Source organism: Dromaius novaehollandiae, chromosome 1, assembly GCF_036370855.1.
Source record: "Dromaius novaehollandiae isolate bDroNov1 chromosome 1, bDroNov1.hap1, whole genome shotgun sequence".
Lineage (NCBI taxonomy): Eukaryota > Metazoa > Chordata > Aves > Casuariiformes > Dromaiidae > Dromaius > Dromaius novaehollandiae.
This window is the reverse complement of record NC_088098.1, coordinates 94,100,995-94,377,270: the sequence shown is the minus strand read 5'-3', so window position 1 is coordinate 94,377,270 and position 276,276 is coordinate 94,100,995. Positions and strand designations below refer to the sequence as shown.

At 43.0% G+C, this 276,276-nt stretch overlaps 5 protein-coding genes and 1 long non-coding RNA gene across 15 annotated transcripts; 2 read left to right on the top strand and 4 right to left on the bottom strand.

The window, feature by feature from the left end:
• Positions 1-121,774: 121,774 nt before the first annotated feature.
• On the top strand, positions 121,775-137,222 carry ATP1B1 (ATPase Na+/K+ transporting subunit beta 1). Its single transcript, XM_064520751.1, has 6 exons — positions 121,775-122,062; positions 124,609-124,737; positions 131,834-131,989; positions 132,775-132,959; positions 134,834-134,914; positions 135,815-137,222. Exons 1-6 carry the CDS (start codon positions 121,963-121,965, stop codon positions 136,079-136,081), a joined length of 918 nt encoding a protein of 305 aa, XP_064376821.1. The 5' UTR covers positions 121,775-121,962; the 3' UTR covers positions 136,082-137,222.
• Positions 137,034-233,677, bottom strand: NME7 (NME/NM23 family member 7). Of its 5 annotated transcripts, none has more exons than XM_064520720.1 (13): positions 233,523-233,659; positions 232,834-232,944; positions 214,435-214,542; positions 210,758-210,924; positions 204,872-204,982; positions 201,138-201,188; positions 198,877-199,084; positions 195,306-195,411; positions 180,259-180,323; positions 179,334-179,402; positions 175,494-175,595; positions 154,001-154,108; positions 137,034-137,298 (listed from the first exon to the last, which is right to left on the bottom strand). In XM_064520720.1, the coding sequence occupies exons 2-13, from the start codon at positions 232,888-232,890 to the stop codon at positions 137,266-137,268; spliced, it is 1,185 nt and encodes a 394-aa protein (XP_064376790.1). In that variant the 5' UTR covers positions 232,891-232,944; positions 233,523-233,659; the 3' UTR covers positions 137,034-137,265. The 5 variants fall into 5 exon arrangements, with proteins under 5 accessions (XP_064376790.1, XP_064376804.1, XP_064376806.1 ...); XM_064520734.1 differs by having other exon boundaries at positions 232,885-232,944; XM_064520736.1 differs by lacking the exon at positions 232,834-232,944 and having other exon boundaries at positions 233,523-233,677.
• On the bottom strand, positions 154,702-165,383 carry LOC112990560 (uncharacterized). The gene is made up of 2 exons (XR_003261101.2): positions 165,116-165,383; positions 154,702-161,358 (listed from the first exon to the last, which is right to left on the bottom strand). It is a non-coding gene; the product is annotated as an uncharacterized LOC112990560 (long non-coding RNA).
• Positions 233,629-242,602, top strand: BLZF1 (basic leucine zipper nuclear factor 1). The gene is made up of 7 exons (XM_026112356.2): positions 233,629-233,755; positions 235,710-235,770; positions 236,928-237,364; positions 238,077-238,276; positions 240,012-240,140; positions 240,760-240,979; positions 241,861-242,602. Exons 2-7 carry the CDS (start codon positions 235,752-235,754, stop codon positions 242,038-242,040), a joined length of 1,185 nt encoding a protein of 394 aa, XP_025968141.1. The 5' UTR covers positions 233,629-233,755; positions 235,710-235,751; the 3' UTR covers positions 242,041-242,602.
• A 535-nt stretch (positions 242,603-243,137) lies between these two features.
• Positions 243,138-254,650, bottom strand: CCDC181 (coiled-coil domain containing 181). Of its 4 annotated transcripts, none has more exons than XM_064520697.1 (6): positions 254,506-254,650; positions 248,545-248,705; positions 246,993-247,976; positions 245,615-245,761; positions 244,811-244,965; positions 243,138-244,154 (listed from the first exon to the last, which is right to left on the bottom strand). In XM_064520697.1, the coding sequence occupies exons 2-6, from the start codon at positions 248,680-248,682 to the stop codon at positions 243,992-243,994; spliced, it is 1,587 nt and encodes a 528-aa protein (XP_064376767.1). In that variant the 5' UTR covers positions 248,683-248,705; positions 254,506-254,650; the 3' UTR covers positions 243,138-243,991. The 4 variants fall into 4 exon arrangements, with proteins under 4 accessions (XP_064376767.1, XP_064376769.1, XP_025968139.2 ...); XM_064520699.1 differs by lacking the exon at positions 254,506-254,650 and adding an exon at positions 251,638-251,683; XM_026112354.2 differs by lacking the exon at positions 254,506-254,650 and adding an exon at positions 251,273-251,586.
• A 1,547-nt stretch (positions 254,651-256,197) lies between these two features.
• Positions 256,198-269,139, bottom strand: SLC19A2 (solute carrier family 19 member 2). Of its 3 annotated transcripts, none has more exons than XM_026112394.2 (6): positions 268,848-269,139; positions 268,131-268,736; positions 264,604-264,826; positions 260,341-260,533; positions 259,285-259,426; positions 256,198-258,731 (listed from the first exon to the last, which is right to left on the bottom strand). In XM_026112394.2, the coding sequence occupies exons 1-6, from the start codon at positions 269,004-269,006 to the stop codon at positions 258,606-258,608; spliced, it is 1,449 nt and encodes a 482-aa protein (XP_025968179.1). In that variant the 5' UTR covers positions 269,007-269,139; the 3' UTR covers positions 256,198-258,605. The 3 variants fall into 3 exon arrangements, 2 of the variants coding, with proteins under 2 accessions (XP_025968179.1, XP_064376729.1); XR_010391680.1 differs by lacking the exon at positions 256,198-258,731 and adding an exon at positions 259,582-259,773 and having other exon boundaries at positions 259,291-259,426; XM_064520659.1 differs by lacking the exons at positions 256,198-258,731; positions 259,285-259,426 and adding an exon at positions 259,433-259,773.
• Between the last annotated feature and the right edge of the window lie 7,137 nt (positions 269,140-276,276).

The following is a 276,276-nucleotide window of genomic DNA, read 5'->3' as shown; positions in this document are numbered from 1 at the left end:
TGCTCTCTATGCCTGAGAGGCATTCTGGAAGTCATTTTAGCAGGAAGTACCACATTATCATATATACAGTCCTCTCCTTACATAACCCTTGCCCCTTCATAAACACCATTCCTTGGAAAGAAGTACTCAAGTAACCCGCACAAAATCAGGGGCAAGAGGGGATGTGAAGTAGGAGGAGGATACTACAGTGGGTAGGGGACAATATTCCCCTGCCTACCTTCGATGTGTGTGAAGCTTTGAGGTGTCTGTTGATGTTATTCCTACAAATGCCTAATCCCAGTTAGCAGATAGGGTGGCACATCCTTGCTATGCTGTGATCAATAAATAGTTTGGGTGAAAAACTTGCCTAGGGAAGTCAGTGAACACAAGAGATCTGGAACCACAACTCTCCTGTAGCAGTTGTGGCACTGTAGATATATTCTGGTCAGGGACAAACTGAAAAGCTACAGTTCTGCATTTTTGGCTCCAGTGTTTTCAGGGAACTTTTAATAGTTTCATGCATCATTCTGATTCTGAATAAAAACAAGAGAGATCAGAATTTCTTACGGGAGAGACATGATGTTTTTCTGTCACCTTGGAGTAAAGTGGTATTTGGGAGTGGGGGGAACTGTGATATGAAAAGTCCCGTTAGGGGTTAAGAAAGGAAGAATTGTGTACATACATGAATTTTCTTTCAGAGTAATGCTCTCTCAGTTCTGAAGTTCACAGCAGCTTTGTTCATGGAGCAAAGCTGAGGCTACACAGGGCTTGTTTCCTTAACACTTTACACCACTGCTCCAACCCAAATAGTTCCACTGATGTTGCCAGTGCTGGGAGTTGCAAAATTATGTTTCCAGTGACTCACTGGCATGTTAACCAATATGCCGAATTCTGCTCAGACCAGTCAAGTAAACATAGTAGTTCAAAGGCTGGTGGCCAGTGGTTTGAAACCACTGGAGATCTGCAAACTAGTCTGCCTGGCTGACAGCAGTGTGTGATTTGGGCAGCTTTGTGACTTTGGCTGGCTTCAGCTAGAATTTGCACTGGGAGAATAGCTCAGAGATTTTGAAAAATCTGTCTCTCTCTCTCTGAAATGACTTGTCCCTTCATTTAACTTGAAAAAGTCAGCTGCAGGTCTTGCACATTCAATCTTTAGAAAAGAGAAAGTATCAATAAAGTAGCAGAGAGGAAGTGCCAGGCTTTCGTTACCAGTTCCTTGCCATGAAATCCATATTGACTGGTTATTTCGTTGTCTATCAGTTCTTTGAAATGCTGAATTTAATCCACATAAACAAGGATTTACTTTCTGTCTTGCCCCGTGGTGGTGGAGGAAAGTGAATCTTCTGGTCTGTTTGGCACTTGTGAGGCCACAAGTGGAGCACCGTGTCCAGTTTTGACCCCCCCAGTGCAAGAGAGCTACTGACATCGATACCCTGGAGCGAGTATAACAGAGGGCTGCTGAGATGGTCAGGGGCTGAAGCACTCAGCGTACGAGGAGAGGCTGGATTTGCTCAGCTTGTAGACAAGAAGGCTAAGGGGGAGCCAGCTGCTGTCTTCAGCAGGGAGCGGGGCTGTAATGAGAGGTTATAGAGGTGGAGCCAGACTTGCCTTGGGGGGCCTTGCAAAAGGTTGAGAGGCAACGGGCACAAGGTACAGCTGCAGAAATTCCTATTGGACCTGAGGAAGAATCTTCCTTGTGAGGAAGATCAGACACTGGAACAGGAGCCCAGAGGTGGTGTGGTTTCTCCATCCTTGGAGATATTCAGAAAGCAGCAGGACAGGGCCCTGAGCAACCTGGTCTAACTTTGAATTTAGCCCTGCATTGAGCAAGGGGTTGGACTACAGACCTCTGAAGAGAAATCCCTTCCAACCTGAATTACTTTGCGATTCCCTCCTGCTGCAGGTACTATATGCTGCATTACTTTAAGATGCTCCTTCATGGCACTGCAGGCATTATTAGTGCCTTGGAGCCATTTAGGAAAAATGCAGCAGTATTCTTTTACCATGCCACATTGTAACCATGAAATGCAGAGAGACTGCAGTGCTTTGGACTAAAATTATAGATGCAGTACTGTTATTCAAAAGAATAACATTAACCAGCTTGATGGGTTTTATTTTAGCACCCAAGCTCTATGCTAAAGTAGGGGAAAGAAGGAGAAAGGTTTTTTTTAATCATTTGGCAACACAGGGACACTAGAGCTGCAATGAGAATAGCAAGGGTTCAGACTTGATCAGCAGCAGGTACAATTAGATCATGTTTCTACAAAGCTGTGTTACATGAAAATAGTGTCATCTGTTTTTAGTGGAGTAGCATTTCTGTCTTGCTGAAGTTCCTCCAGCTACAAAGGTCTGACTCATGGATGACCTGTTTTTTTCCCTACTCTGAGGGCAGAAAGGTCATATAAGGGTGTTATCTCACAGCATTTCATCCTTCTGGTGCACGAGAATAATTCCATCCCATATGACTCAGGACTGTAGCCAGAAGTGAAGCGTTGCATTTAGTGCTGGTGAAGGGAGCTGAATGTGTAGCTGAAGTCCTGAATCCTGAAGTTCTTTGGACACAAAATAGGTAGGGCAGAAGCAGCAGCAGCAGCAACAATCTATCTGCTTCCAAACTAATGCAACCCCATCATGGCTTCTCACAGTGAGAAGAAAGTGTTTTTCATGTCAATTCAGTGCATCAGTGAGGTCACACATTCTGAATGTATTTTCCATATTTTATTACACATTGTCTCAGAGTGATGCTTGAAGCTCTGATAAAGCAGAGGAGCTTGGATGAGTCAGGGAGGCTATATGATCTGGGAGCTCCAAATTGAACTTGATTGCTGATTATTTTTCCATGCTATCTTTGCAGCATGACATTTTTTTCTTATAAGCTTCCTGCATTGTCAGTTTTCATAAAGGTATGAGGATTTGGGATGCCTTGTTGTGTTTTTGCAAGGAGGTTGTAGAAACCTTGCTAATGTGGGGAAAGATGAAGCTGCTAGAAAGCTGTGCTTCACAAGGGATGGAGATATATCCTTGTCAATTTTTTAGCTCAGAGCTATTACCTTCTATCAGAATAATACATATGGTGAAGGCTGGAGTCCATTTGTCAAAGCTTCCTACTCTTAATGATACTCTTTCCTAGTGCCTTTCATTTGATGTTTTCAAGCTATTTTGATTAAGTCCAGTTGCCTTCCTGAAAAGTAAGAAAGCTTTTTTATTCTTAGGTTACATGACAGATCCGGTGATCCACCTAATGTCAGACAGTACCTCAGGGCTAGAAACAATTTAAAACTCCATAATCTAGACTTTCAGCATCGTATTCTAGCCATGGGAAAACACACCTTTTCCAAATGCATCCTTCTGCTGTCCTTCTTGTTACTTCCCGGCAGAGATACTGTTTCAGCTTCCACTTTGCATAGCTCTTTCTTTGTAAAAGGGATGCTATTACTTTAGATCTTGTGATATTTGAGGATATTGCAGAGCTCTTTCCACTTTGGAAACAGCTGTAGAAAACTCTGATATGATACCATCTAGAATAGTGCTGTGGAGAAAGAAAGTGCTATCCACAATGCTTTTTCCAAGGTAATCGTAAGTGTTTTGTACTACTTTTGTGATAGGTTGCAGCCTAAATGCATAATATTCAGTCACAGGTTTAGTAACAGAAACAAGCAGGAAATGCAAAACTTAAGACATAGATCAGAGTGTCTGAGGAAATGAGAAGGCAGCTGGACTAACAAGCATTAGTGAAAAAGAAGAGAATTGAATTTTGCTCGTCTAGGAAACGGACTAGAGATCAGGATACACTTTTCTATCTGCAACTTCAAAATATAACAAAATATTTTAAAAACATAGTTTTTAAGTAAGCAGTAAACGACTACTTCATTGATTGATCGTCATTCCTAGTTCAGACTGCCCCACAAAATTGGGTATAAGGGTGATGTTTGCAAACCTTTGCTCACACAGAGCTTTGAAGGGAGGGTGCAGGGGAAAGTTGGATAGAGGAAAAGAGCTGTACTGTGTCAGGAGAGACTTCCTTATCCCCTGCAGTATCTGGGCATCCTAGAATGTCTGCACAGAATATTCTGCAGCTCTGCTAGCTAACACAGGAGACTATTACCATTTAGTACTGGCTTCCGTAGACCTCTCCCTGGAAATACGTTGAAACAGATTTTATAGGGGATATCTGACCCCAGTTCTGATAGAGCCATTCCTCGGATCTGGGCATGAGGAACTGTGTAACTTGACTATTGTATACATATAGTAAGAAGTCCTGAGCAGCTTATGAAGAGAAAATGATGCATTATTTGTTGAAATCCAGTGATAGCAAAGAAGTTAGATGATTCCTGCTCTTTCACTTCCTGCATGCTTTAATCATAGTAACACAGGCTTTTGTCAGACCAGTGATGTAACTGCTTCTCCCACCCCCCAGCCATCAGGCTGTAAAAGTTGTCCTGTTCTAGTAACTCTTACCGTTTGTGCTAATAAATTCTTTCCTAGAGTTGTTGCCAATTACAGAGCTGTTGCAATTACAGTTACTCTTCCTGGATCATTACAGTGAAGAAATCCAATTTGACAAGCATTTGCAGCTGCAGTTTCAGATGTCAGGATAGGGCACAGTATTTTTCCAAGTACATGTCACTGCTAAAAGCTATGTGTTTTTTCCCCAGTATTCTTTGTTAGAGAGGTCTTTTTTTACTGTTGTTGCTGTTGTTGTTGTTGTTACTATTTATTTTAGCATGTATGTCTAAAATCTATTACAAGTCTCTAGCTACAGTCCCATATTACGCTGAGTCAGAGAGGGTGCTGTGTCTGAAGGTGAAGATGCCAAAAGAGAAGAAAAAAAAGCTTTGAGCCTTCAGGAAATGGTAACATTGATTCAGGGGAGAGCCAGATGCTTCAGTCTGAGCCAGCGCTGAGCCTCCTCACAGAACTAGCAGGCAGTGTTTTACTAGGACCTTTAATAAATGAACTGCGTAGCTGAATCCACCTTTTTATCAAAGATCTCCACATCTTTTTTAATGTGAATGGTAGCTTTATATCTATTCTTTGCACTAAATTCAAGTTTGGCTCTCTCTGCTATGTAGAAGTTGATGATTCCAACTTTATGTTGCTGGAGAGCTTTCTTGGAAGAGCAGCGATTTCCAGATCATCGGAGACAGAAGTGCTCTAAAACTGGTATGACTCCTTCAGGAAGAGATCTCTTTTCCAGTAGGCTTGTTGGATATTTGAATACAATTGGTACTAAACCTAAGCATAAGGAGTTTTGAATATATCTATGAAAATTAGCTTCTCTCCATTCCAACTTGTTCAAGTTTGGTCTCAAAACATATGTGGCATCAGCTGATTTTTGAAGCATCGAGAAAGTCTATAGAAAAAGCAGTCAAAGTTTATTTTGAGCCATTCTTCATATTTTGAGATGAAATGCAGAAGAAGCACAAGTCCATTTTCTTCATTTTTGTAAGTCTCGCACAAAGCCTGTTTCCCTTTATGGCTGAGTTACCTTTTCTTGTACCTTAATCCATGAGAAACATTTTAAAGAAGGCCATGGCAGCCAGCTGTAACATTTTAAAAATCCATAGACTATTGCCCTAGGGCTTAATACGGGCCACAATTTTCCAGACATCCAGCTGAAGCTGTCCAACTGAACAGAATTAGAAGGTCAGTTAGCTGTGATTCTTATCATGGAAACAAGTATTCATGGATGGTGAGCAGGTTTCTCCTTCCAGAATTCGGGTATCCTTTGAAAATTTTCATATGGCTTTCTCTAGCATGTACCATGACCTGCAGATCCTAATGTCTCTCTGAAATGCTGTGGGGGAATCTGAACTAATCACTCTTAATAACTCTGCACAGACCCACAGGGTAAGGCTGAGGTCAGGGCCGGATTGATCTTTGATGTTAGAGTGGCAGTAGCTATAATTCCCTTACTGGTCATGAGACTGAGACTGAGTCCAAACCAGATTTCTCTGTGCTAAATATGGGGGGGAGGGCTGAAAATGTGACTTCATTCATGAGTATCTCAGTTGTACAATGATGCAAAGGGCCATATCTCTGTGCAGTCTTTCATGCCAGTAAAACATCAGTGCTGGGTGGAAACACAGGTAACTCATAGTGTTTAATACCAGTTTTGCACTCTTTTTGCGCAACCTTCTGTGTGTGGAAATACAATCTAATAGTTCAGAGTGATCCTGTTCTAACAGTCACTAAAGCTGGGTGCTATTCTCCAGCCTATGTTATATGGGAAATGAAAAGAGATGCTCAGCTGGTCCCTTTTGGCCATATACTTGTTGAATTTTGATAGCTGAAGTGACAGCAAATCCATTCAAATCCAGCTCCAGGCCCAGCTCCCATCTGCATTCTAGCCACTAGAATGATTTATTTTTTCTTAAATTTTCTGCCTTTCTGATACTGCAGGTGGGGAGGAATGAGGGGGAGGGAAATCTGAAGAAGGGGTTTCTGCGTTCCGGCACAATAATTCATTGCAATCTGACCTTGTGAATTTTCAGCCCAGCTCAGCTGTCCACTGCTCCTCATGTGACTCTAACCCTGCATTATTGTAATTAGCAACTGCCAGCCACTGAGATGGAGAGTGGAAGTGAAAACCTCCCAGCATCTTTCTGGCAGCTTAAAATCAACTCTGTTGTTGCAGACAGGCTCTTCCCCAGCTCTTGGCCTAGCCAGCAGTTCGCCATGAAACAGCTGCCTGGCATGTCCTGCTCCCGAAGCAGCCCCCCAGCAACTGCAGTGAGGCAACCACATGCTGCTTTCCTTACTGTCCAGCCCTCTGTCTTACCCTGCTCTGTTCTCCTCGTGTCCTGCTGGCTCCTGGGTCTGCTTCATCCTCCTTCCTCCCCACACACTGTCCCTGCTTGCTGGCTGTGAGAAAGGAAATTGCTAACATGAGCGGCCAAGCCAGTAGCCCCAGTGTCAGCACGGGCAGCTGAGAGCTTGCTGGCTGTGCCGGAGGAGCTCCAGCCGCTTGCATCGGCAAAGGCCCTGCTGCTCGTTTGGTGCTGCCTAGGGCTCCCTCCCCGCCCTCCCTGCCACCTCGTCCTTGCGAGCCCAGCGGAGCTGCCCAGGTTTCTTGTGGCAGGCCTTCTCACACACATTTCTTCCTTTCAGAGAATCCGTAAATCTTTCTGATCCTGAAAGCTAGTATCCATCATGGTGATGCTGCTCGCAGCAATGAAAGATGATCCCTGCAGGTTGCCATTAGCCTGAGGAGCTGTCTTCTAGCCTCACTCTAGTTAAAGGTTTTATATCATGAAATTGTACATCTTCTTTTCATACCGTAAGACCCCAAATCCATTAAGGTACTTAGGCGTTTACTTTCTGTAGATTTCAATGATGGTTTAGTAGCTAAACCTCTTTGTGAACAAGGGACTGCCTTGATATCTGCATCTTGTGCTGTGCTGAGTGCATGCTCAGCACTGAGCAAACATTAAACGACTCTCAGAGGGCCCTACAAGCTTTATACTGTGCAAGTAGGAACCTTTTCAGTCAAAATGTAAATGTAAAAAGATATTTGCACCACCAGCTTTATGCCCATTCTTTTGCTGGGGGTTTGTTTGTTTGTTTGTTTGTTTCTTAGCTTCCCTCTATTGTCACTCCAGGTTTGGCTTCTGCTTGGTTTTTATTAGTCAAGCTTGAAACCTCTCTACCTCTACACTGACAGCTCCCCCAGGAGTGAAACCCACCATCTGCTTACTGCCCTGCAACAAGCCCACAGAGCATTTTAGGCCACACAGTAGGGAGGATTTTTATGCTGCTTGGGAATGTAGATATCTCTGTACCTGTGTACCCAGTGCTGTGTCAAAGCAGGGGAGAGAAGGAAGAAAAGTGTTCCCTACCAGAGCTTTGCCACACCCATATTCCATAGCTGTATGCTGATTTACCTCAGTTGTGGATTTGGGCCCAAATCATTCCTAAGGAGAAATCACATGCACCAAGTGCAGTTTTGCAGCACAGGCCTTCTCCAGAACTCCCCCATCACTCAACTGGCCCAGCAACAGCAGTGGGGAAAGGGCTTACATGAGCAACATGTGCTGGCACATTGCCTTGCCTTTGTACTGCAGCAGAGAAGAACTGTGTGGTCAACTGCTTTGGGCAAGGTAAAGGGGTGTCTGGGCTGCTGGGCTGGCCATGCCACTTCTGTTACTGGCATGCTGTATGTCCTGGGCAAGTATAAAGTATTAGTACATTGACCTTGAGCCTGATGACACTTCAGGCACTCCTGCAATGCCAATAAGAAGTCGCGATCAGAAATGTCCTTGCCAGTCCATGCTTAGTCTGAAAGATGACCCAAATTCTGGTCTGTATTCAGAGTTTCAGTGTTCAGCCATCCCTGAAAGTATGGCTGTGATTTGTACTGGATGCTATTCATCTTTGTATGCAGGCCTAGTCCTGGTTGCCGCAGATCCAACTGAAAGCCTACTGAAGCTGGCAGATGGTCTTCCACTGAGTTGGACTGGCTCCTTAATTGGAAAGCTGGGCAGACATTTGGTGAATGAAGAAGGCAGGAATGAATTGGTCACTTTGGGTTGAGACAGAAAGTCACTCCCTGATGCCTCATGGGAAAATGACATAAGAAAGCCAGGAGCATTGGAAAGCTACAGCCTCTGTAGAGGTTAAGCAGAGCATGTTTGAACCAGGGCTCATGGATTCACCTTCCAGTCTGGCTAACCCTTAACCTTGTCAAAGGACTGCAAGGCAGGCCCAGAAATTTTACTGGCATGTGAATTTTCAGCCTGAGACCCAGAAGTGAGATGTAGCCTCAGTCCCCAAGCTGAGGTCGCTCTTTGTGTGTGAATGGAGAAAGGTGTCCTGAAGATTTTCCTGAAATTTTCCTGGAATATTTTCCTGAGAGCGTCAAAAATCATAAAGGTTGGACTGGCAGAGATTCACCTCCCAGTTCTGTAGTTCTTCAGTTGGAAGCTTCCTCTCCAAGCAGAACTGAGGCAATATCTCAGTTGGGTTTAGCAAACAATGACAGTACAAGAACTACCTGAGCTACCTAAAGCTAATAGCTAATAGCAGTGGATATGCAATAGCATGGACTTCAGTTTGGGCTATACAAAACCATCTGGGTCCCTGCCTGCTTACATGCCAGCTGGTTCATGCTAAGACTCCGCATCTTTGCTGCTGTGGACACCTCAGGCAGGTGGATTAAAGCTAGGTCAGGTCTGCCTCCTCATGCTACAAGTTCCTCACCTTTGCCAAGGGATTATAGACATGTTCCAAGTGTGACTGGCAACTGCTGTTGTCAAGGCCCTCATTAGATGGCATTTACAAATCTTGCTTCATTATCTCATGAGCAGGGGGTGGCTGGAGGTCACTCCTGCTGCCACTCTGGCTAATGATGAGCAGCTCCTGCTCATCTGCTGTGCAGAGGTGGCAGCACAATGACAGTGCAGAGAAAGGTTGCCTTCCCCAGGGAAATTTCTGGGGTTTCAATTGAAAACTTAGAATATGGGGAATGTAACAATCTCTGACACCCAGTCTCTCTGTTCATTTTATCCGTCCAAGCAAATAGAGCACAGTCAGATAACAAAGATACCCCAATATTCCTGCAGTTTAACTGGATGGTGAACTAGTTTGGTGCATGTGACACAGATTTAACACTGACCTGGCTCAGATATCGTGTTGATGGAGTTAGCATGAGAGGAAAAGTACATTTGCTTGACCTAGTCTGCCCCCTTGTATGTATGCACAATTTGTTGACTCCAAAGTTCTTGCAAGCTGGTATCCCAAGTCCTTTAGATAGGGACACACCCTTTTTTGCAGTAGTTGCACACTGCCACAATTAGGTCTGATCCACGATGTGTTTTTTTCCTCCCATGTTGTTGCAGGTAATTGCAATGATCATTGTTGCTAGAAACAACATGTTTTTCAGTTCAGCTTCTCTGTGGGGCTGGGGCAGAGCAGCTCTTCCTCATAACAATGACAAGTATAATTGAGAGCCCTTAAAACATGATTTCAGTTGCTGTGTTTGCATGGTTGTGCCATGCAGTTCCTGAGCCCGCTCTCAGCTTTCAAGCATGTGAAATTTGCCTTTACACTAGACAGCTTATCATGCCTTATGCCCATCCACATGACAGGACATTTTTGTAAGAGCGGTCTTGTATTTTGTTAGTGTGCCTGACACTGTGCTAGATCCAAGCAATAACTATGTTCACCAAAAAGCAGGAAAATGGCTATTACTTTCTTTAGCTTTTCTAAACATATCAAGTTGTGCTGTTTTTTCAACTACTTTCACAGAACAAGGTATCCTTCCTTTTCTTTGTGCTATGCTCTAGGTTATTTTTGCTGCATTTTGGGGATCACTGGCACACAGAGATATCTGAGAACTCAAGTCTAACAGAGCAGCAAACTCCTCATTTCTCTTGTCACCTTTGTCACCTTTAGCATATTTATAGAGGATGCTCATCAGCAGAGAACACAGTGGGTCTGTCTGTGGAAGGATAGCTTTGAGAGTGACTAACCCATGTATTATAATTTCCTTTAAATCAATAAATGAGAGAAAATAGTTGTCAAGTAAATGTAAAGATAGACAGGGAAGGAATAAAAAAGAATCAACAGAACTCTAAAAATCTTCTGGAAACAGAGGTGTGTGTTTGGGTTGTTCCTAAGGTTAGACATTAGAAGAGCAGGCATGAGAGGCAGTAGTGCAATAGCTCATGTTTGTATTCTGTGGTCACTTTCATGTGAATATGATATGATTAAGAGACATTTCTGCTCATGACTTGAATGCCTGGCTAAATTTTATGTCCACATAGCACAATGCAGAGTGTCAGCACTGACTGGTTCTGGAGCTCATGATTTAAGCAAACTAGAGATGTGTGTGGATATGTCTGGCACTACTGTGTTAAGCTGCCTGTAGCCATACCCAATTTCTGGTGGAGGATAGGTAATGGGGGAGTTAGTTTGTTTTCAGTAGCCACAAAATTGTTTTCAGCACCAGCTGAAGGGAATAAGGACAAGATGTAGCCATTCCTGCTAACTACGGGCAGCAACAGCTTGCCTTCCTCATGTGGAGATGGGCAATGCAATTTATGGAGCAGACACGTTCATAGGATCACAGGATAATTCAGGTGGGAAGGGACCTCAGGAGGTCTTTGGTCCCATGTCCTGCTCAAAGCAGGATCAGCTGGGGCCGGATCAGGTTGCTCAAGGCTTTATCCACTCTTGAAAACCTCCAAGGATTGAGAATGCACAACCTCTCATTTTTCCACCCACAAACAGAAAATGTAAGTTACAGTGCATGGCAATGTAATATCTTTGTGACCTAAGGAACTTGATAACAGAATTGAAGCTCCTGTTATTCTGCTACTTCTGCACTCCCCTGCTATGTAGCTATCTTTATCACTTTCCCATTCAAAGTGATACACTGAAAGCTGTATATTTTACAGTTTAGGAGGAGCATCCTACCTCTGTGCTCTTAGAGTACTTAGCAGAACAGATGCAGATGCATGATACACATGCAGTGAAAGGCAAAGACTTTTTCTAGGACTATATTAGGCACATTTGCCAGCTTTCAGCTGGTTATTTCAAGGAAGCATGCAAAACCCTGCAGTTAAAAAGAGTGCATGAATATTTCATACAAGCAGTATGTTAGATTAGACCAATTGCTTAGAGAACTATCGCTGTCCCCAAGCCTGATAGCACTGCCGGTCTCCAAACATTCTGGCGAACTTGCACCCAGCGAAGGAACTGTGCGAATTGTTTGAAACCCTTTCCATATCTTCCGTCCAACGATATTTTCAAATTTTTAAATCTAAGCTTCAGCATATCAGCAGTTCAGGGAGAGGTGCTGGATTAGCAAATCCTGGCACAGTGGGCTAAGTCACAGGTCAAACTGGATCTGCTGCTAGGCTGTTTTGTAACCTTTAGCAAGTTACTTTGCCTCTTCGTGTCCTCTTTTGCCTTCCATTCATTTTTGGCCTGTCTAGTCTGATGCTGTAAATTCAGTAGTTAAGTTACTGTCTCTTATTATGGACTTGACAATCAGTCTCTTGCAACCCCAAGCAAAAGCCCTACTCAGCCAGCTATTAGCTATTCTCCTGCTTCTGGCTCTCTGTCTTTTCACAGGAAAACTCCCAAGGCTCTGTCTTGTCCGACTGTGGAATAAGATAGGGAAAAAAAGCTTACAACTATTCAGCAGAAAAGGAAAATTGTTTCTCATCCAGCAGTTATAATAACTACTATGAGCCTGTCTCTCTAGGCATATAATTTCCTGACATTAAATGAATTTGACATTTACAACAGCTTTTATTTCTTTCAGGAACCTTGTCTCTTTTTTTTTCGCTTAAAGTGCTGTTGTGCTCTAAAAATTGTTGTTAATATTGGCACCCTGAGGGGGCTCCGTATTTCTTATGTCAAATTTACTCAGAGCATAAAGACATGGACCAACGACAGGAAACTCTTTGGCTTTCGTGGTCATTGGGTCACAGTGACAAAAGGCCTTTGCTAAGTCACAACCCTGCAAACCTGGATCTCAGGATCTGCCTGAACTGCTTAGAAATGATGGAGGGCAATGAAGGAGCGCATGACATTCAGTGGAGAGAATAAGCTGTGTAAGAAAGGCAGACGCAGCAGGCTTTTCTCCCTTGCCTTGCTCTCACTGCTGTGGAGAATTTATGATGTTGTAACAGGCTTTGCCGTGAGTTGAATATGAATAGCACTTCTCCTGGACTGTAGTACAATCAGCATTTTTGCTGCATTGACTTCACTGTTGGGCTCAAACAGTCCAGTAAGCTGCCTGGTGAAGTCCAAAGCTGCATGCTAAGATCCCTGCAGGGCTGCAGAGAAAACCATGACCAAGCTGCGGGACTAAGGAAATAGGGTATCCAGTAAGTGCCCTTCATTTAGGCAGAGAGTCACTGGGGAATAGAGAAAAACCTTCAGAGGGCATCACCAAAAATCCCTTTTTCCCTGTCATCCACTGCAGAGAAAATAGCTTGCACACAGTAACTGAGTCCTTTGATATAATCTCTGCCCTCAATGTCAGGGAATTGCTAGCTGTCTTCATACAGGAGAGGCAAACCCTGCTTCCCATAAACATCAGGCTGAGGTGAGGGCATCACATAATATTTCACCAAAATGAAACCCAGTTAGAAAAAGCAGTTGCATTTCGGTATTTACATCTGTTATCGGTTTACTCTATCCCTTGTCTCTTGCTTACAGTCTAAATATACGACTCACTGGCGAAAGGATCATTAGGCATTCAGAGCACTTAACACAATAGGAGCCTGATCTGCCTCCATCAGTCATTATCACCAGCACATCAGCTTTTATTTGTTTACACTGAATGTCTGGCCTTTCAATAGGAAGCTCTGCTGGGAACCATAATGATAATAAGGGTTGAGCACTGCTTTTCTCAGCCATGCCTACTTTTAAGAACATAAATGGCTTTGCTTTTTGCACCCTGAATGACATTTTCCACAGATACCAGTGATTATTTTCTAAGTTGGCTTTTCTCACTCATGCCTACTTGATGCTTTTTACACTGTAATATTTTGTACATTTCTAGCACCTTCCATTTAAGAATCTTGAGGCATTTAAACCTGTGAGGTACAGAAACGTAGTTGTATATATTATATATACTTTACAGATGTGGGAAACTGAGGAGAAGTATAGTAAAGTAACTTGTCACCAAGGTCAGGCACTGAGTTTATAGCAAAACTGGCAATAAACCCCAGGTCACTGGCTATCTTTTCCCCTAATTTTGGCCATTCTCTTCCTTTCTGCCTGATCTCCTTCTGCCTTCTTTTCCTTTTACCATTTTACTCACTGTTGGATTCTCCTTTTCAGCAGGTCTCATCCCTATTAATGTTTTCTATTTTCTGGACTTGTCCTCATCTCCTCTTTTGCTTGCTAACATCCAGGAACTTCACATAGCAAACTCCCAGCTATTGCAAGGACCATGGACACTGGCAGCACTCTGATCTCTCCAGCTCTCTTCTCATGGTGCACTACAGTGGTGGCATTTAACTTTTTGTTCTGGGCCTAAGTGTTTTACTTTATATATAGGTCATTCCCCAATGTTCTGTGGCCTGCAGTGTGTAGACTTGGAAGAAGAGTGTCCTGTGGGCCCTTCCGGATGCAGTGGTTATTGTATGGATATCTGCAATAGTCTGGAAGGATGAGGGCGATCCTTTCGCAGCTTGTATTTCAACTAAGATCCCTATTGCAAAATTGCTTTCTGTTACTCCTTGAGCTACAAAGAAAGGCAGTTACTTCATTCATATATACTAAACTTCAGTCTAATGATGGAGTATTAATCTGGAGAGAGGAACTTCTCATAAGGTTGGAAACCCAACTATGGCTGGTAGAACAGCATTTAAAGTTGGCCTCTTGTTCCCCCTTAAAGTTTTAAGTGGTAGTTTCAACTTTTGAAGCTAAACCACTCCACTGGAGGACTGCCCAGTCTTGCTTTGGCTTGCCTTTTTCTCTGGATTCCCGCCACATGAGTGATGTTAGCTAGCTACTTCAGTTGTGCTTTAGGAACACGGAAAATGTGGCTCATGTAAGCTCATCCTAATGGATTGCCGGACTCTCCAGGCTGATGTTGTCTTTTGCATTCTGCATTTCTTGCTCAAGAAGGCAATTTGTTTTTCCTCTTGGCTAAACCTTGGCCCTGTTGTTTGTTTGCAAAGAGAGCTTTTTTGCAGAGGTGACAGGATCTGCTGAGAGCAGGAAGGGAAATGGGCTTGCCATGTAGATGTAGATTTTCTCTGCCTCGCTGGAGATTTGTGGCAGGCCTTCTTTTCATTGCTCTCTGATGTCCTCTCTTGCTGTACTTTTGACTGATGCCTGCTAATACTTAATCACTACTCAGCAATGCCTGAGCAGTCTCGTGGCTTGCTGAGGTCCACGGCCTGTGACTGTGTAACCCACAGCAGCCTTGTTCTTGTGACATCAAAGTGAGAAGAGATTGTCTGACTCAAGGAGTTCTTACGGGAGCTTTCCAGCAGACAGCCCCCACAGCTCCTATCCCTTTGTAGATACAGATATGCTCATGAGAGAACAGGAATGCATGCAGTTATTTATCTAGTAAACCACCATATAGATTTACCATCAAAATTAGGTACTGTCAGTCATCATGAATATGATACAGATCCTGAAATGGACCATTTTGGTGTGAGGCCCTTGGGCACGTGGCAAGTTTCTTTCCGTACCCCAGAGCATGGGCTCCTCATCCCTGAAGGCTTGCCTGCATAAGGAAGGTTATACTAAGGTAATGTCTGGCTTCACTGTTTCACTTTTCCCGGTCTTTCTTTGGGTGTGATTTCCTGTCAAAGGTATGGAGACATACTTCTTGACATCAGGCTTGCTCCAGGGAAAGAGGCTTGGCTTAACAGCGATGCAGTTCTCTCCCCCCCCCCCCCCCCCCCCCCAGTCATTGCATATCTCTGTCTTGTTTCTTGTCTGTAGGACAATGGCTAACTTTCCATGCAGACATTAAGACAGGAACACCTGGCAGAACACTGAAGTGCTCAGCTACTGTCCCATTCTGTGGCCGTACTTGTTTTTAAGAGTTGTACTCTTCACAAAGTCCCCTGTCTAATCCTTCACTTGATTCAGCCTGTTTTCCACCAGAGGGAAGGGAGGGTGAACCGCTTAATTTGCATAGCTCTTGGAGGCAAAGATTATCAAAAAAAATTAGGGCCTTGACATGGTGATTCTATATGCATGTGGATGTCTTGTCAGCCCCTGGCCATCCCTTGGAGACAGCATTTCTGTGGATAGAAAGGTAAGGCCTATGTGCAAAGAATATATGAAGTGCTTTTGGTTTCTGAGGAGATGAAATGCCTTTAAAATCTGATATACACACACACACACACACACATATATGTGTGTGTGTGTGTATACATACATGTATGCAAAACCCTTGCCCCAGAGAAATCAAGAGCAAAGCTCCCAATGATACCTTTGGGGCCAAAGGATTGCAAAGCCTGATTTTCTAGAAACAGCAAATGGCTGAAGTCTGGATGGGCCAGGTTTTTGTACCGTGCTAATAGGCTTCTATACAGAAAGATCTTTTCTGTTACCATAGCTGAAATAGTATGAAAATAGATTTCATAGTATGAAGATACATTTCATTATAGAAACAGTCTTCTTGTGGTGGCTAGGTCAAGAAAGGATCATAACCACACAGTTGAGAGACTCTACTGCTACATGGGAGGAGGCCGTAATACTCTTTTCTGGGCAGCATGGGGTCTCAGAATGGAAAAGTCCTGAAGAACCCCTCTGAAAAGATTTTGGAGAAACCCAACTCCACATCTTAGATTGAGCTACCCTGCTCTTTTTTCAGGGTTCAAATGCCAAGCCTGAAGTGGGATCCAAATTGCAGCAAATAGTCATTCTCTCTTGACAGAAAACTTGAAATTGCAGGTTGGAGCTTTCCTGGTCTCTGAGTTGTTCCCAGCACTGTGTTTTGTGGCATCGGCCTGTCTCACCAGCAGCATTAGGCCAGATGAGAATCAGAGACCTCCTGTCAGGAACAAACCAGTTTTGCATCTTCCTACCCTTAGCCCACCCCTGAGATAAATATGGCCTGGGAGAATGGCTTAGATGCCTGGGTCACTGCAGGCCCGAAGCCTGTAACCCTGGGGAGAGGCAGCCTCCCTATGGCTGTGCCTGCAGTGGTAGTGTGGTAGTGGGGTAGTGTGTGAGGCTCACACTTGGGGGTGAAGATAGAGAAGGGAAGACAGGCCGTAAGTGCGGGTGTTGACAGCTCTGGGAGTGCACAGGGGTGAGTGCCTCTGTGGGTCTGAAGCTGAAAGCAGAACTATGGAGGTGTGTAGCAGGCAACACGAGCAGCCGGCCCGGCCCCAAGGGTAGGAGGAGAGGGCAGAGGACACCAAAGGCCTGAAATGCACCATCCTAGATGTGGATGGGGCTAACATGATGCTGTTCCCTTGACTGCTGTGACATACAGCCACAGTGACCACATCCGTGCATAACCCAAGCTTTTTCTCTTCTTTTGGTGAGGAGAGATGGGTCATAGAAGAAGCAAATATGTGAGCTAGCTTTGGAGCTGTGTTGTAGCTCTTACTCAGTCGGGGGGCTCTGAACATGGTTTCTGAGTGCGGTATGACTGGCAGGTGTTCAAGGCACACAGCACAGTGCTGCATGGCTTTTGCCAGTGTGAGCAAAGGGGAAAATGTTTCCTCTGTGCCAGGCAGGGTAGTGCCTGCAGAAATGAAAGAAAGCTTATGAATAAGAAGGGGGTGGAGCTAAAGCTGTCAGGGTAAAGCCACAAAGTTGACTTCTTAGGAATTAAATTAGCGACTAGTAACGACAAGATCATGATGAGTCAGGTAGACAAAGGGCAGTATTGGGAGAGTTTCTTCTACAAACTTCTCTGCAGCTGTTGCGCTGATTAAGAGAGACCTTCAGCATTCGTTCCTAGGAACAGGGACGTGGAGGCCTGACTCTCCTCTGATTTATAGCAGCATAGGTCAGGAGCGAATCCACTGAAGTCAGTGCAATTGTTCTGACAAAATGAAATGGAGGATAAAGGTGCTTCAGTACATCCCACAGGAAAGGGACGGCCCTGAAGACTTAATAATATCCTGAAATGACTGGCAGCAGAGGCAGTAGGAGTGCAGTTTCTTCCCACAGCACTCCCCAGTCAACCTTGACCTTTAGGGAGAATTAAATGAAAAGGACTGTCTTACTCCCTTAGTCCATTTTGATCCTTGGCCACTCTGTGTGGGAGTGCTGGTGTAGAGTGTCCTGGCATCCCGGCACCCAGCAAGGCACCCTGCTGTTATGCGGACATGGGCCAAAGGGCACACGTAGAGCTGTGAATAACCCTGAATGAGCAACTGGGGCAGTGCTTGGGGAAGTCCTGTCCTTGCTAACCCTAAGGATAGGCAAGGACATGCAGGGATTTGTACTGTTTAATCTCATTGATGTTTTCTCCTGTTTGTCTTGCTTCTGTCTGTACTTAAGGGTCAGCCTTAGTACTGGATAACTGGCTGCTGAAGCTGAAGTTATTTCTAACCTCTGGGGCAAAATTCCCACCTTCTAGCTGGTCTGTTTTCTGCTTTCTTTTTCCACTATTGTGCTTGGCAGGCCTGGACTGGACAATGCAGCCCCATGCAGAGCTGCAAGTCCACTGAGCAGGGTGGCCGGGAACATACACACAGCTGGTTCTGCTCCCAGGTGGAACGTGTTATGCCCACTCCAGGAACCTGGATGCTTGTAGGATCTTTTTGGTACAGATGGCAAAGATGATCTCCTCTCCTTCTTGCCTAATTCCTTGGGAGCCTAGACCCTGGTGGGAACTCACTGGCACTGTGGAATTGTGCCTCCCCACCCCAACCCCACCAATTAGCCTTCATTGGCCTAGTTCTCCACTGACTTTGGCCTCCTGTCAACAGCTTCAGGGAGACTTAGGTATAAGATGTCCTCTTTAGCCCACTGCCTAAAGGAAGAGTTGGTGATGAGACTTGGAAGAAATGTAGAGGCTAGAAGTTCCTGCTCTCCCTCCATTTCTGATTTCCACTTTCTGCTCTCACCAGGTTAGGAGATGGCTATATTTTAAATATATTTTTCCAGTTTTAATGGAGAATGTCCATTACTATTTCCCGGTTGATTGCATTTATTTTAGAAAGTAATCTTATAATTTTGCCTATCAGTGTGGCCTTCTGTTCCCTCTAGTGGTGACTCGGCTATCTGTAAGGCACAGCTACACCGGTTGTTCGCCATAGGTCTGAGCCTACTTTCAAAACTGAATTTACGCTCGACCTTTGTTGTTCACATGCAGGTGTACACTAAGAGTGCTAGAGGACATTTAACCCAAGCTCTGGAGTTTGGTATAGCCTGGGCACTCCTAGCACTGGCCCAAACTTCACACATCCTGGTTAGGTCAAGCACCAGTCTACCAGCAGGTGTCCCAGAAGGCCAGTGGTTTCTCACCACTGCAGGGCACAGGATCTCGCCTACCTGGACTTGGATCTTCTGAAGGGCAATGTGGATGCTGCATAACTTGTGCCACAAGCAGGATACAGCCAAGCTGAAGCCACAGTGTACGGATGGGAAGTCTGAAGGTCATTGGACGAGGTGTGCTTGAGCCAAGATCTTCACCTCACCGTGTAGATACGCTCATATTAGAGGCCAAGGAGCCTACTGTTGCCTTGGTTACTGGAGCTGGCTCTACTAGCTTAGACAGGAAAGTCTAATGGTCTATAGACCAGAGGACTAAGAACAAGTCCCTGCAGCATAGTGCAAGAAGGGGTGATTTCATGGATGACATGAGGCAGATATCTTATTTTGTGTCATGTTTAGCCAGCACAGAAGTACTGGCTTGAATATGTCAGTTGCTTATTCATCCGCTGTGCAAAGAGGGCATTATCTTTCTTCTATTCCAGAAGCCCATCATCTTTGAAAGGGGCAAGAACTACACGGGGGGCTACCAGTTATCTGTCAGCAGTACCATCAACAGACTGTAGTTTCTGAAGCTTCATGGAAATGAAACCTCTGTCTATAAGAAAATCTGTAATAATGTTGTACTAGTCTCTGACAAATGCACAGGAGTATGTGCTAGCACCATCTAGCCAACATCAGCATCATTGCATCACCAGCTACCTTTTTTTGCCATTTTTTCCATCCTCCAGCTCAATGCAAGTAGTTGTCCTGTATTTTAAGCTACAATTCTCCTTTGTCCCCTGGCAATGTTATACATCCTCCCCTCCCTTGTTCAAGGACAGGCTGCAACGCTGCAGGCCAGGTCACCAAACGCATCCCGGTACTTGGGAGTGAGGAGGATGGGAGACGTTTTGGTGACATCCCAAACCTCACACCCCCCCAAAAAAGGGTGAAGTATTCCTGTAGTCTGATTATACTAAGCACCTGAAGTGTACTGTGAAAATGGTTACAGGGCATGTGCTGAAGCAGGCCGGAGGCAGCTGTAGATGGCTACAAGGCACAATCCTTTGGCTCTAGAAACCAGGACACGTGAAGTCACCTTGGCTACCACCCCTCTAGCTGGACTAGCTCCAGGCATGGGTCAGCTGGACCCAACTGTCTCATTTCAAGACCACGTGTCCGAAGCAGCAGGGGAGGCGCTGGAGAAGCAGCCGGGGAGCACCTGCAGAGACAGAGTCGAGGCTGGGCCGTGGGGACAGCTATCCCTGCGTGTGGCAGAGAGCAGCCCGGCTCCCTGCTGCCCGGGCTGCACTGGCAGCCCGTGCTGGCTAGGAGCTTGCCCGGCTCTTGAGCTCACCTCCTGGCCTCCTTTCCCACTGCGTGCCCTGTCCGCGTGGTGACATGGAGACAGTACAGCCGCCTGTGAGCGAGACTAGCATCCCCACAAGCCCACAGCCCTCGTCCCCGCATGCAAAGGGCACCGGCTCCCGGGGAAATTTCCATCGGCTGCGGCACTCTCCCGTTGCGACTCAGCACTTCTGACACCCGGCTGCAGCTTCTCTTGCACGTTTGATCATTTTCTTCGTAAAGGGAAGAGGGATGAGCAGCCGTTACTAGAGTGATTTGGCAACCCTCCAACGGTGTGTGTATTACTCACACATTTGCCTGCTAGCGCAAGGCATCTCTTTTTTCTCTGTCTGGTTGCAGCCTCTTCGTATCTTCATCATTAGGTAGCTCAGAAGGTCAGTGCTAAAAGAGAAATCTCGGAGGGTTTTTGTACAACCCAGAGTAAGGGAGGGCTGGGGGAGATGGGGGAGGGTGAGAGGAAGGGGAGGGCGAGCCAAACTGAGTTGATTCTTCACTGGGGTTGTCTCTGATATAGCTGAAAACAGCATCCTGGCAAGCAGGATATTTATATAAACCGTACTGCCCCAGTTGGGTAAATCTCAAGGTCATCTGATGATCACTGCAGAAGGAATAGCCAGATATCACTTTTGTTGCCCTGTCATCAGAAGGCTGTAAGACCTGCGATTCAGCACTGAAATCTGCATACAAAATGAGATCCTACTGCCTCTCCCTAACAACCATCTCTCCTGAAACCGCATTAAGGAAACACACAGCCCAGCAGTGAGGCTGCTCAGAATGCCTGCATGGCTTTTTTTCTTTCTTTTTTCTTTTTTTTTCCTTTTGCCGTGAGAACATTGAGCTATTAACTCTAATCCCCGTGGGGGTAGAACCAAGCTTGTCCGCAATTCATTTCACATTTAGGGCATCTTAGGAGTCTGCCTGAACAACAGGCAAAGGACCAAGTGCTGGCCTGAAGCCAGGTCTTTGATTTGCGAGCCCTGCCCTTGCCCTGAGGATATCCTGCATGGAGGTGCCCACAGAGGGAAGAGGTGCGCAGAACTTTTATTTTCACCACACATGTTATATTCCTGCACAAAGACAAGCTCTAACCTCATCGTCAGGTGAACACAATCCTTCCACTGCCCTTATGCCCGTAAAGATACTAGCTGACCAAACCCCCCCCCCCCCCCCAAAACCAAACTGTAGTAACAAGGGAAAGGTGAAAGCAAGGTCATGACTGCCACTGTTTCACTCTGGCTCACAGAACTGGCCAGGTCTAAAAAGTAAGGAACCTCTGCTGCAATATTCATGGTCACAGTGGAGTCAAGGAGTCCCTATCCTGAGGCAGCAACCCACTTCTGCAAGTTTAAAACACTGCCCCCCTCAAAAACGGTAAAAGCAAATGAAATGCAGCCTCTCTTCAACCTTCCCGAGTTGGCTTTCCTTACCACAGAGCAAAATCTTGCCTAATATCTTCTGTGTCTGATGTGCACTTTCTCCAGTGGAGGTGCTTGCGTGAGCTTTAAAGTTTGGCATACAGGGTTGATAGGATAAAATAGGGTAATAATTGTATCTTCAAAGGCTTATTCTGTTGTGAACCTAAATACTTTATTGCTGTAACAGTATTGTAACCAACACAAGACAATGCAAAGCAGCAGCAAAAGCCAAATGAATCCACACACAGAAACAGTCAGACTATGCCACAGTAATCTGTGATGTGTGTGAGCATGATTGTGTGGAAACTGCGCAACAAGGAGCAGGCAAAGCATGCAGCGCAGCTGAGCTCTCACAGGAGTATACTGCATGAAGGGTGCATTTTTGCTGTTGTACAACCTTGGGACTAGCCAATACAAGTATGTTAAGCCACACTGGAGCATGTCCTCTGAAAAGTTGTGCTCACTCAAGTGAGGCCATAGGGCTTCCGGGATCACCTCCCAGGTTCTCTGTCCTGCAGCACCTGGGGAGCTCTTTCCTTTCGTGCAGTCAAAGGACTGGTCCGGGCATCTCCACCGAAATAGTAAACATGCTGCCTACCTATCAGGCTGCACTCCAGGTAGACTTAAACCTAGTATATAGTGTGTTAGAGGAGGAGTTATTTCTGATGTCGAAGTAGTGAGTAGGCAGCTGACCAAGAACATGTGGCCCAAGGGAAGGTATGGAAAAGCACTGGAAGACTAGCACTTTTGAGTACAGTGGCTAACAACCTGAGCCTGAGCCAAGTTGAATGGCTCATTAAACTCAAGCAATAGGTTTCTGTGGGTTAAGGGGAACTGGATAAAGAAAAATGCTTGTGGAAAAGCCCAAGCTAATGCTGCAAGCAAAGGTGAACACTGAGTGTGAATATGCAATGCTGCACCAAAAGGCGTGCAAGTAAGACAGGGTGATATAGGGCAAGACATCTGAACAGTGAAATCCAAAGCAAGCTATCAGGTGGTAAGAAAAGAACAGAACCTGCCTGCTCTGTGAAGGAAAAATTACAGCTTGTAAAGGTTTAAAGGTGGATCCTGTGGGGAAAGCAATGGTGACTTGTCTCTGAAGAACACTGTAGGGGATGTGCGCTCTCAGTCTAGAGGGGTCTCTCTTGCTAGGACTTGCGTGAAACTGAATCCACTCATGAGGATTCATACCAGAAAGGCTGCAGCTAATTGCACAAGACATTCTCAAGGATTAGAAAGATGTTTTTCATGGGACAGATTGCAGCAGGGTGGCTGGCTCTATCACATCAAGGTGAATTCTGTTATCCATGCAAGAGTACACATGACAAATGAGAGAGGAACAGGGGTACGAAAATATGGGGTATGAAATGTAGGGACAGCTTAGTTACCTGTGTGGAGATGGATAAATGCACCTGGGAGAGGAGCCTGTAAATACACTGTTTATCTTGTTAAAATTCAGAAGTTTTGGACAGAGATGTTGATGTTTAGCGTTGTCTTGGATATACTGCAGAGTATTTAGAGTTGTTTTTTACTTACTGAGGCCCAGCTCAAAGGAGACAATTCATGCACAAAGCCCCCAAAATACTGCTCTTTGGAGGCACTCTAGACTATTTCTAGATAGATGTTTTGGCTTTTTATTTGAATGCTCTCTGTAGGGAAAAATGGTGCCCTGACCTGCCGGATACCTTGGTGGGTCTTACACTGCTTAGGTACAAGTTGTCTCCAGGTGGCCTCCTGGAAGTGTAAGGTAAACAGAAAAGACAAAGCTGTAGCCCCAACAGTGTGGAAGCCTTTCCTGCTTTTTATTCTCTTATTTATTAATGCCTCATGTTGAAGAATGGTAATTCCATACAATGGGGCATGAGCAAAACTCTCTTCTTAATTCTTGTCCTATGGGTGTAACACCAGTTCCATATTCAGTCCCTCCTGCTGGATTTGGGAGCAAGAATAGTCAGCACATTTCAACAGTGGGACAACCATCCGCAGTAGCGCAGAGTACTAGAGAGGCCCTACAGACAGTGTGCAGGTTAGGGCCATGTCAGGTACATAAACTATTCATTCGCGCCCTCTAATACTTTTTTGTGCCTCCTAATTTCCATGAAATCTGGAGAGGCTCCTCCTGCCATGCACATTTATGTGAACCCTCCAAGAAGAATGACCTCCTCCTCTGCTCCCTTGATGAGAGGATGCCCTTCTGCTTACAATGAAATGAAGCAAATAACAGCATCTGCTAGTCCAGTAGGCATCTTACAGCAGTGGAAGCTTACAGGTTTTTCCTGGTATTTTCCTTCTTCCTAAAGTGCATGTTAATGATTCTGACCTTTCTAGTAATGTGATTCCAAAAACAGTGTTGCGGCAGCTGAGCCCCAAGCTGTCATTCTGAAGAGAAAACTATTACTCTGAAATCAAAGAAAAGGGCTGCTTGCACAAGCTGGTGTGGAGGTCCCCTCATGTATGGAGATTTTCCTCTCTCCGTCCGTCTGTCCCCTCAGCTCCGTGCCTGCTGTCAAGAAGTTCCAGTCTGGTTGGACAATATGAAAATAAATTTTCTGCCATTTCTTTGCATTGGAGTAGCATAAAGAGCTCTAGGAGACCCAAACTGGTTGAATATTTTGGGCTGGTTCTAAAGGAATCCTGTACACATGTACCTAGGATGGAGGGGAACAGTGTGCGGAAACATGTTCTTGGTTCGATCAATATTCAAAAGAACCTCTAGGCTAGTTGGACATAGACCAGAAAGTGCTTCTTGTTTGCAGTAAGCAAAAGCTGGCTCTTACAAAGGGCCTCTCCCTCCATATCAAGGTTTCCTTGGCTCCTCCCACAGTGTGAATAATCTGTAACATTTCAGTAACTCAGTGGATTTGTGAGAGAAACTCATGGCAACATTTTCGAAGTCTGAGTCTAATACCTGAACCCTGACAAGACTCTTTCCCTCACATCTGTGACATTTTCCATAGTTATGTAAAGAGCACTCAGATCAGGAGTACGTCTGTGTAGTGTGGAACTAGTGAAACAGAGTAAAATCAGAACCTTCCATTTCTTTAAACTTGAAAATCTTTTCATTCACATTTGCTTTTGCAACTTTTCTTCTTTTTAGTGGCTTAAATTTGCAGATCGTTTGTTTTATTGGCAGGAATAATTAAGGTTACAGCTTTATTTTTAACTTCTCGCTTTTGCATTGCAGAAGTCAAATAACAGTGTATAGAAAAAAACCCAATTAACTGCTTGACAAGACTAACACAACTATCTGCTTTCAGCCTGGCTCTTTCATACCCTCTTCTCCCTTTCCCCTTCCCCCTGTTCCCTAAATGCTTATTAAGAACAGCAATCAGAAGCACAGGGGTGTAAAGAAAGACCATCCCACCCATACAACCCCCAAATCTATGGTCACATTTCTCCTACCAACTGAATAGAAATCTGCTGTCCTTGGAAAACTGACAATAAAAATCGTTTGGGAGGGGCATTGCTCAATGCAGAGTGATGTCTGTTCTACATGTGATTTCTGGTTGCTGCTTTTTGGAAAGTGTCTTTTTTGCTGTGCAGGACCGAGATTGTTCTCCCAGGTCAGGCAGAGCATTTGCTAATTTGTATTCAGAGGCCCCAGAGCCCTGTAATGGGGCAGGTGCACTGGAGAACTGTTGCAGGAAGACCATTCAGGTGTTTTTTTGTCATATTCAGAGAGAAGGTTTTACCCGAATAACTGAAAAATAGGGGTAAACCACTTTGCACTAAGCTCACATATATGAATGCAAATGGGATTTGCATGGTGGGCAGAACTCTTGCATGGCTGTCCCACCTGCCCTGCCTGGGCTGTAATCCCCTTTTTTTGGAGAAGTTGTATCAGCCCCTGCTGCTGTCTGTAATAGCTGTAGCAGTACTGACTGTGCTATTCATATATTCATACAACCGTGGTCTCCCACAACCAAAGCTGCCTCCCTGAAGGCTACAGACTTAAAAGCAGACCCACGTGCAGACTGCTCTTCCTGTAGCTGCGGAGCAGGCTGAGGAGCCAGGGCCAGAAAGGCAGTCGTGCACAGCAAAGCCGCTGTCGCTGTCTCTGCTTCACAGCTGAAGAAACCGAGACAGACAGAGGTAAGTGAATTGCTCAAAGTGGTATGACTAAACCCTGGCAATGCCAAGTCTTGACGCTAAGCATGGCTTAGGCCAGGCTCTGTGTAATGTGCAACGACCAGAGCTGTCACCTCCCCACGCTTTTGCCACAGCGTGATTCACTACAGGCAACTGGCACGGCTGACACCACAGTGGCACCAGTGTATTGGCCTTTGATCTGACAACGCTCCTGGGGGCACCTTCCCTTTTCTTCTTGAGAGGGTCTCCGTGTGGAGAAGTTAGCTGATTCTTTACACGATAGGTGCACTTCCTCAAATGAAAAGAATCCCCTCTGGGTTTTGATGCTATGGAGCTCAATGTTCACTATCTGGGCACATGATGTGTTTGGTTGACTGAATAATTTATAGGTACCAGCTGGCAGGAGGAGAGGCACGGTCATTTGGAGAGTCTGTCATGGTGAAACAAAGGCTTTGTTGCTTGCTGATGCTCGGAGAACAGGGTGCACTGAGAGCAAGCACATTTGTGTTTCCGCTCTTCCCCTTGCCATCCTTCCCCCTCCAAAGCAGTCCAGTCTGAGCTTTCCCCTCTTTCCTCCCTTCACTCCCTGGAACTGGCTGGCTGGGTTCCCCATGGGAGTGTGATGCTCAGCTGCTCCATGCCCAAACGTGCACAGCAGTTTCAGGAGACCAAGGGTGAAAGTTGAAACTGGAACCTTCTTCATAGCCAGGACTTTCCCTAACGTCTCCAAACTGGGAGCCTGGGATGGACAGGCCAGCTTCATTCCCAGATCTCTGAATAACCCTTTTCTACCCAATTTCTTCTTTCCATTTACCCATATCTAAACATCTGCTAGACTCTGGTCTCTGACTACGGAGCCTTCTTACCCACAAGCCCTAACAGAGACTTGGACCTTCCTCCTAGTCCTGCAGCTAGGCCAGGCCCAGGCTGGAGCAGACTGGTCAGGTGGGCAGTCCAGTGTGTGTGAGGAGTGAGGGCAGCTGTTCCTTCCAGAAAAGCAGATTTATGACACATTATGTGATCCGTACCCACCCTGAGCCACATTTAATCCAGCAGTTTTGCTCCTCTTTCAGGAAAAGAAATGGGATGAAACAGAACCAAATAGATTAGCCTGTGTTGAGGCTAGGACTTTTATGGCTTTTAAGCAGGCTAACTCATAATTCATTGCTTTTTTTCTGGTAATTCAGGCTTTGCCTAGTTGTCCATCATCATAGAAACCAAGTAGTTTCCTGAAAACTAATTCTTCCTGCAGACACCACATTTCAGCCTAGTATCTTGGGCAATCCTATAACACTTCTCATATCTATCTGTCTACTATGCTTGGCTCTGGCCTAGATAAAATAGGAGACCTTGTTACTGCCCTTCGAACATCCATTACTTTTTTTTGAACAACCACTTTTGCAGTGATTAGCTATTAGGCTAAAGTATATGAATGCTCTAGGTGATATGTTTCACTTCTTAAAAAGATAAAGAGAAGAGCTCAAATATACACAGTTAAAAGTGTCAAATACTGAAAAACAGAGAGGCTTTTAACATTCTGTTTTCAAATTGTTAACTTGACATTCAGTGTTAATGGTGCCTTGCTTGTGTCTCCAGAAAAAGTAATTAGAAGGAAAAGGAAGTTGCACATCTTGGGAACTAGACTTATTCGAAAGGATAAATAGCTCCATCCTATATCAACACAACTCAGTCAGGTGTGCACTGAGTGGCCCTCGGTGGAGGAGCACTTGCTGCTCTGCGCAGCATCTTCCCCATTACTGGTGGCAGCTTCAGTCCAGTATTTGTCCCCCATCTTCCCTCTGTGACTCCCCTGGACCATCCATCTCTTAGTCTCACGTTGCTCCCCCTTCTGGGTTACAGACTGGGTGTGGGATTGCATCTCGTTCTTGATTGTGCCCGTTTCTGTGCCTCCAACGCTTTTGCATGCTCATACACCAACCACTTTATGCATTTTATCTCCTTTACTTCTTCCTTCCCCTCTCCCCCACTTGCTCTTTCTAGAATTATAATAGTATTTGGCACTTCTTTGATAAACACTTCCTAGCCACAATCATATTTCCTTACGCGGTTTGTACAGGTTTAGCCATCTCATAGTGCCAGCGGGGGAAGTGAAGCTAGACACACTTAGTGATCTGCCCAGAAAATGTTAGTGTCAAAGCCAGGATTAGACTTCTAGATACTCTCAGCTCCGTTGCATGGCTCTGGCTCTCTTGGGGCGTGGACACCAGCCTTTCCGAGCCTGAGTGCACTGCTCCAAGCCATGTCCTAGGTGGTGGTTACTGCCACCGCAGGTTAGCCCACAGAGTGGGCTGTGCCAGCCCTTTCTCATCTGCTCCAGCGCAAAGGCAGCAAGAAGGAAAGCTGGTGGACTTGCACGGGAGTAGGTGGGAGTCATTCACATCATCCCATCACCAGCCCAATTTTGGGGGCTGCAACAGACAGCTGGGTTAGTAGGAACATCTAAATCTGTTCCAGATGCTTGAAACATGTGCCTGAAAGGCATGGGCTGGGCAGAGGGAAGGATGTGACAAATCAGATAAATCTTTTATTTGCCTTTTCCATTTTGTATGATACTATCATTATCTGATGCTACACTTTGAGAGCATGAGCAGGCCTCGTGTGAGCATAGGGGTGAGCATAGCTCAGCTACCTGGAAATACACATGAGCTTTGATTTATTGTAGGGGAATGTAACAGAAGGGAATAAAATTAAACATTTCTCCCATTTATGGAGGGTTTGCTACGTGTCTGCTATATATTGTTCCTCGTTGGACAGAGCTGTTGAACGGCTGTCAGCACACTGAATGCTTTTAAAATATAATAGAAAGCCAACCTAAACTTCCCTCATCTGGTCTGGATAATCTGCCTGATCTCACCATTCCTGCCAAACAATGGAAAATTGCCTGAATATTTAAACATGTATTGTTCTTAGGGAAACAAAATGTTCAGCTAGTTTGGTTGCCTTAGCAACACCCATTTCTAAAAATACAAAAGAGACAATCTACGAAATAAGTGAACGTGCAGAACAGGCAAGGAGAGAAAATGCTTCTTTCTCCCTGACCCAGAGCAGCTGGGTTGTGGCCGTGAAGTGCCTTCATCTATAATGTCAGCAAAGGATTTAGGGTGTATCTGCACACATTCATTGCACATGTTTAACTTTTAAAATAGTTTAAAACCTGACTAATGTTAAGCTCATGCAAGCCCCTGTAAGGCCTCTTTTTAGTTAGCTCCAGACTGATTTTGCTGATTGTACATCTAGAGTGATGTAAACCTGGAAAGCACAGATGCCACCAGAAGTAAGTAGCAGGTCATTCAGCAAAGGCTGCTGCGTGCTGGGGGACAAAGGGGCTAAAACTGTAAGGATTAATTTTAAATGACTAAAAGCCAAGTTGAGATAGGCCTTGCAAAGGAAAGCGAAAGAAACCCACATGACACGGAAAGGACCTATGCATTGTTGAGGAAAGTAATAAGGGGATCATAGGTGTGACCCAAAGACAACATGAATAAAATGAGTAATCCTTCAGTTTTCTGTAATTATGACGATGGAGAGCATAGGGAATGTAGAGTACATACACACGCATACTGTGTGTATAGAAAAGGAAATGACTGCGTTTGAGATAAAACTAGAGCGTAAGCATCTTGATCAACTCAAGTCATGGGGACCAGAATATCTCAGAATATTGAGATAACTGGCACATGAAATGGCAAGTCTTGTAGGGCGGATTTTTAATTAATCCATCAAGTTGGTGGTGGCACTGTCTGACTGCAGAATGACAGATGTAGTACTTCTGTTATCTCTAAGAAAAGGAGAAGTGTAATCTAGGGAACAGCAGACCCATTATTCTGACCTCCATAGTGCACACAGCTTTAGAACGAGTTTGTAGGAAAGAATAATAAAAAATATGGAGGTAAATGAACAATGAGGTACAATGCAATATTAGTTTGCCAGAGGCAGAGTATGCCAGAATAACCTGATATCTGTCTTTAATAAGACAGGTGTTTTGGACAAGGGAAATGATATAGATCTTATCTGTCCAGACTACACTAAAATATTTGACACAGTGCCACATCAAAAATTAATAGTTAAAATAGAAGTTATGAAAAAGTTAGAAGGTGAGTAAAGAACTTGCTGATGGGAAGAAGAAAGTAGGTTGTACAGAAATTATCAGGTTAGAAGAATGGAAGTCAGTAACTGGCTTTACCAGGCCATTACCTTTAATATGCAAAAATGTATTAGCATCCATAACAACAACACTGTGATGGCTCAGCAGCTGGAAACGCCAGAGGAGGACAAAAGCTTGTACTTAGTAATATATTATATTGTCATCACAGGATGACTGTGAGCCCCAAAGTGTTAGAATTTTGAAAAGACAAATAATACCCTACAATGTATCCGAAGAGAGATGGAAGAATGAATAGCATTATGCAGGGCTCAGGGGAGATCTCATCTGAAAAATGGTGTGCAATTCCTGTCACTTACTTACTAGAAGTATGTACTCAGATGGGAACAGGTAAAGCAAAGAGCCGGCAAGCGATACCAGGAATGGGGAGCCTCCTAGCCTGTATGGAGAGACTAAGAAATCATGGCTTTTTCAGCCAGCAAAATGAAGGATGAGAGAGGCTATATTCCTCTCTATAAATATAGCAGGATGTAAAGATCAGAGGAAGAGAAAATTACTGAAGCCAAAAGACAAGGCTGTCACAAGAACAAGTGTATATGACTGACCATAAAAAAATTCAGGCTGGAAATGAGAAGAAAGCTTCTAGCCATCAGAGCAGTCAGGTTTGGGAGCAGTGTCCGATGAGAGAAGCGAGGAAAGGAGCCCATTCCATAGGAGGGATTCACTCAAATGAACGGCATTCAGTGCTGTGGCTGCTTGTGACAGCCTTCAGTCACCCAGAGCTTGTAGGACTACATTTCCCTAATGGCATCTGCATCCAAGAGGTCAACACTTTACCTAGACTTAAATCTACACTTTCAGCCACAGCAGTACAACTCAGGATGCAAAACAAGTTTTGGGAAATGATTCACTGGAAAACACTTGGTAGGGAGAGGAAAGGCAGCAGGAAAACAAAAATCCCATTTCAGCACAGAATAACAGCATGTTTGCAGATTGAGGCTAGGGCCCAAGGCTTGTGATGCTGATGCCTGATCAGCCAAAAGAGCCTCTTAAAGTAATAGTAACTGCACACACTGTGTATAGACCAGCCGTTGCAGACAGACAGGAGCCAGCCCAACTCTCTCTGAGTTTAAGTCTCTGTCTCCTTTCCCTATGAACTGTAAAACTGTTGAGGCTGTTCAGATGAAAGCCGCCTTCATTCTGGATGATTTTCAGCCTGCTTTTTATCACTTACAAGGTATTTGCCATTCTGTATTTAAGGCCCCCTTGAAATTCTGTGTCAACTCACCTTATAGCAACTTATGCCCTTTTCACCAGGGAGGAATGAGTGTTGGAGCATGGGGTGACTTGCCCAAAGCCACTAGAGCAGTTTGTGGTAGAACAGAATATCCATCTCCCAAGTCCCCAGTCCTGCGCAGTCACCAAGCCACTGTCTCTGATTCCCTTTCCTCCTTGTTTTGTTTTCCCCTTCCATTTTAGTTTGCTTATCTCAAGCTCTGTCGTCTCCCCTTGCCTCATCTCTTCTCCTTGCCAGCTGAGCCTGCATGGCCCAGGTGCCCTGCTCCAAGGCCTCTGCCCTCTGTTTTCTCTTCTTGGCTGTCCCTTTGCTCTGTCCGTCGTTCTCACAGCTCTCATGGTTGTAGTCTGCCACAGCAACAGCACAGGGCTGATGAGGAGGGACTTCAAAGAAATGAGTTATTGTGACTCTTGCTGAGGCAAAATGGAAGTACAATGGGAGGCAGGGCTTTGGGAGAGCCCACAGCAGATTTCTTGGCTTGTACAGTGGATAGATGCTTGTATGGCAGACTGGCCAGATCTTGCTCATCAAGGGTAAAATTCATGCAATTAGCTCCCACCTTGTGCCCCCCACCCCCAGCAGGCAGCTCTTGACCTGTGTTTTCTCTGTAGCATTGCAGTCTCTCTCCCCTCTGTGACCCCATTGCCAGGCACAGTGGGTTAACGTGAGCAGCAGCTGGGGCGAGTGAGGGTGCCACAGGGTGAGACCCAGTGTGAGACACAAACCTGTTGTGCTGCCATGTGAGCCAAGGTGCCAGACATGCACTCCATTAATATAACGCATGGAAGAGAAAAAGAGCTGGGAGAGGAGAAAGCAAAGGCAGCAGATACTGCAGTTGCTATGCAAGGCTGTCGAAGTGATCTGAAACAACTACCTTGGGGACATCTATAATGCAAGGATACTCACATGTGCATATCCTTCACCAGGCAGGGCGAGCGGCAGCTCGTCTCTACATGTGCATCTATTTGGTAAATCAGCTAGTTATTTATCTTTTACACTGTACTGTAATTATTCTGTCTGCAGAAACAAGAATTATATGCAAAGTCTTGAGAGGGTCTGTCCATACCACTGCAACTCTTCAGGTGAGTGGGCTTGTGAGAGGCTGGTGTTTTCAGGAGGGACATTTTCTGTGATGTATCATGACTTTTTGTGCGTTTAAGTTGTGATGGGAATGGAGATCATTCTTGTCATATCTGTGTCTTCCAGAGCAGGGAGGCTCGAAAGCAACTGTGATATAGTGAATAGGATAATATCTGAATACATAGCTAGTTACAGAAATTCTTGCCTTTCACAATCTTCCTGTCTGTGTCGCATTTATATTGATGTAACTTCTCCAGTGCAATTGCAGCAGTTGCTTACAAGGAAAATGACTTAGTTGCGCATAAATGTGGTCAGTGCTGTAAGTGTCTGAGAAATTATTAATCATAATGGACCAGATTTTCAGATGCATTGAGTAAATAGTTGTCTCAGACAAAATTGTGCAGAAGAAAGTAACTTGAGCTAACATTTTACCCAGCTAACCCTCATCCTGCAGAGAGATTAAAATGGATCCCAGGAGAACGTAATTAAAAACAGTGTAGGGTTTGTGGTAACTGTGCCAGAGGTAGATGTCCCTTAGAGACTGCTATACTGGCCAGAGATTATATGTGCTTTCCACTGTCTGTTCCTAAATATCAAGAGAAGCAAGAGGCATAAAGATGGGTGTTTCCTGCCAGTGCTTATGATTTTGTCGCCCGAAGACCAGAGGTAGTTGACAAGATATTAAAAGGTTTTCTACAAAACGCTGCAAAAATACACACAGAAATAAAACATCGATGCACATTCCCGCTTGCAACCAACAACAAAAAGGAGAGGAAGAAAGTAACTGATATTGTATTTATATAAAGGGAAGGAGGAAAAATAAAGGAATATATAAAATTTTAGCCTAATTTTTAGCTGATAATAAAAGAAAAACAGTAGACTATGGCTTTTTATTTTCATGAAGACTGGATAGCCAAGAAACACTGCTTACTCTGCCTCAGAGCAACCCTTTTGATCATCTTTCTGCCTGCTTTGTACTGCAGTGTCTCTGACAAAGCTAGGGCCACAGATCTGTCCCGCTGTTCCCCTTCCTCTCCCTCCCCTCCCCCAGCTAAGCAGCTCACACATTATCTTGAAGATTTGAGTTCTTCAATCTCACTGTCTTTGCTACTAGGCCTCAGTTTTACCCCCTCGAGAGTTTTCACATTCTTTGTTGGCAAAATAGTTGAAGGGAAGCCCATTTCACCTATCAGCTGATTTTCTGCTTTGTTCAAGAGGATTTTTCTTCTTCCCCCCACTTAGCTCCAGTTCACAATTACCTGAATGAACAATGTGGACTCATCCTCTTTTCTCTGAGGCATCACATCCTGATCGCAGCACAACCTGCCAGCCCTGTGGCCCGGTGGTCTAAAGCAGTGATACCATGACTTGTTCCCCTCTGCCTTGTGTAGGTGCTCCTGCCTGCCCTCTTTCCTCAGGCTACCAGGCTGCCACAGTGCCTTCTTTGTAGGTGATTTCCAGCTGCTGGTTTCCTGATACCTCTTCTCCAAATTGTGATTAAAGTAGCTGTGGGAGTTCACTGGGTCTGTGAAATGTCATCACAAGCGTTCATGAGTATGTGGTGATGTGGCAATGCATCACTTTAAAGTATGGGAACACAGCATTAGAAAGAGGAAAGAAACAAGCAGTGAACTAAACTGCAGCAGAGGTTACGCCTGCTCATGGCCATGGTGGCAGGCAGCCACGACATCCATATGTGTCTGTAGTTATGTACGGCTCCTCTGTCGTGCTCTCCCATGCTGCTTTCCACCAGCTGGGAGAATTTGCAAGGACATAAAAGCTAATCCCAGTGCAGAGAACCTGGGACTTCTCTTTCTGAGTTGCAAAACCTCCCCAGTTCATCTGTCACCAGCTCTTTGCTTGCAGCTTTGATTCAGCCATGGCAATTACTGATCTGTTCCTGAAACTGGGGGCAGATATGAGTAAGACAGGAATATTTCCTTTACTCCTCTTCCTGCTGTAGGAGAGAAAAATGGTCAGGGACTTGTGGGCCAACTGGGTAAAGCCAGGAGTTGAGTGGCGCTCCCAGTTGAAGAAAGGCCATCTTGCCCCATGGCTGCTTTTACTCTCCCCACTGTCAGAAAATGTCCTGGTCCTAGGAACATTGCCCAGACAGATCTGGTTCCTCCTGTTGCTTCTGCTGCACATTCTCCTGCTGGCACCTGGCAGGAACGTGAAGCCCAACTTCCATTACAGCAGAAATGTGGATCCTGAATGTGGTCTTGAAGGCTGGTGCCTGTCCTCAGGTGGCAAACAGCTTTGCTTCGATATATTTAAGGAACAGTTCACAAGACCATGGGGACATGCAGGGGAAACTGCCTGTTCAGCTTTTATGCATGAAGCCAAAAACTCTCCCAAGGTTTCATAGGTTTTGGAGATGGGGTGCATGATGTAACTAAAAATTTGCACTTTCTAGTTAGGAGAAGTTTTCCTGATAAGCAGTAATAGATGGCATTGGAATACATGACAGACTCATAGATATGCTGCAATGTTTAGGTTTAAGGTGGAAAACTGAAAGGAGTGGATGAAACTCTCCTGAGATCTCCCCATTGCCAGGGGCTTTAAGGGGCTGAGTGTCATTTTAGTGCTTAACCTAAAAACCACATTCTACTGAATACCTTCTTGAATTTTAATTGGCAACTGCCCGAATCAAAAGATAAATGGTTAGCATAATGCCAGCCTTAAGATGATCACTCAGCATGAGGTAATGCACCTTGCTCTTATGCATTAGTTTAGACAAAGCACCACAATAACCACGTTCACACAGTTTCTGTGTAGCTCAGAATAACACAGCAAGTTCCTATATGCTGACAAGGACAGCAGATATTCATAGAGAAAGCCAGACTTCACTGAAGTCAGCTGAAATCATGCTGTGTCTTGGATTTTGATAGAGCCTGGATTTTGCCCTCAATTTCACTTTCATCAGAATTTCTTTTTCATCCTCCACGCTGCTCCTTGCCCAGCCTTCATCCCAAAACATCTGTCCGACCAGTGCCTTCTTCCCATTTAAATCCCTGAACCATCTTCCATAAAGAATCAGTTAATAACAGTTACTGCTTTTTAATTATGCAGTTATTCTATGTATATGTAGGGCCTTCGGTAATCTGTCTGGCTAAGCTTCACCAGCCTGAACTGCATCGCCTTCTTTTTTTTAATTCCTCTCCCATATTGCTGCCCCAGTGACTTCCATATCCCTCCATTCCCCTGCAGTGAGACTCCGGGTTCCTAAGGGGAGCCCATCTTGGGAAACTAAAAACAGCAGTAATACCCCACTAGAAGGCTCTGACCCATAGCTGTCCTTGAAGGATGAATGCTCCCCGTTGATGCCCCTGCTGGTGTCCCTGCCACTGCCTCCCACCCAATCCCTTTGCATGCTTGCTGGGAAATCTGGTGGGATCACAGCGCAGCAGCAGGGACAAGAAAAGCTGTCCTGAAGGTTGCCTTTAAAGCCATGAACTGATGACGTTGTCAGCACATAGTGTTCATTCCCAAGTCATGAAGTTTATTCTGGGACCACTTCAGAGCTTCAAAGGTCCATCCCCTTGCCAGGAAAATATCTGTGCTGTTGAGCTCTCCTTCAGATTCTCTCCACATGCCGTCAAGGAAACGTCCAGAAACCTAATCTGCGGGCGATCGGGCTGAGAGTTCTCCTTGTCTCCACCAGCAATGTGGGGCATGAAATCCGAGGGTGCCGTAGGAATCAGGCGGCCTTTTTAATGCACATCAGCTGTGTCATATGCCTCCAGCAGGGAGGCAAGTTCTCATGTGCCCCTGTTTCTTCAGACTGTGCTCTTGCTGGTACCCTGCCTGCATATGAAGATGGACAGCCTACTGTAGATAGGACTGTTGCTTGGTGAGCAAATAGGAATGACATGTTTTTCCCTTGGGGTAAGAGTGAGAGATGAAGGATGGTCTTGTGACTGAGGCACTGAACTGTGACTCAGAAAAATAAGAGATTATAAAGATTTCTATTCTCATCTCTGTTGCCCAATTCTTGAGTGACCTTGACAAGTCATAATGACCCTGTTTCAGTTCCCATCTCTGAACTCAGGAAGGTAATACTTTCTTTCTCCTGCTTTTCACTTGTCTCTGGTGCAGACGAGGAGAATTTTCAGTCCGATCCCCCTCAGATTAGGTTTCTGAGTTGTCCTCTGCTTTTTGTGTCACAGACTGTCCTCCACTCTATCTTTGTGTGTCACCTAGCATGCTTAGTCCTTGACCGTGGATGAGCCTCTAGGTGCTATTACAGTGTCCCTAAGTAAGAAGGAGAGTGGGGCCTGGGACATGCATGAGCAATGCGCTGCTTCTGGCAGCCTCTTGCTGGCCCTGCTCTCTTGGCACATTTTGACTTGGCAAAGGCTGTCAAGAAGTCTCTTGAGCATGAGCCCCCTGGTCTGAGCTACAAATAACTACCACAGCCTCAAATGGATAAACACCAGATGCTAAACATTCACTGTCAAATGCTGCATTGTAAATGAAGGCAGATAGTTAACCTACTTTGGGTACCTCATTCGGGATGTCAAGATGTGCTCTTCGGTCTGCTGACACAGACTTGAGGAGATAAGCTAAATCAAGCTACATGTCCCTCATGACAAAGGGCTTATGTGCCATGATTTGAAAGGCCGCAGAAGTGCCAAACGCCTGAGAGTGTTTGGAAAAGAGACAACTGCGGCAAAGGAAAGACTGTTCTGGAAATGATATGTAAAATGCTTGTAATTTTTTAGGAGGGTGTCTAAAAAATGGGAGTCCCATCCTCAAGAAAGAGAGCATGTAAGAAGTATTCAGAATGACTTGATGTGGCCAGAAAGACAGGAGGATAAAGTCCCGTATAAATGGACACCAGACAAACTAGTTTAAGGAAGTGATCCTGTGGGATCCTGCTTCAGAATCCCAGCTTGGGTTAACTCTTGTATGCACTGAATAATGAAAGGATGGTGAGCAAGGGACAGGACAAGAACAAGAACTGTGGGATGGGACAAAGCGGGGATTGCAAGGGAAAAATTGAGAGAGGATGACAGAAATAGGTCTTGTGAAGAAACTAGATGTAAAAAGGAATAGAAAGGAGGAGCTTTGAGAGAATGGGGTGAAGGGATGAAACGGGGGCGGGAGAGAGTGAGTGGAAAAGAAAAGGTGAAAGAAAATTGAGAGGAGGTGAAAGGAGAGGAGGCTTTCAGTAGGTGTGTGATGATGCATTTATTGAGCCAGGTGCACTTTGGAGCACGCCTGTGTTTTCATACATGTCTGTGTGTTGCCTTGGGTAATGTAGCTGTGACCCTCATGGGAGGCCTTAGGCATTAATGTCTTGTAATTTCCTCCTGCTTTTTGATCTGGATGGAGAGAGGGATATTACTAAGGACCCAGACCTCTTCATTAGGACCCCTGAATATCAGATCAAGCTAAAACTAAAATGTTTTGCAAATACCCTTATAAAGAGTGACATTTTTTCAATGCCTGGAATTCCTTAAAGTCCTGTCTCTGATTTGAATAATCCCTACAAAGCTATGTGATTTCAGGTATCTCTTGCCTGACAGCAAAAGCAGATTTAGGGAATGAGACAGTTTCACAGAGATATCCTGGGCCCTCAAGTGCAGGGTCTTCTTTCATCAGGAAATAGCTTTACAGGCTCTTCCGGTTATTTTTTTAGGCCAGTTTGAGACTCAGTTCTGCTTTATATCTAGTACAAAGTTATCTTTGCTTCAGCTTTCCTCCCAGGCTAGCCAGTCACTGACTGCTCAAGAGCCAGATATGGCAGTTATTGCCAGCTTTCATTATTTGATTGGGACCCTCTCAGCATTCAGAAGTTTTGCGTTGGAGTCATGGGATTATGCAAGGGTCAGCTTTCCTCTATTTAATTAGAGTATGTGTCTCTGATGGTTGCTGAGAAGAGCTGGAAAACATGAAAATTAGAGGCTTAAAAACTAGAAGGAAAATTAAAAGATTTCCTGATTAAAAAAATGAGTATAGTTTTTATATGAATGTCATGATCACTAGATGTCCCATTTGTGATTTTTTATCAGAATGAATTTGTAAGAGATTCTGAAAAAGGAAAATGAGATAGGGGAAAATTTTGGATGCTATTCAGTGTATTTGTTTAATAATATTTCTGCAGTTACAGGGAATATTAGGATTTTAAGATAGCCCGGACAAGAAATGTGTGATACAAACTGTCAGGTTAATTTCCCTCAGTATATTTTATTCCTGAAAGTTGTTCACTTTGAAAACAGAGTGGTCAAAACAAGTGTAAAACTTCCTGGAAGTCACTTGCTAGTGGAAGTGAAGCTGAGGGCTTCTTAACATTAGGAAATCTGCGTAGGTAAATATATTATGAAGTTGCCAGAGGGGATCCCATTGTGATTGCAACATCTATTCTGGCTATATCACTTACATCAGCACAACTTCCCTCATTTAACCGAGCATTCAGACATTGCTGTGTGCTGTGACACTGTGCCGGCAGTTGTCATGCCCAGCCCGGGGAACCACTGACTGCTGCAGGCTGCCCCGGTAACACAACACAAGCCTGCTGCACATATCCAGGCCTTTTGCTTGACCTTCCCCATGAGCAACAGTGCTGGACCCCAGTTAAGCACACCTTAACTTAATCTTTTGCTTTGGTAGCAAAAGTGAAAATTACTTCCTTGAGTAAATTAATAGCTTGTATTTACTGCTGCTTTTACCACAACATAATTTGTTAATAACCTTTAACAACCTTCTTTCTCCAAGTACCCCACGGGTAACGCAGACTATACTGAAGAAAAATTAAAGAAATACAATTGCAGAGCAGCAAACAGTCTTGCACATAGCTTGAGTTCCAGCTTTATCTGCCTTGCTTAATATATCCAGTCTGCAAATCTAGACAGCATCCAGGAGCTCTTATGGCCAGATGATATCCTGAAAGTAATGAAATTATCCTCAGTGCTTCAGTTGCATATCTCACCCTGCTGATGCATCACCAGCCCCCAGTGATGGGAGCCTGTGGCTCTTCCCCTGCCTGCGATCCATGAGCAGCATGAGTGCAGGTTTTGTGTCGGGGGTACATCCCCTGGGCTGTGAGCACTGGAGGAGCAGAGTCACACTGTGGGCTGTGGGGCTGCGGGGCCAGCGAGGCATTTAGCCAGCCGGGCTGGAGGGTCTGGCCTTGGGAACTGCTCATGGCACTGGCTTCTCGCCAGGCTGCTTCCAGCCAACAGCTCCTGCACCTCCCCTGCCTTTGCGAGTCCAGGCTGCACATCTGGCAGCTCCCAGCCAGCTGGACTGTTTTCCCACATTCTTTTGCAGATAGGTTCCTCTCCACGGGGTGACCAGCCTACCCTGCTTGAGGGACCCATACAGGATAGAGACAAAGGCAGTGTGTTTGCAGGATTTTAAGTGTCTTGGTCACTGGGATATTTAAGGTGGGAGAGAGAGAACAGTTCTGGAAAAATATATGTTGAGGCTCATAAACTTACTGAGTTTTAGGTGCTGTAAAGGACACTTACTTCCCTCTCTTTGCCCTCCTGTGAAGAAGGTGAGGTCTGGAACTAAAAAGACATTTGATCAGAAATGCCTTCCAGTTTTTGTGGTTCCCAGTAAAAACATATCAGCCTTTGAACCAAGCCTGGTGCTTTCTCCTTTCTTGTAACATGAAGTGTGTGGTAGTGTGACCAACAGAAAGAACTGCCCAGACAGTGGGTGGGAAGAATAACCTGCCCTGTACATTTGCTTTCCCTGTGAGCCTCTCCTGTTCCACAATGTACAGTCAAGACAGTGGTCTCCCTGGTTTCACCATTTGTGCAAAGGTCCATTGTAGATGCTCAGGCACCATGTCAGGTATTCACATATACCAGGAATCCTTAGCCAGAGGCTCCTGTGTAGCCTGCAAAACTAGAAATTAAACCTCTCTAGGCATCAGAAACGGATGTCTTGTCTTTGCTTAGTTAGAAGACTAGACGCATTATCCAGGAAGAACTTAGAATTTGAGTAGCTGTCTTCAAAGACGTGCATATATAAAACCCCATATATATATATGCCGTGTGCAAATATGTGCTCATGCATCCTGGCAGTCTTCTGCAACACAAAACCACAAGTTCACTTGCCTGTAGACATACTCATAAACATAACTACTGTGAAGCGGCATGCATGCAAACAAGTATGTGTACCATACTCAAATATATGCAGGTGTACAAAGAAGTTTCATAGGAGTCTTTCTGCTTCAGCCCAAGGGGTAAAATACTCTTCCAAAGAAACCTCATTGCCCCAGCTTCCCATTGTCCTATGAGCTCTTTTCATAATTCAACATATTGAGTTTAGCGTATGCCTCTTTGTTGAAAGAACGGTTAAATGATGACCCCTTAGGCAGCGTGCCCCAGTGTGCTGAACCCCATGGAAACTCACTTTGCCTGCTAAGCACAGCCTCAAGTTTGGGGGTTCTCCCATTGCATGCTAACCATGCATACGGTCCCCACTATGGCAGCACCCGTGTAGGCCGTAGTCAGCACCAACCAGTTGTACTGGTGGCTTCCTTCCACACCTGGCAGGTGGCAGGAGGAACTGCAGTAAGAGCAGCATCTCTTTCGTTTTGCATTGTCTCCAGCCTTAGTAAAGGGATCACCAGCAGTGAATCAAATAGTAAAAAAAAAAAAAACTCTACCAGTGAAACAAAGCTGACTTAGGGCTCTGAGATGACTGAGCACAGATCTAAATGGTCACCTTGGCATGTGTTTGACTCAAGACCTACAGTCATCCACACTTAGTACTTATTTGGGCCCGTCCTGGTGTTTTTCCTGGCTCCCCTTGGCACATTGGGGGACCGCCGCCAGAGAGAGTGCAGGAATGGCCTGAACTGAGGGGAAGATTGCAGCCATACAGCCATGCAAGCCTGAAGAGAGGGAGACAGCAACAGCATTGGATGCGAATACAAAAGCCTCAATAAAGAGAGAGAAGGCATGAAGAAAATGGCAATCCTTAGGTATCACAGAATCACAGAATGGTCGAAGTTGGAAGGGACCTCTGGAGATCATCTGCCCCAACCCACCTGCTCAAGCAGGGTCACCTAGAGCACATTGCCCAGGACCCTGTCCAGATGGCTTTTGGACATCTCCAAGGATGGAGACTCCACAGCTTCTTTAGGCAACCTATAAGGCTGAAGCTCTTCAAACCCAGCATTTATGAAGTCCTACAGGTGATGAGAAAGGTGGACACTTTCCCTCATTTCATTGTCTCTACACAGACTGTATATTATGACAAGACTCTCTTTGGCAGTGGATTTGTGCGAATAATACGGCTGCACTGTACCCAGCAAATCATACTTTGTTCTAAAGCGTTCCCAGGTATTGTTTGTATAGTCCTGGAGCCTTTAAATTCTACCTGCCCTGCAAAAGTTTGACTTCAGTAATCAAAAGAAAGTGATTCACCCTGTAGGACAGGAAACGCTTTTCAGGACTGAAAGAATGTCGAGATTCCAGGGCTGCACAAAATAAACTTCACCCGCTGCTGAGCTGTAGCTACTTTTGGGTTGAACAGCAGACGCTGAGTACTGCAGAACACCATAATGCACTAAATCAGTTCAGAAAATTGAAAACTCCATGTCAAGCAGATGCTGCTGGGAGAATTCAGGGAGGGAGGACATATCAGGAATTTTGATGGAGGTACCTCATTTACAATAGCAAATCTTCTAGAAAAAGGCATCTTTAAAGATTCTGTTTATTGTTGTTTTTACAGTGCGTCAGAGAGCATCTTCAGAAGTGTAAGACTGCATGATGCCACATAAGGGTACTGATTCAGCCCTTGAGCAGGGTTTTCTTTAAGGTCTCCTACCCAAGTGCAACCCAGCTTAACAAGAGAGAGCAAGCCAGAGTACAGAAAAGTGGTACAAAGAAGTATTATTTCAAGTCAGAGAGAGTAACTGAACACAACATCCTGAGCTCTTTATTTCTAAAAACTCTGTTATTTACTTAGAGAAGCCAGTCACTAGGCAGTAAGCACCTCATGAACTGAGAATCTCTAGAAAGGGAAACATGGCATAAAAATGGTTTATAACTAATTAAACTGAAAAAAATCTTTTTTTTTTTTAATTTAAGGTTCTCTCATTACTAACAGGAAAAAACAGAGAGGATGCTGTGGTAACTTGAAGCTGCTTGTGTGACTAAAGTAATTAAAGTGGCCCATATGGATTTTCAGACCACCCACCCACCCACCTCAACCTTTAGTCAAGTCAAAACAAAGCATTAAATTTTGAAGAGTCATGGATATGAAAAAATATAGGCTTCTAAAAAGCTTGTTATTAGGCACTGCCAAGATAATTTTTTTTGATGAGCATTTCTATTAATTTGGCAGCATAAATAAAACACCAGAGATTTTTATTATGGTATGTAATGTGAGGTGGAGGCTCTTTGGCAGGTATTCCCCTTCAGAGCTTGTCTTTCAGGCATAGGAGATGCAGGTGGCAGGGTATGGTGGCATCTTCTCAAGGCTGCCAATTTTTCACACATTCGTCTCAGTGAGCCAGATTCTCCTCTCTATGGTGCAGTAAATCAGGAATAATTCCATAGAAGTCAGTGGTAAAGAGCCAGCAGGAGGTCATCACTGAATGTGAGGTCACGGTCAGCTTCTCCATATAGAATAGCAAGGGACAACCTGCTCCCAGACAATGTAGTTTCTAGAGGTGAGCCAAAAAAAATCAGTGACTTAGGACTACAGGTCCTGAGCATTATGGATGGCCCATTGTGAAATTTTTCAGTCCAAGTGATCTAAGAGCCTAACACTCACTTACATGGAAAATTAGGGTCCTAAGCAATTTGTGCCATGCCTACAATAAAGAGTTCTGCAGCTATTAAATTTTTTGGTTTGCAAGTGGTGTCTTTATCTTACCACCAAAGATGATACATGTCTCTCCAAATGTGGCTTGTCAGCTGAAGTCAAAATGCCCAGGGGATAGTCAGCCAGCGATACCCTCAGCGCCTGACACAGTGCCTTGTAGGACATCTTTGCAGAGCATTTCTTGGAGGCTGTTGCAACACTCACAAAACTACAGGAGCCTTGTAGCAAATTCCCATGGCTCTAGCCTCCATTATATGTTTTCCACACTTTATAATGTTTTTGCTTCTTTGTAGAACTCCGCTGTTCCTTGTATCCCTCATGGGGATGATAAGCTTCTCAGTTTGGATGTACAAATGGATCATGCAGCCTGTGGAGAGCAGATGTTGGTTTCAGGAAAATGCCACTGCCCTGTGGTGCTTCTCTGGAGGAGGAAGGAGAGGAGAAGGGCTTTTGGGGTGTTGTTCTATTATGGCAGGCAGCACCTGTGCTTCTTTGCTTCTGGAGTTGTTGAGGTCCCTGCACCCCTCTGTCCTCATCCTTCTGGAGTTGGTGATCCTTCTGCCTTTTGTCCCTATGGGGTTCCTCTTTTCAGAGCCAGCAGCTTTTGCAGATAGGATGAACTCTGAGATATATTCTACTTTCTTTTCCAAGTCCAGGTCTGGCAAAACTAGGTGGGGAGGTTGTGCATTTCAAGGACACACTGGTAGGAGAGACTGCTAAAAAAAGGAGGAAAAAAAAAAAAAAGGACAATAGAGTCTTTGTTAGATTTATACCAGTAGTCAAGAAGAAAAGTTATTTTTTGATTCCTAGATCTTTTCTGTAACCCTTCAGGGAGATGCACAGAGGTGTTCCCTGGAATAGCTCAGCTGCATGTTATCCTTCTGGTCCTGGGTTTCAGTCTGCAGCCGTAAAGCGGAGAGGATTGAAAAGGCAAGTCCCAGCACAGAGGTAAAGGAACATGTCAGTGACAGTGGCACTGACTCTTATGGGTAGAGGTGACCATGGCTCATGCATCTCTCCGTGGCTAACAAGGAGCTGGAGGAAGCAGATGCTCCTGAGCTCATCCCAGACCACTTACTGCTGCTGGCCTTCAACATTTGTCCCAGCTAAGTTCCTCGCTGAGGGCTGCAGGGAGGAGGGTTCAGAGGACAGAGGAAGCAGATGCACCGTTGCTGGGACCAGGGTAAAAGGACCAGAGCATGTGGGAACAATCCAGATACTTCTGAGCCTTTGGGACTAGATTTACTGACTGCCTGTTCCAAAATAATTGATAGCACTGCAAATTAGGATCATTCTCTCTCTGCTGAGAAAAGATTAACATGCTCCACAGGCAGTCAGCTCTTCGAAACTTGGTGCAATGTGTACCTATTGCTCACCACAGAGAAAACACAAATCTGTAAGAGGGTCATGGCAGGGCACAGTTTTGGATCTTTTGTGCTGAGGGATGTTAATTGGAATGGAGCTTTTTCATTCTGTCATTTAACTTGCACATGAGACGTACTCAGAGATGGATATTAAGAAACAGATAATGACTCAGGAACGTCAGGCAGGCAGGCAAGGCAGAGCAAGCTCTTCAGTGCAAGAGAAAGCGGAGAGAGAATAACTACAGCAAGTACATTTTCAAGGTCAGCTTTATGAAAGGGAAACAAAAGGCTGTAGACTTTGAAGGCTTGTGGCTTCTAAGTTGAACTCTTGACAGTTTTATGAAGTGGGACTGCAGGAAAGAATCCTGCATATTGTGGCAATATTTCAGGATGATGAGTTTTGGGAAGCTCTCCAATACTGTGACAAACCAAATCCTGAGAGCTGTGATAGATAGATCTCAAAGTGCTCAAAACTGTGGGGCTTGTCTGTATGGAGAAGTTGCAGGAGCTTTAAGTATTGTGATGGAGCTGAAGAAAGCTCTATGCTCTCTCCTTTATAATGAATGGACATTGTATTTGTATAAAGGTGCATTGTGCCAATGTAACAATTTCTGTACATAAAAAAGACATACTCACAACTGAAATAGTTACATCAGTAGAAAAAAGGGCTCAGAACTGCCTAAGCAGAATATATGGATCATACCAGACAGCTCCAAAAGGCTGCTTTATAATCATTAGGAGATGGTTTCTAAGTTTTATATCCTTGAACGGGGCTGGATTTGGGACTCTGGAGGAAGCTGATTCCGTACCTCATCCTGGCTTCTGCCCCAGCTGCTAGCTGCAAGAGCCTGGAGGAAACTGGCCTGAAAGAGGGGTCATTGCCTAATTTTTCTAGTCCCTCAGCCGCCATGGCTGTGGAATTTGTCATTGGCATGTAGATACTTAGCAGCTATGCTAATTCATGTGGATGTGGATTTCATTAGCTTGAAAGTTCCCCAAATAAACTTATTGGTGTTTTTGCTCAGGCTCCCTGACTTATCATGCACACATGGGCAGATTCTGGGTTCTCTCAAACCTTCTGAACTAACACAGCTATTATGAGGAAGGATAGGGTTGCTCTCTAAAGGTATATACCTTTCTATAGGTATATACCTTTTAGCCAGGTGTATGGGGCCCTGGGCTTGTGTTGCACTTCAGTTACACTTCAGCAAATTCCAGTTGCCTCATTCCAAATACAACTCAGAGGACATTATTCAAGGCAGCAGCCACAGGGAGGGGCTTGCACATGCCATCATCTAGGGTGCTGGTGAGTATCTCCTGCAGGTGAGCTTACCTGTCCTGGAAAAAAATAGTGTCCCCCAAGGATGTAAAGCCTAGCAGAAGAGTGACCTGTTGAGTGACTGAATCCTACTTTATGAGTAGGTGGGAGAGAGGTATCTGAATAGATAATTCAGCTGGTACAGTTGCTAGTATTTTGAAAAGGGAGCTTTAATTGACTGATTTCTAGTTTCCTTGTCTGGTTAACAGATGAACAAAGAGTTTCAGTATTGTTTCTCCATGGTGTTTCTTTACCTTTCATAAAACTCACAATTACATAGACTCACTAAATAGTCACTGTATTTTATCATCCCTAAGCCTATATTACTTTACCAAAGTTACAGTTAATTTTCAGTAATGCTACTAGGCTCACCCCAAATCTCTCCTCTACCTGTGTAACTTAAAAGGATGCTATGTATTAGTCTGAGTGCAGAAACCAATAATTGTACATTATTTTACCTTTTCAATAGCAAAGGTCTATTCAATAGCAGGTAAAGGAATCTAGCCACCGGTTTGCAGTGTTTGCCTGTAACATCTGTGCCTCAGTTTCTTTCTGTTGTGATAAACAGGCCATACCTGCTGCTGTCAAGTGCTTATAGCTTCCTGAATGACAGGCAGCTGCTATAATTAAGGCCAAAAGCAGCTCTTTTGCTTGCACTAGCAAAATGAAAGTCCACCAAATAAGAAGCTCATCATCTGAAATATTTATGTATTCATCCCAGTAAAAGCACTCATCCTACATGCAAACCTATAATGAAACAAAATAGACTTCCATAGCTTAGAATGGCTATAAAAGGTTTCCTAATTGATTCAGATGAATTTCAACCTATTTCCTTCTGTAGTTCTCTTTACCATATCTTCCTTCTTTAGAGAGCAGATCTGCCCTGCTGGAGCATCGAATATAGTACCTCATTGTTTTTGCAATGCATAAAACAAGGAACCATTGTAGAAAGTGAGTTCTGATGTCAAAGATCTTGCTTTAAAAATGCCTTGCCAGTGGTCCCTTCTTTCTCAAGCTTATTTTTATGTTTGAGGAATTTAGGGGAGTAGAACAGCAGAAGTATGCAAGTCTAAATCTTAATATGTTACTTGAGCTACTCTGTGTCAGGATGGATGCTTAACATCATAAGTTAGAGAAGAAAGGGGAAGGAAGATACTATAATTTAAGCACTAGCCCAATATTCAAAGACCAGCTTTTGGTTCTTAGCTGTCATGGGATCTCAGTCTCTCCATTTCTCATCCATAAAACACAATTATGAGCAGTAATCTACCTCTCTGGGAAGTATTATAACAATGGATGTATTAGCGTCTAGAAGACGCCTAGATATCATACAGCTGTGTAAGCCAGTAATTTAAGCAGGCAGATCAGTATAGGCAATAAACTGTTGTTTCTGTACTTTGTATATTGACCAGAAGACATTTCCTTATAGATATAAAGCAAATGATGCCTAAATTCTCCTGGTTTAATTTATATTTAAAAAAGCAGCTGAAAGTTTAAATGTGATGTTCATAATGTGCAAATCCTTTATGAATGTTTCTGGTAATGACATATGAGGTGGAACTTGATCTACTGCTTGTCAGTGGACTTCTAGTTAGTTTCCCTCTTCTCTTTTCTTCTCTCTAAGTTTTTTCCTGTTTAGTTGGACCACTAGAGAAGGCAAGATTATATGTCTTGGGGTACATTTTATGGCTCAATAAATAATTATGGGTCTTAAAAATTATGAGTCTTAGAAATCATGTAATAGTGTGACATTCCCCTTCCATTGATTCCCAACATTTTAGCAATTTCTGTAGCATCAGTTCTTTCAGGTTTGGAGACCAGTAGTTCCTCAGTGTCCTGAGGAATTCAGATTAATTTTATGTCAGTCATTATACAAAACCAGTGTATTTCTCAGTGATTCACTGGTTCCTCCCCCAGGTGGAGGGTGACTCAGGTGGGACTTCTGCACCTTGCATGCTGTGTGGCATCAGGACGTGGTGACAAGGGGGTGGGAGAGCATCGCTGAGGCACGCGAGGGGACAGGAGACTCCGCCCGCAGCCTCTGCCCCCCGCTTTGCTGAGGGAAACCCAAAGCACTGGAGTTTCTCACATTTCTCACTTTTTAGGACCTTTATGAAATTGTGGCCATCCACCCCTCCTCTCCCCTGAAGCTGAGCTAGGAAGGAATGCTTTCTTCATTGGGAGAGAAGAGGGAGGACAATAAACAGGAAAATAAATGTATCTATAAAATCTACTTGCAGCCTGTGATACAGTAACTTCAGCTACTTTGTTGCTGTTTTGCAATTGCTGTTTGTTTCTGCCTATCACCCAGTAATGTAGCTGGAAGGCTAACTACTGAAATCTTTGAATGATTTCTGATTATTATTTCCTCTGTTTTATACCCAATATTTATTTTCATAAGCGGATTCTCATTATAGGTAAATTTTTTGTCCTGTTCCTAGAGACTGAATGTATTTGAAAATAAAATCACAAAATATTTATAGTATCACTTGCAGTCTATCTGAGTTTACGTAGAGTCTAAAAATATGTATTTTATTTAGCATCCTCTTGGGGGTAAGTTGAGAGCTCCATTTTTAGTTACAAAATTTTGCAGGAAGTAGAGCTGCAGCACGGTTGTAGTGTAATAACGTAGCACAGATTTCAGCAGCATAGTTACTAGCAGAGCATAGGAATTGAGAAAGTTTATGATTATGCTGTTCAACATCCCAGTGTAATTGCACTATAATTACTGTGTAACTGAGGTATCTTTAAAGTCACAATGTTCTATATTAAAAATCCCATGGATAACTAAGGGAGTAAAACGTGGGGAGAGTAAGAATTGCCAGAGCCCACTGTGATGGGAAGGCAATTATCTACTGACTACATAAATACAGATACATTTGATGGAAGGTATTGGTTGACGGGAAACTATTTATATGGAACTTGATTTGTAAAGAATACTTATGAGTTAATCAGTGGCATAAGTTAATGTTTTTACATAGTTATATTAGAGAATTCACCTTTGAGTTCTGTTTATGTGTTCCCATTGGAATAAATGTGGGGGTATTCTTAAAGTGAAAGGCAAAATAACAGTACTGTGTTAAATTATTTGCCAGATTTATAGTCTGTCATGTCCTGCTGTCTGACTTGCCTATTGGGCAGAGTTAATATTGCTGTGGGAAACTGAATTGAAGACTATCATCTGATTTACTAAATCTCAATCTTAACAAATATTATGTTGCATAAATGAGAGGAGGGAGGAGGGAGCATTTTTCTTACAAAATGCAGTAAAACAATTATTGTATTAAAATGTGGTTGTGTCTTGTTGTATTTACTTTTATTGTTCTGGTAATGGTAATAGTAATGGTAGTAAACACTTGGCTCCAGACACATGAAGATGTTATTGCAGGGTGTCAGGGGAAGGAGCTCACTTGTTACCTTGAGTACCAGACCACGTGTCTGCTCTGACCCTACAGAAAATTTCAGATAGCTTGCCCCCTTTTCACTGAAGAGTAAGCTATCATCAGCTTTCCTTTCATTTACTGCTGTATAAAGGCATGTGAGAGGGACAGTAGATAATATTAATTTATTCCTGCACTGACTTCAGAAGAGCGATCCCTACTCACATGCATTAGGAGATCAGAATGGGATCCATGAGCTGGAGGTTTCAACAGGGCATAGAGAAGTGCAGGAGATACCCACTGGCTCTTGGAGCTCCCTTAGACCTTTTTGAAAGCACCATGTGTTGTGCTTATCTCTACCTTCCTAATCATTATCCCTCAGTGGTTTAGTAACAGCCGAGTTATTGCTACATACTGTGATTGGCATGATGCACTCTCTTCATGTTGTGATCAGTGTTGGATGTCTGGGCCATTTAGGGATACACACAGCTTTCAGCAGGAGTTTATGTTAGATGCAGGGCTTGACCTATCTCCTCTAAAACCAGCGGGAGTCTTTCACTTGACTCTGATTTGGAGCTGGATAGAAGCATACCTTGGCAGGAGATTTATGCATATTTCTCACAGAGTGAATCTGCGGGACCAAGCTGAAATGTAATGTCAGAGGAAGCCGTAGAAGAAACTTGTGTGGCTGCGATCAGCGCTGCACTTGAGACTGCTCTCGAGGGCTGTTCTCTGCTCCAGTACAACTCTGTTTATAGCGGGAGCTCTCTTTTCTCTAAGGGAGGTGGTATTTTTAGTGGCTTGTTCTTTCAGATACCCCTCTGCCACCAGCTGTGGTCAAATAAACAGAATTGTTATAGGAATGCTGCATTTGTTACATTGTTATATGACTGTGCATTTTTAGGGACCAAAAGGCCAACAGGTCTGAAATGATCTTTCTTTCTCAATGGCAGGGCCCATGGCTGCAGCAGATGTATGCCAAGAGTATCTCTGGAGGAGACAGGAAGAGCAAGAGCTCTGAGAAAGGTGTGCATGTAAGTATTACTTTGCTTACTGACACTTTCCTTCCAGGTAAATGGAGTAAATAATCCAATTAAACTTTAAAAAGGCAGTGTTAATTGAAGGTCCCTCTGCCTGATTCTGTGAAAGTTTAACCAGACCTCCGAGTTTAGCAGGATACTCATTTTAAGAAACAACTGTAGTTTGCTTGGCCCTTTCCTATGCTTATGCGTGTACCCATGCAGTATTTAAAGAGTTCCCCTTACTGGTCTGCTATCAGTCCAATTCCCACTTTGCTGCCCCAGTGGTAAACACTCACCTCCACCCTAGGGGTCTCTGTGTCTGTGCCCCCAGTTCTTTTTAGCCAGCAGGAACTAACATGGTGTAGTATTACTGGGAAGTGACACAATCTGTGTGCGGAAGTTGCTGCTGCTACCTTGAAAATTGGTGCTGCCCAGTGACGAGAGCAAAAGAACCTGTATAAAACTGGGATTCTCTTCCCAGGTCTGTTGCTGAAGCCTGATCATTTGACCGTAGTTGGTGGAGTCTTCAGGAAAGATACACCAGCAAGAATAGTGTGCAGATAGTACCTTTAAAAGAAGCGAGTTACTCAGGCAACTGAAAGAAGCTGCTCAGCTGCATTTATTGTGTGTTAGAAAGTGCCCTTGACAGTAAAAACTTCTAATTATTCACAGAATAGGTGCAGCAGTGGTAATAGCTTCTACCAATATGTTCTAAGAGACCAGATGGCAGTCTCTGTGTTACGGTCTCACTCCTTAAATTCATACCTACAGGTAGTAGTAATGTGGCTCCATATGAATAACTCTTTGCTGGGAACTGGCTCAGGATGTTAACTTGCTTTGCATAGACTTCTGATTGCTTGTGGAGATTAAAGTAGGTTTTGGCCACAATACCTCAGGCTGGTTTTTATTTAGGCAAAAGCATGGTGGATCCCATTTTTATATATTGAAAGAGGGAGGAATATGAGATAGTGATGCTTGCAGATAATTCAATTATATAGACTAGATAAATCTTGCAAAGAGTGAGAAGCTTCACAGAGATATAACCAAGGTAAAGGAATGGGCAGCAGGCTGGTAGATCTGTGTAAGTACACATGCATATTAGTACATATTGGGGAGATAAAGGCAGGTAGGGACTATTTATGCATCTTATGTGAGTCTATATATAACCACAGAGCCAAGGGATATAATGCCATTGACTATCTAATAGTGCTTTAGCTTTTGAAATATTTTCTACCTATCATGTATTGCAGGACAGATTTATGCTGTTTCTGGTATTTTGCCCAGAGCTTGGCCTCTCCCAGAGAAAGGACCACAGACTAGATGAGTCTTGCGTGAACCAATCTGCCACAAAAGACTATAAAAGATTAAGGGCTCTGTAGTCCATTGCCATTCTTCAGAATCTTTCACATTATTAAATTCATCTCATTATAATGTCTCTTTTCAAGAGGAAGTTATCAAATGGGTCCTGAGAATGTGGTCATTCTGACCCAACTTATTCAGATTCACTTATCTCGTGATAAAAAAGCCTAGCTGGAATATACCAGCTGTAGAGAAGAAGATAAATAGTTCAGATGTCTATTTGGAACCATTGTAAGTAGGTCTTTTCTCTCCAGTAATGTAATTTTATCTTACTGTATCTAATTGTGGGTAATTGTTGAATCTGATGATGAGGTTGCTCTGTTTTCTGTCTTACAATGCCTCTAAAGCCTGAAGCCACAAGTAAAATCAAAATTATTTTAAATAGTCCTGAATATTTCCACTGTTACACAGAAGAATATTTTTCTTGGGCTTTCATGGATTTCTCTAATTGAGAACTATACTGTCTTTTTTTATGGAAAAGAAGCTCTAAAGCCTCCTGTAAGATGAGGAGGTTCATGAATCTGTTCAGTAGTCAACCATGACATGTGAGACAGAGAGTGAACTAGCCAAGTTTTCTCTTAACCACCTCATACCCAGAAGCCATTTCTGGCACTCCTGACATGTGAAATTACAGTGTGGTGCTTCCATTCTGGTGGCACTTGGGTTCCCGCCTTCTTTCATGTTCCAATTTCCCTGGGATCCATATGAGAATTTCTCTTTGGGGCTGCAGAAGGGAATAGCCTGTAGCACAAGGATTACGAATGAGAACTCTCCTGAACCACAGACTTCCCATGCTTGGGCAAGAGCTGCCTCACCATTCGACTGTATGCCGTAAAGGTGTCTATTCCACTTGTAGCTATCCCTGCCTTTTGAATTCTTCAGTAAGTTTGATCCCCGCACTAGAGGGCAGTCAGAGGCAGCTGCGCCAGCTGGTACCTCACACCACCCCCTGGGAAAAGTGGAAAAATGTGGGAGCTCCTCAGCAGAGCAGACTCCCAAGTCTCAGGACTGGCTTTATAGTCCTCCAGCCCCCGTACTGGTAGCCATTCATAACCATCGGCTGGGAAGGAGCAGCGCAGGCACTGCTCTTTCTCAACAGGAGTGGGAGACCAAAGTGCTGTGACTGCTGGTTCCCTATCCACAGAGCATTTATGCAACTTGATTACTCTTTCCTGGCTATTCTTAACCCCAGCTTTGCCTGTGTTTTGTGCTTTCTGGGTCCACCAGCATTTTGTGTGTAGATGAACCAAAGAGAAAATAACTGGAATCACTTGCTGAAAGAATCACTTGCTGAAAAAATAATTGCTGAATCACTTGCTTTCCAGTGGGACAGGACTTGCACAGCTGTCCTTGATTTCAATAGACATTTCAGTGCCTGTGTTTGTCTGGAAAATGAAGTGTGATATGTTTAATTACATAGTCCCTTACACCACTCTACGAGCTACGAAAGCATTTCAGTCTTCTCCAAAGCTTTGTGTTACTCACAGCTCCAATTGACTTGCTCCCCACCACCCTCATGAAGGGCTCTCTCCATTCCTTCAGAAGGCTCTGCAGCATTTCAAATCCCATTTAAATTGTGTATAAGCCACTGGCAATATCCATTCCCTCTCCTACTTTCTTCCCATGGTGCAGGAACATTCCCAGCTTCAGGCTGCAGTTTGTTCTAGGCTGCTGGGCTGTGCTCTGTGGCTCGTGGCATGCAAGGGCAAGATATTTGGTAGATCCTTTTGAACAGAGTATGGATAGCTGCAACAGCAAGGGCCTGGATTTTCTGAGAGGCTGCTTAACACCTATTTTGAGAGTTTAAATGGAATTTAAGGGTGAATATTGGCCTTTGTTGGCTTTCTGCAGAAAGGCAGATTTCAATACCATACTGGACCAAAAACACTGTGAGGAAAAGAAATTCCAGCTGCAGTGGGGAGACATAGGGAATGGGATTAGATATTCCTTGTAGGTCTCCAAAAAAGATCTGATTATTGTGTGGTTATTGACAACTCTCTGACCAAAATAAGTCGTGTGTTGCTGTGCTGTCTACCTGAATGCAGTTGCAGTTGTTTGTTCATGTGTGCTTTCTGCACCTGTGCACTGTTGCTGAGAAATATGGAGTGTGCGTGTGTGTGTGTGTGTGTGTAGCAATTTGAGTACTCGTATCTGTTGAGAAAATATATTTGAGTTGGGTATAACTGGGAATGATGACTCCACTGGACAAAAATAGCTCTTCTAATGATGATCAGAAGAGAGGCACTGACACATTTTTTTTTGCATGAGATAGATTGGAAAGGAATGCCATCATGCGATTGAGGAAGTACGTGTGAAACAGAATAGAAAACGAAGTTTCATGGCAGTAGGTCTGGGGCACTGACTGGTCGATAATTTAGGAGAAAGGACTTTTTTCCCCTCATATCCAGCATTGCATTGCCTGTGGCATCTGGAATTTGCCTCTTAAGAAGTAGGCCTTGCTGCTGCCTCAGACAAGATACCAGATTTTGTGGTTGCTGATGTGACCTGGCCCAGCAGATCTGCAGCGTGTTTAAGGGAGAACTCTGGCAACCATCTGCCTGGAAATTCCTGCCCTAGTGTGTGGCCAGATTTATAGCACCAGAGTGTGAGGAAAGCATATCAAACGAGCAACCTCACATAAATATTGTGCTGATGAGTGAACGACAGCTTTTTGTAAAGAGCAGCTCTGTTTGCAGAGCGGCCCCAAATAGATTTTAAGTATGAGCTATTCTTTTCCCATCAACTGCAGAGGAACGGACAGTTCTGCTATCAGCTGGGGTTGCAGGCCCATGCCACTGAGCCGTCCTGGTTTCTCATCCCCTTCGGGCCTGCCACTCACAGCTTGGGGCAGTAGCCCACTACCTGCCAAGCTGGATTTTTCACCATCTGGGCTCAACAACCTTTTTTTTTTTGGCTTGCTGCTGATGTTCATGGCTCTGTCACTTTGAAAGACAAACTCAGACACAAGCATTACCAAAAGCAGAACCCCAAGCGGAGGTGATAGTGTGCATCTGGAATCAGTCCAAACTGATTAAGTCTTCCTTCTCTCTCCACCTTCATATACTTAAGCAGGAACCAGGAAGTATCTTCAAGGGATTTTTCTTTTCTAATTCTTGCTTATTCTGTTCATAAAAGGCTGGCAATCTATAAACATCCTCAAAGCATAAGGTGTGTTCGAAGCATTTGGCTTCTCGTATTTCATGTCTGTTTACGCTATGATAAGGCTAAACAAATGAAGACCAATAAAGCATCTCTCTGCGTTGTTTCCTGACTGGCACTTCCAGTCTGGCCCAGCGCAGTTGAGCCCAGAAGGGGTTTCCCACTGTTGTCAAAGGGCTCTAGATGAGTGTGTTCAGGGCCAGTCTTGCATTTCTTTTTATTTATTTTCCATGCCCGAACCTCCCATCAAGGTCACTGGGTGTTGACACTTATTGCCAGCGGAAGCATCAGATCCCCAGCAGTGAACTTTTCATGTTGAGGATAGAGGAGATTTATTCCTTGTTTCTCTATGCTGTGTGTAATCCTTTTGCTGCAAAATAAAGACATAGGGAGTACATAGGAAGTCCTGCCATTCCAGTTTCATAGCACTTCACATTCATTTCTGCAGGGGACTGCATAGGATGCAGGGCAGTAAGGAAGAGGATTGCTAGGGCCTTAGGAAGCACTTGTCCCAGTCACTGAGTCTTACTGGCTCTTGGGCATGGACAAAATATTCCAAAGAAAATAAACCAAATCCTCCTTTAAAACTTGAACCAGACCTTTCTTTTCTTTCTTTCTCCTCTTTTGCTTTCTCTTTCACCTTACCTTCCTTCCTTTCTTCCCTCCTTCTCCTCCTTCTCTTTCTCCTTCTCCTCCTTCTCTTTTTCCTTCTTCTCCTTCTCTCTCTTTTTTTGATTTTCTCTCCTATGAGTGCCAAAATCTCTTTTAACGGTCTCTTTCAAATTTTCAGACAGCTTTGGCTTCAAATGGGAGCTGATGTACCACAACCCCATAAGACAGTCTATTTTTATTGCATTTCCAGCCTACTTCTGCTACCAAGAGAGAGGGATGCTCACTGGTGCTCATAGTGTATCTAGAGTTTCAGATGTTTCCCCTGCCCCCTGTGGCACTTTTCCACTACTTGTCTAGAACAGGTACTCTTGTTGTCTGTAAAGTACCTGAACACTTTACAAGAGGTAAAAAAGTCACTGAAGAGCTGCTGTCAGTTTGGAGGGGGGAGCGGAGGGAAATGCCACTCTTTCTCTCTTATGGGGAAAAAAGTGGAAGGGCATATCATAAAATGAACACTTGAAAAGCAGTTTGAGTAATGGACCAAATGACAGAACTTGCTCACATATCATGTCAGCTAGGTACCATGTTTTCCCCTGTCTAAGGTACACCACCTGTCTGAAGCATTTCTCTTCACAGCAGTGTTAGTAGAAAAGGTACTGGATTTATGAATAAGAAACTGAAAGACAGAGAAAGACAGGAAGCATTTGCCCCATGATACAAAGGTGGGCTTATTCCCAAGGAGAAAATGCTAGCTTATAGAGATAGACCTAGGCTACCTTCAAAGGAGGCAACTCTGTAGTATAAGTCCATCAGCCCTCATTAAAGGCTCTGCAGATCAAATCCTGCCTCCTTGATGCTTTTTCCTAGAGGCTTTGGTGGGCCTCAACAGGTATGGCTAATTTGGAAGGCAAACACTATGGCCATGATGTCCAAGGAGAGGAATCCAATATATTGCCTTCATACTGCAGAATACATACAGGCAAGGGCAGGAAGGAGGGGGGTGCGACAAACCCCACTGTATTGCACTGAAGAGTTGCTGGAGAACCATTTCCATGGCAGCAGTTCTGTAGTTAGTAGTATTTTTACATGACAGGTTTTTTAGACTAGAATTGCAATTCCAAAAAAACCTTAATAATAATCCCTGGAGGTAAAGTAAGATATCTTTCATTTTTGTTGTGCCTTTTTCTTTTTTTTTTTTCTTTTGGGAAAATATCTAATGAAAACCATACATGTCAGTTCTACACAGCAGTAGTACATAACACAACAGAACTTTTGAGAATTTTTTTTATTCTTGTTTTAGAAGTTGATTCAGGCCTGTAAACTGAAGCATTCTTCACTGCATTAACAGTTTATTCCATTTTTAATCAGCCACATGATGCTATCCAAATGTCATTTAACCTATAATCGTCTTTTGTGCAGAAGCCCAAATATTTGTATTGCTAGTAAGAACTCATTAAGGTGGCATTCTCACATTTTTTTTGTTCTTTTTTTTCCCTGAATGCTGCCAAATAACCAAGCTATAATATATTCAAAGATTTGAAAAGCTGCAGTCTGAGTACTCTCCATAACTATAAAATAGCTATTCTGGGAACTGACTAACTATCCAGTTAGTACAACTGCTTTTTTCCAGTAACAGCTGGTCCAGCCTGGTTCAAAGGCAATACACCTGGTGATGTGTAATATCATAGCCTATATGGAGGGTCCTGTCTGAGGACAGCTGTGATCAGATTGCACCTTGAAGCAATTGAAGTACATTAAATGCATTAAAATCCTTGAAGGTCTGGACTGTTGCTGTAAATGCTACTTTTCTTAAATTTTAATCTTCTGTTTAAGCAAAGAAGTTAGTAAACTTTTTACCTCACTAATGGAGGTACTGTGGCAATACATAAGGTAAAGGCAGGTTACACTGAATTCTAAAAAGGTCTGGCTTAGAAAAGCTGAAGGGAAAGTCATGAAGAATATGTGCCCTGTACAGTAATCTTTGTGTGCCTAAGCAAATATTCTGACACCATGGACATTTCTGGTCTGAAATATATGCACAGCCTTAGAAGTGTTTTATTAGCCTGATCTATCTAATAATACTGTGCAAATTCCAAAGTACCAATATTTGGTGAAACATTCACTCACCCACTTGTGATACTGGGCAATTTCAGGAATCATAGTTGCTCTCTAACAGCATACAACAACACTAAGCTCAGATTTGTGGCAAGAGGAAAGAAATCTCTTATTTATATGAAATGGCAGGACAAAGTCTCATAGCTGATGCCCTTGCCTTAGTTTTCTGTGTATGTACCTTGATCTTGGAGAAGGAGCAGAAGATACTGAGCACCAGGCAAGGGGCAAGGCCTTGGTCCTGCCTAGCTGTCGGGATTGCCTGGAGCTTGCAAGGAGGGTTGAGAAAAGGCACGGGCTCAGCCAGAGGAGGCCTCATGTCTGAGCAGCCACTACTGTGGCTAGGAGCACCAGGGATACCCTCCAAGGCGTCCCAGGCAGATGCAGCGTGACCTTCAGCTGTTCGTGGGTGATAGCAGGGGTGGAGTCCAGGCACTTGGAGGATGACTCGTCCCTTATCACTCCACCTCTGCCTGGCATGGCAAAGCCAGCTTTGCGGGCAGCAGTGGGTATTTCAGCATTTCTGGCAGGTTTCTGCAAGCGGAGGGTACGCTCCCATGGCTGCTGCAGCGCAGGTGCATGCAGCACCGAACTGCTGCTTAGGCTGGCAAGTTGTACCACGTGGAGCTGGTCCAGAAGTGTCACTGCTGGGTTAACTACTTTGACTGTATCAACACACAGGGTGGTGCAGCAAGTGAGTATACGCTTATCACGGCAGGTGACTGTGGAAGACGAGGAAGGGCAGCAGGCTTGTTAGAGGACAAGCTGGATCTTAAGAAGGCAAAGAAATGGTATTAAACTGATAGAGAAGTAGAAGAAAAGACCCTACCCATATGCCACGAAATCTCCCTGACTTTTCATTCTTAAGGCTTAAGGGCATTGTTGTGTTTTTCGGCATCTGAATTGTGAGAGGTTCAAATGATGTTCTCCTTTGGTCAGCAGCAATAGTGAAAATCATCCAGAATCACTTTTTTTCTGCAGGAGCGGCTGAGCAGAATCATAGGTTTTTGTACAGAAAAAGGAGTTAATCTGTTAGAACTAGGGTGGGCTTTTTTCTAGGTGTAGTTGGTTTTTGTTGGGTTGGTTGTTTTTTTCCTCCATACTAAGCTTTTTCAGGTCTGTATCACTTTTTGTTAGAACATGTTACTATTTTTCTATCTCATGCAGCCAAAGTATTGACCTAATACATCTTGTCAGATTTAATCATGCATTATTGGCCACAAGAAAATTTGTGTCAGCTTAAGAAAACAAACTGTGTGCTCACCAGCAAAACAGAGGCTTCAAGTATCAGGTGTCAGGTTCTGAATTTGCAAATGAGTGCTGATTCAAGTTATCCAGTGCTTGACAAGCTAGTCAGCACCCCACAGTGTCACACTGAGATCCAAAATATATTTAAAGCAGCCTTGCCAACTAAGAGCATACATGTGTTCATCCATTTGTTTACGGTGCTGTCCTAAACACAAGATGAAAACTTGCCTGTAATTTAGCTAAGATTCCATAAAGAAAGAAAACCCAGTATGCTTTTCTTCCCAATTTCAGTATGTTATGTGTTAATTTAAAACTTTTCCACTGCTGCAGAGAACAAAATAGAATCAAAAAGTGAACGTGGCTAGAGGTAAGTGTTGAAGATAAAGACTCTTAATTGCTTTGACCCTACAAAGAGAAAATACCAGCACACAAATCAACATTACTAACAAAAAAAAAAATAAAATCAGGTCCTTAACATTCTCACAGCTATAATTGAGCCATGGCATTTTAATAACACCAAGAAGAATGCTATTGCAAATTATCTAATTATTGAAGGAAGAAAATCCCTGGCCTAGGCCTTCTACCAAATCTCTTACCATTGCTGAAGGATTGCTCTGAAAAAAAGATGGCCTTACACTGACAGAGCCTTTGCGGAAGTCTGTGGGAGTTTGCTTTAAGTACGGTCTGCGGGAAACAGTTGGTGAAGGACTACGTCTGATGATAAGTGCTCTTGGGTAAAGGGCCAAGTTCAAGAAGGGGTGTAGGCACCTAAGCTCTTACTCGTCTCAGTAGCAGGCTGGGGCTTAGATATCTTTAGGGGTCTGGTTCTATGTCTTCCTTTTTCTTTTAGGGTAAATGTACCAAAGTTCAAAGGCTTTCTTATCTTCACAAAGAATAAAGAAAATGGGGTGTCTCCAAGAGCTACGGGCAAATTGGACAGCAGTACAGAAAGGAGAGTCCTGGTGAGGATGGTCAAAAAGCCAGAGATAATCTTAGGCTACCTGACATGTGGATGGTCTCTGCTGAATGCACAGCCCTTCAGCTGTGCTGTGTCACTGGGCAGAAGACGACTGTGGGCGCTGGTGCACATGCAGGCACGATGTCTTGCAGCTCTTTGATGTGCCAGTGACACAAAAGAGACACTTGAGAGATGCAGTATTCCCAGGGCAAGCAGTTTATGTTGATGGCAAACGAAGCTGGCATTGGTGGCCCTGATTGTCCCCCACAAACATCTCTGGTGCCCCAGGTTTGCTAAAGAAGCCCAGGGAGTGGCAGGAATGAAATACCAGGCAGAGAGTTGAACCCTCCAGCTGCATTGTGTCCTTCCAGAAGTCCTCAGAGGCCACTAAACCAAGCGCACAACCCTTGAGTCAAGAAAATGCAAACTTCCTGAAGAAGTTTTCCCTTAGAGAGACAGAGGAATATGTCAGGTCTGAGCTTGGGTGAGGTGGTCTACTGAACTGGAGCTTTGAATTAGGAGCTCACAGGTTGAGCTTCCATCAACACCCACCACACAGGCAGAGTTTCCCATGAGTCGTGTGGCCCTCATAGGCCATGCCACTTTGCACTGGCAGTACTGGCCTCCTAGAGTCGCTGCAGCTTGTTGGTGGGGACATGCACAAATCCAAGCAATATTCTGGTATGGCAGCTTCTCTCCTGTGCAGCTGCTCCTATACTCTGTATGGAAGGACTTTCAGACCAACTGCATTACACCGAAGTGCAGAAAAGCATTGCCCAGGAAATGAATCCTCCCCTAGGCCGGCATGGGGAAAGAAGCTTTTCTCCATTCCTTTTCAGGTTCCCAGAAAGTTAGTCTGGATGGTGATGCAACCTGAGCTGCTCTGTGCTGAATCCCTGTTTTAGTTAGCTGATGTACACAGTCTCAAGGGTTGTGTCACCAGCCAGCCCCTCCAGCCTGTGGTCGCTGGAGCACAGCCCCCTCCAACAGCAGCAGTTTTGCTTCTTTACTTGACATAGACCTTCACTTCACTGGTGGGTCCTATGCAACAGCCTGGCTGTAAACCTAACCAGACATCTTGAACAGAAGTTTTGCCCAAGTAAGATTAGCAAGTTCAAGCCATGGTTAGCATCTAACTTCTAGAAGTGGATGCACTCTAAGGAAACAAATATTTGTTTTCTTTGTGAGAAGGTAAAATACTATTTATTTATATTAGTGCTAGAAGCTTGAAGAGGAATCCCTACTCTTTTGAGAGATGGAGAAAAAACAGAAATACAAAGAGCTATCATGTAAGTATAGCTATGGGAAAATCTTTTAAAAAATCCAAACTGTAATGTACGCACACAACAGATTTTATAAAATTTAAAATGCTTTAAGTGCAGCACCCGTGTTTGGGGTGACCAGTTATACTTCACATTTTTATGTCTTAGGAAAAAGAAAAGTATTGTAATAATTGCAGGGACTGATCAACAGAAGATGAGTCATTTAATGACAAAACAGTATAGCAAAGAGTCCAAACTTTTTAGTTTAAATAAACTTTACACTCCAGTCCTGTTACATTATTCAGTTATGGCAACCTGGATGGAAAGTGATAAGGACTGTGTGTATCAAGTGATCTAATCTCCAGATTTTATTTGTAAACTGTGAGTGAAGAGGATGGTAAGTAAGACTAGATCCTGACCTCTCCTAAGTGGTGTTGCACTTACTTAAACCAGCTGAAGATCTTGCCTGCAGAGTTAAAAGAAGTTGAGTAAAATTTCTTCTAATCTGGAGAGTCATCACACTTTCAAAGGCAGAAGGAGGAATATGTGACAGCTTGCATTATGACCCAGCAACTAAATCACTCAACATTTTATCTATGTCTGCTCTGCACCAAAAACCAGAAACCTAGTCCTGTCCGACTCCAGGAGTTATATTCAGTTGAAGTGCAGTCATACAACCTATAAAGAGGTATAGAAAATACAAATGTTCTCTGGCCTTGATTTTGTTTTAGTTTTTATCTGCCTTGTTTTTTCTAGTCTTTGGTCTTCTGTGTTTGCCAAAGCTATTCAGGAATGCAGTGTCAAACAACGCCCTGTTATCGCTCTGTAGCTTTATATGAGAAGGTAGTCTGTCAAATGTACTCATCCTAGGCAGTGATACTTGCTTTCACCCACAATTAAGGTTGCACAATTTTTTCCATTACAAGAGTCTCTTCTCTTTTTTTTTTTTAAAGTTGCTTACAATTTTGCTAAACTCTACCATTCAGGCTGATATTTTCCATGCTGGGTTTCTGCCTCAGGTGTCTGCCCATTTGCTTAACTTAAAACAATTTAAGCATCACCCATTTCTGAGAACAAGATGATGCAAAATGTGTACATTTGCCCATGTTAGAAATCTTACAGTCATTTGAAAAGCCTTGCTGTTTTCACTGCTTTGCCTTGTTTGGAGGTCAGCATGAAATTGCCCTGCTTTTGGGAAGTGTTTTTGTCATTTCTGTGGTATTTCATGAAATCTGAAAAAACTGTAGGACTGAAGCACTTGGGCTGTGCCTGGTTAGAAAGGACATGGAATCTGAAAACTAAATTCTCTAAAAACGTGCCAGCCTTGGAAGGCTGCATCCTCTCATGTAGAAACCAGCCCTGGCCTCGAGTGTCACAGCACAGTGGCCACACCTGCCTCATGCCAGCCCCACAAGGCAACGGGCGCAGGAGTGAGAGACCCCCAGCACATCATCTTCCTCTCCATATCCAGAACTTAGGGCTGGATCCGTTATCTGTGTTCAGCACATAGTTACAAAATTCACTGGCAAACTAGGTATTCAAATGCTCTTCTTAGGGTAAATCTGCATAGAAGATAAGAGTTTTCTACCATGAATAGTTTCTCTGTTAGCTCAAGTGGTGGGAGGCTGATAGGAGGCTGATGTTCCAACTATATGGGATAAACTTTGTGAGGACTACAGCAAAATTTTGATGTTGCTTTTGTTCATTTTTCTTACCTCTTTTAAGACTTCAGAAACCTTAGGGAACTTAGTTCACAGAATACTCTTAACCTTGAAAAATCATCCAGAACCTAGGAAATTAAGATTGTCCTTGCAACCTTATTCAGCCCCCTGTTACAGCATGATCTTTAATGTCACAGCTGTATATTATTTTCTTTTGTAATGCGGGTATATTTTATTCACTGCACAGTGTATGGAGAATATAGAGAAATAGCAGAGAAATGATGATGTCAAGGTGACAAACTGTAGAGCTACATTCACCTCTGAACTCTGCTCATTAAACTGTCTGCTCTGGGACTTTTGACTTTCCCCTAAGAAGCTTCAAAATATTGCCATTTTCTTTATATCAGGCTTCATCGTCTCATCCCTTCTTCCTCTGAGCAGTGGGGCTTCTGCCAATGGAAGTATTAATACACTGTGAATAAAGAGTGCTTGTGTGGCTAAAAGCCAGCGTTATGGCAAGATACCAGACCTTTAATGATAATAATTACATATCAGAAAAAGCGGCAAAGGCTTTTTTTTTTGAGGTGCATATAGTGGGTTTTTTTACACTTTTCCTCTTCTGACAAACTCTATAGGAGCAGACCTGAGATACTGACACAAGCCTAGAGTATCTAAAGAGACAGGTCTGCTGCAAGCACAGATAAAGTAGGTAGGGCTGCAGTTAGAGCAGTTGCTGCTGCAGATGGGGTTGGGTCCTGCTCTGGCAGGTGCAGGAAGCCCCCTGCCCTGGGACAGGGTCATGACAGAAGCAGAGTCTGGCTCCCCTGCTTCTGCCTCCCCTTCTTCTGTCCCAGCACCTGCCCCTTCTTCCTGGGCAGCAAATATAATTTTGCTTAAGCTACTGAGTTAGCTTAGTTAACATCTTCTGTAAGGGGGGATGGGGTTACTGCCGAAGAAATACAAGAATGAGATTCTTGTAAAAGACTTCATTTAGTTGAAGATATTTAAGAGTTTTTCCTCTAAAACGGAAAACTTGGAGTTTTAGGAATGATCTATGCATCTGACTGAGGCTTTACCACTCCTGGGTAATGCAGAACATATCAGCCTCAAGCCATCGCACCAGCCTTGCATCATTGTACATGTTCCTTAACTCTCTCCTTAGACGCTCACATAAAACATTATGATATGTATACAGAGACAAATGATGGCAGGAGATAATATGTATCTAACCACTTTTAAAGTATATGAACACAAACAACAAAACAGTTTTCCATATTTTCTGGTCAGATTTGCTCTTGGATTAAATATTAAAGGATGGGTAACCCCAGCAACTTCAAACTTGACTTGGGTTGTGGACTACATCAGGACTAGATCATCAAGTGAGGATCACTTGATCTTCAGCTGTGCTCAACTTACAAAAGTTTGCAACAGGCTTGTGAAGCTGGAAGTGTTCATGTTAAAGATAGTTTCAGTGCTGGAGTGGCTTTAATACAGGATCTCTGATACACTGTAGCTTTGAGTCCATGTTGCTTAACTCTTACTGCTAATGAGTTTTAAGTGGCTTAGTTATCTTAAACTGCTCTAAAGGCTTAGACTGATTTAAGCAGTTTATTTAGCTTATAGTTGTGCCAGTCATGGTTCCTAGGGTTGAGGGGGTCTGATTAAAGCAGTGTAGGGTCAAGAAGTATCAAGACATACAGTTCAGCTCTGATGAATGTGCAATATTTTGAAAACCTGGTAATTTCCATGTTTTTTCCTGATTTTTCTTTTAAATGCAAAACTACCACAAGTAAAAATAGTAGGTTTGCAGCATCAAGGTTCAGGACAGACATAAATTTCATAACAATAAGTATGTTCCCAAATGTTAAGTCTGGAACTAAAAGCTGATCTGAAAATCTGAAAATGATATTTCAGTGCTCTTTAGCATCAGTTATTTGGCATGTTCCTTGGTTTTGATTTTTCACTGTCTCTTAAGATTTTTCCTAGGAATAGATCATTTAAGTAATGTCTAGCTCTTAGGTAGTGCTTCTCATCTGCTTGTGAAAGTAGCTGTTTCTATTGTCTGCTCCTGTTTGGAGAATGGCAACTGACAATCCCATATTTTGGATGTTTGCTACAGCTGCTTGTTTTTTAACCTGACATTAGAAAGGGAGACCAAAGCCTCTCCTTTCTCCCCAGGGAGGGAACACACTGTTTCCCATCCAATGAGACTGGCCCAGGGACTGAAACTGGAAGACTCAGCAGACTTGCAATCCATCTGCAAGCATTAGCGTAAGAGGCAAAGGTAGTTGACCATCATTAGCAGCAAAAAGCGGTTCAGGGCACATAAAAGAGAAAGAATAGCAAAGACCTGGGCTGGGCAGGGAGCACAGAAGGCCCAGCAATTGGTAACACTGAGCACAAGCCCTTTGGCCATTTGAGGGAACATGTTATCTTTGCTAACGATCATCTGCAGATCCTAGCTTTTTCCAGAGCCAGTTAATCATAATTACATTCTGCAGTAGCGCTGTTTTGCTGAAAGGCTGTTTGGAGATCAATGTATGAAGGAGGGCTGCAGCCTTGCTTTCCTTTCCTAGTGTCCCTAGGATTTTTTAAGGATTTCGCGGCTGAGTGATTGGCCTTGTTTTACTATCACAACATCTCCATCCCGCTGAGAATTTGTTTGCTCATTGCCTGTGAGCTCCTCCAAGGAGGGATCGCTCTGCCATTGATTCAGTTGGAAATGTAAGAATGGACCTTGCTGAGTGAATATTTATGTCTCAGAGATGCTTAGCATACTTGGCACACTGCTAGAAATACTTCACTAAGGATAACAGTAGTAATAACTCTCTTGTAAAGATCTTTACAAACACGGAAGGGAAAAAAAGCAAGAGGAGTAAAATGCTCCAGTTTTCTATTCACCTTGGGGCAGTTTCAGGACAATCCTTGTTGCCACAAGCTCTGCTCAGTGAAAAGAAAGGGTCTATTCACTCTTGTGTTTTGGCTGAAGAGTTAATGTTTATTTGTGTTTCTAATTTTTAGACAATGCCACAGACACATGTTAGAGGATAAGTGATAGGACTGAAAGCAAAGAATAAGAAAATGCCAGTTGTGTCTCTTTGGCTTTTAAATTAGTTTCTAGAGCATACTGGGCACCGACACATTAGTTCTAGGCAAATGTGTGGTGTCCTTTGGGCTCTGTCTTGCTTCTGTCATTTAAGGATGAGATTTGGAACATCCCTCTGCACCCTTTCACCAGTCATTCCAAGCCCTTTAGCACCATCATGTAAAATCACAACTTTGCATTATAAATACCTTCACCAACTGTCTTGTGAGGAAAGAAAATTCCCTCATGTTGAGTCATGGGAAATTGAATGACGAGGATATTAAGTGGTTTATCCAAGGATCCATAGAAAATCTGGGCAAATCAGGGAGTTGAACCTGCATCTCCCAAATTCCAGTCTGTCTCTAAAGCCACTGGCCTTTAGCAGAGGATGGCTGCACTCTCCTAAAAAGCTTTTCAACAATCTTTCCTAAAATCTCTAGAATAGAAATGCACACAGAAAAGCGATCTTTGTGTAAGATCAGAATTTGGAGAATTTTTTATTCACTCTTTAAATCTTAAATGATAATTGTTGCCTTTAGAGAACAAAATTTTGCATTATGAAAAGCTCTGGGTTGTATATCCAAGTTTACCTGACATAAAGGTGTAATCAGTTCTGAAAGAGAACAAGGTAGCAATCTTATATCACCAGCAATTTTGTAAGAAATCATAGAAGAGGTTATAAAAAGGACAGGGAGGAAATTATTTGTGTATTTGTAGCCTAGATCAATCTTTTCTAAAGAGCTAGTGGGTGAGAGGTACCAGAAATTAAAAATAGCTATCCAGTTCTGCAAGATCCCTAATTATGGGAAGTCAGGGAGAAACCAAAAACAAAACCACACAAAAGAGAGACTCTGGAATTGCAGAACAAAAATGGAAAGCATGCTGAGAATCCAAAGAAAAATATCTTTGCAACTAATGAAAAAGAAGAAAAGCTCAGAAAGGTTTTTCTGCACTATTATTTGAGACAATAGGAATTTAGAAAATAATTAGTCTCCATCAGAAGATAAAGGAGTTAGACAGGAAAAACATGTCTGAGCCAGAATTTTTACTTTCTCTGTGATGTCACCCTGTCTGTGAAGTCAGTAATGAGGTCAGCACAGTGCCTGGGTGACAGGTGAGACCTGGGCATCTTTCCCAGAAGAGCCTGGAGCAAGTGGGAGAAGAAACATTGGTTGTGCAGTCTCCTGCCTGTGGGACCACTGAGAGATAAGGCAGAGAAAGGGAGGGGTCTAAGCAGCAGTGTGGGAAGCAAAGAGGAAAGGGAAGTCAACACCACCTCTGAGAACAGACGAATCCTGAAGACGCCAGGATTTATCCTGGTGCTGGAATAAGGTCTTGCAAACACTGAGAATACAGTAATCATTCTTGAGCTGAAACTGTGGGTCCTGAGATGATTCTCCAAGGCAAAGAAAGTGATCTCATTTCCAACTGGGCTCTGAAGAGACAGAAGTAAGAGAATAAGCATACTTATTCTTAGTTTGTTCAGTGAGGTTGGGGAACAGATCTGAAAGATGACTGAGGATATTTTCTTAAGGGTTGAAATGATTACGTATTTGCTCTGCCTGTTCCAATTTAACAAATGAATGGACCTTTAAATCACTTGTTAAGTTTCAGACAGGTAAACACGGAAGATTCACTGGTCAGGAAGGTTTGTGATCTCTGTGTCTGCATCTGAGCCTAAATGATCTCTCTTGTTAAACCTCTGCTTCTCATTTGCGAAGGCTAGATGATACCTGTTTCCTCTTGAAACTGCAATAAGGGAGGGCATCTTCCACAGTGGACTGAGCTGTAGTGTGCCCTCGCAGTTACTGGCCTTTCTGTCACTTTGGGTTTGATATAAGAGATGAAACTCAGATGAGAAAGAACAGCTGTGATTTCCAGGAAGTAAATCACCTTCTAACAAGGATACATATTAATTCTCAGTGTGTCCATTGGATTCCTTTACTTTTCTCCCTGCAACACAGACATCAGACAGGCCTTCTCTCTGAACCTCATGGCTAAATTTTGACAGCAGATGTATCCTCTATTATTTTTAGATAGATATCATCAGGTTAATGAGGAGGTATGCAGGAGAGAGGTCATAGTATCTAACAGAGGGATAAATGCCAGGGACTAGTCTCACAGTGAACTGTGAAGGATCCACACCACAAATCATGTCAGAAGACGCAAAAGCTAATGTGTACCACCTCCTCCTCAGTTTAATGCTCTCAGCTGCAGAGAAACAAAGCAGAAGAGATTTCAGGAATAAAATCCAATCAGCCATGTGCTGTTAAATGGTTTCACCTGCTCCTGGAACCACATCTTGACACAGCTGTGAGACACAGCCAGCACCAGTATCCTAGTTTGCAGTGGGCTAATTGAAGAAAAAAGTTCATCAGAAGAATAGGCACTGCTGATAGAAGTTGCGTCAGCTAAATATGTAAATGAAGCTATAGGGGGCTGTGATTTTTTTCTTAAGCAATTTTACGGTGTGGAAAATTTTAAATTGCATTGATTGGCCAGTTATATTGAGTGACTCTAAAAAAATCCATATCCTTTAGTTGTTAGACTGGCCAGCCAGAAAGATTGGGGCCTTTGATTTCTATGACTCAATCCTCTATGTTTAAAACAGGGTTAATATCCCTTCCCTGACTTCTTTCAGAGTGCTTCTGAGAATACGTCTATCAAAGCTTGTAATACAGTAAAACTGTGTTTTCATGGCACTACATATGGCTACTTGGCTGGGCATTAACATGACCCTAGTACATATTCATTGCTCAGAGCTGGCACCAGTAAGTTGGCATAGCACCTCCTTGTGCCATAGAGACCTGCAGCATGATGCTGTGCTGAGAGCGCCATGGGAGAAATATGTACAAAGAAAGTACCAGTTGTGCATGCACTGGAGGATTCGGCTTACATGCAGGATGCAAGCGTGGAGATACACATGGAACAAGGACAATAAGAATAAGTATGTTTGTTTATTCCATCCATGGCTCTACAAGATGGTAAGTCCAATTCTAGCAAACGCATCGTGGCCATGTGATGCACAGTGCTGAATCAGTACATCCTTACTCTGCTGTGTCGAATGTATTTTTGAAAAAGTGAAGGGACACTCTGTTCTGGCAGATTGTATATCATGCTCAGACTGTCTGCGCTTCACTGACTTCATGATGAGTCAAGTATGGTCTGTCCTTCCACAGCTGGTGTATGTCCCCTATATGAATATAAAGCTTCCTCAATGCTGTCTGGTGAGCTTTGGCTAAGGAGGTGGTAAAAATATGACTGTATGCTTGCATCCAGTCTAAATAAAATTTGTCAGCACCCAGTGACCTGGTAGTGCACAGGTCACATATACATAATTGTAGAGACACCGTTAAGGTTCATCATTTCCTTATGCAGAATGTGGTAAAGGTTCCTCGGGCAAAACAGCTTGTGATCCTGCAGCTGAAGATTATATTCTATGTCCTATCTCCAACAGGAGAACAATGGTTTCATAGGCAATTGTAACCCTGGCATTTCCTACCTGTGAGAGTACATGATTTTGTGCCCTTGATGATGTTCTTTTTGCATGTCATATGATCACAAGCTTATGTTTCTGAACGTTTTCCACCCAGCACTTGGTTATTTTGTCTGTAACTTTTTAACAGTGTGCTTTTGTATCTTCCTTTGTGTAATTTCTGCTGCTCTATTTGTAATCTTTAGCGATCAATTCTGCTATGAAACAAAGCAGCCTAAGAGATGATTGCTTAAGCATCTACAATAATGAAACTAAATGTTTGGCATTGAAGAGCTGGTGTAAACAGAGCTGCTTTTGTGATAGATTTCTACTGGAAGTTATTGAAATCTTGTATCAGTATTTTTTGTTAACTTTTAAAACATACTGCTTCCTTTATTACCTGCATCCCCAGCGATTCTTTTTGTCATTCAACAAATTAATAATGCAGCTGTGTTAGAAGCCAATTGTGCATCTGAACTTGAGGGTGACTTTCGCCAGAATGCAATTCAGTTATGTGCTGTGGTAGATGCCAGGTGCTGGGGCCAACCTGGAACGAATACTGAGCTGGTTTGTTACAGGGCTGATTTCATGCATCTGCCAGGATGGTCTGAGGAGCCTTCAGGAATAAGCCCCTGAGCTGCTGCTGGGGTAGTTGTGATGCTGGTGGCCATTGTCCCTTGAGGAGCTACAGAAGCTAACATGATTTTTAAATGAGTGCTTGCCCTCGGTAAGATCAAAAACCTTCACGCTGAAAAGTGAGTACACTTCTATATAAATACAGCGCTTCACCAGAGCAGTGTCAGGCTTTTTGGCAACAGAGAAAAAGTGAATTTAGCTGCTCTGAGCATGAGGAACTGATTCTGAGATCTACTCCTGCAACAGAAAAGGGAAGGAGGGGGTGGGGTATGGATGGGAGAGGCAGCAATGATGAACCCCATGTAGAGATCAGAGGGGTAAGGACAAGTGATGCTGCTAGCCCTGATGCTCAAAACCACAGCTCTCCACACACCTTGAACGTGTTCACCCAGCGGTGGCAGCAACAGCCGATCTGGCTCTCCAGCACTCTGCAATAGGCAAAATAGGCAGCAGGGTCATAGCTGGTTTGCTCAGTTTGGTTTCCTGCTCCAGGAAGTCAGCTGCTTTATCCATTCCTAGAACCAGGCCCGCGCTTGTCTGCGCATGGCTTCAAGTCTTATTGCTCTTTAAGTTTGCATTATACTACTTTCCCCCTCTCCTTACTAAAGACTTGCACGTTACTATGTGATGTTCATTGAGAGGAGACCTTACTAGCACTCTTCTGTAAGACGGGTGCCCTTTTCATTCAACCAGTAGCAGTCTCTGTGGTTGAAATGAATGCCTTCAGTTCCAGATCCTGCTGCCTTCTTCTGCAGGGCAAGTTACCGCACGTGCTGCAGGTGCACACGGTCTCCGTAACATGATGGACTGTCTCGTGGTGGGCCTGGCTAAAGCGTACAAAAGGGCACCAAGTACTCCTCCTAATTGCCAGCAAGGGTAAATACTAGCTTCATCAGTGTGGACTTCTCTCTTTTTCATGTCAGTACATAATTTCAGTGTTGCAACACCATCTCTAGTTCTCAGCTGCTAATTGCTGAATCTGTGCTGACTGTGAGACTGCCCACATGACTGAATCCAGGAAAGGGCAGAGCAGGAGGTTAAAATTGCCTCCCCAAATCCACTTTCTTCCAGCACAGTGCAAGACTGCTATGCAAGCTTCCCACTAGAAGTGGTGTGAGGTGGGACTGATGGTGTAGGAAAAGAGGAAAGTTTGGCCAGAACAGACCAGTGCTTCAGATACTCCTTGCATAGGAGCTGCAACTCGCAACAGTGGCAGTAGAGCAGCAGAAAAGTGAGCAGCATCTGCTTTGTCTCTAGCTGCAGACCAGCACTGACTCTGAGCCACACTATGTTATGAGGGGCAGGCCAGGTTTTGCCTGGATGCTGGGACCCTGCCAGCTGTTCACAGCTGGGAGTTGAGGCAGCACTTCTGTGGGAGAGAGGGAACTGAGGCATCGTCCAGGGTGAGATGAGAAACAGAGCAGCTAGAAACAGAAGGGGTATCAGTGCACTGCGGAAGTGACTGATGGTGAGGAATATTTGTCCCAGGACCAATGCTAGTTTAGCACTAGCTAGTTTAGTTTTTAAATTAGCTAGTTTAGTTTGGCTTGGCAAGTGCAGAAATAAATCAGGGACACCCAGCAAACTCCCAGACGATAACCCAAGAGATGGTTTAACTATATCATAGATTTTAGGTAGAGTTTTTACTAAATTGCTAGGCCTTGCTGTTGAAGATAACTTTGCAAAGCTTAAAAAAAATGCAGCCTTCTCTCCTCTTCCCATATTCTGATACACAAGGTATTGTAGGCAGGTATAGGCAGGCTTGTTTGGATGTCACAAAAGGCTGGAGGAATGTTGTCATTCCTCTGGAAGAATGACAGGGAGAAGCTTCCTGCAGTGACTTGTGGGCACGCTGCAATCTGAGCAGTGCCCCTGCTGCTCCCCAGGGCCATGCTGTCCAAGCAGCACCTGCACAGAGAATGCCGAGTGCTCGCGCGTAGGGAGCAAGGGCAGGATAGCCTCAGTGCTGCAAATGTACCCGATGCGTAGGCGTCTATGATGAGCATCCATGCAGGCATTTGCACCAGTTCCACTGTACCTGTTTACATCCACACCTGAGATGATTATGCACCACTAAGTTTCCCTTGTAGACAAGGCTTTGCTTTGGTTTAGGAATTAGGGAATGATTCAAGCTAAAACAAAAGAGCCCATTGAAATCTAAGAGGTGGTTACCCAGCCCTCTCACTGGTTTAAAGCACATTTTTAAAACTTATTTTAAAATTTGAACTTCATTTTGAACTGAACTAGTGCAAACTTTTTATGGACGCAGGAGCAAATAGAAGAAAAGGAGGAAGGGGGCAGAAATGGAACAATTTTGTGTGCATGCTGCCTTTAAGAACAAGGCCTGGTCCCGGCATTTGAAGGTAGCTGTTTCTTTTCTCTTTAGGAACTAATCTAGAAACTTTTGCCAGCTGCCAACTAATGATGGGATGCCTGGCTAGGGGGACACGGTGGGGCAGCCTTAGTTTGGATACGTACTGGTTATCATCTTGTTGCTATTTCAAGCAAGACCAGCAGGGCAGGAGCACACCCTGAGTCAAGAAGGGAGGATAAACAGGTATTAGCCTCTCTTAAAATCATGCTTTCTCTGCTAATAACTTGCTCTTTTCCCATGGACAAGTCACATAGCTTCTCTGTGCTTGTGGTCTGATGACAAGGAGTCTTCTTGGTAACAGAGGCTTAAGCTATTACTGTTTCACTTCTCAGCATCGTCCTCTCCCTTTCTCTTCCCTCCACAGCTCATCCTGCTTCTGTGCCCTGTGTGTTGTTGTGCTCCTTAGTCAGTGGTCGCCCCGCAGTATTGGCAGTCTGGTAGCTGTTGGGACTATAAAATGTAAAAAAGCTTTGTTAGTTTTTTTTCAGTTGGATCAGTTACACCATCTGGTTTAAGGAGCAGTGCACAACTGAGGGTCAGCACATTGAGATGTGGAGATGGGACAAGTGATGAGGGAGGAAGAGACAGCAGTGTCAGTCGCTGAAGCCCTTACTGCCACTCTGTTCTTCATATCAGCCAGCTATGGCCTCTGTTTCACCATTAAGCAGCAATGAGAGGAGGTGCTGTGAGTCATCACTAAAGGATGTTTGTAAAGTGTTTTGAGATCCTTACAGATACTTTGCAAAGTAATGTCCTTGAAGAACTGGGGTCTCTGTTCTTACCCTACAAGATTGGCCAGGCAGACTCATAAACAAGAAGTGCTTCCTGTGGGAATCATCGCTGTTCATGGCCAGCCTCAGAGCATGGACTACTGCTTAGGAGGAAGAGGCCTGGATCCTGTCAGAAGCTCGTTTTGAGAAAAAAGAGAGGGGGAGGTGGTTAGGTTGGAGACACTGCTGTTATCTAGCTGTGTGAAGATGGACAGAAGGCTGACAGTTATGGGTCATGCTTTTGAACTCGCTTGCTATGCTGAGCAACTTTAGTCTAACAGGCCACAAATTTTGAAAGCTGCAAGGCTATAATTTGCAGTTACCAGCTAAAATGTTACAATTCCCCCGTTCCACCCTAGTTGTTTGTTGTCACTCCTCTCCCCCAACTCAGCTGTCCCGTCTGTGGTGCTGGCATGGGCATTTATGTTGTAACGCTATGAACCAGATAACCATTTTGAGGGGAAAGTTATTTTTCAGCCTGACCCAATTCACCAGGCAGCTGCACAACCGCTAGTGCAGGAGAGAAGTGTGGTGCAGGAGCATGAATGAATGGTCCAAGGTGAGGAGCACCAAGGCTCTTTAAGCCACGATAAGCAGCACTGGTACCTCAGCCTAACCAGAGTGAAAGAGGGAAATGAGCTCTTGGCTATCTTCTGAAAGCCTGGGCTTTTGCATTTTTAAAAGGCAAATGAGCAGAAAATATGCATCAAGACTTGACAGCTAATTACAGGCAGGATAGAAAAGAAGGAAGGGAAAAATAAAACAGGTTGGGCAGAAAGATCTTATAAAAACATTCAATGTTGCAGAAATCTGTTTATAAAGGAACAAACACATGCAGACCTCTTTCAGCTGATCCCTTAGTTTGGCTGCAGGTTCACCGCTCCTTTAGGGGTATTTATCTCAGCTATGGGTGAGACTCGCCATAGCACCTGCACACCAGCTGCCACGCAAGCCTGCTGCCAGTTTGTGTAACCTGGTGAGCTGCATCACCTTGCTGATCTGGCTTGGCCAGCAAAAAAACACTAGATCTAGCACAAAGGAAGGGCTTTAAACGTGCAGCAATCCAGGGTTAGAGGAGTTTAAACCAACTGTAAACCAGCCAGTTGGCAGATCAGAAACCTGCATTTCCCCATCCCACAGTATACCCGATATAGGAGCAAGAAGCTAATGTTTAGTGAATACAGTTGACCATGTTGTCCACTGTATTTTTTACTATACAAATAGTTAAAACCAAGCAAAAACTGTATTACAAACATGCTGAGATCAGGGAACTGTTTTTGTTAAATATTTTACAAGCGAGCTCGAAGTAGACAGTCTCTGCTCTGAAGAGCCTCCAAGGCGAATAGACAGCACAGAGGTGGTGGGAAAGGTTGGCACCTGCAAGAAGACTGGTTGGCATCTGGGAGGTAACTAACTCCTGCAGCGTGGCATTGCTGCTGGGTTTTTCAGGACTTGAGATGGAGTTCAGTGAGGAGAAAGCTGCTTGTATGACTAGAAACAAGGGTGAGGGAGTAAGGGGAAAAGAGGGAGGATCAGTTGTGAGAATCAGTTGTGGAAGGAGACTGGTGTGAGAGGACCAGAAAGGGAGGAACAGGAGCAAACTGCTAATGAAGAGGAAGAAAGACCTAATTTAGAACTGTAGAGAACATGGGTGACACTGTTAGTATAGGTTTGAGCTTGCTGAAGTGCTTCTGTGTCTATTCCTGCCAGCCTCCAATCTATGCATCTGACTCTTTGCAATATGTATTTTATCTTGTCTTTTCTTTTTCACAAGCTTGTATGGCTCTGGGGTAGAAGGCCCCTGCCCCGCCAGGGGTCTGTCTCTCTCAAAGGAGTCTCTCTCTTACATAGTTGCAGGTGTGAGGAGTATTTTTGCTTAGTGGAGCTTTTGGAAGTGAGAGGACAAAGAGGGGAGGACCTCTGCAACAGCATAAATCTCAATTTTTCTTCTTTGCTTATGCACTGCTGCTGTACATTGCTAAGCTGTTACCCAAAATAAGGCTGTGTTTCAGGAGTGGGAAAAGTCCTTGCAAAACCCGGTGGGATCCCATGGGATGGGATACACTAAACCAATGTGAAAATTGTGCAGCACTTGTCCTTTAATTGCCAGCTCTGTCATTGCTCACAGAGTCAGTATGTTTCTGTGACTGGATTCCCCATAGGCTTCTGTAAAGCCCAGTTCTGTAAAAATCATGCATCATTTTGTATGGTGTTGTTTCTGCATGGCACAGCTTTAAACATTGCTGCCTGTTTTTTTTTTCTTTCTTTCTTTCTTATTTAGTTGCTTGCCTGCTTTTATTTTTCCCTTTTGTTTCTTCCACCGTATTGTTCATTTATTTGCGCTCCCTTTGTGCCTTGTCTCAAGACTGGGACCAATGGCTCAGTACAGGGAATTCATTGCACTAACGTGTCATAGTGAAAAGAGCTCCCATTCAGAGACACAAGACTATTTCTTCAAAGGGGAAACTGTGTTATCCGCAGCTTGATGTTTGTATAGTGCGATGTACAAAGACTGTCCCCTTTGGCACAGCTCTGTCTCCTGCTGTTTATGACAGAGTATGAATTAAGGAAGAGAGAAATTAAGATGAAGGAGAAAATCAGAGCCTGTTGAAGGGGAGTGGGAGCAAGCAGAGCAAATGTCCAAAGCCCCAGGGCACAGAGGGACCCTACGGAGAGTAGCTGTGATGTGGGGCAAATCATCTAATGGGTGGATGGGAGCAGACAGCAGGGTCTGCACCCGCATGTGAGTAATGGGTTCAGGATGTGGCACGTTTCTGCTCCTGAACCACAGCACTTCACAGACAAATGTGTTACCTTGACCTACTCCCACTTCAAACTTGCACTCAGCTTTCAGCTGTGAATTGCAGCAGCTGGAAAGCAGGGACGTACTCCTGCACCTGAACAGTGGCAGTACGGCAGTGGACAGTGAAGTGGAGTAATGTTGCTAGATAGCCCTGCAAAATCCATCGCTGAATGCAGGTGGGTGCCTGGCATTTCTGGGATGGATAGGGAGGCTGTGCTGGACAGCGGGGCCTTCAGAGGAATGAGCTGCTGTGACGACAGTGAAAAGGGGAAACGCCAGGGGAGATGGTGAATGAAACAAGAAGCTCAGAGCTGGCAAAGTTAAATATATGAACAGGGATGCTTGGGAAGGAAAAAATAAGGATGCCTTTCTAACTCTACAGCAATACATTGCATAGCTGAGAATGCTGTTAAGCCTGGACTGCAAGTGGGTAATACAAGTCCCACTGGTGCTTACTGTAGTAGTTTAGGCCTATGCTGAGTTTGGCTTAGTAGTGCTACCTGAAGAAATAGCACGGAGATGGAGGTGGACAAGGCAATGGAGACAGCTGTTGCCTGTGGGCCAGAGGAGCGGGGCAGCAAATCAAAGGGAAGGTCCTGAAACCTTGCAAAGCAATAGCATAAAAAGCTTTGTTAGTAAGGATCTGGATTTACTGTTGTTTTCTGTAGGTACTTCTGCAGATACCGGTGGGCAATCTTCTGGCTTGCGTACTGTTGTGCACCCTGTAAGCGGCACACGCTGCAAGGCAGGAAAGGAGAACAATTTGAACTGGTGTCCCGTAGTGAAAGGGGAACTTGCAGAGTTGCTTAATGTAAGCAGACAGTTTCATGAGAACACAGCTCCTTATCTGTGCTCCCCATATGCAAGTGCTTCACAGTGACTGGCTTGCATTGGGATGTGGTATTTGTCCTTGGCAAGGCCAGGGCTATAAACCTGCTCTTGTTTAAATTCACTCACTGACGTTTGTGCCTGAACACTTCCATTTGGCTTCCAAGAATTTGTGCTGAAATATGTAACACACTGAAAGAAGTAGCATGCAAATACCTATCTGTTGTACCTGAACAAACCTTTCATGTTTATTGTTCAGATGGTGGATATTTCTTTGCATATTAGGAGATTCAATGCCTTCATTTCAGAGATCAGTGTGACTTCTAATAAGCAATTAAGTCCATGGCAAGTCAATCACTCTATAATTAGCTGCAATCTGTGTTCCCATTAGCTGCAACATCCTTTACCTGCCATTGAGCAGCCAGCAGTAAAAGGTGTGAAAGTCCTTCTGACCTTGGAAATACATCCAAAAGGAACTGAAACAACCCCCTGCAGTCAGGTACGTGCAGACTGAGAATGCATGGCAGAAGCTGTCTTTTGGAGAAAACGCTGCTGAGGAAATCTTTAACTGCGGTATTTAGGAAAGCTTAGTTCTTTGTATTAGGCCATGACAATCTACAAAAGGTAATTCAACTGATCAGAAAGTGAGGATAGAGTAGAAAGCAGGCAATGCTTTGAGGATTTGCTACACCAGCAACGTTTTTCACAGTAACCACAGTCTGGTCTCCTGAACAGTTCACCTAAAACATGCTATGGGTCCACATACACGGCAGCTCGTAGAGACTACGCAGCTGATTACCACTGACTTAAAGGTGACTTTTAAGCCAGGCTAGCAGAGGTTGTGTGAGAGCCAGTTTGGTTTGATTCAACAGATCCAGCTGCTAACCCAGCTTGTGGACCCCTGGCAGGAGCCAAACTGCCAGCAGGCAGCTCCTGTCCCTGCCCTCTCTATATTGACCTGGGAAACCCAGGAACCTGTGGGAGAGTGCACGGATCCTGCCAGCTCTTTGCTGCTGTCGCCTGTGTTGCTTGGCCCCACACTGAGCTTTGGGGGGTGTCTGTTTGGGACAGTGCTCCTGACTGCTGAATTATCATCTCAACGGTCCCCATCAAGACACTTTTTGTCTAGAAGACTATCGCTGCAGAAATAGCTCCAACTATACACTCAGGACCAGATTTTTTTTTTAAGCAATACAGTGACATAAAGACACAGGCATTTAATAGGATTTTAAGACGCTATTAGGCACTGCAGGGAAGATAGATACCTTACTCCCACTAAACCCTTAGTTGGGATATTGCATAAAACAAATTGCAGCTTAGGTTTGGTTCTCTCACTAGTATGTCTTCATGCACCAGTTGCTATGAATGGATCCTATCTAGTGTTTCTTTAATATACTACCATGTAGGGATAAATTTGGAGGCTAATTATTCATTCCTGTGCTATTCTCTTGCTTTCTAATGATCTGATGGCATTTTAGTGTGTGCATTTTTCATCAGAAGCAAATGATTACTCATTTGCATTGCCACAGAGAAAACAACTCTCCTGTGTTGCAGTAAACAGGTATCTCTTAGAGTGCGAACAAAGCTAAAGACAGGCAGGATTTACAAGGAGAGGTGTTCCTCACCAGTGCTTTTCTCCCCTCACCCTTTTTAATGAGACAAATTGTCACGGACAGAAACATACTAATGGTGAAGAGTCTGGACAGCCCATCAAACCCTTTCAGTAGGTCATTGCAGGGTGTTGGTAACTATAATCAGCTCACTTTTAAGTCTGTGACAGGAACAACTGTGTGCTGATGCCAGCATTAGCCTAATAAGAGAAAAGCCGTTCCTCTGCAGAGCTCTCTGGCTGCCTAAATACTCCTTTGCATCCAGATAGCTGCCCAGCTGGAGGATGTGTACGTTGCTGTCCTGTGCGTGTTCCCGTCTCTGCATATGGGCCGGGGCGACACAAACTAGTTGTGCTGAAGTAAAGGGCTGTGGTGAAAAGGGCCAGAAGTTACATATGGCAGGGGGAACCTTTCAGGCACGCTAGGAAGATTCATATGTAAAGATGCTGAATGGGCATCGAGCAGTATTTCAAATGGTGAGAGGAAGAAAAAAAGCCAGGTTAGGGGTCTGATCCTGCAGAGACTTTTGGAATAGTGACCTGCTACTAAAGCTGGGGGGAGAAGAGTGAAAAAAGAGCAGAAAATCCATTCTGCATCATTTTTATTTTTTGTGTATGTGACTTTAAACAGAAATGTAACGTTCTCCATATATTTATTATTCAAATGTGTCATTTAGGATCAGCTAGAGCATGCTGAGCAACCCAAGGTGCTTTTACTTCTCATTTTTGACCTTTTGTTTGATAGAAAGTTTAAAAATGGAAAATTCTCTTTTTCCATTCTACTAGACACAATGTCATTGCTGTCGATGTGTGTTCTTGCAGAGGAAGTTTAACTTTGCCTTGTATTTTCCCAAGGAAAGCCTGCTGGCTTACATTGTGGAGAGCTGGAAGGGTTAGAGGAGCTTGCAATAATTCCCCATGTAAAGAGAAGTTTTTTGCACTGTGCAGTTATTGTGTGATTTAATTTACTCCTTTCTGGCAGTGCTTTAATGTAAACCGCCCAAAGGAATGCTAACTGTTCGGATGGGGTGGCTCGTCCAGGAATGGCACAAGATACAGCCACTGCATACTCAGTCTGCTCATCGCTGTCTCACAAATACTGCTCTTCGCAGACAGGTTTTAACCAGACATCACAACTATTACTACCTGGCAGAGTTCCCCAGCAGTTCTCCAATGTTTTATGCCTGATGGTACATATCCTGTCTCTTGTTTCACTAGACAAATGCTTTTCAACCTTCTTCCAATTTGCGGGCCACTAAAAATTCCAGCAGAGGTGTGGAGTCCTGTGGGGAGAATATAACTCTACGGGCAATAGGTTTGCTTTACGCAGTCTATTTTCATGAGGCTCTTAAAAATAATTCACAGATCCATGGCAGTTCACATACTAAGGACTGAAAACCACAGCACTAGATCAACAAACAGATCCACTGCTGAAATGAACAGATCTATTCCTGGCTGCAAGTAGTACAGCAACAGAGTGTAAAGTTAGGCAAGAGGCTGGGTAGCAAACAGGCCCCGTGGAGGTGTGACATGCTCTGCAAAGCAGAAAGTATGGTTGGCGCTTGTGCAGAGATGAGAAAGGTGAATATTTTAGAGTCATAGAATCAATATTGGCTAGAAAACTGGCTTCCCAAAAAGAGCAAATAACCAGCATGGGTGCTGGATGAGAGAAGTTCTGAAAAAGATGTTTCTGGGGGTATCGTATTACTACACAGAGTCATTTTGTGGGGACATTATCAGAAATGGGTGTCCAAGGGTGATGGCAGTAGTAACAGTGCTTAAGATTTCTGTGGCAGAGAGAGTCTGCCCGTGTCCAGGAGCCGCCAGAAGGAATTTTCTCTTCATTGTGTAGAAGACCTGTTTCTTCCATATTACAAGAGACAATGGGAGCACAACACTTTGTTCAGAAGTTCAGCACATCTCCGGTAAGACTGCATGAGCTGGCTGCCCATTCAGCCTGCTCTTTCAAAATGCCACCAACCTCTTAACTTTGCCAACAGGCTTCAGAAGAGCATCACATTCAGCTAATCAAATACAAGGGCTAAGTTTTCCATTCCCCATCCGGCTTGCTGCCTGAATGCAGCCTGCTGGTAGGACATCAATACCACATTTTAGACCTAGTAGGCTACTGGACTGATGAAGGCATCTGTGAGAGGTCATGAAAGTTTCTGCAAGAGTTTTGTGGAGAAGTGAATATGTGGGAGCAGGAGAATGTCTTATCTTCCTATTGAACATGACTTCAGCCTGATGGGTAAAAGTATAGGAAGAGTCTGGATATTGCTTTTCTGAGTTGAGATCAGTAAATGGGATCCGCACTCTTGCTCTTTGGTTATGCCTCAAAATGCTGAAAAGGTTCCTGCAAAGATATGTCTAATTTTCCATATTTTACAATACCAGAAAGTTTTAAGTGGTTCTTGCTGCTGTTCTGAATGGCTGTTGCTTGCACCTGGGTGTTTGGAAACTAGGGAATCTATGTTTTTAGTGACCGGTTGTAACCATGGGCTAACTGAGGGTTTCTTCCTCAGTAAGGGAAGGGTGAAGTAGTATATTTTCCCCTTCCCCTAGAAGAAGGGGAAGGGGAAAACAGTATATGAAGATGTTAAAAAATTTTCACAGCTAGAAATGAGAGCTTCCAAACCACTTCAGAAAGGACTTCCTGAAAGAAAGGAGATACATGGGGAGAGGATGACCGTGTTCTGTTGTCTCCCAAGTAATCAGTCCCAGGTGGGTGGATGAAGGGAACAGCATGCTTGAGGCTTAGTCTGTGCAGGTCCAGAAGTTAGGGGTGCATGAGCATCATTTCTTCTGTGGGTACATTAAATACTTGGAGCATAATGTCTGCATTCTGGCTGTCCTGCACTACAATAAATCTGGATTCATTCCACTGCACACGGATGGTGACTTCCCAGAGAAACAGGACATTCTGCAGTTTAGAGCTGAATTGAGGCTCTGGACTCAATCAGGGACGATCCCAGACCATGACCTGCGACACTTGTACGCAGTTTTTACTCTACATTTGACCTCACATCCCCTCCGTGTATCTCAGAAGCACTGCAGAAATCACATCGAGTCCTAGAAGTTGCAAGTGGAGAGTAGTTGTCTAATAACATTGTTGCTCCTGGAAGGCTTCTCGGGAGCCGGCTGTGCTGTTCAGGACTGATATTGCCTTTAGTGTGTCTGGCTCTCACCTCCTTTTAATCGCACGCAATTACAGAGCTGCCTCACAGCTGCTTCTCTGAGTCCATTTTGAGGTATGTCCCTGCTCTTTGGTACAGAGATCAAACGCAGGATACAGTGATGCTTAGCATCTACAGAACTACATAACGTATGCAGAGCGTTGTCCAGATACTAGCCTGTAAACCCACATGACATCTGCATGAATTAGGCCTCACTGGCTGTGATTTGTCTTCAAAGTATAGGTAGGGAAACGACTTGTCTCTCTGGAAAGTGGGCTGACAGTCACTGCAAGCATTTTAGTCCCAGCAGGAACTGTAGTGCTTGAGTCACTAGCTCTAAGCAGGGATTAAAAAAAAAGAAGGTTCTAAAGAGCAAGGCGCGTCTTGTGCCCCAGCAAGATGATGTCATGTCTCTGAGCCTGGACGTTGCTCAAAAGGCAAGATGTCATTGTGTTGCCTCTAAATACAAGTCTGTAGTATTGCAATGATACTAGGAGGTCCCAGCAAGAGGCAGGCCCTGTTTTAATGAGCTGCAAGCAAATGCAAAGGACTAGACTGTCCCTGCCCCAGAGGCCGTACAGCACGTTTGCTGGGAGGGGGATGGAAGGAAACAGGAGAAGGACCCAGCTCACACAGAGCTGACAGGAGGTACAGCTTCTCCCAAGTCGCACTGAAACTTGTGGCAAAGTCCCATCGACCTTTCAGTGCTGAACCATCCCGTCTGCAAATGCCCCTCAGCGACTGTGCCTGGGAAGCCGTCATTCTGAAGAGCACCAGGATCTGCCTCCAAAGTGACTTCAGTGCGGCTTCTCTCCTCCTCACCCCCGCACCCCCTCTCATTAGCTTGAGGACTCCTATTTATAAACGTGCTGGAGCCTGCTTGCTTGGAGAGGAGGAGCCGAAACACTCAGCGCGCAGATTAGGAGCCTCGGCAGAGATGCAGGCAGAGCTGCTTCTCGCTCGGAGGGTACTAACCAGATGGAACAAGTCAGCAGGAAGAGTGCCTGAAATGTCACCGCTATGAGCTCAAGCGGCAGCTCGTGCTTCGTCGCTGCAGACAGACGGAGAATCACAGGAGCTCAGGAAAGAGTAAGAAAGAAGGGCTGAGTGGCAGCAAGATGTTGAAGTGGATAAGCTCATTGGACTAAATGGCCTCATCCTCTCCCCAAACCTTCACGCTTCTGTTACACATTTCTGATGTGCTCTTCTGGCCGCTCTGACAGTGATGAACAGGAGGCCCGAAAAGCCAGCTCGCTGCAGAAAAAATGCGCCATGCCACTAACTGCAAAGTGACTTGTCATTTCTGTCATTAAAGAGATGACTGTGCTCCCGGAGTCTCGCAGAGGCGCTGTTCGTGAGCACGCCGCTTGTTGAACATGCAATTTCCGTGGCACCTGGTGCTTTTGTGCTGGCAAGCTAGAGAACAGGCTGACAAACATGAATTCCTGTGAGGGCAGAAATAAGTACCTGAATAGCGGCCCTATGTGGTATGGCACTATGTGCAACAACCTGACTTCTCTTAGCTTTCCTCTCAGCTAGATTTTGTGGTAATGATCCAGACACAACCCAACTATCTCTGCTGTTCTGAAGAACTGCAGGACAATTATGAAAGATCAGATAATCCCGTCTGCTGTGAAAAAAGAAAAAGAGCCATTTCCTAAGGTTTACATAAAGAATAAACAATACTGCGGTTACCCATAAGGAGTTACATTCATGGAGAGAAACAGAACCACATTGTTCAAAAAATCAGAGAAGAACAAAGAGATTCAATGAGAATCCAAGTCCAAAGCCGTTTCTGCCAAGGGGTTGGCATCAGTGTGCTGAACATAACCTCACCTCTTCCCTTTCCGGCTTATCAAGTGATTTTACTGAGCCCATCAGGCTGGCATATGACCTAATCAAACTGCCTTCCTTTCCTGCTTTTTTGTGCTGGCCAGGGGGCAAAGGGCCTGCAGTCCCCACCATTGCACTCTGCTCTTCTCCAGCCCAAATTCCTCCAATTAGTCTTGCTGGTGCCTGATTCACTCTCCTTGAGAGCTTTGCCATCTATGCTGTTAGATGCTTTACTATTCAGTATATTGTTATGTTACTTCAAGAAAACATTTTTATGCCCACCATCTTAGCAGGCTGAAGTCCCAGTGTACTGGGATATCTAGTAAAGGACAGTTGTTCCTGCAAGATGCTCACAAGGTGCCAAAGGCAAGACCCAGCCAATGGATGAAACAGGTAGACTGAGGTGAGGAAACTGAGATTTAGGATAACAAAAGTAATATGGTGTGCATAATTACATAGTTGTGGCATTTTCATTCTGATGATTTTAATGGTGGTGTGTTGGGTATACTGGAGTGCTGGAAGAATCTCATGACCATATCAAAAAAATTCTAAAAATAATCTTATTGAATTTGCCTATATGTAGTTGCTACCTTTGCTGGAAAAAAAAGATGCAGTTTTTGTGGTAACAACTTGGATATCTCTGGTATTTAAGCAGCTCTCTGCTAACCTTAGAAAAAAACATCAGCCTATCTATAGCAGGTGTCCATATGAGACACAGACTGAAGTGGGTCTAGAAGTGAGCAATGAGAATGATCACAGGTCTAGAAAGCCTGGCCAAAGTAGAATGATTGAAGGAATTGGGTTTGCTGCATCTAAGAGAAACAAGTTTGAGGGGGAACATGGAAAACTGTCTTCTGATGGAGTTGTAAAAACAATAGGGGTTAATTGTTCTCTGCTTCATGGCATAATGACCAGTTTTGTTTGCATAAACAATGATTTGGGTAAGTATCAGTAGATTTATTCTGAAAATAGGAAGAGAGAAGCTGTGAAGCAGCCTTGGAAGCTGTGAAATCCCTGTTTATAGACATTTTAAAGAACAGAGCTTATTCGTAAATGATGGTCCAGTCATATTTATCTTGTTGTAAAGTAGGGAGCTTTGAGGTCATTCCAGCCCAGTATTTCTATGATTTCTATTAAGTCTGAAGTTATAACAGGCTGAAGGCCATAGTCTCATCGTATCTTGTACATAGAGATAAATGGAAATGGGATGGAATGGAATGGGAAAACTTAGCTCCTGGGGGGAAAAGGCAATAGTCATGACTGAACGGGGGCACAGTTTCTCTGGAACAGTGATGTTCTAGGTACTAGCACGTTAATGGTGTCGTACGGCTGGCATCTTTCATGAGAGGAAAAGTGAACTCTGTGGTTCTTAGAGATCTGAAGTTGTTTTCCTCAACTCTGATTTCTTGGCTGAATTCCAGTTTGAGCAACTTATTCTATGGACACAGGAGTCCTTTGCCATTGACCTGTTTACAACATCCTTCCCTAATATGTCATTTCTTATTGGTACATGGTTGAAATAGCTAAATTCCAATGGCAGGTGTAGAGATGGGGATCCTTTGCTGTGGGACTTTGTCCAAATTTTATATTTCATGTTTCTAAAACTACAGTAATTCAATGTTGCATGCCTCAAAATGGCAGAGGATAGCCTGGCATATTTGGCTTTTCTGGTTTGGAAGTAAAACTGAGTAGCAAATATCTTTTCTTGCTCCCTGCAAGGAAGGACCTTAATGATCTCCATCATTGGGATGGTGCTGGGTTTGATGTTGATCATTTTCTTAGTTGAAGGGATGGGTCTGACACATGTGGCAGATGGGAGCTCCAGATGAGTGAAATACTTTGAAACTCAACCAGAAATGACTGTACTCGTAAATGTGCAACAAAATGTTATTGACAGAATTACCCTGACAGAGGTTGCCTATATTCCTTGTCCAGAGATGGGGCAAAAGGGCAAATGCTCAACAGCCTACTGGTAAAATAGATGGATTTTAAATTGTGTTCTCAGTAACCTATGGTATAAACACTACATTTAAGCTTTTTTAAATGGCAGCCACTGGGCTTGAGTTAAAACATTAGATTTATTCCGGCATAAGTTCTCCTAATAGTGTTACACATGAGTTGCCACTGTATACATGAAAATCTAGTATGTTTGCCTTGAGATATCTTCATCAGGTTTCTCTCTCTATCCCTCGTCATTTGTTAATTGTTCATATTTCAGTGGTCTTAGTATTTTGGTTTTGCTTTTTTTCTTTTTTTGAAAGGTATTTCCATCTCAAATATGCAGGTTCCTAAAGAGTGATAGACCGTGACCCATGCTTCTCTCTTAATCTCGTAAGCATGTGCATAAAATTTAAAACACTGTGGGCTCAGTCAGGGAAGATGATAAGAACTCTGGCCTCAGTCCAGCAAACCATATTAATCCTGGGTGTAGTCTGATTCAGCTGTACTACTTGCATGCTACAAGGAGGGAGATCAGTTAAATCAGGACTTGTTGGGATAAAGAAAAGCAACCCAATTCTGGTCATAGCAATTGTGACTCCCTTGACTCCAGTGCAGTTGCTCCAGTGTTTGCAAGGAAAAGTGAAACTGGATCTGGGTCCGTAAGGTCCTTTCTCACTTTAGACTCTAGCCTTCAAAATGATCTGTTCACCTGGGATAACATCAGTTAATTGAGATAATAGATACTCATCACCAGTTTATGATAGCAAGAAGTTGCTGAAGTTCTGTAAAAATTCTTTATCTTGGAATTGACAGAACCTAATTAACATATCTCCTCTAAGGAGATTAAGCCTGGAGTATCTAAAAGTCCTGTCTAAAGTCCACAGTGGTGAAAGGAGCAGGCTCCATGCTGCCTCCATCATTCCTGGCGTGGAAAGGCTGGCTGCTCAGCCAGGTTGGGGTGCACTGATACATCTCCATCCAGCTCACCAGAGGCTGTGGCTCAGCTCACAGCTGATCCATGTGGACACCCTTGCTGAGTGAGCCAGAGGAGCTCAAGGACCAAATCTGGAAACCTTCTCAAGCTGGGAGACATTAAATTGAAGCAGTGTGCTCATGCTGCTAGCCTGATAAGGACAGTGCAGCTTCCCTGCATTGGTATGTGATTAGATGGATGATCCTATTTTCTAGGAATCTCCTGGGATACAGGAGATTGATATGACTTCTTATCTGTAACGGCATCATGCGGAAAGCACTTCATAAGGGCCACCATTAGCAGATGTTATTGGCACAGACGTAACTACTGTGAGGATAAACTATGTTGCTATTTATCTTTAGAGGGTATTTACTGTAATTGTTGCTCCCTGCTATCTGGTCTCCTGTTTTGTCCATCTCCTCCTTCCCCAGCTAATGCAGGGCTGAACACAGCATGTCGTGGCCCAGCACTGCATAAAAGTAGCAATGCTGCCTCCACATGCGTCAGCATAGCAGCGTGCGGCAGTGAGCTGTAGGGAAGTCCCGGTGGCACTGTCGTGGGGATCTCTGCACCATGCTCAGCTGCAGAGATGCACAAAACCTGACGGTGAGTCTGTAAATCAAACTGTTTTAGAGCTCATGTCCAGTCTGGGGTCTGGATGTTGGTCACCACTCCACTGCTTATGAGAGCTTCATCCGGTGTGACCCAGAACTGAATAATGCAAAAGACTGTTTGGGTCATGTGGCCTCTTCTTTCGCTCAAGTATCTCGGATAATCAGAAGTTTACTATAAAATACTGTAGTGCTAGAAATGCATCTAGGACTCTACTTCAACCTTTTCTTGCCTCACAGTGGTAGTTTTTGGACCACTGAAAAAGATTAATGAAAATGTAGAATAACATCAGAGTTCCTGGCTTAGGGAAATGGACACTTGTGTTTCCAGCATCTCCCATGCAAGTGGCATATCCTGGGTCTGAAAGTTCGTTCTCAGACCTCACAGACTGTCAGCTCTTTGCAGTTATCAGTCCAAGAAGACCTAGCTTTGTGCAAAGCTATAGGGCCACGTTCAGAAGTTTCCTCAGTGGTGATTATTGTATGTTGACAGAAGAAGGCAAAAAAAGAAAATTTATATAAGGATGTTATAAACCGCAAAATAAAGAAGGAAGAGTACTGTTTGTTCATATACTCTTCCAACGCCCTGCTAGTTGCATTCCTTGCTGTTTCCTGACCTCTCCCATAGCCTCTGAGTGTATGAAATACTCGTGTTTACACTGCGTAACTTAAAGTGTTGGTGTCACTGCAGAATTTGGTGTTTAGTGGTTGAAATTTTTATTAGATCTAGTGATTAGAATATAAGGAGTGATCATAGCTTTCCTAATGTAAAACTTCTATAAATATGTGCTTGTTTCCAGTGGGATTTTCTTTGTATTTGTTAAATACCTGTATGACTGGGAGCACTTGTGAGGACTTTGGAGAATGAGTGTGTATGAAGGAACACTGAGGGGAAGGGGTGGATCTGAAAAGCATAATCAGATGACTTAAGGGCAGCACACCTATACTATAGAGTACAGTCCTCTATTTTTGAACATATAGACAAACTAGAAAATAGTTTGGAGAAGAAACATGCAGGAGTATTCAGAGGCTCAAAACATAGTAAGTGGGATATGATGCGTCTTCCATTACACTGGTGAATCAAAGATAACCCAAGGCTAGTGAAAAAATCTATTAAATTTCTTGGGAGCGGTAGAAGAGGGGCTCAAATTCTCGTGCCAGGGTTGCCAACCTCCAGGTCACCAACAAAGGGTCAGGGATCAACATCCACCTTTTCTCTTGACCTACATGAGATGAGGAGGGGTCCCAGGAAGCAGCTGTGCTGTCTCCTAAAGTCAGGATATGAAGAGCAGCGAGGAAACTGCTCTGCAAGCAAATCCATTTCTGTGCATCTGCTGCTTCTGTTTATGTGGTGGTGAACTGGAGTATCCCACTGAAGACGGGCTGTGCTCAGATAAGGAGGGAAGCATGTATGTATTTGTTCAGTTTTGGGGGTTGTATTAAAACAGTGTGTCACAGGAAGGACAGTTCTGAAAGCACTGATTTTTCCACTAGCCTAAAAATAGTGGGTTTGTACCTACATTTCGGTGGATCCCTTCCTTGGCATGTCTGGCTCTACTTGTAGATGTAGTTATTCCTGATTAAGAGTGCCTTTTTCCGGTTTAAGATAAGCAACTAGGCTTATAACCTATTACATATACTATATAACCTATAAACTATAACCTGTACTAGGTTATGGGCACTGCTCAGCGTCACCTTGACTGGTCACTTCAGTCCTGTTCCCTCTCCTTTTCTAGATCCATCCCTTCAGGCTGGAAGTTTTTCTGTCTCCTGCTCTGTGCCTGTGTAGTCCTTGGAAGAGTGAGGCTTCTTGTCATAACAAAAAGAAAAGATTTCTTGTACATCTCCCAGTATGTGTCCATGAGCACATGCAACAGGTATGTCCTTGGGAGCTATCAACTCAGAGCCCGCATTTCAAAACGTGTTCTAGGACTCTTTGTTCATTCTTGACAAATCATCCATAGGTATTTGTAAAGCCCCTATACCGTGTTTATCAGTTCAATGTCATTTGGCATTTTCCCTTGTCCTTTCACCAGAAGAAAAAAAAAAACCAGTGCACACAAAAGGGTCAGCGTTTTTGAAAGGTCAGTAACTCCACATGAAATGCAAATCTAAGGCTTAAAAAAAAAAAAAAACTCCATTGAGCAATAAAGCACTTAGAGTTTGACTTTGTTACGCAAGAGAGAAACTTTCCAGTTGGCTGGCAGCAGTTCTGAAGGGTGTCTGCATGGTTATTGATTAATTAAATCTATTGTTACTCACTTCTTTCATTAATCCAAATGTTTTCACTTGTGTCCCTGCACAACCTTGCTTTAAAGACATGGAATCTGTCAGAGACAACTCCTTTGAACATCAGATTGCTTATTTGAAATGTTAACTCTTCTTTTCCTGTCTCAGAAATTTCCAGGTGTGGCATTTTACACCAGAAAGCTGCTTAGAGTTCAAGGTGTCCCCAGACTCATGTTCAGATTTGGAGCTTTTTGTTCACGCATAGTAAAGAGCAGGGTACAAACAGCTGGATTTTTGGGTGGCTCCTTTGCTGTCTGTAGCAGTGTGCTCATTTCAGTGCGTAAACTCAGAGCTTGTAGGAGATTTTTGAGGTGAGTGAGAAGCAGACACCTCGAGTGGGATGGCACTTGCTCTTATGGACTATAAATCTCTGGTGTGTGAAGAGGAAAGAACAGTAATATGAGGAAGTAAATCCATACCACTGCCTTGCTGATATGCCCACCTTGGCCCTAACAAAAATTTCCAGATAGCCTTAAACCTTGTTGTCCTCTGCTCGTGCTCTCAGTGGTTAAAAACCATGAACAGCGATGCTGGCCCTGCAATAGGAGGCTACATCTAAAAAACTGAAGAAGAGCCCCACTTTTGCTAAGCCACCCAGTTGCTGGTGCCTCTGCCCACGGTTGCTGCACTGAGGGCACTTTGTTCCCTGATCCCTGGCCCCAAGCCACTGATTTATGTCACACAGGAAGCTGAACAGCTGCCAGCTGGTAACTGTTTCTGGTTGTTATCTCTAATGATCGGTGCTTGATTGGAGCCTGTTAACGAGACTCCTGACCTGCCAACCTTGTTGGTCGGAGGCATTTGCATTCCCTTTTGAGCCTCTGAGATAGCAGCAGCCTGTTCTGCAGGGACCAAGGTGCTTTGGAAAAGCCAAACCTGCATTAAGCACCACTGGGCACTGGGAATTTTTAGCTTGAAGACTTCAATGCTGGCTGGAAGCATTCAGCAGAGTCTAACAGGGCCTGAGTTCAGGCGCAAGAGTAAGGCGCACCTTCTTGATAAAGCTTCCCCCAGCAGCGATACTCATTAGTAGAGTCTTTATCACACCAGTCACAAGTCACTCATGCTTCCTTCCTGATTTATACCAGTGTCACTTCCAGTGAAATAAGGGGATCATTTCAAGGGTAAATCAGCAGGGAGTCAGATCAAGGGAACACTGTCACCACCTTTCTGAAGCAGGGGAAGGGAGGAAGCACTCTTAGTTCTTGGCTACTTGGCTGCTTTGTAGTTTTGTTTCGTAGTACATAAAAGACGCCAGGAAATTTCAGAGGGTTATTTTAGGAAATCCTTTGCAAGTTCCTTTAGGAGATGGGTTACTCTAACAATTCAACTAATTACAATTAGTCTCTTGATCCTGAAAGCAGGAGGAAACGGTATCATGCATATTTCATACAGGATTTAAGTATTCTGTGTTTTAGCTTCTCGGCACCTGCTGTTAGTCTTTTTGCCTGTGATTTCAGCTGGCAACAGTGGTGCCTTTGTACCAAAGAGGTGGGCTTCCTCTTCTGAAGTGCCTGACAATAATTGCGTCCATTGGCCTCAGTGGCAGTTCTGCAAATGCAGTTCTTGTAAAAATCTGATAAACACACACGATATGCATAGGCTGGTCTTCCAGGACAGTAAAATATATGGAAAATGTTTGTGCCTGAGGATGTCCATTTTCCCCAACTGTATCAGTAGGTATCCAAATATTTGGGTGTGTTTGCTGATAACAGTAGATCATCGTGGCTATTGCAATGCTGCTAAGAAACAGTACAATAACTCTTCATGGAGCATAATACCAGAAAGGCCTCCTACTTTCCCTAAAGGATTTAAAAATAGGTCTTCTTGACCAGTGCCTAGCCCCAGCAGCATGCTGGCCCTTGTGAGAGTTCCTGTGTGAGAGCTGAAACTTCAAAAGGTGGCTGGTGGAGCAGGTGGCGAGGAGCAGTTGCTGACACTGGCTTTCCTACCAGTATGTGTTGAGCATTGAGGAAAGTTGCAGTCAAATTAATGTAAACAGGATAATGTATTTCTGTATAATTGCACTAATTATATGGGGATGACAGCTTTAACTAAACAGCTGCTACCTTTCTCTGATTGAATTAGTTATAAACCTCAGAGACTTACTAATACTCTCCTCCCCCTTCCTATTTTGCCTAAATCTCTTTTCCTGTTGTCTGTTTTATCAACCAGTGAGTATGCCTGAGGATTTTGCAGCATCCTTCTTTGGAAGGATTAGAAATGTTTGTGGTGTCTTGCTCTCTAAAGCCTTGCACACACAGGGCAATTTTCCCAGAGCAGTGCTCTGGCCCCCTCCGAAGTCCCCTCACATGAGCAGCTGCCTGCGCACCTCTGCTGCTCCTCCTGGTTGGTAGCCTTGCAAGGGATGCATCCTGGAAATAAGAAGTTGATCCTGATCTGAATAAATCCGTCAGTCAAATCAGCTGATGCTTTGCTGCTCATAAGGCAGCACCTAACTCCTGGGCATTACAGCTCAGCATTTCCCTGAGTTAGGGCTATGTTTTCTGACTAACCACTAAGACAGTTTGCAGTTCAAGCACGGTCTCGCTCAGCTCTCAGAGGTGCTCCCAGCTGCTATCTCACTTGTGTTAGAGCAGCTTGAGGTGTTACCACTGAAGCAGATGTAGGCAAACCCATTTTACTGTGTGCTACGGCAGACCGAGAATGGGACAGTTATCATCTTCCACCTGAAAAGCTACAACAAACAGCAGGGTGGGTGGTAGCTTTTTGCACTAATTGCACTGAACGTTGTAGCAAGGAGTTAACAAGACTGACTTGTCCAGCTTTGTGTCACTTCAGACTATTTTAGGTCGCTTTCTTGACATCTCATCCTCATTCTCTTTGTGTTTTCTTCATTGCAGTCTTTAAATATTTCTTTGTCGGGATTTCAGATCACCTCATTGAAGCTGGAAGAAAAACTGCTTTTGAAAGAGCAAAAGCAATGGTCTTTATTCAAGCCAGTGGCAAAACCCCGGTCTACTCCAGTAGGTTCCTCAGAGTGCAAGTGCCTGCCCCTGTATGAACTATGGCCCCAAGCAATCCTATCTTTGTATGGTTTTAAATTTGCTTGAAATAGGCCACAGTATCCAAGAAAGACCCTAAGAAAAGAATCCTAAACATTTTAATTAGCAGGCATTTCTGAACTGACAACAGTCTCACAGTGCACAGCAGAGCTTATAAATTGAGCTTCGAGTGCCTGTGATGTCACGGACCGCAGGAGCGTTTGACTTGTGATTTATTACATCAGATGACGGCTTGTTTATAGCTTTGTAACCTACAGCTTATTTACAGTCAGTACACCTACTATTATTCTTAAGCCACTGCCATTTTGAGCAGATACATAAATGCTGTTTGGAATTGAAACAGTAAACAACCAATAAAAAGCTTAACTTCTTCCTTTCCAGTTTCTTTCTGTATTATTAACTGAGGAATCTATTGTCTAAATGAGAAATACAAGCGCTTTCCTTTTCTTTGTGTGTCATTTTTGCACAAAGAATACTTGTAGATTTTTTGAGTATTTGTGCTCAAAAATAATTTCCAAAGTTTGTTTTCTCATGAAGATTTGATTTATTCAAACACATGTAATTTCCTTTTCAAGACATGTTATTTCCTTTTTTTCAGTGCAAGATTGTTGTTTTAGAAGACTTCCTAGAATAAAATAGTGAAAGCTCACTTATAGAATTTAATGAAAGAAGAACTGTAATTCTTTTTATAGTTCTTGACTCCGTACACATATGTGCATAAATTGCTGTGTCTGAAGAGCAGTTTGCAAAATCTGAGTTGGACAGTGTAAAAGAAAGGGGAAATTTTAGTATTCAGATTAATTAATTTCAGTAACATCAAAAGTTTAAGTCATATTTTCAGGGAGCAGGATCTCATTGACTTTGGCCATGTTTTGGAAAAAGTCACAGTTACGGTTGTCAGATTTAAATATAGGCCAGAATAAACCTCAGTCATCAATGATGTCATCAATATCATGTCCCTTAATATTTCTGAGTTCCAGGGGAGACTTGATTTCTAATAACCCAGCAACAGAGAAAGGCACCCAGGTAGAAACCTACTGAAAGAACTGGAGCTGTCCATCCACACCGGTCCAATTAGAAGCATATAAGAATAGTGGGGGGGAAGGGGAGAAGCTTTACAATGTTGTGTAATTTCATCCAGGTGTCTAAAAAAGGGGAAACTGCATTATTCAGGAATGACAAAATGGGGGAAAAAATTGCTGCTACCCTCAACTGAATGTCAGTAAATCTTACGGCTAGATTAGCAAGTGTTCTGTACCTAAGTTTACTTTAGACTATGGCTGAATGTGTTGTTGTGATTAATTCCCTCTCTTTTTTTAAAAACCTCAGGTAAGTCTAGCTCTACAGGCCCTATATTGAGAAGAAAAGTAGTTAGTCCTGTGAAATACCTCAGTCTACACTTTGCAATTTGACAGTTTGTCATCTTGAAAGCATAGCCTATTCCACTGGAAAGCCTGGCTTCTGTCCTAAGATCAAAAGCTCCTTTTGTACTCTCCTGGCACAAAGTACCTTAAACCCACTACTACAGCAAAATCAAAAATTAGTTGTCGGTGTAATTTGCATGGAGGGGAATGCACATACGAAAAAAATGTCTCTGCATTCAGCTAAAGGTTCATTTATATTAATTAAACACTATTAATTGGAACACTGTAGGCACTACTGTAGTTGGGGCAGTGTGCAGGTGAGATGTTTAAAGGTGCATGAGAAGTCGTTTGTCACAGTCTTTTCTGTGCAGATTTTGCATTTTATGTCTAACCTTATTTAGTAAATAGTAAGTTGGGTATTTAAAGTATACTGCTGGCTCTAAGAGATGTCTACTGCACAGCTTTTAAGCAGTATTTAGCCCAGATAGGCTTAAATATATCCATGGGTGGCCTCAAAGCTGATTTTTTTTTTTAATTGTGGACTTACTTTTGGATATCTGTATGTTTTGAGATCTCTTTGGTGGAGATTGTGGGAGCGCCAGGCACTCACTGTCTCTGAAAAGAAGAGCCAAGGTGTCATGAATGTCAAGAAAGACGCGTGCCTTTGTGCCAGGAAAAAATATTTCTGTGCAGTGCTGCTGATCTCAGGTGTTCAGCCACCAAGGGAGAGGCCCCCAAAATTTAGAAGTCAAAGGATTATTAAATAACTAGGGGAAAAAAATCTCTTTTTAGAGGCTCTGGATTTGAGTGGCTTTGGTGTACAGAGAAGTTACATTTTCAGACTTTTCTATGTGGTCACAGCAGCCAGAAATTTACTCATTTCCCTTCAGAGCCCTTTTGTAACCACTTGACACCAGGAACTGCAGTTTTAAGGAAAATATCAAATATTGCAAAACTCTCCCTTAAAAAAATCCAGATTATTTGTAACATTTATCATCCAGTGTCTGGCACACTAGCGCAGTGTAGTGCTGGCAGCTGCCAAGGTGCTTTGAAGAAGTATCACTATGTTTTTTCCCATGCCTCCTCACCTCCCTGGGCACGTGGTGGCGGCCCCCGGCAGAGCCTGGGTAATGGGCTAGCCGCCGCTTTGCCCTGCACCACTGCAGCCTACCATATGTCCCGATATATTTTGGGTTCTGAAGAGTTAATAAACACACGTATTCATTTTTCCTCCTCCCTGATTAGATCCCGAGGGGAAAATTCCACACGCCTCAACTATGTCCTTAATCTCCCTAACGACAGAAATAGTATTTAAAAAATGAACTATCTCCATGGGAGGGGTAGATCGTCGTCAGTGGCCCAGAGTTGAGTTTCGGGTGGGAGCACGGCGCGGTGGCAGGGCTGGCACCAGGGCGTGTGGCACCTCGTGTCCGGCTGGGCTGGGCCGGGCGCGCTGCGGCACGGGGACGCCCTGCTGTCGCCCAGCCTGGCTGCTGGGAAGGTGCCTTCCCTCATCAGGGCTGTCGGCTCCCCGGCACTAAAAATAACCCTCTTAAAAGCCCATTCCTTTGCCCGTAGCCGCAGCTGGGCTTGCAGGAGCAGTCTCCCAGGGTTTTCTGTACACGTCACCGCGGACCATTATCGAGAGAACCGGGACGGCAACCTGCACGCGTTGACCCAGCTCCTCCTCTCCTCCTCCTCCCTCTGACTCAACATGCTGCACACTGCAAACAGCATCCTTGTCCAGCACGCGTGCAGTTTCTGTCCACAACAAATTGAGATGCTGGCAATTTTAAACCCGATGTTTCTCAGAGTTGCATAAACCCAGAGGCACACGTACTCCAAGTTTCAAATAACAGCAGGGGGAAATCTGGGCAGGGCACGTCCCTGGCCCGTGGCTGTGCTTGGGTGCTGAGCGCTGTTATACAAACTGCAAGGTGCAGCAGGCTGAGGTCGCAGAAGTGCAAGAAGAACAGGAAGAAGGTGCAAAATGACATGCTGTTCCTTTTTGCTTTCTTTTTCCCCAGGTGGGCCTTGGCAAAGCTGGAATATGCTCCGGTTCTGCCTCCCGAATCAGTAGTTGTCCTCTGTCAGAAAACTAACTGGCAGAAAGAAGAGGCCTAAATGGCAAAGAATACTGAGAGGAAAAAGAGATGTAGCAAGACAGGTAAATATTACATCCAGTGTTTGCCAGTTTGCTGTATTTCATTTTCGTCTCCCTGCTTCCCCTCTTGAGACAGACTTGTCATCTGGAAACAAGGAGAAATTTCCTCGTTTCATTGCATTATAGCATACGGGGAAAGTTTAAAAATGTATAGGTCTTCCTGAGGTATAAAATTACTTCAGAATGGCCCAGGACACGGAGTGCGTTTCCCTGGCGGTCGCTCTGGGTGGACTCACGATGCTGAGCAGGAGCTCTTTGAATTCTCAGTGCAAGCAGCCGGGTCTTTGCTTCCTTGCAACAGCTTATTCTGGCATTTCAGTCAAAGAGACATTAACAAACATGCAGCTGCTCCTGCCTCGCACTGGAGCCCATCTCCACCACAGTGGTTCTGCTGCTGAGAAGAGGACAGCAGTCTCCCTGTGTGGACTCAGTCCTGCGTGGGCTTGGGCTGCGCTTTTCTGTGGGGCTCCGCTTCTTGCACAGGATGGGCAGCCAACCTCTTTCCACCTCCCATCTACCCCAGGACACCTTTACCACAGACAGCAGTGACGTGACCTAGGCTTATCTCATCCTGGGAAGCCACAGAGCTAGTAGGAATGTGGAAAAAATGTTTTCTCTCCTGCTCCTCCCTCTTGTCAACTGCATCAGCAAAAACTTTAATGTAACTGCAGGGATAGGGGCAAAAGCAGCAGCAGAAGTGTTTTTACTGCTATGGCTGATTATTATTGTCTGAGAATACAGGTTGCTTATGCACTACTGAGATTTGCTAGTATAACATTTCCCCTGGAGCAGTACCTTGTTTGGTGGAGGCAAAGAAAGGAGATTTGAAACTGCGCAACCAGTGGGGCAGAAAAGCAGTTTTATTAAAAGTTGCAGCAGCCTGAGGAGTGAAGTAACTAAGCTATAGGCACCTAGGAAAATCATTTGACCGCATGTTGACAACTTCCACATGCACATGGAGCCTTTCTAAAGGGAGTTTCACAATACTCTACATATGTGGGTTCTCACCCCGTTCTGCCTCAATTGGGACACCAAGGCCTCCTCAGGCCTTTCTGGCTGACAGGTGCCGATGGTGACAGCAAGCGGCTGACTCAGTTTCAGCCCAGTGGCCTCCTGAAACTCTCAATGTGTGCCAGATATGAGGAGCTCTCTGTCATGCAGGTATCTCTGAATACCTAGATTGAGGCCAACACTTCCTGGCATGCAGGGCACTAATCAGTCCACCGAGGCTGAGTCACCATCAGTCCTTACCAGACCAGGTTTTGAATTGAGAGGATCTGGTGTTTATTGTCAAAATCCTTAAGCTCTCTATCCCTCCATTTCACTTTCTGCCACTGTTTGAAGGAGCTGCCCCTTTAAAATGTTCTGTGCTTGGCTTCTTAATGCCACAGTCCGCAGAGAAGCAAGCTCGCAGTGGGGCTAGGCGCCCTGCTCACGACCTTTACCATGCTAACCTTCCTCATCTTGCCTGGCAGCATTCATCGCCTCTTAGGGCAGCTTTGTTGCCAGCTCTGGGAGGTTAGGACAGACACCTCATGCTTCCTATAGTTAGGAACTAATAATAGCCAGTTTGGATCCCGGTATGAGAAAAGGAGAGGCTGCTAATACCCTTGTTTCAGTGCCCCATTACAGAAGAGGAATCCTCAAAATGCAGGTTAGTTTCAGCGGAGCACCCTCCCTCTGCCGGCCCGGGCACTTCCTCAACTTCTCTTTTAGCTCTGCACCACAGCTCAGGCGAGAAGCATGTGATTCTGTATATTCTTGCTTCCTCCTTCTATGGGATCCTGTTGGAAACACTGCTCTGAGTCACAGAGGCAGAGACAGTGATTGAAACGAGAGAAAACTCAGAAATGCACAGATTTTACAGATTTATGCCCTTTGTGGCTACCACAGCTCTAGGGAGGAAAACTGTGCCTCACAAAGTGCGTCAGATACACAGCAAAACAGTGGCTACAGAAGAGCTGTGTGAATTCGAAACTGGCTGGCAAGCAGCAAAAAAGGATAAGAGGAGGTGGCCAGCTTGTCTTGAGTAACAAACAGGACTCAGAAGAGCTTTGTAGTATGGGTGTTACATGACCTTCTACCCTTTTGCTATATCTGCTATTTTTGGACATTTGCTGAGAAGAATGCCTCCAAGATCACTCTTCTGGATTATTGGGTGGTGATAGCTGATTCTTCCAGCACAAACATCGCTGTGCTCCAGTGAGAAGTTTCCGGTGGGGATATTCTTTTACATGCATTTGGATGAGAATTCATTTAAATGTTCTGCATTTGGCAGGTAGGGGCAGGGCACCACAAACCAAAAAACACATGTCCAAATATTCTAGCCCCAGACATGTAAATCTAGCTGCTGGCAGTATGTTCTCATTGTGCATTAAGCAGCACAGATCTGGAAATACTTCCCACAGCCAGATCTCCCCAGCAAGAACCATGTCTTGGGCAGATTACATTTTTATTGCCTTTACTGCCTTGCTCAGATGATATCCCAATGGCTAAAGTTAGCTGCCTGAGTAATGGGGCTTCAGAATAATGGAGCCATTTGCTTCTGCCCAAGTGAACCGGTGTTTAATGGTCTGTACAACTGCATGACCTCTGGTTGCAGTCTGATCAGATATCGCGAACTACATGGAGTGGAGTCTTGCTATAATGGGGGGGAATGGAGAGTCTTAGGAGGAAGGGTCGGGACCTAGGGTATCACCCAAAGTAGGGAGGACTGGTCAGTTGGTGGCAATCTTATATGTCAAGGAGGAAAGGCCCATCAGAGTGCTAGCAAAATCTGTGCTGCCGGCCATGTCGTCAGTGAGCTGTGTAGTGGTGAGGTCTGGATTCTTTGTGTTTTAGTTCTAATCTCATAGATTTGTTTTTTCTTTGTGCTGTGTTAACCTTGCACACTTGCCAAGCCCCACATGTTATGACTTAGTTCCCCTTCCCTCAATTCGTCTGTGCCCTCTGTTTGCAGTTCGGGTAGATTATGCAGCCTTCTCCTCAGCGGGAGATCGGTACAGGGCTAGAAGCATAACCTTTCTATTCGCAGCTAGACAATTGCTGTGGAGTGGAAGGCACCAGGTAAATGTAAGTGATTAATTGTCTGTGGCTGGATCCACCATTCAGATCTATGAGAGGAGGGCATCGCAGGCCTTACAGAAATGAAAGGTTGCCTCACAGACCTATGCTGGCCTGATTCATCAATAGCAGCATTTTATTCAACACTTCCTTTAAGTTAACACTGCAGCTTAGGCATCTTTGGTCATATAGTGCTGACCTGAGAAACGCTTGCTTTTGGGGCTTTTTATCATATACAGAAAAAGTGCTGCAAACCATTTCTAGAGCATTTGACCTCATTTGCAGCCTGCCAAGTGAGAGAGAGGCCATGAAGCAGAAGGAGAGTGGTTGGGACTAGGCAGGCAGTATACAGCAATGTAAGTATTTAGGATATATGTTGTCCTAACAACAGCAGCCTGCTCTAAACCAGGATTTCCTATGTTAACATCTTCAGGAATCCTTGGGTATGGCCTGTTAGTTGAAAGGCATTTCATGTACTGGTGGGAAGGGAGGTGAGAAAAGACCTGTGATTTTAGCTTTGATTTGAGTAACTTTTTCACGGCCCTAGAGCCCAAAGCCTTGTCTTATCCACAGGGGGACAGACAACAGGCAGGAGTGGACCTTGTGTCCCTGTCCTATATGTGCTGTAGGTAGCCCAGGGCCTCATGTCCATGTGAGTGCAGATGAAGTCCTGTAGGAAAGGCCCGGGTGTCAGTACTGACCATCTCTTTCTGGTGGGCCCTTCTGGGTGCCCATCACCTATAATTGCCAAATTATGCACAGGCCCCAGGGTACTGGCCCCCACTACACTGCTGAACCCACTCTGACCCTGATTTTAGTGAAGCAAAGTGGGGGCTGAAATGCTAGGTGACTTGGGCATGGTTATATGACAGGTTTGTGGCCAGGCAAGCATTTAAACCAAAGCCTCCCAAATCCATGTTCTTTCTCTCGGGTTAGAGCAGTTTTGATTACTTGTCCAGATCTTAGCCCCATAATAGCACAGCTAATTTGGGCCCATTACAGCTAAGAGGTGAACCACTGAGGCCCAGAACTCATTTCCTGCAGACTGCCGGCAGTCGCTGGTGGGAATTTGCCAGCTAAGCAGTGGCAGTCTGTGTTTGATTTAAACTGGCAGCCTTCTTGCTAAAGTCAAGGTCAACGGGAGTAGCAAAGGGAGGTGAAGAGGCTATTACAGCATGCTGGAGCCACCCAGACAATCCGCAATGCAGTTTGATTTCCCAGCCCTCTCATCACCCCATTGTCACAATGCACATCCATGGATTTAGGTTATAACCCCAAAAGCGTTGCAACAAGTGGCGGCTTGGGACACACATCGATTGCAATAATTGCGCAGTTCGTCTTGCAAACCCTCAGGGTTGTCCCAGGCACTCCAGCAATGTGGGCTGGACTGTTTGGCTGAAGCTCCCAGGTTGCAGGTCATTAGCTCCTGCCTGGCCGTAACCTGAACCGCCTAAATTGTGAGCTCAAAGCCAAAACCTTCCTATCTAGCTGCCCCCCTAGCCTGAGCATCTGGGGCCTTAGTCTTGAGGCCTTGGGACGCTGCCGCAGTGCAGATGGTTGGTGCGTGGGAAGGAAATGGCAGGCATCGCAGTCGCACTGGCTCAGTCAGTTGCTCACACCTTTTCTTCCGGAGCGATGATCAGCACTCAGAACCTGACCCAGTTTCTGTCCCCTACCGGCTGCCGGGAAAAATCTTTGGGATTTCCAAAAGGCATTTGCACAATAGCCGATACTAGGTGAGCAGCAGGCCAAGGCAGACGCATTGGCAAAAGTAGTGCTGCCACATGTGTTGCAAGCGTGAGCAAAGCATCTTGGCATTTTGTGTCATTCATGCTCAGAGAATGTTTTTCTTTTTCTGAATAGTCACCTCTTCCAAAAGTGGGGGAGGGGATAGGCATGACTGTGACAATGATATGACAGTTATGAGTGGGAATTGTGTGCTTGCATGAATTCAGTTTATTCAATAATGTTTATGTTACTTTTATGCTTGTAGAAGATTTGTAAGTGGATCACTACCCAGAAAAGGCTAGGAGCCTTTGTTTCAAGAGAAGGGCTTTGACCTGGTGTTGTGAAGCAAAATACTGTCCTTCTTCCCCAATTATAGAAATTTTCCCTTCATATCAGACATCTGCTCTACATCTACCCAGAAGTTCTGACTAAAGTTACTGTCTCTCACTAAAGACAAACCCTTATCAGCTGCAAGCACAAATGAAGGATAATGTATTTTCCTCTCTGAGGATGAAGAGGAAAACTAGTGACAAACACAGCAACTGATAGGCAAAGCCCACTCCTTACTATAAGGCAGATGTCTTCCAGCCTGAAGACCTGGTATCTGGCTCATGTTGATAGAATCAGAAATAGGAGTGGAGGAAATGCTGGAAAATCCAAGAGAGCTTGGAGCCCCAGATCTGTCTTGGCCCCGGTGTGCATGCTCCTTGTTAGTTTAGGTGAAACACTGGCCATCCCTCTGAAAGCCACCTGCTTTCCACCCACCTACCATGTCATTTCTCAGAAAAGCTTGCCCCCAAAAGCTTCCCCCAAAAGTCAGCCTGTGAAGTCAGGCTTCATTTCTTCTCTTCTCTCTCTGCAGACCTTGTCCCCACAAGAAGCACACTTGTTCCCCTACAGAGTCTGCAGCTTTATCTTCCCTAGAACTGGGGAAAAGGAGCAAGAAAAAGTACAGCAGTAGAACAGGGAAATGAGGAGAAAATGGAGCAGGAGAAAGCAAGAGAAATGGACAGGAAAAATGAGATGACTGCGTGATCTCAGCCTATGGGATGGGAACATGAAGAAAGAAGGAGACAGGGCTTTCATCTACGCTAGAGAGAGAAGCTCTAACAAAAGTGGGAGACATGGCATTTTTTCCTGGGCTTTTGGAAAGGTCTCCAAGGCTGAAGGATCATTAAATGCTGTTATGAGCAGGATGTCGAAACAGTTCTCATCTTGGAGAAAGAAAGGCATAGGGATAAGTACGGCTCTACAGAGAGAGCTGTACCCTTTCTACTCTTCACATTTTGTTCCTTAGATGGCCCTTTCTTAATTGCACTGTGGAATACATACATTTACAGCCTGCTACAGCTTCATGTCAGTGACCTGCCGGAGTGGCTGGCCTCGAACCATGTGAGTAAAGGTGCTACATGGCTAACACTCAAGAAGGAACCATAGCAACTCCATGGGTCCCATCCACCCCCTCTTCTGCCTGGCAGCATCCCCGTGTTGCGGCCAGCTTGGCGCAGGCACTGGGAGGACAGTGGTGCTGGTGTAACTGGTTTGGTTGGCATGCCTTGCTCCTGGCACAGGAGTGCATGCCAGAAAGCACTGCTTCAGCCCCTGGGGCTGCTCCTCCGGCGTGTCCTCGGGACACCTGCAACAGGACTGTCACAACACCTTGCTCCTCGTAGGACTGTTTGCCTAGGCAGGGCTGGGCTGTGCAGGCAAGCAAGCAGGATGCCTGGAAAGAATGGCCCCTTGCTGATGCATGGAGGCAAAATAGACTCTGGAGCATTGGAGCAAGTGGAAAAGAGGTGTTGGAGGTGGGACAGGCTGTGGTCCCCCTGGGTGACTCGCTGAACAGCAGCACAGATTTCAGGCATATCAGGTGCCTCGGAGCGGCCATGTGGAAGGACAGAGGGGCTTTACATTTGCCTCCAGCCACGTGTGCCACGCACTGACCGAAGCAAAATGGGGTGCTATGGATGGGCTTGTAGAGGGGCGGTGCCCTTTTTTGTAGAAAAATGACTGTCACAGCAGGCATCACTTTTCTCTTTTGCTGCCCCAAGCTGCCCTTAAGGGTCATGGAGAAAAACAAGGGAGGAGTCACTTTCTGCAGCATTTTCTCCTTGAGCTCCAGAAGGAAAGCTGACATTGCTGTAAACTGCTCCTGCCTCCAGCAGCAGCCCCACTTCCCCACAGAGGCATTTTGCAGTGGATGACAAGGATTTTGCCTCAGTGCAGAGCAGTTAGGGCAGTGCGGTGACTGCACACGTTGTGTAGCAACAGTGCATGGATAGGGCTGAGGCAGGCTCTGGCCATGCAGGAGGCCAGAGGTGTATGGATGTGAGCCTGAACAGGTTTTTCTGTTCCACTTGCTCTGACCACTGGCATGAAAGCATGAAAAAGGCTTTGGGCAAGGACAGCTAGCCCTTTTCTTCTTCCAGTCAAGGTTTCAGCAGGAGACTGCTGCTCTGCAGGTCATAACTAAACCAAGGAAGCCTCCTTGGAATAGACAGAAAAGCCAAATCCTAAGACTTCAGCTGAGACTTGGCCTTATTCTTCGAAATTCCCTAGAAAGATTTAACTGAAGACAAATTTTAAATGGTCTACACTGCATCGTGTCTATAAGTCTTATCCAGGTGGAAGAACAGGGCTGAGCTGGGTTATTTCCTTCCCCTTTTGGAAGCCCTTTTGTATTGAGGCCCTGATGATGTGGGCGAGAGTAAAAATGTTCTCCATGAGCCCCATGGAGCTTGCTGTCCTGCTGCGCGTATCCCTGAAAGATGCTGCCTTCCCACCTTCTTACACCTTCCCACCCCTCTTACCGAAGCTATTTGGTTTTTTAACCCCTGTTTTATGCAGTGCATTCCAGTGCGAGATACGGCCCATAAATATGTTGTCTTGGATCATCCTGCCCGCAGTGAGCCAGGACTTGTGGAGAGGAAATTGCTTTGGGCCGGGACTGTGTTAACTGTTTGACGTTGGCTCTTCCATGAAGGACTGGGTGCATTTTCCCACAGAAGTATTGCCTCAGAAGTGCCATCTTCAGTGTGCAACCACTCAGGTAAAGAGAACAGTTACAGTAGGGTAAGAATATAGTTCACATATTCTCTCTTTCCTGCCACGCACATTGCTTTATCTTGCATTACAACTGAGACTAAATCTTTTGGAAACTGTGTGTCAAGGCTGTTTGCACTCTGAAGGCTGCTCCACTCCTCCGTTGTCTTGCTGACTTTGAAGATTTGATTGTAATGTTATTGTGTTTTTAGTTCATGGCTATAAATGTGTTTTCTGGTAATGTTCACACAGATGTAGGCAATTTCCAAACAGAAACAGCACCATTGACACTACTGATGTCCTCAAGACCCTGAGGTCTGAGGACAAACCGCTGAATGGAGAGGTTAAATGAAGGATTGGAGAATTGGAGTTACCACCCAATAGATGAGACCAAAATAAACACCCTCATCTTTTACCACAGAGGCATCTGGAATTCAGGTTAGATGTGGAACAGGTGTGTCTTGGACCTGAGTGTATTAGCAAATACATAAAGAACCCATTAGAGCTATATTGACCTGCACCACTTAAGGAGTTGGTTCATCTTTTTACAAAGATAAAGATGAAAGGAAGCTAGACCAACTTGCTATTCATGTAACAATCTTCTCCCTTCAGGAATGTCCCTGAATTTGAAAATTCCGTCAATGATGTTCTGCTTTCAACTGCATCAGTGCAAGGCTCTCTGAAACTGATTTGATTTCTTTCAAAATAATCCACAAAAGATGTTGGCTTTTTGCTGCTGAATGCAGGTGACATTCAGTCTTTATTTCTTTTGAAGTGTCATCGATAGCTTTAGCAGCTTATTATGAAAAATCAGAGATAACTGAATTTGGCCTTCCTGTAACCCATAGCACTGTTGGCTCTTCAGTAGAGCCATGTGACTTCCTGTATGGAAGTGAATACCTTTCTCTGGGTTTGTTTTTCCTTTAGTGACCTGCTAAAGTGTAGTGGTGATATTGATAATGTGCATATGGATTAATCTGCATTGGAAATTTTTGCTGGCTTGCCTGGCTATATTAAGAGAACAGGGGAGAAAAATATACATCTAACTCATATCACTGCTCGCCCTAGCATAATTTCAATTATGCTTGCAAAAAGAAAAAAAAATCCTCTTACTTGTACAGCTTAGTCTATTTAGGAAACTGAGAAAATAGCTCCTTTGCTGGTATGAATGGCATCTCATTACTGGAATATTTTTGTTATGGCTCTAGCAATATATATATATGCTGGAAAACCCCTTTCGGTGTTGACACACCCTGAAGAAACTGGGTGTCCAGCTCCCTGAGAAGGTCATCTCAGTAGCTAATTCTCTTAGACACATTTGAAATCACTGCTATCTAAAGACTAAGTTTTCTCTTTTGATGCATTGGTTCAACAAGTTTCTCCCCCTTGAGAGATCTCTATGAAAAACATGGCATTGTCTTCCCTCCTCTTCCCTACATTCCAAATCTAAAATAATCTACCTGTCTGTCACCGTGTCACCCAGCATCCTGCATTGGCTCTCAGCCAGATACCCCAAGCAGCAAAGCCTGGGGAGCAATCCCGGGTTGGGCTGGAGAGAAAGTGCCACTAGCTCCTGGAAGGGCAGGACTAGGTTTGTCAACAGCAGGCAACAAAGCCTATGTTTTTAACTGGCAAATAGAGGGATATTTCCCTTTAGTGAATAGACCTGCCCTGGTGATGCAAATGAAGTGGAAGATTTGCAGTGTTATACCAGTGGGTGTAGATTTCACTTGTTTTAAGATACACAAATCCTAAGCCTATTTTTTTTTCTTTCTTTTCTGCCTCTGGAGCTAATGCATTTAACTCTCAAAAAGGAGACAGCTGGTTGTTAGCTTCATCTTGTCTTGATGTTCATTTTCTTTTTAAGTGAGCTTGCATATTATTCTAGCTTAATTAGATCTTTCTGCAGATAAAATCCTTGGAAGGGGTCCACCCCCCACCCCCCATTCTGCTAGCTTTCTTGCTTGATTCCTTTCACATGTCCCTTCCCCAGCGAATATATCTGAACGTTACGTGGCTTTAATTAAAGTATCTCAATTGCATATTTGTCTTTGCAAAGCTTGCCAGTGTGTACAGTCAACTAAGGTTGATTGACAGCACACAAAGAGAACAATGGAGGAGCCTTAATAAGGCTTGGCAAAACAATGCAATCAGTGGAGAGCATGCAAAGGGGAAGAGCTTCAGCCAAGGTCTTCAGGAAAATCTGCTGCTGGTGACTATTTCCTTAATCAATGATAGGAAACAGTTCAGCCCTGTGCAGCTAGTGATAAAGTAGGTCCCCCACGACCCACCAGAAAATGAAATAACCACATGGCTTGGGGTTGAACTGGCTGTTCTGTAACACACAGTGGTACCGTTATTCAGGGAAGCTGTGACAAATCGTCTTTCTTCCCAGCAATGGAGTGGATCTGGTAGACTTGAGTGCTGGACTCAGCAGCTGTGCCAGGGCGAGGCGGTTGTGATCCTGACACAGAGACGCTTGCGTACGGGCAGTGGAGAATCCCCTCCTTCCCACTGATGTCCTAGCTGCCAGAGACCAGAGATGCCACAGGTCAGCCGTTGGTCCTGCCAGCCTCCTAAGACAGGGCTGGAGGAGACCAAGTCTGTATTTCCCTCAACTCACCTCAGAGGTGTTTGGCAGGCAGGGGCAGCTCCAGGTGCCGCTGCCTGCTCTGCATGTCGGGAGAGGAGCTTTTCCTGGCTCTGCTTGTTGGGACCCTTCTACGGGGTTCGGCTGCCTCTGACTGCTGAGGGCTCAGGTGCTGTCAGCCCCTCACTGCTTTCCTTGCATCTTTGTGTTCTCCTGGCATTCCCGAGGGGTTACAAACTGCTCTTATCCCTGCTTCACAAAATGGAGGCACAGAGATGTTGTTGCATATTTAATTTCCTAAGTGATGATGGGAAATTCAGAAGCAGAACCAGGAATGAAGCTTGGCTTTCCAGTTGGCATTCCTCAGGGAGTGACCTCAGGGATTTTCGTTCTGCAGGGACAGGACTATGGCCAATAGGACATTACAAGAGGGCACAGTGGTTCAGGCAAAATGCTAAGGAATTGCAGTGGTCTGTGAAGTTTGGGAACAGTAGCATTATGCATTAGCATTAGAGCTTCCTTTCTCCTCCATCTATCATGCTTGAAATGGCATTTACGCAGGCAGTTCTCTATGCCAAGGAGTCATGTTACAGCCCAGTTCTCTCCTAACCATGTTACTGCATGTTTTTACCTCACCTGTGTACGCAAATCCAATCCGTGTTACAACTTGGGACAAATTCCTTGCTAAAACCAAGGTTGGTCTTATGTATACAAGCAATAATAAACAATACTGCAGCAGGATTCCTGGGCACGTTCAGTTTTTCTGTGCAGAGAGGACTGCCAATATCCACGACGATTACTGATGTGACGTGTGCGCTGTAAACTTTGGCGGGGAGATGATGTGCTGACTTGAGAAGCGGAACAGACCAGGCATTTCGGTGCTGGCATCAAGATCATTGTCTGCCACAATCTTTTGTGCCCGGGCTGGGCAAACCACTTAGGGTGTGTCAGCTTCCTGTAGGCCAAAGCTGGATAAACTAGCCCAGGAAGAATGTGGCACTAATACAGACATAAATCTTCCAGTATCCCTTCTAGCAGAGGTATCTATACACAGCACTATATGTATGGGTCATGACAGATTTGACTCTAGGAGAAGAACGGGCACCTGACATGGCTCCCTCCCCATCTGCTCACATCCCTTCTCTCGAAGATGTTACCTGGGCTGCAGGGGTGCTCAGCTGCTTGTGAAGCAGTTGCTGAGCTGCTGCAGTTAACAACCCCCTGCAATAAGGTAAGTTAACACCAAGGTAGTAGATATTAAATGAATAATGGTGATATTGGACCACTCTGAAAGTCTACCTAGTCTAGGCTCCTCTCTCCCTTGGTGGCTGGTAGCAGATGCTTAGAAAAAACTGTAGGAAAAAGGGAAGCATATAATGGTACATAATGGTAATAATCTCAGGTATGGTCTCTACTCTATGGGTACAGAGGTTTCCTGAAAGCTTCTGAAAATCTTGCTTTTCAATAGCCCTTAATAGATCCATCATGACTTCATCAAATCATTTTTAAGATCTATTTTTGGCATCCATAGCACAGTTGGCAGCAAGCTCCAGAATTTAGCTATGCATTTTGTGAAGTGTTTTCTTTTGTGAGCTTTGAATCTGCCACCTCATAATTTCATATTATGCCTTCTCTTCTGTATAATCATGTCACGTGACAAAATTGTCTGGCAGCCTTTCTTCAGTCACTAAGAAACTTTAAGCTAGGGTCTAATCTGCACAGTTTCATGCCTGTTTAACTACCCTGCTTATGTGTATGTGTTGGTAGGGGGGGTTGTTTTTTACTTAACTTCCATTGTTTTCACTTTTCTCTCTTCTTGGAAGTGAAAGCCTTGCCAATGCAAAGCACCTGTGTATTACTGTAACTGTGCTCACTCAGTGAGCAGGTTTACTCAAAAGAGTACATCTTGCAGCCACAGCTTTATTATAAACACTTTTCCAGTTTTAGTAAGTTCTGCCAGCGATGTGCTTCTCCTGTGGAGGCGGCCGTGTCGTCAGGGCTGTGCTCCGTACCAGCCTGCAGTCCCACAGGGAGAAAACAGGGCTTTGCTGGAAGAGTCGAGCCAGTAAGGCAACCCACCTCTTTGCTACCCTGACTGGTAGATAGGCCAGCAGAAGTCTTCAGTGGTAGGTATAGCCTTTGGGAGTAAACTATGCTAACAGGATGCAAAGCTGTCTCTAAAGTCATTTGAAAGAAAAAGCACAAATATCCTCATGGGGCCCCCTTCTATATTAAGGAATTCCATCCCCCCATAATGGTACTAATGACACAAGGTTCACTGAAGGCCTGTGCCCATGATTTGCATGAAAAAGCCACAATCTCAAGTCTGTATTTGACACTTCGATGGAAGATAAGATTTTTCAGGAATCCTTCCATTAAAAGCAATGAGAGATATTGTGAGTTCTGCTCATTTGAAATTCAAGCCGTCTACTCAGGAGTCTAAATAAGGAGATAGGAGCTTAACTCTAGGTTCTTATTTTATGATATATTGGCCTTTGTCTTGGACTGTCTTAAAGCAAACATGATTAGCTAACAACTGGCATAAAATTTTAAGTTATTTTCTAAATGTTATAGCAGCAGAGAACAAAGTAAAATTGTCAAAGGGTCAAAGGCATAGATTAAAGATGTCATTAAGAAATGGTAAGAATTACTGATCAGTTTTATTATCTTTGTTTTATTACTTCCCTCTCTCAGTCAGATATGCAAACACATTGAATCACATTTAATTGAACAACAGCTTCATTGTGAAACCTGCCATTCTTAGCTCCAGTATAGAAAATATCTTTAAAAACACCACCTCCGCTTTCCAGCATTGTACAGACAAAGAATTACAGCTCATCTGCCGTAGGATATACACTACATGTGGCATTATCTTTGGTAAGTCTCGCTTTCCCTTTGTACTTGACGTGACAAACAGCAGACTGGGGATTGGCGTGCTGCGCGTACTGCTACATGGAACGACTGCCTTGCCGCCAGCCTGCAAACAGTCCTCGCCTTCCCCCACTGCCCTCCTGCTCTTTGTGCACCTCATACGTGTTCCTCAGTCATGAAAGGCGTCCTTTGGGCCAGTGTCCCATCGCCACAGACTAGAACAACACAGAAGATGCTGCACAGAGGTGTGCGAGGGTGACCTTCGCTTCGGGTCCCCCAAGCCCTTCCTGTGGTAACCGTGCTCTGGGTTGTGCACAAGCGGACACATCTCCCACTTCCCTGCATCTAGTGCCAAATGCAGTATGTTCTGCTTGCTTCCAACATGGACCGCTGTATGCTCGCAGCATTCACCGCATAGGATCAGTCATATACATTTGCTGGTTCTTACGTAAATAGAAAGGATTAGCTAGCTCAGAGCATTCGGCCTACATTTCAAAGTTTTGCTGCTGAAGCTAAGCTGGACAGGAGCGTGAAAAAAACCTGAGCTTCTGAAAGCCCTGATGTTGACACAGTTATGTCAGCAGAAAAGCCTTTTTGTCTGGATAACTAATTTCCTTCTGAGGGATGTGTTCTCTTGCTGCTCTCAGCTGCGGCTTATATGACTGTGCTGGCAAACCCCATCTCGAGTAGATCACACAGTACAGAGATGATAAGGTGTACAGTCCGGCTCCATGGTGACGCAGAGCTGTACGGTGCTGGCAGCTGCTCAGTCTGTGTAGTAGTCTGATGACCTTGGTGCAACTCCTGGGAAGGGTGTGTATCTGTTGCAAAGTCTAGGCTTAATGACAGCACGAGAGCAGCTTCAGATCTGGCCCTGATTTTGGATCTTTAATCTGCAGGATACTACAACCGTGTGCTCAGAGTTAGCTCACCTCAGCTTATCCGAACCGCACCATACAGCATACAGTGCGATGAAATATGCAATAGTTTGGGGGAGAGTGGATGGTCCTTTAGGTCAGGTAGCAGATGCAAGCATGTACCTGGGGTGCCCTCTGCTACATAATATGTCCCCATGTCTCCCTCAGATATCAGTTCTCATAAGACTTGACAGATCTAGTGTCAACATAAAGTTTACTTACCAGAGTGATCTAAAATGACTTAAACAAGGCTAAAAGTGACAGTTTAGTACAGACCTCACTTTTAAGTTGGTCATTTATGTTAGATCAACCCTTGTCCTGTGTCACAGTGTCTAACTTAACTGCCCATTCCAGTATCTGGGTAAGGTCTTTTCTGGCTCTGTCATTTTTTGCTGTTTTTAAATGCCTCGTGTAATCATGACTAGTAGAAGCAGGCTGGAAACTTCTCCGGAAGGGTAGCATATCCATTCCCACTCTCATTTTTATCTCTCAGTCATTTCACTTTCAGTCAAAATTGCTGAAAGTCACATTTCTCCCAACCTGTGTGCTAAAGATTATGAAAAGCTAATGAGATTTTATTCATTTGCTGGAAAAGAATAATTCCAAATCTCTTCTATGGCAAATGAGAAAATTAGGCAAACGGCGTTTGTCATAGACTTGGTTGAATATCCTATGTTTTATTCAGTTTTGTATAAGAGCACTGTAACAGAGAACTGGGCATACATCCCTGACAGTTTAATGACAACTCAAACATTGTTTCTATAGGGCTTGTTAGTGCTCAGTAGTTTTCCAGATATAGGGCTGGCAGCCTGAGAAAAGAGATCTGGGCACAAGGGACCCTGGTAATAGAGGGGGGAGAATTGGTTGATATCTATGAATGTTGCTAGAGAGGATCATGTCCACAAAACACTACCTCTGTCCCTCATGATTTGCAGATGCTCTGTGCTTCAGGATACCTAATGTCTGTGCTGAGCTTTGCTGTTGACCCTGTGAGCTTGGGTCAGGTGGGTCCATGGGTGCCAAATCTGAGCCTGATTCTCATCAGTGCTGAGCACTACTACTTCCACTGACTCTGACTGCCAGTACCCCTAACCATCAAGGTCAGTATGTCTTGGTAGGCACCCCTAAATATAGGTGACGAAAACCAGAGTCCTCTTTCAAAAGTAGCCTTATGAAATGTCATGACTTAGTTTCCCAGTGGCGGTAACTTAGACAGCAGGCTGTTGGAACTCTTTCTAGGAACAATTATAGCCTGTTCAGTGTTTGAAAGTTGGTCTAAGATTTGGACTTGAGTTTTGCAGGTGTTTCTTGTTCAAAGCCTGGGCTTCTCATAAGGGCACCTCCAAAGTTTTGAGAATTAGAAAGAAATTTTTACCACTCTGATAAGAGTAGTAATAGTAAATCTTTCTCCCAGGGATGTGGGACAGGAAAGGGACAAAGTAAGTATGAGTTCTGCTTCTGGCGGCTCCCCAGACTTTGCAGACTGCTTACATGCAGTAACTGTCTGGGTGGTGTCCCCAGTTCTCTAGAAACCATCTGTCCAGTGTGACCAAGGTCAAGTCACTTTTCCCTATCTCTCAGTTTCTGCCTGAGTAAAAGGTAAGAAATAGTGCTTCTCTTCCTTACTAATGTGTTTAAGATCCAGCACTGGAAACTTTCTTATATGAGTTCTCACCATTACTGATGATCCCAGAATGCTGAGAAAGTGCAGCATGGTAAGTCTAGTCTGATAAGGCTTAAATATTTATGAGTGAATTATCTACCGTACAGAGGCTTTTCTGCATTTTTCTGTCTTGCTTATGTTTATGCTTTTTCCATTGTGTAGTTTGAAACTCTCTGCGTTGCCCAGCCTCACATTGCCATTAGGGTAGGAGAAAAGAAGGAGCTAAATTCGTGGCTAATATAACCTCCTTGAAGTTTCCCACCAGGTTTTCCTTTGCATTGCTGTGGTGTGCTCGGATCTGGGTCCACCCTGTAATGTTGCAGGCTTTGGTGTTCCTGTTCCAGCTGCATTGCTGACCTGGCAAAGCAGATAAACAGAGCCACTACAAATCCTCAAGAACCTAGATGTAGTCCTAGTAAGTTGAGAGAGGTGTTTGAGGGTATGAGAAATTTGTATTCATGTTGGCTTGATAATTTGAACTCCATGGAAAGGAATGGGCTTTTCATCCTCCTTTTTTAAGGCAGCTGCAGATGAAAGCTGCATCACCAAAAAAGCAGTGACTATGGATTTGCACAGAAGCATACCTGTCAGGTAGTTTACAAAAAGGAAACTCAGTCTCTATAGAAAACACACACCCAACAAAATGCCTGGAACAATTTGACTGCAGCAAATACCTGCCTTTGTGCTTCAGTCAAAGACAAGTTCGCAGGCTGACTGAAGAAGTAATGGAATGAAATTGCACTGTCAGTCTTATGCTGGAGGAGCAGAACAAATGATCCCCAGACTTTGCAGTCGTAAAGGACCATGGCACTTCCATGAATTTTCTGTGCAGTGCTGCTTGCAGCCAGACGAGACACCCACTAGCTCGCTCTTCCTGTCTTGCCTCTGCTATTCAGGTCTGTTGCAAAACTGGGTGTGATAGGAGTAGATAAAGAGTATAGTAGGGCTCAGTCCACAAAAACCATCTCCAGCAGTGAGAGAGGGGAAGTGGAGGGGAAAGCTGCTTCCCTGTGTACTGGTGTATATCTGGGCTCCTGACTTCTGCTCCTGACACTTCTTTTAGATGATCCTAAGCAAGTCCCTTCTCCTCTCTCTGGAAAGGCTTGTTTACAAAGGAAAGCTCAGAAAAAAGCCATCTAAGTGAACTAAAAACATGAATTTCAAATAGGTGAATTAACTGCATTAAACCTCTAAGCATTAAACCTCTACCTCTTTTACTAAGAATTAGGGCGAGCTAACTTAAATGTTCTTAAATTTGCTTTGGAGGTGAAGTAAACTGCAGCGTTTCAGCAAAAATGTTCATATGGGGCTTTAATCTGATTTAGTTACGTTTTTTTAAAGTTCATTTAACTTGCAAAAGTTCATTCAAATTAGGTTTCCCGAACATGTCCATGTGGTTGGATCCAGAGTTTCTCCCACTGATGAAAATGGGGAACTTCCTACCTTAGAAAAGTGGAGCTGTCAGACTCAGTTCATTAATATCCATCACCTGTGTGAGGCCATACCCAAGGTGGCAAAATGCCTCTTCTATTGTTTCTTCTGCCACCACTTTCCCACGTGCCTCAAGTACCCTGCCGGAGAGCAATGGGCCATAACGTTGTGTATGCATCTGCCTCTTCAACGTGCTCTGAAGCCAAGAAGGGAAAGAAAGACTTGCACGTCTAGTGCAAGCACCTGATTAGGGTGACTTTCCTGTAGCATTTCATTATCAATATGAAGCAGAAATGGAAACTTCCGCTGCAGCATATTCTTGGAAACTTGATCCCTCAGGTAAACATAGAAGAACTGAAATAACAATGTCTGTCCAGTGCTTTAGACTTTTAATTCAGAAGTCAGTATAAACATAGCTGTTCTCAATCATACACACCCGGTGGGCCTAGAGGGAGGCAAGAGTTACATTAAACAGCTATACTGTATTCAGAGTCACATGAGACCTCCTCACGGGCATTTTCTGAGAGACTGGTGACATTTAAAGCTCTTTGAGAAAACTACTTGCTTTCCACTTATGACAGGAAATTCGCCCCTCTGCTTGTCAGAGGAATGAAGTCACCCCAATGCCCAAACATTTGCCATCTCATATATGTCCTCCCAGAGAATGAATATACATCTTTGTCACGAAATACTCCCTCATCAGTAACACTAGGTCAGATACTGTTACAAAGGCATCAGATTTAACAGGGACGCCCATCTTACTTACCTCGCCAGCCTGGTACCAGATGGTGTTTTGAATAAAATGCAGACCAGGGCCTTTGCTAACCAACCAATAATTCAGTGAGCTAGTACTCATGAACTGATGCAAGTGACTGGCAGAGTGTGTCTTTTTGAGTGGCTAGCATCTTCTTATGGCACAGCGAGGAAGGAGGCTGAGTCACTGAGTCACCACGGGTGCCGTGCAGGCCGTCTCGGTCAGCCTTCTCACCTGAAAAGTGAGATGTGGAGTAATTCCCGTGTGCCAAGAGGTGGTGTACAAAGAAGGAGTACAGCTCAAAAGGTTCAGAGCTCTGTATACTTTTATGGTACAGGCTGATATGCCGTTTGGTGTTGCTGATATTTAGATGACTGCTTGGATACCCCAGCGATGGTAAAACGAACTCATAGCTAGGGCCCTCGCTTGCTGGATACACTAGCACAGGTCTCCCCAAACCTGCAGCCTGCTTGTTGGTGTGCGCCCCGTGGGAAGGCTTACCTGTGGGCTTGGCCGTGGCTTATGTAGCGAGAGCAGGCACAGCTTTAAACTCCCATGCTTGACCGGCGATGGCAGGTGACGATGCAAAGCTCAGCGCAGGCAGCTGGCCGTGGGCGCGAGGCCTGCCCTAGGCTTTGCACAGCCACTGGCCTCTCGCTCCAGGCTCACCCGGATGAACTCACAGAGGCTGCAGTGCCACCTCGGCGCCGCGGGGCGAGGTGCACATGCGGGCACAACCTGCTCCTCTGGAGCAGGACCAGATCAGGTCTACGGCTACGCCCCGTTTACTTAGCCGTCAGTATGCCTCCTCATTTGGGAAATCTCAAAGCCACAAGGAAGCTTGGAGGTCACAGCGGTCACGCCGCGCTTGCCCTGGTCTTGTGCTCTTTCTCTAACTATCTGCTCCTGGTCGCAGCAGGAGGAGACATACAGGGTTAAGTGGATCCTTGGTGCATTCTAAGTATGGCCGGTCCTACGCGCTTATCATATACAAAAGCAGTTTGTAATAGGACTGTTTAGCCAAGGACATTTTGCCACTCAGTGTTCGTTTGTCACGTGCTTTGGACATCAGGCGATAGTAGCTACTTTTTGATTACCGGTAGCAACTGCTTTTTCAAAAGAAAATAAAGGTGAAGAAAAAAGGTAATCTTTGTTCAGTCTCCAATTCTGATTGCTTGGGGACTGCTTTAACATGCAGTAGAATACATTTGCATGTGCGTATTTATTTCCAGGCTTTCTTCCGTGTGCAAAACAGAAACCAGGGGAATGCACAGATGATTCAGTGGCAGGGCTACCCATGTTCAGGCTTCTCTCGCTCACTTGAGGCCTTTCTTAAGTGGACACAGGACTGTGTGACATGCTGTAGTCCATGCAGGGATGGTTAGTGAAAAGAGGATTTCTGCCTCCAAGCATGGTCACCACAGTGCCCAATTTATGTCAAGGGAAAAAAGACAGGCAGTTCCCCTCATGGCTGCCTGACATGTTTTGTGATGACAACTGGATGTGGGGGACTGGAGAGAGATTCTCCAGTCAAAATGTGTCTGCTTTTTAAATTCATTGTATGATTTTGTTTCAGGTGAGGGTTGAGCTATCCAGCAGCTTTGGTCATCACAGGACACTGCACTGGAACCAGACAACCCAAACCAAAGCAAAGACCAACAAGAAACCCTCAGTGGACACCAAGCCCTCCCAGTCTGTAGGGTGATCTACATTCAGGAGGTAAGAACCTCAGTGTGGACAACACCGAATAATCGTTAAAATTATCACAGACATTTGTGGACTGTTTTAGGGAAAAGATGTCCTGTGAGGAGGAGGAGAAGGGCCTCTGGAAGGTGCTGTAAATCACTGAGTCCTGCCGTGGCCCTGACCGAAGAATTAAGACAAGATGTTTAGGAACAAGTCGAACCTAACTTACCCATTGCCACTGCCAGCTCCTGTGTGGGGCTGCTTAGATAAGTCTTGCTCCTGATGGCTAAAGATAGAAATGTTTTTCCACTCTAATTTTTTTTTTAAACTCTATTAGAGCAGGCCTCAGAATAGTTTCAGAGTTTGTTTAGTTCTTGTTCTTCAACTTGGTTTAGTGCTGGGAGTCCCAGATTGGCTGGCCCTGGAGACAGCAGAGCTGTAACTGGGGCAGGTGAGCAAGCTAATCCCCCCATACGACGTGCTGTCGGAGAGCCCCTTGCGAGCCACGGGCAGAGCAAGTAGAGAGCAAAGCCTTATGACCTTGCTGCTGAGAGAAAACTAGCCACAGCCTGCTGTAACAGTGCATATTGCTGCTGTATCCAGTGGGAACTGATCCATTTTGTGTGGACCAACAGATAAACTCCAGGGATGAAGCTGAGCCAGTCGCCTCCAGCTGAAAAGCTCCTTATCTCACCCCATAGTCCTGCAGCTGGTGGCCGTGTTGGGGGCGTGCGCTGCTGCCTGCGTGGGTGACAGCACACCAGGAAGGTGGCTGCCACCTGCTAGGGCTGTGGGGTGCCTGCTGGGGCAAACGTGCCGCTCTTGGCAGCTTCCCGCTTCGTCCCTAGTAATGCTTCTTGCTGAGGTGGCGGTCGCTTCTAGATGCGCCAAGCAAAACAGGGTGGATTTCCTACAAGAAGTTATTTTCGTATTATTTTCAGTGAGGAGATTAGAGTCATGTTTTTCCTGCATCAGCCCAAAAGAGAAATTACGGTGAAATGGTTTGATTTCTGCTGCCTTAACAAGTGCCCTTAGCTTCTATCAGAACAGCACTGAGATGCTGGCAGGTTTCACTACCTGCGATGGCGTTCAGCCAGAGGAACTCTATACCCTCCGCCAGTGGTGTTTATCCCTGGTATCAAACACCAGGCACACCGCACCGTTGTCTGTTACGTATCCCCCTTATCTATCAAACCACCCTCCGGGTCTTGCACCCAGGCTCCAGTTCAACCTGAAATCAGTCTTTTTTTAACGATGGAGCCTATAGGCCTTCTGCCAGGCTTGGTGCAAAATTTGAAGTCGGTGATTGTGGCAGGGCAAAACTGCTCGGCTCACGTGGGTTAAACCAGATCAGGACTGAAGTGGTTTATTGATTTATTAATGACATGTAATTAACTGGCAACCAGTGAGCTATATATTCAGGATCAATAGCAGCAGTGCAACAGTTAAACCACAATATCAGACTCTTAATAAACTCCTACAAACTTCTAAACACGCTTTTGTAACTAACCCCCAAAAGGTCTCGTCCCACACGGACACAGGTGCCCCTCTCTCCCTGGTGGCGTGAGTTACCAGCACCCGCTCCTGGGAGCACGGGTGCCCCTGCTCACGCACCGCTCCTGCTGGAGACGAGGGTGCTCCAGCTGTAGGTGTACCCGCGCCGCCCTGCACCACCGGTGGGGAGACACCCTGGCGCGTATCTGGGGTGGGGGTCCCCGTGCCCTCTTCAGCGTGACTAGTTTGGGGCAAATGCCCTCGCACACCATTTGGGGGTTTCTGTTCACACACACAGTTTACACTCTCGTTTCTGCCTACACTGCTGTAGTTAGCCAGCTCATTTTGCCAAGGGTGTGCTGTGCAGGCGCCCCCACAGTAAACACTACACAACTGTCAAATTGATATTCGAGGAAGGAATACTGGTCCCATGGCTGGATTTTGGGGGTATTTCTCATTCTTTATTTCTTATTTTCTCGTGGCAATTCTCGAGGGTGGCTCCTCGTCTTTTCGAGGCCCCTTGACAGTCGCGCAGGGGTGTGAAATGCCCGTGCACCACCAGGCCTCTCGCTTTTGGCCTGCGAGAGAGGACGGGCCGTGCGCGGCTGGGGCACCTGGGCCGCGGTGGCTCTGGTCGCCGCTTTTGTTTTCCTCCCTCTCACCCTGTCTCATCTGTTGTGCGGGATGCAGGCCGGGTGCCAAGCTCTGGAGCAGCTGCCCTCTTCCTGCTCCGGCCCAGCCCCGCGCTTGCAGTAGCAGCAGCAGCCTATGAATAGTAACTACTTAAGGCCATTTTGCACACTTCTGTCATCTTATAGTTAGCAGTTGCTCCCGCAGTCGGCGAGGCTCCCTCCTCCCAGCCTGCCTCTCCCCTCGCTCCCTCTACTCAAAGTTTCCGCGTGTGACCGTCATCCGCCCAGCGCGACTGTCCTCATTTCCCCCCCCCCCCCCGCAAATTCCATTAACGGGCGGAATAGCCACCAGGTTGGACAAATCCTCGCTCTGCTCAACCCCCACCCGACCTGCGCCATGGCCTTATCTCTCACTGCTTAAACAAAAGTAATTGTCTGCCCTTCTTGTGCGCTGTAGTGAGATGCCTCACTCTGCCCTAGGCACTTTCACCAAGCCGCATAAGAAAGGAGCCCCCAGCTACAGCTGAGATGTCACGATTTGATGGCTATCCAAATCCCCCAGAGAAAACCAGAGTGCTCTTGACACACTAATTCCTAAGGGCAGCAAAATAAGCTCTAACAAAATCACATCCTGCAAGTTGTTCTTTCCTAGGTCCTGGTGCACGGCTTTCCCCAACCCCTTCCTCCCACAGCTAATCTCCTAGACACGCGTATCTTTGAACATTTTGTTCTTGGCATTCTCAAAAAGTTGCCTCAGGCCCTTATCACCTCAAAAAATCAGATGCTATAGTGGTGGCCTGACTGATATCTGAGCAGCTAAACAAACAGTAAATCTGAATCAAATTTGGCTCCCATTACCTATTACTTCTGCTGATAATTCACCAACATCAAGTAAAGTGCATGCTGTGAGTGTGCCCAGCATTGAGGCTTTGGATTTGTATGAGGGTGTGCAGAAATGGTGTGCTACCCTCACGAAGTGCTTTTTGCCCATTGCATAGCCTGCACAAGCCAAGCTCTGCAGTTACGGGAGGCTGGGTCTTGCTGGACGCTGCTAACCTAACAGGACTTTTCTGTGTATTTATACAAAAGTACAGACGCAGGCAGGAAGAGGAGAGAGTTCCCCGATGATCCTTAAAGAAATGTTCATGAAGTCAGGAACTCCTGCAACTCAACTTCCACAAGTGTCACTAGCTCTTGCAGCAAGAGTGAGAATGTGCGCAGAGGAAGAACGTGGCCCTGGGTGGCCATTCACTGTGCAATCGGCAAGTGATTATTCAGATGTTCTCCGGCCACTTTCTCCAAACTCCCTCTTGCTGTTCTTAGGAATCATGATGTGGGTAAGTGTACTCTCAGTCTCTTCTCTGCGTTCAACATCACTATGAAATGACAAAGCCCTGCCTTAATTCCCAGTGCCTGTTTTATTTTGGATGACCCCGTTCCTTGGGTAGAAGGCAAGGAAGGAAGTATTAACTGTTGCTGTTACATGTGCCCTGAACCAGCTTGTGTGTTTTTTTCCTCAGCAGGCTAGATGAGCTGAGTCCTGGCCTGTTGATAATGCCAGATACAGTATCCATTGGCAGGCTGTCTAGTGAGTCGACTTCATGCTTTAGTGACAACACCACACACCTGCACATAATTCCTACGCTGCTGGCCTTTGTAAGGCGATGTACCTACACCATAAGTTGCATCCCAGGACATCCCAGACGGAGAGTCAGTTCAATTCCCAAGTGGCCAGTGCAGACCTGGCTGCCCAGCAGCTGAGAGAAACTGTCTAGTTGGCTACAAAGGAAATTGTGCTGAAGTCTAGAAGTTATAGATGGGTTTTCCTCCTGCAGAGCTCTTCTATTTATTGGCCTGATCGTAAGCACAGTCTTCTTGACTTGCAGTTGATACTTCTCTCGCTACGTGGTAGATGTATGACTTTGGTATCAGAAACTTCTGCCCATTTGCTTTTGCCACCACCCTCCAACAACAGGTCTTTTTAAAAAACAGCTTTGACCCAACACTAAGGAGGAAAGAGATGCCATTTATCCTCTTCCACTCTAGTTGGTCAGCCATTTTTCATCACATGAATGCCATTGAGAGTTGAGTCTCCTAACCTAGGACGCAAATCCATGTGGCACACATGGCTGTCTTTGATCATGCGTAGCATTTCTTGAGCATTCAGCAAACTGGACACTCACACTTAAGCATACACAGCCTTCTAGGCATGCAAACTCTCTATACATCCCTCATGATTCTTGTCCTCCTTCTAATCCATAAGCCTAGACAGCTTTGAGAAATCTAGATGTATGCCTAAAGCTACAGAAGTCAAGCTTAGCCACTGCTATTAACAGTGGAATGGCCTGGAGGGCATCTGGCCTGTGTGGCCCCAGCAGGCTAAGGCTGATGGCCCAAAAAAACAGGTCTCCATGCTGGTTGCTCCAGGGGCTGGCTCTGGGTAGGAGCTGTGGATCACTTGAAAGGAGCTGACTGCGCAGATTATCCAGTCCAGGGACAAGTGCCACATTACTTGTTCCCTGACTGCTAGTTTAATGGCTTAGAGAGGGTTATGGTGGCCCGACTACCTCTTCTTGAGGTTCAAGAAGAGCATGCTGAGGTTGATTAGTCAGACCGCAATTTCAGGCTAGGTCATTCTCCAGTGACCTGCAGAACATGCACCTGCTATGAGATACCAAGAAAGGACTAGCCTATAGGTATTCATTTAGCTTCCCAGAACAAAAAAAAAAAAAAAAAGAGGACTTGAAGTTGAGAGGACATGTCAGTAACTTAAAGGCAAGAAAATATGTGCAATATGTTATTGGAACTAAATAGGAAATTCAGAGTTAAAATAAATCCAGTTATGATATAGAGACACACAGGTAAGATGCACATGTATCTTCAACTGTCTCGTAATGATACCATGGGATCAAGGTTCGTTAGATATGTCTGATCATGGAATAGATTAAACTGACAGTTTTAATGGCGCATTAAAATACCTTTTTACCTTTTTTTCTGCTTTCCTGACAGGTAGCAGCACCATTCAGGAAGGATGAGAGCCGAGGCAGAAGTCTCGTTCCTGGGGCAGGATGCCGTGGCCCTTGGGTGCCGGCTGCAAGGTCGGTCGGGACAAGGCCTCCCCCAGCTCGCCTCTGCCTGGGGCACACGGTAACGCGGTGCGTCGCCCGCTCCCAGTGTGCCGGTGCCCCCCCGAGCAAACCGGGCAAGCGATACTAGCCTTGCTGTAAAACATTTGCAGGGCTGCGTGGGGGCACGTGGGCCCCTGGCGGCCCCCCTCCCGCCCCGGTGCCGGCCCTGCCTCTCCCTCCCCCTCCAGACAGGTGCTTCCAGCGCAAACACGCCACGGCGGCGGCGGGAAGAGAGCGCTGTTTGCATTAAATATTCAGCAGCCATGTTACACGTGAGGGAGCGGAGCGGAGCGGGGCTGGGAGCAGGCGCCAGGCCCGCCGTGCCGGGGAGGAGGACAAGGGCGGAGGGACGGCGATGCTGAGCGCCCAGCCGAAACGGCCCTGCCACGGCGGGGGCGGCTTGGCAGCCCGGCCTCCGCAGGCCTCGCACCGGGCAGGCGGCTGCAACACAGCCCAGAGCAGGGTGGTTACAACAGCTCGCGGGGCCTCCCCGGCCCTGTCCCCCCCAGCCAGATACGGCCACAACCACCTGCACCAGGAGGGGAGGGCGCTGGCGGGGTGCAACGCCAGGGTGCCTGCAGCAGGAGAGGTGACTGGGCACCCCCGGGGGGCTCGGGGCTGTTGGTGGGGCTGGGGCAGCCCTGGGGGGAGCCACAGCTGAGGGGAGAGTGGGGGGCCGCAAGGCCCAGGCTGTCCGCTGGGCAAAAGGGGGCGGAGAGGGGACGCACCCGCGCTGCCAGCCTGTGTGTACGCGTGCACACGTGCATGGACATGCATGCACGCACACATGCACATCCACGCACATGCATGCACGTGTGTGAGCGTGCACACATGCATGCACAGGCACACCGCCGTGCATGCACAAGCACACCCGTGTGCACGCACAGGCAGACGCGTGCATGCACGTGTGGGGACACCCACGCACATGCATACACGCAGGGGCACACCCCCGTGCACCCACAGAACACCCACGCCTGCACAGCCACAGGCGCACACGTGCTCTAGCCGCCCGGCGCCGGCCGCCGCCGCGCTGCAGGGGAGAGCTCGGGTGCGTGCCGGTGCGGCCCTGCCTTGCCCGACCCGGCCCGGCCCGGCCCCCCGGTACCGGAGGGGGCGCCGCAGCCCCCCCACCGCCCGCCCCGGCGCGGCTCCCGCGGTCGCCGAGCCCCACGCAGGGCCCCGCCCCTCCGCGCGGCCCCGCCCCCTCCGCGCGGCCCCGCCCCCTCCGCGCGGCCCCGCCCCCTCCGCGCGGCCCCGCCCCGCCCCCGGGGCGCTCTCCCGGCGCTGATTGGCGGCGGCAGCGGGGGGCGGAGCCGGCGGTCTATATGAAGGGGCGGCGGCAGGTGGGGGAGCGCTGTTGCTCCGTGCCCGGTGGGCGCCGCTCAGCTCCCGCCGCTGCCCCGCGCGCCCCGACCCGTCTAGGGCCGCCTCGCCGCGCGGGCGGGCGCCCCCCACGACCTTCCCGGTGCCGCGGGGCGTCGAGCCCCGCAGGGGTCTGCCCGCGCCGCCCGCCGAGGGCCGACCCACGCTGCCCGCCCGCCCGCCATGGCCCGCGGGAAGGCGAAGGACGGCGACGGCAACTGGAAGAAGTTCATCTGGAACTCGGAGAAGAAGGAGCTGCTGGGCCGCACCGGGGGCAGCTGGTGTGAGTGCGGGGCGGGACGCGGGCCGGGGGCGGCGGGCGCTGCGGCACGGCCGCGCCGCTTAACCCCCTTCCCCGCCCCCCCCACCCCGGCGGGCTGCGGCCGTTGGGCGGGAGGGGGGGGGGGGGTAACGGCCGCGCCGCCGCAGCCTGCGCGCGGCGCGAGCCGTTGGCGCCGCCGCAGCCCGCGGGGGGCCGTGAGGCGGCGGTGGGGCGAGCCCAGGTGGGGCGGCGGCGGTGCCCTTGGCGGGGCGCCGCGTCCTTGGGTCTCCTTGGCGGCGGCGGGCGGGCGGCTCCGGCCGCGCATCGCGGCGGGGGGAGGGCGCGAGGTTGCCGGCTTCTCCCTTTTTTTTCGGTCTGCTCCTCGAAAAAGAGGAAGCGGAGCTAATTTTACCTCGGCGTGAGGGAACAATTGGCTTTTGTAGCTCCTGCGACGAGGAGATGTATGTGCCGCAGTGACTGAATGTATTTGTTCGGTGCTGCACAAACAGCCCTTGGAGACTCGGAGGCTTTTAATGTTTCTTTTAAGCAAATAGCCGGTCCCCGGCTGCCGCCGGCTGCGTGCTGCCCCCGCGGCGTTGAATTCGGGCCCCGTTGTGGCGGGGCGGGTGGAGGTGCCGCGTCCGGAGCCGGCAGCTCTAGCGGTGCGGGCGGGCTAGGACAGCTCTGCTGTATCCCTACGTGCGCGGCACTGGCTGCGGGCGCGCAGGGACAGGTGCGCTGCGCTCCCGAGGTGCAGGCGGCTGCGCGGCGCTTGAGGCGTGGCGCGAGACCGGGTCCTTTTCCCAGCGCTGGCGCCTGGCCGCCCGGGGCAGCCCGCGGCTTGCGGACCCGAGTCGCAGGCTGAGGGCTCCGCTCCTCTGTTACAAGCCTACCTGTTGCGGGAAGCCGTTTCTCATTCCCCCCCGCCCCATCATGCTTGGTCACTAGCTCAATGGGCTGTACGCTGTCTGAAACCTGGGAGCGCCTCTGTCCTTTTAGGTGTCTGTGGTGTTAAGAGCATCCTGACTGGGAGACTGATTAAATAAGCTACCTCCCAGCGTTTGCCTTTTGATGTTACAAAACTCAAAGGCATTATGCTGCAGACAACAGCATCTGTGTTTGGCTTGTTACAACAGCACCTCCTATGACTGTGCTCTGGAAAAAATTTCCGAGTGTCTCTGACGTCACTGCCATTGGCTTTACGCTGCTTGGATACCAAAGAGTGCTTTTAACTCCTGGAGCACTGCATTATGACACTGAGCTGAACTTGTGAACCCTGATTCCCCTACCTCTGGTGCCCATGAGGAAGAGAGGATGGAGTGCCTCTCTTGCTGCTGTCCCTCAGCCTTTATCGCTGGTTGCCTCCACCTGCTCATGTTTCTGTCATAGACTTGAAATGAAATCAACCAGAACTGACTGCCTTAATCGGGAGGCTTCTCTGCTAATGAAGCATTTTTATGATGGCTTGTGGGAGGAGGAATACTTTTACCTACTGCTTTTTTCCCCTCCTCCCTTGTATCTGTTCCAGTCCTTCAAATATATCTCTTGTTTTAGGTTTACAGTTAGATTAGGACACTCTGAGATCAAGCAGGATTTTTTCAAGTACTCTTTGGCCTCTACGCTGGCCTGCTTGTTCCTGTTGCCTGATTAGCATACAGTTGCTTGGCATGGACTGGCTTATCCTTCCCGTAGACTGCCTGGTGATGCCTAGTACGGCATGTTACTATGCAGTTAATCAGTTGAGATAATCCTTGTAAACTGGTAACTGATATTCAGATTCTGAGCAGTGCTGCATTTTCGGACTCCGCCTGCTAAGATTATCCTAGGCATCTCCCTTTAGACCAAAACTAAATTTAATCTTTCATTATTACATAATTCACTATTTTTAATTTGAATGAGCACTGTTGGAGTGCTGTTGTAACCAAGCACTGGTAAATGTGTGGTAATGTGACAAGTCTAGGTACTTTCCTACATTGAAGATAAAGTATTAGAGCTTATTCAGGGCCCGGTTCTCTTGCTTCCATTAAAGACCACAGGGGCAGTCTGAATTGCTAGAGCAGATTGGACTTTACAGTTGCTTGTGTGAACCTGTTATGGTAGATTCCTCTGGAAACAGCTTTGAGGCCCAGCACTGTGTGGAATAGGTGTCCTTCAGAGCAGACCTGTAGTATGCCTGACCAGCACTAGGCATTTGCTTCACTGACAGTGTCACCTGTAATGCTGCTTGCTGGTAGTGCTGGGTCAGCTGAGGGATGGGTTTCTTTAAAATATGGAAGAACATGTTTCAATCTTCAGTCCTGATTCATGGGTTTCTGGATGTTCAGAGGTTTTTTACCCTGCCTGCCCCATGCCCAGAACAACTGGAGTGTGACTTAAATTTTCTGGCTGTGTGCATCATAGGCATAATCTCACTGTTAAACACATGCCTCTGCAGCAGGGCTTGACATCTGATTTCAGTGCGCTGGGCTCTTCTTTGCAAGTGGTGAAGGTTGAAGTTTTGTCTGGAAACATGTGACTGTCCTGAGGGCTCAATTTGATTTCATCTTTCTGTTTATGCTCTCTTGCAGTTAAAATCCTCCTCTTCTATGTGATCTTCTACGGTTGCCTGGCAGGTATATTCATTGGGACCATCCAAGTGATGTTGCTTACTGTCAGTGAATTTGAACCCAAATATCAGGATCGAGTGGCGCCTCCAGGTAATTAAATAGGAGGCCTGTGTTTGACTTGGTGCAAGCTGCTCTGGGGAGGCGGTTTGGTTACTCACCTCAAGAAGGAGGATGAAATAAGCATCTCATTGCAGCAACACATTTGCAGGGGGTGGGCATGTTCTCAGCCTTCTGTGTTAAAAGTACTGGGGCTTGAAGACAGTCCTGCTCAAATTAGAAGTTGCATCACATGAAATGTTCCTCCTGACTAAGAGGAACTTAAACCTGCATTGCTGCTCTCTGCTTCTCTAAACCAAAGCAATGGATTGAGGCTCAGAGGCTTCACTTGGGAATAAACTTTACAAAGTTGTATTGTTTTTCTTTCTTTGTAGCCACTGTGTTCCCAGTGGCTAAGTGAGAGGGCTATGGTAAATGCTAGCCTCATCTGTAAAACCTGAGGGACAGGAGAAGGAAGGGGAACAGTATGAATTCCAGATGTGTTCACTGAGTGGTATTGATTAACACTGAACTATATTGCATGATCTAGAAGAAATAGCATTTACTAGTGGGTATTTCACTTGACTGTGCAATGGGGGCTTGGGGGTGGGTCTGGTAGCATCTGATGCACAACCCGTCTCTATTAAATGAAAGTCTCTGCTTAAAATAACCACTTGAGTAATGTCTGTAGCCAGTCTGCCTTGGGTAGGGGCAAATGGAGCAGCTAGCCATCACCACAGGCTCCCAGCTCTGCCTGCTGGGCTCTGCTGTGCTGTCTGATTCCCTCTGCAGCCAGCGGCTGCTCACACAGCATGTGTGGGGGAGCTGCGCAACTGCGGCTTTCCCACATTACAAATGACCTTGAGGCTGCTTGGCACTGGGGATGTTAATGATCTGTCTCCAGTTGCTCTGTAAAACAGTTCAGAAGCTTTTAATAACAGTGGTATTGAAGTGACAATTGGGAAGCTGATGGCTTGTAGCCACAGAAATTGGCTCTGGTGTCATACAGTGTCTTACAGCCCTGCTGCTGACAATGCTATACTGTGATTATTTCCTGCTGTAGCAACACAGGGAATCTTACCTTTACCAGATGGCGTTATTTCTCAGCATAGAATCATCTCTTTCAGATAAGTGCTTTTCCACCGGCACTTCTTAAATATGGAACAGACTGGAACTGCTTGTGCTTGTGTGGTGTTTCTTAACCCCATGGCTGGGGTAAATGCTGTCTTCAGCACTGAAAGCAGCTGTTGCCACCTCTACATTGGGCTCTGACACTTGCAAGAAAAACTAAATTGTCATTGATACGGACCAGAGCAGTTAGGTGCATCTGAACCACCAACATGGCTAATGGTGCAGTAGCTATTTTTTTAATATCTTTCCCCAGCTGAAGCCCAGTGGTCTCACCAGATGTGAAATAATTAAGAGAAGGAAGCCCATGGATCTTGGGTCCTGTCCAGATAGACCTTGCTGTTTAGCCTGATGTCACATAATTACTCATTGTAGGTGAACAGTCAGCTTTGTGTGATAACTGTGCAAGTCTAATTTCAAAGCAACTCTGAAGTAAAAATTCTCTAAAAGACAAGCCTGCAGAAGATACTTAGTCATCTCTTAATTGTATATTGCACTAGTCTTATGTTTCAAAAATACTGGATCTGGATTTCAAGATGCTGTTCTAGTGTATACTACAGAAATCAAAATGGAGGAAGAATGAAAAGGTTGTCAATGATATCTTCAATTCGGAGCAGCCTTTTGGAATGTGCAATGAAATTAGCAGAACAAAATCTAGCTCCTTGAATATATTGTAGTGGGCTGCCAATAAAGGGTTTTAAATGGAGCTGCAACAACAGCACTTGCATGTGCATACAACTTAAATAGCTGGTAACAGCACAGGGTCTTTGCAGGACCTCATGCAATGACTGTTACTACAGATAAGGATGAATTAGGGATAAGATCCTGTAGTACAGTAGCTGTGTTAGATGATGCATTAAAAGTAGCCTTTTAATACAGGCTTTCATCAAGACTAAGATTAACATTGCAGGGACTTGCTGTGTGGACTATTTTGAGGAGGTCAGCAATCTCTCTATTCCCCTCCTGTGGAGGGGTTTGCCCTGTGCTGCAAGCAGAACTGCACTCTGGCCAGGAACACATGTGCAGGCTTGTCAGCTCTTGCATCAAGTGAGTATCTAATTTTCCATGAGCTGGAACCCCTGTAGACCATGAACTACAAAAAACAGAGCATCAAGGAAACTCTTAATTCCTGTTCTCATGGTGAGAGTTGCAAAATAACCATGATCTGAACAAACTAAATAAGTATATTGGCAGCTTGATAGGACCCCAGGTTTTCTAGAAAACCTGTCTTTTGTTCCAGTTCTAGTGTTCCTCTTGGCCAAGTCACTTTTGTGTCAACCGAAAATGGTCAGCAAAGCAGGGAGACTGAACTCTCTAAGACTTGCAGGAGAATGTTGCAGGGGTTCCTATAGTATTCTTGTTCTGATATACAAGAGACTTTAACAGCAACAGAAGCTACAGGATACTTTGAGTGTTACTGACATGGATATAACACTGAAAGCCATAAAAGGCTATTTTTGTAGCTAGATGTCATTAATATGCTAATTGGTTCCTGCACTGAACACAACAGGAACAGCAATGCTATGCACAGCTTGAGGGCAAGCTGAGTTTTGTACCTTTCCATGGTATGCTTTTTTCCTTTGTTGTGGGGGAAGTGCAATTTACCTCATTTTCCAGCCTTTACCATAGTACAGTTCCATGTGTGCTGCAGGCTCAGACTCTGCTTTAAGCACAGGACTGTCCTGCTGTTAGGGAGGTGTGAGGACCTTGCCTCTCAGTGTACTAAGTGATTTAAAAAAAAAAACCACCCCCTGACTTAAATTGGGCTGTGTATTTCTGCCATCTTGTGGTGTTCATCCTGTGAAATGCAGTATAACTTCACTATAGCTGGTGTAGGGGCAAGAGCTCACTACTGCATAAGGCTTTTCTTAAGTGGTGGCTGCAAAGGAAAATCCCTGCTCAAGTCAGGGGATTTCAAATGTCCCTGCTCTCCTAAATGCTGATTTGCACTGCTGTGCCTGTGCAATGTGTAATGGAAAAGGCCTCTCTGGTGCATATTCCCCACTTGGCTTATTTTGCTCAGATAGCAGCAGGGAGATGAAACTGAGGGTAGCAGGAAAGTTGCAGAGAGCTTATGCCCCCTCCTGCAAAGTCATGCTTTTCTGCTTCTGTCTCTCTTCTTGGCACCCAAGTGTGAAAATATCTGAAGCCAAGCTCCAGAGATACTATCTGCCTTCCCACCATGCAACTTCACTGCATCAGAAAACTTGCATCCACCCCTTTTTACACTTCAGGGGTAAGGTAAAAGGTGACTAGAAGTCTAGAAGGATGCCATTTAGTATGGAGGCTCTTATCTATTCTTGTTTAGTGGGCTTGGGGGCAGGAGGGGATGTGTAAGTAGGAGTTGTACAGTGGTTGCTACCATTGTTGTCTGTGTCACCCTGGCAGTGTTTAGACTCTAAATGATTAAATGGTACTAGAAATTAGCACTGCATTATGAAGCAACAGTAGTTACTATTGACTTATGTAATGGTTCCTAATAACAAGCTTGACCTCCCACTTTTAGTTTCTGCCCCTTCACTCAGGACACTTTTCTTCCCTTTAAAGTCTTGCTCCTGTAGCTTAGAATGATAAAGTCTATCTGGAAAACTTAGTTTTAAATGAAACTGAATAAACCTGACTATAATGTGCAAGAGTCAGAAGTGGAACTGTAGCTCAAATTCAGTGACTTCTCACAAACTTCTTTAAGCTAGCTTGGTACATCCATACAGTTAGAAAGCCATCACAAGGTGGTGCATGAATATAGACTCAAGGCATCATTCATCACTTATGTAAATAGTGTCAGTCAGTGAAAGTAGTAATTTTATTTTCTAGCAAGATATTCTTAAGAGCCAGTTGTGGAAACAGCATTTCTGAGACAAAAGTAGCTTTCTGATGATAGTTATTTGATCCTTTCATGTGTGATGAATGGCATAATCATACAGGACACTGTAGTACATCTCTGGTAATAACCTGAGATGCTGAATTATGTCAAAGAGAATGTGATTGCTGGGGACAGGGGCAAGAGGGTTTGGACTCCTGGCTATGGAAGTACTTAAGGCTTCATTTCTTTCCCCTATAGAGCTTGCTCATGAATGGTTTCTGCATGTGCATGAATCCCCAGGAAGCTTATTCTGCCCTGTTTTCTAACTAAACTTCATACTCCCTTGTGTGTCTACCAGCCCATGCTAGGTAGCACTGGAATGACTCAGCTTTAAAACAGCTTCCCCCCTGTCCCCACCTACTTGTTTTAGTTCTTGGGGGGTGGGGGGGGGGAAATTGGGTGACAGAAGGATGAGTAGGTTTCAGAAAGGTTACAGAAGCTTCAGAAACATTATCTCCTCCTCTGTCATCTTTAGTATTCCTCTTTTTTTAGGGAGGGTTCTTTTCCTTGATTGGGCTGTTCTGATAACAGCATCAAAGATCTTGATTTGGTTATAGGAAATACAGAAGATGCAGAATGGGGGGGGAGGTGGGAAATAATAGATATCTGCTTAGGGCTCTGTCCTGTCAGTCACAGGCATGTGAAGATGGAGGGTGCAGCAGAAACTCCTGATGCATTTTTTCATCAGGATAAAGCTAGTTTCAGGACAAGCCTTTCATCTTCACAAGGTTTTACTTGTTTCTGTTCTGTAAGTGGAAGACTTGAGTGACACTGTTCATGTCCCAAACAAAGCAAGCACCTCATACCAAAGCACAACTGAGTCTGGTTCATCTAAGCACCTGTAATAAAAAAAGTGCTCAGAGTTGGGGTGAAAGCAGCTATTGCCACAGACTGAGCCAGGCACCTGGCCAGGAATGGCTGTTCTCTTGGCTGGCTGTTGACTGCTGGAGCAGTTGTACAGAGGTGCTGCTCAGGCCTTGGTGCTGCTCTGCCAAGGCTTGCAAGATGGGCCCTCTTCAGGTTGGGAGTCTGCAGAGGGCTGGCTTTTAACATCAGTGGCTGGGCTCTCCTAACCAGAGAGGAGGGATAACCTATTAGATGGCTTCCACAGTCTATACCACAATGCTTATTTTGGTGACCTTCTCTTCACCTTTGCTGTGCCAATCACGGCTGCCTTTACATCTTGTCTTGGACAAGATAAAGAATAGAGCTGGGGAGTTGCTTGGAGGTTTTAGCAGTCCTGAACACAATAGTATAGCTGTCTGACAGAAACTTCATAATATCTAAGAAAGCCTGGCTGTGCTTATTTTTATATACTTGAATGATATACCTGTAACCTGAATTCCAAGGAAGACATCCATGAGAGGCTCTGAGGCCTGCCTTCCCTGTAATACCACATAGTCACTTTAACCATGGGCCTGCAGCTTCCCAGCTGAGTGGTAATATAAGAAGAGCTTGGCAGGATGGGATTGAAGTCCTTAAAAATGCTGGGTTCAGTTTTATTAATTTCATATATTTATAGAAAGACACATTAAAAAAAAAAAAACTAGTGAAGTAAGAAAGTAATTGCTTCAAAAGGGTTTGAAAGCTTCAGTGACTTTAAGGGGAAGACTGAATTCTGCTAGTGGAGAGTACTAAGTTGTTTCTAAACTTGCAGCACTCAAGTGGCCAATTTGTACTAAAGGGAGATTTAAGAGAAGGTTAAAACTGCTTCCTGGAATAAAATGTGAAACCATGAGCTACTTGCTAGATGTCTCACTATCTTTGACTACTAGGAGCTGTATTTAGGGGAACAAAGCTAATCTTTGTCCTAGGTTACAAATTCCACCTCAGTGGGAAGGGGGGAGGCAGGGCTGGGGGGAGTGGTGAGCTGGCTTGAGGCCGGACTAAGCAGAAACACTCAAGTGGCTTTGCAAAAATTGCTGGAGTCACAAGCTCCTGTGGGTTCTGGCCAGCTAGCTAAGCTGCTGGAGTTTTGCACTAAAGGAACTTGCTGGCAACAGACCTTTTTCTGAAAGCTGTCAAAGCGAATGCTGCTCCCCTACTTTATTTTTTTGTTGTTGTTCTTGCTAAAGTGAAGGTGACAAACTGAACAGAGCTTGAGACTGTAGTAATTACAGTGGCAGCCACAAAAGCAGCATGAACTCCGGTTCCCATTACTTTAAACTTAAGTATTAGCCATGCATCAATGCATTCAATTAAAGTGTAACCTAAACATCATGCAAGAGCGACTATTTTTAGGTCCCATAATTACAATCAAAGGGCTTGGTGTTTTTCATTATCTATAGGAATAACATGCATCTAGTCCCTTCTGCTCCCTATACATTCTTTTTCCAGTCCTCCTCCTCAAGTCTAGAGCAGAGCTAGTTAAGCAGCCCAGAATCTAGGACTGTTTTAAACATCTCTCCTGTGTGGTTGTATTTCCTACTTACCTACTTAGTGATGTGCGTCTGATTAGAGAGCTTAAAATGATCAGAAATACCTGTTTAAGGAATGAAAAGACCAGAGAAAATGATCAGGCTGTTGAAGTTAGTAGATGGGAAAGCATCTCCTGTCCTGCATCCTGTAAGGGAGACTACACAAAGGAAATGTGAATTGTAAAGAGCAGAGACCTTACAGAGCTGTGAGCACCTCCATTGTCTTCTACCCAGCATGCAGGAGTTCAGGAGCAGGCAGCTCTGATGTAGTCTGTGTGCACAGGTTGTTGCTGGGAGTCATAGAGGTAAACTTCTAGACTTTCAAGTCAAACTACTAGGGGTAGGTAGGATAGCTTCTGTGGACCTTTGTGGTGTGGCCTTACTAACATGCAGATGGCTTCTCTTCACTTGGCTAGGAGACAGAATTGGGCAGATGACCTGCAGTTGAATGTTCTCCTTGAGGAAAAGCTTATCTCATAGCCTCCCTTCCAGGTTCTGTGATTTTTATCTACTTAGTGATGCAAACATCGTGACAAAGATTCTAGACTGCTGTTGGAGACAAGAGATAAGATCTCTTCAGAACTTCACCTGTAGTGAGTTTAAGCTGTTTTGTGTGGATTCTGAAGTCTGAAAGATACAGATGAGCAGACTGCTTTATGTCCTTGGTGTGCAAAGCACTGCCTGGAAGCTGTGCAACTTTGAGGCGTACTTAATATCATCTTCCTGATTTTGCTTTTCTTAGGACTGACTCAAGTTCCCCAGGTACAAAAGACAGAAATTTCCTTTGTTGTCACTGATTCCAAGAGCTATGAGACATATGTGAGCAACCTTGAGAAGTTTTTAAAGGACTACAGCGCTGATCAGCAAACTGAAAACATAATATTTCAGGACTGTGGGGGTAAGTCTTGATTGTTTCCCAGAGCTGAGGGCTCTGACCAATGCCTCTGTGTCACCTCCATCAAAAACTGAGCGTTAGTTGTGTTGTTATTAGTTCCTTCTATTGTAACCGGTAGCATATCAGTAAACTTTGGCAGCCTCTAGTTTCAGTCCTGTGGCTGCTCGTCACATGATTAGTTTGGACAGTCCAGACTTGGCCAGGGATGTATCTGGAAGCTTATTACAGAGGATACAAGGTAGGGAAGTTTCAAATTTCACTTGGAGAAGCTTGCAAGTGACTCTTAAAAATATGTGGCACTGGCCTTATATCCTCTCTGAAAGCCATGGGGGTTTTACTGGTGACTTTGCTAATACCTGTTTGGATCCTCTTGATGCAATGCAGCAGAACTTCTGGGTGGTATGAATCAATTATATGTAACAGTGTGAAATGAGTCCTGTCACCTCACATGTATGCAAAATCTATAATTGGAGCCCTCCTGTAAACGCTGCCAAAAGATCTCTGAGCCAGTGTGTTATGAATGGACTTGTTCTCTTGTTGTCTGGAAGAATCCTCAGTTAAAAAAACAAAATCTCTGCAAACTTGCTTCTCTGTGGTCAGCCCACACACTGGGGAGTGGCTGGGTGCAGATCTGTGGTGTCAGCCTCTAGAAGCTGGTGTAACCCTTATCCTGTGTGGACAGGTGGGAAATCCCAACTACACAGTGAAGCATAAATGTTGCTGTTCCTCACAAACGAAAGCTTTGTAAGGTCACGTTGCATATGTTTTTCTTTCCCCCACCATGGCAGATATACCTGCTGAATACAAAGACAGAGGACCATATAATGATGTCCAAGGCCAGAAGAAGGTTTGCAAATTCAAACGTGAATGGCTGGAAAACTGTTCTGGAATAAATGATCCAACCTTTGGGTACAGGGATGGCAAACCATGCATACTAGTCAAGCTTAACAGAATTCTTGGCTTCAAACCTAAGGCAAGTATCTCTTCCCTTTCTAATAGAAGCTACTGATAAGGAGGAGGAGTTGGCTGCAGACTTGCTGTGACTCTGGGAAAAGTCATTCATTTAGCAACTGTTTTTCTGTTGCTAGAGAAAGATTAGTATTAAATACATTCTGCGGAAGAGAAACTTTGATAGGATTTGAATGAATGGCTTTGCAAAAACTCTTCATTAAAAAGCTACAGAAACTGCATACTGCAAATTGATAACAATTAACAATGAACTCTCATAGTGCTAACTCCTGGTTAGCTATCTGGTTACCTTGCTGAACTTGCTAACTGAATTGCTTTAAGAAGGTGTTTCTCTAAATGATAAAAAACATTTTAACTTTGTATATGCTTCCATGTGGTAGCACCAGACCTACTGTATCTGTAGTAAGATAAGTAAATTGTCATGCTTCAATCTATTCCATTCTTTCCTCAGGCAGTGTAGAGTTGCCTGCCTTGCTAAAACCACTTAATTAAATGAAGTAGTGCTATATTAAGTGATATCAGACTGATACATAGTCTATAAAGCATAAAGATATACTAGAGAGCATCTGAGAGTCCAGTGTAGATCTTACCGAAAGAAAGGTGAAGAGATTGTTAGATCATTTAATGTGACTTTCCACACACTGTAGGATGTCTGCCATCACCCACATGCTCTGTGCTGCACCTAATAGCACATTTGCACTAATGTCAAAGGACATTATTCTGAACAGGAACTGCTTTTACCTTTTTTTTCTCAACAGACTTAAATAGTAAAAATTTCTCTCAGAATTGACTGGCAGAGAACATGTAATTGAATAAGGCTTTGTGCAAAACATCCCACTCCATCTTCTGGATGGAGAACAGTGCAAATGGTGTGCTAAGCACCCTTCATCACCATTCATCAGTGTAGCCAAAAGGAAGGGGAAATGTACTGTCTAGTTAGCATGTGTTGAGGAACACTTTTCTTCAAAGGGAGACTTTACTGTGCTAAGAGAAATTACTTGAATTGGTAAGAGACAGTTGATGAATTTTTAGCAGAAATTTACTGTGCTTGGTATGTGGTACCTGTGGGATGACATAAGATCTGCACATTTGATGGTCTGGGGAAGAGATGGGTTGGGTGTCTACCTTCCTTCCTTTGCCCTCTACAGAGCTCCAGACCAGTTTGGACAGTGGGGTGTAGTCAAGGTATTTCAGTTGGAAATGATGTGCGTATCCAAGGCAATGCTTCTTTCCCCCATTTTACACTCCACTCTACAGCTGTTGTATAGGGCAAGGTGTTTGTAAAGCAGATCCTGAGATTTGCAAGGATGTGAAGCAAAACTACTACTCTTGTTAGGGGACCAACATCTGAGTGACTTCTGCAGCTTTCCTTAACATACTTAGAGCCTTTGAGTGTCAAAGTTCAGAAATAGCAGGGTATGACTCCCATTTTTGCTCTTTGCTGTGCAGTTCCAGTTCTGACTGTGCTCACATGACACACAGGTGGCAAACAGCATGTCTTTCTGCCACTACATGAGATTTGCACTAACAAAACCTACTAGCTAGCACCCCAGAGTGAAACTCTTCCCCTATGACACGACAAAATAAAAAATACCCTGAACTGCTTGCTTTGGTACCCACAACAGTATAGCTGTAAGAACAGAAAAAAACCCAAAAGTTCTGCTTGGGTTAACTTACACTGCTTCTAGTTGCATTATGCTGCTTCTCTCTCCCCCAAGAACCATCACTAATAGCTGCAGCCCCTTGAAACTGTGCTAGCAGGGATTCCAGGTAACTGTATGTGTCTGGTACCGTTGGGCTTTGCTTCTGCAAAGGTGCACCAGTCTGCAGAGAAGCATCCAGAGTGTAACATTCCCTTGTTTTTTGGCTTTCTTCTAGGCTCCGGTAAATGAGAGCCTCCCTCCAGAGGTTATGGCAAAATACAACCCATATCTCATCCCTGTCCACTGCAGTCCCAAGGTAAGTGAAATAAAGGAAAGCAGAGTCAGGAAACTGCAGGGAAGGACTGGCTAAGTCTGTACCGAATGTTAGTTACCAGTCTCTGAGAATGAAATGCATTTTAAAGCCTGAAGTTGAAATGCAAAAATGTTTCCATGTATCTTTAAAACAGACTCTTACAGAGGGAAATCAACTTAAATCCATACTTATTAATACTGAGTTGCTCACAAGGCAGTATCTGTCAGTGGATGAAAATTTCAATGTATATAATGGTACCATGTATTGGCCAAGATGCTTTTCTGCTTGATTCTCCTCATATAGTGTACAGATGGAAAGGATGTTAAAATATGAGAGCTTCAGTCCTTTACTTTTCTGCAGACAACTATGGTGGTTCTTACTTGGCATATCTTCTCCTTAGGAAGAGGAGTAAGGCCAGTTTCTCAAATCCGCACCAATGATGGCAGTTAGCACTGCCCTCACAGAGAGGGATAAGGGCAGAAAACAGTGAAACGTATCCTCAAAGGGAGCCATGTTGCTTCCAAATGATGTGGCTGGGAAACAGAGGTGGGTTTTTTTTTGGTTGGTTTGGTTTTTAAGCCAAAGACAGTGCATTGGCGAGACAGGAAGCTGCGGTGGCTTCTGAACATGTAAAGAGGTGGTTGACTTTTTAAACACACACCCCCTGCCCACCATGCTCTTCCTGGATGAGGCATGCTGGGAGGCGCTTATTTGTAGCTGCAGGCTAGACAGGTACTAAGTGTCCCTTCCGCCATGAGGACAGTCCTTGCGCTGTCATGAGGATTGGTGATGCCCGAAGAGAGGTGGTTGTCCTGATGGAAAAGACTGATGCTACAGAGATTCCTGCAAAACACAGCGTTTAGATGATTTATCTCTCGTTCTTTTTCTTTCCTTGCTCTCTAGAGAGAAGAAGATGCAGACAAAATAGGCACAGTGGAGTACTACGGGATGGGAGGCTTCCCTGGCTTTGCCCTGCAGTACTACCCATACTATGGCAAGCTCCTCCAGCCACGATACCTGCAGCCACTGGTGGCAGTGCAGTTCACTAACCTGACCTACGATGTGGAAGTGCGTGTGGAATGCAAGGCCTATGGGCAGAACATCCAGTACAGTGACAAAGACCGCTTCCAGGGACGTTTTGATATTAAATTCGACATAAAAAGCAGCTGATTGTAAGCACAACTCTTTCCCCCCCCTCCTCCTAGCCATTTAAAAAGGTTTAAAAAACAAAAAGAACAAAAAAACAAACCTACTAGTCTTGAACAAACTGTCATACGTATGGGACCTACACGTAATCTATATGCTTTACACTAGCTTTCTGCATTTACTAGGTTAGAATGTAAACAAAGTGTAGCAATAGCGACAAATATTTATTCTACTGTAAATGACAAAAACAAAATTGAGCCTTGGGACATGCCCATTTTTACTGTAAATTATGATTCCATAACTGACTTGTAGTAAGCAGTGTTTCTGGCCCCTAAGTATTGCTGCCTTGTGTATTTTATTTAGTGTACAGTACTATAGGTGCATACTCTGGTCATTTTCCAAGCCATGTATCGTATCTGTTTTCTACTTGTGAGCAAAGACTTCTGCTGTTCAAGGTGTAAATACTCAATGGGACTAGAACTGGCATGTTACTTTTAATTAATTATTTTTTTCCTTTTAAAAGAAAGGCCCACCTGTGAGACTATATTTAACAGCACTCCATAAGGCTTCTGACTTTTCTGTGGTGTTAGGGTATTTTATTTGGAGGGGTGGCAGGGGAAACTAACTTAAGTGAAGCTAAAGAAAATAGATGATTGTGTACTGTGCTTTGTAGTGAATGTGCGTGTGTGCGCTCTCTCTCTCTCTCTTTTTCTTTCTTTCTCTCTCCCTCTCTCTCCCCACCTTTTCCCTCATCCTCTAGTATGCTGTGTGAGAGACCTGGGTCAGAGTGATAGGCATAACTCTTTGCTTTGTATATTTTCTTTCTTTTCCCAGCTGGAGGCATCGCACACTGTGGTGCTAATGTCTTTATTGAATGTTTTAACCATTTTCATGGTGGAAGAATTTTATATTTATGCAGTTGTACAATTTTATTTTTTCTGCAAGAAAGTGTAATGTATGAAATAAACCAAAGTCACACGTTTGAAAATAAATCTTTATTTTAAACTTTATAAAAGCAATGCAGACCCCATAGAATGGTGTTAAATGTTGTCTAAAGTGCAAAACTCTATGTTCTAACATGTAATAATAGCCAGGAGTACAGTGCTCTTGTTGATCTTGTATTTCAGTCAGGTTGAAACATTGGACAAATAAATGAATGAACACAGTTTTGTGTCTGCTTCTTTTGCTTTGGGTGTGGATGGAGGCTGTTAGTTGTCCAGAATCTTGAAAAAGTACTGTACCTATTTCAGAAATAAAAGACAGCTTTATCATTTCCAGAGTGCCTCAGCTGGAGACAGGTAAAACTTGTGCTGGGTTTCCCATAAACTACTGCTGCCAACTTTGAGCAAATGAGTTACGCATCAGTTCTAAACATGGTTTGCTGTTGATGATTTGCTTTGCTCTCCCCCTGAGCTAAGTAACTGATGCATTAAGCAGACTATTATGGGAAACATGCCCATGGTGCCTAGTCTTCAGTGAAAGCATGAGGTATTCACCATCACTGCAAGCTCTCCATGTCTAGAGGTACAAGCCATATGTTCTAGTAGTAGTAAGTAAACAATTTTTATGTTAATTGTCAATGCAGGGTCAAACAGCTATTAGCGGTAAGTGGTGCAGGTCTAGAAGGGAGGAGGGAGAATGCACAAGTCACAAAAGAGAAGAAATGGTTTTGTGGCGGCACCTTGTTCTCTGTTCCTGCTGGGCAAACAGCCCAGCTTTGAAAGCAGACTACACCTGACAGGGCTGCTCAGAGACTTGACAAAACTTGGCAGATAGATAACTTCCTGCAGGAGTCAAGATCACTTCATGCTGTCTGAAGCAGATTCCCAGAGAGCATTTCTGCATGGGAAGTGACAAAACATTACTCTCCTACAGCAAGCTGCTTGACAAAGAGCCTTCATAATTAAAATGCCACATACTGGAAGAGAAATCTGGTAAACTTGCTGCTGGCTGCTAGATGCAAGAGCATAGCTGTTGTATACCATAGCATTTAGCATAAGTATTTGACTGTTCACTAACAAGGCACATGAGGTAGCTGAAATCTCACCTTCTTCAACTGTTTCCTTTGCTGTTGTATGTTTTTGTAGCTGAGCAAGGATTTAACAATGACTCCGTGATTAAAGTGCAAATACTTCCTATAGGGGATCTAACTGCACAAGAGCTACAGGGTCTTACCGGACATTACTCTGGCTTCCACCAATTGGTGTGTTAACTACTGCCATCAGGGAGGCCAGTGCATGAATCAAGGTTCCTTGGGATCAAACTCTCCCCTACAACTCTAGGCTTATGTACATGGTGTTTGACAATTAGAAAAAAAGGGGGGGGGGGGACCACCCCCCCAGCTCTATTTTTAAAAAGACAAATGAAGGTTAGATAATATAACAGTCTCATTTACTATATAAGAGCAAAGTCCAAGCATGAGCTAGTAATAAAGATAATGATTTATTCCAGGAGTTTGGCCAAAAATTGCAGAAAGCTTATACTGCCTTTGTTGCCATCAAGCAAGTGTCAAAAGGCATTAGTACAATGCAACCGTATTAATACAATATAAAATAGTGCAACACAAACCAACCCACCTCTCTGCCCCCAAATCACTTTCTAGTACCAAATCAGTGAAAGTTGTACAGGCATCTTCACTGATCACTAATGCCAAAGGCACTCACTGCAGTAGCTGCCCAATCCTTGCACCCTTCTGTCAGTCCACCAAACAAAAGGCCTTTCCCCCCCCCCCCACAAAAAAAAAAGAAACAAACAAAAACCACCCAACTATTCATAGGTTTTATGACACCTGTGCTACCAATGGGCTGGGGCGGGGGGGGGGGGCCTCTCTGGACACAGAGTTTCCAGTATAAAACAAAGAAACAGAAGTGCAGGTCCTCTAATTTATCAGCTCTAATAGCGCATTGAAAGGCTGCAGGAATGAAAGGGAGGGAAAAAAAAAAAAAAAAAAAAAAAAAAAAAAAAGGAAAAGGCAGCGAGCGCCTACAACACACATATAGGCCTCTGAACAGACAGACATCTTGGGCCACAAGCCAATTTATATTAAGCCTACCATTAACAGAATACTAGTGATATGGCCTTGTTGGCCTTGTTACAGCAAGTGGCCAGTCAAAAGCTTGGGGGCTGGGGGGGGGTGGGGGTGGGTGTCATCATCCTAGTTTAAATTTAACCTACCTACCCCTACCATTGCTTTCAGCAGTGCACCTTTGGGGGGGGGGGGCATACATGGGCATGCATGCGGTAATACGTATGTTAAAAAAAACAAACAAACAAACAAAAACTATTCCCTACAAGAAGGCTTCACTTTCCTTATTGCCTTACTGTAATAGTACATTAAATTATAAACGTCAGTTTGAACACTTTGTTCTTTCTGCCAGATTGGCTCAAAGTAGTTAAGCATAATTGTTGTCATTAAAGCAAATTTTATCTCCATTCTTATTGATACAGGACACCTGGACTCCAGGGTGACAGGCACATAAAAATACTTGCAAAATAAACAGCAGAAAGTTGCATTTAAGGACAAGGCCCTTTAGGCCTGTGTCAGCATGAACATGTGCACAAATACAGAACAGCAATCAGTTTGCTATATCTAAATGTTGGGCCTTCTGGGCTTCTGTTCCCAGTTTGGCCTACAGCATCTGACCTGCAAAGGCGAAGCACAAAACCCAGCACGTGCAGGGAGCCATGCCAAGAGCAAACAAAAAAGGCCAAGTACTGTGGACTCTATTCTTTTGCTGAAACTAATTCTGGGTCGAGCCTCAGTTTGAGGTGCTGATATAACTGTTTGCAACACAGGCCACGTTTCTGGGAGATGCAGACAAGTTTGATAAGCTCCTTCAACTCCCACAATTCACTGCAATATCTTGGCCAGAGCTATTTGACCTCCCAGTCAGTTATGTGGTGATCCACTCTTATGGTTGCTGCAGTACACTGATGTAGGTAAATGGCTGTCCTCACTCAACTCCTGCTCACTTGCAATTAGCAACAAAAGGCATTGTGCTAACTACTGCAGTCCTTAAAAGCCCCTGATTTTGAGCAGCCAGTTTCCCCAGGCCAGGCTGCATAGCCTCAGCTTACTCATGACCTACAGAAAACTTCTTCCTCCTCAATTAGCTTTTATTGGAGTGTCCAAGAACCACGCGGACTGTACTGACAAGGCTCAAACATCAGAACAAGCACAGCAAGTATTGCAGTATGTGCAAACTAGGTGCCAGTCTGTTCTTTCCAGCTATAATTATCATTATGTGGGTCAGCTGCCACCCAGCTCCCAGTAAACCCTGTTAACAGCTGGCACATCCGTGGTACACAGAAAGGATCCTTCTCTCTAAGAACCTCACACTATGAAGCACTGCAGCGCTGGACCAGAAATTAAAATACGAGCCAACAGGTGACAAGAGCCATTAGTTATTCCATTCAAATGATAATACACTTGGTGTTCTGCAGAAGACAAGAACCAAAACTGAGGATTTTAGCACCACCAAGTGATTTGAGGTGTTTCCATCTTATGATGTCCCAGCTGGAGACTGCCTGAAGAACCCAAGTCTCTTTCCAAGGGGAACCAGGACTTGGAGGTAACTCACACTGAGCATCCAGACAGGGATTAGGTATTCCAAAACATTATGTATTTTAGGAAATAAAGTTATTCTCTTTTCCAGGGTCCAGTTATAGTATAAACCACAGAAAACAGAGCTGTGCCTGTGTAAGGCTCTCAAAACACCTCACATTCAAACTAGGGCAAGATTAGTTTCAATGACGCAAGCACACCTCTGGCTTCTTTAAAGCACCCAAAGGTGGTACTGGATGAGTATCCACCAAGAATCAGTCTGAAACTAACCAAACACATTCCACAGAAGCCATCCAATGACCTTCAAATGATGCTAACATCCAGGCATGCTCAATCCTGCCCAGAGATGAAACAGGATTAAATTTAAAGACAGTACCCTCCTTACAAATCCCAGCAACCATCTACCTGCTTTATGGTATGCAGCTATGCCTGCTCCAATTCCGGTTCAGGGAATAACAACAATAATGTGGAGGAAGTAATAACAGGGATGAATAACTGTGACCTTCTAGTTTTGACTCCATAAACTGCTACACCTGGGAGGAGTTCACAGCAGCTTCATTCCATGAAGTTTTGCTTCAGTCATATATGCTTCTCTGCAGAACTCGCATTAAGTTGGCTATTCCCTCTGTAAGCTTCCAAACGTTACTGCAGAAAGTCACAACCAAAATTTCAGGAGTTAATATAGCAGGCAATAACAAAAACCAGTCTCACGTCTTAGCTGGGTGCAAACAATTATCATTTGAACAATATGTGCACCTAAGAACACGGAGAGGTTAGATGAAATTAAAAAAAGAAAGCAAATCAAGAAGGCAGCCTTCCAGGGGAGAGAAAAAGATCTCAGTAATAATGCAGGACCCGGCACAGGCACAAAGTGTCCTGGAAGATTTCAAATGTAAGGATTAGAGACACCTACAATTCAATTCTCCTTCCACCCAGGAAACAAAGCAGAAAGCAGCGCTGATGAGAGGTGTCAGCTAAACAGCTTTGGAGTCTGAGGCTGTCTGCGTAAGGACAGGGTACGGTACACCTTGGACAGTCGCAGCACACCATCCTGGCAGCACTCAAAGAAAGCCCTGGCATTGAAAGGGTAGTCCATTCTTCCTAGCCCATTCATCCTGTTCTCTTGGGCTGGCGGTTGTGGATGAGAGACCCCGTGCATATCATTTGTGGCAGCAGCAAAGGGGCTGATGGGGAGACACTGCTGAGAATTATGCTGAGATCACAGATTCACTTCACATCCATCATCAAAAAGCTGACAGCAGTTTCAGTCCTTCCTCATCTCTGCTTAATCAAAATCGGCAGCCAGGAGATGGAAGGCTTCTTCATGCCTTGATTCATCTCAAGCAAGTCAGTCACTTCAGTGCCTTTCGAGCAGCCAGATGCTCATCAGTACTGCCTCTCCAAAATCACTTTGGGACTACACCTTCTCGAGTCAGTGTAGCCATCCAGGCGCATAATCCAGAGAGTCTTTGCCGACGTCTAGTTTCAGCACCAGTACAAAATAACCTGCTAAAATCATAAAACTGAAGTGCTTCAGGAGAACGTTATCTCAATTTGAGGTCACTAGTAGGAATTAAAATATCTCTTTGCCTGTTAATCTGGTTTCGTACATCAGCACGAACTTGAAGACTCTAGTGGATCTGTTGATGTTCAAAATGTATTTCAGCTACAGTTGACTCAGCACATGACTAAACCTTTAGATTAATACACCCAAAGATCATGGATTCATCCATCCTTACAGCCCAAAGGAGTCTAAAATAAAAGTGGATGTCAAGCAAGAGGGTCTATTTATTCACTGCATTAACTGCTCCCAAAATAAAGAATCATTTGCTGATATGACCCTGAAGAGAGTGTAGTCCCAGGAAGTCTGTTCAAGAATCAGAAGTTCGGGTGACTCCTGCCTCTCTCTAAAGCACGTAAGAAGTAAAGCTGGTTATGCTGCCCAAGAATGAACAATTTCTACTATTCACATACACTGCAAGTTTCCCAGTCAACTTCTTAACTATGGTTGGGGCAAAAACCCCTATGCACCGAAAAATAAAACTTTGTAATGGAAAGTTTTATTAATGAGAGACTAGAGAATGACATTGACTATAGTGTGCTTTTATGCTATGGACTGATAACACAGTCATCTCAAACACTGTGTATGGTTATGATCAACTCAGAAAATACGGTGAAAGGAAAAAAGGTCAAGAGAAGAGCAATGGAAACTAACTGGAAAAATTACCATACTACAAGAGATTACAGAAATCTGAATTCCAAACAGGACATACATGAAAGGACATGATAATCACCAATTAAAGCAAAATCAAAACACCAGGAAAGTGAGTTTTATGCTATTTACAGTGGAACAGTAGAAGTAAAGTAAGTGAAGGAGTAAGTGAAACTAAACACTTACTCTTTAAAATGACAACGAAATGTTTTTACATCATACATGACTAATTTGCTGACTCAAAGAACTGATTTCTGAAGAACAGATATTTGTAGATGCAATAAGAGGGTATAGTTTCACTACCTAGGATCAGTTTGATCTAAGAGAGATTGTCTTCCTCCTCCATGGCATAAACCAACTGCTGAGTAGCTGGGACTGAGTATATTATCCCAGGACTTTCCCAGTCTTCCTTTGGCAACATCTTTGGTCACCATCACAAAAGATCACTGACCTGGAAAGACCACTGAAATGAAATGATGTGGAAGGTCCTGGCACCCATCTCACATGAAAAACTACAACATGACAGTGAGTACTGCTTCCACAAGAATCCCAAGTAGCCTGCTGAGTCACCACGATCACTGCCTCTGCACTTCAGGAGTATCTTGAGGGGGACTTCCCTGCCTCAGAGTTGGGAGTGCAGCTCTTGGGGACATGCCTACAATGCCCCTGAACCAGTCAGCTTAGGTACAGACAGGATGCTAGGTGCAGCAACATGGAGCTTGATGCAGGCTGAAACATGTCCTGAGCACTGGATAAAAACCCTGAAAAGGGCCCCTCCTGCTAGCACCTGAACTATCTAGGTAAAACCTGGTTTGGATGCGTTCATGCAAGCCACAGGCACTGTGGGGCTCCTTTCCAATACTGAGCTAAGACACTTTGGCTTACTCTGAGGGCACGAAAAGTCACGGTCCTCATGAACTGATAGATTATGGCAAATGGAGGAGGAAGTGTCACAAAGAGACGGCAAGGACACGTCTTCACTCACATCAGGTCTTCAAGTGAGGATGGAAGCAACAGGCAAATAAATGAAATGGAAGGCAGCCAGCATTTAAAGATCTTCCTAAGCAACCAAGATGTTCTGCAAGATAGTGTTTGGCAAGTGGACCAAACGGGCTAAGCCTGACAGCATGACAGGTAAGAAAGATGGTAACATAAGAAAGACAGTAACATACCATCCTGCATAAAAAACAACCAAAACAAAAGTGCCTCACAAATCATGTCACTGAACCTCAGAAGCTCCATTGCCCTCTGGGACAGGTCAGTAATAATCACTCAAGGCCAAGAGCTCGTTTCAAATCTCAGCAGCTCTGTGCAATACAACACTCCTATTACGTACTGAACCACGCACTATCATGCTAGGCCTTGACTCCTGACACCTGAGTGACCATGTTCCCATTCAGTAGCTGGGTTGAGTGACGCAGCTGCCAAAGAAAATCCACAGTTCCTGGTTTATACCTAGATCCTCTCAGCATACTACCATTCCCAGTGGTACAGCAAAAACTAACACTGACATGAGCACAGAGGGAAACTGGCCCAGTTAGCAACTCTTGCCACTAGCACCATGCTCAGGGGCTAGCCTAGTTGTAGACATACATACATCACTGTCTCACTGCATCTATCACTCCCTTTCTATATGCCAATGCACCTTAGGGTTAAGGGGGAAGAGGGAGAATCCTACTCTTCTTGGAGCCAGAAGATGCCCAGTGACTTAAAAGAGCCCCAAACTACAGCCAACATCACCCTGTTGAGCACAAACAGCAAGTTCCTTCAGGCAACCATCTCCATTTCATTCCGTGCTTGTGCAGCAGCTAGCACAAGGGCATCATACCTGGTGCCTGAGCCCTCAGTATTATCACAGCACACCACAAAACCAATACTGATATGACATTGCACTTTGAATAATTACTAATTATTAATTTTGGAAGAAGAAGTGGTTTCTAGATCTTGAAAAATTTTTAATTTGAGATAAATTATGTTGTTAGCATCTATGCTAGACAGGAAGTCATGTTCACAGCTTTCTAGCCACATTAACACAAGTTTGGCTTTGTTTTTCTCCCCATGCTGCACATAGATTTCAATACAGGTACACAGACTGCTGACTTAAATTCTCCTCTCAATTACTACTAGTTTACAGTAGTGAGTCAAGGGGGTTGGACTGAAGAGAAAAGGGGTAAACCCTATGCAGGAAGTACAGCTATAGCTAATCATTTGCCTATCTGAACTCTGAGAGACAGGTGTGAGGTGTAACTGGCTGAGGTCAATGCTAGCAACCCATGCAAAGATACATTTGCACCACACAGCTCTATGTGTTACAGGAAAATAGTGCTTCTCTTACCAAAAGAAATGCTTTAGAACTCCTTGCTCAAGAAACAAAAGGAGATTCTGGGCTTCTGTGTACCAGGTTAACTACAATGCCTCCTTATTGCTTCAGCTGTACAAGGTAGGGCTTTTCTCTGCTTTTGTCTGCCCATAGCACAGCTAAATTGCTGCTATGCTTCAGCTGGAGGGAAAGGGGTAAAGGAAACAGGACCTGGGCTTTTTGGTTCAAAATGAGAACACGACAAGGGAAAGAAGATGACAGCAGTCTCACCAAGACACAACCAAGGCCTCAGATGAGCTGTCAAGGAGTGTCATGTCTACCCTCTGCCTTGACCTCCCCTCCACAAAATAACCTTGCTCAGCGCAACGTGAACATGTACCAAAAGCCAAGCCTCGTTTATCACACAGGTTACCTTTGGGACCAGGTGAAACTTAAAGAGCTCTGGGAGCTGTTTGGTTCACACTCATTAACTTCTCGTCTCTGGCACTTATAAACCTCAGACTTGGCAGAACAAGGGGCAAGTGGACCTCAGATCTTACCCAGAAGTGGAAGCACAAGAGCTGAACAATTTCACAACTGTGTTTAAACAAGATTCTAGTTTAGTTTGCCTGTCTGGCCCAGAACAAGTGTAATAATTTTACAATCTACATGTGAAATTAGGCTGCAAGTGAACTAATAATATGCTAATTTAATAAAATAGACAGATCACCAACATATATTCAAAATCCATCTATCATTCCTATTTTAAATTTTCACTTCTCTTTACATAGGTAGGCCTATGCAAATGAGTACTTAATTCTACAACTATATATACAGCATTGGGAAGTGTGTTGAGATAGAATGCCAGTGCTGGCTAACATTCTCGGAAATGCAGAAACACCACCAAATAAGATGAAGTTTTCCTGCACTCCAGATTCTTTCCAACCTGTTCCCACAGCTGCTGGATAAAAAGTAGCAAAAGTTAAAATGGAGAAGCACTTGAATCATAATTGTCATTATCTGAAAAATCTCACTAGAAATCAATTTGTACTAAGAGAGACTGGAATTTCCAACTGACAATCAAAAGTAACTTGTTTTCATGAAAACTTAAAAAAAACCTCCAATTTTTTATTTCTTTTCACTGCAGATGATTAAAAGCATTTTACTCTGGATTATTCAGCTCTGTATGTGCCCCTAACAAAAGACTTCATTTGCAAAACTGCCATAAGACTGAGCGAAACAATGGCTTCTTTATTAATATTTTAAAGACTCCTGAAGGAAACGCTGTACAGCTAAAATGCCCTCAGTGAAAGGTTCATTGCCATGCTATGCACTTCTGCTGTGTAATGTTTTACAAGCTGCGCTGCCCTGTGAATGGGGAGAGCTAGTTCTCAGCTGGTAGAGGCAGCTTGCATAACACCAGACGAGTTAATCGGTAACGAGCAATGCAGGAGACCTTTGTTCACAATGTGACAGGCACGAATTCCACACTAAGCACATTGACGCTTCTGAGAGTTATTCATTGACATGCTTTATTAAATTGCTCGGGCTATACCTTGATGCACCAAAAAGATTAGTTTAAGCACAACTGCATCCCTCTGATGCCTTCCATCCTAAGCTGTTATATTATAACCTAAGCCTACAGATCAGGTCACTGCTGGTAAAGGATATGGCAAGACAATGGCAGTGGGCAGGAAAGAAAGCAGCAAATACAAAGTGCAAGCTGGCAGTCAGCAGAGTGCTTCTGTAACAGGATGCTGTGTTTATGGAAATGGTTATGGGAAGCATTTGTTGTCCCCTCCCTGCAAAGGGAGCACCTCCACATCCCCTCTGAGCAGCTAGAAAAATCCCTCCTCCCCAGGAAAAGCAAAGGGAGAGGAGGTACAAGGAGCGCTTATCAGGGCACTGCTTGGAAAAGCAGAGCCAAGGATCGCTGCATGCACTGCACCAAAAGCCCAGGAGCAGCACAGCTCTTAACACCCATCACAGCATTTAATTAATATCAAGTCTAAGGAGAACAATACTGTGCTTTGCATCGTCCACAGCACTTGTCTGGACAAAACCTATCTGCTGAACTGGCCCATCCTGTCACCACTCAGCATATGTCATCACCTCCCCAAGGCAGGATCCAACTAGACAAACTTCCAGTGCCTCTGCTGGGTGAGTTTCTGTCCATCAGGCAACCGCAGGAATCCGTACAACTAAATAATACCAGTTGTTTGCTTAAATGCATTAGAAACAGGAAACCAGTCTCACTGGTGAGACGCTGAGCCAGGGAAAGAAGAGCTTGTAACTGTAACTTGCGCAGCCTGCCAGTCTGCAGCCTCACTCTTGAATACCATAGCACATTTGAAATTTAAAGAAGTGATAAGGAAAAAACCCATCATGACAGCTCTCTCAAAAGACAAAAAGAAAAAAGCAAAGCATCCCACTTCAACAGGTCATTTTCCTGTCTGTGGATGCTACAAATAGTGCAGAGGCAAGGGAAAAGACCAGGAGATACTCAAGATAAGTTCTGACTACAGCCTGGCTGGAAAGACCTGCAATGCTGAAAACAGTCACGCCTCCCTTCAGGATCCCAGTCCCCAGGGGACAACCTCATAGCACCTGGCAGCTATGTGCAGCACCCTGAGGAGTCACTGGTATGGGCACGGATGGAGACATAAGACCGAAAAGGAAGCTGGCATACCTTCCACACCCATGACAACTCCTGGCGCAATAGCCCACCCCATCTGCTTTTCATACGTTGCATACCGAACATACAGAGGCCACATATAAGCACACTCCCACAACAGCTGCGATGTTATTGGCCACTGGAAAAATTAGTCACTTAATAATAGCATCTCCCTCAGCAAGAAGGAAAAGGTTATTTCACCCGCAACTCAAATGATCTTACTCATCCCATAACAAATCCTTCCTGATGCACTTCTTACTGATGGCACCATCCTCTCTCTCACTCTGTGTGTCTCTCTCTCTATATATATATACACATATGTATATGTACACATACACATGTATGACTATCAAGCGTTTTCTAATAATGTGAAGAAGTCTCATGAGATTGACTCTGCCCAAACATCATGGCATAGGAAGACAAAGCTGCTGTGGCCAGCTCAGACACAGCAGGTTGTTTCTCAATGGAGAGCTCTTTCAGGTTACCCCAGACAGGCGTAGTCTGTCAGCCTGAGTGTTTTGCAAAGACCATTTATGGCACTGCTCATAAAAAAACATCTTAAGGTGCACAGTACAAGAAACAACTTACAGGCAAACCATGGCAAACCCCAGAAGTGCTGGGTTTTTTATAACTGCAGGTCCAGGATAGCAGTTTAATGGCTGCAGATTATGTGGATTCCTGCATAATCCAAGAGGTGCTCAGCCACTAGAGATCCAATGAACTGAGATGTGTGCACAGCACCACCTCCTGTGGAAAGTTTTACTCTCTGCACTTTTAGTGATGTGAAAAAGACCTTCTCTGATTTTTAATTTGCCCTCATTTCTTTAGGGGGGCACATAAACGAGAATGTCTTTTAGCCGCAACACCTTATACCCACTATTTCAACTAGAACCAGTCTAGGAATGGCTAATTTCAAATGAAACTTGTTTTGTCTAGAGAATTCTGATTCATCAGATCCAAAGGTTTGTAAGCATCTGTTTCAACAAGATACTTATCAGAAATGATCCTCAGGTCCAGGATAGTGAGCTGAGAGACAGATTTGTCTTTCGCTGTGTGTACATGAAAGACACAGACTCAAAACTGTCATGAGGTTGTTAAATAGAGCACTCATTTGGCATATAAAACATGCATGTTGCAATCTTTGCTCTACCTGACTCAGAAGGGATGTGAACCCAGGTGAGTGCTGTAACCACTTGGTTGGTCCAAATAGCACTTGCTTTACATAAAACAGAAAAAAATCTGGCAAGAGGTAGAATGACACATACTTTGGATATGGGAGACAAATGCAAACCTCTGAATGAAGGTCCCAGGCAGTGACACTGGTTGGTCAGAATTAGCTGATTTAGCTTTCACTTGTGAAACTCCACCATCTCATAAATACTTCATCTTTCTCATGATCCCTTCTCTACCTGCTCCTTTTTCTCCTTTTCCCATTCAAATGAGAAACTGATGACAAAGCTGAGAAAACAGACTATTCTAAGCCATTCATCTCTATACGTTGTCACTTGTAAACATACATTTTACATGGATATGAGGACACGCAAGTCTATGAAGTGTCTGATCCAGTAAGTCAGAGAGCTCATCCAAGAGGTTTCAGGGTAATATTCTCCCTTCTCCCATATCATTAAACTAGAAATAAAAGAAGCAGTTACAGTTTTACATCTGATTTTTCTATCTGGCCAGTGGCATTTTAGACTTAATTGCATCTCACCTCTTGTCTCTTGAGCCAAAGCGAGTTATTCATTAACTCTGATATGCTTTAGTCACTACCTAAAATGTGAAGTAGTTTGTAGTATAAAGACAAGAGTTCAGGGTCAAACTGGTGGGAGCAAGTGCCAGTGATATTTCTTTTTAAATTAAAAGTGAACTTTTTTTTCCAGGTCCATGGAAGACAGAACCAACAGAAAACACTGAAAAATTACTGTACTGCATTGATGAAACTTACTATTCTAAAACTAGGTGTGTAAGCTGGCCCTTACTTGCTTAGCACCTGAGCTTCCTGAGTCAGTGTTGTTCTCTCTCCTTCCCCCAAGTACTCCTTGGTCATGATTTGTGGGAGTAAGGTCACAACCTTCCCCTTCCTAGTGATCTTCAACTAAGTCTGAACCACTCAAGTCACTTGCAGTTTGGCTATTAACTTCAGGGAGCATCTGATCCAGCCCTTTATTACCTATCTCTTGAATCCTTTAAGAAGTCAAGGACATTGCTCCATTAATGGACAATCAGACAGCAGCTGCCCTTATAAGCACTTTTCAAATTCCTTTTGGTTAGATCTTAAACGGTGGGTGATGGAAACTGCAGAGAGAAGGGCACAGAGATCTTAAAGTACACAGCTCCTGGCATTAACAATACCTAACTTAACCGAGTTCTCAGAAAAGCACCCTTCTAAACACGAACACTCCTCTACTGTGCTTTAATAAATACTGCACATGTAAGATCCACGATAGGACACTAGGTTAACCAAATACCTCCCCTTTCCTTCTCCATTGGTTCTGGAAGATCCAAAGTCACAAGAAGAATTAGCCCACAGACCAACCTATTCAGCTTCCCATCCACAAAATAGCAAATGTAATAGTCCCTTTGACCATCTTGTCTGCAAGATCTTTAGGGCACTGCTGGCCCTGCAGGTGTGCACGGAGAACATGTACCATAAGGGAGTCAGGGTTGTGACAGAACTTGTGATAAGCTCCTTCAGAATTACTAATATCAATATTCTACACGAGGCCAACAGACACAATTAAGGCTTTCTTTGTACAAACCCATGGGGCTAAATTCAAGCTCAGAGATCCTGGAAGGTGCACTTAGCAGCCCTTAGGCTTGTAAGGAAAGGCTGCACTGGAAATGGGAATCCCTGGAAAAGGATGATTCAGCCATAAAACATGGTCAAGGTTGTACAGGAGCTCTGAACCAAAGACAGCAAACATATTCACTGTGTATCAGACTGGCTCTGCCCGCTTTGGGGGCAGAAGTAGTTGGCTGACGCCCACCTCTTCAGCTCACCAAGGGTTTCAGAAAGTTTGCACCACAGCAGACACTCTCCAAGAAAGCTTACTCGCTTTAGGGGAATGCGGAACGTGGCAGAATTCAGAACAGTAATTAAACTATTTCCCTGGCAGCAAAAATTAAAATATACAAGGTATATGTAGTGGGAAGTGAAAAGGAAAAAAAGTGTTAAGAATTTCATGCCATTATTTGTAACAATGATTCTGCACTGTTTTCTAAAATTAGTTGCATTTAGTACTTCATCCTGAGGAAGGGAAATACAAACCAGCACATGCTCAAACAGAATTTCAGAGCCAAACACTTTCATGTTAAATTTTGAAAAGTGGCTTGGCCAAACTCACACAAAATCAGCACCAGAGTTAGAAATGAAACTCAAATTCCACGCTCTTGTGCCTGAATTCTGATTGCCAAACTGTACCTTTTACATTGGCAAAAATGTGTGCAAGAATTTGCATTTAGGCTGGTTTCTGGAGCTATGCTGGGTGATACCTGTGACAGAATATTAACAATGTACAAAAAACAATACCACCTGAAGAAAGGAGAGCAACTGCTAGGCATGAATTCCTTTTCTTTGAGGACTTAAAAGGGATTGCTCATCTTTGCCAGGTAAACCTAGCAGACTAAATTTCTCTCTGAAATTTCAGTCAATGAAGATATAGCAGGGATGCATTTACTCCAGACTCCTCCAGACTCAACTGTCCTACAATAATACTATAAAGCTTTTATAGGAACAGCTGTATTTTAGCAACAACATCATCTCCTACCAGAACATGGACATAAAAATATGGTGCTAACTCCGTACTGAAAGAAGCAAGTTCCACTGCTACCTGTCGATGTGGGGCCACCATAGGTCTGCCAAGGCCTTTCTCCTCAGTGAAAAGCATCTTATCTAACTCTGAATTCACCTCCTCTGAAGCAGAGAATAACTGCTCTCTTAAACTCAGTGTATTAAAATACTCAGTTATCCATTAAAGAATGAAAACACTCACTACAATTCACTGAAGGGCGTATTTCCTAAAACTGGTAGTCTGGCTCAATGCCTTTGGCTAAAGTTTCCTTCTTTGGTGGCCTCACAAAGCACACACTCTACTCTAGCCCAGCATGTACAGCACAGAGGCAATTACTGGGGAGGGGGGAGAGGGTCTGCTTTTTGCTTCCCAGCAAATGAGACCTTTGCCACTGGTCAGAGCTGCTCTCACAGAAAAGCTTATGGAGGAAAAAGTCTTTCCCAGGGATGGTCTCTGCACACACTACATCATTTCTATTTCATCAGTTGCAACAAGCTCTTGCACTTGAGCGAATTCAGAAGTTCTTTCTTATTTTGCTTACCCGAGTTTTCAGGTAACTACATTTCTTACAAAACACAGATCTAAAGAAACTCTAAGAAGTGCATATGTTCTAGCAGTAAAAAGGCTTCTATAGTTTACATGATGACGCTCACTTGCCAAACAATCAGAACAAAACACTCACTGCTTTACTACACCCATTAAACAACTGATACCCTTTACAACTGCTGGTTTAGCCTGGACTGTTACAGGAGAAACAACAGACAGATGAAAAGTCACATTCTGTGTAACAATTCTGCCTATGGTAGAAGCAATTTAGATTAAAAAAAAAAAAAAAGACTTAAAAAGATCAGTCTGCCGTGGGAACAGCAAAGTGCGTACTCAAAGTAATAGTAGAACACAACCAAGAAGTACGCTTGTGAATCAGCTGTGGGATTCACAGGACATGAACTCATGTAATAGAGATGTTGGGAAAAAACTCCAGCCTTAATATTTATTTTGGAGAAGCAATTCAACTGCTTTGTCCCACTCACCTCACTCACAGTAACTGTAAACTCAATTTAAACAACCAATTAAAGGGGGTATAGCTGCTTTGCACCACCAGGCAGCATAAAGGATATACACCGTACCACTGGATACGAGAAGTGCACAATTGTGCTGAAATACTGAAATGCTCTGTGGGACTTTTTCTTTTTCCTTGGGGTTTATGCCTTTTTTCTGCTGTCATCTAAAAGCTGTGGTGAGTTATTTTATGTGTATGGTTACAAGCAGCTACTTGCTGGCTTAAATCCAGCCTTTATGGGCAGCAACTAAAAATTGTCAACTTTCAATCAGAACTTGGAAATGGTCTGAAAGTTGTAACTTTGTTGATATTGGCTGTAATTCTCAGTGTTAAATTCCAGTATTCTATTCTTTAAGCTAGACGCAATTTCCTGGCAAATGGTACTTTAACCTACAGATCTAATTTTACTTCGCAAAGGGAGATGACGATAACAGTTAGCTCCTCCTCTCCCCTCAACAAAAACACAATTTGGCAGTATAAGATACACACAGCCTAGGAAAACTCCTGCTTCTCCACCATTCTGCTACAGTCTGACAGCAAAACACTCACGAAATACGTGTAGACAGAAGTTTTGCTTGCATTGGAAAAATCATCTTCATTAACACAGGTATCTATCCAAGATACGCTGGCATGCCATTTTACCCCCTCGTACAGACTTTAGCTCTCGGGCATGAGATTAAGCAAGTGAGCTTGTTCTGGCTTTCACAGTGAGTACTTCTGTCTTTATAAACTCCCTTAATTTAATCATTTCCCATTTTATTGGACTTTAATGAAAAAATACAAAGCCAAAATCAGATAACAATTAGTAAGTCAATATAAAACACAGGAAATATCTACTGATGGTCATAACTATGACCCTTACAAGGAAAACTGGTCTTTAACTGCAGGGTTTGAATCCCTAGTGCCTGTAATATTCCCAGACCTAACACAAGCTTTCTGTGGAGACAGCCTAGATCAGGAGCCATGGTGGTCATCCAAGAAAAGGCTCAGCTGGAGTCCCTGCAGGAGTACTGTTAGGCACTGGCATCCGGTCCCCAGTATACATTTGGCCAGTGATAAGCTTCTTAGCTTTCATTTCATTAAATACTCTACTGTACTATATTGTTTCAAAGAAAGTGCATGGATGAATTTTTTACAGTATCAGAATTCTGCCTTTGACTTACCCAGATAATGAGGTCAACTGCTCTTTATAATCTCTCTGCTTTTGTTTCTAGTTCATCACTGGTTTCCACTGGCTACTCCACACGTAAAGCATTTAAACAACTTAAAATGGTGTGAAGTACAGATTTTCATTTTAAAGCTGCTTGTGATACAAAAGCATACATTTATTTACAAGGTCTTACCTCCAAAAGACCATCTTCGGGTAGGTCTGTGCAGTGGACAGCATTCTGAATCTTGTTCTTCCCAAAGACAGCACGCAGAGTTCCAGGTCGGAGATGACGGGCTATTTCCTATTGAACACAAAGAGATCAAAAGACCTTGGGGACCACATTGTTCCCTTATATCATGGATGCAACAGAATCTCACAAATAAAGACCTGATTGTGACATTAATATATGTATGGTACACATGAATGAAACGAATGAATGAAAATCAAAAGGGAAATTCCAGATTGCACTATATGTACGCACGACTGCTGAAAAGCCAGAATCCAAACTGTGAAAACTGTCTGCTTGAAACTGGGGCAATCAAGCCACGCTGGGTGGAACTGAAGGTCATCCATTTTATACCTTCCTGACATTGGTGTTAACACAGGTAGCTTCTGTTAGCAAGTTTGCAGCTCTCAAGCACAGAGTGCACCAGTCAGTAGTAAGAAGACGTACGTGTGCCACCTTGGTAGAGTGCCTTCCCCTTAAACCAAAGGGACTGACTGTTTGTCTCAAAACTCAATACATGAAACCAAAATCAAACTACTGAACAATCTCTCAGTCTTCCTCTCTGCTGTGCTCTCTGACACTGTGACTAGTGCCAGCATCTTCCTCAGCTAAATAAATGTGTCATCCTTGGTTTGATCCCCCCTGAAGATTAGCACATTCAGACTCTACATCTTGTCCTGTTCTTTGAAGATGAAATTTCAACCCTCTTCATCTATGGGGCCAAACTTCTTGGCCTCTCACAGTACGTTTTATATTATTACACCACATACCATTCAGATTCTGAGACAACCTTCACTCCTACCTCTTTTCCATGGCAAATCTCCCATCTTCTATCTCAGAGGGCTGCCTTGATTGGCTCTCCCCTCCACTATGCTCTTTTCTTTGGGATGTAATGCAATCCCGCCGTACCTCTCTGCAGTCTCACCTTGCAGCGTTGCCTTCTGTCCTTTTTTCCTACGCCAACCATGTTACACCTTGTTGACCTCTCCTTCTAACACCCTGGAGCTTTCTTTCAAGTCAACCTCATGCAAGATATGCCTACTCTTAAAATGAAGTGGAGATGCCATTAGCCCGTTTTTTCCTCCTTAAAACCCATTGACATTCTCTCTCCTTTTGCGAGTGCATACTGAGCAACACTAGCTGAGAGGGCACAGACTGGTGACAAGCTCAGATTGCAGCTACTGAACAAAAGTACTCTTCCTTACCAACAGAGTCTACATCAGGAGGTCTCTGAAAAGACACATATACACTAGGGTATAATCACTTCTGAAGCAGCCATTGCAGTTTCACTGTGCCACTCCCAGATGCTTGTTTCAGTGTCACAGCTAGAGGGTACTGCCCCCACGGCCAAGTGACCAAACTGGATTGTTCAAGCACTTCTTAACTTTCAGTGTCAGTCCGGTTCAAAGCAACTTCAGCCAGCAGTGGCTTTTGGCTGAGCCGGGCAACTTTGCACAGGTACACCTGAGAACCACTTGCATGATGCATGCTTTCCCCCTGGCATGGCAATGGAAGTCTTAATCCAGTACAAAAGAACCTCACAAGAGGTTATCTGACGATACCCTTGAGCCACTCTCCAGCTTCATCCACTTGTCATGTCTCATTTCTAAACTAAGACAATTTGATTTTAAGGGCAAGGTCTTCTCTCAGCCCAGCAAGCCCTATTTCCACAGAGTCCTGGATTTTTTTCCCTTAATAACAATTAGTAAGTATGGTGATCTATTACCTAATACCCACTTGAAAGGCAATTAAACTGCTTTAATGGTTGGAGTTTGTCTAACTCAAACCATGCTTTGAGAAGTTTCGGTTTCCCATTCTTACTCTGCGTATGTCACAGGTTACACAGGCTTTTCAGATATGGATTCCAGGGACATTTGAAAAAGATACTCTCTACATCAACCAACTTTCACTTCAGAGGAAAGTTCAAGAGGTAGAAAGGAAGAAAGAAAGAAAGTTCCAGCACAGGAAAACCTCTACATGGTCTTCATTGAAGGCTGGCAAGAAGAAAGCCTGCTGGGGAAAAAAAAGTCACACACCAGTTAGCTATGGCTGTTTGACACTTAAGTCTTTGCTTGAAACAACTGTTGATTCCAGTAACAATTAGCTGCCAGGAAGCTGGCAATAGCATTAGGCTTTCAATTCTTTTAAGGACAGTTTAGACATACTAGAAAAAAATCTTGTGGCTACAGAACCTTTGCTAGTACTTTAGCAAAAACAAACTCAGATCTCAAAGGGTGAAGCTTGGTGTTTCATATTGTGTTTATCTCCCATCCATCAAACACCGTTGCTGAAACTGTTCCTTTCTCCCACAGGTAACAAAATATGGCTTATGAATCTTTCCCAAATTTTCCCTTGACCCATCTTCCTCATCAAATCCTCTTTTTTTTCTCTCTCCTTCTGTAAGAGCAGCTATGGCTTCCTGTTTTGTCATCTGCCCTAAGCTCTGATTTCAAAACTTTTTTCTTCCTCATTTTTCTTCTTCTTCTAACATTGGCGAAAGCTCCTATTTTGATCTCCTGTTCTCCCCCACATTTTTTTTTCTTCACACAAGTTGCTACACGTTCGCCTGCACTCCTGAAACTCATCACTTATCTTGCACAAAAATAAATTGATTCTCTTCTGCCTGGACTTGGATTAGATCAGAAGTACATGAAGGTAGTAGCTTCTGCAACACTTTATTTGGTTAGCACCTGCCAAATAAGAATCTAAATAAACCTCTCCTGCCATCAGTGAATAAACAGGACAAGAGAGAAGGCGGTCTCTGCTTATATTCATGCAGCCTTAAAAGGACACAGAATCATCAATTCTAAAGTTTTCCTATTCCTTTTCTTTCTTATTACACCACTGAGGAAGCCTAGGCAGGGAACAAGGCACCTGTGTAGAAGGAAGAACATACAAAGAGATGTATGGACCGTATATAGTTGTGTATGTATATATATGGTTGGAAGTCTTGGGAATATTTCAGGGAAGGGGAAGGGAGATCCCTACAGAACACAGCACATCTTAAAATACATTCCTCTGCTCCATTAACAGGACACTTCCTGAATGTTTTATTTATAGGGCCTCTACTACAACAACAAAGAGATGTAAACATATCAAGGTGCTTTTGTTTGTTTGTTTGTTTGTTTGTTTGTTTAAGTTTTCTGCTGAGCCTAGTTTCAGGAGCCTTTTTTTGCATCTATAGTTTTCAATAACTTTTTGAGAGAAGCCAAATGCAAGGTGTGAGGAAGGATGAATTAAGAGCAGCTAGAGCTCTACCAGATGTATGAGAGGAGAAGAGCATGTGTGTGCAGGAACTACATGCCCATATGCAAGTGAGGATGCCACAAACTCCTGTCTCATATGAAGAGCACATCTCTGGGGCAAATCAAACCAGGGCTGCTGAACCAAAAGGCTTCCTCCTCTTTGGTCTCATTCAGCAGACTATTTGATCACACATTACAGGCTGGGCTTTGATCTACAGCTAGCCCTTTGAAGAATTTTGGCCTACACAAGCTTCAGATCCATATATTTCATGTTTCTCTCCACTCTGTAACAGTTCACTGTGTAATACTGCCTCTATAAAATACTTCGCACAATCTAAAATCTTTCTATTTCTACAAGAACAAAGGTAAACAAAAATGTCCCCGTTACTTTCAGCAGAGTCATATGTCAAAATCAGATAGAAAAATCATAAACCTGCTTCATAAGAAAAGCTGTTAACCACTTTTCCTTAAAACAGCTGATATTTCATGGGCTGGACAGAAAATTACAAAGAACAGTAACTCGTATTTCAGCCAAAACTGCAGATTTCAAGTAAATCTGGCCAGATGTTTTCTAAAGTCTCTGCCTTGAATATTTGATTGAGTATCTAGAAAGACAGATGTATTACTGTTCTTAAATATGTGTGTGTACTTTGTTGTTGCTTAGATGGCATCGAAAGAAAAGCCAAAGAGGCAACCATTGACTCTGTGCAGCAACCATTCCCTCTTGCTCCAGTGAGAAATGGCATAACAAACTCCAAATTGACCAAAAATACACACAGGAGCTTTTACAGTGTAAAACTGTGTTCTATCTGAACATTAACTAGAACGAGAGAACCTTTAAAATATGTTACTAGTTCTCTTGAGGAAAGCAAAATAAAAATAAACAGGTTTGTGATCAAACTCCTCTACTCATGGTGCACTCCCAAGGCAGGTTGTTTCTCTTAGGTTTGCTCTCATGCCAGCAGCATTTTGAGGACTTTTTCAGAATCACAGAATAGCTGAGGTTGGAAGAGACCTCCGGAGACATGTAGTCCAAAACCTCTGATCAACCAGGGTTACCTAGAGCAAGTTGCCCCAAGGATGGAAACTCCACAACCTCTCTGGGCAACCTCTTCCAGTGCTCAGTCACCCCCAAAGTAAAAAGTTTTTTTCTTATATTCAGACAGAATATAAAGGGCTGCATATAATAGACTACGACAAACTCTGAACAGTCCCCTCTAAGCCCCAGGAAAAAAATCTTGTTTTCCTTCACCATCTGAGGCCTGAATGTGTGTTCACTCCCTGCTCTTCTCAGCACCCATCATTCGTTACCCTTGCTGAAAGTTTTATATTGACTTTGTCTCTTCCCCTCTGCCTTCCCCACCCTGCACTCATGAAGCTTCTTCCCTCTCCAGCTCTCCAAGCCCAGCTGCTCTCATGAAAGACATGGTCTCTCTTCCCCCTCAAGGGTGCCAACTGATTCAGAAGGCAGCAGCCAGAACCAGGCAAGCAAGCGCCTTCCTCCTTTTGCAGACCAGCAACACCCTTTTCAAGGGAACAGAACACACGTTAACTGTGAACAAACAAAATAAATGCCACCACTCATAGTGGAATTTGTCTGGCCGAACTTCAGCCATCTGAAAGCTGACCACCTTTTAAGCCAGGTGCCTAAGCTCTCTCTGTAGCGAGCGGAGCGAGATAAGCCCTTTCAGAAAAAGACTCTTTTGTAGTCCAACAGGTACGTAAGGTAGGTGGGGTAAGTACCTCTCTCCTCTTCCCATCACCGCAGCCCTTCGACCGGCTTTTAGTCACAGGGATTTTAGCACCAGTTGTGTCACACACTGCAGGTTGCAGCAGGGAGCTGCACAAAGAATCCATTCCTGTACAAGCCACCATCAGCAAGAGGTTAAATGATGAAAGTAGCATAGCCTCTGTCATGTGAGATGCAATACAAGTGTTGCCTGTAATGCTTATTCAAGCTAAGAAACACCTCGAAATTATTGTTACTGTGGGGACAACTTCAGTAGATCGGTCTGCTATATCGTTCACAGAAGTTCCCATCCTAAGACAAAGGCTAAACTGACCAAATCAAATCTGTGGTCACAGATGACATTGTCCATGATACCACAGGGGTTAATTTGCCTCAGCTTGCTTTGCCTTTTTTGCAGCTCATATCCACCCCTGTTTCTTCTAAACTCAAGCCAAGCAATTTTTATGTGTGCACTCCGCCTATAGTTACCTCAAGCCTGACTTATGTTCCCCAGTGTCACGCCGTGAACCACCTTACATTCACATCAGCTGTGGCAGAAGAACCCGACAATTTTCCACTCCTGCATCCATCTGAGGTCCATTTAACCTTCAGCAAATGCAGTGCTAAGCCTTCTGTCTGCATTACTGAGAGAAAAATCTACATACGGTGGGGCTGCGGCTCCTGTAGTCTTTAACTAGGTAAGAACACATTTTGCCCTAAAACCTGACGCCTGATTGTCAACAAATACTTCACACAGTCTCAAATACAAAACAAGGCCATTGTTAAAGCAGAATCAGAGCATGGAAATGGTTTCCTTCATCTTTCATTTTACAAAGCGATCCAGAACAGAAGTCTCTTGTTGACAGAGTGACACATTTTCTCTTACCTGCATTCCACATGAGCAGCAGCAAAGCCATGTACATATACAGAAGCAATATTAAAGGTCTCACACCCACTTCCAAGGGAGCCAATGTTATCAGAAAGTCTTTGTACTTTCTGTGTATTGAAAAAAACCTCACACACAAAACAACCCCCTTCCTAACACACATATACACACGAATACTAAATACCACTCGCCTTTTAATCCTTATCACAAAAGAAACTGATACAAAGATCCTCAAGAACCTGGAAAGGTTATACTGATATTCTTCATAATATTTAGCATAGTCTTCTGCCCCTTGAGCACTGCATTTTATCTTCAGCTTGTCTTCTGCTGATTCATGATAAAATGTTTATGCCCCCAATCACTTGCTGGGTGTCTTCACAAGTTTCTCCTATCTTTAACTGAACTAAGTCTATGTGAACATAGTTAGGTACTTGAAATAATGTGAATGTAAAGGTTTGTTCAGCAAATTAAACAATCAGACCCAGGCAATAACAGACAAGTTTTCAATTGCAAGGCTGTAAAAAGTGCATCAGAAACTCATCTCCTTCCAAAATCAAACTGTTTTTTGCGGCAGCAGCAGCCAGTCATCAAACTAGTTTGTTACAAAAGCCTACTCTGGCCTGATTAAAAAAAACTGCATCTGCCCTTCTCTTTTTGTAAAGTCACCCTACCTCTGAACCACCGGTGTGCAACCCTGTATCATTCGGAAGTTTTGTTAATGCATGTACACTTATGTTCTATACTGTACACTGTTCTATACAGTGTTAGCAGCTTCTTCTGAAGCTCGCAAGTCTCTAGAAGTTGTTATATCATCTACTTCTTCTCATCCTCTATCCCCTGAGGCACTTTCATTCTCTCTGTTTCACTCCCACTTGCTCTCTACCAATCTTCTATCTGGCAGCCCAAGGGTGCTGCAGTTTTGACATCACCAACTCTCCACAGACTGTGCTCTGTGGGCAGGAGATATGGAACATTTGCCAGCCTGAGATAGCATTTTTATTTGTCTTGGCGCTTCTGGTTTATGCTTAAGCAATGCTAATGATAACAGAAAATTGTTTACTGTTGTGTATGTGTACACTTCTGCCATAACCAATGGGCCAAATTTAGGCAAGAGTAAGCAGGTGTAATTTTGAGTCAAGCATGAACTAGATCTGACAGTGAAGTTTTGAAGACAGCTGACACACCAAGTGTCAGTTGGTCAAAAAACAGAGACAGAGATAAAATAACTAGCTATCATGTGGAATTATCTGGGTGAAATAAAGGATATTTAAATTACTTGACAAGTTAGAAAAGGAAGCATTTAGCAACAACAAGCAATTAACCCCACAACGCATCTGAAAAAAACAGTGTAAGTGACTTGACTATCAGTTGCTTTACCTAAATCTTTAAAGGTGAAGTATTCATCCTACTGATGCTTTTCAACTGCCTTCAGTGGGTCCAGAATTTCACTCATTTACTTATTCACCTGTTAAACAACGATAAAAAAAAATACTAGACTGCAAGGGATATTTTGGGATTTCATTAATTCATGTTAACAAAATATTTGGAGAGCCTCCAGTGAAAGTCATTACAGAGTTGCAAGACGTTATTTTTAGTCTGAAGATATCTTGGCTGAATTTTCTTCCACAAGAACAACTATAAATTTTTCTTTTCCTTAGATATTTTAGAGACAAAATTTTACATTTGCAAAAGCAGTCCAGATATCTGAGCTTCACACTTTGCAAAGCAGAAAAAATTGCTTCAAAATTCAAAAAGTTTTCCCTAACCGAACCAACTTTGGACCATCCGCTTAAATAGAACACACAGACGGACTGAAAGGCAAAACTCACAAGTCTGCTGCAAACCCCAGAGATTCTTCTCATCGTGGCTTGTCAGGAGAGAGCGAGCTTTCCCTTCTACACTGTGCCCTGAAGCCTCTTCTATGCAACAGCAAGCTTTTCCTTGGAGGCAGCAGTGCTGCCATCTCTTCCCCTACTGCTGTGAATAGCCCTCTTCTTAGGGAAAAAATGATTCATTATTTGTGCTATACCTGTTTTTTAAACCTCCTGCTGTGTTCACGACTAGTTGAACTAGTTAGTGTCCCTGTGCATACTAAAAGATGGTTCCTGGCCTGAAGAACTTACCATCTGAACAGACACCAAGAACAGAAAACAGGAGCAGAATTGATCCCATATTTCAGGGTAGAAAACTAGGACAGAGAGACAGTAAGTAATTTCTCAAGGGCACAAGGGAATAGGAAATTCACCAGGAGCATAAGCCAGTGTCTAGCACTGAGCTCAAGTCTTCTGAATCCTACACCACTTCTTCAACCATTCTCTCTCTCTGATTTAATGCTGCTTTAATTTGTGACTAGCACGCTGAATGCTGGTAAGCCACAGGCTGCAAAACCCAGCCCATATCAGCTCAGCCTCAGGGAACTTGAGAGCTGTCTTGGGAACATGAAGAAGAACTGGTGCTCACTCCTCTTCTACCCTGAAGTCATTTTCTTCCCTTGATCCCTAGAAAGGGTGCAGAGAAAGGGAAAACTTCTAACAAGGGGGATACATGAGAAGTCCCAAGTGCAGCTCCGATACAGTCCATCATACTGTAAGCGAAAGCTGCTAAAAATTCTGCTCAGGTGGCCCTGCAGTAAAACACAAAATGTCAGCCTAAACCAAGCAGACCAGCAAGCAGCACCCTAAATTATTCAGCTTCTCAGCATTTCAATCACTCATTTTACATTCCATTTTTAAAATTCCTTTGTTTAGTTAATGGTGTTCAGAGACAGTAAGACCAGTGCTAAAGACTGAAATCTCTTACTGCAGCTGTTCTCAAGGCTGTCAGCTATTACAGAAGGGAGGATTAAAAAACAACAACAAAACCAAAAAAATTAAAATACCCATCATCATCAGAAAAGCAAAAAAAAGCAAAACAACATCACCTGCTTCGTTCTGGTATAGAAGGGAAGACTCAGGCTATAGTATTTGTTTCTGCCCGATTCTAAGCCCTCGGCAATGTAGCTTAAGCAAAAAAGACTACAAGGTGCTCTGGCCACAGCACGTATTTCTTGTGTTACTACAATGGCATGTAGTGCACCAAGGGACTTCAGTCTACCCACACTCTGCTGCAATGCACAGTGCAAGGATACCACCTATACCACTCAGAAAGCTAGCTGATCCCTGTAAGAGCAAACCCACTTGAGAAACTGATGGAGCTCCTTCCAGCAGTGGTTAGTTCCCCACAGTGGAACCTCTTTGGTATACTCAAAGACTAATTTATCACCAAGAGTACTTTGGGTAACAACACTGTGATCTGCAGCTCCTTCTCTATTTGATTATGATCACCTCTACTACTCATTTGTTAACCAAGCAGATTCTGAATAAGCAGTCCTCTCGGATAAGAGTTTCATAGGCCTGATCATCCTCTTCACTTGTTTATTACAAGGGATGTTAAAAAAACACGCTGTGTACATCCACGAATAGACTAGTCATAAACTGCTAAATGAAAGACATGAAACCTTTTGGGACAACTCTAGTCAAGTTCAGGATACTCAAGACAACACCATCATCACGGTTATGTGGAATAGTAAGTGCTCTACTGTCCTTTTTCTGCACAATTATAACTTGCTCTATTGCACATTTGCAACATTTTCAACAAGCACCTTTGTGTGCTGACTCTTGCTAACTGCCTTGTAGAGCTTTGGAAAAAGCCCTTTCAGCTTGACAAAGTTCCAGCTTATTATTTTCTTACTTTTTTTCTAGAGATAGCATTCCTGTTTACGTGACAGCACTACTGTTCCAACCAGAAGTTACAAAAAGTGTAAGTGAAGGACAAAACTATTTGTAGCCAACAAAAGCCAGAATCAGGCAAATAGACACGCTTTGAATCTATTCAAATCAAAGATTCTGCAATACAAGGCCACTGTGACCAGGAGGTATATCTATTCTTTGCCAGGAAACTGGAGAGGAGAAAAGAATTGTTTCATGCAGTAACAGTATCATTTTCTTTCCCTGACCAAGTGACCTCCACATTTCCCATCAGCATCTTCTGAAAATACTGCTGCCTTTCTCCAAGAAAGGACTGCGGTCATATGGAGCCTTATTTTTTGCTTAAACGCTTCTTTTCAGGGATTAGCTTTTAGATACTCAAAAACATCACTGTCCAGTGTAAAGGAGTGATTTGCTCCTTGCTATAACTAAACAGAACACAAGGGAAACAAAGAAAACAACAGCCTCGACAGACATTAACTCCAAACTAAGCATGTTCTGGAAAAGCCTTGTGCTTTTAGGGACTGAACACATTAATGAATCTAGTCTCAAACACTTTAGCTGCTAACGTAGAAATCACAGTAAAGCAGTCCAATGAAGGAAGAAAAGAAAAAAAAAGATCACCTACAGACGGTGATCCCCAGAGGAGAATACAACCTAGGAATCCTGACGACCAGCTCTGTGCCTTACTGACAAAGACTGTATTTTCACTGGAGGGAAAAAAAAAATATATAAATATATATACTATATATGTTTTTTAAAAAACAAGTGTTAAAACCCTCCTGTAGGCAAGGTAAATTGCATTTTAAGCCAGTGTGGCAGTGTGGCTGGGAAGAACTAGCCCTAGAGAGAACCCTGTGGACTACCTTTCATCAGCCTACCAGTGGTAAAACTACATTGTGTATTTGTCTATACCAGGCCGGAATCACACAATCACCCGATATGTTAAAAGCCTACCTCTTTTTCTACTGTGGTGATAAACATATCCGTTCTCCTTAATCCATCCAAAGCCTTGTCTAGACTACTTAAAAGATACAGTATTTTGAAACACATTAGCAAGCTTTATTTAAAAAAGAAGGCAAGCAAATACTAAAATAAGCTAGGCAAAACAAGCACTCTTAAAACTTTTTTTTTGTGGTCACCTTTTACATAAAATATGATCCATCCATATTAGATACTAAATCTGTAACACCACTCTGAAATATGGCCTATACTCAAAGCCTGCACAGAACCTAAATGGGAAGATGGAATACACATGGGACATGGAAGCCCTCACTTTTGTAAAATAAGATCTGCAGATGGACAGTTAGAAGCAAAGCCCACGTCATAAAAATCAAAAAAAACCTAAGCCTCACAAAGAAAGTTAATCCTTCTGAAGGCTGAGTAGACAAATTTATGTAATTCTCAGCATTTTGTAAGAAACCTGTATTCATCACAGAAAGCTTAAAATAACAGGTAATTTTTTATTACACCCACCTAGTGCTTTGGGACACACTCGGCTTGAGCGCAAAGGGAGCCTCTGTGGTTCCTGAGCCAGTCTTTGAGGCTTCTTTCACACGTACCCGTAGATGAAATGAGTCTTTGTCATTTCAGATTCAGCTGAACGCCTGCACAGATCCGCAGAGCAGAAAGGTCCAGGGTTCTTAACCAAGAAAAGGAACTTCTTTAAAAAAAGAAATATTTTAAGCAAAAATAAAAATAAAGTAAACTAATTTTAAATAAAAATAAAACATAAAAACAGCTAGCCCTAAGACGCTTTGCAGGGAAAGGCCTAGAGACTGTGCCTCCGGATACCCCGGCACGCTTTGCCTCCTGGGCAGTATGAGAGGGCTCTGCGGCTGCGCAGCAAGTCAAGGATGATTGTGCCCTCTTGGGCTGTTAGAGCCTCGTGGCACATCCGGGATTTTCTTCCGCCTCCGGGTAATATTCGGCTTTCCTACCATTGCAAAAAATAGGGCAGGGAGGCAGTCTGGAAACAGGCTCGAGGAGCCCGGGAAGGACTAGCCAAAAGGCAGAAAGCGCCAGTCCTAAGGGAAAGAGGGGACAGCAGACGGGAACGGTGAGGTTTCTGCCTGTTGGGACAGCTTCCCGAGTCGATGCTACTTTCCAGGAGGGCGTAGGGGGCTTCGATAAAATGCTGGTAACTTCACAAAAATGTCCCGAAACTGCAGTTGAGAAGGGCCTTTGTCGCCAGGGGATACTAAAAAATCGCAGAGACTGGCAACAAAGGAAACTACAAAAACCTTACATAGGCTAGATGGGCTCTCTTAGCAACCGAGAAAGAAAAAGCATTCCAGTAACCACCACCAAGACGCAAATGTACCCTGCTTTCAGTCTCCTAACAGCTTCCAGAACCTTCCCTCCAGAAGCAGGAAGGAGCAGAGCCCTCCAGGCTCATCCCTCCGGGGCAGGGGTAATGGGCCTGATATCACACAGTGGCTGTTATTACCTGATTTACCAAATGACTACAACTTATGACCGCTGGATCTAGTCCAATTCCCACCTAGGATTTATTTACACAGAAAATGTAGCACTCTGACCTGCAGCTTCAGCCAAAAAGTGGAAAATGCAAATTTTGCTCTATCTGCCACCTTGCCAACACACCTCAGTCAGTCATGCTGGATTTAGAGCAGGGCCTCAAGGGCTCTGTCAGCGTTTAGGCTCCTGACGGAGACTGCCAATCACCACTAACAGCAGCGATTTTCAGCATGTATGCCCCTTCCTGTTAGGAACCAAAGCAAACTCCAGTTCCATGTGATGCTCAACAGCCATCATGTGACAGAAACCTGCAGGCAAAAACAAGCCACATTTAAAGCAGCCCTGGCAAACAAAAGGCTCCACCACCACTACTAGCTCCGTGATTTTGATTCCCATCTCCACACAAAGGCATATTTCAGGGAGGTTGAAGTCTCTCTTCCTACCAAAGGAGTTCACGTCTCCTGCAAAGGGTGACTTTGAGAAGTTGGTGTGCAAGAAACAGAGCTCCAGGTAGGTCACCTCCAAACTGTAACGAGAGTGTGCATTCTTGCTGATAAAGCCACCCTGCAGTTGGGGGATGCAGAGAGGTTGGCAGGCCTTTGCAATACCTATTCAGAAACAGGAGGAACATGTTAGGAGAATGTATTATGAACACTGAATTCATGCTTGTGAAAAATTAATTGTTGGATTGTTGATTCGCAGCTGCTCCCAGGGCTAGATACAGCTTTGACAGGAAGAACAAAAGTGACATTTTTGTATCAGTCTGGTTCCCAGCACAGCCAGTGCAGACTTCAGCTGCTCTAAACTGGGGAAAGTAAGTCACCAGCACAGGTGTGGGGTTTGGCATCCATGCCAATAGGGGCTTGTCCCTGACCACATGCCGTAAAACTTTTTGTAGTGCTTTGCAAACCACACACCAACATATCTGACTGTCAACAGCAGTGGTGGCAACTCATGGTTATAGTCTCATGACGGCTGGGGACCATTAGAGTACAGCAGTCCTTTAACAACACTTCCTCTCTTTTAGATACAGTCTTAATAAGCCCCCTGCCCACACACACAGGGGTAACACAGACTAAGGGAGGAGAAGTCCTGAACTAACCAGACTTCAGGCTTTGCAAACCAGCAGGGCCAGCTCAGCAAAAGGGGCTGCATCAGAGGGAAAAATCTCTCCACAGGCACTTATCCAGCCAAAGAAATTATCGTGTTCCCCAGCTAACAGGCCTCAGCACTGTCTGTGCAACTTTTTCATTAGGCCTGCAGAGACTAATGTGGAAATTAAAAACTGAAAGGGCAGAATCAGATGACTGACCCTAAATAACATCTAAGCAATTCAATCATGTCTTTCCCATTGCAAGCCTTAGAAAGCAGGACATCGTAACTGTTATCGATCTGTTTGCTACTCTAGCTGATAATGGTCTGGCGCTGAATGAAAATTTTTTGTTATTATTACATGATTCAGGCTACCTGCAGGTAATTGATGACATGAAATTCTTCTTCATCAAAGAATCAGATTAATAAATCTCATTGAAGCACATTATGCATTTTGCTGTCAACAGTCTGATCAGGGCTCACTAGGCTACAGGGAGGATCTGCATTGAAACAGCAATGAAGGTGTTATCAGACAGTGAATACGAGATGCTTGGGAGCTCACAAATGGTCTTTATATATTCCCCTGAACTACTTTTCATATTATGTAATAAAAAAATGTTATGCTGCTAATGCATTTCTAAGACTGAACATGAACTTTTTGGCCTCATATGTAGTTCCTTTCAGTTCCAGAGATTCACAGAAGGGCTACACAAACAAAAATCTTCACAGCAACAACAGTGCTTAGCTCACACTATTATCTCCATTTAACTGATGTGATAACTGAGGCAGAAACGCATTGAACCTTTCGTCCAAGGTCACACAGTGAGGTCAGGAATGGAACTAGAGCAGACTCCAGCTCTTTCAGTTCACCCATTTGTTTTAAACCACCTAGTCTCCCTTTCAGCTGTTTGTCATTAATGCAAAAAATACAAAAACCTGTTAATACACTGTTACACTTAAAATGGCAAATCTCCAATGTAAAAAGATTGCAGCTTAGAATCTAAGACAAATATACGAAATCCCTTTTCAACTCACTGGAAGCAGGAATATTGCAGCAGGTCCCATCGCTTTAGCAATATCTCACAGTAGAGGGTACTTGTGTCACTTTTAGTGAACTGCCAATCCTAGCCAAAAGCTCTTAAGACTACTAAAAGCTATACAATCAATCATTCAGGACCATGTACCTGATGTAGACTCCCAGCATCACATGCTATAAGCAACCTTTTTGTTTGTAAACAAGAATAGTTTAAAAGAAAGGTAAGACCAAAAATAAAAGCAATATTGCTAATTTCTATAGCATTTTACAAATGTTTTATGAGTACTAAGTAATCACTTCAACAATTTCCTGACAACATGTTACCAGCAGCTGTTTCAACTAAGAAGCTGCATCAAGAGAAGCTAAAAGAGAGAAGCTGTGGTTTTAGACTTTTTAAGTCTAAGTATTAACACAAGGCCTCTTCACTGCTCCAGAGGCCAAAAAAGACACAAACATCAATTAAATGAAACATCGATACCAGCAAGCTCAAGCAGTCAGAGGATTCCCTGGCCACCATCCCCCTGCTTCAGAGTTGCAGGTTTTGTGCTAGCCCTTCACTTCCTGATCCACGTGGGACAACAGACATCCATTCCTTTTCACTCTTGTCAGGAGCCCCTGGCATTTCTCTTCCCTGACCATGTCCTTATCCTACACTCACTGTGGAAAAGCTTTCTGTTTTCTCCCTATTGTGCTTCAGCAAAACAGCTTTACTGATAAGGCACACTGTGCTGTGTTTACCCCTAGCCCTCCAAATAGTGCCATGTCTTTAAAAGAAACATATCCTCTTTTCTATTTAACTCTGGCTGCAGTAAGCAACTCTTTCATTTCTAAGAGATAGTGTGTACCAAAAGCTCCAGAGGTTTGTGTCCTGCATAAATCTGCTTTAATGAACTTTTAATTCCTTTTCCTAGCTTTCTAGAGCAGTTACCTCTTTGCCAAAGGTGTAATGGGTCACTGAACTTGTTCAGCTACCATAGCTTCTCTTCCTAAAATACAAATATTATATCCCCCCTTTAAACTTGATATATGAGCATCTTCCACGTTCCTGAGCTTTATCTCTTAACTGAAAAAAACTCAACTTTTTCATGTCAGATAAATAAAAATACATTTCTTTACATTTGGAAAGAGCTAAACATTGATATTCTATTGCTAATGCATATATTTTCATGAATACATCCCATTTTCTGAAAACACTCAGATACATATCTTTCCTCTTGCTCTTGATCTCACTTAGAGTACTTTTCTCTTCAGACAAAGAAGCCAAATAATTCGGCAAATTGCCCTTTGTAAATGATGTTCCACATCCACAGTGATCTCAGCTGTGTTCTTTGTGCTGCATTTTATTTTATGGGTATCTGCAGACTGCATCAGCTGCAGCATAAAGCTACCACTTGAGCAAAAAGCAAACCACTGACTTAGGCACCTCAGCCTGTCACCTGTCAAATAATACTCTCATCATCGAAGTCTGATTACATGAGCATTCCTTACAACATTTCTTGAATTCCACTAAACCAGACTCCCAGTTACTACGGGAAGAGACAGGTACCACAGATATGAGCTTTCAGCTGACTATTGCATCATTTTAAATACATGTCAAGCCTAGGAGCCAAAAGTATGATTACCCAAAGTCATTCTTCTATGCACAGGAAGGTGTGAAAGCTCAGCGCAGATGTATTCCAAGCTATTTAAGTCTCATAAATTCCCAATTTTCCAGCACACTTCAGAATCAAGCAAAGACAGGATGCAGCTTCCAGGTGGTTTATAAAGGCAGCTCCAAGCAAAGCATATGCAGTACTGCTAGCGGAAGGCAACAAAAGCATTGATGTTGAGAGCTCTGAAAGAGAAAATCATGCCTTTATCGTTATGACGCTGCACTAAAACTGAAGAGAAGAGAGTTCATTCTTCATCCTTGACAGAGACCATTTAGATGACATGCCTGGATTCTTGACCAACCTTGGATAATCCATTTCATTTCTAAGGCTCTTTCCCACTTGTGAACTGAGGATAGTACTTCCTTTCTGTCACCATTTGTCTACTTACACTCTAATCCATTTGGAATCAAAACTCCCTCATGTTTTGCATATGAACGTGCAGCTTCAACTAAGTCCTACTCTTCAGTAAGGTCTGTTGATGTTAGGATAATAGAGTCAAATAAATCTCTGGAGAGAGCACTCAAGATAATCAGGGTGGTGCCACTGTGGTCTAAGTAAATTTTGGTCTCTGTGGGGATTGAACTGCCTCCCACACTCCTAAAAGCAAAGTTCTCTGCAACATGCCACAGCTTACATATTGCACATCACAGGGTCATGGAAACTGGGGGCTGGGGTAAGGGGGAGGTTTACAGATGACAAGAAGCATCTTTTTTCTGTTCTTCAATTAAGAAGTGATTCATTGCCGACAGTGCCATACACAGCTGCTTTTGGCTTATTAGCATTTAGAAAAAACATTCATCACCTGGGCAAGTCAGCTCACTCCAGTTTGTCTGTAATGGAAACATGTTTGGAGCAGTGGAAGTTACTATGTGCTAAACAATCATGGAGGAGAGGACCCTCAATAATTTCTCCTTGAGCAGAGGCTCTAGCTAGCAGAAGGGAAGCAATGAGTCCCATTCTAGGGCCCACTTTACTGTAGGCCTAGTCCAGGTGGGAAAAGAGAAACCACGGAGCTGCCCGTTTGAACACAAACTGATTTCATACACCCAAAAAACGAGTGGGGAGGGTTGAAAGTGTTTATTATTATGCAAAAGGCCTGAACTCTTTCGTGCTTCTCTATTAAGCAAAAGGAAAGGTACAGAAAGGCTATCTCTGCATGCCTGCGTGTTCACACATATCAACAGCTTCTGCAAAGCTGAAGCTGTTGATCAGAAGGTCCAGACTGTCAAGACTGTGTATGCCAAGCATCAGGCAACTCTGAGAAGCTGCAGATCTAAAACCAGGCAGATGTGCAGCTGAAGCGTAGATGCCAGCTGTTGCGAAAAGACCCCAGTTTGTTCTGAAAAGTGTGTCTAGATGGGAAAAAGCCAAGCCTTTGGCAGAACTCTGCTAAGGCTCCAGAAGCTGAAAGACACATGAAGGACTGAGCGGTTGGACTGCTCACACTAGCCAGGAGCAAAGGCTTACCTAGCTCCTGTCACTGCTCTGTCACAGCTCTGCCTTCTCTCTCCCAGCTCTCGTGCTTTTGCTGACCACAGAAGACTCAAGCACCTCCAGACTTACATCTCCCTAATTCTGCCAGTCCCAGCTGATTTAGGGGACAACATCAGGTCTTTGAAGTTATTTTGGGTGTTGGCAATTAGGCAGAGAGTATCAAGGAACAAAAAAGTGAAAGACAAATGGCCCCAACAAAAACATTTGGACAGATAAACAGCTTTGTTATCATTGCTGCTCAACAGCAACTTGCAAATTGAGGAAGCAGATGTTCTGCAAACACTTTGCTCTTCTTCATGATGAATTCCCAATTTATGAAGCCTGAGACAAGAAAGGTTAATTCATCTTAAGTGATATTTCAGTGACATGGTGCAAAACAGCTAATGTAAATAAAACCCAGGAAAGCATTACAGCAGCACAACCCTGTGACTACACTGAGACTACTGGCAAGGGGACAAAAGTTAAAGGGTATCCTAACCTGCCTCCAAAATATTCTCTAAACTTCAGAACTGTACCAGTAGAAACAAAGTAAAATAATTGCATATAGCATTAAAGCAGTAATTTAACAATCTGCATAACAAGATTTAATAGTACATTTTGAAAAAGAGTTTAAATGATTCAGTTACACCATGGAAAATCAGTGGAACTCAGGCATTTCAGAAATCCCATTCCTACTGAAAATGCAAATATTTACATAAAAGTCCTCAGCTGTTCACAGGAGCCCAGTATCTCAAACCTCATAGCTTTGGGGGCTTAGTGGAGGCTTGTAGGTGCTTCCTTTCCTTGAAAAAATCTAGAGTCTTGTTGAGATGACTACACGTAGAATTCAGAGATCTATTTTAACAGCCTATATAAACACTGTAAAGAAACACTGCTTTCAAGATGGGCATCCGAATGGCCTGCTGGCCTTTTACTGGGTTGCCCACCAGCCCCAACAACAGGTAAAGCAAAAATACCTACAGAGGCCTTCCAGGACAGAAAGAAAGAAAGGTGCAAAGAAATGACCATCAGGCTAGGCTCTGTCAAGAGTAAGTTACATGACTAGTCTGGGGTGTGACTGCGGGGAAAGGCTAAGCTAGAGGCCTGCAGTCAGAGGACAAAAAAACAAGCATCATAGCTGATATGAAAGAGTAGAGAAAGGCCTCAGATGAGACCACCAAAGTTAGAAACAAACTGGCTGCACTCCAGGAGCTTAAGCCAAGTATAATTATGGATGGTGACAGTTCACCAAGAGTGCAACCACTCAGGCGGCCACTCACTAGAAACATGCCAGCATACGAAGAGAATGCAAGAAGCAGCAAGGTCTGCAGAGCAGCTCTGCTCCTTGCCTGTAGGCTACCCACAAGGGGCAAGTGCTCCATGAGCACAGGGCCAGCATGGCAACCCTTTTAATCACGTCAGAGACAGTGATTTTGAAAGTGAGCAGGTCTCGTGCAGGTCCTTATGGACAAGCATCTTTATGCCACTGTTCATTTTCCAGATTTGATATGCAGCTACAAAGAGGCTCAAAACAGGTTTTTGGTCAAAAATCTTAAAGAAGTCAGTAATCTAAATTAAAACATGAGATGCTTTAATGAAGTATTTATAAACTGTTTTATAATGAAGGGCTTTCCTTTTGGCAGAGAGCTTCACAGTACTAACAAAATATTATCCAATTATAGAAAACAGCACTAAATCCCATTTCATTTTAAGTATTGTACAGTTAGATATGTTCCATTTTGAGAATTAAACTTTAATAAACTAACCATTTATACTCATTTTTTATTCAGCCCTAAACACCAAGGATTGGACATAAGCAAACCTGTCTCCAAATGACATCTCGCTTTGATGTGGGAAACTTTTATCACCTCTCTTTGGATGCCTTTTATTGAAGCATGCCCCAACTGTCTCTCCACAAAATCAAGAGCAGAGAGACTGATTTAGACATCCGACTTGCCACAGAATAATTATTACATTTGCTATATATCTGAGATGTAATCAATAGCACACATGACTGGATGACATTCATTATGCAAGTCAAATTCCAGCACCTTTACTCACTTTAAACAGCACCTTGTTTTGAGAATAATCACAGTGACTTCACTGGCACTACTTGCAGAATAGGGCACTATTAAACAGAAGGCAAGGAGACTCCATCATACTATAGCTACGAAATTGGTCTTCACCTTCATTTGTAAACAGAGTGTACTCACATCAGGATCTAGTGTATATAAACAGATTTAAAAAATTACAGACAGATCCAGATCTCTCAAAGATAGTACACTATTTGGGTGATGCGTTTACTTTAGTCACTAGAATACCAGTCGGTGGATAGCTAATGCTCTCCATATAACCTTGCTAGATAATGAAACTGCTGTTACAGTTTCTGCAAGTCCTATTTGAGACAGATACTGTAACCACAATATTTAGGCGGGACCTTCTCGGACTATACTGGTTGAAAATAATAAAAGACCGCTGAGATACCTTAGCCACTTCTTCCTCAAGGACAAGCTACAAACACTATCTGAAGAGACTGATAAATTTCACTCTTGAAAGCATTTCTTATTCAATGTACACACATTTTGTATGCCCAAAGAATGAATTTTTTTGCAATTCTTAGAGAGAACAGTTGATAGCAGTATGTAACACAGCTGCCTGTCTACCAAAGATACCATTACTGCAAGTGCTATAAAATCAGTGTCCAAAACTCAAGACATCTGCTTCCACTGAAAGCAGGAGGGTACTCATTTTCACTCCACAGATCATACAGTTAACAATTAAAAGGAAAACACAAACAGTATGGATAGGTCACTAGCAAGAAATTTAGCAGGCAGGAATTTATTTCCCTCCTCTGCTGTGTTCTTGTGCTACCTAGAGAAGCCATCAGTTTACACATGCCTCAGTTCCCCAAATAATCAACAATTCTTTCCATTGTAAACATGTTGCCGGGAAAAGGGAAAATAGAGAACTTCCCCTTGGATAGGTATCCTTGTCTTTAATAACTTAAAGCAGATGTGATGTTTGTGATGATATTCTGTTATTAACATATCAGCTGTAGGCTTAAACAAACAGAAACATGAGAAGGATATTGTAAGCACAAACAAAACAACTGCATCTTTGAAAGTTTTAAAGACCAGAACACTTAAACATGGAATTTGAAACAAATCTCAGACCACTATACTGTGTACATTACTACTGATAGATATGGTCAGCCTACAGTTAAACCTAAGTCAAATAAACAAGTTATGCTCTGTTTATAAGATGCTAAGCCAGCAGAGAGACATTTGAAACACCGAATGTGGCTAAACTGGAGAGGGGAAGAAGTCTGGATAACACCTTTAACTTGTGGTTTCTATATTAGGAAGCGTGGATCTGAAGAACAATATATCCTGAACAACTTGTTCTCTCCTTCAAATATAAATCTGTGTGAAATTTATATTAGGAATTTTATTCACAACATAAAATATACAGAACCTGACCTCATTGCCTGCATCATGGCTCCTGTGTGGTATATTTGCCTTCATTGTTTAATCAAAACTACACATTCTTTGAGAAAGCACTTATGCTTGACTCCACATTGCATAGAGTATCATGCACACCTAATTATTCACCCCAAGAAATGAAAAAGAAAAGCTAGAAGCATTAGCATGGCAAGCAATTACAAGAACTTTTACAGGGTTTTTTGTTTGCTTCCTACAAAAAGACACGGGAACTCATTCTGCTTTTACAGTTTCATCCTAGGAGAATGCCACTGACTGCAGTGGACTAACATTTGATTTACACTGGCATGTTCAAACAATCACTATTTGTACCAGGGCTCTGAAGCCATGTGTTACAGTATTCATGAATCTCTAACAGAGATTTTTGCCTAGATAGCTTTCCTTTCACATAAATATCATCACAATATTTCATCATCTGGTTTAGGTAAGTTCAGTGGAGTTGCTACAGGATTTGCAAATTGGTCCACTGAGTTTAGCATCTGCTCTCCACAATAACACAATGCTTAGATGTTTCAAAGAAAAGCTACGAACATATGGCAGCCACGCCATACTGCGATATTTTAATCCACACAGGCAGCACACCAATTTTTTAAGTGTTCCTTATCCCTCAAGCAAGTACTTACAGGGTCAGAAGGCCCGCAGAAGTCTCTGAACACTTTTGGAGGCTCAGGCTGTATAATCTCCATTGCTATGCAAGGGCCTGAGCACAACTCTGTAACCATCTCCTAGAAGAGAAAAAAGATGAAAAGAAATCTGAGCTTTTTAGGATACAATCAAGGGTTGTACTCCTTCTCAAAACTAGACCCAAATTTACAGGACAAGCAAAATTAAGAAATTTTGGTGCATTTAGGAAAGCAAAGGCATGAAACAAAATGTTATCGTCAACATTCATAACAGAAGAAGTGTTTTTCATTTTACGACTTGATTTACAAGGTGGAGATTGAGGTAGATTAGATATTCAGCTTCACAGGTATATGACTAACATGCAACAGCATCCACGCTTTAAATTCTTTTGCGGTTACATCCTTACTGATCTTGACTAGCACTTCACAGTGCTATCCCATAGTTTGTCAAACTCTAGACCGAATCAATGCAACACACTTTTCTGGGGAAAAAAATGGGGTGGGGGGGAGGAAATCACACCACGTTCAGCTAGTTCCACAGGCAGCAGTGTACTTAACAGTGTTTCTTAAAGGAAGCATAGTACATAGCCTTGTATTTCTTTCCAAATATGTACCCAGTTGATGGCTTTAGACTATTAAAAAGTCTCTCAGGCTTTTGGTTCTCACAGCCTTTTCCTCATGTATTACTACAGAAGCTGAAACTTGCAGGTTAACAGTACCAGGAGTTTAAACTGAAAGGGGACTGCAGCCTGACCTTTTAGGGAAAGGATCCTTGATTTGGTAATATCCTATCCTTTTGGTCTACCATCACCAGAATCGCAGCCCCCTGGAATCACACTGAAATCATCTGTTTCCCCAGAGTCTCCTGGAGAGCAAGGTGCCGTAGTGAGTTCTGAGTGTGCAGTGAAGATAAGTCTTAGCTTGCGTAAGCTAAAATTAACTCTGGGCATTAGTGCCAATCTGGAGTTTGTTAATTGGAGGTATAGATTTCACAAGCAGAAAGAATCTATTTTGATGTTCTAGTCTGACCTCCTTTTTTTTAAAACCGGCTCTTGTAAGTGGATACTTGCCTAGAGATTTGGGCAGACATGTTTTAAACAAATGAAGATAATTAAAGCACCGAAACCGATGGGGAAAGGGGAAAGGAGAAAACATATGCAGGAAATAAGGGAGGACAGGGAAGGACAAGCAAGGTACTGCAGTCATGCCCATCAGTCATGGGCAGGTTAAGGATCAGCTATGGCACAGAACAAGAGCGTACAGAACAGGCAAAGAGCAGTAGGAAAAGAAGGATTAAGTCTCCCTCTGCCACTTATCAATTATGACAGAAACTAAAAGCACAAAGACTCCAACTCAAGCAACATTGCTCCAGAGACTTGTATCCTCATAATGAATTCCATGCTAAGAGCACACGCTTAATCTCACCACTCTGAAGTAAATGGGACAGAATTTTAGCGAAACACCTCTATTATCAACCTGTTCCTAAGAAATGTAGGTAGAAATATTCCTGAGAGAATGCAAAAAAGAGTACAGACCAGCTTCATGCTCTACAATGAAAGAAAAAACATTTTATTTCCATAAACTGTCTTATCACCATCAGACTCTTAATAACAGGTCAAATGGCACAACACCTGTTCCTGTTAACAAGCGATAAATTGCCAAAAGGCCACTAATCTGTATGGTTTCATTGAATTCATTCATCTAAAAAACTGCTAACAGGAAAGTTAGGAAAAAACAGGCTTTTAACTTTATTCGAATCAACTGACCTCCTCCCTGCAAGTTGGGGATTTCCTTGATCCCCCCTCTTCTGTTGTTTCTGAATCAGCATTGACATCCCACCAGCAGCAGCACACAACAGGGGCCGAGTCCTCCAGACGTCCTCATTACATCATGAAGCTGGGAACTGAAGACAAGCTGCCACCGACTACAGCACAGAGGCAGGTGGTATTATCTGAGACAAACTTGATCTAGCCTACGCAGCCTCATCGTGTCCAGAGCACAATTTATAAAGCAGTCACTGTTTGTCTCTTTGGTAAGACTCCCAGTTATGGCTAAATTAAATTTTCTTCAGCAGATAGTTTATTCGCCAATAACACAGCTTGCGGTCAACCAAAACCATTCCTAGAGCTGGATCAAGTTCCAATTTTTTTGATTAACAAAATAGATTCTAAGCTGACCCAAAATAATCTCCCTCCTTTTCCTCCATTTTCTAGTCTGGCTACAGCAGCAAACACAGAGCAAAAGAGAACAAAAAACAACGAACGGTATTGCAAAGCCCTGTGCAGGACCTATGGATAAGAGTAGATACCAGTAAGCTGAAATTTTGAACAACTGTTCAGCTTTCTCTTTTCACACAGAACTGCTTTATATACAACATGGCAAGGCCTTATTTGACCGACAAGGGGTACCTGGAGGAAATGAGAGTACAGTTTTTGAAAAGACACTTGGGATTTCGGAATGATAAGTATCTTCTGCCTTGAGTTATTTTGGAATGATAAATAAAATCCAAATAAGATTGTTCTGAGTCACAGATATGAGAAGCCCTATTTTCTTCTTCAATACCCTTTCTCTCAACATACTTTTTGCTATTTGGCCTTCACTGACAGCATCTACTGCAGTTCCCGAGTCTGATTCCTTTACCAGCATGACTGGCTTTCCCACATTTTTCTGTCTCTAAGATCTCCTGAGTCCATGTAGGTATCCCGTTCATTTCAACTGAGTGCTTCTGGCACACATGGCTTGTAGGACGGAGCCCCAAATTCTCACTTTTCTTCAAATCTCATCTAAAACATATCTCCTTTATTGACTTGTCATGCGTCACTTTCCTTTCTGAGTAATTCTCCAATAAAATTATTTAACTTAATTTTGCCACTTATTTGAGGGTTCCTTATCTTCCTCTGGTCATGCACAAAGTTTGTTAAGCAGAAGAGACTTTATGAGTATGCCCCAATCTAATAGAGAACTACCAGTACTCCTGACCTATTTAAAGAGGAACCTACAAAATCTGCTGAAATAAGTTAGACTCAATAATCATAAAAGGGGAAAAAAAAAAGAAAAAAAATGCCACACTGTCAGAGTAATATTAGTAACCATCTGGAGTAATATTAGTAACTGTCCAGAGAAATTTTAATAATTTAACTATTTATAAATTAAAGATAACTTGCATAGTACATAGCATGGTACTGAAGCTAAATTCATTCCTACTTGCAAAATGAACTGAAAAGCTCTAAAAGAAGTTGATATAGAAATACAAACTCCTCTTCTTGTATTCCTATTGTTCCATCTGCCATCAGGAAGTTTTATGCTAAGTACTCTGTGGCTTAATAATATACAGAGTCTTAGATGCCCATTGGGATTACGGTATACCTTAAATTCTTCTCAAATTTTCTGAAGATCCACAAAAGTCAGATCAATAAACTTAAGAACTACAGAAAAAAAATGAGTAAAACATTCACAAATAACTGCCTGTTTCATAAACAAAATAATAAATATATATGCTGATCAAAACCACTATCACAGTATCAAATTGAACAGAGATATACATGTGAGATATTGTCATAGCTCTACCAAAATAAAATAACTTAGCTAATGGCTTTTTTCCAGTCTGTTGTATTTTAGAAATTGTGTGGCTCAACAATTCTCACAAAAGAACCTCCTTTCTTACACCAGTTTAGTGCAAGTTTCAAAATGAGTTAATTTGTTTCATAACAAGCTAGAATTGGTCAGAAACAGGTTCCTAAATGAAATCCTATCACAATCCCCCAAATGGAAAGATGTGACCACTTCCTCATTTAATCATGCGTTATTTTTTAAACGAATTTTTCTCAACCTTATACCTACCAGATATTCAGCAACAACACCTTTGTAAATCTCATAGAACTCTTCCACGTTTGCACGCTCCATGTTGAACTAAGAAAACCAAAATGTTAGTCAATCTGCCTTAAATAAAAAAACAGACACCCCTTCTTAGCCTGCAAGCATGCAGTATACTCCTTTCAGTTTTGCTAGGTAAAAGAATGGCTTTACAGCTGCAATATGAAGTCTGTCAACAATTTAGCTGCTGAGGCCACAGGCAAAATAGCATGCACTCTCTTCTTCCACCTTTAATAGAAATAAACACTATATTTTCTCTGTCATGTTGGCTGATAGCCACTAAGACAAAGAAGAGGATCTGTTTCTTGCATACTAGAGGGATACTACAGGGCATACTAGGGGCTATTTTTCATTTATGGTTACTTTGATTAAAGAGAGGGATTTCTGCCCTCAAGATTTTCACAAAATACAAAGGCCAGGATTTACAGGGCTACTCTCAGGAACAATGTTTGTGTTTTCCTTTAATTTCTATGGGGACCAGGGTATTAAAATCCTTTAAGTATCTTTGAAAACCATTCCCTAAATATGTAGTAAAAAAGTCAAGGGAGAATATTAACAATCAATTCTCTAACCTTAACTAGTACATTTTATAAAGACATAACTACTCCAGAGGAAACCAGTATCATCATCCCCGGTCTAAATACAGGGAAACTGAGGTACAGAGAGGTAAAGGGTTATGCTTCAAGTTCACATAGCAAGAAGAAACAGATCAGCCAACCAACCAAATGATGAAATACAAGTATCACAAGGACAGTGCTGATCCTGAAGCACTGCTACACAGTTTGCACAAGAGCTCTGTATCACAAGAAGAAACCTGTGCATTGCTGTGAAGTACACATTGCACTTCTCCAACTTTTGTTTATCAGAGAAACACGCACAAAAGGACACTTACCATCTGTAAAGCTGAGATCTGAAATCCTTCGCTGATGATGGCTTTTATAATCTTTCCAGTGAGCCCTGAAGGAACACACAAAAACAGTATTCAATAAAAAAAAAGAAATTTACAGTTGGAAAGTATTTGTGTCAATACATTATTTGTTTTCACATAAAAGACAGTGTTTGTATAATGCCATTAGAGGACACAGAAAGCTGAACTGAGTTCACATACCCGACTTTCTATCTAAAGTGAGGTTGTTTGAAATCAACCAGCCTTTCAGCTATTAAAATGACATGATTCATTAATCCCTAAGAAAAAATGTAACTGGTGAAGTCTTTGCTTTTCTAAGAACAACTGCAAAACACCCACTAGCTTCAAGGTCAAGATTTATATTTTTAAGTAAAGTTCCACTAGAAGATACTAGAGGTTGTGGAATCTCCATCCTTGGAGATATTCAAAAATATTTCTGCTTAAACTGTAATCAGTTCAGGGCACAGGCTACCTATTTTGCTGTCCTCATACAGTGCTCAGAGTGGGGTCCTAATTTAAATTACAAAAACACAGGCTGATAATATATGAGGTCAATAAAACAGCAAAAGCTTCATCTTTTCTATGGGAAAAACACATTAGTACAATATAACCTACTGCTTCTTGGGTTATACCTCACAAATATTGCTGATCACATTACTTTGCATATACTATCCTGGATGCATCCACCAAGACTCAATGAAATTGTAAAAAAAAGCTGAACTCAGGAGAACAAGAGCCACTGATTTTCCACAGAACCTGTATTTTAGATTTGTCTCTGCTTAGGAGATCAGGCCATTTGAAAGATCACATAACCAAGCATACAATATTCCATGTGAGAGCACTTCGTAGAATCATTGTTTTTTATAGCGTATAAATGCCTGTTCTCCAGAACAACTTGTGAGCAACGACAGATTTCTAGCCATTTATTCAGAGCAAACAGTTAACCACAGAAGAATACTGCGCAATGAATAACAACAGCAGGACAGAATTTGAGGCCTGGTCATTAAATGCTTTTATTAACCAGTCTTTATATTGAATTAGGTTTTTAGCACTACATAAGTTTAATGGATGAGAATAAACCAAAGCCGATATCCATGTTCTAGCATGCTCAAGACCTGAACTGTACAGAGCCTGCTGATATTTGTAGCATAGGATTATTGAGCTTCGTATTGCATTAAAAGGTCAGCGGACGCTCTGAGTAAATAAGAGGGATGAGTTGGAAGGCTTTCTAAAATTATTTTTACAGATGAAAATGATCGAAGCTGCTCCTAAAGTATGCCCTACAATATTTTCACATTAAGGCTTATATGCAAAAACCTTCCCCATACAAATCAGTGCGTGCTTGTTTCAAAAATCTTCCGACTGCTAAAGGGAAAGCCAGAGATTTTGCTACGCACCCAGCCCAGGCAGCATTCTGGGCTAACATAATGTAGAAATAAGTGGAGGTAGGTACAGTCCCTGTTGTTTCAGAATACTGACACAGCATTCCTTAGCAGCACTGATAAAAATTTCCTTACAACTCTGCTGTAAAACTGGGTAAATATATTTCCCCTTTTTATGGGAGTGGGGAGGGGGGAGGTGAGAACAGCAGCAAAATGAATGGAGTTGGACAGGTTTGCCTGGGAAATGTATGACCAAGTCAAAAGGAAAAACTGGACTTCTTGTTTCTTTTTGTCCACACTGCTGGAAACGCTCAGCAACTCAGACACTTCAACGCATAGGTTCCAGAGAGGCTGTGAAACGCTACTATCTCAACTTCAGATATGAATGGCTAACTTATAAAGGGATTAAAAGACTGGCTGGGCATCATCCAGGGAAAAACAAATAAAAATAAAAAAATAAATCTGTGTCAGACCATAGGCATTTCCTCATTCTCGATCTTTAGATCCGTCACTCCAGTCAACAGCCACTGCTTCACAAGAAGCCAACAAAGAAGGAAGAAAGGACGGTAGCAGACAAATGGCAGTCACCGCTTGCATGGACAAGGCTACCTTGAATAAAAGAGCTGCTTTTTCCTGGCAGCTACAGATCTCTATTTTACACTTAACCAACAAAGAGTGGCCAACTCAAGCAGGCATTCACAGCTGGCAAGTGCTGTAATTAAAATATTCATCGGGTATCAGGTTCTAGAGTAAATACAGATCTGCTTTTTACAGAATTTTTAATCTTCAGCAAATTTAAGAGTTGTAAGCAAAATCCACATTTTACAGAAGCAAAGGGAGAAACAAATATTCATCTTTCTGGGTTGCTTTCCTACTAAAGTTAGCAAGATTCTTCACCTCTGTAGAGAGGAGACAGGCTCCTTTAATGATGGAAATCAAACAGGGTAGGAACATTTTTGCATAAAGGCCTTTTAATACAAGGTTCTTTTAATAATTAACTGTGATAAACCTATCAAGATTTTCCTCTACATTGCACTTCCTGACTTCATTTTCATTCATCAGAACAACACAACACCTTGTTATTCTAGAAAGATTGCCCAGGACTGCAGCATTCAAAAGGCTTAACCAAAGGAGTAATTGTCAACACTACACAGACAGATGTCTTGCCAAAAACATTCAAAGTGCTTTGAGGAAGAGGTGTGAGGGTTCATTTGTGTTTGCAAAGTGAGATATTAATTCCACTTCCCAGACGTGGGAACTGAGGCACAGGAGGGTTGAGCTGCCAGTGCCAGTTCAGATCTACAATCCCAGAGACTTGGCTGCTGTTTTCCCCAGTTTAGATAACGCACACAGGTGCTTTTCCTAGGAATGCTTCCCTTTCAAATTCTACCTGGATCAAAATAGGAACAAACCCACAGAGTCAATCCCCAAGCAACAGAAGAGCCAAAGCTAAAGGCTCAGCCTGCAATTTGTTTCAGGCTTTCAGCCAATTGTATGACTGAACTGGGACGCGTGTTCTCCTTTGGGGGCTGATAATGCCGAGTAAAAGAAGAACTAATTAGATAAAGTGTCATTTCAGCAGCTTACAATAATTTGTTGTCAACTTTAAAATCCAGATCTGTAGGCAAAAAAGAACCTTTTAAGGACCTCCAAACAGGGCCAGTGCATCTTTAAAATGTGATTACAGTAAGAAGCCAAATCAAAGCTGCAGATTAGGCACTAGTCGGGATGAATTTTCAGTCACAATGTACAAAAGAATCACAAGCATTACTAAATGCAACTGGGGGAATTTAATACTAATCCTAACAAATATGCATAGCAAATAACCTTCATGATAAAGAAAAGGGTGAGGGGCTGAGGGGGGATAGAGCTTTAGGTCTCCTAGACAGCATTAGGTTACTAGACATCTAATACTGGACAGATAATCTTCCAACACCTTTTAATCAGATAAAAAGTTAAGGCACCCAGATCTCATCAGTTACAGGGATCTTGAACAATTTGTTTCCTTACAACACGTAATATCTGAAAATTGTATTTCATTAAGGAGCAGCAAATAGCAGGGAGGACTTCAGACTTTGAAAAATGTTTCAGCTATTTGAAAAATCATGGATTGGAATAAAAAGCACAGTTTATGAAAGTCACTCTTATTCTAATGGTTTGGTTAACAGCTAGATTAACAGGATGTAATAGTTGTGCTAATGGGATCTGCCAGTGCCGGTACACTAGTAACCACAAGCCCTACAACGAGTGATACTACATTCTTGGCCTGTTTCCCAACTTAACCATTCCACTGTTAAATATATATTAGGTGAGACAGGAGACCATCTTCAAAGCAAGTCAAGAACTAATTTCCTCATCTCCAACCTCTATATGTCATTTAGTTAATACCCTTCCAATAATTAAAAAAAAAATGCTCTGGAGCAATAACAGTTTTTTCACAGGAATATACAAACTGCCATAATTGATCTGATCAGTGATCTGTCTAATCCCGGAACATATTTCCAGAAGTAGCCAGTACCAGTTGCTTAAAGTAGTACTAACTATAAATAACAATTTCACTTCATGTCTAGTTTTGGTATTTTGAAATGTGTCTTTGCTTCATGCTACAATGAAACCAAAACTTTTAAATGCTTCATGATAATGAAATTGCATGAAGAAGCTCTGCATGTATTTGAGAGTGGAAGAAAAACAAAAAACCCAAGAGAATCACGGTCAGACTGGAGTCAGAACAAAGTTTTGGAAGGAGGAAAAGTGAGGCTCGTAGCCGAATCTCCCTGCACCGTATTTCAGTTGAACTTCTGATTAGATCTTTGCTTCAGACAACAGTGTAAAACACTGTGCAAGAGGAAGCTGATCTTTCTCAAAAAGTGCATTTCTTCCTACCAGTTGGTCAACCTATCCCCTGAAGAAAAAGGTTTTTCTATCTCTTCTCTTTTGCTCCTTCTACTCAGAAATTATGCAACTTTAAGCATTCTTATTATTCAAGAAAAATACTAATTTCTAGACTTTCTAAACCTTGGCCCCAATGATAATTTGCTGGTATTAATCTCCCAGCCTCACTGTGTGTTGTATGAAAAAGATTCCCTGTCATTCCTGCATGTGTATTCTAGAGCACCAAGGCGTGAGTCACAGAGGGTCTCCTGAGTGACACACACTCTGCAAACACAGAAGAGAAGGGAAGCTCAAAAGCTACGCAGGCAAACAGTGAGGGATAAAGAAAAGTCAAGTGGATACAGACAAGAGATAAAGAGGAAGGTGCAAGGAAATGATGAGGGCACATTGGTTATAGTGATAGTATCCAAGATTTTCGATCACTCCCGATTTCTTTCTAGACATTGTGTTAAAGAAGAGCCTTAAGACTGGACACAAAAAGGTTTAAAGGGCAGCATTACAGATACGTATGGAGAGCACAACCAACACACACAGGCAGCACTGGCAAAAACCTTTACAAACGGTATTTATTTGAAAATACTAAAAGGGTGAAGATAAAAGATGTCACCACTTCTTGACTGGATAATGGAAGTCAGAATTTTGATAGCACAAGAAAAATCATGCACAGCAACAGTAAATCTTAGGGATCCTTGAAACTGAAATAGCTGAGTGTTTGGTGTGAAAAAGAAAGGAAACTAGTAGGAAGATTTAAACAGCAGGTGAAAGGCTCAAAGCCTTAATCCTAGATGCAATGTTTTGAACCAATACAAACAAGGTAAGACTGCATTTGTGAATGCCAGAGAGGACATCAAGACACAAAACAATGAAAACCTGTATTAAAAAAAGCTATTCTGAGAGTTCTTGCATGAAAATGGAGGGGGAAGACTCACACCTAAAATTCAGATGCAAGAACCTATTCAGAAATTCAAATTCAGAAAGTCAAAGATCCCAGACAGGCGACTGTCAAAGCACCCAGCACGTTGGCTGTGCAGTGCCTGACACTTGAGAAAGAAACTTGGGGAAGGTGGAAAATTTAAGAAAGGTCAATACCTCTGAAAAGATCAATACCCCTGCAATAGTTATGCTGCACTCAACCTGATGTTCGTATGTTTACCTAAAAAGAGAAAGGCTGAGGCTTCTGGCTTTCATTTCCAATGAATGCAACATTGTTTCTGTGTTAAGAGAAAGCTGAAAAGGAAACATCCAGTTTGTTTTTCTTTTTACTTCTTTCTTTTCAGCTGTTCATGATTTTGCACCCCTTTATCACATCTACTCAAATTTATTTCACTTCAAAAGAATATGGTTCACTCTGGCTAGCAAGACATTTCTATGGCTGTTCTACTGTTTTTCACTTATTTTTGGTTATTTCTTGAGAAGTGTGGAACAGAACTAAACATGGTATTTTGGTTGAGGCTATACTGCTGGTTTATATCATAGCATTCAGTATTGTCATCCAAACCATTCACATGCTTCTTAATATTTCCTTGTTATTTTTTACCACTACTCGACACTGTGCATGGGACATTCATTGTCTAGGGAGTTTCCATGTATGTTTACAGTTATAGAGAGGCAGTGGTTAAAATTATTCATTATAGCATACATTAGCCCACAATTATCAACAATAATTTTCATCTACTACTGTACTGTCAATTAATTTAACTCTAGAGATTAAAATACTCAGGAGATCCCCTATAATCTACTCTAGCCTTTACTAATTTTAAATTTCACCTCCTGAGGAAGATTTGCCAATTCACTGTCCTGGATCAATAGTAAATAGACTGAAAACTCTATCATTCATTTTTGCTTTGGCAAAATACTACATACTCCTACATCTGTGTCTTGGTGCCTTTTCGATCAAATACCTTGACTTTCCCCTTAGGCTTATATTTAAAAAAGAAAATTAGAAGACAGACTTAAAGATATCAGCTCATTTATGCTTTCCTCCAAGATACAGTGAAGTTAGACTATGGCTGCAGTCTAACCGTGTCTGGTTTTATTTATTTATTTATTTTATTTTTCTAAAATGTTCTCAAGAACTTCTGGTAACAAAGACTCCACTACATCCCCAGATATCAGGCCACTGATGTAAGTTTTCCCTAATACGTAACTTAAAATTTCTTTCATCTAAATTAGTAAATATGGGCACAGAGAAAGACTGATGATTATTTCTTTACATATGGAAAGGTGTATATCCCTGTCTTCTCCTTCTCAGGCTAAAAAAACCAAACCCTTTAACTTTTCACCAAGGTCACATTCTCTAAGTCTTTACTGACAGTTTGAGACAGGAAGGAAGAGAAGGAGGTGTACTTCAGAGAAAAAAAACAGATCAAATGGCACAGCCAATCCTTGCTACAGCTCATAAATATCCCCCTTACCAGTGGTAACTGTTCTGCAGGCTTAATGTTATATAGTAAATCCTTGTGGTGGTCTTGGTGACGAACAACATCTCTATGCAGGGAAGACTGTTTGAAAAACTCTTTTTGCTCTCACTTGACCATTTTTGCTCTTAATTGATTACATTATTTTTAAAACATAGTGCCCAAAAACTGGGCACATTGCACAAGTTGGGGTCTCACCAGTGCTGAGAAGAACTAGCTACTGCAAAAAAAAAATAAACAAAATCTAACCAATATGGAAGACTCAGTTTGTCCTTATTATCCATCATTATTCCAAACATTTTTCTATGGACTTTTCATTGACACCCTGCCAGTTCTTCTCTGGTTTATATTTGTACATTTATTTTCCCTCCTTTGTGGCAGTGCGATGCAGTTGTTTATATTCAGTGTCATCTTCTTCACATTGCTCCATTTCTCCAGTTTATCAGGAGTCTTCTGAATTCTGATCACATCCTCCAAAACTCTTGTGGCTTAGTACTATCTACGAATGCTGCCAAGTATGCTGTGTTCTCTTCCATCCCAGTCACAAATGCAAATATTAACAAGAACTGGCCATGGATGGGTGCCAAAGACTTCACTTGTAAAGCCCTTTTAGTTGACATGCTCATGTCCAGTCTAATGTTCAGGAAGACACTTAAAGCTAAGCAGATGCTTACACTGCATGGATCTAAGCGTACGAATTACTTTGCTAAAGGAAAGCCTTGGATTCCTAACACCTTCTGCAAGCTATTTTGATGAAGGTATTATGTCCAAGTGGATTACACTAACCGTTTCTGTTTTACCCACCTTAATGAAAAGTATGCTTACAAATTCTCCCTTCACAGAAGCCATGCTGGTAAATGTTCATCATCTCATCATCATCTAAGTGGTTTAAATGAAATTATAGACTCTTGCCTTCTCAGTTTTCTTGGTATGAAAGAAGTTTCATTAGCCTGAAATTCCCCAGACCACTCTTAGAAACTGTTAAAAATAGCTCCAATATTAACTTTTCTGTAACCCCTTAAGAATGAGAATCCCAGAGTGCAGTATAAGCACTCATTCCTAATGTCTTTTTTTAAAAAAATATGCTAAAATCGTCTTCCCTGCATAGAGATGCTGTTCATCACCAAGAACACCACAAGGATTTACTATATAACATTAAGCCTACGGAACAGTTACCACTGGTAAGGGGGATACTTATGAGCTGCAGCAAGGATCGGCTGTGCCATTTGATCTGTTCTTTCTCTGAAAAAACTTTCTCTGAAGTACACCTCCTTCTCTTCCTTCCTTTCTGTCAGAAAAGATTTCAAGATACAGTTTACCTTCCACTCTAATTTAATTAATTCAGATGCAAAGCACCTATTTCATACTTGGAAAAAACAATGTCACCTTCCGAACAGCAACTAAAACTCAAAGCTGGGAAGACAATGTCGAGCTGCTAAGACTTAATGCAGGAAGTAACCAAGAAACATCCCAGGCTTCACTTAAAAGATAATCACCTCAAGCATGGAGTATCCATCATTACAATTGCAGCAAAGACAGTAAAAAACAGACTGAAAGTAGATGGACTACTGTTCTCATGGAGGCTAAAATTTTCTTTTGCTCAATTCTGAACTGGCAAAATAGCTTCTTTTCTTAAATGAATTTTTTCTCGCTTCTCTAAAAAGCAAAAACCCACCTTCACCAAACACCACAAAATGACTTCAAAACACTTCAATGTTTTATACATAATACATTCAAGGAACATATAAGAAGCAAAGTGCATTTAATTTTACATAAATAAAACTTGAATAAAACTTGGGTCTGCACAAAGCCATCTGCAAAAGATGCCTGCAGCTGAAAGCCTGGGCTTTACTAGACAGCTTTCACATAACTGCAGCAGCAAGATGCCATATTGCATGTGGGAATATCCAAAGGTCACGTCTTAATGATCCACTGTACTTCTTTAAAGAACCTGCAAAGATTCATGTTCATTCTACTTTTGTTCACTTTCAGATGCTATCTTCAAATAGATTCTTTCAGATTTCTAATTGTTTAGTATATCAAGGCTATCACAGATCACCCTAATACGCACTCAACCTTACAGACTGGAAAGACACAAGTTTTGCCTAGAATGAGGTAAATCCACAACATATCTGAACTTCACCTTTCTAGTATGCATATATATCACAGACAGAAAATATACTTTCAGATTATTTGTGAGAAAATTGCACGCCCAATTTTTTTCTCTCTAGTGTGAGAAAACAACTTTCTAAAAAGCTTGTTCAACTACCTGTAATGTGTCTGGGGAAAAAAAATGAGAGTTACTCAAACTTAGGTCTATTTAAAACTCCAGAGTGAAAAAAAATCAATTTCCAGAGTTTGTTTACAATTTTCAAAAATAGTATCTAATGAATTCAAATTATTTTTGATAAAGACCTAGTCCTGATAACGATGACAGATGTGCACCATTCTTATCACATCCTCATTTTCTTTTCCAGCTTACTTCCTTTCCGAACTACATATATGTAACTATATAGAGGGGAGTTAGACATTTTCATAATGCTGTCTTTTCTCATTCAATGAGCAACAAGTCTGCTGCATGCCAAGAACAGCTCTTCAGTTGCTTGAGGGAGATGTACACTCTACTACAACGTTGTATTTTAGTCATTCACTCCCCATTCTCTCTTTTAAAGCAACTTCATTCGGGAACCTACATAAGTAAACCCTATTTCTGTAGATGCTTTAGATTGAACTGCTGTCCTTTAGATTCATTCTGTCAAAGTTAGATTTGTCTTTGGAGCAAAGACCTATCCTCTAAATTAAAATTCTTCTGATTAAGTCTTCATGCAAATAAGGAAATATGATACTTAGGTTACCTGTCACACAGCACTGTGTAGATCACGATAAAGCTCTATGACTGTCTAAAGCAGTTCAGTAAGTATCAACTTAATATTAAAATAGAAGAGCTGATGATAGCTCTCTAAGACTGAACATCTGTTCAGAACAGGTCTGAAGTCCTATTTCCACAGAATATCTTTCCTACTTGGAAAGAATCAAGTCCTGATTCTTTCATTTTCTCTGAGACTGAAATTTTAGTTGAAGAATAATGTGTAAGACCCCACTGTAATTTTTACATAAAAGGGACAATGGTTCAATTTACCACCAAGTAATATTACAACAAAATCTCAGACTTAATGCATATTAGGATAACAAGTCTGTCTTGGTAGCCAGTAACACACACTTAGTGGTCCTCAAGACCATAGGGCCTACCAGTTTATATTAGATCTAGTGACTTCTTAACCAGCAGATTTACCTTTAAAGTTCATGGAACAATTCTAGACCCAAATTTGGTTTTGGCCAAGCTCCCAATGACCTTAAGAGAACTCGTGTCTCAGTTTGGGAGTAGGGAAGAGAAGGGCAGGACTTCATCTCTCAAGCTTTGTGTACTAGCCTAAACATATCAAAATGTGAAATATAAAACCCTTTTGACCTCAGTCTTTACAGCCTGATCATCGCTACTGTCATCATTTTTTGCTGCTCATTTTTCAAAGGAATTAAGTAAAAGCCACATCGAAGAAATTTTAAACTGGGAAAGTCAAGAAATACCAAATTCTAATTCTGTTAACATGACTAAACTGTTACACATAAATACATTAAAACTAATCCCACCCACAGTGATCTACAAGGCCCTATTTCTGCAGGCAAAACAGTCAAGTCATAGCTGTCCTCACGGCATTAAGCTGAAGTTCACCCATTTTGGTGCACTTCCGTTTCTGAGCACTACTGCTACTACCTCCAGATCTAATAACATGAGGGGAATATAAAAAGAGGAAGCCTAAATGATTGTGACTGTGACTCCGTATCTAAATGATCAGAAACTCTAAGCACAAGCAGCAAGTGGGATACGGAAAGCAGAACCACACTGAAACTCTCCAGTTATTGAATAATACACGCTACAAGCCAACATAACTGAAGAGTTGTACTTGCTAGTTACTATCCTCCTTGGCTGAAAATTGGCCCCAAGAGAAGGGAAGAGGGAGGCTTAAAGATATTGAAAAGTGTGGCTGATTCTTTAGAGGGCAAATCATGTTGCTTCTCTTTCTGGCCCACTCCTATTCAGAGTGAGTCTGCACGGAATAGCATCAAGTTGTTTTTCATCCTTTCACATCCCTACAAAGAGGAACTGGACTGCTCTCCCAAACTCTTTTCAGAGTTAAAATAATACAACCACTTCACTGCTGCTAACTTTGCAGCCACCACAGCCAGCCGGTGAAGTGCTTCATCTCCACCAGGAGGAGTCGCTAGAGAATGAGCTAAAATTACCTAGCCCTGAGCACCAGGCTACACTGCCTTCAAAGGCCTTCCCAGCTGGTTTCCCATCTCTGATCCTCCAGGAAGAAGTTATGCTGACACCAGACTGACAGAGCAGCTATTACTTTGCTTCTTTAAGAGGCACATGAGAGACATGTTCTTTCAGGGCCAACAATACCAACCCTCAAGCCCATGAATCACAAGTGCTCTTGACAGCTGAAGTTTAACTTCACATAGCTCCCCCAGCACCCTTTATCTGGCCCCTAGGGTTTCTCTGCACCCTGGCAGATACTTACAGTGCAGTCGTTTGCATTATGTATCACGTGCCTTGGACCACTGCGTCATGTTCCCACTGCAGGTACTGGGGTTGCTACGTTGCCAGGCCGGCTGCCTAGCAACAGATGTTTCTTTATGCCAGTTAAGAGTGGGTCAGCAAGCCCAGAGATAAAAGCAACAGTGATTTTCCACTGCTTTGTCGTGGATAGGAACCCTATAAACGGCCTACTGTAATCAAAGGCAGTTTCCAAGAAAGGACTCTGTGCTAGAATTAACTAGTGTAAACTAGAGATTAGATCCGGCCTTCTGATAGCAAGTAAGCTTGCTGAAAAGCTTCCTGGCTTAGCTATGGTTAAAACAGTCAGTCTTCCAGCAAAGAAAAATTAGCAGATTTTTCCTTCTAAGAATTAGGTATGAGATGGACTCTACAGGAAAAAGAAATACTGGGGAAAAGGGCTGGAAAGCAAAATTCAAATCACAAATTCAGTCAAATGTTTCTGCAGAAATAAAGATTAAAGCTTTGTATAAGCTCAAGCATATAAGTGAAACTTCACATAATTGTACATGTGTAATGAGCAGATTATATTCATGGTAATTAGACAATCGAGTTCAAAACCTCAACAGTGCATAGGAAATGACAAAAAGGGTTATTTTTAGATGCTCGATACTGAAAATTTGTGGAACAAAAATCAAATCTGTGCTGCATAACATGCTTTGCTGCTTTGACCCACATAAATTCTTCCCCATGCCTCCTCCTCAGTCAGTTCACCTTCTCACGCTGGCAGCCCGACAGGCTTGCTTCCTCTCCGGCTGCCATAGTTCAGCTTACCTTCTGCCTGCTAGAAATGGCAGGGGTGGACAGCCATAACGAGAAGCATTATTTCTGGGGGAAAAGCAAGCTGCTTATTTTTAAGACCACACTCTCTCCAGCATGCAATTTTGCCACAGGTGCAGTTGCTATGGCACCTACTTCTTTTGAGATACAGGAAATGTTGCTGGCATAACCAGAATTTCTCAGGTATCACTGAATGCAGTTTATGAACAACAGTTAGACAGGAGGCAAGATGGGCAGGGCCTTCTCTTCCTCCTCTCTTACAGATCACTGAGCCTGAATCGGTCACCCCTTCGTCTCCCATTGCATCTGCCTCCCAATGCACAATCCCATGGGGCCCATCTGCCCTTCTCCCTGCCATGTCTCTCTGCTCTCTGATCCTTGAACCAGGCTTTGCCCTTATTATCTGCCTATTCCAGACCGGTGGCTGTGAGGTCTCCTGAGCAGGTTATTTGCTCACCCCAAACCATTCAGTATGCTTCTCCCCGACTGCAAAACGGTCTGCACAGAGAGGCAGGAATGGTGGCAAATTGGTAGGGACAGCCTGCCACTGGATACACAGTATACACTAATCTTTAAAAGCTTTAAAAATCAATAGGAGCCGAAGGCTATGTTCCTTCAACTCTAAAGCAGGCAGTTTAATTGCAAGAGAGTAAATTCAGCTTCCAAAAGCTGCTGCAATCCTAGTACATGCTCTTTACCCCACTGCACACAGTTCTTCCAACTGTCAAGACGCAAAGTGCTTTACAAGGGGACTGGGCATGCAAAAAGAGATGCCACTCAGTAATACTTTTGTTGTTACCCACAAAAATAAGCTGAAGAGGAGTATGAGAAAGACTAATGAAAACACAAGAGGACAGGCTTAGAGGCCAAATCCAGTCGGGCTGGCATTAGAGAGCACCTGCAGCTGAGGCGAAGCAGAATTCCTCTTGCCTCTAACTGCAGGCTGGAACCAGTGCAGTTGCAATATGAAGCCCACACCACTGCTCCCTGCCTAAGAGGGAGGCCACTGCTCAGCCACAGTGACTCTTCTCTTCCTTGAGTCCAAATCCCTGTCATAACTCAAACTTCTGGAAAGCTTTACAAGACTGCCTAAGTCGCATAATCTCTTTAAGAGGTGCTGCATCTGTGGCTTTTGAAACATTCACAGTAGCACAGAAGAGAAAAGAAAGGAACAACAGCGCTTAGGAAGGAAAAAGCATAGCCAGTCTCTGACTTCCATCATTCTTGATATTAATTTAAAACTGATAAAATGCTTTACTGACTTAGAAAAGAAACTCCAGTGTTGATTACTTCCCTCAACAAAATGAAGAAATCAAAGCTGTATGTATGTATGGCGAACGCTCACGCTTTAAGTTTTAGTACACTTTACCTTTTACTTTTAGTTGTTGAACGGCAGCTGTGTCCTGCTTTTCCACCCAGCCACAGTGCAAGAAAAAGGACTAAACTAGAGGACCTTAAGCTCAGCTTTATTCCAATCTTTCTAGCTCTCAAACTGTAAAGATGGGTGTGCACTTGTTCTTTCTCTCTCTCACTCTCTCTCACACACACACACACACACACTCACATGTGTGCAAAAAGAGTCAGAATTTGTCCTTTGGTGATTCAGAAAATTCTGGATAAATTCAAGAGCAAAGAAAGAAAGTAGCAGACAGGGCACTATGAAATCTACAGAAATGAAGAGGCTTAAGAGAGGCTTAAGCTCACAAAGAGAGAATTGGGGCCCTTTAGGTAATAGGAATTATATCTGAAGTATGGGAAAGCACGGCTGAAGCCATCCACTTTGTCATTTTAACAATCAAATTAAGGACTCTAAGAATCAAAACAATTTGCTCCCTGCAAACAATTAAGTAGGTAAAATCATAGTCCCAGCTGCTGCTCATATTTCTGTAAAAGGAACATCATTCTGTCTTTGCTGCATGGCAGACTTGTCAGTAGCAGATAACGTGCAAGACCTCAAAGAAATAACAGGCATATTATCAGCAGTGAATGCAAGACACTTTCTTGTGAAAGTTTCTTTTTTTTTTCAGCAAGCTCTCCAGACATCCCACTTGAGGTGTGAAAGGTCTGGAAATTGCTACGGTCACTTCTGCTCTTCCATTTCAGCTATCTACACAGAAGTGATTAAAATGTTGTGGTGCTCTGCACCTTGCTAAGAAAAATCTCTATGTTCTCACATGATAATATTTATTCTGTGCTCAAAAATATTGTTAAAGTGCTAGAACCAAAATGTTTTACTACACTCATTGCTCCTATACATGCTCTTTATCCAAGTTCAGGACACAAAAGTGAGATTATTTTTCATGGTAAAATCTGGGCATTAGACATTTCCAATACTCTATGATGAACATATGCAGGGCATTCTCCAGCAAAGAAAGCATCATGGAGTCCAGCAAATGCTTGGATTCTCTAGCTCACTTTCACAGAGCAAATATATGCCTTTGTCACTTTGTGACTCCACAGCAGAGTCAGCAGAACAAGATTCGTACTAGCACAAATCTCCTTTCATGAGTGGTTTTACTGTAATGTGTTACTGTATGAATGGAAGGCCCTGTGATATAGCCATGTGTCCTGCTTCATTCCTGTGGGGATGCTAACCTCCAGCAGAGGAGTGTGGACAGACAGGAGTAGGGACATGGTAAGTGGTCACAGCAGGATTTATCAGGTCTTATGCAGATTTTTATTTGTCCTTTTTCCCCCCCTCCTCCTGCTCCTTATTCTGAAACAAAGAAGTATCCACATGGAAAGTACCTGACCCCCTCTTTATAGAGGTGAACGGCAGAAATGATGTATGAAAGACAAAACGTTTGCATACTTCTGCATGTATTATGAAATATGCCCTGTGCTCTTGCAATTTCTTACTCTCCCTAAAATGACATAGATATGGTCACAGGATACAGCAAAGCACATATCGCTTTTGCTTCCATTATCTACATTGCTTACCTTCATTAACTGCATGAGGCTTAATAATACAACAAGTACAGTTTGTGAATTTTGCACTGTTGACTGGTCCACGACCCCCACTGGAGGGAAAGAACAACTCCAGCTCCTGAAAACAATTGCAATTTAGTTTGATTTGGTGGTACACCTCAGCTTTTTATCATAAATAACAACATCTGACATATCTATAGCCACATAAACCTTAATTATAAATTTTGGTGCTACAAATATATTTTTCCCTTTAGTATTTTCTCAAACATATCTTTTTCTCTCTGGCACCATTGTTACAATCATAAAATCACAAATTGGATATCTCCCGCAATTTCTTTCTCTCTGCTTCCCCAACGCAATCTATTTCCATTCCAAGCACTAAAAATGCTGCTGCCATAATCACTTGGCAGAGTGTTCCCACTTTCTGTATTCTCTCTCTTTTTTCTCAGTGTTGCTCCCAAATCCAGTCCCATATACACATATTTTATCCTTCTTCTTCACATCACCTTTTTCTCTACATGAGCAGAATACAGCTAACATCCAGTTCTTAGTATGTTTTTTCCATATGCAGAACTGACTTCCATTACATTTTTACAGCTTTTTCCATTTTTTACGGCTTTTTTTCCTTTTGTCTTGAACAATTCAACTTTGTCTGAAATTGTCAACTTGCTCCTCATGACCTACTGACCCTACTTTCTATCTTCCTGAACTGAAGCGGATGAACTCAACTGCTCTGACTTCTGGGATGAATCAAAAGATCCTCTTTGCCTCCAATTGCTTCCCTTCCTCCTCCATCACCATCTGTGAATCACACAGTCTGGGGTCGTAGGCTATGCTGGGGGGAGCATGACATCCAAGCCTCCTTCCTCCCTGATATTTTGCTCATTGTTTGCAGCCAGCTTCATGCTTTTTTCCATACCATTTATTCACACGGCCTACACAATCTGCCAATAAACATTAGCCAAATGCTGTAGACACAGATTCCATTTAAGACCTATTGGTCAAATTCAGTAAGAGAATTGATGAATTTCTATTTAAAGGAAACACAGTATCCTGGAGATACTACTACAAAATCCATCTGATTTTTTCCTGTGTAACAGTAGTAGTGCTAAAGGCCATTTCCTGGAATTGTCTCAGTTAATTTAGTAGCACACTTCAGATGTAATAGGCTTGACTATTTCCCATTCCTTAGCTCATGGCACTCTGATAATTCCTGTATTCCTTAGCCAAACAATTACACAATTCCAACTAATGGACCTCTTGATAAAAGGAAGAATGTATTTTGTTTTTTTCTATAACAAATTATCCTCATTTTAAGTGCACGTATGCGAGGCAAAAGAGCTAGTTTCCTACATCCTTCTAAGGATAAAACGCTGCATGCTCCAAAGACCCTATCCCACTCTGTTATTAACATTTGCTCTAAATGCAGCAGACAGGAAAAGGCAGTAAAATATTTACAAATACTACAAACACTTTGTTTTGTCATTAAAAGTCATAAAAGAAAAGTAACTAAATAATGCCAAAGGACTAGGATAAGGAAATACCAAACTAGAACCAAATGGAACTTTAAAAACAAAAATACTTTTTCTTTCCATTTATACCTGATCTAAAATAATCCCCAACTTTGGCCTGCAGAAATAGAGACACCATCTTAGAGTATATCAGATACATACTTTTATTGGTAATTTAGTCCCAAAAAGGACAACGCAGCCTTCCATTCTAAATGCTTAATCTACAATCCAATCACTAGATAAGGCTGGGACTTTGCTTTTCCTTCATGTCCCTTTAACTTATATTTCTTTCTTTTCAGGAAAGCTTCTGCAAGGCACATCCAACCAGCTTCCATGACAACTGCTATATAGCCACATAATACTAATACTGGACCTATTAAATTAAACTAGGCACAGGCTTATTAAAATCACAATTCCAGTTGGTTTATCAGAGCCTGGTGTTGGTATCAATAACTCCACAAAGATGCACAAACCAGCAAAAGTTCATCAAAATAATTCTATAGTCATAGAAGTAGCAGAGATGAATGGAACCTTCAAACAGCATTTTAAAAACAATAAAATGCAGGAATGACAATCTTAACCCAAAGCACATACTTATAGCTCTAATTCAAATCTTATGCTAATAAATATTATTTTCATAGGCTCTTGCTTCAAATGCTGGCACAGTTGCCATGCCAGCACACAGGAACAAACAGAAACTTTCTCCTTTCTATATGAAGACATCTAGATATTTAACCAGATCTACAAAGACTTTTCTTAATCAGAATTTTTCTTCACCATAAAAACCCAACAATTTCATAAAAACTCTGTGTGAATACGTATCAACTTTATCAAATCTGCCATGAGAAAAGGTATTTCAGGTCCAGCATATGATTTCTCATCAAAACCAGAGCGACACAAAGAGCATCCAGTGGGCCATGCGTGGTGCTGTGTAGTGCAACACAGATCAAGCAGGTTGAGCCCCTGACCAACAGAAAACCACCCTTGCTTTCAAATTAAGTTGCTATGCCGTGCAGCCTAACACTGGGCCGCAAGAAAAGGCTGACCAACTCTGCCCTCACTACCAGGATATCTATATTCTCTAATATATAATGCGTAGCAGCTTATTATCTATTCTGAGGTAGGTCTCTCCCAAGCTCTTCTACCGCGACTTTTCCACCTTAACTGGAGGATAGACTAGGATCAGTGTAGCAACAATTGGTATTTTTTCCCCTATGATCTAGAGTTAAATACCACAGGGCAATACCAAAAGTAAAGCCAGGAAACAGGCAATTAAACCATTCAAACAAGCCTTTGCCCTCAACAATCAGTATGCAAACTTTATTCTAACCACACATTTATCAACACATCTATCCACACATCAATGCACATAACTGGACAGCTCAGTTCTGTTTAAATGCTGGTAATATCTATCACCCAGTCCCTGAGGTTTTTCTTAACACTAAGGAAAGACAGACTGCAAACAAAGCAAAAGAGAACAGGCCTACAGCCTACATGCCACTTCAGCAGACCAAACTCCTGACAGTCAGGCCTGCTGTATTACCTTTCAAAATACAAAGCAATAAAAAAACGATCTTTTTTCAAGGGGGCCTATTTCTTCTGAACAATGAGAGCAGAAGGAAATGGGCTGTGGGCAGAGGAAGAGGAGCAGTGAGAACTGCAGAGGAGAATAGGTAAGCGGAACACGAGGGCACAAAATAATGTAAATGTTCGTACCCTTTCTTTTTAAGATCAACACAGGTAGGTCACTGGTAGGTTATGCAGACTATGCAGTTAACACAACATTAAAATTTTCAGTGTATGTGATGTACACAAGAGGTTAAAATGACCAGGCATGCTCTCCTCATCAAAGTGCTCGATGGCCCCCTTTGTAATGGGGATAAACAAGATTTCTGTTTCCAGCCACTGTTTACATTTCTGTGGCTCAAAAGGATCCATGCAGAATATCTAAATTAGTTCTGAACTGAAATGGAAAAAACATTAAAGAATTCCTGACCTAGCTGTTATCTGATTGAGTAAAAAAAAAAAATTCAGTTGATAAGAAAACGAGTCAAACACACACAAAAACTTACTTGAGCAGCTGAAGCAACTGAATCTGGGCCATGAGCTGCATTTCTTAGGCCATCATGTCCAAAGTTTGCTCTAATGCTGTCTGGCGCATCAGTTCGAGCTACTGCAGAGTTTGCAGGTCCTAGTAATGTTTTCCATTTAGACACTGCATCATCTCCTAAGATTTCCATAGCAACAATGGGACCACTCGTCACAAACTGGAGAAGCTCACTGCAAAATGGAAATAGCATATGGTAATCCAGGCAATGAATTAAAAACAACAAAAACCTATGATCCAGTGGAGACACTCAGAACTCAACTGGACAAGGCCTTGAGCAACCTGATCTAACTTTGAAGTTGCCTTTGAGGTGACTTTCAGGAAGAGGTTGGATCAGGACATGTGCAGAGATTCCCCTCCCACCTAAACTATGCTGTGATTCTTATTATGGTTGTAGAAAAAGGGCCAGGTAACTTAAACTACTTTGTAAAAGATCAGTAGCAGCAATAGTGGAAAGAGCCCCCTGGTAACCATCTGCCTGTCAGGAATGCTTCCTAAGCATGTCTTTTCTGCACAGCAGACCTTCAGGATCCTCGCACGCACCCTGTGCATTTTCCTCACTGAAACAACATCAGCACTACCATTAGAGCAGGCTGCTCTGCTGCCCAGTCTCCAGGCCTGCCTAGCCAAAGCTTGCCTAGCCAAAATCCAAAGCGGAAGGGGAGGGAGACATAAGATTTGGAAGGTTGGGGGGGAGGGGGGAAAGAGGGTTAACCACAAAGTCATCACATCCCGGCATAAGCAGAAATCAGTTCGTGTTAATGGCATAAACCTGAGTAAGGAGGGGAGGCTGTCTGAGGCAGCCTGTCCTGGCCATCTCACTTCCATGGAAAACAGCTACCCAAGACTGGAAACCCTGATATGTTCCATTTAAAAAAAAAAAAGTAACTGTAATTCTATTTCTTTACCTAATGAGCATGCCAAGAACCCTACTTTTTCAGCTTGTAGTCTATACACAGCCAACAAATGGGAAAGTTGAATCAATTCTTTCTGTACTATTTTCTTTTTTAAAAAAAGCTTTGTATGATTATAGTTATGGGCATGTGTGCCCATATCCATCTGTGCATTTATAAAATTTTGCATATAAAAATGCATGTATAAAAATTAAATTCTTTAATATGAAAAATGTTATTTTCCCAAGAAGAGAATTGCTATTTTTTCTTACTGTTCACCAGACTTTTACTGACTAGTGAACTTGCAAATCAAATCTGAAGGTCCTCTTTAAAGACCAGTAATAAAACGTCAGATGTAACTGTGTCAGAGATTTTAGATTTCATTGGCTTGAAGATTCTTGTTCTATTGGATCATTAATTATTTCTAGCTGTTTATTTCTAATTCAGAGAAAAATCCTATGCAAAAGACGTAGCTAACGGGACTGTAGGATAGGAGAAAGGGCACATCTCAGTGGACAAAAGCCTCAGATAATCACCATTAGGGTAGACATCTGCGAAATAACACTACAGGCAGAATTCTTGCTCACTTATCAGCATATTCAGGCAGGCTTACTCAGCAAAGAAAAGGCAATTCTAAATGTTCCTCTGGTCTCCGATATGGTCAGACATGCCCTGGGGTCACACCTCAGTGCAGGGCAGGAGTTTGCACCTACAATATACCAATTGCTGTGGCAGGAGAGCAGCTGGCAGTTCCTAATACTCAGGCACTTCTTGTCAGCACTGAAATTGGGTCTCTTCACTACATCAGTGCAGCCCACTGTTCAAGCAAGACTGAAAAACACAAAGCAGAGCTGCACCCCCTTCCCAACAGAGGCAGACTGTGAAACGCAGACGAGAGGGAGAAAGTTGCTTGCTGGCATTTCCAGGCAAAGTGGAAACTGCACAGTATCTGGGGCACATGCCACCAAACCAGAACTCACAGCTAACTGCTCCCCCCCAATTCTCCTTTCCTGCAAGCCCCACCCTGATCGTGAAGATGCTTCTTCCCTAGGCTTTGAAGTTTTGCTTTGCTAGGAGCATTTTCATTTCTGAGGGACCAAAGACATTCCCCTGATAATCAGGCTGTAAAGACTGTGAGTGAAGACCCTGGATAACCAAAATAGGGATCTGCCCCTGGAGGAAGATGAACAGGGCCCATACTTTGCAAAGGGCTCCACTCAACTAAGATAAGCTCTGACTTTCCCATTGTTCTGCAGTTTCAAACATGCAAAATGAATCCAGTGCATTCAGTAAATAAGTATATTACATGTCAAGCTGAAAATTATATACCTACTTATAAAAAGGTTTTGATTGATGGTCTACGTAGAAATCAATTGCTTCTTTTCTGTAAGAGTAAAGAAAAAAGGAAAAGAAAGAAAGACATAAGAAAACCCCTTAAAAACCACAACTGATCATTCATCAACAAGTTTCCACAGGTAATGTCTTCCCTAGCCAGACAGCTTGTGGCGTGTTCATGCCCACTAACAAAAACAACATTTAACTCTCTGTCATAGCATGTCTACAGGTGTATTTTACTCCAACTTCTGCTGCTGCTTCAGGAAGGAAATGACCACTGAAGACCATTAACACTGATTTTCAGTCACTGAAGGTCCCCACTTACTCAGATTAGGAAATGCATGCAGCATTGTCTCCTTGCCAAGCCATTCACTGTTCTGTTGTTTTCATTTTTCATCTCAGTTTGAGTGTGTACGCTGGTTAATGAAGTCGGGTTTTAAAGCATAAATCAACAATCTATCTGCTTCACTGGAACCTATTTCCTTATCCAGGCTACTGCTTGATTACACTGGCGTACAACAGAATATTGTATAACCTGGTTTCTACTCAATATCTGCAAATATTTTAAGTCCCGTAGGCAGCACAATCCCCTCTAGATTAAAACATGCTTTCACCCAGCACCTTCTCACTTGAAAACTGAATTCAGTCTTGTGTTTCCCCTCTGGGGCCACACCAGTTACTACACGCTGCTTTCTCCCCAGGCAAAGGAGGCTCTGTAATGAGGAGGGCTCCATATATTGTCAGGTAAAAAACACAGCCACTAGGCACACACAGTATGTCTGTACTGCAGCTGCTACTTAGCCTTTATTCAGGTAATGCAAGCAGCATATATGAGACAGTGCTTGCTGCTGGCTAAACATCAAAATATTCATCTACCTTTTCAGACAGGGTTGTGACATTTTCCAAGCTCTGCACCACCGCAGCCACACCACTAGCGGCACTGGGCTCAGCTAGATGTGAGTGAGTGTCGGGGACTGTGATGCAGACCCACCTGCCATCCACAGCTGGGCACCCCATTCTGTGGCTTTTCACTCCACTGTCTCCTGCAGCTAGCCAAGCTACTCTCCTCCCTGCTTTCTCTCCAGCTGCTTCCCATGTCTAACTCTCGCTAATTCCACTGCTTTTTCAGTATGGTAACGGCCAGAAAATACTTGAAGGTTTTTAAGTCTAGCCCTATTATCCTGCTGCTTCAAAATTCCAGGTCAAAAGCAAAGGCTTGGTCTTGCCTTGTCCCAAAACTTGGTGCGTACCATGTTCTGAAGCTGGACTATGGAGAAGGACAAGCTCTTCAGAAGGCCTGAGAGTTGAAGGTAAGCAATATTGCTCACCCCCAGCCTGGGTGCAAAGCTCATCACCAAAGCAGAGCTGCAGAGAGTTGCAGGGAGACTGAAAGATTCTCACTGGAAAAGACTGCTTGCACTTAGAGGAACAATTCTGCGAGTTTTTCTGGTCTCCATGATTCTGCTCACTTTGAACAGCACCTTTTACTTAAAGAAATTACTTGCATGCTTTTTAAATAACAGATTACAAGTCTGAACAAAGGCATGGCACTGTCCTCTGCAATGCCACTTTACACATCCCTCTCCCTTTATAAGTTAACATACAAGAAAAAAGGACAACCTATGAACAGAACTTCAAGTTACAGATCTAAACCCAGTATTGAAGCCCTTGCCGGAGGAAGAGAACAACCTCAAAGTAACCAGCCATCTACCTAAGAAGAATTTAATTTTTCTAACTTAGATAAATATGTAAACACTCATAACTTTATCCAATTTGTTAATCAAAATGACCACCTGATCATGTGAACTGAGCAGTTCCTGGTTTGTTGCTTGTAGTTCAGCACAAGTACGTGGCATTGTAAAGTCAGAAGATTTCCATTGGCCATACAGTTAACATGCTTTCCTTCCTTTTTTTTTTTTTTAAACTAAGGTAGCGATACATTTTGATGCTACTCACAGGAACTTTTGCAATCTCAACTTTCAAACTTATGCTCAGCAAATATCCTAAAATTTTTGCTCATGATTCAGAAGAGGATTTTTGGGTGGTATAGTGAAACTAATTCACACGCACACACACACACATACATATATACAAATATATACAAACACACACACACACAAAAACTTTGGAAAGCAAATATGAAAAGTGTATGCAAACAGGCTAAGAATTCTTATTTCCCAACATGAAGAAATATTTGAAGGATATTTTTCTGAAACAAATCAAACTCCGCTACTAGTTACGAAAATTTCCCGTTGCAATAGATATAAAACTAGAGTTGCACTTCATTACTTAGTTCCTTTTTAATTTCATCTATCTTACTAGTTCTCTACTTTTAGAGAATGGAAAACAGTGCTCACCTGGGAATAATGAATTGAATTGAGGCATGATTAGCTGAAGAGACTAGAGAGCTGACCTATCTAAGTAGGTTCCTGCTGGTTTGAACAAGTTTGCCTGCAGAGATTTAGGTATAGAAGACTTTGGCAAAGCACAGTTCTAACATTTTAAAGCGGAGAAGTCCACAGAGAAACCACAAGTACTCAGACATCATTTTAAATATATCCAGTATCACAGCTCAGTCTTGTGCTTATTAATCATTATTTTCAATTTTACAAGACAAGCTGAGATTTTTATATAGCAATAGGCAATAAAAATTTAAATCTCAAAGTTTCTTTTTTCCTCAGAGTGAGTCAACTCCAGAGCATGTGACTTGGCTCAACAGTTCTTCAAATTCTCAGACAGCCACTGAAATAAAGAACTACCCAACATTTCAGGATCAAGTATCTCAGACTGCAGGAGAGCAAGCCAAAAAACAGTTGGCTTGAAAGACACTGAGGCTGATTGTGAATCAGCATTAGAAACCTGACTAAACTCATGAACTGGAGTTGTTTGAGGGAGGATCTGGGACCAGAGTAGTCAAACAGCTCAGCAGGTGAACACACACATAGGAAGAGGGAGTCAGAGTGTTCTATCTGATTTCAGAATGCCAGAAAGGTTTTGAGCTAGGAGAAAATTGTTCCTGCTCCCATACATAAACCGTAAGAACCCATGAAATGGTAAGAAAGCTTTTCTTGTCAAAGAGATGTTGTATATGGGCAGGTTTAGCAAAGCAACAACTGAGAAACAGTGCAGTAACCTCAGGGAACTCTTCCACAGTAAATTCGGTGTGTTCTTTCCTCTGCAACATGTTTTCTTTCTATCTGGTGGCTGAGAGCAGCAATAGGGTGTGGAGGTGGGGGGATTAGGAAGATGCATGAGTAAAATCTGTCCATCCCTGCAATGAGACCAAAAGATCACTTGCTTTGCTGGGGACTTCTAGTCATTATCCAGGAGCACAAATTAAGGGGATGGATTTACTGAAAGGCAAAAAACCAACTGCTTTAAAGACAACTGTGTTATAATTAGCAATACTGTTTGCATCATGAAGCCACGGGGTGAAGACATAGCAACATGTCAATAATTAATATTATGGAATTGCTGAAGCTATACTAATCACCTTGGATTCATACAGAGACATTCACCCATATGCATTTGCACAGAACTTTTTCAGCACTTAGCTTAATCCTCTACATGCTTTCAGAAACCTACACATGATTATGAAACAGATGAGTCTTCCCTTTATTACTCACTGGAATGGATTTAATGTGTGGAACAACATGGAATAACTTCAGAGAATGCCCTTAAATGCAAAAATAATACTCAGATCTTATATAGCTAACCTTAAAATGTTCTTACCTTGAAAGCACCATCATTTTGGCCTTAGTTATTGTAAATCCTCCATTAATAATGATATCAATTAATTCTCCCATCTTGGGTGCTGCATCAGGTTTAATCAGAGCCAGTGTTCTGGGAAAAAAAAAAAAAAAGAGAAGAGATTTACAGCTAACACTACTTTCCTTAGAGCACTGAGTATACAAATTGAGTTTATATTCAGACAAAAAGCATCACATCAAAGAGAAAAATTCTGCCATGGTCAAGCATCTTCATCCCAGTGCCTCATCAATTTCCACGCTGTTCTTGAATGCCTGTTCAAGGCATTATTCTGATAAGGACAAGTTTTGCACATTACAATTTCCTCAGCTTTCTACCCCAGTTAGCCTATAATGTTCCACCACCAATTGCTATTTACTTACTCCTCCCCTCTCTCTCAGGGCTAACAATCTGATCACTTTCTGCCTTAGCTAATGTACCCTGCTATTCCACAGCAACAGCTACCTTTTTCCTTCACACTACCTGGACCAAACTCGGAGCAACTGTACTCAACTTGAAGTTTGCTGCTTCTCTTTCAGACCTGAGAAAATCCTTGCGCACCTGAAAACTCAGTGTTTCCTTCGTCTGCTGTTAGCCCAAACTGATGCTCTTCTCCCAGAATCCACGCTATTTAAGACCTAAATTTCCTTTATATGTGCAGTTTGTCTGGGAGGTGATGTTGAGGGATTTCAGTTTCAGGAATCCAAGAAAACGTCTAAAGTTGGTAACTTCACAGTCTTATAAATAGGGGGCTTTGACAACAAGATAGAAAATATTAGTTTCGTGGTGCACGCAAAGGATGAGGAATGTTCAGGCAGAAGAAACCTTTATATATTTACTAAATTTCTGAAGCACATCCTTCTCATGCTGCAACTGCGGACAGTTTCTCCATGCTCCTCGCTCACCACTGGCTTAGAACACAACAGATTTGTTTCCTTCTCTCTCCCTATGCTTGCTCAGCCTCCTTTTTTCTAATATGGAAATCTTTATGTACATGAAAAAAAAAATCAAGCTGTTAAACTGCCGTATTTAAAATCCTGCTTAAATGTGTGCCTCTTCCATAACACTCAAAAAATGAAATGATTATTTCATTATTACATCTAAAACATTTGGAGGCCCCAGTGAGAAGAGGGTCCCACTGTGCTTCGTACAGTACAAATACTTCTTGACACACAATTTGCATGTAAAATATCTGATACTTTTAATAGATGCAATAAAAGGTTAGAGGGAGGAGTTATTCTGTCTCCTTTACTGACTGTCAGCTATATTCTAAGGGAGATCAATCCAAAAATCTCTGCTCTCTCCCCCACATCCTTGTACCCAAGTACATCCTGTCTTCTCCATAATTATCTTTTTATACAGTACATTTCCCCAGGCCAGGACTGTTTTATTAGTGTGCTTTACATAGCACCAAGTATACCGTCAGCACTAAACATATTAATCCAAAATAATACGCACAAAAAGCAGGTCTGTAAAAGGACATTTTCTGTTTGTATGCATCTTGTGGTGAGTCAGCTTCAAATGTGCTCAGCTTACAAATCAACGGATTTATTCAACCACGTATCCCAGAGACTCCAAGTCTCTGACAATCCTAAAGAACTCTTTCCATCTTTTACACTGTTCCCAATAATGAAGGCCATCCAAGATAAAATGTTTTATTGCAGTACTCTCATAAAGGAAAGGCAAATAACTGTAAATTTCTCATTTTATTTACCAGCATAGCATGGAAAACAGCCTTTAGGTTCACAGTAATTTCAGTTCAAATATGCTGAGGCTACAGGAGATGAGCAAATTTCCACTACATTTACTTTGAATCTAAAGTGACTCCAGATTGTCAGATGTTTGGGGAACAGACAGAGAGACCATCTGTTTCACAGTAAATCTAAAGGACGGGAGATATTAGGAAAAGGAAAGGGGGACATTTTGATGTATCCGATATTTCATCTGAAAGTAAGGGAAAGACATAGATGACTTCAGAGCTCAGAAACAAACCCAGATTTCCTCAAGCAGCAGGAAGCTCATATACATAGACCAGCTTCGGCTCAGATCTGTTGGGAAATAGGACACTGATGGAATAAGGGTGTAGCCAGGCAGTTGCAAGAAACTTCATTAGAGCAATTTTGAAAAAGTACACCTCTCCTCAGATAAGTAGTCCACTGCGCACATGCTTTTAGCCCACCACAGTGCAAATTAAAATGAGGTTAGCCTTATCTCCAGATGGGAAAGGCTGACCTCTGGCCTGCAGTCAACACAGTTTGCCAGCATAATTCATAAAGTCTATGTCCCATAGCCTGTTCTCCTCTTTCCCAAGGATTTCACAGCTCCACCTCATTCTGTGATACCTATCTATCGTACAGCAAGATGAGCGACGTGCATCAAGGTACGTGAGAGGGAGCAGTTGCGTACTAGCCAGATGAGATGTGCGCACCCAGTCTTACAACGCATGACCTGCATTCAGGCATAAGAGGTTCTTGACTCTCTCATTTACCATGAACAATAAGGATCAAATCACTGGAACAAGAGCCTCAGTGCATTCTGCATTTCCTTGAGGAATATTTTTTTGAATCTATGTTATTACACACGGTATTCAAGAGACACATAAATCCAGAAATAATCTGTTCCTTACTTTTCTAATTTAAAACTTTCTAATAGAACTATAATTTCTTGCAGTGGGTAATGAAACACTATATTATGAAGTAATTTACCTAGAAGACGTTAATACAAACTATAATGAGCAACTGTTACAACTTTTTTCCACCATCGGTATAGAAACTGTGACACTTCAGTGAGTGCTTCTCAGAGGCATGCAGGGTAAGAAGCAGTAGAATTCAGAATACTGAACGCTGCCTCTGAGATTGGATTTGGATTCAAGTGTCCTATTTTTAGTTTTAATCAGCAATATGTTTCTTGTGGTTTGACATGAAGCAGCCTACAAAGTACATTTTGAAACAGTTTTATGTCTAGGAACAAAGGAGAAAGAATGAAAATTAAGCTCATTTGCTTACATTTTCAGAAGGATTGTACGACAGTACTCCAATGAGTACTAAAAAACAGAAGATGGGAACTGATCAAAGGAACAGTGCACAATGCATGCTGTGGCTAAGCACGTGAGACCTACTTATTTCTAATAATAGGACAGTGCCATGTAGAATATTTTATGTCTTGTAGGAGAGGAAACACTGATTATTTCAGTGACTGGAAGCATATGAATAACATACCCAGTCAGAAAAGAATTAAAATATTTCTGGTTGCCACAAGCGTTCTTGCAAGATTTTTCATGAATTGTGATGGTAACTGACTCTAAGTATAGTCAGCTTAGGAGGGACACACTTGCCAGACAAACAGTTACCTCGGGTTACAAGTCACTCAGGATCACAAGTGAAAAACTAGAGAAACAGAAATCCCTTTCTCACACCTGTGTTTCCTTACGTGGTACATTTCTAAGTAAGCATGTGCTTACATACCCATTTTACTCACTGTTTGCGATGGTTCCCTACAATGCACTGGGAAAGGAGTGAGGAAGAAGAACACTCAAATATGGCTGTAATATCTAAAAATTGACCCAGGATGAAAGAAATCTAGGTGTAGAAACTGAAAGTGCATTGAAGAGTTTTTTTGTTAGAACTGTCTAAATAATTTTAGCCTAAATCAAGAAAAGGTCTATGCAAAAACTGGCTCTTTTCACCCATCTCCTTTGTCCTCTGTGTACCTGGAGTCACGTTTGCTTGCTTTACCAACAAGAACAAGTGCCTCTCATTCAAAACATTTGAGAGTTTTGAAGTACAGTCCTCAAGCTCCCTCATGGGCATTTGCTGAGCCTGTGTGCATGCATATTCAGTAACCAAAGCACATAACAGATTTTCCAAATTTGAGCTAAAGTACAGATTATCCCGTGCAGCACAAAGGCAAGAAAAGATGGGAAAATGTTCTGCCTCAGGCAACAATCACAAAATTATTAGCATAAGTCCACCTACAAACTATTTTTAGAAATTATTATGTATTGCAGAAATCTTACTTTATCTACTTAACTAATCACTGCTGTAAAACCTTCCAGGACCAAGCCGAAAGGACAAACACCTCGTAAGCAGCCACTTTCCCCAAGGGCTCTTTTAGTACAGCCCTGTTTACTCAGTGAAAGCTAGCTTCTGTGAAGAAATAGGATTTTGAGGATCTCTTGCCTGGCTGTTTAAGACGCATTTCACTATGTTCCTTTGGGTCATTCTGAATATGTAACACCACTTGCATATCTATGCTATCTTTCAGCCAACATTCCTAAAATGTTTTCCAAACAGCTGACATGTCATAAATTCCCTTTCTCGCTTCTGCAGAGCAGGATGAAACCTCATCCCCTCTCCCAGGACCACTCCACTGACACCACTATAGCATTGCTGTATACAGCTATAGCTGCTCCTCTACAATAAGATGAATATGCCATTTCATTATAAGCTTCCTTTCATTGGTATAACTCCATCAACACCAGGGCTTATACTACTTTAGGCAGGGGAGGAAAAACACAACTGTAAAAGGCTAAATTGATATAAAAAACATATATAAGCCAGACCTAATTTACCCAAGGCCCCATTGAGGAATACAGAGAGTAATCAAGTATTCAGAAACCCTCCTCTGCTATTCTCTGCCTCCTTTGCTACTCTTCCACCCATCCCAACTCTTGCTTGGAGACAGAGTACCAGAACTCCCTCTGGAAAGCTGTTATGGCAACCATTTCCAAGGCAATGTTTTTGCGAGGTTAAGACAAAGATGAGTGTTAGGACTTGCAATCTTACTGAACTCATCCTGCCTGTCTGGTTATACATACCTCTTCAAAAACAGCTCGAAATAAGCGCAGACAGTGGGAAGGAGAAAGAAACTACCCAAATGGGGCTCACTGGAACATCATATCTAAGAAAATATTGCATGTTCTTTTCAAAATATGCTGGGGCTAAACTCATCTATTTTGCAAATTCAGAAATTATCTGTGCTGCAGTCAAAACAGATTTGAATCCATTGTAAATTAATCTTATTGTCATTTTATTAAGTTTCTCCTGATAATTTTGCTCTTGGACTTTTAGTCTCTTTTCTAAAGCAAGCCTCCCAACTGGAAAGAGATGGTGAGTCTTATCTTCAGACATTATAAATGAATTTTGTCTTAACAAACAAGCCTATAGGTTTTCTTGACATTCCCATTCTATCCTTCTTGTCCTCGTGCATGCTGAGCTTTGGAGATGCTGAAAATTTTCCCAGAAAAAAATCCTTCATGGTGGGAAAAGCAATGGAGAATGGGAACAATACTCGCTCTCATTCCCCTTCCTACTGTTTTCAATTACTACTGCTAATACAAAGTATATCTGATTGGCAAGGCATAAACCTGTGGGTCACTAGGCTTCTGCACAGCTTCCAGAGAGGCAGGTGACACAGTTCTGCAAGATTCAGTCCTTGCAGGCCAAGCACACATCAGGGTACCACACTAATCCTGCCCCAACAGAATCCACACAACACAACTGTAACCAAAAGGATATCACAAGGATACTACTGCTGCCTGCCCTCTGGGAGTAACAGCTGAACTGGATCCCAAGTTTTCCTCTTTCCCTTCTTGCTCTCCCTAGGGACCTGGAGGAGGCAGCAGCTGACATCTGGGTGAGCTGGTGTTTTAAGTTTTATCGGGGGGAGGAACAATCGTGGGTTTGCCCACAAGCAAGGACCACTTTGCTTCCTTTCAGCTGTCAACATGCTAGATCACTTCAAGCCAGGTGCAAACTTGTCGCTAAACTCTCCTTTCCAATTCCTCCACAAAGCTTCTCCTAATTCCAGCAAAGAACAACTACTTTGAAACCCCCACCATAAAGAAATATTTCAGAACTTGTGTTTTCTTACCTCTCTTTGCGGCTGCCCAGCTTGCGGGCTGTGTATTGATCCCCATAGTCTACTAGAGAAAGATGACGAGAAAAAACAGTAATTTTGTTGCCCACAAATAAATCTTCAAGGTGTAAGCTGTCATACTTGGTGCGCTTCAGAAAGGCGCGATGGTTCTTCACATCGTACTGCAGAGAAAAGAAGATTAAAAGCTACTATAGCAAGAGATTTAAACTGTGGGCAAACCCATCATAATCTTTATTCTACTTTATGACATTTCCAAGGTTGTGAGATTGAGTCTGATCACTGAATTGATTTAATTCCTAGCCCTTTGAACTTGCACGTGTAACAGAAATGCTCAGAAAATTAAACAACGATTACAAATTTGTTCCATTTAAATAGTCTTGGGCTAACAACTGTCTTTGCATTTTTTATTTTATCATTTGCTTGTGCTATTTTGAGCTGTGATAAATGGTTCAGGTGCCTAGTGAGCATCTCTGCCCAGTCTCACTGAGAGTTTCCCCTAACAGATCTATGCTGTTTCACAGACCAATGGCTCGCACCAGAAACGACCACAATACATGCTGTGACAGGTCTCTTCTTCAGGGCATCATTCCAGTAATACTATGCTTTATTTGTACTGTGTAAGACTCAGAATTAGGGATGGATGGATGGTTGCAACACTGGGTTGAAAAGTTCTCTCTCACTGCCTAGAGCTGCAAGCCCAAAACGCCTGTCAGGCCAATTCAGTTGTGTGTCATCATTCTGAGAAAGAAGCAAGACGTTAATGTGCAGTTTTCTGGGTGGGCTAGCAAAGCACAAAAGGCAATCTGACTATTTCTTTCCACTGCACGTAATTAAAGATCCCTTTGGTTTCCTGGGGAAGTGGAATTGTATCAAAAGAAGAGTTTTGCCCTCTTCAGCCCAAACTTCTCCTTCCTTGTCTTGAATTGCACGCACTAATCCCCATTGTGATGGTATATAAACTAGAACAGTGTTGAAAGAAAGAACTTTCTTCCTTTAAATTTTGGGGAAAAAATTGTGTTCAGAGCAAAATTACATACTTTTCTATGATCTAAGTGTTTGAACACATTTCTCTTCTGTTTCAGGCTTGGGCTAGCAGAATCTTAAGTTTTTCCAGGATAGCCAAAACTTTGGAGATGCAGAACATACAAATTATTGTGATACCTCCTTTTGTCAAAGCAGGATTACAAGGAAGAATCCTTCCCTGCTGAAACTTCTCCAACCTTCTCATGTGTGCTCCCTCTCAATGTCCTCTATTCAAGAACAGGAGGGAATGAAATGGCAACATGCTGAAAAAAATCACTTAAATTCAGCTATCTGGTTTTCCCTGGTCTTGGCCAGGAGTCTTATTAACTGGCTTGATCACATTAAAATTGTTCAGTATCTTGACTAAAAATCTGAATATTTCCTTGGTCATTTTGAGAAGAGTTGCTAGAAAGGTGGTGCTCAGATATTTCTCTCTACTCCAACAGAAGATAAAGAGGAAGTAGTAGGAAGAAAAAAAAAAAAAAGACAAGACATTCGCCTGTATTAAAGAATTCTTCTTTGGAGTGGAACTTTGGATCTATTTAAAACATCTATTTAAAATGCAAATGATAAGCCAGAGCAGAAGAAATGTAATGCTGTTTAGATAGACTTTTTTTCTTCCCTTCTCTCACATTACATGTACAGGTAAATTAGCTGGATCAAAATAATTCTCTGCTAAGAATCTGTCCTTTTTAAAGATTTCTTCTGTCTTTTTAGGGAATCTCCTGTAAAAAGATAAGTTGTTCAGGACTTAAGAATTCCCCATGGGAGTCATTAACTATGGAAAATTCAGAGAATTGGGCATTTCTCTGTCAAGAGATCCAGTATGCTCACCACAGTTGCTCTCTGTCCTTGGACAAAAACCTATGCTGTCTCCTGAAGGCTGCAGAGCCAGCTGGAAACTTGTTTCACTATTCCTATTGCCACCTTCCTTCACAGGAACAACCAAGTTATGAAGGACGGAGAAAGAAGAAAAGCAAAGTTGAGGACTAGAAAGCCTTCACATAACACAAGCCTTCAACAGCTCTGTTCCACCCGCAGCTGAGGTGTGATGAAGGAGAGCTATCACTGGGGAGGTGGTAAAGGAGATGAAACATCTTTCCCATAAGCAGCGAGAAGTCAGCTCATATCCACCACCTCCCCTCTCCTTAGATATGCTAGAGGGAAGAGAAGACAGCCATCACTTCCCCAGGAAGATACCAAAAGATACAGAACAACTAGGAAATAATGAAAGAAAAAATATCACTAAGTTTTGCAAAAATTTAAAAAATCTAGAAGAGAACCCTAAATTTAATCTCTCTCCACAAACTCATCCCCAAAACTGATTTTGAGAGACACTACAGAGGTGTGACATGCATTTTTGCTTTTTTAATTTCAGTCCTGATCACATGCAGCCTACATACGCTCATGACTGGGCACACACGATACTACCTTCACCAGAGAGCACGCTAGCAAATGCAACACAGTCTAACAAGCCACAGGTGTTTGGTACAGAATGAGTAAAGACAACTTAAGAACACCTTGAAAACTCTTGGTTTTGAGACATCTAGGTGAAATGAACAACAGTTTTACCAGCCTACACATGGTTGTGTAGGAAGATTATTACGGCTCCTGACTGATTAGCTAAACTGTCTCTGTGGGAAAAAAAAACCCAAACCCTTAGATTTTGACAACTGTGCACACACAGACATCATAGAAAATACTGACTTTAAAGGGACATTATTGTGGTAAAGCTTGTTTAAACATACTATCAGTAAAAAGGGCAAAGTGCATCTCCTCACACAGGTGTGTGCCATGGTTTCAGTGAGTGGCAGTTTGGGTAAGAAAGTACAGATTCTGCTAGCTTTCTTATTTCTGCCTGTGATGCTTACAGTAGGAAAACAAAAATTCCCCCTTATTAATTTTAATACCAATCTAGGCCATTCTCAAATCCCTTAGGTTTTCACTGAAAATCAGAAGAGACTAGATCCAACTATTCACCCATGGGACCATGAAGCCCTGGTTGGTTTATCATCTTTACTCTACACATTACTTTTTCATAGATGTACCTGCTTCTGAAAACTGCTTGTTTTCAGCTGCACTACCAATAAACAGTACAGGGTAGCTGTACGAATCTAAAGTCAGAAAGATCTTTGCAAGGACTGCCAATGGAAAAATTTGGATGCCATTGCCTGCATCATCCTTCCTTGCATTAAAACCGAATTAACAGCAGTTTACAGTTTCCTCTACTTTAGTAACATTTTTTACATTTTACTCTTCAGAAACTTGTGGCTTTCCATCTGAAGCTTATTCCCCTGTTTAGAATCTGCTTCATATTGTTTCTCATGACATAGGTCAGCGCTGCTGAGTTTCAACACTAAAACACCAGTAGAGGTTAAGTAAAATCGGATTTGTGAAAATAAATCTATCCATGCCAAGACAAGCTTTCAAGAATAAATTTATAAACATGGAAGTTCTTCAACATGTTCCACTGTGAACTGATATCTTTGCTTTTCTTTTAGTTCTAGAAACAGAGCAAGAGATGCCTTAAATTACATTTTAATTTCCTGAGAAATTAAAACTGTATCACAAGCAATGGCTTGCCAATTTACAAACTGTTTAGTTGGATATTACACTTACGATAACAGGATTTTTTCTCTTATGCTTACCATTTCCACAGATCCATCTTTTGGATAATACAGGAGCTCATAGCGTCGGAATAGTGAAGCATTTGGGTCATACCATTCAGCAATGAAAGCAAATCTGTCAGCTTGACTCTGGAAAAAGAAAAGTAGAGGGGAAAAGGCTATCACAGCAATCATATGTGTTTTTGTATATTCAGACACACAATTAAAAAACTTCTTTGCACTTGTTATTTTCACAAGTCAAAAAATTCACTAGTGAATGTTCTTCCACGCTGTACATATTATTACTAGATCTGCTTAACCCAGCAAGCGGCATCGTTTCACTTGTTAGCTACCATCTTTTAAGTACAGTAAAAACAACATGGTAGTTCCCCAGGCAGACTCAAAACTTATTCTCATCCCATCAACTATGAAGTCTAGACTGTTGTAGCAGTTGCTTCTGGACTTCCGAACGTTGTGAAATTGAGCCAGGTATTTGATTTATTTGTTACAAAAAGTGTGTTTGCTCACAGTTAAGCTAGAGAATCTTTACGTATTTCCCACACTGCCTATACTTTCCTGTTCCTGAGCAGTGAACTTCTGTTAATGCAGAGATAAACGTATTCAAGTTAAAGACATTAGTTTGAATCAATACTTAATTTCCTCCAATTTATGTAAAGCCTAAGTAACCTGATCTCATCTTATCTACAACTAATTTTCTGCCCTTATGGAGTGTGTTGAGAAAGCTAGACTACAATAATGCTCAAAGTCTATGCTCATCAGTCCTCATCCTTCTGTACTCTTCTTTTTCCCATCTAAAAATTTAGGTACAACTGGGAGTTCAAGTTGAAGCCATGTAGGATTTATTGTCCTTCAGATTTTAGAAAACAGAGTAGCATTTCAGTTGTTTGAAAGACTGCCCACAAAGTGATGGGAGAGAAAGAGTACCCATGGGCTTCTATGACAATTGTGGAAAAGAATAATTTTTCCTGATGAGTACAAGCCCATAAACATACAAAACAATGATCTTATTTTTGTTGTAAGTGCATTTTTCCTTTCACCATCTCCAGCTTAAAACTGACTTAGGACATATGTGCTTTCGCAGGGTCAAGTCCTAACATAAGCAACACTGGGAAAGAATGAGATAATGAAGACCAATTTCACAATTTTACTATATGATAAAGCCTTGTATCTGTACCATTCAAAGCATCCTGGCAAGCGCCCTTGCCCTACTGTCAGTCCTTATGGTACCCCTCACTGCAAAACAAAGACTTGATTATATCCCAGAATGACTTATGCAGTGGGAGCACCACAGCACTCAGTAAAGGCTGCAAACTCTTTTGGTTATAAATGTAGAAGTCTGTGCAGCAATCAACGCACTGTTTGAACTAGCTACTTTAAAATTAACTCCTGTATTATCTCTACACCACGGCCTTTGACATTACTTAAATTGCTGCTTTAGGTGCAGGACCCAGCACAAAACCTCTCTAGGGACTTAGCCAGCCGTGCTCGTCTTCATTGCTGCTGCCATCATTCTAGAAATACGTAAGGTAGAACAAACACTTTCCTAAGTCAAAACTCACACTAATTTTTTCATATAGGCATTCCCTTGGCAATAAGCAATAATAAGAGATGTTAGGTAATGATAAATAACAGATTTTACCCTTGATCTTAAATATATTCATATTGCTGAAGATAAAACAAAGCATTTGACTGATGATTCGATCATCATCTTGTCAATGATGCATGTTACAAAGGACCATTCTGAAGCAGTTCTCTACCAAAGACGTTGTCTAAAAAGAAAAAGTCTCTTGTTTTAAAGAATATCTCTAGAAACTGAATAGTGAAGTATCAAATAAAAAGCATGCACTGTCCTTAATCAATGCTTCCTCATAACAGCAAGACATATATAATTGCATTACTTTATGCCATAGTAATTATTTTATACTGTTGCATCACTTTCAAATATGCTTTCTGGGTAGCAGTTCTCAAAGATGCTACTAATTTTCGTTTTAGCACAACTACGAAAATTTCCACGTGCTTACTTGCCTTAGGCAAGTAACATATTTATATGAACGAGCAAAGAAAACACCATTAGATTTTTAATTTAGTCATCAGCATCAGTCATCAGCACCTTCACAGTTACAGTGAGTAACAACATTGCGCGTCGTGTCTGGTGAGGATTTTGTCTGCCTTTTTTCTTTTAACATAACCTTGGTTTTAAGGTGCCTTTGAAATTAATTTTCTAACATCTTACTCAATGTCTGAGCTATTCATATTTGTTATTCAGCAGGCCACTGCCTTTTATTCAGCTGAACGGCAGAAATGTCTATTCTGTATTATCTTCTTTTAGCGTGGTAAGGAAAGACAAAGTAATAAACACTACTTTGATTTGAAAAACACTGCTGAGCCAATTCCTCAATGCCCAATAATGGAAGCAATGAGCAGGAAAATTTGAATGGATTATTATTTTATATGTGGAAAATATGGAGAGCTATTAGTTTTCTAAGGTGATCAAAAGAAAGTCTGGAAAACTTGCCCTGGGTCAGAATTAGAATTTCCTCTGCTTTATGAACATAAAATTGCCAGAATAGATATTTTTTCAAATGCACAGAACACAATATTAACAGAAAACAATAGCTGACGGGAAACTCTGTAAAAATAATTGGAAAGTGATTACGTTTGTGAACAGGTAGATTGTTTTGGAAGAATGCACTGCAAAGCGAAGAAATTCAACATGAAAAGCAACTTGAAGACCCTGGGAAACAAGTGTAATGTAAAAGAGAATAGGCCTGTAATTCCACTATTGCGGATTTATGCAAATAGTCTTCTAACAGATAGAAGAGAGTCTTGAATGCAATCATGACACAGAATAAAGTGAACATACTCTGGTGAGCCATTCCCAGGCATCATTGTAACATTGTCCCTCCAAGCCACTAAAAACATCAACCAATTTAAAATCATAAGTATATATAATAACAAGTATATATTAAGCTCATAATACGTGCTTCTTTTTAAATGCGAACTGAGACTTTCACTTAATCATTTAATTCAGGAATAGGATTTTGAAGGCAAAAGCAAACACAAACAACATTTCACTTCCCACCAAATATCATAAGGATTGCAATAAAATACTAAGTCTTTGCAACCCTGAAATTATCTTTCATGAATATTTACTTTCATCTGCCATTAAAGTGCTCCATCAACAGAAATGCAGAGTAGAAAACGATCTTGTGCACTCTTCCACTGGTGTGTCCCAGACCACAGTCTGGAGGGGAGCCTCAAAGATGAGAACACACTATCCATCCTACACTTAATCCTTGGTTTCTGTTCATCCTCCTAACAAAGGAAATTCACAAAGAAAACATTGTCCAGAAGGGACTGATTAAAGCCTATCTTGTAGACAGTAGCATATTCAATATACCACACTGCTTCTGGATCAGCACTGAGTACTGCAAGGAAAAGATTTCACAGTCCTGGACCAGACAGAGCCCTGGTACCCCATTCCTCGCAGAAATGGCTGAAATGCAATGGTCACTAGTCAAATCACTGTGAGCAGCTTAAGTAACAATAATTCAAGTAAATCTATGAATACTTCACAACTCAGAAAACTCTCCCTCTAAAACAGAAGTTTCCAGGCATTTCTGTATCTGTACCCTCATCACAACTACACTTAGCCTCTGCTATTATGACTACATAATTAAGCCAGCAATTCCTAATCAGACAGAAGTAACTTGATTTTTTGTAAGAGTTTTCATATCAGTGGAAAAATTACTAGTATTAAAAAAACCAGTAGCAACTCTGTGCTTTCTATTTATATACTGGTAGTTCTAGAGTTGCTGCATTTAGTTCACTTCTTTTACAGTCCCTACTCATAATAAGCTCCAGGGCCACTGAAAACAGTGATGTCAGGATTTCACCTACTGTGAAGATGGAAAGGATAATCTTTCTCTTTCTTCATTCTTTCACAAGCTGCAGGGAAAAACAGCTTGATTCACTTCTAGGTTTTGCTAGTTTAGCTTTGTTTGTTTATATTTGTATGTGTGACTACGCAGTGGGAGGGTGTGTCGCATGTCTCTGTGCACATGTGAAACATTTGCCGAGGGAAGGCTGAATGAAACAAATTAAATGCTGTACTTAGTTCTGAAAGTGAGGGAAGTAGTGGTCACTCTTAGCTAGCAGAGGGCGACGCTCTGAAAGCTAAATCCAGGCACATATGAAAGAACTGTGTTCACAACACTGCTGCAAAGGGAAATGGTTCATCTATGTAGCTGCTGAGGAAGCTCATAACCAGAAAGCAGAATGCTTCATAATCTGGACAGCAAATGATCTTGTCCTGTAAAGACTGAAGACTTCCAAAAGGCTTCTGTTCTACGGTAAGACCAAAAGAGATTTTTTAAAGCTTTTCACAAGGAACAGCAGAAAAGTAAAATAGCAGCTCAGGGACAAAGGAACTTGGATGGAAAGGCAGAGGAACAAGAGCATCCCTCCAGTCTGAACTGGGCAGAAATGCATCTGAACATGGTTGACCCAGCTCCAAGCTGTCTTCTGACTACCACAGTATTTTACTATTCTGGGGTGCATGTGCCTGGCCTTTTCCTCTAGTTTTGTCTAGAAATCTCATCCTGGAGTTTCTCTTAATATGGAAACAGCAGGGAATCAGGAGCTAGGGAATTAATTTTCTAGTGGTCATATGCACTTTCAGGCTCATCACAGACTAAGGGAAGGGAATTTAGGTGATTCCCCTTGTTATTAAATGGGCCTTTTACTAAATAGATTTTTACTAAAATCTTGCTAAAATCAGTACTATTCCTTCCCTCTAGTAAGCATGAAGTTGTTTTTTTCTGCCAGTTTGCCACTTTATGCTTTTGAGCTATAACCTCTGTGATCTGTAATTGACTGGTAACAACCAGCTGTGCTTAGTTATCAGCCTGCAATACATTATGACCCTTTTAGGTTACTAGTCAAGAAAATTTCACATGAAACAGTATCAAAATATTTCTTAAAATTAAGAAAGCCCTGATGTATCTAGAGATAGCAAGTGCATCTTTACATTCTGTTGGCTGTCTCTATTCAGGCCATCACATGCTACCAGGAACTTTACCCTGAATGAAGTATTTGACACTGGCTCATGGCCTGTTGCCCAAATATTTACAAGTTTAGGAGTCACAAAGAGTATCACTAGATTGTAAGTGGGAAGCTTCGTGCCTACTGCTTCTTTGATTTACTCAGTGACTGTTACTCTGAAACAGGATCAGAGAGAGAAAGAATCAAAGGGCCTTAATCAACTCCCAATGAAGCAATTAACAGACTGCACAGACCTCAGCAGAAACTGGACTAGAGCCCAAAAGATCCATCTTGATATCTGTATTCTGTATTTCATAAAACTCTAGGCTGTCATTGGGAAATCCTGCACCCGAGAACACTGATCCAGAAACCAGCTGTTTCTGTGAAAACTACAGGGAACAGGACAGACTAGCAGGCAAGAACAATTCTCACAATGAATGAGTATTTCTTCTAATACACAAAGAAAACTTCCTGGAAAGATTGCCCGGAAACTTATTAAACTTATGTCAATAATTTTAAGAGAAACATTTCTTTCACAACCTGGCCCCAAAACCAGTCTGATGGGGTTCTCAAATATTTTGGGAGAGCAAGAATATTGGTTTTATAAAAGATGAGATGGTATCAAATGATGAAGATGCAATTATTTTAAAACTTCTCAGGTGAAGATATCGTGAGGCTCACTGACTCCAGTGTAAGGTAATCTGCTGATGTGTTAACATGTACTTAACTGACAGTTCAAGGAAAAACACAAGCATGTGCAAGTTTGCTGAGTACTCTCTTTGGCTAAGATTAGAATTTGTTGAAATAGCCAGTCAAGAGGCATCTTTTTTCTTACCTTTCTTCTTTGTAGGTTCTACCAAAAATAACTATTGCAGTGTGTGTTCGTGCATTTTTAGATGGACACTTGCCTCATGCTCTTCAAACATGGGATGAAGTGGGGGACCTGACCAGCTGCCTTCCTCAAAAAAGTTAATCTCACAATTGGATCCAGGAGATATTTTGTAGACATATGATCAACCTCTAACAGCAGGTATCTAAGTCCTGTTATGAATTATTTGAAACAGTTCCTCAAAGCTCATAAATCACAGATCACTCAATTTTCTAGACCAGTCATCACATCAGATTTAAATCGACCACTTCAGTACAAAAGAAGTCACTGGTAAACTGCTAGTCTGAAGAGGAAGAAGCATGTGTTTCAGCCAGATTTATCTTCACCTCCCTCAAAGGCAGCTACTCGCAGACTTCTACTCCCCCAGCAGGTTGCAGATATAAACACCATCACAGAATTGCCAGTTTTCTGAAGCACCCCAGAAATACTTCTACTGCTGTCAATCAATCATTGTTATTAGCTTTCCTATTCTCCCACAACGTCTGTCTCTTCAGCCTCTGAAGCAAGATGGCTTTAAGCCTTCTACAGTTACATGAGGATGCAGAGCCTTCACCCTTCCTGACATCTAGTAAAATCAACTCAAGGAAGTCATACGGCAAATCAGTAATCAAGTAAAGATACAGACTCTTGTGCTTTCTGGTTTTCCCCCAAAACATGCTGACTCTTTTGGTAATAACTAAATGTTAAAAAAAAAAAAAAATCACGTTCTTAAGGCTCATGTTTGAAGTCAAATCTTGACATCTATCATTCAGGCAGCTTTGCTTTATTTTTAACTGTATGCTTTCAAGAGTATCCATCTAAGAAACTGCTGGCCCAACAGTACACCTAGCTTTCCAAGTACTACTGTGTGTTTGTGAATGTAGAACATTGGATTAAAAATGTAATTGCAATTAGCTTTAAAGATGGTCTCAACCAGTGGGTTAGGAGTGCTCTTCTTTCATGTAAGGATGTCTTACATGTGAGAGCCCCTACAGAAAAATCTATAAAGCTGAAAGAGCAAAACCAAAAACATTTAGAACAACTGGAACCTCTACAAAAGTGTTACATAAAAAGATGAAGCCAAGAAAGCAAACAGGACACATCCAGCTAAATGATATTAGTAAACACCAAAGTATTTAATTAGTTGCCTTCCTCTATTTGTGCAATCAGTTTTCATGGGGGAGGGGGGGATCATGAACAGCCTTCTGGTTTGCTAAATAAAGGTTGATGGAAGACAGAAAACAGGACTGGCATACAAGACTCCTGTGTTCCTAGACTCTGTACAATTCTAGACAAGTCAACTTAACCTTTTGTGCCTCCTTTTCTCTAGTTATTACGTCTTTATTCTGGGAAAGTACCATGATGTTTGTACAGTGTTTTGGAATTCTCTCATGGAAGTCACCACAAGTTGCCAGTTACAGACAAGCATTACAACCTCTCTTTGCTCAAACCTTTTTTTCTTTTCCTTTTTTGAAGCAAATGTATGCTTTATTTAACTTGAAAGTACTGACACATAAAGGCACTAATATATATATCCACTTATATGTATTTATATATTTTAGATATACATACTTATATCTCTCTATATAATATAAGTATAAAAAACATTTTAAAACAGTAATTTTTTTGAGAAGAGTGAGTCTTCTCATGTAAAATAAAAGGCATGCCAGGCAGCAGTTGTCTTCCTATGTATAGAGGGCTTGCCACATTCTGGGCACTAATAAATAAAAGGGGTACTTACATAGTAACAGCCTAAAGCAATTCTAGTTTATAGAAAATATATAGCTTAATTTCTTTCTGTAAAACCAACATCTAGCCTGCTAGAGAGAGACATCTCAGAGAGCAAAAGAATGGTTAGCAAAATGGATGGCATCACTTTATCACAGAGTTATCACTTGCTATTTTATTAACTATGCCTATCACTGTAGTTTCCAGGCACTGTATGCCCTTCAGTCTGACTGAACAAGAAGGCCTGTAAGTATAACTACAATAATGAACAATCCTAAGTAAATATATTTCTAAAATCCTATTCTCTACCTTTCTTTAGAACTTATTAAATGACAAGTAGTTCTGCAAGCACCAGAAATAATAATGCCTGGTTCTCCATACTCAAGTTTCTCATCCCTGTGTTTTAACTTCTCTTTAGCTCAGGCATTTAATAAAGGCTCACGTCCATCTGGACTCTCCGATGTCTAACTAGCGTTGAGTTCACATTGAAGTCTTTCTTTAAGGATGCTTTACAGGGTTTCTTCCACTTGCTCATTCTTGTGAAATCTGGAAGAACATCATTATCTTAGAAATATCTCTCTCTCTGCCAAACCCAGCTGAAATCTGCTAGTACTTTCCAAACTTACTGACATGGGATAGAGGTCAGACATATACAGGCACTGACTGTGATCACACATAAACTTTGGCTTTCTGAGGCAAACAGGCTGAAAGCAGCTATATGAAAATTCTTCATGCATGCTACGAGTAATTTTCCATCATCAAGAATTCTTTAAAAGGAAAGAAAAATCTCAATTTGTGAAAGAAAAGGGAATGAAAGAAAAGACAAGTGCAGAAAGTAGCTAAGCCACTATATATTAGTGACAATTTTACAACACAGAAACAAGAGACTTCAGACATACTTGTATTTAACAGTCAACACATTCTGAGCGGCAGAAAGTGCTCTAATTTTCAGCATTATAATGCACCTTAAATCCCAAAATAAATCCTCAACAGTGCACACTTATTAAGTTGTGTTATTCAACCCATCTTCTACTTCCCCAATTCCTGTAATGCAGAATATTTTCCAGGCAAAACTTAAATCCACAATACTGTGTAGATAGAGCGCTCAATTAGCTCTGTCTCTTCAAATTTGTTTTCCTCCTCCTCCTCTTCTATTCATCAGGTTTCTGACACATGAGCTGGTATCATTTTTAGAACACTGATTCTGCAGCCCCCTCGCTGCTGTTGGACCTCCCACCACTTTCTCAGCAGGCTTTTCTTCAGACAGTCAAAAAAAATCAAAAGATCACTTTGCAAATTGAGAAGCATTTAGCAATTGCAGTTTCACATGACAGTGTCTTGACTACACACAATTCTCAATCAAAACCTCATATTCAAGCAAACCTAATGTCAGAAGCTCACTGGTGAATTCTGTAAGCGGATCTCTCTTTTCCTCCCCTTGTGTAAAGCAAATCCTGCCTATAGAAAATTTCACACCAATTCTAGACAACTATTTCGAGCTAATTAAGTACTGACAATTAATATTTAAACTATTACAATTCTTAATCATCACTTGAACCCTATTAAGTGAGTCAAACACTCTACTGCACTTAGCCTGCTGTAAATGGGTACTACACCTCTAGACCAGCACGGTTATTTGACTCCCAGTATTACTGGTACCTAAGCTTCTCAGATGCCTTTTGGACTACACATGCTTATATGGCTTTTGCTGCCTGGACCATCTGCTGCCAAGTAACATGGAGATCCTTCAGGCTCTGTGACACTGATGAAATGAATCTTAATCCTTGACTGGGATCCCAGTTCAGTAAATAAGCACCACATGCTCAGAGGTCTTGATGAACATAGCTCTAGAAGGCTGGAGGCCCCAAATTCTCCTCAGATTTAAGAATCTGTATTCTCCCCTCATATTAGCCAAGTTATCTGGCTGTCGTGTCAACTTACTAAGTAAGAAATCTTCTTTTACTAGACCATGTAATTTCCCCTGGCTTTCTATGAAATACTTAGGAGTGCTCAGTGAAACCTATGCGTATTTTTAAAACTCTCATGCAAGAGAGGCAAGACTCAAAGCCTCCATACCTTAACTCCAGTCCTCTGTAATTACATGTTACAATTAAGTACTTAATTACAAGATTCATGTTATTTTTCTAACAATGTCAGAACGCAATTTTTCAAAACCACATGAAGGATCCTGTACTGCTGTTCACTGCTCTGTGAAGACTAGTTAAACTTTGTCTTTAGGGGTATCCTTCCTCATTTAATGCATGTTACAAGCTGCACTGTATAAAGTTGAAGATCATAAGTCATATTATTGTGCTCTTTAACTACATAATCACATATAATTTCCCTAAGAGTATGGGGGAAACAGTCAGCAGTGCTCAGCATTTGCCTAACTGCCTCCAGTGAATTCAGGAAGAGTCTAACACTGATTTTAGTGAAAGCAGAGCTGTTCTCTGACGCAGTAAATCATTTGTAATACAAGTCATGCCACAGACTTAGGCCACCTGCATAATTACATTCGAGTATGTGTCTTAGGTGCTTTACAAAATCATCAATAGTGGCACAACTAACACTGCTGAAAGATAGGCCTCTGACATTGAAATAAGAGGCTAGTGTCTGCATGTAACCTCAAAAAGGGCAACAGGGTTACACACGCTACCTGTGCGCATCCCATTACAAGATTCAACCTGTATTGTATCTGCAGGAAAAATACTTCTGAAAGGCTCAAAACATGGCCAGAGATAAACTAATGTTGATGGAAATACTCAAAGGCATTCTTCTTCTATAGAGGCCATTCCTCTGTCAAATTTCAGTTTTCGATTTCCAACCTTTTCAGCACTAAAGCTCTTTAGAGGGACACTGAAAGACTTTTTTAATTAGGACTGACGTTTTCAATCTTTTTTTTCCACACATTCTTATTCAAGTCTTGCCATTAAATATTCACTCTCTAGTAGAAGCTGTCTGGGAAACTTTCAACAGCAAGGTTAAAATTTCAAAAGTTACGAGCAATTTGAAACAGAGGTTTGAAAGAAAACATCTACAAATCCCAAACCAAAGCTGTCAACAGCACTCCAGATTAATAGCATGCCTCCAGCATCTTCAGACTATCTCAGCTCATCATAATCTTCTGAAAAGCATTTTTAACAAGAGCTGGTTGCCTTGGAACCACAGCTAAGGGAGAGAGTGACCTCTAGGCAGCTGACAGGGGCGAGCACTAGCGCTGAGGAGTTTGTGAGATTGTTCCAAAGACCACATATGCTGTGCTTACCTTGACCATCCACAGTGTATAACAGCATAGTAAAGATTTATGATCCTATCAAGTAGGCAAACAACTCTGCTGACATGTTTCTTACTCACTACTGCAGGCACCTTAAACAAGCACTTACTATGCACTACTGTTTAACCAAATTTTCCTTCAAAACCTTGTGCTGAAGTTAAAAGACTATTTTTTCTCTGACTGTGTCAAATATTAACTCCAACGCAGTTAGACGAAATCCAGATTTTGGCTGGTACACTGAAGTCAGACCAGTGACAAGTTACACGTGACAGAAGTTCTCATGATAAAAACTGGTCAGCAATTTCCATCAATAAAGTTGTCAAAAATGTAAATATTTTTGCAGGAAGAAAAATGGGTAATTATAATAATGCTCTTAAACTCTGCCAATCCTAATGAGCTCTTACAGGTTAGTTTTAATGAATGTTTGTTTTATGACTAAAAAATTTACTTCTCTCCTATAGCATATGACATTTGTGATCACAGTTTTGAGCAGACTTTGTTCTTCCCCAGAGGTAAAAAGGTCTCCACGGGAGGCAGACAGGGACTAAGAGATTCCAGTCCCATGCAGTTTCAGCCAAGTTGCTTAGATTGGTCTTCATAGCTACTCCCTGCATTAGCACATTCAGTGCCCAGCAGTCTGAGAAAAATGAGGCTCTTTTCCCCAGTTTATCCATTTGTAAAATGGGAATAATCATCATCATTTTTTTCACAGCAAGGTAGCAAGACTTAACAGATAAAATATCCATTTAGGCATCATAAGCCCTCCTCATTCTTCTGAAAATACATCAGAGGCAGCTCAGAGGCAGTTCATCCTCATTTCCCACTTCTGCCGACTCCTCATTCCAGCACAGAAACCAGACACCTGCGAAAGCAGCCAGAAGAGAGCTGCTAATACTGCACAGCCTGCTGGCTCTGCGATTGCCACCTGGAACCACTGCTAGTCTCCAATTTCAGCAGCAGCAAGGGCTGGATCCAGACCACAGTTCCCTCCTTCTCCCCTGTGATTTGGGAATGTACGAACTTAGAAGCAGTGATTCAATTATTAAAAATAGTATGCCATAACAGAGAATATCACGCAAGGCAAGGATGGCATTGCTATTATGTAACTAGAAAACACATGGCATAACATAGTCAGTCCCGTTCCACAACCACAATTCCTAGATACTGCAGCAAGAGAAAGAATACATAGGAAGGATAAAAGCAGAAGGGATGTTAAATTTAGTGAAGGATCATACTTAAATGTGCATGCGATTCACATGGAAGAAAACGTACGTGGTCTCATGTGCATAATGTGTCTCCACTCCTTACCATATATATACACCCTCTCCCTTACATGGCTCTCTTTCTAGGTATGCTAGAACATCCTAGAGAAAAAAAATCAGAGATTTGTGTTGTTTTTTTAATAAATAAGGTATTTAAAAAAGAACCCCATGCAAATAGAGAACCTGCAACAGGCTCTCTAGAAAACATCTCCCAGAGCCACTTCTTTGTAAATAAAGGAGCGCCACCTAGTGTTCAAAGAAAGACTGAACACTTCATTTAACCATCAAGAATTAAATTATGAAATGATGAGTAAGAAACTAGTTAACTAGTTATGCTTGCTACCACTTTCTAGTGTGCTATGCCTCAAAATTAGTAAACTGGTAAGAGGTAAAAATAACTACATTATAAATCACACAGCACAATGGCCTGGGCAATAAAGTCTTGGGAAACAGCTGAAACACAGGCATGTGGCTTTCTTGAATACTCAGCCTACGAAGTTGCAAATACCGCTTGTTTTAAAAGAATATCGAAACTGCTCACTCTAGGACAACTTGCCATGGCCAGCTCAGAGAGCTCATCTCATACTGGAAATATCTTTATCTATAGGCACCAGCGTGAGAAGAAAATTTCTACCTTTTGCTTATCTTATCAGGGGATATTCTCATTATCCATACAAATACTTGCTAAGCTCTCATTCTTAGTAATAAGCTATGGCACTGTGTTGCAAAGGCTAGCTGTACAAAGTCACTCCCTTTATCGGTCTTAAATTTTTTTTTTCCTTTCCATTTTGCTGGCTGGGAGAGAACTGGCGGGTTCCATCCCACAAAACACTACGGAGTGACCTTGGCATGTTGCTCATGCACCAGTGCCCCAGGTTTCCATCCGTATAATGACACAACTAAACACAACATAGTGTGGAAAATTAGGCCAGGCACAGCGCTTACTTTCCGGAAACAGTATATTTAGTGGCTGTTCCTTGGAGCAACAACTGTACTTCAAGGTCAGTCAGTGTTCACAGAGAAAGTGCTCAGCCAGAACTGATGTGAACCTCGATAGGTGTTCCCTACTACCACTGGTTTTCACCACTCAGATGGGAATTAACAGAGTACCCAATCTGGATATAGTATATTACACTGCCATTTAGAAACTTACATATAAATGCTCAACTGAACAGTCAAAAACACTTTTTATAGATTCACTACTCCCTCGGCTTAAAGGAACTGAACAGTCAAAAACACTTTTTATAGATTCACTACTCCCTTGGCTTAAAGGAAATGGTTGCAATTGAACAGAAAAATTAAGAACTCTACCTACAATCTGAAGGATCCTGAGAGACAACTCAAGGTGAAAAAATGGGCATTTATTAATACACAATTTAACATTAGGTGGTGCTAGATAACTTTGCCTTCTGTATTGTCAGCTGCTTCCACCACATCATTCTTACGAGCTATCAACGCATCTAAAATTACTTTTAGGAAGATCACTACTTCTGTAAGCTGTAGCCAAGACTTGGCTATACAAGGGGATAATTACATGGATTCTGTCAACTTTACATATGTAGGGTGGTATTTTATATAGCACGTAACATCATAAAGATGGACAAAATGAGTTCCTGAACAAGGTTTTCCATCAGATATATCTCACAGGAAAGTTGCATTCTCTTAGCTGCTTTCATTTGGCTTACACAGGGCCAACGACTCAGTTAATTTATCAGCCCTATCTTCTGCAACATACATTGCCTATCTGCCCAAGAAATAACCTAGCAATACTAGCAAACATTAGTTCAGCAAGAAACCATGTTGTATTTTCATACATGTCCATAAGAAGATTCACCATCCAATTAGCAGTTAGACTGATAACCTTTTTCTTGTTTTTTTCCCCTCATACTGCATACGTTGTTTTACTGTTACCTGTGATGAAATGCTGTATATTATAGTTAGCTATTAAGTGAGGAAATTTGCCTTTGTGGTTGGTTCAGTTATGCAAGTTTACAACTGAAAGTGCCAGGCCACTTACGCCACAGCTGAAAAAAAACTCTGAGATCACCAACCTGCACTCTAGTGAAATTGAGCCTTGTCTTCAGACCAAAGATGCAAATCTTCTCAAGTGCTAGAAAAGTGTCTTTTGGGGAGGTTTCACACCTTTTCCAGGAAGAGTTTAAAAGAAGAAAATGTCCTGTTTAAAAAAAAACCTGCAACTATTTTGCAACAAAAAATACATAGATTTGAAAAGGACTAAAAGAAAAATTATTTTATATGTCTGCACTTGCTCAGGAAAGTCTATTGGTAGAAGTTTTGACTGCTTGATTGATCAGCTCAGAATGACATATCTTCAAAGTTATCCCATTTTACCAGCTAATCAAATATGGTTGAGATTACTGGTTCCCAAACGAAACTCCAGTAAACCAGGGTATAGTCCACAGCTGCCCCATGCATTGCATTACCTTTATAATGCCTTCAATGAAAATGCGATCACAAGAAGATATGCTGGACCATGAGGAACCCAGGGCTGAGTTCTAGGAAAAGCTGATTTGCTTCCTATTCTCTAAAACCCATTTTCCAAAAGAGAAAATAAGTCTTTCCATGGACAAATCCAAGCTGTTTTGAAATATTACTCTTTTTTCTTTCCTGTCTGAACCAAAAATCTTCACGTTAACATTCTCTGAATAAGCTGGAAAGTTTATCAATGAACTACTAATAACAACAGCAACAATAAAACCACATACCAGTTAAAAACATTTCTGTTGAAGTGAGATGAACTGCTCATCTCCACATATACTCAAGACAGTGATCAAAATGACAAGACTGCAAGCTCTGGCAACCTACCCAGGGAGAGTATAAGTCATAAATATTATGTATATTTTTTCCCTTGATTTTTCAGGAAGAGCTAAGCTATTTGGAAGCTCAAATTCCACTAAACATGTGCTTCCACATTCACAGAATCAAAGCCTCAGATTAGGCATCACATAAGACAAGTCACTTGGCTTTTATGGGCCTCAATTTCTTTATGTGCAAGATGGAGATAGTACTCGTCTATCCCAGTGTTCACAGAGTGCTTATAATGTGGTCTGCAGATGTCAGACGTGCCGGGGTATGAATAATTACTTTAAAAAATGTTGGGAAATGCAAGCATGCAGCTGCCCCTATGTACAGTCTCACTGAGTACACTAATGCTCTGCATCTGTATAATGAGGTGCTTGGATACAAGATGTTGTATTCCTTCTTGAAAGTGTTCCAGATGAATCAGAGCACGACAAACTCATTCTTAAAAAGAAACTAATATTTTTATGATGCTCCAGTATGTCTCTGCAGGTGATTATGTTACCATTAAAGAATAACTATTTCCAGCAACTAAGTCAAACGGCACATCTCAAAGGGAGACAAGAAAGATTCCTTTAGAGAATCCATTGCTCACAATCCACACCTGGCACATGTCACAGTATACAATCAAGATCCCAGAATGCATTAGATTGATTTGAAATAATGCCATCTGATGACTACAAAAACCGTCTGCCAACATTAGCAGACCTTTAGGCCAAAGTGCTGTCTGCAGAAAGTCAAATACACTCAAGATGCTTCAGAACATTGCTCCCCTTAGCTTGTACCAAAATTATGCATCCAGTTCTACAATACACACAGCTATAGTTTACAGTGTACTGCTTCCATATGACTGAAGTATAAGGGACCAACACAAATACACTCTGAATTTGGTTTTAATACATTAATTAAACCAGTATAAAATTGATTCAATTACAAGCTAATATTTTTTTCTTATTGTGGCCATGATATTGTAATAGTTTTTTTCTGGGTATGTATATATGTGTTTGCACTAATGCAATCATAATTCTTAATTTATACCATTGCCTGGGAGCAACACAGTACTAAGGATCTGACAAACTTTCTACAGAAAATCCATTACTATCAGAATATAATTAGGTTCCTGAGGCTAAAATTTGGCTTGTAGAACAAGATTTTAATCCATAGGAAGAAGTCCTTTATTTTTGGATTCAATGTTTCTGAGAAAAGTTGTTTTGAAAATGTTTGGGATGGATCAAGTGTGTAAGCTGTGGTGTCCAACAGTTACGTAAGTCATCCCTTCCCCAGGATGCAGTTTGCAGATCTAATTGAGTAGCATATATGCCCAAAACATCTATTTTCCCATCATCTTCCAGCTACCAAATTGTTCTCACTTATTTTAGGAAACTGTCAAGAGGAAGGATGCATAAGTAGGAAAGCTGGCAACTTTATAGGTATAAAAGAAACCAACAGGATTCTGTAATATATAAAAGGTCAGAGAAAACCAAAAGAGCACTCCATTATATAACAGGGAAAAAGAACGGATAAAACATAATGCAGAGGAAACTGACATACTCACCTCTTCTTACTTTAGCATGCATAAAAATAAAGAAACAGGTTACCACCAGAGAGGTAACAATCACTTTTAACAAGGGAACAGGACTGCAGTACAGTGAAAGAAAGAACTGTCTAAACAAGTTAGACATGCTGAGGTAAGCACGTAAAATGGTCCCTGATGTATTCAGGACAGTAGCCAAAGACACCTCAGAACACCGTTATCTTTGAGCAGCTCTAGAGGGAGGGTCCCAGGACTCTGGAAAAGGGCAAACATAATAACTATTTTCGTAAATGAGAGACCAGTCATTCTAACTGCAATCACAGGGATGATAATGGAACAAGTTATTAAACGGTCGGTCATTGAGCATCTGGAAGGCAGTACGATAATCAAAAGCAGATAACATGAATTTGTCAAGAACAAATCCTATCATGTACAATTTCCTTTTCTGACATTGTAAACAATCTGAGTAATGGAGAAGCCATAGATGTGATATACTTGCTTTTGATAAGGCTTTTAATCTAGTTTACCTGACATTCTGACAATAAAAGTAGAAAATCATGGCCTAAATTAAGGAAGAGTTATAAATACTATAAGAAGGAGTAATTAAGAATACTTCTCTTGAAAAATGGGAATCCATTCGAAGTGGGGTCCACAAAGATCAGTCTCAGACCGGGCATTATTTCATAGTTTCATTATAGCACTGACAATGGAACAGAAACATGCCCTTCCAGAATCTGGGCTGATACCAAGTGGGGAGAGACTGCAAACAGTTTGGAAAACAGAAGTAGAATTCAAAATGATCTTGATTAACGAAGAAATGATGTGAAATTCAACAAAGACAAAGTACTACAATGACGATCAAAAAATCATATTCAAATACAAAATGGGGGAAAACAGGCCAGAAAACATGCAGAAAAAGATCTGAATTACAGTGGATTGCAGTTAGATAGGAGAGCCCAATGAGGTACAACTGGAAGAATAAAGAATGGCAAATTTGGCACTAAGAGGCACTAAGACACGAGAGACAAGTATTTTGCTCTGTCTAGCAGCAACGGAACCTCAGCTGGTATACAATGTCCAGTTTAAAAACTGTATTTCAAGAAAATTGCAGATAAAGTAGAAAAAGTAAAAAAAACAAACTTTGAAAACACATGATCAATAGAAAAATACTGAGAGGACAAGATTTGTTTAATGTAGAATTACATAAAAAGAAGGAAGGACAAAGTAATAATCTTCAAGTTCTTCCACATGTAAAAGACAAATGGAATAATACCTTTACACCCGCCAATGGTATAAATAGTAATCACTGGCTTCATTTGCAGCAAGGAATATAATAGGGAAAAAAAAATCAGTGAACTATAGAAAACATTAAGCAATAGAATGATGTCATGAGATCATATAGTTCCTGTCACTGGGGGCTCTTCAGAAAAAAATAAACAAATTTGCCATTAGAAGTCTTGTTAGAGGTTGCTGTGAGATTCAACATCACTTTAATGAATCACTCAGTTTCATTTAGTGTCACCTCACAAATAAAGGGAGGCTGGAAACACATCACAGGCATAGTGACAGTCAACTGCAACACAGCATAGGTATTACCTAGGTGACATTGGTGTGAACTCACAAAGCACAGCTTTTGCTGACATGAATAAACTCAAACTAGGTATTTAAAATTCTGCCTGGATTAAACAAAAGATCTTTTAGCCCCTGTATCTGAAAATGAGCAGTGGCACTCACACTCCTCCTTAAGCAGCAAAGGCTGACTTGGAGTGTCTGTTCCGAAAGTAACTGGAAACAAAGCTTCCACCAGGCTGAAGGAGCTGAGAGAAACCCGAGCTGCTTGAAGCAGGTATTTAAAGTTGAGCACACTAGCACACATCAGCCAGTCTCTTACATGTATCTTGTATGTATGTCCGAGGGCAAAACTCGATCCAAAGCTTCTTACCAGCATTGTAAAGCATCTGTACTGTGCTCCACCTTAGGCAAGGGTCAGTCAGTTGTTTTCCTAGTGCAAGTTGAGTCTTCATTAGTTTCCCTACAACGTCCTGTCATCTTTCTTGCATTATTAAGCCCAAAATCCAGACAAGAATAAAGAGCGTCGCACTTGAAACGTATTTCCTTTCCAAAAGCCGTCAGCTGCCCTCCCGCTGGAGCTCTCGTGACTTTCTGAACTAGACGGAGCCCCACTTAACTTCAATCGCGAATTTCACCGAAAATCTGTTACCAGCTCAGGGAGGCTCAGACACACACAGGAGCTTTCCAGCTGGGTAACAACGTGACCTCAAAGCAGCTTAAACCCCCCCACTTCCCCGTACCTCGCGAGCTCCCGCAGCGGCGCCAGCGCGGGCGGGCGGGGACGCAGCCGGCGCTGAGGCAGCCCCGCCGCCACACGCCAGGCGCGGCACGGCCCGGCGGCAGCAGCCCTTATTCTGCCGGCTCACCCCCCTCCACCCCCGCCTCCGCGGCGGAGTTTCGCCCCCCCCGAACACGTCCGCTCGGCACGGCCCCACCCCCGCGGCCGGGGGCAGGGGGGCCACCATCGCGGCGCCCAACCGGACCCGCTCCCGCTGCCCCGGCGCTCACCATGGCGTCAGCGGCCCCGCCCCGCCGTTGTGCCGCGACGCGACGCGACGCGACGCCGGGCGGTGTCGCGCCCTGGCAACCGAGGCACCACCCCCGCGCGCGGCGCGGCTGTTGCGCGAGCGACGGGGCGGGGCCGCGCCTCGCCTCGGAAGCGCTGCTCACGCGGCCGGAAGCGGAAGTTCGGGCGGGAGGGGGCGACCGCGGTGGCGGTTGCGGGGTTTCCCAGCGCTACGGTAAGGCGCCCGGCATTGCCTGCCGGTCTGGCGTCTCCGCCCGAGCTGCGGCGGGGGGGAGGCGTTGGGGGCCGGGGCCGGGGCCGGGGCCGGGGCCGTCCTGGCGGAGGCAGGGCCGGCCCCGAGGTTGTGGGGCCTGGATGGCTCTGGTGTCCGGCAGGGGGGGCAGCCCGGTGCCGCTGGTGCCGGGCCTGGTGCGTTGCCTGCGCTGTTGTAACGCTGGGCGGAACCGCTGTGGGCTGCGGAGCCGGTTTTCCCCATCCGCGGGTAGCTCCCAGTTCGGGTTTAACCCGAAACTCTGGGGCTGAAGCGTCGCCTCCCCTCGCTGCGTAGCCGAGGAGCAGCCGTCAGCGGCTGCGAGGTCGGGGCGCCCGGCGGTTGGGTGGCGGCGGCGGCGGCTCTCCCGGGCCCTCGTGACTCTGCTTTGTTAATTCAGGACGCTTTTGTATCGGTTGTCACGGGTGGGGTTTTGCAGAGCGTGACCTTAAAACGGCTCTTTTTAAGTCGCTAAGAATTTGCAAGTAAAGGCACGTCCAGTTGTCTGTTGAGGATGTCTTCCTGGGAAGTCTAGTGGTTACAGTTCAGCTAACAATGAAGTAACTTTGCCTGTAAGAATGTAGTAAAAGGGTGATATGTGCAAAGACTTATATTGAGACTTTCAAATACTTGAGGGCAGTATTACAACGTGAACAATGAGGGAGCAGGATCATTGGCAGATGGTCTCAAATGAAGCAGCGAAGACTAAATACTCACTTTCAGACTTTTATTATTGAGTATTCTTGCCACTTTCTGAGTAGCTGTGTTTTTATTATTCTCTTATTTTCCTCAGGTGAATTAAGATCAGTCAAAAATGAATGAGCGGTGATGGTGATTAGCAGATCAGGATACTTTCCTGAGCAAGATGTTCCTGTGTATATAGCTTGAGTAAATGCAGGGAGGGAAAGTTGTTTCTGTTTTCTTTCTGGTACTCACATAAGATAAACCTACCTGTCACAAAACAAGGCATGGATCTAGAAAGCTGGCAGTAGTGCATTCTCTGTTACCACTCTCTTTTCAGAGCAGAGAGCCATAGCAAAGGAAGCCAATGAAGTTGTAGTTCAACCTCTTCAGTTAGTGGTATAATAAAAGCAAGTGAGAGCTTTAGGAGATGTATCTGAAGTCCCCTGAATACTTGGGAGAACTGAAGCAAAAAAACAGGGATACACCAAGCTGAGAAACTAACATAGTTAATGGCAGGTCCTAGAAATCTGGTAAGTGGCCTGGAGAGTTGGGAGTGGATGGAGCTGGGTGGATAAGGAAGGAAAGGGTCAATGGAGCTGGGTGGATAAGAGAGGAAATGGTCAGGATGGCTATTTGGGGCACTCTGAGGGTGCGATTTTGCTACTGGCTTAAACTAAGCGTGTGCTGCCACGGAGGGCACTGATTCCTGGTTTGGCTGGGGATTGGCTCTACCAGAAAAATTCTAAATGGATCAGCAAGCTGGACTGAAGCAACTGTGCAGCCGCCATTATTTCCTCTTCACCTCTTGGTCTGTCTTAATCAAAATGTGGGATTCCCCTTTCTTGAGGTTCTGTGATGATCTTAGATTATACCTACATGGTCATGAAGCTTACCCCATGAGTAAGATGAGGGCTAATTCAAAAAGGGGAGAGACTGGGAAGAGAAATTTGAAGAAGGGAGGCTGGCACTGGATGGGAAACAAGAGATAGGAGTTGAAGTCCAGCTCTTGTGGAAGAAGAAACAAATGCCAAGAGTCCCATAAGCCTTCTCCTTTTGACTCTTAAATTAGAGGGGTTTTGGTTGTTTTTTTTCCAGATGGTCTTCATCCCTCGGGTGAAGAGGACATCAGTGTGCTACTGAACTGTAGTTTAGAGGCTGCGTTAACAAATAGGGTAATCCAGGATTAACTGTCACTGTTATAAACACTTTTTTTCCCCTCTCCCTTCTTCCTCAGATTTATGTAGTTAATAGAGCTGACTACTAAACTAAAGAGAAAATGGCATCTCTAGGAAAAGGTAAGTGGCTCACGTACCTTTAATCCTGTCTGCCTACATGTTATTTTAACTTGAGTTCTAAAGAGCAGAGCTATGCTAGACTTCATTCATTTAAAATTATTTTCATATTTAGTTGCTAGGAAATAGTTATGTGACTTTATAATTGCAGTGGAAAAGGGCTGCCTGGGTGGAACAGATACTTGAATGTGGTTTCTCAATCTAGATTTTTATGGAAAATGAAGTTTGTCGCTTGTGCTATCATCAGTGTGTACACTTGTCTCAGTCTTCCTCCAGTCTTTAGAACTGTTGGCCCTACTTCAGCAGCTTGAAAGTAGGGCAATGTAATCACACAACTACAGCATTTTTGAAAATTAGTATTTGGATAGAGGACACAGACTTGCATTACTGTCCATATTACAAAGGAAAACAGCATGTCTAGCTATGTTCTAAGAAATTTTCATGCCTAATTGGCATTACGACAATGAGTGAAGATATTTTACTATGGTAATGTTTTATTTAGCTTAAAACGTAGCAATTTCAGTGTCTACTGGAGTTCTTTTTACTTATCATGCACATTTGGGAATTCAGATCAGTGTGTGGCATTTTGGGGAAGACTGGGGGCTATTGATTAGAAATGAAGTGGAAATGTTTGGTTGGCTTTTCTTAAACCTTCATCTGGACAACCAAGAGACATGATAGCAGTACTTAGTCTGTTAAACTCCTTAAGTTGTTAGCAGCTATGTAGCTAGTAGCTGCTTTTCATTTAATTATGTTGTTTTTGAAGTGACACTTCTCTAGCTCTATCAGCTCCCAAAACCTGAAGTTTGCTTTTGGTATATGAGTAATATTGTCAAATAAATTTTCTCCTTACTAGCTATTTTTCATATTTGCATCTACCTGATCTGGTATGTCAGCATGAAATGAAGATTAATACAACTCAGATTAATGACTGGGTTTTGTATTAGGGGTATTAATGAACAACACAGGATTGGGTAGATGATTTTTTGTCTAGATTTCTGACTTGTTCTTGATAATTGCTGCTGAAAAGGAGTGTCTTACATATGCTGGTTAAATAAAAATGCTTAACTTTGAAGTACAAAAATGGAGGGATGAGTTACAATGAGCCTGCAACAAAATAAAAGATGGTAAACTTTTCCTCCGCTATTTCTAAATTTTAGTTGACTATGCCTCATCGCCCATCCGAGGACCTGGAGATGGCATGGAAACAGAACAGACGACTGAATCGGTGGAAGTAATCACTGGAGCCCACACTACAAACTATCACATCCACCACAGCCCACAAAAAAAGACAGTCTCTTCCCTGAGTCCTGGTGTTTTGCAGCTTGGGAAAATACATGCTGATAAATCAGTGGAGATTGAAGCTGTTCGTATATTAGTCCCCAAAGCAGCTATCACCCATATTGTTCCAACTAAAAATGCTAAGGTAGCTAGATCAGTGGGACATAAAGGAGACACACTCCATCAGTCAGATGGAGCTGCAGATCCCAAAGAACTGCTAGAGCTTAAAAATACAGTAGAAAAGCTAAAGAATTCAGAAAAAAGGTTGTTACAGGATAAAGAAGGTCTCTCTAATCAGCTGCGTGTACAGACAGAGGTAAGAAATGAAAGGTTTTGCAGGGGTTGCTTTCACACAAGTGAGTAACTTTGGTTTATTTAGACAGTTTGTGAAAACAAAGAAGAACTGCTATGAGAGAACTGCTGTGCCTTGTAATAAATACTTACGCTTTTGAACTTACCAACTAAAGTGCAGAGTAGAACTACAATCTAAGTAGTCCAGTGTTTCTTCTCTGCCGGCAGATAAAAGTTTCAAATACTTAAAGTGGGGAGAAAGCCATTAGTGGGCTGCTGAGAAATGTACCTTTCATAAGAAACAATTTTTCTCCTCAATCCAACTGCTAAGTGAAAGATGTGATAGCATAAAATGAATGATTTCTACCTAAAAATACCTGTGGATGTCTTGTTTAATCCTTTATCTTACTGATTCAAGACCTGAATGCTACTGAAGCTTTCCCTGTTACTTAGAACAAGCTTTCATTCATCCTATTTGCCCACTGCTATAATTTAAATAAGGATGTGAACAGGTTTTAGTCTTAAGTGTTTATGCTCACTGTAGTGGATAATGAGGCTTAACACACTCTGCATAAGATGTGTCCCAGTCTGGGATGAAAAAGGCAACGTAAGGTTACATGTTTTCAATAAATTGTAGCACATTCAGAAGGTAGAAGGGTTTGGGGTTTTTTTGTTTTGTTTTGTTTGGTACTGTAATGATAATTAAGTCACTATAAGATAGTCTGGTCTAATTCCAGGTGAATCGGGAGTTGAAGAAATTACTTGTTGCTTCTGTTGGGGATGATCTGCAGTATCACTTTGAACGGATGGCTCGTGAGAAAAATCAGCTAATCTTAGAAAATGAGGTCCTAGGCCGGAATATGTCTCAACTGTCTGAACAATTAGAGCGGATGTCTATACAGTGTGATGTGTGGCGAAGCAAATTCCTAGCAAGCAGGTGTTTTCTCTTACAGAATTGTTATAACAGCATTCTCCTTTAGTCTTTTATTACATACGCCCAATGCAATGTCTGTAAATGTGCATATATATGTATATTTATATATTTTTTTATATATATATATATATAAAGAGGACAGCTGCAACAGCTATACCAACAGCTATTCTGAAGTCTGAGCTTACGGAGATGATATAAAGAGAGTAGTGTCCTTATAAATCTGAATAATTCAACTTTTAGAAGGCAATACAGTGGGTCCTAACACTCCTAAAATGTTAACTCTAGCTCTTGTCAACATAGGAAGAAAAGTTCTTATTTCTCATAGAACTGTGTCCAGTTTAGGATTTAGAAAAATCTTCCAGGACAACTATCTTGACCCACCTTAAAGATAAATAGTTTTTTGTTTCTTTTTTTCCTCTTCCCAAGTGTGATACAAGTCACTTTTTTATTAGTGGAGATCTTGGTTTGGTTACTAACTCTTCTTACAGTGGTTTAGGGATCTACTGGGAAGGGCAGCTCACTATGGAAGAAGAGGTAGACCTCTTCATTAAAGACTGGTTGTGTTACTCTTAAGAAACCTGCTGTTACTTCTGTAACCATAAAATAATGCGCAGCAAGAGTCAGGAGCAAATACTAAGTTGGTGTCAGTATCTCAAAATCTTATTTGACAATGGATTAGACTTTTAACTTCCAAAGTGTAATTGATTTAGGCAGATAGTGACTTACAATGCTGCAAATAGTGTTCTAGGTTTTTTTAATGTTCTACTATGCTCAGATATAAGTGCCTTAATTTTATTTAGTGATGCTTAATGCGTACTAAGAAAAGGCCTTACTGCTTCAAGGAAATAGTAATAGAATGGTCTTCTCCCTTTAAGTTGCTGGTCTTAAACAGTTTTAGCATATTGAGTGAATGGTAACTATTTGTGATAGCCCTAGCTAGGCAAGTGTTGCTATCCTAATTTAACTTCTTTCTTTAGCATTAATAGCAGTCCTGAGATAGCAGATGTGAGTCCCTGCTAGAAACACTTTGTGACAGTGTGGAGATGTGCTTAGAGTAACACTCTTTGGTCTCCTAACTTTCTGGTTCATTTAGGTCTTGGGTTTCGTACTGGTAGCTTTTAAATGGCAGTCTGATTTTGTTTTTTACAGCATCTCAGGTATTGAAATAACTGCTTTAGAGACAAGTGCCAAATCTCCCGATGGCATAGCAAAATATGACAGCAGTTTTCTCATGTGTAGCTCTTAAATGCTTGTACCTAGAGCATATACCATCTAGCTGTTTCCCCTGAAAGCTGAACTGCAGTGTCTAGCTGTAGCTTCCCTCTCTAGAGATGCATATGAGAAGCTGTGATTACAGCATACTTGTGGGAGCCATGTCAGTAAAATGTAATGTATTCAGCTTCATCTGTCAGGATACTTGTTCAGTATGTTTGCTTACCCAAGGTGTTTTAAAATGTCTGTTGTTGCATTTGTATAAAGTGACATAAAATTATTTAAACTCAGCAAATCAAAACATAACATAACATTGCTAGTATGGTCACTTCATGTTCACTGTAGTTAAACAGAAATTGCTCTTAATATATGTCTTTTGTAATTAGGCTGATACACACCCTGCGTGGGGGTGGGAACAGACAGCAGCTTAACCCTTAGTTTGAGCTGACAAATTATTGTCTGTAGTAGAATAAAGCTGACTTTTAAAGTGCTTATTTAAACTACTGACTGGAGACTTCTTTTGCAGGGTTATGGCTGATGAGCTAACCAATACCAGAGCAGTTCTGCAGCGTCAAACCAGGGATGCTCAGAGTGCAATCCAGGACTTGTTGAATGAACGTGATCAGTTCCGTCAAGAAATGATTGATACACAAAAGTATGTTTGGTTTGGTTTTGGTTTGTTTTTTTCCTAAACTGGACTGCCTCCATGCAAACTTTTAATTTCTGTCTATTTGGGTTCTTCTCTTGCCTAGAGTAAATTATTTCCCCCTATTCCTGCCATATTTAACAAAATCAATTATGCTGACTGATAGTGCAGTCACTTTTCAGTCTTAGAGCTGAAAGAGTCAAAGCAGATATATTTTTTTCATAATCTTCACTTGGAGATGGGAATTCCTAGGAATCACATGCTATGGAATTGGCATTCGTCATATCCTTCTTGAACTTTCTATTCTTAATCACGTACTGACTCGATTTCAAGTTTTCTGTATCTCCTTCAAAGATGTATATATTCTTCTACCTACATTGACTTTTTAATACCATCCTGCCAAATGTTGAATAGGTTTCTGTCTTTCACCAGTATTAAAAATCTGTGGTGAAGAGGCCTTACTTTGGAGAACAGCCTCTTTGCCTCCTTGTCTTTAAGTACTTAAACTTACTTTTTTGGTCAATGTTTGACTAATGCAGTAAGTTTTGGGAAGAGACAATTGCTTTGAAGTGTGCTGATAGTATGGAGTACAAAAGTCACGAATAGCGCTATCTTCCTTTTGGCACAGACTGCTGGAGGAGCTGATGGTTTCTCTTCAATGGGGGAGACAGCAGACGTACTATCCTAGTGCCCAACCTCACACTACAACAGAGCTAGCAGCTGTGAATTGTAAACTAGCCAAAGCTGTAAGCTCACATCTTCTTGGAAATGTTGGCACTAACAGTCCAAAAAAGACTTCAACAGCTGTGGAGTTTTGCAGTACCCCTGCTGAGAAAATGGCTGAAATGGTAAGTCTCCCCCCTGCCCCCCCCCCCCCCCCCCCCAAGAAAAAACAACCCTTCATATAACTCAATCTCTCAGCACAGCACAGGTGCCTGTTTTCTGAAGGACAAGGTTGCATTGTCTCAACTACTTAAATGTCTTGTCTTTTTTAAAAGCTATATGCAGGGGCAACATGCTGAATAGAGCTGTATGTTTGCTCTTTAAAAAACAAACCTGGAAGGATAAGCAGAAGAACATAAAGGATGTGTGCTGTTGCCTTCTCTGTTGCTAGCACTGCAAATGACTGGGTCAAAATTTGTTTAGGGTTAGTGTGTCAGGAGGAAGCCAGCTGAAAATACTTAGTTGAGTTTAAAAGCTGAATGGGAGAAGAAACCTAGTTCAGGTGGGAATAAGCCATAACACTTCAGAAGTAGTTTCTATTGTTTCCAAAACAGTTTCATTGACAATGAGTGGAAAGAGACGGAGAAGCTGTATGATTATCTTTCAGGATGGGGTTCCACTGCATGAAATTCGATGTTTAAATAGCAAAATAAACTAATAGTTTAGTCTGGAAGCAATTGAATAATAGTTGAGCAGCAGAAGACACACAGTGCCTAGTTATCTAATATGTTGGTTTTGCCTATTTAGTTCATCTCTGCTAAGAAAAAAGTGATTTTTTTAATTTTCAATAAAATTGTACCTCAAATTTCTGATGGACATTACTAATCTGTAAATAATACTTAAAGTCTTCATATTGAGGGTCTGGATAGATGCATACTTAGTTTTCAACCTGAAATAAAGTTGAAAAACCTTGCTTTTGAGCAGAAATGCTTCATAGCTGTTACAGAAAGGTAAATTTCATTAGACTTAATGGATATATTTTCATTATGAATTTTTCCATCCATAGGTGCTACATGTACTGGATCCAGTTGCATGTACAGAAACATCAACATCTTTTTCTGAGGCTTCTCCCTCTTCCTTTCTTTCCACAAAGAAGAGTATTGGAAGGTTTCACCCATATACAAGATATGAAGATGTAACTTTCAATTGCTGCAACCACTGTCAAGGAGAGCTCATAGCCCTTTAAAAACGCAGCCAATGCAGCTGCACATGCACTCTTTCTGAAGAATTACACTAATTGATATTCAGCAGGCTTCCCCTTTTCCTATTTCTTTCCATAAAGGGTGGGTTTAGCATTGGAAATGATGCAGTGTCTTCTTCTCTATGTCTTGAGGTTAGGGGCCAGCAGGACTTCCCTAGCCTGTGGGATACTTCTACTACTTATTTCCATCTACAAATGCAAGACCAGAATTGTTATGCCAGTCCAATTTGTAGAGCATAGAGATGCCCCTGGCTATTTTAGATTTATAGTCATATTAGAAAATCTTAATGCATTTGTTCAGACGGAGACAAAACCATAACTATACCAAAGTAAATGAAGTGCTAAAAGGTTATTTAAAAAAATTCAAAAGACAATGGAACATAGTCATCTCCATGCGTGTTTTTTAAGCTTTTCTAAGGTGACAGGCTGTCTTCAATTCTATGTTCAGCCTGTTAAATTTAGTAATAAAAAGGAGTGTGTGCAATGAGTTTTCATAGCTGAGAAAGAAAACTTTACAATAAACTTTCTTTGCATACGTTGAAGTTACCATTTTGGACTTGACACAAGTGGAGTATTTTTGACTCTGTGTTCTCTGCAGCTTAAAGGAACTGTATGACATAAGAACTGTGACACTCCACTGTACTGGTCTGAGGTAATGAATGGAGGAGCACTTTCTTTTCTTGCTTACTACCGTTAGGGAGATGCTGTGAATCTTTGCAACTATTTCCCCTAGCAAGTGTTTGCCAGACAAAAAAAGTGAGTCAGTCATTGGTGTCAGGGGAAAGTACAGGGGGAAGGTACTTAACTAGTAGATGTTATTCATATTTCTCTTAACTAGCCTAACTTGCTGTTAACGTGGCGCATCCATGCCCTTTTACCTGTGCTGATAAAAGGTGCAACCTAACACCCTCGGTCAAACAGCAGCACCCTCCGGAACATGTCTATAACAGTCTTCAAAATGGTAGGAGAAAAATACAAATGTTACTTCTGTCATTTTTTTCATGGTTGGAGCTAAAGACCACTTACATCCTGGATGGGGTTCAAGGCCTTTTTCTTGTAATTATCATAAAGACAATGTCAGATCAGACTGAGCTGTAAGGAAATATGTCAGGGACATAGACACAGCTGGACAGCACATTCCTTATTTGGCAATAACTTTATTTCTTTGTTAGTGAGCTCAGCCTGGTCTCTGGTTGGAGTTCACAATTATTTGAGTAAAGTGATGCAGTTATTAAAATGACTTAGCAAACATAAACATGTGTACCAAAATCAAGCTGGATTACTTTTAAGGGTTCAAATTCATGCTGAATATCATCTTTAATTTCAGAGAGTAGGAGACTACTGAATAGGGATGTGTCAGTCTGGCTCACAGAAGTATGTTTCAAAAACTGTTGCAAGTTCATGTACTTGATAGCCTTTTGTGACCCCTATCTTGGAACTAAAATCTTCCACTGGTTGAGCAGCAAAGTAACAGCTAGTCTACAGATCAATGGAAAACGGTATCTCAAAGATTCAGGAAACAGCATATTCCAACAACAGGAAATACTGTGCAGTTTTCACAAGCAGCAGCAAACAGCAATATTAATCCAGCAAATATTCAACACTTTACATAAGAGCCTGCATCCAGGAATTCATGATGGAGTTTGGTATAAAGTGCTTTTTAAAGGAATTCATATTGGCCACCCTTGCATATCGATCTTGCTCTCATTTAGATTTGGTCAAACCAAGAATATCCCTGAGTTATACATAAAAGCAGGCTTTTCAACAAAAAATACAAATAAATAGGTAGTATTTATTCATTGTCAGTGAAAAGAATTATTAAACTTACTTAAAAGCTTTAAAACACCACAAAAGGTCAGCAGCTATAAAGAGCAAAAGCTCAAGCTATAAGAAGTAAAAGTGCCACCACAAAGAAGTCTGGGGTTACATCAAACCTTCAGCTGTAGTGGTCTGTGAAGCGAAAGGATTTAGGTTCTGAACTAATGCAATGGATATTCTGCAACTGTTTTGCTCTTCTGGCTTCTAACCTAAGCTGCCTTACTCGCTCTTTAGCTGCTAGCTCTTCTGCTCGTTTTTCTTCTCTCTTTCTTTTTAGCCATCTGTGGAGGAAAAAAAAATAGGACTAGACATCTGACAATGAAAAACAAGTTTTATCTCAGCCATTCAAAGGACGCTAGTCCCCATTTAACTAACAATCCAACCAGATGACGAGAGTCACCCTGTCCTGCAGGATATTGCTTATGCATTATGGCTGAGCCAGTCTGAGAGCCTGCCACTCCCAAGCATAGGAGGCCCTGCTTTTCCATCCCAATACTCTTGGTTCTGCACCCACCTTTCCCTCCCCCTTTCTTTGAGCTGATTGAGCCCACAGGCTCAAGGAAAAAAAAAAACTATGTTGTCAGGTTAGTTTTCTGCCTGTTTAATGAATTGAATCAGCACAACTCTTCTCTAAAACAGGCAAAAAAGGATAGGAAAGGAGCTCCCCTTTTTAGCACAAGCAATCCATTAGGTCAGCTCAAGCCTTGACAAGTAATTTCACAACAGTGGATAGACAACACCAAGGAACCAATATCCTTTTGCTAGGGTATAAGCTTATGAAGTTTTATTCATGCAGGAAGTTAATAAGGACTTCAGCAGTAATGATGTACTGTAAAATGACTACATTCTAAGTTGATTATGATTATTTGTCTAAGTTGAAAGACTACACAATATTCAAATAGTCTGGTTCCCCAGGAAATAAGAAGAGTGACCATACTCTTTAAAGGCTCTGTTGCATTCCTCTGTTCTCGGAAAAAAGGTCATGCCCTCCGCTTGGCGTCTCAAAAATTCTATCTGTTTTTCTTTTATGCGTTCTTGGTGCTTTTTTTTAAGCCATAACTTGAAGGCTTCTTCTGGATTTCTGCTCCTCTCCTATTTAAATAAAAGACATACACGCATAAGTCTTCCCAATAAGTGACCTTAATATTAATAATTTTTCAAACTTCCCTGACATCTCCCATCCACAACTGGGAAACATGCTTTATAAGCAAACTAGAGCATATGCTAGTTTATCATGGAATATATATGTGAGCAAGCATTCAAAGCAGTATTTTGAAAAAATAAATTATTTTTTTGATCCCATCGCTGCAAGACACAGGAACTTCAGAATAGAGCATCTGAATCTGAAGTTTTTGGTCAAGTAATGCACATTAACTTGCTTGCCAACCCGCTCTGATGGTAAGGAATATGCTTCAAAGGGTTCCTCTGCTTGTTGTTGACTCCAGGGCTCAATGAAGTTATTCTCCTACTGAAAGACAGCATCACTATGTCCTCTGTAAGTGATGGCATGGCTACTAAGTTCATGTATATAGCTTGTATGACACAAGCCACCCTGCCAGGCAGAACAATGCTGAACCTGAAAATCAATCTAGCTCTTCAGTGGAAACAATATAACAATATATAACAATTCCCATCATTGTGAATTTTCCTACACTTATCTAAGCACACCGGCTAAAAATTCGTTTTTTTTCTATTTAACCAGAGCACTATAATTCCCATGTCTACAACTGAGAGCTCTTACTTTGCTGTTCAAGTCTTCTAGCTCCTTTGCACGCCGAATTCTCTTTTCTTCTTGCACTTGTTCTTTCTTCTTCTGCAACCAAGCTCTAAAAACCATCTCATTCTCTCTTTTCTTCTGTTCTTCTTGTTCTCTTTTCCGTTCTTCTTCCTTGCATGAAATTAAGAGTGGATAAAAATCTTATTTTTTTAAATAATCCTCTTAATCTGCAAAGGCCTACACTCACAATGGACAATAAGCGAGTTGTTTGAATTTTATCTGAAACATACAAAAATGCTGGTGAAACTCAAAGACTGCATCAAGTTGATATACTATCTTTAGGAAAATGCTGGCCTGAGCACTTCGCTAGTGCAGGTTACAGTCAGATACTTTCAGTCTGACCCTTTTTTGTGATTATCTCCATTTCCATGATTCATCTCACCTTACAGACATTTCAGTAGAAACAGGTCAGGACTTCTAAAATAAGATCTGTTCAATAGCTCTGAATGGCTTAAAATCAGCTTAAACTGACCCATTTTAAAAACAAGAAACATCACAGGCTTGCTAGACCACTAAACCCTAAAGGATTTTTAACTATCTATTGACTGCAGGCACTGGGTTTTAAACAGGAAATTTTTCTGGACATGAAGTCGTAATGTATTTAATTAGGGAGGCACTAATAGCTTAACACTTTTCTCAAGCTTACAAAATGAATCTATTTTTACAAATTTGAGAAAACTTTTTTGTAAGTATTAATCGCATTTTGACTAATGACAAGTGTCTACATATAGGAGAAAAGATTTCAAATGATGCTTCAGAAAGATATTGGGACATTTTACCAGGTTTTAATGCTCTCTGGCACAAAAACTATAATCCCCATTAACTTCAACACTCAGAGAAATCGACTCTTCCCTCAAATAGATGATGTTCCTCTCACCTATATGCAACTTTCAGACTGCATCCTCCACATTTACAATTTGTACTTTACTTGGGGGGGGGGGGAAGTAAGGAGGGGGAAGCTAACAGATTCCAATAATCTCAAGAGATGTTCCCTGCCTAGGAAATCCATAATGTGTTATTAGTTCCCCTTTGAGAATGAAGAAATAAAGTAATACATTTTTACGTTTTTCATAAGTTAAGTACAATATGGCAGAAGAAGGCATATTTATGAAGGATATATTAAATAAACATTTGATTTCTCCTGTGGGCAAGTCATGACCCTGTGCCACCCTGTTCCTTTTTAAGGAAAGGAATTTTGAGAGATTCTGTACAAACTTTGGAGAATTATTATTACTGCCTCTTTTACCATGGAAAGATGAAACAAATACACTGAACACATGGCTCTGTGAAACAGAGGAGTGTGATGGTCACTGTGATCTGCTCGATGCCTCTGTATCCTCACCTCTTTCCTCAGTTTCTCCTTCCTTTGTTCTAACTGCTTCTGCAGCTCTTTTTGCCTGGGAGAAAGACAGTAAGTGGAACTTCTCACAGATGTATTTGCAGACTGTGCTCTCTGTGGAGTCTTCCGTCTTCCCAGACTTCTTGCAGCATTGATGGCAGAATTTGGACGACACTTAGGGTTAGATGGAGGCTTAGGGAAGTACACACACTCTTCTTCAGCAGGAGAGAAAGAATGTACTCCTGCTCTTACTAGAGATGCTTCCTTCATTCGAGACACAGTGCCACAAGAACTGTAGTGTGAAGATTTGGGAGAAATATGTTGAGTTTCAATATCAGTGAACGAAACACTTATTGGGGGCAAAAAGCCCTGGCTTTCAATATCACGTAAATTCAAGAGTTCAAACTTTCCATCTTTTTCCACTAGGATCTTCCCATCCTTCTGTTCCTCATCCTTGCCAGTATCTGGTGAAAATGATGTGCCTTCCTGTCCCATTTCATTAGAAATATGCAGCTGAGACAGCCTATTCGAAACATCGTCTCCTCCTGCAAGATCAGCTTTATAAACATCAGCATCTTCTAAAGGAGGAACTTCAAGATCTACCAACATATCCTTAAATTTTAATTTCCGTTCTCTATTCTCATCCACAGGAGCCTGATTCTCTAGCAGTTTGTTGGCTTCTTCAATCTTTTCCAAGATGTAGCGCTTTATTTCTTCCTCCTCTTCCTCATCTAGCTCCTTTTCACTTTCCAGCTTGGACTCCTGGATAGAGCATTCACTATCGGTGTCAGATATATGGTCCCCCTCTTTAACATTAGACCTGGATACCGAATGTTCTTCATTGGGCAGATTCACTTTCATATCTACATTTGCCTCAGAAAGCTGATCTATATTTTCTTCTCTTTCCTCACTGTCTTCCCCTTCCTCAAAGTCCTCCAAGACTTTATCAGTTATTGCATCAATATCCTCTGCATTTTGTTCAGGATTCTAAAAAAAATAAAAATAACTATCTCAGTCTATTCTCCCAACAAATAACACCATCAGAGAAATAGACAGGAAAGCGCAAGAGAGAGAGAACAGCAGTACCGATTACATTAATCCTAAGATAGGCTATCGAATATAGTTGATACCATAACCAATAGCCTCTTTGGCACTAACAACTCTTTTGCAGTTTCCCCATATTCCCATCTACACAAAGTTTAACAAACCACAGCTTGAGCAGTAAAGTGATCTGTGACAACATAAAAACAGAGTAATGTGAGTTGCACAAATAGTTACAGGAACCTGCACTAGAAGCAGGAAGTATTTTTGAACCAAATATATTCTTTCCAATGAACACTGAATTTCCTGATTTAAGACAATGATAACCAAAATAACCTGCTCACTGAACTATTTTTCACTATAATTCCAAATAACCCTCCTTGTCCAAATTCAGTGACTGTACATACACGTTTCAAACCACATTTCAAATCACATTGAATTCTGTGCTTACAATTCTAAATATCCTTCTTTTGGCCTTCTAAATAAAATAATTAACATTTAATTTAACAAATACCTCTCTTTCACCAAGGTTTTCTTTTTCTTCTTCATTAATTAGCCATTCAAGGTCTTTTTCAAAGTCATCCTCATACTCTAAGCTTTCTGTTATATCATCCACGTCTGCTGGATCGCCTTGATCTTTCCTTTCACTCATTTTGGTGATGTGTTAAAGTAATACTACAAAAGGACAAAAAGGCTTGTTTTAAAACACTAGTGACACACAAAAATAGAACACTGATATCTCTCACAGTTCCCATATAAAACCTGTGGGCAATATCAATACTACTATTTAGATAATGCCACAGCACCTCAGAATTAAGGCTCATAAATGGTTTATAAACATGAATCATTTTTTGCCTTTCCAGCTCCAGCTACTAAGTGGAGATTTGAGACAAAGCAAACCCAGGTCATTTAATGCCTTGCAGTCAATCTTTGGCAAAGCTAAGACTAGAACTCATGGTCTCGTGACTTGTAGTCCCGTGCTTCATTAAAGAGATGATTCTTCTATGTTTATTAAAAGCACTAAGAGTTTCCACTGCTCTCAGCCCTGTTTTACGTTATTGCTTTACATCTGCCTGGCCCACCTTCCTTTAAACAAATCTTGTTTAAAGTCATATTAGAAAGCTGTGGGATGCATAAGCCCTAGAAGACCCCTGCTATATCTTACAATACACCAAATCAGGAGAAAGTTTCCCATAAGGGCATATTAAAATGAGAAGACATTCATTAGACTTGTGACACAAACATTCTGCTAGAGTCACTGAACAGCTACAAGCAGCTAGCTTTCAAACCATATCACTTCCACTAATATTAGAGGAAAAAAGGTCACACAGAAACTGATTAAGGCTGCTGGAAAAAGAATTCAGTTCCAATCTGAATTTCCAAAGAGGACAACAGTGGGAAATACTCAACAACCAGTTAATCAGGCTGGATATAGTCATATCCATGGCAGAACTGAAAAAGAGTCACTACAAAAAACTGCATCTTTTAAGCAATCTTTGGACTGGCTAGCACACAGGTGCCAATAGCTCCTGAAGAACTGCTTAAATGCCAGTGCCTGGAGATCCAGGCTGACTGCCTGACATACCACGCTCTGCCCAGCTCACTCAATTGAAGGCATCTATCTGCATCTAAAGGCAAGAAAGGGTTAAAGACGTGGAGATACACAGACTAGATAGCTGATTATGCTCTTTTTACAGCTTTATCACACATCATTCCTTCCCTAATTTGTTCATCACTGTTTACAAAAGCAACATAAAAGCAAGAAATGTTGGTTATTCAAAAGTTCCTCTTCTTGTACCTTCTGCTGTGTGCTGGAATTTGCCATCTCAAAGTTTCTCTCTTACAGGATAAATCTGTCTCATTTACAATATACTAAAAGATCACTCTATGAGCATCAGCATATGGCAACATAATATGGGATCTAAGAATTAGCTCTGACCCAGGATGGCCCTGGAACAGCGAGACAGCTATTGCTCCTTATGTCCTCACTGTCTGATCCCCCCTGCCATTTCAGACAAGACAGGCTGCACCTGGTCTAAGCATTTTGCAACTGTGGCCCCAGACAATGACTTCCGCTCTGACTTGAAGATGCTGCTTATATTACTTCAAGCTTTTGTTTTACATTCTGATGAGCACCTTTGAGTTCTTCATTATTTATTCACATGAACATCTGCTCAGACCTGTCTCTTAAGACCCTGTACTCCATGCTTGACAAAAATGTTGCCCTTTTTGACCTCAAAATTTAGCCAAGCTTTAGTTAAGAGGAAAGAATGGTAATAAACCTGGTAATAAACTTTGATGCGAACCTGCTTATACCAAAGTTTACACAAACTTTATAGAAATTCCTCTTTTTGTTTCATCCCTATTTTGTTCAAGGAAAGCACGCAATTTTTCCTCCTAAATTTCAGCTTCTTTTTAGCCACCACTTGCCATAGTAATCATTTATTCACACTAGGTTTCTCTCAGGCTAAATTTCCAGAGTTTGTTCAGACTGTTGTCTTGGCTTTCTACATCATTTCTACTTCCATCACTCTGTCATTCAACATGTAAGCCTTTTTGCTGGGAAGTGCTCCTCTCTTCACAAATTTCTATGGTTTGCGTGCTGGTACCTGCCTAGGTTCTTAATGGAGATTACTTTGCTCCACCACATACTCAACACAAAAGAACCACTCCTCCTTACCTTACTTCTAATTATGGGAAGCGATTACATTCAGTGCCCTGAAAAGCTGAATTGGGCTCTTAATGAAACAGATTCATGCCAGTATGTGTCACTCAGCACAAATACTGAACACAATTTATTTATAATACATATAATAAAGGACAGCAGCATAAACCCAGTCTCTTCTGTTGTAATGTAAAGTAACCATGGCTGAGGGGATGTTTTTGGTTTAAGGATCTTGATCCTGAAGACCCTGAATCAGCTCCTATTCTATGCAGGTTCTTACACAGTTAAAGTGCTTGAACTTTAATGGGAACCAAATGTATTCAGAAAATCTGAAGTCTTCATTTTTATCAGTTTATATTATTTGGGGGGGAGGGGATATGTATGCTGTGACTACGAATTCCTCTTCAAAGCTAGCAACACTTCCGCTCGGTTATACCCACGCGCAGGCTAGGCACAGTTACTATAAAAAAACACGGATACTGTCATTGGCATTTACTACTTTGTCTCTTTGTACCAAAAAATATATACATACATACATATATATATACACATATCAATATAAGCATCCAAACCGTACAGTTTTACTGCGGGGAACATACACTTGCGCCCCAGGGCCTCAGCTGCAACACAGAACGAGGATGTACGGGTATTACCCAGCTCCCGGTTTCCAGACCGGTGCTGGCCAACGGGAGCTGCTTCTGCTCGCGAAAGCCGGCGCGCGTAACCCTCGCGAGTCACCGCCCACGAACTGTCAGGTGTCTCACGGGCTCTCTCACGGTTACTGTCCTCGCGCGAAAGCCCACGCAACAGCGTTTCGTTGGGCTGCGGGACACAAAACCGCGCCACACGCAATGCCAGAAACCGGCGGCAAACCGGCGCGGCCCAGCGCCGTCGCCACGGCAACAGCGGGGACTAGCCCCTCCCCCCCCGCCGCCGGCTCACCTTCCCGCAGCAAGGGTCACTGCCGATGGCGGCCCCCGAGGGCCAAACTGCCCCCCACCCCCACCGCCGCCAGCACCTTTTCCCTGCCGCCGTCGCCTAGGCAACAGCGGCCCGGGCTCTCTAGCGGGGCGGTGCTGCCCCGTTGCCGTGGAGACGGGCCTCGGCGGCGGAGCGGGGCGGGGCCTCCCTGCCGGTTCCCTAGGCGCGGCGGGGTCGGTGCCCCGCGGCCGTTGGCGGCTGCCCCGCGCTGCCACCCCCCGGCAAACCGGGCGTTTAGCCTCGGGGCAGTGGCACACATTCCTCGGAGCTCAAGGGTACTTAGCTTTTTTGCTTCATTTTAATTTTTTTTTTTAATTTTCAAATATTAAGGCCAGCACGCCTAACTGCGGGCGTCTGTACCACCCCCACCACGCAAGCACGTGCTCACGATTACTACTAGTGATTTAAAAGAGGGGTTTTCTGTGCCTAGATAAACATGTTTTGATATTATTAAATTATGCATTTGTTTGGCACTGGCAGCGTTTCATGTCACGGCTTGTGTGTCAGTGGTTTTTGTGTTGTATTATTCATGCCCCGGTTGATAACGAGCAATTGGAGCAGGCCAGAGCTGAGGAGCTCAGAGCTATGAGTGTCAAAATGTGCGCTTTCATTAATGAAGATAGCTCTCCTTTCCCAAAGACATGCCCCTCTGTATTAATCACATATCACTTTCAGAGCTTTGAAATAAAATTAAAATGAAATAAAATGAAATAAAACAAAATAAACCCTAAATAAATAACCATCCCGGTTCAAGGAGCTGACACATGGATGACAACTGGAAGTCAAAGGGAAAGGCTATATACCTACAGCTAGCAAGTGACAGATACATCAAAGACTGGGGGGAAGGGGGGAGGGAATCAAATAAACCCCTGAGGTTGTAAACACGGTACCTCTGTGATTAGCAGGCCCAAAAAGGAGTTGCATGGCAAGTAAATCAGCCATGAAGCATAGAAAAAGCTCATTATGGACTCGAAACCCTTTACATGAAAGATAGGTTATCAGCCACATTAAGCAAGAGCTGTTGTTGCTAAGCTCCTATCATGCCCTGTGAAGGACAGAGAGCTCTGACACCTGTTTTTAACAAAGTAGAAACAATATTTGAACAGCAAGCTAAACTTTCTGATCGCTTGTGAAAGGCTCCTAGCATGCAAAAAAAGGCAATTTTCAGTGGTGAGACACAGCCACTGGTTAAATGCTGGTAGGCCAGAAGACTGCACACCTCACAGGGCAGAGTGCCCACTATACTAGAGGAAAATATAGGCAAAAACCAGCAATGAATAAATTTAGCCTGGACATTGAAGGGAAGTTTTCAAACTCTCCAAGTAGCAAGGGTAAATAAACCTTTCCTTCAAAGTAGTAAGGGGCAAATAATGAAACCATTTCCAGATGCAGCTCAGCAGGTTTATGAAGGGCTCTGTGAGGTGCTGGCCTGCAACAGCTGCAGTCTGGTCTCTGCAACCGTGGGGTTTTTTCTAACTCTACAGCGAGAGGGAGAAACAGGCTCTCAGCATTGTTTCTGGAGAGCAAGAAGGACTCCCTTGGATACGCAGCTGAGATAACACTACACCTGCTGGCTGCTCCACTGCTCCACCATGGACCTCACCCAAGGTCACATATTTATCCCATACTTAAAGACTAAAATCAGATCAAAATTCTGATTTTCCACATCTCACAGACAGGTGGCTTTGCCAAGTTCATAGCAAACTAAAATAAGCTAAAAGCTTTGATACAGTCCCCAGTTCTCTTTATGCTGTGCTTTTACCATAAGACCATCTTTCATTTTACAAGCCACTACCATCCCTGCCATTCGAAAGAGGTGCTCTATTCCGCTTGTAATAAATTCCACTTCCTTGTAACATGAGAATTAGACCCAGTTGCTGAAAGATCAAGCTATAATGCTTGATAATAGTAATTTCATGATATTTTCAGATCAATCTAAATGCATGACTGTGTGTGTTAACTCACATAACGTTAAACCTAGGATTTCAAATGTTCCTGTCTGCAAGACAGTTGCACATGATCAGTTGTGGAGAAAAAACATAATGAAAACAATAGCCCAGCAAGGAGACTCCAAGGTTAGGCCCTAATGTGTTGGTTGCTCTTTTCTATGTCATTAATCAGATACTGTGTTTACGGAGCACCAATTTATGCTGAGCAAATATATTTCACAGATACAGGCTGCATAACACTTTCAGGGCAGCACCTTAACACCTTTTGTATGTTTTGTAGGAATCAGCCTATTTTAGTCATATCAAAACAGAGGCAAAATTGGCCTGAGAGATTTGCTGACAGCTATACAAAGTAGCAGGGCACAGGGAGACTCCAGTACTTCCAGCAGGTGAGAACCTGCCTCCGCCGTATCAGCTGAGCACACGATGCCAGGACCAACCTGCCTGCTTTCTCATGACGACTGATGCTGTCAAGGGTAGATAGGTATAGTGCCTGGCATTTTTCACGCCCTTCCACCTTCTGTAACCAAAGTCCCTCTCTCCTTCCCAGTACTCGGCTACAGTCATGCTGATAGAGAAGAAAACACAATCACTTCCGTACTGACCCCTCCCCTAACCCCCGACAGCACAGCTGGCTGTTTCACACCTGCACACAGCCAGAGGGGAGCCCAGCTGTAATCCTTCAATAGCCCTGGAGTACAGCAGTGGGTGGTGCTGCCTGCAGCAGCCTCCAGCAAGTCTTACTATTTGTTACCTTTTGGACAGCACCTGGCCTCTCCCCCTAACAAAGATCCTCTAGTAAAGTTCAGGAGCTATGCCAAGTCTTACCAGCAGTGTAGTAGCCTGGTGCAGTATACATGAATCCAGCTGTAATACTTACCTTCAGCAGCCCCTGGCATTTACTGGAGCCCAGAAACAGCCGCAGCATCCCAAGGAGACGCCCCTGCCATGCGTTGCATTTATCTGGTCTCCATCAAAGCGTGCTGCGAACCGTGTCTCTTAACGCAGCAGTTAAGCTGCTTGACAGTAGCTGCGCCTCCCTTTTCAGCTCTTGCTGTATGCTGTTGCCCGCCCGTGTGGAGGCATGTGATGGGAGGAGCAAGGAGAAGCACCATGGTTCATGGAGACCTGCTTTACTTGCTGAAAAAAGCAGCCTTGGGATTCTCGACATGGCACCTTTCACCAGCACCACAGAGATCAAACGCTTGTGTCCATCTTAAATGGTAATGCTACAATCGCTCTTAACTAACAGTTACCTTCCTGCTTTATATATAGATTTTAATCTCTTGCCAAGTCAAGAAGCCCCTGGATGGCAGTAGTGCTCAGCAGATCAGATAAGAGTCCCAAATTAAGGGTAATCCATCAACTGGCAGAAGAAAGAGCAACTGCCCTATTCTGGTTTTCTGAGGTGAGATTGGGGTGTGGGGAAGAAAAGGGGTGGGTTTGTTTTTTGGGGTTTTTTTTTGGGGGGGGGTTGCACACATTGTAACTTACATTTTCCACAGCTGTTGATATTTGTTATCAAGAGCCCCCCCCAAAACAAAACAAAAAACACCACTTTCCTAGCAATCCTGTACATCCCCTCATCTTCCCTGTAGAAGAAGCATTTGTCATCTGCAATTGTTCCATGCACAAACATGGGAGTAGATATTTCTGAAACAGGATGCAAATAAAGCTGCAAATTTTGGTAGATGGGGTGTAGTTTTGCTTGCATGTTCATAAGGTAGTTCCTTCAGGCAATAGCATATTTAGAAAACACTGACAGGTAACATTGTTTGTATACTGCTGGCTTGGGAGCACCTGCTTGTTATTTCCAGGTGCAAACACACCCCCAGAACTAGTTTATGCATTCCCATGCACCTGGCTGCTCTCTTCATGTCACTGATGCTTCAATCCCTTCTTACTCAGACAGCCATAGCTCTCGATTTCCATTTTGAATGGAAATATTTTCCCATATTTTCCTGCAGATCACATGGGGCTCCTATATATATGGGGGAGGAGGGGCAGGGGGGTCACAGGGAACAAAAGCTCTTCTCATCCGTTGATTGATATAACAGAAGCACAGACCTTACTTGAAGATATGTTGGTTATAGGCTAGAACAGGGACAGCTTTTCTTAAGCTATGTTTCCCATCATCAAGACTAACATAAATTGGCATTAGTGATCCCTCTTCTAATCTGAGATCTGCCTTCCCTTGCAGTCTCCCTTAGTGAGACAGACGCATCTGTGTCTACTGATCAGGGTTAACCTGCACTAGCAGTTGACTTTCTCCACTGCTGGGCTGGCCTGCACTGGAACTACCCACTGGTATTTTTGAACTACACAGCAATTAAGGATCTTTAATACCAGATGCAAGACAAGACTTCAACAGAGTTCTGCAAACCTACACAAAACAGTCAACAGCTATAGTCTTTTTTAAGACTTGGTTCCTTCTTGCATTGTTTATTCATCCTGTATTATTTTCCTTTATGTAATGAAGAGGCTCAGAACCACCTGTGTTAGTTACCTGCAGCAGCAGTGCTATGGATTAGCAAGGTATCAAAATACAAAAACAAACACTGGCTATAGGAAATCTCATAAAATATTTTTATTTAACAAAAATAACTATTCAATCAGAACCAAACTGAAGGGGTCCTATGAACAATGCCAATGTGTTCACAGTACTTAATAGGCATCAAATCACTCTGCATATAGGTCCAGTCAGGCTCTACAGTCAACTCATCACCACTGCAACAGTGCAACACAGGAACCTAAACAACTTCCAGGTTTAGCTTCCATACACTAACAGGCTCGAATACATATACAGTGTAGCATGCCACTATTACAGTTGCCATAATTTCAGGACTTTGGTAGAAACATCATTTTGTTATTGCTGTAATTCACTAGTTAGTTTTTGACTTGCTTCTAAAAGACTGAGTTGCTCCCCCAAAATTTGTTCTGTGTGAAAAAACGTGATTAAAATGAAGCTTCTTTCTTTGCTTATTTGACGTAAGTGCCACACACTCACTCCTCACCCTTTGTTGCAACTGCCATCAGGCCAAGGAACCCAATGGACAGGACATGCACTTGTTATCCTTTTTCCAGGACTGCTTATCAGCTAGTGTTTCACTGCTTCAGAAGTTTCCTTTTTTGAATGGTAAAGAAAGGAATATATACATGGGTGGTTTCAAGTTTCTGTTTCAGGATAAGGCAGTTAAGTTTACGTGTATAAATGCTAACACAGCTGAGCCCCAAGACATTTTTACAAGCCAGGCTGCAAACACAGTGAGGTTTTGGGGAGTGCATTCCCCTGAGCAGGCAGCTTGAAAGGACTCCATGGACCCCACAGAGCACACCCCAAACTGATTAACCATTCACCTCATGCAGTAAAGACTGAGGCTCACACAGATGATAAAAACTATACCTGTCCCAGCCAGGGAAGAAAAGCCTCTCCAGCCCAGGTGCTGTGAAACCACCATAGCATTAAAGAAACTAAGCAATAAACCAAAGCTGCTGCTTCGGGCTCTGACTGGAATAAACTCTAACCACCACACAGAGAGAAGGCATGGAGGGGAAGCAGCACACTGCATAGCGTCTTCTCCCTTGCCCTTTCTCCTGCACACTTAAACTCACCATGAGCAGCACAGCAGCAGGGACAGTCTATAAGCCAGCCCACAGTACACTATGGATATCTGTTGCTGTGCAGGTTATGGTGCCCAGGTAACCAGGTGGCAAAGCTCAGAACAACTTCCCAGTGCTCAAGTCATTTGGGAAAAAAAATATATTTCTAAAAATAGATATAAGGCAAGTCCCACATTGCTCTGACTGAAAAAAAATAAAGAAAAAACAAAAAAGAGGATTCCCCAAACATCTATTTTTCTCCTTAGGTGGAAAGAGGTAGAGCTAGTGGACAGAGATCCACCAGAAGCATCAAGGCATTTTAAAAAGCAAAGAAGCAACAGATCAAGAAATCAACATTTTGAAAAACCCTCAGGCATTCATCCTAATTACAATAATGACCAGTGTCTATTCAGTCACCACAGTCATAACTCTCCAAGGTTATAAAGCATAGCTTAAAATCCTGCGCTTTTCTTCTCAGGGCTACATTCACATCCACCATCTCACTGAAACAGCCTAGCCTCTTATGAGTCAGTGACTCCTATGATTGCTGGAATCTAGAGTCCCAAAGGACAAAGGCAAGGACATCCAAGGGTCCTAAGGATTAACATGTTGTCTAGTTACACTCCTTCTAGGCTTCCCCTCCAACTTTACAGTCCTTTAGGCACAGGCCTTCACAGGACAAGCATCATTGCTGATAAACTATTCACCAGCATCACAAGTCACCCCAAGTAAAGTTTTCAGGAGAAAGTATCATGATCAACTATGGTAAAACTCTGGCAGTAGGAATGGCAGGCAGGAACAGCAGAAATAGTACAAGCAACTAAAGGATGTATGTGCATATGCAGAGACAAAAGTGTATGTCTCAAAGTGTATTAATCCTCAAATAGGTGCATCCAACAGCATGGAGCAGGCACAAAAAAAGCTACGCTGCAGAGCATGGACTTCAGGTCATCTCCTGTTCCAGGCCCGGGGCTCTCCACAGAGAAGCCTATGAGTGCACCCTCGCTTCTACCCTGCAGCAGCATCTCAGTAACAGAAAGAACAGCAGCAGTTGACCAGATAATCATGAAGTGCCTTTCTGATGGCAGTCTCCAAACACACAGGCTTAGACCAAAACCTCCCAAGGCTTTCACTTTTTGAAATAAAGTTCTCTGCTGCACTTCCCATATATGCAACAGAAGAACAAAAGGCATTTTAGAAAGATGATATTTGTTCTTACTTATGTAAGAGCCAATATATATACATTCTAAAATGTGATACTAATATAGTATAAATATAGATCAAATACAGTTAAGGTGACTGTCTTGGGAAGTAGAGGCAGAGATTAAAAAACAAACCTATCACTTCATATACAGTTGCTGTGAGTCTTCACTTGGTGCACTAACGGCTTTCAGGAGACCTGCTTTGAATCTGCTCCTGTCTTCTGTAAGTCCTTATAATACTGTAGATACCACTCCCCAAGAACAGCAGAGAGATGGCCGCAAAGTAAGAGGCATAAATCATGAACTGCAGAGAAAAAACAAATAAGAAAACCTGCAGTTAGAAACTAAAAAGACCTTCTACTCTTTTACAGCAATCCTCATATGGAAGAAAACAGACAAGCCCCCCCAAGTTATGGGACTGATGACTGAATGCTGCTCCCAGTCTACTGTTTGCCTTTATTACCAGGTTCACCAGCACTGATGACTGATGTTAGACAACAGTTCAGTTTCCAAACCCATGGATCTTGCACATGGCTGCAGGATAATGGCATTTAGATATGACAATAGAATAAAACTCCCCGCAGATCATAACTACAAATCAAGTCCCAAAGTTGGTAATGCAAGCTGAGTATCCATCTCTCACTTCTCCATGGGGAACAGAAATCAGCTTAACACAGATACCAAATCTGTTAGAGGGTTAACACATGAGCTCCCTTCCTTTTCTAAAATATCACAAGTCAGTAAACACTTCTCTGTCAGCAAACACTTGACCCAGAAACAGGTAGATGAGAAGCTTTATAGCTTGATTCACTTTCCTCCCTCCCTCTCATTGGTAAATATAAGAGAGGCTACCATACCTGGGTGAAGATGTCTAACCCAAGCCCACTGGCATCCACAACAATCAAAGTGAGCAGAGTCTGAAGTGCTAAGGCAATGAAAGTATTGACCCCAAATACCAGGGCATACCGCTCCACGCTAAGATTTGTAGCGATCTGGAACCTGGAAAGAAAGGTAAGACCAGAAACACAAAGATGGGGAAGAAGCAGGTAAACACAGGAATAGGAAGAACTTCTCTGGACAAGGCATCAGATGAGAAGACCATGCAACCCAAAGAGTTGCCTTGCCTAGTCCAGTATTTTCCACAATTAGATTACCTTGCACTGACAGTGTACTTTGCCAAGTAGGACCACAGAAGACTAGGACCACAGTAGGACTAGAAGAGATCCACAGGAACATCTGAAAGACTGCAAAACTTCGGGAGCTTTGTGGGTTGCAGTCTTACCGAAGCAGCCTCCTTGTCTGGTGCAGCTGCAAAGGGCCTGGTCACCCAGAAAAGGTACAACGCTCTGCAAATCCCAGAGAGCTGTTGGCAATCATAAAGCCTACCGTGATGTGGTCCATAAGCTCCCACATCCTTCTGACCAGAACTCCCTGCACAGTTACCAGCTTGAGCATCTCTCCTCACATCATGCTTGAACTATCATGTAGCAATTGTGTGTGTGGTTGAACAACAGCTGCGTTTTCCTCCCCAAAGTGACAAGTGACATTAAAGTTTTCCTCCTTAGAGTTTAGAAAAGAGTGACCCTCTATTACATTGTCCTCTTCTCATCAGCTAACACTTCACTCAAACCATGTTTACGAAGAAACATTTCCCTGGCAGGCAGTGCTATCTAGTATTTAGAGACAGTTACTTCAGCATCGTGAGATTTTTGGCCTTGGGCAGGTTGCCAGCAGAAAAATTTCTCCATACCTCAGTTTCCAACCTGAATCACAACACAACAGCTTAGCCCCTCCTTGTAATAGATTCCCAGGTTCCTGGTGAGCAAGACCCTACCTACATGGAGAAAATGCCAGCTTCCACAACAGCTATAGCTTTGAAAGTAATTTGTATTACTCACTCAAAAAGTACTCACGTTGCTATTGTGATCAGCAGCATGTAGATAATTCTGAAGACAACATATGATGCGTAGCACACCCAGATGTTACGAACAGTGTCCATGATGTATACAGCAGCAGCAATAAGGAAGGAGAACAGGGCAAGTGCCACCTCACCCCACATTGCCCAGGATGTTTTTATATGACCCACAACAAACACTGCAACAGCTCCTGTGAGGAGAAAGGAAAACATAACTTTCAGTTCTTCAAAGTGATTCAGAGACTGTGGATTAGGGTCTGCACAGACCTTAACAGCTAACCATGAGTGAAGTGGAGGACACTAATGTGTATACATAGGTTCTCTGCATATACAGAGGTTCTCCTTCCTGACCTGACCTCCCTCACCTGGAAACCTACTGTAAACTCCCATCCACTTTTATGGGAAGGGAAGCGGGGGAGGGGGAAAATCAGTCAATGCCAGCTGCTTCTGAAATCTCCTCCCTGGCTTCATAAGCACTACAACCCCACAACTCAGACTGCTGCTGCTCAACAGGCTTCTGTATTTGACTGTAGAAATATTGTCATTTGGGTTACAGAGAAATGCAACTCTGATTAAAAAAAATCACTTAGCTAATGATTTTGTGGTATTTCAGGGTCTACATTCACTGGAGGGAAGGAAGATGTCCACTTTGATACACAGCTGTTAGAGCTTTCACCCAGGAAGCAGAAAACCTGAGTTTAGAGTAATCTTTGTACTGGGCTACAAGAGTGAGAGCAGTTCAAACCTACATCTCCCAGGAAGCACCTTAACGACAAGCTACTGGGGCTGGGGGGGGGGGGGGGGGGGGCACCTTCTTTCACTGTTGATTGTTCGTGAACAATCCTTTACAACTAAAACAGGTTTCTAACTCCTGCTGGCTTTAAAAAAAATAAAAGGGGGGGGGGAGAAGACAGATCATAAGATGGAGAAAGTATTATTTCACACAACCAGCAGATAAGGTGTTATTTCATGCACCATCACAACTGTAACTACTGAAAAGCTCAAATACATATCACATTACAAGAAAATTCCTGCTCGAAATAGGCCTTGTTCTGCAAACAAGCCTAATAACCAATAGCATAACGATGCTGCTGTACACAGCAAACCAGACAAACACCATACTGACAAAGGGAGGTTTACTGGAGATCTCTGAAAAACAGGATTGTATTAAGCATTTGACCACTGTACAGAAGCGCTACAGTGCAGCATCTAGGCTCTTTGTAACCCTCAGCTGGCCTATCTTAGAAATCGTTCAGGCACACGAAGGCTCCCTATGCACCATCAGCGTGTACAAGCTTGCAACCCCGACGGCCCTCACATCAATCTTGCTGACTAACAAAGAAGGTGGCTATGCCAAGGAAAAGGACTTTATCTTCCCTCCTAAACAGCTCTTTCCAGGACCTGCTGTGACATTACCCAACTGACATTTTCTACTCTGAAAGACTGGCTTCCCTAGTAACAAACCCTGAGGTGCAGAAAGAAGCTAAGTCCCTAGAGTCTCCTTCCCACTGTCCAAGCAGTTCAGAAGTTCAGGAAGAATGCCATTCATCATCTCACTTTCTGGGATTTAGTGGCAATTCATGAAGTTGTACTCCTCCTATGCTTCAAGGTTGTACCAGCCCAACACCTATTTGTGAAAACGTATACAATCTGCCCTGCAATTAGACAACCAGAGCTGATTCAGTGGTTTCACACCTCAACCTTAGAGTGGAACATTGCCACATTGCCAAGAAGCTGCAGGAATTCTTCTAAATAGTTAATTGGCCTCACTAGTAAGAAGAACATTTATCTTGCCTAGGAGCATCTGAACATAAGAAAACACCACTTTTGTGTGAGGGTGGCTGAACTTTGGAACAGGTTGACCAGAGACGCTGTGTAGTCTCCATCCTTGGAGACATTCAAAACCCAATTGGATGTGGTCTTGGGCAACCTGCTCTAGCTGACTCTGCTTGAGCAGGGGGGTTGGACCAGACAATCTCCAGAGGTCTCGTCCAACATCAACTATTCTGTGACAGGAATCTGATGGCCACATGAATCACCATGATCTACTAAGATCCTTCTGCAAGACAGCACAGGTACAAGCAGGACTGGCAACAGCATCTTGTATGAAGGTTACCAAGTGTTGCTCATCACTGACCACAGAATGATTATGAGGTGTGAAAATGGCAACTGAGACCTGAGATACACCAGGAAAGGCACTTCTAGTAAGGGGAGAGAAGTGAGGAGAGATGCTGTCCTACAAGTCTGAGACCTCATTTGAAAATACTGACTGCAGTTCGGTCATCCATCTTCAAAAAGCTTATCTTCAGAAAGGAAAAAAAAAAAAAAAAAAAAAAAAAGAGCAGAGGAGCTTGGTTTCTTTGGCCCAGAGCAAAGAATGGCTGCCTACAGAGAGGCTAAAAAGACAATTTGGCACCAAAAAAATACAACCTTGGCATGAGATCAGAGGTAAATGAGCTGGTCCTGAACAAATTTAGGCTGGAAACTGGAAAAAGCCAGAGCATTTGCTCTAGCGCCTAAGAAATCAGATCACTGGATTCCCTTCCTTAACAGGTTCCTTCCAGTCCTGCTACAGATTTCAGGCTTTTAGTTGGGATTATTTTACTAAACTTCACTTGTCTGAATCTGTGTCAAGTTGAAGGATTTTTTGGTTCTGTCTTTTGAGCAGTTCATGGACAGAGGTTAATCTGCTTTCAGAAAACTTCACCTGAGATGATTCAGCCATTTACAAGAGTGATGCTGGAGAAAACCATCAAGATTGGAAAGAAAAAAAGCCTCAGCTTTGCCCGAACTTAGAGCCAACCACCTTTTCTTCAAACAGGTCCGCTGTCCACAAGCTTTGGAAAAGGACCTTAACATAAAAGGCACATAATAACATTTGAAGAATGATTGTTTTGCTGTTTGGTTTTTGATTTTTAAATCTGCCCACATTTGGCCCAACTACAACCCTGTAACATAATCAATTTTTAGCTGCTTGGTAAAGACTTTTCAGAAAGTGACAGCTGCCTTCTGTGAAGGTATCAGTTTACAGAGAATGCATTTCCAATCATACATGATTGGAAATCAAAGTAAGTTGGACTTTCTCAGTAACAGTGAATCATAGTTACTGGGCACAGATGCTGACCAGAACTGATGTCTTCTTTCCCTCAGTACCTATTCTTCTTCCTGGGACCAAGGCAGGATGGCGGAGCAAACCAAATCAAACAAGAAATAAGAGCCACAGCATCATGGGAGAGTGGAAGAATAGAATATGACCACATGCTAAGTTAGCGTGCTGAAGAAGATGGTTTAGCAGTCAAAGCCTTAAGAATCAAATCCCTGACAGTTTCAAGCCAAACTAACAACAGGTGCTAGACCAGTTTGCAGACCTCTAAAGCTGCCATGGCTCCCACTAAACTCCAAGTGGAAGCTGAGCATGTCTAAGCAAGCATCAGGCCTTCATTGTTTGTATACCTTCGTTTCTGCTGCTCCCCACCCCGCAAAAAGATGATGCTCTCAGCAGATGGTGGAACGATTAATCCATCAAAGAAAAGGAACATACTGCAGCACCACCTAAGGAACCTCTGAAAGGATATGTTAGCAATATTAGAAAAGTATTGTCCTCATTCTGATAATGGAATAGTATTAAACAACTTAATGAGCAAGACATTTGTATTGACTGACCTACCTGGCCCTTTCAAGTCAAGCAACTTCTTTCATCTTAATAGCTTTTCTGCTTAACAACTGAAATGAGTACATGGTAGCTCACTGCATGCTGAGTATGCACAGGAAACTCTCATGTTCCCTACACTTCCAGAGAAAGGAAACAAACAAACCAACCCCCCCAGCCCCTCCCCCCCCCCAAACATGTAGGACCCTCGCTCTGGCTATGAGGGTTAAAACAGGCATAACCCTACTGTTTTAGGCCAGTAGTCACATAAACGGCCAAAAACATACAGTCAGCCATATATCTGGAACCTTCTACCAAATATTTCAGAAAGAAGATTGACTTGTGAGGCTCCTTTAAACACATACACCCTGGGTTACAAGAATCAGTGCTGCAAGCTGCAACAAACTCAGTACTGAATACTGTACTTGTGTACATCACAGGAGACTCACCCCAAAGCGACATCACTTAGCTCTGTCCTAGACAAGAGATTTCCTCTGCTGTATATGCCGGGAAATGTAAGATGCTTCCAAACTGTGGCTCTGGTGATTTCGAGGGACACGAGACATTTCTCAGCGGTCACACAGCAAAGCAGGAGCTATGTCAGCAGCTTACCTAGCAGCGTTGAGACTGCCTCCACACCACCATTGTAGATCTCTGAGCTGTGGGAAGGCAGCACCATCTCCCACAGGCCCTGAGCGTAGTTGATGACCTGGAAGTAGCCGCAGGTCGACAGCGCCCACCACACGGACCAGCAGAGCATGGTTCGGGAGGAATAGCACTGCAGAAAGTCCTGCCAGAGGTCTTTGAGCACCTTTAAAATGTCTACTTTCTGCTCCTGCATAGATTGGAGAGGGAGGAGGGAGAAATGTTAGTCTCTGCTTATATGTACTTCACATTGCTCTACCAGATTGCTCATTTCAAGTGATCTGATCACTAGTGAGTGACATGACCACTTTTGGTCACAAACCTGCAGACAATATTGAATAAAAAGCTTCCCCATCACACTGTCCCAGCAGCTGGTCTCTACCCTAACCAGGACAGCCCCCTTCCATGCTAAGGAAGTTTGCTCCCCATGACCCATTTGATCCTTGGCTCTCTTAAGACGACAGCAGTAATTGCTAGTTGTTGAAAGCACTGTGTGAAAAGCTGAAGGGTACCAAAGAAGAAATGCAGGAGAACAGGCCACAATACTCATTTTGAGCAAACAGGAAACAGGATCAGAAGCCAGTACTTCACTTCATAAAGGCAAAAGCATCACTGATGCTTTTTGCTTGTTAAGTCCTGATCCAAAATCAGGTAAATGTGATAGTGCAGAGAGTATGGAAGAAACTAAATGAGTATTTTTCCTCAAAGTAAGTCAATTTTCCTCAGTACTGGTGTGCAGGGATTGCAGTGAAAATGAAAACCGCCTTTTACACAAAGGCTGTTAGAATTATACTCCAAACCACTTTATGTGAACGGCAGCTGAGAAAACTAGATCTTTCCTTTGTAACCAGAGCTGCTAATTATGGTGGGTGTGGGTGGATGGGTGTACACAGACACACAGAGTCTTTGAAGATGGGCATATCCTTTTCATGGAAGTCAAAGCAGCAGTTACTTCACATAAGACTTTGCAGAGCTCCTGAGCCCCACTAAGCATCCAAAACCCAATAACAGATTTTTCTCTTGACTTCCCTGAAGGGAAACTTTTAGCATAGTTACAGGACTGAGCTTTTGCATATTGTGCCACTGCACATCCAGTTTCAGAGCAGTTTCCAGTCACCAGCAGCAATGATCTTGGGAAAAGGACACATGGCCAAGAGCCCAGGGGAATCATGCATTGCATGCCTTGGAAAGGCCATTCTCCATGAGCAATAAATCTCATTTTAAGGTCTCTCCAGTAAAGCCCTCAACAAAGATTCTAGCCTACTGTGTCCTGAACTCCTCTTCTGCACCTTCAAAGTGTCACTAATTTCTGAGTATCCTTATTAAATATCACACAGTCCCTTCGGTGCTTTGCCAAAGGCAAGATACTGCTCTGGGATACTTGCCCCTGCTCTAAAGCCTGACAGAACCACATGGAAAGAGATCAGCTCAAGGCAAAGTAAGAATATTCACAACGTAACTCCCAAACAGAAGGTTTTGTATGAAGCACAGGTTTAGGCACAGGAAAACTAGGGAAGGGAACTGTCATATATGCTACAAACACTGATTCAGCAAGTTCTACACAAGCAAGTGCCTGATGAGCCAGAAGGAACCTATCTGTCCTAACACCATCTGGAAATACTTCTTCAGTACAATTACTCATACAGCCATTAGTCTAGGTTCACATAGTGTGATTACCATTTCTTTAGTAATAAGAACTATGAACACATGTCAATGCTTCTCAGCTTTCAGCAGCTGGTATAACTGAACTAAGCAAATTCACATCTGTTTAAAGTTTTTCACTATTAGTTTTGAACCACCCTTGCTCTCATAGCATGGAAATGAGACAAAAGAAAGAAGGATAGATATTTGATACTAATCCCTTAGTCATTACTGGCACAGAATTTTAGATGCTTTAAGGTGTTTTAGTCTTCACTTGTTTAATAAACACCCTTCAATATGTTCAGTACACTATGGCTCAAGATACTTCTGCTTTTATTTGCCTCAGTAAAGCAATCCCTACCCTAAAACAAAAAAAAAATCTCCAGAAGCATTTATAAGCTATCACTAAAATGACTATGCTGTTTGCATTGCTGGCCCCAGAAGGACTGGTAAGGAAAGTACCCTTTGAGCACTGATGCCCGTGTCTGAAAATAGCCCTGCTCTGATGAGTACTGCATGAGGTACTCCCTTGAGCAAAAGGTCAGGGGGAAAGGCCTTCAGGTCAAGTTCACCAAATATTCCACTACAAATGCTTGATTCTTCTATGGGACATCTTTGTTTCTTCCCACCAGAAGACAAAGCAAAATAAAGACTGCCCTTTTTTGTTATTCAGTATTTTTCCCTGCTGTCTCAGCAGCTGGGTCTTGCAGAACTGGGCTGGATAGGGAAGGATTAGTTCCCTGGAATGTTAATTCTTTTAATTCCCAGCTGCAGCCTGAGGAAGCACAAGCTGAAAGCAGTCCCTGATGCTGCCTCCCCAGCCCCAGCTAACACACCCAGAACCAAGCTCCTCTCCATATGGATATTCAAACCACAGCTCTGACACATGCAGGAACAGCATAGCCTACACATGTCTCTATTTCTTTGCTTTTGTCTTAAAAAAATAATACTAACTCCTCATTCCTTTCAGGCAAGTGACTGGCTTACTTGCAAGTGAATTCCCTGTTAGCTTGCTAAACCCACAGAAGTGCTTACTTTCCACTCTGTTCCCAAAACCAGTGCAACCTCCTCCTGACTGAAGAGCAGCAGTGACCTCTCTCTCCCCACCAAAGCTCCCCCATTTTCTTTGGGCTGATTTGACACATCATTTCCAATCCCATCTTGGGACTTTCTTATCAGCCAGTTAACGCCAGCCAAGCCTACACAACACCTGAGCCTCTACCAGGGCCTTGAAGCCTCCCTGATAAATGTGCATTACCTAGCTGACACATGGCAGAGACCTGTCCAGTCATCAGGCCTCAAAACTGGAGGCTGCTTTGCTTATCTTGCCATGAGAGCTAACACATGCCACTGCTGATCAAGGGACAGTGCCCGTACGCTTGTTTCCATGCGAGCACTCAGGTAGCTCTAACGAACAGGACACATAACTGCCCTCAGTGACTTTGTTATAAGTTATATAGCCCACAAAAGCGGGCAACTGGCTTAGCCCCTGGTGTTCTGGCAGATTAAACACTGATTACACAAAGATGTTTCCTGCAACTTATCCAAGTTCTGCACATCTGTAACATATCAGTGTTAGCTCTCAGGGAGTACTGCAGTTTCCTTCCAGAATCATAACATAAAACCCAATCACCCTGTGCCTTGCAGAACAACTTACACAACAGTTACAATATATATATATACACACAAGACAGTTGTGCATATGTGTGTGTGTGTATGTGTACATACATACACATATGCAAGTATATATATATATATATGCATGTGTGTGTATTTGCACACACACACATACATATATGACAGCCACATGAGTGTTGCATCTTGTGTTTATTTCAAACCAGGACACAGCTTACCTGCTTCTGTGATGACTGTCCCTCCACATTTAAGGGAACTTTTGTCTCATCCTCCCAACCGGGAGTCCTCTGCATGTCAGGATGATCTTGGACAGCAGATCCATTTTTACAGTCTATGACCTTCATTTCCCTACTGATCTGCTGACTCGAGACATGGTGAAAGAAAAGGCTTTTCCGGGGCATCGGCAGAAACCAGGCCATACCAAAGGCGATGGATACGCAGGTTAAGGAGATAACATTTAAGCTGAAGAGGGACCAGCCTGCCACCGACACAAGGACCTGCCCAGAGACCGAGCCCACCGTGTAGCCCACCAGAGTGGCACTCCGGCAATAACTGGTGACTTTCTGATACAAGTTCAAGTCGACGACGCTGTAGATGTACGAGTAGTAGGCGATGTCGGTGGCAGTGCCCACACCGTAAAAGAACTCGAGGAACTGGACGGCCAGCAGCCCCTGGGCATACAGCAGCATGAACCATGTCACGATGAGGCTTAGGCCCTGCAGCAGCACCACAGGCTTGTACCGGAGGTAGTCGGTGGCCAGGAACACCGGGAACAGCAGCACTAGGTAGGAATAAGTCCACACCGGGTAAATCTCGTTGAACACCTGCAAGGGAAAGAGATAGCGGTAACCCTCCATCACCAGGGTACTTAAGAAAAATTATAAATATATATATATAGTTATATATGTACGTATAGGCCAGCTCGGCGCACATACCTGGCTCTGGGTGAGGTTCTTGTGCGGCCCCAGCAGGTAGCGGGTGAGGAAGGGCTCGGAGGGCCGCACGCTGCAGAAGAAGCCGTAGGCGCAGAGCAGCGCCGTGGGCAGCGCCCAGCAGCACCCGCCGCCCGCCCGGGGCCCCCGCGCCCCCGCCATGACGGGCCAGGACCGGACCGGGGAGGGGGCGGCCGCAGCCCCGTCCCAGGTGGCCGCTGCCGCCGCTGCCGCCGCCTCGCAAAGGCACCTCCAGCCGGCGGCCCGCGACGCTGCTCTTCGAGGCCATTGGCTGACGCCCGGGGGGGCGGGGCGCCACCGCCTCCGCCCGGGAAGGGCGGCCAATGGGGAGCGGGGAGGGCGGCGGGCGGGGCAGCACGTGGTGGGGGCGGTGCGAGCGGGGCGCGGGTGCCCTCTCCCCCCCCCCCGCCGGCGGCGTGCGCGGGCGGGCGGCCCTTAGGGCCGTTACGGACGCGTGGGGACGGAGCGGTTGGGTGGCGAGTGCCGCGGGTGCTGGGCAGGGGCGAAACGAGCGTTTGTCTACCTGGTGAAAATCGAGCAGAGAATGATGACGGCAGCTGGGAAAACGGCAAATGTACATGAAAAGTGATAACCGAAGGACGCCGTACCCTTTGCCGCTCCCTGCCGAGGCCCGCTCGGCGTACAGCGTGTTTTAGGGGTTAGGGGACGCGGTCAAAGCGCTCACCGAGAGCCGCACGGACTCCCCTCCTGCCGCTGCTGCGGTGCCCCCACACGCCGCTGTGCCCCACGGCCTCCCCCTCTCCTCCTTCCCTTGAGGTGAAGCACAAGGCTTTCCTCAGAGGTGACCTAAAGAGATCCTTTACCTTCGGGGCTGTTCTTTTCTTTTTTGGTACCAAATTAATCTAATCGAGCTGCTGATCTCTGTCCTTTTTTAAATTCTTCTTCCCTGTAGCAAGATCAGAGCTGGAAGCACTTCCTTGCATTAATAAAAATTTCACCTTGTTGTCCTGTCAGAAGAAATATTGAGACAAGAGGAGAAAATAAAACTATTGCATTCAAAGTACTTCTCTGAAAGCTTTGCCCAGGACTATTCTCAAAGCTTTGGCAGCCCTTCTCTAAACTGTTTGTTGTTCCGCTTCTCAGGCTACCCCACATCATCTTCCTACCTACCTGCTTTCCCTCTCCCCATACTCTGCTCCCTCAGTCATGATTCCATTGCTACCACTGCTGTGGCTTCCTCCTCTACACCTGTGCTTTGCTCTCCAAATTGGCTAACGCCACAGAAAAGTCACACAAGGGATCAGACCTGCCCCCCGTGCAATCACGTATCATGCCTCCTAGCTGGGGTCAATATTTGGGGAAGCAAAATGAAAGTCCTCCAAAGGCATCTGGCTACGCACAACTGGGAGGCAAGAAGAGGCACTTCCCAGCCCCCAGAACAGATTCCTTGAACCACAGGATTTTATTTACCTCCATTATTATAGCTTAACATGCATAGCTACAAAACGTATGAAAGCCATAGGATTATTCAGCTCTTCATAAAACTCAGCTAGACGTTTTGCTCCTGTACCATCTGGCGTCAGTGATTTGCTGCTTGTTGGTGATCTGCTGGGTCAAACAAAATTTCCTTTTATTTGTTCTCAGGCCATTGCTCCTCAGCAGCTTCATGTCCTCTTTTGTTTGCAGGCTTATTAGCATGTAGAAAAAAAGAAAAATAAAGGCAATAATTGCCATTTTGCCATACCTTAGCTTGAAGCAAAACTCTAAACAGAAAGCATCAGCTCCTATTAATACTAGCATCCATCTCAGCCATTTGCAAGGAACTGCTGATCTCTTAAAGCAGTGTGGCTAGAGTAAAAAGGGCCGAAGCAAGAACTTCAGTGACTGCTAAACAAATTGCAACAGGGAAGCAAACAGAAATGTACAGCTCCCTCTCACGTAGCTCTCACAGCCGCTCTGCACTGTCAGCATGTGACTCGGGTGCAGATAATGGGAGGGCATGGGCTGACAGAACGAGGCATTAGCTGGCATCTCCCTGCTGACCTGGATCATTGCTGTGTGCTGAGCAGAGCCACAAAGAAGGACTAACACTTTGGAGGCCCCATGGTGTGCCCAGCTGAGGGGCAGCGGTTCCCACGAACTCCAAGCTGCTCAGAGGATCTGATGGGTGGCCTTGGTCCTCTCCAAAAGCCTCATTAGCAATCCCTGGAGTTAAGCCACTGGGGCTCAACTGCTGTTTCCATGGGGTTGGCTAGGGTGGAAGTTACGGAGGAGTTATGTCAACTCCTTTACTTGAAGTAATATGCAGGCAGGCAGGGAACCTAGATTTCTCTTCTCCAAAAACTACATAAGAAAAAGAACCTGGAACAAACATTTTGACTGAAGTACTCCAGGTTTTCTCAGGGTTTCTTTTGTTCTCCAGAGAACTCACCTTATTTTGTTTTCACAGAATATTTTCAGCTTCTGGAAACAAGCACAAAATTTATTCCCTAGATTTTTACTGCTATCTTTCCTTCCCCCAATCTTCCTTCCCATTTTCTCTCTCTGCCCCTTCAGTCTATGAGAAAAAGGTAAGGTTAAAAGAAACACCTCAAATCTTCCAAACTTTCCCCTTTTTTCCAAGATGGAAAACATAAGCTGTGAAAAACAGATATCTTACCTGCTCCCTACCCTCTCAATGAAGACATCACTTTTTCAGTGGAAAAAGAATAGGAAGTTTAAAAATAAAGGAGGAAGAATGGGGGGAAAAAATCTAACCTTCAACTGTAAAACTTTTTTTTTAATTAACAAGCCAAAATAACATTACAATTTATGTTAACGCTAAACAATGATTTATTTCATTTCAAAATTGTGTGTTAGTTTCTTTCTAGCTTGCCAATCAGATGTGAAGAGTGTTATGAAAAAGATTATGTTCTGTGCAGGATGAAACCATTTTTCCAGATAGAATCATTCTCTTACCAGAGAGGTTTGATCAGTTTGAATGATTGCTATGATTGGCCTTATTATGAGTGCTTCCATATAAATAATGGTACACAGAAATAATCATAAAATCTTTCAATATCAGAACAGCCAGTGCAAGTCTGTCAGAGCAGTGCCACCTGCACATGTATGACCTAGACTAAATGAATGAAAGTCACAGTGTCAACACACTGTGTGATGGCTGCCCTCTCTAGATCTAGCTCTGGCTTATGCATCTTCTGAACATATCCCAGTGAGTAACATTTTATATGAATACATAAGTCATGCAGTAGCATTGGACAAAACAGGAACCTGAGACAATGATTTAGCCTGTAGGGTCCATGTCACAGAGGGAAGAGAACTATCAAGCTCATGTCTTGAGGTTAAAATTTCAGTAGAATATCAAAGCCATAAAGAATCCATTTATCTTGGATACAATAATGCAATTTGCATTAAATTAAATGCTAATTGAGTAGATGTAAGCAGGCCCTTAAGATTTATATTCGACTCAACTGCGGAAAAGCCCAAGCAAGTGTATTGGGGGGAATGTGCATTTCTGAGACTCTCACCTTAACACGGAGGCTGTAAGCTTCAGATCAGTGCCCCTTCAGGGCCTTTTCTACTGAATTCCCATGGATGCAGATCCATGGTCCCTTACTAGTTCACTCCTTTGGTGATGACATCTATGCTGGGTTATTTGGCCACTCAGAACTGCCTTCAGGATGTATGGGTTTCCTCATACAGCCTCTTTAGAAGAAACCTCACCTCCATACAACTTTGGGCTGTAGTATGCCAGAGGGCTCTTCTGCTGCCCATGGGACATCCCAGCTGTGTTTTCCCTGCTCCTCTGTTGTACAAAGGAAGCTTGCAATTGGTACTTGCCCAGAACTCTCCAAATTTTTAAATCCATCTCAGAAATTGCTGCTGGCATGTTTTAAGAAAAAAATCATACCAAGCCCTCCAGCAGGACACTGTTGCTCCTTTCCTTAGTGCTAAGGACTAAGCGTCCCTTTTGTCTGAATGTAGGGTGGAATCATCCCGAGGGTGTTTGATTCAGTGTGAGACCCAAGCAATTCATCTAAATGCACAGTTCAATCTCAGAGTCAGTAAGATTTTAAGGCCACATCTTACCCAAACCATGAACTCTGATAGGTTTCACATAAAAATGCACCAGAGAGGGGTACTGTTAACCAGTTTTGGCCTGCAGTTCATGTGGAGGAATTTGTAAGACATATGTGCAAGCTCCGTTAAAGTCATCCTATGTCATTTGGATAAAAGTTTCTGCAAGTTAAAAGCTTCCCACACTCTTGTGAAGCCAGCATTTGACAACATTAACATGGTACAAATGACGTGGAGACCAGTCAAAAGCAAAGAGTAAAACGGATTTGTCCTTTGCTGAGTACGGATGGAATAAAGGCACACAAATGTGAGAAAAGGCAGCAAATGATTTCTATGTTTTTATGATTCTGAGTGTTGTAATTAACTTGAGGAAGTAGATTCTATTAACTAGGATGCATATTTGATCCTATAGGAGTAGTGAGAACCATAAAGCAAATTATTTCCAAAATGGTATGTGATTAGTTTACAGTAAGGCCTATAGATTGTGTCTAAACATAACAACAGAAGACTGGATGCAACCTTGGACATCTGTCTCTTCTAGTTCCCCCTGAATGATCCTTTTGATTATTTTGGGGCTCTGAACAGGAGACTTACAAAATTATGTAGCAGCGAAGGGTTAATTCAAAAGCTCTGGCACTGATCATTCCTTATTCACATACTATATCTTTGGTTTTGTTATTTCTTTTTCTCCTAAACCAAATATATCCTGAAAGCTGTTCATGGGGGGGGAGGGGGGGGAGGGGAAGGGGGTAGCACTGCAATGCACAGGAACACAGCTAATAGAGAACCCTGTATAAAAGCCAAGATACGAAGACCTGCAGAAGCCTTAGGACTAACTGTAGCCATCTCTGCGAAATTTAGCACTTAGGTGACAGGTTGCTATCTAGAGCCTCTGTCAGAGAACTGCCACTACTGACAGCATACCATAGCAGTCTATGCATTTGACACAGTGCAGGCTGAAGCACACAGCTATTGGAAATAAGACATTTATGGCTGAAGAATTTATTTATGGAATAACTTTCAATGGGATATCAGATTAATGCTTAGTCTAAGAGGCATCATATTGTACAGCACAATAAATTTCCATTACAGGCATAATGCTGGTTTTAACATATTTTACAGTCAGCTAAGCAGGGAGAAAATTAGAAATGTCACGTAAGTCTGCTACAAATGGGGGACACCGATGTACAAGTTTTCATGGGAAGTGCTAAAATAATTACAATAGTGGGTGTTATACAGAAAAGGAAACAATGGATTGAGTAGAGAAAAACCTGCCCAGTGTTTTTATTAAATGTAGACGCATACAGGTCAATTTGAATCAGTCCATGCCTTTTAGACATACCTGGGTCACAGTGGGCTTAACACAGTATTGTTCCCATTACGAATGGTGTCACAGATGTGCCCAGGAACCCTGTGAATGACTACATGTGCCATTTTGGAAAGAGCTGTACAAACATTCAGGAAGATGGAGTCCATGCCCAGAGGAAATTACTGTAATTAAAGCATGATGCAAGTTCTGAGTGTGAAAAATAAATGGAGAACAGGGCAGAGCAATGACAGGAAAGTGTGGGTGGATAAACTAGTTACGATGCACAGCTAGCGTGAATAAACAAACAAAATGTAGGATTGAGAGCAATAAGAGTATTCAACACTGATTAAGTGGAATGAATGACCCACTAATACAAAACAGCAACTGGTCACTCCAGGATACTGTTTCCTCTCATTTCTATGGCGCTAAGTGGTAACATACTAAAACAGTCTTCCCTAGCACCTGTGTGTTCATGTGTACAACCTTTACCTTCCTCCTTTGGTATGTTTCCCACAGGCCTTTTCCCCTGATGAAAGATACCTCCTGAGCAGCACTGCTTATGAAATCGCAACCCTTCTGTTGCCCCTTGGCACAGTCCTAAAATCCTGATCAAACCACCAGTGTTTGTGGCCATTTCAGGAGATGGGGGAGCATGCTCCACAGGTACAATATTTGTCTGGAGTCCTGGCCAGATTCCAACTTGTTTAACAAGGTTTTTTTTCAGAGAGGTCTCCTGGCACTTCACTTTGGCAATTCCTTATTTTTGCTATGCACATTTAGTGATGTTTCTAACATGTAAAGTGCCCCAGGGCTTAGGCTCACCTTTGCTCCTATTTTAATGCACATCTGAGGAGGTTTCTGGGAGAGTGAGCAAAGAGACATGATCTGCATTGACTTTAATCCATAGATAATATGCAGCTTTGTGTCTCCACCGCACTTTGCTGTGCCAGTGGTGTGGAGAGAACCACCCACTTGCAAACTCTTGGGAACCTTGGTGAAGGTGAGAGCTAGCTCAGGCTCAGTTCAGCTGCCTCTACAGCGCAGGGGTTACAGTCAGAACAGACAGCAGAAAAACTGGCAAAAACTGAGGTTACATCTACTTTAAAAGCGAGAGTCGTGCTTACTAATGCACATGAACCTGCCTGAATCAGCTATAAGCTACGCTTTACAGCGCAGTCTGTACAAACCTGTCTGAATATTGAGCTAATGTGTCAAAGTCTGAAGAAAGACCTACTGTGGTGCTGCTGTCAGTAACTACTTTAGAGCTGCTCAGCTGCATTTGCATGTACTTCCACCCATTTCCAACTGCAGCATACACACAGCCAGTGTCAGAACTTCTGCAGGAAGTTGTACAGCCACCACCTCCGGAAAGGAAAAGGAAACAGTTATGGCCTAGTGCCTCGTGAGAAAAGCATGGGACTTCATACACAATCATCTCTATACCACTGCCACTGGGGGATGCTCTGCGCACTTTGAGGCCTCCTGGAAGCTGAGATGAGTATAGAGTGCAGCAACCCCATTATTTTGCTGTTTTGAGGCTAAAAGCAGGTAACTTTAGAGCTTTGGATCAAAAGACCACTGAGAAGGCATCCACCCAGATTTGTGTGTAAAGAAAGATGTGAATACTCTGAACTCTGGCACCACATTTTTCCCTCAGTCCAAAACACCTTGTGTTTTTTAAACCTTTATGTTGTGAAATGCATCTTTTTTCTTTAGTTTGGAAGAACTGCATGAATTCTTGGTCCCCTTGAAAGCCATGTGAGTTATACATATAATTTCAACATACACAGGATTTCATTCCATGGTTTGTGAAAGGGGGTGTAAGTTTGACTATTTTAACTAAAATTTTCTAAAAGCCTAGGCAGATTCAGTCTAAACTGACTGCTTTGTGTGAATGATGAGTTCTTTGTTTTCCAGTCATCTGAGGGCTCACTAAACAAAGCTTACCTTCACTTTGGCAGATCCAGTACAGATATGTTTTCATACCTTCCTTGCTGTAAACATGCACTAAGAATTTCATGCTCCATTTGCATCTGGAAATACTTTGGTATAAAAGGCATACAA

Excerpts from the sequence above, each read along its gene's own strand:
- BLZF1 (XM_026112356.2), top strand. Across the intron at positions 238,277-240,011 it reads AGCAAATTCCTAGCAAGCAG|GGTTATGGCTGATGAGCTAA; the intron begins GTGTTTTCTCTT and ends CTTCTTTTGCAG. Across the intron at positions 240,980-241,860 it reads CTGAGAAAATGGCTGAAATG|GTGCTACATGTACTGGATCC; the intron begins GTAAGTCTCCCC and ends TTCCATCCATAG.
- ATP1B1 (XM_064520751.1), top strand. The coding sequence starts at position 121,963 with ATGGCCCGCGGGAAGGCGAAGGACGGCGACGGCAACTGGAAGAAGTTC. Across the intron at positions 131,990-132,774 it reads AATATTTCAGGACTGTGGGG|ATATACCTGCTGAATACAAA; the intron begins GTAAGTCTTGAT and ends CCACCATGGCAG. Across the intron at positions 132,960-134,833 it reads TTCTTGGCTTCAAACCTAAG|GCTCCGGTAAATGAGAGCCT; the intron begins GCAAGTATCTCT and ends GCTTTCTTCTAG.
- CCDC181 (XM_064520697.1), bottom strand. The coding sequence starts at position 248,682 with ATGAGTGAAAGGAAAGATCAAGGCGATCCAGCAGACGTGGATGATATA. Across the intron at positions 247,977-248,544 it reads AAAACCTTGGTGAAAGAGAG|AATCCTGAACAAAATGCAGA; the intron begins GTATTTGTTAAA and ends TATTTTTTTTAG. Across the intron at positions 245,762-246,992 it reads AGGAGAAACTGAGGAAAGAG|GAAGAAGAACGGAAAAGAGA; the intron begins GTGAGGATACAG and ends ATTTCATGCAAG.
- NME7 (XM_064520715.1), bottom strand. The coding sequence starts at position 233,479 with ATGGTGGCCCCCCTGCCCCCGGCCGCGGGGGTGGGGCCGTGCCGAGCG. Across the intron at positions 204,983-210,757 it reads CTGGGCAGCCGCAAAGAGAG|AACACTGGCTCTGATTAAAC; the intron begins GTAAGAAAACAC and ends TTTTTTTCCCAG. Across the intron at positions 175,596-179,333 it reads GTGTTGTTGCTGAATATCTG|GAGATGGTTACAGAGTTGTG; the intron begins GTAGGTATAAGG and ends TTTCTCTTCTAG.
- SLC19A2 (XM_026112394.2), bottom strand. The coding sequence starts at position 269,006 with ATGGCGGGGGCGCGGGGGCCCCGGGCGGGCGGCGGGTGCTGCTGGGCG. Across the intron at positions 264,827-268,130 it reads GACAGTCATCACAGAAGCAG|GAGCAGAAAGTAGACATTTT; the intron begins GTAAGCTGTGTC and ends CAATCTATGCAG. Across the intron at positions 259,427-260,340 it reads CTGCTGATCACAATAGCAAC|GTTCCAGATCGCTACAAATC; the intron begins GTGAGTACTTTT and ends CTTTCTTTCCAG.